At 35.1% G+C, this 210,808-nt stretch overlaps 6 protein-coding genes and 1 long non-coding RNA gene across 13 annotated transcripts; 3 read left to right on the forward strand and 4 right to left on the reverse strand.

The window, feature by feature from the left end:
* Window positions 1–55,868: 55,868 nt before the first annotated feature.
* Window positions 55,869–111,227, reverse strand: LOC125646527 (calmodulin-binding transcription activator 1-like). Of its 7 annotated transcripts, none has more exons than XM_048872883.2 (22): window positions 111,147–111,226; window positions 106,976–107,085; window positions 96,186–96,275; window positions 95,343–95,434; window positions 87,443–87,646; window positions 82,152–82,223; window positions 81,577–81,718; window positions 80,833–80,870; window positions 79,491–80,579; window positions 79,277–79,403; window positions 78,629–78,760; window positions 77,969–78,069; window positions 75,847–76,034; window positions 69,780–69,855; window positions 68,967–69,642; window positions 67,650–67,757; window positions 66,309–66,546; window positions 65,235–65,416; window positions 64,493–64,641; window positions 63,660–63,853; window positions 63,381–63,461; window positions 55,869–60,323 (listed from the first exon to the last, which is right to left on the reverse strand). In XM_048872883.2, the coding sequence occupies exons 3-22, from the start codon at window positions 96,238–96,240 to the stop codon at window positions 60,209–60,211; spliced, it is 4,059 nt and encodes a 1,352-aa protein (XP_048728840.1). In that variant the 5' UTR covers window positions 96,241–96,275; window positions 106,976–107,085; window positions 111,147–111,226; the 3' UTR covers window positions 55,869–60,208. The 7 variants fall into 7 exon arrangements, with proteins under 7 accessions (XP_048728840.1, XP_048728835.1, XP_048728854.1 ...); XM_048872897.2 differs by lacking the exon at window positions 106,976–107,085 and adding an exon at window positions 62,586–62,606 and having other exon boundaries at window positions 60,186–60,323; window positions 111,147–111,214; XM_056157387.1 differs by lacking the exon at window positions 55,869–60,323 and adding an exon at window positions 62,622–63,074 and having other exon boundaries at window positions 106,976–107,046; window positions 111,147–111,227.
* A 181-nt stretch (window positions 111,228–111,408) lies between these two features.
* On the forward strand, window positions 111,409–118,586 carry LOC125646504 (peptidyl-prolyl cis-trans isomerase H-like). The gene is made up of 7 exons (XM_048872840.2): window positions 111,409–111,520; window positions 111,674–111,738; window positions 112,672–112,740; window positions 113,626–113,668; window positions 114,496–114,591; window positions 115,163–115,250; window positions 117,884–118,586. The coding sequence occupies exons 1-7, from the start codon at window positions 111,458–111,460 to the stop codon at window positions 117,991–117,993; spliced, it is 534 nt and encodes a 177-aa protein (XP_048728797.1). The 5' UTR covers window positions 111,409–111,457; the 3' UTR covers window positions 117,994–118,586.
* Window positions 118,587–119,298: 712 nt separating this feature from the next.
* On the reverse strand, window positions 119,299–141,688 carry LOC125646497 (bifunctional polynucleotide phosphatase/kinase-like). Its single transcript, XM_048872828.2, has 16 exons — window positions 141,427–141,688; window positions 136,986–137,078; window positions 135,551–136,218; window positions 135,278–135,357; window positions 134,482–134,560; window positions 132,607–132,693; window positions 132,253–132,321; window positions 130,477–130,528; window positions 130,302–130,369; window positions 129,609–129,701; window positions 129,403–129,496; window positions 128,817–128,878; window positions 125,211–125,320; window positions 124,596–124,683; window positions 121,057–121,118; window positions 119,299–119,505 (listed from the first exon to the last, which is right to left on the reverse strand). Exons 1-16 carry the CDS (start codon window positions 141,563–141,565, stop codon window positions 119,382–119,384), a joined length of 1,968 nt encoding a protein of 655 aa, XP_048728785.2. The 5' UTR covers window positions 141,566–141,688; the 3' UTR covers window positions 119,299–119,381.
* A 9,563-nt stretch (window positions 141,689–151,251) lies between these two features.
* Window positions 151,252–152,630, reverse strand: LOC125664875 (zinc transporter ZIP1-like). The gene has a single exon (XM_048897679.2). The coding sequence runs from the start codon at window positions 152,489–152,491 to the stop codon at window positions 151,538–151,540; it is 954 nt and encodes a 317-aa protein (XP_048753636.2). The 5' UTR covers window positions 152,492–152,630; the 3' UTR covers window positions 151,252–151,537.
* Window positions 152,631–162,726: 10,096 nt separating this feature from the next.
* On the reverse strand, window positions 162,727–185,308 carry LOC125646483 (zinc finger protein ush-like). The gene is made up of 7 exons (XM_048872810.2): window positions 185,236–185,308; window positions 178,147–178,315; window positions 171,462–171,895; window positions 169,306–169,426; window positions 166,220–166,441; window positions 165,942–166,076; window positions 162,727–165,849 (listed from the first exon to the last, which is right to left on the reverse strand). Exons 2-7 carry the CDS (start codon window positions 178,184–178,186, stop codon window positions 163,040–163,042), a joined length of 3,762 nt encoding a protein of 1,253 aa, XP_048728767.1. The 5' UTR covers window positions 178,187–178,315; window positions 185,236–185,308; the 3' UTR covers window positions 162,727–163,039.
* On the forward strand, window positions 166,220–178,149 carry LOC125646490 (uncharacterized). The gene is made up of 2 exons (XR_007359720.1): window positions 166,220–166,354; window positions 177,848–178,149. It is a non-coding gene; the product is annotated as an uncharacterized LOC125646490 (long non-coding RNA).
* On the forward strand, window positions 183,045–185,050 carry LOC130052461 (uncharacterized). The gene is made up of 2 exons (XM_056157533.1): window positions 183,045–183,335; window positions 184,486–185,050. Exon 2 carries the CDS (start codon window positions 184,581–184,583, stop codon window positions 184,989–184,991), a length of 411 nt encoding a protein of 136 aa, XP_056013508.1. The 5' UTR covers window positions 183,045–183,335; window positions 184,486–184,580; the 3' UTR covers window positions 184,992–185,050.
* Window positions 185,309–210,808: the final 25,500 nt, after the last annotated feature.

Below are 210,808 nucleotides of genomic sequence, written 5' to 3' on the forward strand. Positions count from 1 at the left end.
GTGTACAGATTTTGAAATACAAACGAAAAAATATATTTTTAAAATTATTTTTAAACATATTTCATTGAAATAAATCAATAAGGATAGGGAAACAGGGAGAGTCTATATATATATATCCCTCTCCCAAATACAAAGGTCATGTACAAAAACAATACATGTATGTGATCGGACTGGATCGAAAATGAAAAAAAAATGAAATAAAATATATTTGAATTGTGTACACGTTGGCCAACAATACATGCAAAATATACCTCAGGTTGGATCTTTACTGCTATGTGTGATCCCTGATTTTCAGGGTGAATATGCTGTTTCTTCCCTGGCTTATACGTCTCGCCGTCCTGAATTACGGTGGCAGGGCAGTTGACTGTCTTGGACCTTTTTGCGCACCGCCACAAGATATGGTCATTCTTTTCGCTCTAAACATAAAATATTAATTAACGTGACCGAATGATATTGATTGGGGAGATTTGAAAAAAAAATGTTTTTAAATCGTAAATAGATTTAATTAAATATAGGTAATATATTGCCTTTAAATAATCTCTTGTTGTTTTAAACAAAAACTGGACCAATCTTGTTAAAATTATTTTTGAGTCGTTATAAAGTTTTCATGCATCAGCATCCATGTGATTAAAGAGAAAATCTTTTTACAGTAAAATTGTTTTACATGTTCAGCGTTTTAGGGTAATTCTATGACAATAATAATTGATTTCTCAGAAGTAGTATGCAATGTTTACCTTCACCGTGTAGCTAAAACCGGTGCTGTCGACAAGCTTCCGTTTTCTACGCTCGGTGCCAGAGTCCACAGTTGTGTACTCAACAGTTTTGCCTACGGTGTCGTCGATGGGGATTGTTTCGTTGTGGAGGGACTCATCATGCATAGAACGTTCTACAACTGGCTCTGGCACGGCAAAAGAACGATCGATGACAATATCCTAGAAAAACAATATTCATATGAAACACATACTTCAAATTAAGAAATACTCAAGAAATATCACCTCACATTTAGTGTTGGACAATTAAGAGTTACTATTTCCATGACATAACAAAATATAACGATAAAATGTTTACATACTGTTGATGCCAAAGACACATGGAATGTGGCTTCAACTGAATTGTCATAATCGATGCTGTCATCTTGAGCTGTCGGCGGAGAAGCTGGTTGAGCGGCTGGTGGAACTGTCGGCGGTGAGGGTGGTGGAACTGGCGGCGGGAGATGTTGTTGGAACTGGCAGCGGAGAGGCTGGTGGTATTGGCGGCAGGAGGTGCTGGATGACATCCTTGACATGTCCACTCAAATGTTTCCTGGCTTTTTACTAATTTTCTATATTGGGGTCTAGTAATGCCTGGTAATTTAGAATGAATCATCATAATTTGACATTTAACAATTTGATTTATTTATTTGCATTTATTTTATATGTATATTATCATCATTTATTTTTTGTATAAACTCTTATTTAGTAAATGGTTATCATACCAGTGTTACATGTTCGGTGTTGCCACTTGTTACATTTATCACACTGAAGAGCTTCCTGTCGTGGGCGAACGAATTGATTGCACAGTATGCAGTTGTCTGTACGGAAAAAAAATGTTCTTGTGTGATTACCAACAATAACATATTGACTGTTTTTGTATTTGGAATGATGGTGATCTACATACTAGAAGTGTTCCAATAATTATGTATATCAAGAAATATACATGTAATTATGAAAAACCTTCTACTTTTAAAGTTTAACAGAAAATATCACAGAGTTATTCAAATTAAGAGAATGTTTGTAAATATATTGAAGATGAAGCTCACTTTTTGTTGGTATGGCCATTTTATAATATGTATATAAAGAAATACAATTATGAATAACCTTCTACTTTTAAATTTTAACAGAAAATATCACAGAGTTATTCAAATTCTTTTTTAATGTATTTAATTACATTCAATTACTTGTAATTGAAAACAATTACAAATACAATCAATTAATAAAAAATAATTAACCCTGTTCTTTTCTACTCTTGATTTTAATAGGACTGTAATACATAACATACATTGTATATCCTTCATCATTCCATATTTAGTTCATTTTCAATCCAATCAATTTTTCTTCTTTTTTTTTCATCTTTATACCCACTTTATAAAGCGAATTTGCAATTTCTGTCTCTTTACCACTACTTAATTTTGACAGTAAGATATCTTGCGTGTTTTAATTTGAATTTCCAATGAGTATGGACCTAATTCACCATATATCATGAAATATTGCGTTGACTTTGAAATGTAATAAAAGCTTGTACTCATTCTATAATTGCATGATTTCTAATTTAAAACACATTCCTTGATATTCGTATAATTTAAGGCTTTCTTTTCGAAATAATTTTGTGGCCCTTAAAAGGGCCTTTGTTATTCTGTATCTTGTAATTTTTATTTACATCGGAGGGCTTTCTTTATCGTCGATAAATAGTGCTGCAGGCCGCTCTGATTCAGATGTATCTTGTCAGCACCATACTGCCGTGTATACTCGAGCCTGAATTTCACGTAGTCTTCTTTGAAGTAACGTTGTAGGGCTCTGTTTATGACTTTCGCCTTCTTCTGGAATAGAAAACTGGATAGACCAGGACTCTTTGGTGACTCGCCTCTTGGAATTATGCTTCCTACCAACACTCGCTCGACACCAGACGCATACAACTGTTCAACCAAATCAATAATTGGTTTAAGGACGCCTTCTTTTCGGGATGAGGCAGTGATGTTGTTGCCGCCAACATGCAGAAAGACTGTAGCAGGGCAATACTCAATTAAATCATTCCACACGTCTTTGGGAACTCTTGGGGCACGCATCCCACCTTTGTAGAAATAAGCCAATGGTCCTGGCAGACCGTCTCTTGCCGTGTCAAATTCATAGCATCATCTCACATAGGAAGACCCAAGTACTGCATACCTCTGTCTTGTTGTCATGATTGATACATTCTTCTTTAGGCAGATACATATATATAGGACACGAAATTAAAATAATCCCATGTCTCCTAATTATTTTCTCGTAATTATCACCTTGCGATACTCTATTACTACTTCCAAGTTGTTTTAACAAAGTCATTCCTTAATTGCTTAATCTTATATTACCTGTCTCATAAAATTTTATTTCTAATTATCACCCCTAAAGAACAATAGTGGCAAGTACCCAACAAATCTCATAATTCGTCTTTCTTTTATTCATATAAAAACAGCTTTAAAACAAACCAAAACAAGTGCCGAATTCACTATGTGCCGAGTTAACCAAGTTCCGAATTAACCTATTTTTCAAGTGACGTGAGCCCTATGCCTTGATCAGGTAAATGGAGTTATCCGCAGTCAAAATCAGTGTGCCAAGAACGGCCTAACAATCGGTATGAAACACGTCAGACAGCATTTAACCCAATGATAGGTTGTACTGGCAAACTAATCGTTATAACGACCATATAATTTGCGAAATGCTGACAATGATGTAATGACAGCTTCACTTCCGAAAAACGATCGTGAGTTCAAGTCTCGCTCCTAAGACGTTAATATAAGTATGCTCCTTCACCAAACGCTTGGCATTTACAAGTGAGAATCACGGGTCTTTCGGATATGACCTTAAAACGGAGACCCCCGTGTCGCGGTAGGCGTTGGCACGATAAAGAACCCTCACTGCTACGGCCCTGAGCGCTAAGCATAGGTCCAAATTTGTGGTACTTCACCTACTGCTGGTGACGTCTCAATATGAGTGAAAAATTCTCGACGAGACGTAAAACAAAAATCAATCACTTTTGACATTTAATCTAGTTTCTCTTTATGCTGAGTTCTTGCATGACAATTTATTGAAATGGGTTTATTCCTTGTGTTGACTTATCCGTGACTTTTACTTGTACAAATTGTTTTTCTTCTCTCTTGACTTTTATTGAGAAGTCGTTCTAGGAATTTTCACACGCGAAGAGATATTTAGTTGTCGTACGATGTGTTTTGTAACACCAATTGACCTACTCAGACAGGTCGAACGGGAATTATTCGTGAAAGCTGGACGTAAGGTCATCAGACATCCACACAGTGTGTGTTGGGCGGTTAAGTCTTGTAAGCTCAGCAATCTCACATTAACTGTAACAGTTACTGATGAACCATGCGATAATGTCCCAATCCCAACGTTGATGCAACACCATGCAAAGAAATTCGACATTCCAATTTGTCGAAATGTTTCTGACTTGCATGAAATTCACACAGTTGACATAAAGCCTGGAACTATCTCACTGTGTACTTTAAACTGAGATTTACAAGAAATAAATCAGTCCATTATATTCAGGCAAATAGCATCAATCTCGTGGTGCTAACTGAAACAGGGTTAGGATGTGATACAGATAATTCTGTTTTGTCTGAACTTACACCAGATGGATATGATGTCATTCGCAAACCAAGACTAGAATGTATGGGGCAGGGGTCTGGCAATCGTCCACACATAACAGATTAGTGTGAGACCTGTGAACAAAGATGCCAAGTTCACACTTATTGAACATTTAGAGTGTTCTGTTGGTATGGGGGGAAAAAAACAACCTCTGCTCGTCTTTGTGTCATATATCGCCCAACCCCATAAAGATCAAACAATCTCTGGAAATTAGCGTTCTCTCTAGAATGGACCAACTACCTAGACAGCCTCGTAGTAATTCCTGATGAATTAATCACCGGTGATCTCAGTTTCCATCTTGATGATCCTATTGACAAAGAAACCAGAAAATTTATAGAGCTTCTAAAGAAGTATGGTTTATTGTAGCATGTTTCCGATGCAATACATTTTCATGGGTATACTTTAGATGTGCTAACAACCAGAGATGATAGCCCAACCTTGCATGGAACGCCGTTAGTGGCAGATGCAGGTATATATGACATCGCTGGAAATATAACTGGGGATCACCTTGCAATTCGATCGTTCTTTGCTGCATCTCACCAAACCTCCTGGGGAGAGGAAGACCGTGATTTTCCGTAAATTATCTGACATTGACATCAGCAAATTCAAAAACGCTTTGAAAGTTTTATCGACGAAGAAACACCCGCTGAAAAACTAATTATTATGCCCTATAACGCGGTCCTCCAAGCCACCATTGATAGTCATGCGCCTCGACAATCTAAGGAGATCACGTTACAACCAAACACCCCCTGGTTTACGAACAATTTTTATTCAGCCTAAAGAGGTCGGAGGGCTGAACGGATGATGAAACCTACAAAACTGTCTGTCCACAAAGAAAAGGTCAAGGAGAAGTGTGTGTAGGTCACAAACTCTAGCTACTTTGCAAAACACAATGCTATACTCTAACATAATTCAGGAATTAGGCAGCGACTCAAAACAACTATTCAAGTTTACTTTACTAACAATCTCATGGGAAATATGAATGTGTCAGTTTTGCCCGTGCACAACAACAAAATCGATTTTGCATCCAAATTCAGTAAATACTTTATTGGAAAAATTCAGAATATTAGAGATAGTCTATGTAATTCGAGCATGTTCCCTTATGTAGTAGTTACCCCATATGATATTGTTGGTTATGTGCAGATACCCGATGGGTGTGGCCATAATGACACGAGGGAGCGTAGCTCCCGGGTGTCATTATGACCACGCCCATCGGGTATCTGCACATAATCAACAATATTATATGGGGTAAGTGACTTGTACCATAGTTTACTATCATTCGTTATATTTTATTATAGCTTTCGGAAGCGCGGTCGCCTGTTTACAGTATGATGTCGATTGTTATGTATTTAAATTACACTTTGTACACCATATATTTCTATCATAATGACTTTCTATCACCGAAAAATGTATGTTCATTAATTGTTTTTAAAAAGCCGTTTTTAAAGTGCATATAAATGTTTGGACTGTTGGATTTGATATTTTTATTTAACATTTACGCATTCTCCGACTTTTAGTACCGGCATTGGCTTTAAGAATTGAAATTTAAAAATTCAAATAAAATTCTTGGAACCCATATTCATGCATTTTTCTGTTTAAAAATTTTGCAATATATTCAACTGATGATGGTGGTTACTCTTTTGAAAATCCTATTTGATATCCTTCATTCTAATACATATTTTGACCAAATTGGATGGAAAAAACTTTTACATGTATATACAATAGATTAAAAAAAAAATGGTGAAACATAAGAGAGAAAAAATTAAGAATTGTAAGATGCGAAACCATAAAAGAAACACAAGTCTGATTCACTCTGTCCGCTAAACAAGTTTATCTCTCAAACGCATTCTTATCACGTGACTGGGTCTTTTATAAAACTCTTTATAAATGCTACCCGTATTTCTACGTACACGTGTTTCTCGACTTGAGGAGAATGTGGAAATAGAAAGTCTTTGGGACGAGACCATTGACGATATTACCTTGTATCAAGGTTTAAGTGAGATTCAGTGCGAATATCTATAATGTATTTGGAGAACTTAGTCCGAGTCAGTTATCCGTGTTTGATATGTGCAATTTTGATCTGGAGGAACGTCATACAATGGACAGTGATGTTGTGTTTTTTTTCTTTTGAGAATGTGGGCGGGGTTTGAAGAAAAGTGTGGGTTATGTACAGATAACCCACACTTTTAACAAAAGAAAGCACGCAAAACTATGGTACAAAGGGAAGATGTTCTTCGAGCTTACATCAAGTTTTCCTTTGGCAGTGTTTGAGCCAGTTTCGCTTTCTGAGGTACGTGATATTATCGGTGGTGCACCAACAAAGTCCTGTGAATTAAACCCAAACCCATGAAAGTTTTGCATGGGTGACTGTCTCCATATGAGTGGAAAATTCTCGAGCTGAACGTTCAACAATATACAGTCAACCACGCTAAAGGGTTACGAAAATGGTACATTGTATATGATTGTAATTAACTGCCATAACGTATTCAATTGCCTAAAACCTCTATAATACGTACGGTAGTGCCACTAAATATACAATATGTACCTGTAAGATATGCGTAATTCATAATTGTTAGAGTTAAAACCATGAAATGACATTGATACGATACCAGATGTGTATTAAAACTTAGTGAAGAAGCAGTGTGTGAATAGGGGAGGTGGTACACCGCGGTTGGAAATTAACCCCCTTGATTGAAATCTTTTATAGAAAGGTACTTTTTCTGCCTTTATTTTTTATAGAAAGGTACTTTTTCCGCCTTTATTATTTTTGTATCTGCCACTGATTGAATATTGTTTAACGTCCCTCTCGAGAATATTTCACTCATATCGAGACGTAACCACTGCCGGTGAAGGGCTGCAAAAATTTCGGCCTATGCTCGGCACTTATGGTCTTTGAGCTGGGAGGGATCTTTTTCGTGCCACACCTGCCGTGACATGGGACCTCGGTTTTTGCGGTCTCATCAGAAGGACCACCCCAAGTCGCCTTCTACGACAAGCAAGGGGTACTGAGGACCTATTATAATTTCTAACCCGGATCCCCACGGGTTATGTCAAAATGTGTTCTAATAGTGTTATGAGCTGTCAAGTTGCCGATCGAAATGTATCTTTTGAGTAGACCAAGATTACATTTATCTGTTAACAGAGTACCGACAAAGAATTTGAGCAAATATTCCCATTGACTGATTTTTCTTTCTTTCTCCATTTCACCTTTTCAAACCGCCGCGGTGGTCTAGAGGTTAGAGCGTTCACCCCGCATGCGGAGGATTCGAATCCTGGCCGCGACAGACCCAAGTCGTTAAAATAGGGACAGTTCGATCGGCAACAGGTGTGAATGTCACGGGTCCTCGGAGATGACCTTAAAACCGGATGCACGCTAAAAAATAAAAAAAAAGAACTCACTGCTCTATGACCGTAAGCGCCGAGCAAAGGCGAAGCCGTTCACCGGTCTTGGTGACGTCTCCATATGAGTGAAAAATTAGCGAGACAGACTTTAAACAAGATACAATCAATCAATTAATCCACCCGTTCAACAATTTTATTGTACATTTCCAAAACTTAAGTGTTTGTAAAACTGGAATAAATTGATGGATATTTGTGAAATAATTGTAAATTGACCACTACATTAAAACCATATACTCGACCATGTTCTACGAGTTTGATGGTTTGTAACGTAAAAAACAAACGATAGCTAAGAAAGCTTTGCAAATATTTCAGATGATTATAAAATTCATTGATATAAAATAATTATCAAAATCGTTCTGATTGTATTTGTGGATGATAACCGAGAAAACGTAAAATTAATCATAACCCCACCCCCCAATTTACTTTTCGAATACATGAAGTTTACGACTTGTGTGTAATACAGTCAATTATTCTTTTTCTGGCTTTTATTTACGGTCAATGTTACCACAATGACATGTCATAGATAAATTTAAACCCACAGTCCACATTTCAATACAATTTACGCATTCCTGAAACAAAATTAGAAAGCGACAAAGTGTTACAAAATACAACAATTTCTAAATAAAATCATATTTCATTATGTTGCGAGAATACATTCGTTATTTTTTTTATTTGTCTATTTAGGAATAGGCAAATATACAAGAAAATATCACAGAGAGACATACATTTCAAACAAGAGATCTTGTAAAAATACATGGGGGAGGTTGGGTGTTAAAATGAAAAACTTTTGTATTGTTGGAAGAGTTGACCTAGTGTTTTTACCTAAAAGTGCCTTAACCTTTCTCCAGACTGTTGTTGTGTTTGTACATAAGTGTAGTGCTGAAATAAAGTTTTGCGAATTAGTTTGTTGTTCCTGGAAGATAACATGTTTTGTGTGTTTACATGCTCTGCTGTATTCTTCTTTGGAGATGTGTCCCTGCTGGGATTTCTTGAAGGCTTTCCTGCTAGCTTGTCCTGGCTTGAGTGCAGTTATCTGTCCACGCAGGGTTAATTGCTCTTGCGACTGTTTTTCCTGAAGTCCTGAGTATGAAATGTTCAGCTGCTTGATGAATCGGTTTGTTACTATCGTCTAGATATTGATCTATGTTGTTATATGCAATTTAAATTACACTAAGTAATTGAGCCATTTGTGGAGGGTTGAGATGTTTTGGAGAGAGCTTTAAGTAAGTCTCCAAAAATATTTGCGACATTAGATCGCATTTTGTCTGCCGCAGCAACTGCTTTGGCATTTGTAACTCGGAAATACTTACTTCCACAAGTTGTATGACCTTTGTCACTAGTTCACCCAAGGGAACAGTGACATTTGTTTGGTCATGTGTTTGGACCGGTTTTTGTGGCTGGTTAACAATCCAGCTGGTGTTCCAGGATTGTTTTAGGCAGTCTGCATATGACTTGCCTTCCTACGCGGGCAGGGTCATTGCCAACGAGTGAACTTTGAAGTAAGGGCAACCTTTGTAATAAATAGAATGGTTGCCCTTACAGATTGGACAAGATATTTTTGTCACTAGTACATGACTTGGAGTCATGCTCGCCTCCACATTTAGAGCAGGACAAGGCTTTATTACATACGCCCGTGTGATAACCGTGGCATTTGTTGCACATTGTTGGTTGCGGGATGTGTGTTGTAGGTTTTTGTGTTTTAAGGATGGAATGTTTAATGTATGATGGCACTTTGCCATCATACACTAGTTTTACTTTATTTTTATTGCCAGACTTTAAGAGTCTGACAATTGTTAGGATGCTTGCCTCAGGGTAAACTTTGTTGAGTATAAAATCTGAGGATCTTTAGATTTTGGGTTTTAGGAACCAGTGCTCCCACTGGACCAGAATTCCCTTTCGCCACTTTTTCGGGGAGTGGCGCGGCACAAATAATCACATGCTTTACAATAGAACTCTCAGTTCTTGTCCCCAGGATTATGATAAGATTTATTGCACACCTTTACAACATTTCGCACTTGTACACTGGTTTGTATAGTCTTCTTTCCTCCAGCATTTAGTACATCGCGGTGTCCTTTTATTTGAAGGCTGGCCTCTATAAAACACCAAGCACTGTAACATAACCCTGCACACATACAATGGCGAGGAAGAAACTTACCATCCTGAAGAAGTTCCATGGAAGCGAATTTGCTTCCGTTTGATATGTTTGTCGTTTTAACGTTGTAGGATTCCTGATTTTTTCATACATTATCTCACAAAGTGACATTGAAAAGCCCTAGCATGTTTTCCTAGCCCTCAGTTATCAACAGAGGCCAACTCGTTTGGGAGCCGACGTAAATACGCCATGAATTCCTGTCCAGTTGAATACATTTCACATCTTCAATTTTTTTCATCAATTTAGCAGTTATTTTAAAATCAGTTATCATTGTTTTTATCATTTTGAATTTCACTGCTTTTTTGTACACTGGTTTTCGGATCTGTTCTGCCCGAGCCATTGTTCGCCACATGAACACACACTTGGATAGTCACACAGTGATAAGAAAGCCACGGCTAGTGTATATCTATATGCAAGTTATTTACAAAGTTTAAAGAAAGCATATTTCTTAGGCAAAAGTTGAAGGTTGACTGTTACCTTTAAAAGTATCCACTTTTGCATCAACAACAAAATACCATGTCAGAGAAAATAAACGCTTAATATATTTCAATGACCACAAAAACTTAATAAATGACATTAAATGCTTAATAAACAGACCTTTTTGCAAAACAAATATACATAAAAGCAAATTCAACGATCTGGTACGTAACTAACAGACGTACATAATTCCAAAACGAACGGTTATATTTGCAAAACGATTGATTATTGTTTAATGAGAATTTTCCACTCATATGGAGACGTCACCATTGTCGGTGAAGGGCTGCAAAATTCAGGTCTATCCTCGGAGCTTTACGGCCTTTGAGCAGGGAAGGACCTTTATCGTGCCACGCCTGCTGTGACATGGGGCCTCGGTTTTTGTGGTCTTACCCGAAGGACCGCCCCATTTTGTAGCCTCTTATGATAAGCAAGGTGTACTGAGGACCTATTCTAACCCGGATCATCCCGTATGTGATTCCATTAGCATATCTTAGTTAATTAATCTATTTTATAGTTTTGTCTACTCCTAGTTACCATTTTTACCTTAGTTTAGTATTATTCCATGTCCTTCTCGTGCATTGTTTTTTTGGTGTTTTTTTTTAGATTCTTTCACAAGTAAAGTGCTTTAGGGTAATTGTGTTGATTACATAAGGCGCTATATGAATGTACAATAAAAATAAAGTAATATGATAATTGTCACCATGTACTGTTGATGTGTATAATCAATGGCCCACTGCTTCCTGTCTGTGACTGTAATTAACTGCCATAACGTATTCAATTGCCTAAAACTTCAATAATACGTACGGTAGTGCCACCAAACATACAATATGTACCTGCAAGAAGACATGCGTAATTCATAATTGTTCAATGTTTGTCGGAAATTGTTAGAGTTAAAACCATGAAATGACATGGAAACGATACCAGATGTGTATACGATACCAGATGTGTATTAAAACTTGGTGTAGAAGTAGCGTGTGAATAGGGGAGGTGGTACTGCGGTTGCAAATTAACCCCCTTGGTTGAAATCTTTTTATAGAAAGGTACTTTTTCTGCCTTTGATTTTTTTGTATCTGCCACTGTGACTGATTATGTAAAAATGTGTTGAAATAGTGTTATAAGAGGTGAAAATAACGAAGTGACCAATCTCATAACTCCTGTAAGCAATACAAAATAGAGAGTTGGGTAAACACGGACCCCTGGAAATACCATAGGTGTGATCAGGTGCCGTTCAAACCGCCGCGGTTGAGTAGAGGTTAGAGGATTCGCCCCACATGCAGAAGGCCGGGGTTTGAATCCTGGCTGCGACAGACCTACGTCGTTAAAACTTGTAGTGACAGTTCTATCGCCAAACGATCGGCATCAGTTGTGAATGTCAAGGGTCCTCGAAGATTACCTTAAAAACGGATGTCCCGTGTCACAGTAGGTGTGGCATGTTAAAAAACCCTCACTGCTCAATGGCCGTAAGCGCCGAACAAAGACCTAAATTTGAAGCCCTTCACCGGTCTTGGTGACGTCTCCATATGAGTGAAAAATTCTCGAGGGAACGTTAAATAAGATACAATCAAAGAATCGGGAGTTTACGACTTGTGCACTACAGTCAGTCAATTGTTTCTCTCTCACTTTATCTACAGTCAGTGTTTATAAAATGACCATGTTAAATCCACGACATTTCAATGCAATTTATCCCGTGGGGATCCGGATTAAAATAGATCCTCAGCACCCCCTTGCTCGTCGTAAGCGGCGACTAAATGGGGGTGGTCCTTCGGATGAGACCGCAAAAACGGAGGTCCCTTGTTACAGCAGATGTGGCACGATTAAGATCCCTCTCTGCTCAATGGCCATAAGCGCCGATTATAGGCCTAAATTTTGCAGCCCTTCACCGGCAGTGATGACGTCTCCATATGAGTGAAATATTCTCGAGAAGAACGTTAAACAATATTCAATCAATCAGTGAATGCAATTCACGCATTCCTCAAACAATGTTCGAAAGTGAATAAACTTTCTAAAAAAAAAATCATATTTCATTTTGTTGCGAAAATAAAATCATCTTCTTCCTGCTGATTTCTTTCGTTTTAACAATTATTGGGTTCCTCAACATTTTCATTGAAGATACAATTTAACAATTTACGGTATTTGATTTTCTTCCCCAAACATTATGCAGTGCCTGGACTACCAAGAATATCTTGAAATTCTCATCGATACAATTTGTATATAAATGATGAGTTAATTTAGTTATCAGTTAAACATTTAATTACTTCTAATGAAGTAGGTAGTCAACATACGCACGAAGTTTGATTGTGCATGTTCGAGTGTTCATGTTGTTTATTTTTCGTTGTAAACGCTCAAATACGATATATTATGATGCAATTGGTAATTAATATCTTGTTATTATTTATGTAATCTATAATTACTAACTGTGCACAATATGCATCGTAATTTCATGTGGTATGCTTGTACACATTGTTGACAACTTTAACTTGTTTTATACTGGCCGTTCGCCAACTTTCGATCTCCGATGGATGTTTCAACTGTACTTTTGCTATAAGCCATTTCATCAAGGGAATCGGTGAAGAATACATTCTGTGTTATATTTTTGTACTAATTGTTAATAACAGCTCACTGGAATTTTACATGTCATTTGACTTAGAAATTACAAACATTTACTAAGTTTCATTTACACACTCCTCCATAGACTGCACCGCACGGAATACGATTCAGCGTTTTGATTGGCTGAAAAATAACCGAGCGCCTCCTGGTAGTTTAGGACGCGGTTAGTATAAAACCAGGCAACATTGAAATATTTGGCGGAGATTCTATCCCAGCATTTGAGAGAAGAGCAAAAAGAAATCAGAGAGAAGAAATTTATTTAGAGAAGATGGAAAGGAGAAATGTAAGAAAATTTGTTAAGACAAATTTAATGAGAAGATTTTATAAGTTCTAATATTATGTATTAGATATATATTTATTGATTAGACCAGTGTTCCTCCAACTCCAAGATTCCACCAAGTGTTGATTTTTGGTGATAACAGTGACAAAACACTGAAGTTATGAATCAAAGTTAAGTTGAAACTAATCAAATCACAGTTTAAGATGTGAGGTGAGAGAGAGAAATTTATATTTCATGATTTGGGGAATTCAAATTCCACCAAATCCTCCGATTCCCTCCGAAACATCCATCCTGATTCCTTTTATAGAGAACGGCCATATGATGTCTATATTATGGAAGTTTAATGCAATTTAGTTTAGTTTTATGTTTAATGAATTGTTGAAATATCATATTCGCCTCTATTTTACATCGTGATATGGTCTGGAGGTACCGGAAACTAAAGCTAGACGGACCCAGTACTTTTCAAGTACGCAAATTCTCAGTGTCTGTACTGTGACGCAGGGTGCCGGCACAGCAATTAGTTGTCGTAAATTGCTAATATGAGTAATTTCAATTAGAAAATCAACACCTAATAGATGTTTGTAGATACATGGAAAACAAACACCAGGGCGTTCTGTACAATGCATTCATTTGTTTCATATTATCTGTAAATGTATACAACTTTAAGTTCACAGCTGATAAACATATTATTGTTTCTTTCTTATTAAATTGTGCATATTCACGGTACAATAAAACATCAACGAAACAACATCTTTTCTCTACGGATCTGTCCATATCAATGTACCTCCGATCACAACATGGAAGTGACTGTTAAAAGTAACTCACATCGGGAATAACATCATGGAATGGAAGCTTGGCGTTTCTTATAAGGAGTATTCAAGGAAACAACAAGATCAGATTCCTTAGAACGGTTATAGAATTAATCCGTATCTTCCTCACTTGAATGTTCATTTGAATTTTCCTCCTCACCAAATAGTTTCAAGCGGAGGTCTCTGATTTCTTCAGACGTACATACTCATGATAGGGTTGCATGACGCCGTCCACTGTGGTGATTCTCATTCTTAGACTGTATCGGAGGATGTTGTTGCTATCCAGTATGACTTTGCAGTAGCGAGCTTTAAGGTTCCCGAGCTTAGTATATTGGACGTGTTTTCACCAGATAGGTGTGAAAAATAATCTTCACGTATTTGAATACGAGAAAAATACCATGTCAGAAAAAAATATAAACTAAATATGATTTCAATGGCCATAAAAACTAAATCAACAAAATGTGTCTTGTAAAAACGCAATATTGACATTTGTATTCTTTAACTAGTCAAATTTTTTATACGCTTCTGAGAACTGTTCAACCCTCTAACATGGAGGCGTACTTTGACTTTTTCAGCTTTTTTGATGTTGTTAATTTGGCCATCATTTTCCCCATTTGGTTTTGGCCGGGCCACGCACTGATGGCGGTGTTGATCGTTCCCGCATTATTAAGCCCGGATCCGCAGAAGTTGTCATATGTAGACTTAACGAAAATGGATTTGGGATGAGGGTTTTTAAAAGCTTTGTTGAAAGTTTGAATTTTGGATGCTTTGGTATCTAGTATGTCTGTCATGACCTCAATCTTGGTTTCTTCAAAATGTTCAGATATCATAATTTTATTGCCCAGTGTTTTGGCATCCTAAGCTGTGGGTGCTTCATGGATGAGCGAAGCGCGTGCTGTTTCCCCAGATCACACCGCCTTAACATACTGGTAAACATGTTCTACAGATTTGTGTTCATGCCGAAGACCTTGATTGCTGATGGATGAAAGTTAGAAAGGATATTATCCTTTTCATGAAAAGTAATGATGTTTGGATCAGTGTCTGCCTAGAACTCGCAGTTCTTGTCCCCGGGATTATGATTTTTTGCACACCTTACAACATTTCGCATTTGTACACTGGTTTGCATAGTCTTCTTAGCTCCAGCATTTAGCACATCGCGGTGGCCTTTTATTTGAAAGCTGGCCTCTATGAAACACAAAGCACTTTAACGTAATCCTACACACCTACAATGGCGAGGAAGAAGCTTACCATCCTGAAGAGGATCCATGTAAGCGAATCTGTTTCCGTTTGATATGTTTGTCATTGTTAACGTTGTAAGATTCCTGATTTTTTTCATACTTTACCTCGCTCCGCAAAGTGACATTGAAAAGCTCTAGCATGTTTTTCTAGGCCTCAATTATCAACACAGACCTATTCGTTTGGGAGCCGGCGTAAATACGCCATAAATCCCGATCCAGTTGAATACATTTCACATCTTCATTTTTTCATCAATGTATCAATCATTTCAAAATCAGTTATATTGTTTTTATCATTTTGAATTTCACTGCTTTTAAGTACACTGGTTTTTGCATCTGTTCTGCCCGAGCCTTTGTTCGCCACATGAACACACACTTGGATAGTCACACAGTGATCAGAAAGCCACAGCTAGTGTATATCTATATACAAGCTATTTACAAAGTTTAAAGAAAGCGCATTTCTTAGGCAAAAGTTAAAGGTTGATAATTATTTTTAAAAGTATCCACTTTTGCATAAAAATAACATGTCAGAGAAAATAAACGCTTGATATATTTCAATGACCACAAAAACTTAATACATGACATTGAATGCTTAATAAACATACCATTTTGCAAAACAAATATACATTAAAGACAATTTAATGATCTTGTAGGTAACTAACAGGATAGGTATCCGCTATTATATTTATTTTGATATGTGTAGCTTTATGATCAGATAATCTGGTACCTCCCGAATGAGTACCAGGTACATGTTTTATGTTTATTTTTCTACTTTTTTGTTGAATTACTCATCAACATATAATTAATCCTACTAACGGGCGTATTATTTGCATTGCATAATGTGATCCCCGGCTTTTTTCGATTGATTTTCCTCCAAACATGTAGTCTAAAGCTTAATCAATAAATCAATTAAAATTGGAACATTTTTATTGGAACTGATTTGTATTTAAATCCATCTATATCTTGAAAAACACAATTAAAATATCCTCCTAAAATGATATTTTCTTTTCTGATAGCATGTTTTGTAATATATGCTTTAAGGTTTTTGAAAAAAGAAATCCGTTCAAGTTTCGTTATTCTGACAATAAACATTTATTAATATATGTTTTTCCTCTTGAAAGATCATCTTAATCAACAGAATTCTACCATATTGAGTTTTATGGTGGTTTACAATATCAACATCAATTGACACGCCCCTGACATGGGAGGAGTTTGAAAAATTGTGTATGAAAGGTGAATATAACGAACAGTGATCAATCTCATGACTCCTAAGCAATACAGAATAGAGAATTCGGCAAACATCGACCCCTGAATATACCAAAAGTAGGATCAAGTGCCTAGCAGGAGTAAGCATCTCCTGTCGACCAGTTACACCCGCCGCGAGCCCAATATATTGATCTTGTAAACGGAGTTATCGTAGTAAAAAATGAGTGTGCCAAAAACGGTCTGACAGTCGGTATGAAACATGTCAGACGGCATTTAACCCAATGATAGGTTGTATTGGCAAATTAGATCGTTGTAACGACCATAGAATTTCCAAATTCTGAATTTAAAAGAGACTGTTGGAACCCCTAAACCATCAACCTGTTTGTCAATAGCCTGCTTCGGTTTAAAAAACTGACCATAAGCACAACAAGCGCTTGCGTATCGAATCAGTTGAGAGATATAACCACCACTTGCAAGTGATAATGGAATATTGCTAAATAAATATCGAAAGTTGACGATGGAGATGCTTAAAATCATCATATCTGTCATAAATTTGAGTTGTTAGTTTGCCGTTAATATCTACTTTCAATAAAATATCTAAATATGAAGCAGAAGTGGACGACTCTGTGGTGTCTTTTATGTCGAGTTCACTTCGATATATCGAATCGACGTATAAATGAAAATTATCATTGTTAATAGATAATACTTCGTCGATATATCTAAATGTCGATTTGAAGGCCACAACAAGAGATTGTTCTTCTCACGTAGAAGTTTTTAAATAAATTTTGCTTAATAGGAAAATAAAATGAGGTCAGCTTACAAAGGAGCATAATTTGTATTAATGGAGATTCCAACAGACTGTTGGAAGACCTGATCACCAAAGACCACGAAAATATTGTCAATGAGGAACTACAGCATATTTTTTATTTCAACTTCAGATTATAATTCTTCCGAACCACCTAGGAGAATTGATCAGTGTTCGTTATTTTCACCTACTATTGTATTTCATTTCATTTTTTCCCTACGAAATGTGTCTCTTGTAAAAACTCAATATTGACATTTGTCTCCTTTAACCCGTAAAAATTTTGGTACGCTTCTGAGAACTCTTCAACCTTCTAACATTGAGAGCTACAATACATAGTTTATTAATTTAGTGTCTTATCCGTATCGCTGTGACTTTCAACTGTTTAGGAGGGAACGACACTTCGTGTTTGTGGTGGGTTCATAGCACGGTGCTTGGATTTGTGATTAGCATCTGCTGTAAACCAGGTGTGTTTTGCTTTTTTGTAAATTTAACCATCATTTTGTCAAGTTGGTTTTGGCCGGACCACGCACTGATGGCGGTGTTGATCAGTCCCGCATTACTAAGTCCATATCTGCAAAAGTCGTCATATGTAGACTCAACGAAAATGGATTTGGGATGAGCGTTCTTAAGAGCTTCATTGAAACTCTGAATTTGGGATGCTTTGGCATCTAGTATGTCGGTCATGACCTCAATCTTGGTTTGTCCAAAATGTTCAGATATCATAATTCTATTCCCCAGTATTTTGACATGGTAAGCTGTGGGTGCTTCATGGATCAACGAGACGCATGCTGTTTCCCCACATCGCATCGTCTTAACATACCGGAAAACCATGTTCTACAGATTTGTGTTCCATGCCGAAGAATTTGATTGCAGATGGATGAAAGTTAGAAAGGATATTATCCTTTTCATGAAAAACAATGATGTTTGGATCAGTTTCTGTATAGAACTCTCAGTTCTTGTCCCCGGGATTATGATAAGATTTTTGCACACCTTACAACATTTCGCACTTGTACACTGGTTTGTATAGTGTTCTTTGCTCCAGCATTTAGTACATCGCGGTGGCCTTTTATTTGAAGGGTGGCCTCTATGAAACACCAATCACTGTAACGTAACCCTGCACACGTACAATGGCGAGGAAACTTACCATCCTGAAGAGGTTCCATGTATGCGAATCTATTTCCGTTTGATATTTTTGTCATTTTTAACGTTGTAGGATTCCTGATTTTTTGATACATTATCTCACTCCACGAAATGACATTAAAGAGCTCTAGCATGTTTTTCTAGCCCTCAGTTATCAACACAGGCCTACTCGTTTGGGAGCCGACGTAAATACGCCTTGAATCCCTGTCCAGTTGAATACATTTCACATCTTCAATTTTTTCATCAGTTATTTCAAAATCAGTTGTCATATTGTTTTTATCATTTTGAATTTCACTGTTCCTTATGTACACTGGTTTTCGCATCTGTTCAGCCTGAGCCATTGTTCGCCTCACGAACACGCACTTGGATAGTCACACAGTGATCAGAAACTCAAGGCTAGTGTAGATCTATATACAAGCTATTTACAAAGTTTAAAGAAAGCAAATTTCTTAGGTAAAAGTTGAAGGTTGACTGTTACCTTGCTAAGGGTAAGAAATTATATTGCTGCTTCGTAGATTATCAAAAAGCTTTTGATAAAATAGACAGAAAAGTGTTATTTTTCGAATTAGCGAAACATGGTATTGACTGTCAAATGTTAAAAATTATCAAGTATGTGTACTTTAACATTAAATCATGTGTAAGACACAAAAATCAGTTATCAGAACTCTTCAATTGTAATGAGGGCTTGATGCAAGGGGAATCACTCTCATCATTTCTTTTCTCTCTGTATGTGAATGATTTCGAGATGGAATTTATTGAAAACATGTGTATCCCAGTTGAAATCAAAGATACTGTTTTGTATGCTTATGATACGGTGTTTTTTTTTTTCAGAGACAGAACAATGTTTACAAGATGTTGAATTGTTTACAATATTATACCTCAAAGTGGAATATAAAGGTTAATGTGGATAAAACAAAAATAGTTGTTTTTAGAAAAGGTGGGAAATTAAAAAATGATTATTGTTGGAAGTATGATAACACGTTGGTTAGTATTGTTGAAAATCTAATTATTTGGGTATAACATTACATTTTAATGGAAAATTTCACAAAACACAAAATGTTTTAGCAGCGCAATGCAGAAAAAGTTTAAGTAGCCTGTTAACCAAAAGGAAAAATTTAAAGACCCACCTCATGACCGTTCGGTAGGTGAAAATGTAGGCGGAGCCTAATCTAAACAGATGTTAGTTACATGGAGTGGCCAGGGTCTACCAAGGTGTTAATTGCTATATCCAATGGCACTCAAAGAAATACACATAGACAGAACATAGTAGAAATCTACCTGTCCTTGCTCTTTTTTTTTTTTATATAGTTTTGATATACACAGAATCTGTCTCGGGGACCTCTGAAGAGTTTCTGTGGTCATAGTGTTTGAATAATGGTTGTATTCCCAAGGGTAACTGACACGCATTCTACACCCACCCCCTCTTTCTCTCTCTTTCTTACTCTGTCATTGATTCAATGAAAAATTTCTGTTATAAATATAGAGGTATCATAAATTGATGGCATAAATTGTTTCAATAAGTTACAAGTTTTAGAAATTATTGTGCAAATCATTGTTTGATTTCTGATTGTGTAATTCATAATACATGTATTTAGGGGGGGGGGGGGATTACAATTATATTGAAATTGTATTGTTCAGGGGACTTTTTAAAAGCAATTGAATTAGGGGGAAATTAGCAGTTGTAGATAGGTCAATGCTATCAAAACTCAGGTATTCTGTGCTTCCTCAAGATCTAAAAAAATAAATGCCTGTAGGTACCGGCTGTTATTGTTATCAAAACATCTCTGTGGGGTAGCTCCAGACCAGTACACTGTCTGCAGATGTCACTCCATCTAAGATCTATTGTTAAATGTTTGATTGACAGGCAGCTGACAATTTGGGGGTGTTAACTTAAAATTGGGTCTTTAAATATTACCAAGGATTTGTGCTATTTGTAATTATTTTTCTTTTCTTTATATATTTCATAATATTCAATTTTTTTCTTTCTCCATTTCACCATTCAAACCACCGCGGTGGTCTAGACGTTAGAGCGTTCGCCCCATATGCGGAAGGCCGGGGTTTGAATCCCGGCCGCGACAGACCTACGTCATTAAACCAGATAGGAGCAGTTCTATCGCCAAACGATCGGCATCAGGTGTGAATGTCAAGGGTCCTCGAAGATTACCTTAAAAACGGATGCCCCGTATCACAGTAGGTGTGGCATGCAAAGGCCTAAATTTGAAGCCCTTCACCGGTCTTGGTGACGTCTCCATCTGAGTTAAAAATTCTCGAGAGGTACGTTAAACAAGATACAATCAAAGATTCGGGAGTTCACGACTTGTAGTGCACTACAGTCAGTGATGTTTTATCCCTCTCGCTTTATCTACAGTCAATGTTTATAAAATGACCATGTTAAATCCGCAGTTCGACATTTCACTGCAATTTATCCCGTGGGGATCCGGGTTAGAACAGATCATCAGTACCCCCTTCCTCGTCGTAAGAGGCGATTAAATGGGGGCGGTCCTTCGGATGAGACCACAAAAACCGAGGTCCCGTGTCACAGCAGGTGTGGCACGATTAAGATTCCTCCCTGCTCAATGGCCATCAGCGCCGATTATAGACCTAAATTTTGCAGCCCTTCATCGGCAGTGATGACGTCTCCATATGACTGAAATACTCTCGAGAGGGACGTTAAACAATTTAAAATCAATACAATTTACGCATTCCTCAAACAATGTTCCAAACCTCCAAAGTGTTAGAAAGTGAAAATACAGTCATCTTCCTCCTGCTGATTTCTTTCTTTTTAACAATTATTGGGTGATCCCTCCTTTTCATTGAAGATACAATGTAACGGTATTTGAATTTCTTCACAAAATATTAGTTGTCGTAAATTGCTAATATGAGCAATTTCAATTAGAAAATCAACATCTAATAGATGTTTGCACATACATGGAAAACAAACACCAGGGCGTTCTGTACAATGCATTCATTTGTTTCATATTATCTGTAAATGTATATAACTTTAAATTCACAGCTGATAGACATATTTTTGTTTCTTTCTTATAACATTATGCATATTCATGGTACAATAAAACATCCACGAAGCAAAATCTTTTCTCTACGGATCTGTCCATATCAATGTACTTCCGATCACAACATGGAAGTGACTGTTAAAGTAACTCACATCAGGAATAATATCATGGAATGGAAGCTGGGCGTTCCTTATACGGGGTCTTCAAGGAAACAACAAGATCAGATTCCTTGGAACTGTTATAGAATTAATCCGTATCTTCCTCACTTGAATGTTCCTCCTCACCAAATAGTTTCAAGCGGAGGTCTCTGATTTCTTCATTCTTCATACGTACATACTCGTGATAGGTTTGCATGACGCCGTCCACTATGGTGATTCTCATTTTTAGACTGTTTCAAATGATGTTGTTGCCGTCCAGTATGGCTTTGTAGTAGCGAGCCTTAAGGTCTCCGAGCTTCTCTTTAATGACGTAGTATTGTTGACTAGCTTTCTCTGATCGTCTTTCTGCTTCATGTAGAGCAGCGTACATATCGAACTTACACATAGAAGACATGGCGAAACGGTGAAAGGATACTAGAGGAGGTTTCGGTGTTTTTTCTTTATATGCCCGTGTTTTGGACGAGGCTTGAGTTACTCAAATCACCAGATGTCAATCTGCCTTGCTGAGTAGTTTGCTAAGTCAGACTAATTAGACCAATTATCGTTAATTAAGATGGCTACCCTGTCAAACTAGTGAGATCCAGTGTCACGCCTACTCGGTGTCATCAGATAGGTGTGAAAAATAATCTTCACGTATTGGAATACGAGAAAAATACCATGTCAGAAATACAGAACTAAATATGATTTCAATCCCCATAAAAACTAAATAAACGACATCAAATGCTCAATAAACAGACCTTTTTGAAAACAAATATACATAAAGCAAATTTAATGATCTGGTTCGTAACGAACAAACGTACGTAATAATGCAAAAGGAACGGTTATCTTTGCAAAAGGAAAATACATTTAAAAAACAAAACAAGACAAACAATTAGTACACAGTACATGGTTTTATATGCACAACCAACAGTGTTATTTTGCAAATAAATATAAAATCAAAATAAACGGTTTCTCACCATATATACATATACTGTTATCAAGATGCATGTACATATAAACGCATGATGAACAGACATAGAAACCTACGGAACGGACGCGTAAACTGTCGGCTAGCGCCCCATGAATTTCTGTTCCTTTTGTAAAGATAGCCGCTCGTGTCGGGGTCATTTTGTTTTGCTCGGTTTCTTATGTGCCCGAGCATTAGTATCGGGGACATGTTGTTTTTGCTCCGTTTGTTATTATTAAGGTCTTCCATTTCCAACGGAAGACCTTCGTGCTATTGTAAAGTGTGGGTTTTTTCCTTATCATTTTTTTCCTTACGATTTTTGTGAACTTGATTTCTTGGATATGTGTCGGCGGATTTTCGTGAAATTTTCAGAGATGATAATCATTCACTTGAATTCGGCATTTTTCAATTATTTTTTTCCTTGGCTTATCATGTAAGATATTGACGTTTTGCCGAGTTTTGTCCTCGAGTGTTTTCGGAAACTATTCAAGATATCAACATCATATTGCAGAGTTGAGGTGATAGATGTGCCGAATCGCATTCTTTCTTTATTAATGTAAAATATGTCAGAGCCCAGTATACTCGAAAAACCGCCACAATATTTCCCTGCATTTTCGGACATATTTTCGTCAACATCTCTTAAAGACACTAATAATTTGTAAAGACATAGAATAAACTTTGTAAATAATGACTAGACCTACATTGTATTCGACGTTAACAAGTTATAGGGGCCAACTACTTCAACAAGGGACAGAGAGGGATCAAAAGTAGTTTCTAAATAGTCCAAAAACTAATGATAATTTGTCAAACATTATTGAAGCAAAGTTATTTGTTTTAACGTTCTGCAACTGTTGATGACAGGAAAAATGTTCAGAGTGTTATTCTAAATAATGTGCAAACTTCAAAATTATTTGTTCGACACCGTTATAGGAATATCCGGGTCGGTTCTGGTACTTAATGATCTTGACGTTTTTCTTCTTTGAAATATCACATGAAAAGAGGTAATGATTGCTCTTTCGCAATGAGCATATGTCTAAAATAATTCATCTACAGCTCGTGGCGCCTCAGTTTGAGTGAAAAATTCACGACGGGGCGTTAAACAAACATCATGTCAAACGAGGGGATTATTGAACTTGTTCTGGTAGCTAATGTTATGGTAGAAGTATTTTACTAGAGAATGATATGCATTTTCCAAAGATCGAAAGTTTTCTCTATTTCTAGGATGCAAACAATTTCTCGATTCAACGGCAAACTAACAACTCAACTTTATGACAAACGGGATGATTTCAGCTTCTCCATCGTCAACTTTCCATATTTATGTAGCAATATTCCATTATCACCTGCATATATGGTGTTTATATCTCTCAACTGATTCGATACGCAAGAGCTTGTTGTGCTTAGGGTTTGTTTTCAAATCGAGGCAAGCTACTGACAAACAAGTTGATGGTACAGGGGTTTCAACAGTTTCGTTTAGAGTCAGTATTTCGCAAATCTATGGTATTTATAACGATCTAGTTTGCCAATACAACCTATCATTAGGTCAAATGCTGTCTGACGTGTTTGATACCGATTGTTACACCGTTCTTGGCTCGCTGATATTGACTACGGATAACTCCGTTTACCTGATCAAGATAAAGGGCTCACGGTGGGTGTGACCAGTTGACAGGGGATGCTTACTCCCCCCTAGGCACCTAATCCCACCTCTGGTGTTTCCAGGGGTCCGTGTTTGCCCAACTATATATTTTGTAGTTCTGAGATTGACCACTGTTCGTTATCTTCACCTTTTAATAAGTTATATTTTTCCTCTTGAAAGATCATGTTAATCAACAGCATTCTACCATCTTGAGTTTCATGCTGGTGTACAATATCAACATCAATATTATTCAATAAAATTAATACGTCCCTGGTATGGGATGAGTTTGAAAATTTGTGTATCATTCTTACAACCCACCTACTATTGTACTTTATTTCATTTTATTCTACAAAATGTGTCTCTTGTAAAAATGCAATGTTGATATTTGTATCCTTTAACCAGTGAATAAATTTGATACTTTTCTCAGAACTGTTCAACCCTCTAACATAGAGGTGTGTTTTGACTTTTTCAACTTTTTCCCTAATTTCGCAATCTTTTTCCTCAGTTCGTTTTTCATTAAAAGCAATGATGTTTGGCTCAGTTTCTGCATAGAACCCGCAGTTCTTGTTCCCGGGATTTTGATCAGATTTTTTGCACACCTTACAACATTTCGCACTTGTACACTGGTTTGCATAGTCTTCTTTGTTGCAGCATTTAGTAGATCGCGGTGTCCTTTTATTTGAAAGCTGACCTCTATGAAACACCAAGCACTGTAACGTAACCCTGCACACGTACAATGGAGAGGAAGAAACGTACCATCCTGAAGGGGTTCCATGTAAGCGAATCTGTTTCCGTTTAATATGTTTGTCATTTTTAACGTTGTAGGATTCCTGATTTTTTGATACGTTATCTCACTCCACAAAGTGACATTGAAAAGCTATAGCATGTTTTTCTAGCCCTCAAGTTATCAACACAGGCCTACTCGTTTGGGAGCCGACGTCAATACGCCATGAATCCCGATCCAGTTGAATACATTTCAAATCTTCAATTTTTTTCATCAGTTATTTCAAAATCGGTTATCATATTGTTTTTATCATTTTTAATTTCACTGTTATGTACACTGGTTTTCGCATCTGTTCTGCCCGAACCATTGTTCGCCCCACGAACACAGACTTGGATAGTCACACAGTGATCAGAAACATAAGGCTAGTGTGTATCTATATACAAGCTATTTACAAAGTTTAAAGAAAGTGAATTTCTTAGGCAAAAGTTGAAGGTTGACTGTTACCTTGATAAGGGTAAGAAATTATATTGTTGCTTCGTAGATTATCAAAAAGCTTTTGATAAAATAGACAGAAAATTGTTATTTTTCAAATTAGCGAAACATGGTATTGACTGTCAAATGTTAAAAATTATCAAGTCTGTGTACTTTAACATTAAATCATGTGTATGACACAAAAATCAGTTATCGGAACTCTTCAATTGTAATGAGGGCTTGATGCAAGGGGAATCACTCTCATCATTTCTTTTCTCTCTGTATGTGAATGATTTCGAGATGGAATTTATTGAAAACGTGTATCCCAGTTGAAATCAAAGATATTGTTTTGTTTTTAATTATGTATGCTTATGATACGGTGCTTTTTTTCAGAGACAGAACAATGTTTACAAGATGTTGAATTGTTTACAATATTATACCTCAAAGTGGAATATAAAGGTTAATGTGGATAAAACAAAAATAGTTGTTTTTAGAAAAGGTGGGAAATTAAAAAATGATTATTGTTGGAAGTATGATAACACGTTGGTTAGTATTGTTGAAAATTTTAATTATTTGGGTATAACATTAAATTTTAATGGAAAATTTCACGAAACACAAAATGTTTTAGCAGCACAATCTAAAGTAGCCTGTTAACCAAAATGAAAAATTTGCATTTAAATGTAAGTACACAGTTGTCATTGTTTGATATGTGGGTTATATGGGTCAAATGTTGTCTGACTGTTTCATACCGATTGTTAAGCCGTTCTTGACACACTGATTTTGACTGCGGATAACTCCATTTACCTGATCTGAATATAAGGCTCACGGCAGGTGTGACCGGTCAACAGGGGATGCTTACTTCTCCTAGGCACCTGATCCCACCTCTGGTGTGTCCAGGGGTCCGTGTTTGCCCAACTATCTATTTTGTATTGCTTATAGGAGTTATGAGATTGATCACTGTTCGTTATCTTCACCTTGCACGTATATAGGAAGCCTAGCAAATTATGGGTGTGACCTTTGGGGCTCACATCCAGCAAATGATTTGGAAAATGTTCATTCGAATTTTTGTAAAAAAGTTTTATATGTCAAGAAGTCTACTATGTCTATGATGGTCTACAATGAATTCGGACGGGACACCTCTACATGTGCTAAGAAAGTATAGAATATTGAAATATTGGTTAAAACTAAAGAAGACAAATAATTGTATTTTTAAAGAGTATTTATCAGGAAATGTTAGATGTTTGTGACTCAAATTCTTTTACTTGTTGGTTGACATATGTAAGAAATTTATTATATTCTTTAGGATTTGGATATGTATGGGATTGTGCTTATGATATAAATGAAGTAAAACAAAGACTATAAGATGTGTTTATACAAGAAATTTATAGTGTTTTTGAGACGTCACCAAAATGTAACTTATATAAATATGTCAATGAAGGTTTTAAATTACAATTGTATCTTACAAAATCTGTTCCAAGGTATGTATGTTCAAAATATTAGTAAATACCGATTATCCTCACATAGATTAGAAATTGAACAAGGTAGATTTAGCAATATTCCAAGAAACGAAAGAAAATGTAAATTATGTTCAGAGAGTATTGAAGATGAATTAGAAAACAGTATTTAACGAAATATTATTATAAACACCCCTCCACTTTCAAGCTTATCTAACTATTATCAACTGGAAATATTACGGAATTATGTAAACTTGGTAAATACCTATATAAATGTTCATCTATTGGATCTCAGTTATTATAAGACTATCCTCAGTATCTATCCTGTCCATGTACATCAGTATGATATATTATGTTTTGTTATCATTTCATTGTATAAGTTGTTGTATATACTTTATACCTATGAACTGTATAGTTCTTGGTCAATAAACAATACAATACCTTTAAAAGTATCCACTTTTGCATCAACAAAATACCATATTAGATAAAACTAGTTCTAATTGTAACGGGGATCGTTACATATGTTCCCCAAACCTCCCCATATTAAAAAGTGATGTACTTGTGAATCTATAGCAAAAAATCGTTTTATTTTAGCCTTTAGTTACATGTAGTACGTTCAATATGGTCATTTCAGTACCAAGAAATGAAAGAAAGCGTTGCACGTGCATAGACGCGCACGCGTGTATGATTTCGAATTTTTGTTGATGTCGTTCAACAGGCATTTCTATCATATACCCACAGTATGACTTTCATAACGTTTCCACCAAATATAAGAAAGTTATAGGGATTTTAAAACCGTCCAATCAGAATTCAGCATACGTGCATGCACGTGGTGAGCAGTAATTCTAACCACAGCAATTTGTAAGGAGTACCAAGACACATCTAAACCCCTAATATCAATAGAATTTGATGAAAAACAAAAACGTTATCGTCCTTTAAAAATTGAACATTTGAAAAACGTTGCAGGCGCGTGTGCGTTGGCATATTTGTTACACCAATATATAGATACATATATTGTCTACGTATCCTGTGAATATCATCTCATTCGCTTCATAAATTAGATAGTTACGAACCTTTTAGTATTATCCAATCAAAATGAAGTGCACGTGCATGCGCGTGCAAATTGGTCATTTTGACCATACAAATCAGTTAAGGGTCTCAATATCTACCTATGATATGAATATCAAGCCATTTCAATGAAGAACAAAAAAGTTAGACTTATTCCAAAGTTAGTGTACAAATTTTGCGTGCGCGTGCAGACAAAATAACTATTATTTTTCATATCTACAAATGATATACTACCATCCTATATAGGGTTTATATCGATCCCTTCAATATTCTGATTTTCCATTTTTTGTACCAAAATTGCAGTGCACGTGTGCGGGCGTGCATGCATGGGAAGACAAAATGACTATCACTATGCACATCTACAAACGCTATACTATCATCCTGGAAAGTTTCATATCGATCCCTTTTATAGTTTCTGAGAACACTACCGGACAAAAAAGTACCGGAGAAAAAGAATAATAACTAGAAACTTGTTGCCATGGCAACAAGAAGGTCTTCCGTTCTTTCCGTGTCCAGTAGATAACCTTAAATTCTTCATTTGTTATAAAGTGGGAAAAAATATTCGAGTAATCTGGGGATTGAACCCGGGTCGCCCGCATGAAAATCTACTACGCTAACCATTAGGCTAGCGAGGACCATCGCTTCAAAATGAAAATTACGAATATCTAGAGTTTGGTTTGATCAATTTGAAAACAAATATCATATTCAGCATTCTATAAAGAGTCTCTATTTATCTTACCTTTATCAAAGAAAAACATTAAAAAACAAAAAAGTTGAAAAAATCTATTTTTTAAATTCGCTTCCGGTAGCGACCGAAAGTGATGACGACGTACGAAATAGTTAATCTGGTAAAGATAAGTCATGTTTTATCATCTCTAATAAGTCTCCAGTTCATATCTTTAGCCGTTCCTGTAGATCACTCGCGGACAAAGTTCCATTTGAAAATCAGGAAATTGTCCATAACTTGGAACCGAAATGGAATTTTCCCAATTTTTTTTTTGGTGATAAACAAAGTTCATAATATAATGCATTTTCCTGAAAGTTTCACTGAAAACCACTGTATAGTTTTCGAGAAAACTCCTGCACAAAATTTGGTCAAAAAAATAAGAAGAAGAAACAGTAGAATCACTATAAGGTCTTCCGTGAAGAACGAAAGACCTTAATAATAATAAGAAACAGAGTAAAAACAATATGTTCCCAAACTTTGTTTGGGGAACATAATAAACGCTTAATATATTTCAATCACCACGAAAACTAAATAAATGACATTAAATGCTTAATAAACAGACATTTCTGCAAAACACATATACATAAAAGCAAATTCAACAATCTGGTACGTAACTAACAGACGTACAAAATTGCAAAACGAAGTTATATTTGCAAAACGATTGATTGATTGAGTATTGTTTAACGTCCCGCTGGAGAATTTTCCACTCATATGGAGACGTCACCATTGTCGGTGATGGGCTGCAAAATTCAGGCCTATGCCCGGCGCTTTACGGCCTTTGAGCAGGGAAAGATCTTTATCGTGCCACAGCTGCTGTGACACAGGCCTCGGTTTTTGTGGTCTCATCCGAAGGATCGCCTCTTACAATAAACAAGGGGGTACCGAGGACCTATTCTAACCCGGATCCCCTACGGGATTCCATTAGCATATCTTAGTTAATCTATTTTATAGTTTTGTCTACTCCTAGTTACTGTTTTACCTTAGTTTAGTATTATTCCATGTCTTTCTCATGTATTTATTGTTTTTTGTTTCAAATTTTTTTTTTTACAAGTAAAGCGCTTTAGAGTAATTGTGTTGCTGAGATAATTCGCTATATGAATGTACAGTAAAAATAGAGTAATATGATAATTGTCACCATGTACTTTTGATGGCTGTAATCAATGGCCCACTGCTTCCTGTCTGTGACTGTAATTAACTGCCTATGAATAAAACCTCAATAATACGTACGATAGTGCCCCTAAATATACAATATGTACCTGTAAGACATGCGTAATTCATAATCGTTCACTGTTTCTCGGATATTGTTAGAGTTAAAACTTGAAATGACATGGAAACGATACCAGATGTGTATTAAAACTTGGTGTAGATCTAGTGTGTGAATAGGGGAGGTGGTACCGCGGTTGCAAATTGGTTGAAATCTTTTTATAGAAAGGTACTTTTTCTGCCTTTTTTTTGTATCTGCCACTGTAACTGGTTATGTAACAATGCGTTCAAATAGTGTTATGAGAGGTGAAAATAACGAAGTGACCAATCTCATAACTCCTGTAAGCAATACAAAATAGAGAGTTGGGCAAACACAGAACTTTGGAAATACCATAGGTGGGGTCCCTGTCGACCGGTCACATTCCCATGAGCCGTGTGTCTTGATCAGGAGGTTTCAAGTTGCCGATTAAAATGTATATTTTGTGTAGACCACCGACAAAGAATTTGAGGAAAGATTCCCATTGACGGTGAAAGGGTTCGACCCACAAACCACCAAATATGGCCTAGTCTTAAAATGATTAATTAGGGCCCCGTATGAAATGCGGGAAGCCCTATAGTAATCACATTGTCCGTCCGTCCATCCGTCAACACTTTCTTTGTGACACGATAACTCAAACAGTTTTTATCGTACAATTTTCAAATTTTGTACAGAAATAATGTACAATAGGAGGAAGAAGCCTATTGATTTTTTGGTCATTTCACTTTGTCTGTCTGTCTGTACGGCATGATCTTTGTTATTATGAACACTTTCTTTGTGACACAACAACTCAAACAGTTTTCATTGTACAGTTTTCAAATTTTGTACAGAAATACTTTACAATAAGAGGAAGACACCTATAGATTTTGGGGTCATGTCACTTTGTCTGTCTGTATGTGTGTCATTATCTTTGTTATTATGAACACATTCTTTGTGACACGATAACTCAAACAGTTTTCATTGTACAGTTTTCAAATTTTGTGCAGAAATACTTTACAATAAGAGGAAAACACCTATAGATTTTGGAGTCATGTCACTTTGTCTGTCTGTTTGAATTTCATCATATTTCTTATTATGACCGTATTTATTTACCACTGTCTAAGGGAGATAATTCAATTTGAATTATGATATGCATTGTATTGAATGATATATAGAAAATTTACAAGAAATAACTCTACAACATTGTGTATGTGTATATATTTGTTTTTTTTATGTGATATAAAACAAATGTTTGATGTTACATGTATATTGAATTAACACGTCATTCCCAGTCAACAACTTTCGATCGGGATCGGAATACGAAATAAATTTTTTTATATCCGGTTGCAAAGTGAAACTGCTTCATGTAAAAGGACAAACACCACCAAATGTTTTCCCATAGACTTCCATACAAATTCCAATCACTGTCAATTATTTATTAAGCCAATTTTCAAAAAATCAGTCACCATTCAGCAAAGTTCATCATCTCCCCTTCAAAATTCCACCAAAAAATATATGGCTTGCCGTTGCGTTTTTCCTTCAAATTTTGGCCTGTTTACAACTAGTGTAGATCCGCACTGAATGAAATTGTCCAACCAAATATCACCTCTCCACTCAGATCTTCCCTTATAACTTCTGTATCTTTCTACATATTCTGTTATGTCACCTGTCATTTTTATCACTTATATTTCACTATTAAATTCCATCACAAAGATTTTCTGTTAATGACCAATCAGATCTCCTGTCAACTTTTCTTCTCCGCACAACAATGGCGGCGCCCTGTAACTAGGCAATTCTGGTGTTTTTCCAAAACGTATAAGGTACCAATTTTGATGCAATTTTCATGCTTCAAGTTATTAAATTATGAAGTAATTGCACGTTACACAGAACTGTTCCTTTTAATAAAGAAAGTCACAAAATAGATACAAAATGAGTGTACCTTATTCATTACTGTTACCGAGCTTTTGTCGGTCAAAATCTCGAAATGGCGACGTGTTTCACTGCGCTTGTTGACGGTAAGGTCCACATTTTCTACGTGAGTATTTTGATATTTGCTTATGAATTTTTTGTCCATACATGGTGTGTCCCGGCTAGGAATAATGGAAACTTTCTCACCTATGTATGTAAAGACATATTCTATTAATCGCTTTTTTTAAAATTGTAGAATACTTTTATCAAATGACAATGTGTTTGAAAACGCAGAGCCCCGATGTCAGAATTTCCTTTTCCAAGACATCAATATGTCAAATTCATAATCCTTTTCGAATAGTATGTACCATATTTTGTACCAGTTATCCATTTTGAATCCCCTATTACAATGGGATTTAGTTGCACTCTGTTGTGTTTGAGTGGATGAGTGTGTGTCAAACAGAAGTAATTTAAATTGCATAAGTCTCATAAATATGCTTCATGATTCCTTTTTCACAAATTGGCATTCCAATGTATCTTTATACATGTATATTATTAATTCTAACATATATACCAGCCCCAAACATTGCTATATCAAATACAGATGTCACTTTCCTCTAATAACCCTCAGCGGGGCCCTTGCTGACCGTGTCAGTTTTCTAGTTTTGATATGAAATATTACCAAGGATTTGTGCTATTTGTAATTGTTTTTCTTTTCTTTATATATTTCATACTATTCAATTTTTCTTTCTTTCTCCATTTCACCATTCAAACCACCGCAGTGGTCTAGACGTTCGCCCCATATGCGGAAGGCCGGGGTTTGAATCCCCGGCCGAGACAGACCTACGTCGTTAAACCAGGTAGGAGCAGTTCTATTGCCAAACGATCGATATCTCCAGTCAATGTTTATAAAATGACCATGTTAAATCTGCAGTTCGACATTTCAATGCAATTTATCCCGTGGGGATCCGAGTTAGAACAGATCCTCAGCACCCCCTTCCTCGTCGTAAGAGGCGACTAAATGGGGCGGTCCTTTGTATGAGACCACAAAAACCGAGGTCCCGTGTCACAGCAGGTGTGGCACGATTAAGATTTCTCCCTGCTCAATGGCCATCAGCGCCGATTATAGGCCTAAATTTCGCAGCCCTTCAACGCCAGTGATGACGTCTCTATATGAATGAAATACTCTCGAGAGGGACGTTAAGCAATTTAAAATCAACCAATCAATGCAATTTACGCATTCCTCAAACAATGTTAGAAAGTGAAAATACAATCATCTTCCTCCTGCTGATTTCTTTCTTTTTAACAATTATTGGGTGACCCCTCCTTTTCATTGAAGATACAACGTAACGGTATTTGATTTTCTTCCCAAAACATTAGTTGTCGTAAATTGCTAATATGAGCAATTTCAATTAGAAAATCAACATCTAATAGATGTTTGTAATACATGGAAAACAAACACCAGGGCGTTCTGTACAATGCATTCATTTGTTTCATATTATCTGTAAATGTATATAACTTTAAATTCACAGCTGATAGACATATTTTTGTTTCTTTCTTATCAAATTATGCATATTCATGGTACAATAAAACATCCACGAAGCAAAATATTTTCTCTACGGATCTGTCCATATCAATGTACTTCCGATCACAACATGGAAGTGACTGTCAAACGTAACTCACATCGGGACTAACATCATGGAATGGAAGCTGGGCGTTTCTTATAAGGAGTCTTCAAGGAAACAAGATCATATTCCTTAGAACTGTTATAAAATTAATCAGTATCTTCCTCACTTGAAGGTTCATTTGAATTTTCCTCCTCACCAAATAGTTTCAAGCGGAGGTCTCTGATTTCTTCATTCTTCAGACGTACATACTCGTGATATGTTTGCATGACGCCGTCCACTGTGGTGATCCTCATTCTTAGACTGTATCGGATGATGTTGTTGCCGTCCAGTATGGCTTTGTAGTAGCGAGCCTTAAGGTCCCCGAGCTTCTCTTTGATGACGTAGTATTGTTGACTAGCTTTCTCTGATCGTCTTTCTGCTTCATGTAGAGCAGCGTACATATCGAACTTACACATAGAAGACATGGTGAAACGGTGAAAGGATACTGGAGGAGGTTTCGGTGTTTCTTCTTTATATGCCCGTGTTTTGGACGAGGCTTGAGTTACTCAAATCACCAGATGTCAATCTGCCTTGCTGAGTAGTTTGCTATGTCGAACTAATTAGACCAATTATCGTTAATTAAGATGGCTACAGTACCCTGTCAAACTAGTGAGATCCAGTGTCACGCCTATTCGGTGTCATCAGATAGGTGTGAAAAATAATCTTCACGTATTTGAATACGTCAGAAAAAAATATAACAACTAAATATGATTTCAATCCCCATAAAAATTAAATGAACGACATCAAATGCTCAATAAACAGACCTTTTTGAAAACAAATATACATAAAGCAAATTTAATGATCTGGTACGTAAGGAACAGACGTACGTAATAATGCAAAACGAACGGTTATTTTTGCAAAACGAAAAATACATTTAAAAACAAAACAAGACAAACCATTAATACACAGTACATGATTTTATATGCACAACCAACAGTGTTATTTTGCAAAAAAAATGACAATAAAATCAAAATAAACGGTTTCTCACCATATATACATATACTGTTATCAAGATGCATGTACATATAAACGCATGATGAACAGACATAGAAACCTAAGGAACGGACGCGTAAACTGTCGGCTGGCGCCCCATGAATTTCTGTTCCTTTTGTAAAGATAGCCGCTCGTGTCGGGGTCATTTTGTTTTGCTCTGTTTTTTATATACCCGAACATTAGTATCGGGGACATGTTGTTTTTGCTCCGTTTCTTATTATTAAAGTCTTCCATTTCCAACGGAAGACCTTCCTGCTATTGTAAAGTGTGGGGTTTTTTCCTTATCATTTTTTCCTTGCGATTTTTGTGAACTTGATTTCTAGCATATGTGTCGGCGGATGTTCGTGAAATTTTCAGAGATGATAATCATTCACTTGAATTCGGTATTTTTCAATTATTTTATTCCTTGGCTTATCATGTAAGATATTGACGTTTTGCCGAGTTTTGTCCTCGAGTGTTTTCGGAAACTATTCAAGATATCAACATCATAATGTAGAGTAGAGGTCATAGATGTGCCGAATCGCATTCTTTCTTTATTAATGTAAAATATGTCAGAGCCCAGTATACTCGAAAAACCGCCACAATATTTCCCTGCATTTTCGGACATATTTTCGTCAACATCTCTTAAAGACACTAATAATTTGTAAAGACATAGAACAAACTTTGTAAATAATGACTAGACCTACATTGTATTCGACGTTAACAAGTTATAGGGGCCAACTACTTCAACAAGGGACAGAGAGGGATCAAAAGTATTTTCTAAATAGTTCAAAAACTAATGATAATTTGTCAAACATTATTGAAGCAAAGTTATTTGTTTTAACGTTCTGCAACTGTTGATGACAGGAAAAATGTTCAGAGTGTTATTCTAAATAATGTGCAAACTTCAAAATTATTTGTTCGACACCGTTATAGGAATATCCGGGTCGGTTCTGGTACTTAATGATCTTGACGTTTTTCTTCTTTGAAATATCACATGAAAAGAGGTAATGATTGCTCTTTCGCAATGAGCATATGTCTAAAATAATTCATCTACAGCTCGTGGCGCCTCAGTTTGAGTGAAAAATTCACGACGGGGCGTTAAACAAACATCATGTCAAACGAGGGGATTATTGAACTTGTTCTGGTAGCTAATGTTATGGTAGAAGTATTTTACTAGAGAATGATATGCATTTTCCAAAGATCGAAAGTTTTCTCTATTTCTAGGATGCAAACAATTTCTCGATTCAACGGCAAACTAACAACTCAACTTTATGACAAACGGGATGATTTCAGCTTCTCCATCGTCAACTTTCCATATTTATGTAGCAATATTCCATTATCACCTGCATATATGGTGTTTATATCTCTCAACTGATTCGATACGCAAGAGCTTGTTGTGCTTAGGGTTTGTTTTCAAATCGAGGCAAGCTACTGACAAACAAGTTGATGGTACAGGGGTTTCAACAGTTTCGTTTAGAGTCAGTATTTCGCAAATCTATGGTATTTATAACGATCTAGTTTGCCAATACAACCTATCATTAGGTCAAATGCTCTCTGACGTGTTTGATACCGATTGTTAGGCCGTTCTTGGCTCGCTGATATTGACTACGGATAACTCCGTTTACCTGATCAAGATAAAGGGCTCACGGTGGGTGTGACCAGTTGACAGGGGATGCTTACTCCCCCCTAGGCACCTAATCCCACCCCTGGTGTTTCCAGGGGTCCGTGTTTGCCCAACTATATATTTTGTAGTTCTGAGATTGACCACTGTTCGTTATTTTCACCTTTTAATAAGTTATATTTTTCCTCTTGAAAGATCATGTTAATCAACAGCATTCTACCATCTTGAGTTTCATGCTGGTGTACAATATCAACATCAATATTATTCAATAAAATTAATACGTCCCTGGTATGGGATGAGTTTGAAAATTTGTGTATCATTCTTACGAACCACCTACTATTGTACTTTATTTCATTTTATTCTATAAAATGTGTCTCTTGTAAAAACGCAATATTGACATTTGTATCCTTTAACCAGTGAATAAATTTGATACTTCTCTCAGAACTCTTCAACCCTCTAACATAGAGGTGTGTTTTGACTTTTTCAACTTTTCCCCTAATTTAGCAATCTTTTTCCTCAGTTGGTTTTTCATTAAAAGCAGTGATGTTTGGCTTAGTTTCTGCATAGAACCCGCAGTTCTTGTTCCCGGGATTATGATCAGATTTTTTGCACACCTTACAACATTTCGCATTTGTACACTGGTTTGCATAGTGTTCTTTGCTCCGGCATTTAGTACATCGCGGTGTCCTTTTATTTGAAAGCTGGCCTCTATGAAACACCAAGCACTGTAACGTAACCCTGCACACGTACAATGGCGAGGAAGAAACTTAACATCCTGAAGGGGTTCCATGTAAGCGAATCTGTTTCCGTTTAATATGTTTGTCATTTTTAACGTTGTAGGATTCCTGATTTTTTCATACATTATCTCACTCCACGAAATGACATTAAAGAGCTCTAGCATGTTTTTCTAGCCCTCAGTTATCAACACAGGCCTACTCGTTTGGGAGCCGACGTCAATACGCCTTGAATGCCTGTCCAGTTGAATACATTTCACATCTTCAATTTTTTGCATCAGTTATTTCAAAATCAGTTATATTGTTTTTATCATTTTTAATTTCACTGTTATGTGTACTGGTTTTCGCATCTGTTCTGCCCGAGCCATTGTTCGCCCCACGAACACACACTTGGATAGTCACACAGTGATCAGAAACTCAAGGCTAGTGTATATCTATATACAAGCTATTTACAAAGTTTAAAGAAAACAAATTTCTTAGGCAAAAGTTGAAGGTTGACTGTTACCTTGCTAAGGGTAAGAAACTATATTGTTGCTTCGTAGATTATCAAAAAGCTTTTGATAAAATAGACAGAAAAATGTTATTTTTCAAATTGGCGAAACATGGTATTGACTGTCAAATGTTAAAAATTATCAAGTATGTGTACTTTAACATTAAATCATGTGTAAGACACAAAAATCAGTTATCAGAACTCTTCAATTGTAATGAGGGCTTGATGCAAGGGGAATCACTCTCACCGTTTCTTTCCTCTCTGTATGTGAATGATTTCGAGATGGAATTTATTGAAAACATGTGTATCCCAGTTGAAATCAAAGATACTGTTTTGTATGCTTATGATACGGTTTTTTTTTCAGAGACAGAACAAAGTTTACAAGATGTTGAATTGTTTACAATATTATATCTCAAAGTGGAATATAAAGGTTAATGTGGATAAAACAAAAATAGTTGTTTTTAGAAAAGGTGGGAAATTAAAAAATGATTATTGTTGGAAGTATGATAACACGTTGGTTAGTATTGTTGAAAATCTAATTATTTGGGTATAACATTACATTTTAATGGAAAATTTCACAAAACACAAAATGTTTTAGCAGCGCAATAAGTAGCCTGTTAAGCAAAAGGAAAAATTTAAAGACCCACCTCATGACCGTTCGGTAGGTGAAAATGTAGGCGGAGCCTAATCTAAACAGATGTTAATTACCTGGAGTGGCCAGGGTCTACCAAGGTGTTAATTGCTATATCCAATGGCACTCAAAGAAATAGACAGAACATGGTAGAAATCTACCTGTCCTTGCTTTTTTAATATAGTTTTGATATACACAGAATCTGTCTCGGGGACCTCTGCAGAGTTTCTGTGGTCATAGTGTTTGAATAATGGTTGTATTCCCAAGGGTAACTGACACGCATTCTACACCCACCCCCTCTTTCTCTCTCTTTCTTACTCTGTCATTGATTCAATGAAAAAATTCTGTTATAAATATAGAGGTATCATAAATTGATGGCATAAATTGTTTCAATAAGTTACAAGTTTTAGAAATTATTGTGCAAATCATTGTTTGATTTCTGATTGTGTAATTCATAATACATGTATTTAGGGGGGGGGGGGGGATTACAATTATATTGAAATTGTATTGTTCAGGGGACTTTTTAAAAGCAATTGAATTAGGGGGAAATTAGCAGTTGTAGACAGGTCAATGCTATCAAAACTCGGGTATTATGTGCTTCCTCAAGATCTAAAAAAAAAAAAATGCCTGTAGGTACCGGCTGTTATTGTTATCTAAACATCTCTGTGGGGTAGCTCCAGACCACACTGTCTGCAGATGTCACTCCATCTTAAGATCTATTGTTAAATGTTTGATTGACAGGCAGCTGACAATTTGGGGGTGTTAACTTAAAATTGGGTCTTTAAATATTACCAAGGATTTGTGCTATTTGTAACTATTTTTCTTTTCTTTATATATTTCATAATATTCAATTTTTTTCTTTCTCCATTTCACCATTCAAACCACCGCGGTGGTCTAGACGTTAGAGCGTTCGCCCCATATGCGGAAGGCCGGGGTTTGAATCCCGGCCGCGACAGACCTACGTCATTAAACCAGAAGGAGCAGTTCTATCGCCAAACGATCGGCATCAGGTGTGAATGTCAAGGGTCCTCAAAGATTACCTTAAAAACGGATGCCCCGTGTCACAGTAGGTGTGGCATGCAAAGGCCTAAATTTGAAGCCCTTCACCGGTCTTGGTGACGTCTCCATCTGAGTTAAAAATTCTCGAGAGGGACGTTAAACAAGATACAATCAAAGATTCGGGAGTTCAGACTTGTAGTGCACTACGGTCAGTGATGTTTTATCCCTCTCGCTTTATCTACAGTCAATGTTTATAAAATGACCATGTTAAATCCGCAGTTCGACATTTGAATGCAATTTATCCCGTGGGGATCCGGTTTAGAACAGATCCTCAGTACCCCCTTCCTCGTCGTAAGTGGCGACTAAATGGGGGCGGTCCTTCGGATGAGACCACAAAAACCGAGGTCCCGTGTCACAGCAGGTGTGCCACGATTAAGATTCCTCCCTGCTCAATGGCCATCAGCTCCGATTATAGACATAAATTTTGCAGCCCTTCACCGGCAGTGATGACGTCTCCATATGACTGAAATACTCTCGAGAGGGACGTTAAACAATTTAAAATCAATACAATTTACACATTTCTCAAACAATGTTCCAAACCTCCAAAGTGTTAGAAAGTGAAAATACAGTCATCTTCGTCCTGCTGATTTCTTTCTTTTTAACAATTATTGGGTGACCCCTCCTTTTCATTGAAGATACAATGTAACGGTATTTGAATTTCTTCCCAAAATATTAGTTGTCGTAAATTGCTAATATGAGCAATTTCAATTAGAAAATCAACATCTAATAGATGTGTGTACATACAAGGAAAACAAACACCAGGGCGTTCTGTACAATGCATTCATTTGTTTCATATTATCTGTAAATGTATATAACTTTAAATTCACAGCTGATAGACATATTTTTGTTTCTTTCTTATAACATTATGCATATTCATGGTACAATAAAACATCCACGAAGCAAAATCTTTTCTCTACGGACCTGTCCATATCAATGTACTTCCGATCACAACATAGAAGTGACTGTTAAAGTAACTCACATCGGGAATAATATCATGGAATGGAAGCTGGGCGTTTCTTATACGGGGTCTTCAAGGAAACAACAAGATCAGATTCCTTGGAACTGTTATCGAATTAATCCGTATCTTCCTCACTTGAATGTTCCTCCTCACCAAATAGTTTCAAGCGGAGGTCTCTGATTTCTTCATTCTTCATACGTACATACTCGTGATAAGTTTGCATGACGCCGTCCACTATGGTGATTCTCATTTTTAGACTGTTTCGGATGATGTTGTTGCCGTCCAGTATGGCTTTGTAGTAGCGAGCCTTAAGGTCCCCGAGCTTCTCTTTGATGACGTAGTATTGTTGACTAGCTTTCTCTGATCGTCTTTCTGCTTCATGTAGAGCAGCGTACATATCGAACTTACACATAGAAGACATGGTGAAACGGTGAAAGGATACTGGAGGAGGTCTTTATATACCCGTGTTTTGGACGAGGCTTGAGTTACTCAAATCAACAGATGTCAATCTGCCTTGCTGAGTAGTTTGCTAAGTCAGACTAATTAGACCAATTATCGTTAATTAAGATGGCTACCCTGTCAAACTAGTGAGATCCAGTGTCACGCCTACTCGGTGTCATCAGATAGGTGTGAAAAATAATCTTCACGTATTGGATTACGACAAAAATACCATGTCAGAAATACAGAACTAAATATGATTTCAATCCCCATAAAAACTAAATAAACGACATCAAATGCTCAATAAACAGACCTTTTTGAAAGCAAATATACATAAAGCAAATTTAATGATCTGGTTCGTAACGAACATACGTACGTAATAATGCAAAAGGAACGGTTATCTTTGCAAAAGGAAAATACATTTAAAAAACAAAACAAGACAAACCATTAGTACACAGTACATGGTTTTATATGCACAACCAACAGTATTATTTTGCAAATAAATATAAAATCAAAATAAACGGTTTCTCACCATATATACATATATACTGATATCAAGATGCATGTACATATAAACGCGTGATGAACAGACATAGAAACCTAAGGAACGGACGCGTAAACTGTCGGCTAGCGCCCCATGAATTTCTGTTCGTTTTGTAAAGATAGCCGCTCGTGTCGGGGTCATTTTGTTTTGCTCTGTTTCTTATGTGCCCAAACATTAGTATCGGGGACATGTTGTTTTTGCTCCGTTTCTTATTATTAAGGTCTTCCATTTCCAACGGAAGTCCTTCGTGATATTGTAAAGTGTGGGTTTTTTCCTTATCATTTTTTTCCTTACGGTTTTTGTGAACTTGATTTCTCGAATATCTGTCGGCGGATTTTCGTGAAATTTTCAGAGATGATAATCATTCACTTGAATTCGGTATTTTTCAATTATTTTTTTCCTTGGCTTATCATGTAAGATATTGACGTTTTGCCGAGTTTTGTCCTCGAGTGTTTTCGGAAACTATTCAAGATATCAACATCATATTGTAGAGTTGAGGTGATAGATGTGCCGAATCGCATTCTTTCTTTATTAATGTAAAATATGTCAGAGCCCAGTATACTCGAAAAACCGCCACAATATTTTCGTACATATTTTCGTCAACATCTCTTAAAGACACTAATAATTTGTAAAGACATAGAACAAACTTTGTAAATAATGACTAGACTTACATTGTATTCGACGTTAACAAGTTATAGGGGCCAACTACTTCAACAAGGGACAGAGAGGGATCAAAAGTATTTTCTAAATAGTCCAAAATCTAATGATAATTTGTCAAACATTATTGAAGCAAAGTTATTTGTTTTAACGTTCTGCAACTGTTGATGACAGGAAAAATGCACAGTGTTATTCTAAATAATGTGCAAACTTCAAAATTATTTGTTCGACACCGTTACAGGAATATCCGGGTCGGTTCTGGTACTTAATGATCTTGACGTTTTTCTTCTTTGAAATGTCATCACATGAAAAGAGGTAATGATTGCTCCTTCGCAATGAGCATATGTCTAAAATAATTCATCTACAGCTGGTGGCGCCTCAGTATGAGTGAAAAATTCACGACGGGGCGTTAAACAAACATCAAGTCAAACACGGGGATCATTGAACTTGTTCTGGTAGCCAATGTTATGGTATAAGAATGAAATGCATATTGACCCCAAAAGTTATTTGTTTGATACGACAGGGTTTACTTTATTGTTAGACTGGTCTAAGACAATTTATAATAATTACCAGTTATATGCAGGTCTTTGACCAATGTAAAACTTGTACGGTACCAATTTTGATGCACCAGATGTGCATTTCGACAAATAATGTCTCTTCAGTGATGCTCAACCGAAATTTTTGAAATCCGAAATAACAGTAAACTTGTAGGCCCTAAGAGGAACAATATAATATAAAGAAAAGACAAACATCGTATGGGAGATAACCTTTAAAACGGAGGCCCGTGTCGTGAGAGGCGATGGCACGATAAACAGCCCTCGCTGCTACGGCTCTGAGCGCTAAGCATAGGTCTAAATTTGTGGTACTTCACCTACAGTTGGTGACGTCCCAATACGAGTTAATAATTCTTGAAGAAACGTAAATCACAAAATTTAAACATCATACTAAAGATGACCTTAAACAAGAAATCCCGTGTCGCGACATGCAGGCATTGGCACGATAAAGAATCCTCACTGCTCTAAGTTTGTCTAACTTTTTTTATGACAGCGATTTCTCAGGATTTAGTGGTTGATAATACAATACTTCTTTAAAATTCTGTGACATTTTAAGACTTGATTTCAATGAACAAAAGTTATACCCCCGTAATAGAGGCTGGTATTAATTACAAATACATGTATGAATTGTACTTTGTATTCAATAAAACTTTAATAGCGTATTTGCCAAACATTCTGAAATATTGGTATGTAAAATGTAGGCGTGTTAGCTTGTGTATATATAGATGTAGTTCTCCACTTTTAGGTTACTTATAAATGCATAAACGTTAGTCTTCGTTATTTGTACATGTACTAAGCATGGGTATCTGATTTACATAACTGTAATTATATAGAACAAAAATACGCGTTAAAACGTTTATTCGCGAAAGTTTTGCGTTATATTAGAAAGTTTCACGATATAATGCGAAAAATTATCTTTTTTCCAGATACGAAAAGTAGCTCAATGGGTTTTCGTATGAAACCAATAAATATTTTGTTAAACGTTTCAGAACAGAAAATGTAGATTATTACAAGATATATTCGATGAGAGCGAGCTTTAGGGTGTATATATATATATATATATACACACACACACACACACACAGTATAATCTGTCTAAACCGGCTATGTGTGGTTCCAAAGAAATGGGCCGGTTTGCACAGAGTCCGGAGTGCAGAATGTGTACAAGAATGAGTTGCTTCCCTTGTATTCACTATCTATGCATACGTGTGTAATGATTGCTAACGTTTTAATATACATTTATCACAAAAGAATTCAAAATGTAAAAATATAAATGTCAGTGTTTTATTGTCGTGCTCATTTGAAAAAGTTTCAATTTTTATTAAACAGTTTAAAATCTGGGAATTATTCGCGCAATTTTCTGTTGGTAAATTGTCGATTTTGTCTACATCATCGCCGTTATCAAGTGCTACATTATGTACGTTCGTCAAGTTTGTGTTGTGTTCGTTTAAAATTTGTCTTTCCCAGCTTTCATTGTAAATGTATCGCTTTCAACTGTCTCAATTTGTGAAACGGAAACTAATACAATGCCGAGTGATCGACCGGACATGGGAGTTGTGCTAACTGCATATCATCACTGTCTGACTCGCTGTAGAGCTCCGAGAAGTCCACGAGGGGAAACCCTGCTTTTGGAAAACATAACGGGATTGTTGCCGATTTTGTTTCATTCCAAGAATGTATCGAATTCATCGATTAATTGAACTTTGTCTTTTAATGTCAGTTCTCGCATCTGTCGTTAGGGGGAGTGCGCCATTACCTCGTGCGTGGTGCTGTCATAATTGAAAAGTGCACCCCCTAAAAATCAGGTTTTATTTTAAACTGATCGCGACTCATCGCCAGTTGCACTCTTTTACTTACCTGTGGCTTCCCTTAAGACACCCTTTGTGTACACCGCGTGTGATCGACCGAATACCGACAGGTTGGTCATCGTGGGGTGGCTGGTTTAAATGCGATAATTAGAGCTAATTACGAGCAGTTGGGACCTCGTGTACACCGAATACAATTCAAAATTCAATACCATTAACAATAATCTACTTATATATAACATCTTGTTCTTACAAATGCTAAAAGCAGCATAGGTTATTACAAAATTTAAATTCAGCACCTTTTTGTTACTTTCATAGAAATATCCGTAAACAATGTTTCCAATGTATTCTTGTTTTCAATACAAATTCAACAGTATTCCCTATATTTGCTACAGTTACACAGTCAAAGATTAAATGTCTTTGTACTTTCTACATTCAGACATTTATCATTAATTACTGGTTTCCATATATATATATATATATATATATATATATATATACATATGTATATCATTTTGAATTTCACTGTTTTTTAAGTACACTGGTTTTGCATCTGTTGTGCCCGAGCCATTGTTCACCACACGAATTACACACACTTGGATAGTCACACGGTGATGAGAACGTCACGGCTAGTGAATATCTATATACAAGCTATTTACAAAGTTTAAAGAAAGCGCATTTCCTAGGCAAAGTTGAAGGTTGACTGTTACCTTTTAAATGTATCCACTTTTTGCGTTACCAGGAATTTGCAGGAAGTCTGAGAAACTCGGATTTACAGGTCAAAATACGGACAGGTAGAAAATACGTCCATTACCGTTCCGATAGTAGCATTTTATATTTACCAAAATTTCGAACTGAAAATTATAAACGTTCTTTTGAGGTTTCCTCCACAATTTTATGGAATCAGTTGCCCGAATCTGTCAGAAGCTGTGATTGTATTACATTTTTTAAATCAGCATATTTGCAGCATTATTACTCAAATAAGTGATATATAGATATGTATATGTTTATTTTTCCCCAGTGATATCGTGTGTATATTTTTGTCCCCCACCGCAACGTGGAAGGGGACATAGAAATACCGGTGTCCGTGCGTCCGTCCGTCCCACTTCACTTTGTGGACGCAACTCCTCAGAAACCGCTCAACGGATTTTGTTCATATTTTGTAGGATTGTTAGTCACCATGTGCATTTGATGATATTTCGCTGCCATTTTGATTCGACAATTTTTACAGGAGTTATGGGACTTTGTTGAACTTGTACATGCTACACTATAGGAACACTTTGTGGACGCAACTCCTCAGAAACTGCTCAATAGATTTTGTTCATATTTTGTAGGATTGTTAGTCACCATGTGTAGTTGATCATATTTTCTCGCAATTTTGATTCGACAATTCTTACAGGAGTTATGGGACTTTGTTGAATTTGTACATGCTATACTATAGAAACACTTTGTGGACGCAACTCATGAGAAACCGCTCAATGGCTTTAGCTCATATTTTGTGGGATTGTTAGTGTAGTTTATCATATTGTGCCACCATTTTGTTTCGACAAATTTTACAGGAGTTATGGGACTTCGTTGAATTTCGTACATATGTAGTACACTACAGGAACACTTTGTGGACGCAACTCCTCCGAAACCGCTCAACGGATTTCATTCAAATTTTGTAGGATTGTTAGTCATCATATGTAGTTGATCATATTGCGCCATCATTTTGACTCGACAAATTTTACAGGAGTTATGGAACTTTGTTAAAATTGGTACATACTACACTATAGAAACACTTTGTGGACGCAACTCCTCCGAAACCGTTCAACGGATTTTGTTCAAATTTTGTAGGATTGTTAAACACCATAGTTGGTCATATTGTGCCTTCATTTTGACTCGACAAATTTTACAGAAGTTATGGAACTTTGTTGAATTTGTACATGCTACACTATAGAAACACTTTGTGGACGCAACTCCTCAGAAACCGCTCAGCGGATTTTGTTCAAATTTTGTAGGATTGTTAGTCACCATATGTAGTTGATCATATTGTGCCGTCATTTTGACTCGACAAATTTTACAGAAGTTATGGAACTTTGTTGAATTTGTACATGTTACACTATAGAAACACTTTGTGGACGCAACTCCTCCGAAACCGCTCAGCTGATTTTGTTCACATTTTATAGGATTGTTAGTCACCATATGTAGTTGATCATATTGTGCCGTCATTATGATTCGACAAATTTTAGTACAGGAGTTATGGGACTTTTGTGGTTTAACTTTTTTTGCGGCGGTGGGGGACATGGCTATGTGTAGCAATCTTGTTTGTTCATATGTTATATTATGTTATCTATTTTTCTATTCTCTCATTTATCTGTCTGTGAATATGTTTTATACAGGACCACAATGTAAACTAGTCATTTGTACTAATTGTGCTATCCTGTCTAAATAAATAAAGAATTAGTACCACGTGACTTTTTCATTTCTTAGGAAAGTTATTTGTTTTAAAACGTTCAACAACTGCTGATTATCATTGATTGATGCAAGTTGTAAGAATTTGCGAAACGAAAGTTGTAGATAATGAAAAGACCTACTCGACAGTATCAAAGTTTAGGGGCCAGTCTCTTAAACAAGGTACCAAAAGCGATCGCAACTATTATCTGAATATCTCATAAAATTAAAAAAAATTGTTTGATACGTGATAATGAGATATATCTCATTATCACGTATCAAACAATTTTTTTGAGGGCTGTTCGATATGTAATGTGTATTGTACGATATCTCAAAAGCATTCGACTCAAATTAAAGTATTCTCCACGGTTTCAAATACATAATGTCAATCTCTAATGCGTCACGGTACGCTGATTTAGGTAGACCTCTGAGACACTGACTGATGGCTGAGCCAAGGGCTTGTCGGGACTTGTAACGACGACAAGATAAGAACTTTTTAAGTTTTGGAAGAAGGAAAAGTCACATGGGGCTAGATCTGGAGAGTATGGTGGGTGTGGCAAGAGGTAACCTTCTCCGACTTCAAAAATTGCTTCACAAGCTCAGATGTATGTGATGGAGCATTATCATGAAGTAGACGAACATGCCCTAATCCTCACACAGGGCGTCGTTTATGATAATATTTCTCGAGCTTTTTTAGTATAACATCTCGGTAATACCGACCTGTAACTTTGCCCTTCGACACCGGAATTTGTACGGCTATACCATGATCACTTGAGAAGAATATGCAATAAAGAACCTTCTTTATGCTTATGGTTCTTTTGGCAACTACAGGCCTTCTACCGTGTTTAGTTAGCCATATTTTCTTTCCAATTTTCCTTACTGGTTCGAAGTAGTGAACCCATGTTTCGTCACCAGTAACAATGTTTGCAAATTGTCTTTGATTGAATTTGGGAAACATTTTGAGCAATTTCTTAGCGGATTGTACTCATACCTGTTTTTGGTTACCTTGCTACTAACTTTTGAACGGTAAATGATATTTCACATGACAAGAGCTTTCCATGGGTATCAATGTTTTTTACCCTGTGACCTCCATCTTGGAGTTTGACCTACTTTTTAAAAACTTTAACCTTGCCAATAACTTTTGAACAGTAAGAGCTAGAGCTTTGATATTTCATTCGAGTATTTATTGTGACAAGACCTTTTAGTGGGTACCAACATTTTTTTAACCTTGACCTTGGAGTTTGACCTACTTTTTGAAAATTTTAGCCTTGCTTATAACTTTTGAACAGTAAGTGATAGAGCTTTGATATTTCACATGAGTATTCCTTGTGACAAGACCTTTCCGTTTGTACTAAACCTTTTGACATTGCACGACATTTGACCTACTTTTAAAAAGATTGATATTGGTCTTAATTTCTAAATGGTAAATATTAGAGCTTTCATATTGCACTTGAGCATTTTTTGTGGAAGGATCTTTCTACTGGTACCAAGCTATTTGTCTTTGTGACTTTGGCCATCTTCGGAATTGGCCATTATTGGGGTATTTTGTGTTTCACAAACACATCTTGTTTTATACAAGTTTGGAGTGTTTATATGTCCATCTCATTATAACCTTTTCTGTGATACTGAAAATAGCTACGGAAACCCAGCATTGCAATTTATTTAACCCTGATCAGGCACCAGTCTGTATTATTAACTCAAAATCTCACATTGCAACAGTATTATATTCTTTACACAATCATAGTTCACTGTCCTATTTCAATTCTATTACTATCAAGCAGTAATGCTTTTAGAATTGTTAATTGTCCAGATACTGGTATATGCATAATATTCTAAAATGCCTGAATTTGCAGCACTTCATGTCATATTGTTTCACTTGAGAAGACAGTTGTCTGGCTTGTGGACTTGTTTATTTATGTTGGACTATAACATGTAAATATTTTTCATTGCATAGGAAACTTCTAGCCCAAATGAATGTCAAAAAATTTGAAATTACTATGTTACCAATTTTGTTACAATGTTTACAATTTACATGTTTTTGTTTACAGTTTCAGTAGTTTGGAAAATTTCCTTTACTAAAGAAAGAATTGTAGTGTTTACACATCCACTTGATTTTAACATTTCATGTGTTACTGACAGGTTGTATTGAGCAGTTCCAAAGTATGCCATTATCAATGTTATGATTAACATTTGGTTTCATTATGTTGGTCCATAAAAAATAAGCTTTTAAACATATACTGTCATATGTCAACCTAGCATATCTTATCTTTCTGTTCTGTTGACATATTAAACTTTGTTCCATACCTTTATCTATATTTCTTTTCATTTACTTTATTATAGCATTCATGCTTTTTCACAAGAGTTCAGCACCTGGTTTAGCTATGAAGAGCTAAGTGCTCAAGTTAAAATGGTGACCCTCACTATAAGATACAGACCAAGAATATTGAGGTTTAATAAAGAAGGAATGATAACCAAGAATATTGAGTTCTGGATCATATTGATTAAACAAAACTGGCCACAAGACTAGGATTTCACAATACAAGCATTCCTTTAGATATTCATTTTGGCCTCAAAACCATAAAAAAGGAACAGACTTCAAGAATATTTCGATTTTGAACACTTCTTTTCTTGTATCAAAAACACGAATAGGAAGTTGTACGTAAATCTGCAATTCAAGACCTATGTCTGATTAAAGCATTTGTCTGGAGAGTTTTCATATGAATTGTCATATTAGCATAACTGCACCATTTCTGAAAGTTATGCATTGAATAAGTTGACCCCGTCTTTCAGTACTTTCGGGACTTTGATTTTAGTTTACTGTCGGTCAAAGCCTAAAATGGATTAGCCATGCGCTTAGCACCTCAGTTGAATTTATGCTATGGAAAGAGTGGTCAAAAGACACACACGCTAAATCAAACAAAAATTGGTAGATTGACGATTTTTCTTCACAAGTTAGAGATGGTAGTGAAGTATTATGAAATTTTTAATCTTTTGAAAACCATTATATATATATATATATATATATATATATATATATATATACAAACTGTACTGGGATGCGTAATGTAAGATTCCTTGAAGTCCTATTAATAAATGAGTGAATTTTATATTTTGTTACAATGTTTATTTTTTTTTAACTATACATGTAATTTTAAATTACTAACCTTTTTAAGTAAGAATCAAAACTGTATAAAATCTGCAACAGTTATGAAGTTTATAAAGTCATGAAATTTATTTATTTAACCCCGTCTTACAGTACTGTTTCAGTTCTTTGATTTCCCCATTATTAGCCATAGGGAAAGGTGGGTTGAAATCAGATATATCCAAATTTTCACAATGCATATTAACAGCTAGGGGAAAAAACAGCAGGGCTATGTTGATCATATTGATATTGCAGAATCTCAATGTTGTGTGAATTAATTCCACTCTGCTTGAATCATAGCTTTCTTAGGGCTAAATTTTGGTCAACAATATGGGGTCAAAACTTTTATCAGAGACCTCTATATACATATACCATATAAGACCTATACAGCATATAGGTCCCTTCTTTTATGAAATTTTAAAGGAGGTAGGGAGAATTTTCAGAAAAGAAATCTACTGATGAAGAACAGCTAGAGGGCCGATGCCAGATCCTTTTCATCTAAATTCTATCTTAATTTTGATTTTTTGAATTTTTAAAAAAGTAAATATCAGTCATAACCATATAAATATCTACAACAGTTGTGAAGTTTATAAAATCATGAATTTGACCCCAATATTCTCTCAGATCTGTATCAACACATTGATTTTCTTTGTCTTTTGTCCTAACATTTCAATGCCATAATATCTTGAACCCCCTCCCACCATTCAAAAAATTAATTTTCTATCTCACTATGATTAGAAACATTAAAATTTGAACATCCTCCTAAATATAAGTCTTAGGAGTTCAATAATTTCACAGCCATAATATCTTGAACCCCCTCTCACCATTAAAAAAATTAATTTCTATCTCACTAGGATTAGAAACATTAAAATTTGAACATCCTCCTAAATATAAGTCTTAGGAGTTCAATAATTTCACAGCCATATCTTGAACCCCCTCCCACCATTTAAAAAATTAATTTCTATCACTAAAATTAGATACATTAAAATTTGAACACCCTCCTAAATATAAGTCTTAGGAGTTCAATAATTTCACAGCCATAATATCTTGAACCCCCTTCCACCATTCAAAAAATCAATTTCTATCTCACTATGATTAGAAACATTAAAATTTGAACACTCTCCTAAATACAAGTCTTAGGAGTTCAATAATTTCACAGCCATAGTATCTTGAACACCCACCTCAACCTACCAAACACAAAAAAAAAAACTAGGAGGTTCATTTCAACACCATAATATTTTGAACCCCTAGTCTTTTAACTGTAAATGTATTTAAGGGGGTTCAAAATATTATAGTCATAATATGTTGAACCCTGGGTTCAATATTTTACAGGGGATTCCATATATCGCAGCGATATTTTGAACCCGGGTTCAAAATATCGCGGGGATCAATATATCATATGACTCCAGTTTATTCTAACTTGGTGGGGTGGATTGGTGTTTGCAATTTTTTCTCTCTTGGTTAATTCAAATTTTCTGCCATTGCTTCTTTCTGGGTCAGGCACTGTAACTGGTTTTGCAAAATGTGTTCAAATAGTGTTATGAGCTGTCAAATTGCAGTTCAAAATGTACATTCCGTGTAGACCAAGATTTCAATTAGTATCGACAAAGAATTAGGGCAAAGAATCCCATTTCCTCGTCTATCGACCCGTTCAACTTATTATACATCCCTAAAGTTTAGTATTTGTAAAACTCCAATAGAATGATGAATATTTGTGAAAATGATTATAAACTGACCAATACATTAAAAACATACTAAACCATATTCTATGAGAAAGGTGGATAGTAACGTAAAAAACAGGGTATAAGAACAGAAACGTTACACATATTTCATATGAGTATAAAATTTATGAATAAATAAATATCCAAAATTTTCAAATTGTTTTTTAATAAAAAGTACTACTTCTAATGATAAAAACCTGTCCACTCAAAGAATCGAACTTTCCCTCTGAATCCGCCACCGTTGCTGGTTATGTAAAAATGTATTCCGATATATGTAGTGAGTTGTCAGATTGCAGATTAAAATGTATATTCTGTACAGACCATCTGTTAACAAAGTACCGACAATGAATTTCAGCACAGATTCCCATTGATGGTGATTAATTTGTTTCTTCGTCCATTCCACGCCTTCAAGTTTTATTGCATATCTCTTTGCGAAACCGCCGCGGTGGTCCAGAGGTTATCTAGAGCGTTCGCCCCGCATGCGGAAGGCGCAGGTCCGGGATTCGAATCCCGGCCGCGACAGATCTACGGTAAGTTGTTAAAACATGTAGTGACAGTTCCATCACCAGTTGTGCATGTCACGGGTCCTCGGAGATGACCTTAAAAACGGATGTCCTGTGTCGCAGTAGGTGTGACACGCTACAGAACCCTCACTGCTTTTAAAATGGCCGTAAACGCCGAGCGAAGGTCTAAATTTGAAGCCCTCACCATTCTTGGTGACGTCTCCATATGAGTGAAAATAGTTTGATGAATATTTGTGAAAATAATTGTAAACTGACCAATACATTAAAGAACATATACTCAATCATTTCTACGAGAAATGTGGTTTGTGACATAAAAAAAACAAGCTATGACTAAGAAAACGTTACACATATTTTGTATCATTATAAAATGAAATATTCAAACTGTTCAAATTGTTTTGGTATATAATTTTGTAGAAAAAAATACTACTGCTACTACTACTAATAATAATAACCCGTCCACTCAAAGAATCGAGCATGTGGAGTTAACGTGTGAAGTTCACGACTTGTGTGTACTACAGTCAATGATTTTTATGCCCCCGAGATCGAAGATCGGGGGGGGGGGGGGGGGGGGGGGATAGTATTTGTCCTGTCTGTCATTCTGTCTGAAACTGCAACCTTGCTAATAACTTTTGAACAGTAAGTACTAGAGCTTTGATATTTCACCTGAGTATTCCTTGTGACAAGACTTTTCCATGGGTACCATAATTTTTTTTACCCTTGACCTTGGAGTTTGACCTACTTTTTAAAAACTTTATCCTTGCTAATAACTTTTGAACAGTGAGAGTTAGAGCTTTGATATTTCACATGAGTATTCCTTGTGACAAGACCTTTCTGTGGGTACCAAAATATTTTACCCTGTGACCTTGGAGTTTGACCTACTTTTTGATTGATTGAATATTGTTTAACGTCCCTCTCAAGAATATTTCACTCATATGGAGACGTTACCACTGTCGGTGAAGGGCTGCAAAATTTAGGCCTATGCCTGTAGAATAGATGAGATTCAAACCCACATTTCAATGCAATTTACGCATTCCTGGTACAAAATTCGAAAGCGACGAAGTGTTAGAAAATGAAACAACTTCTAAATATAATCATATTTCATTTGGTTGCAAGAATAAAGTATTTTACAATTACTGGGCGACACTTTTGTTTCATTGAATTATTATAATTTACGGTATCTGATATTTTTAAGCATTAATTGTCTTAGCTTGCTAATGGAATTTCAACTGTATTCTGTACAGTGCATTCATTTGCTTCATATCTGTATACACTTTTAAAATTCACAGCTGATAGACATATTTTGTTTGTTTCTTATAGAGTCATGCATAATCACGGTACAGTAAAATATCCACAAAATAGATCCCTCCATACCACTGTACATCCGATCACAATATGACAGTGACTGTTAAAAATAACTCACATCGGCATTCAAGCAACATGGAATGGAAGCTTGGCGTTTCTTATAAGGAGTCTTCAAGGAAACAAGATCAGATTCCTTAGAACTGTTATAGAATTAATCAGTATCTTCCTCACCTGAAGGTTCATTTGAATTTTCCTCCTCACCAAATAGTTTCAAGCGGAGGTCTCTGATTTCTTCATTCTTCAGACGTACATACTCGTGATAGGTTTGCATGACGCCGTCCACTGTGGTGATTCTCATTCTTAGACTGTATCGGAGAATTAATTAGTATCTTTCTCACTTGAATATTCATCTAAATTTTCCTCCTCACCAAATAGCTGCAAGCTGAGGTCTCTGATTGCTTCATTTTGCAGACGTAAATACTCCTCACGCCGTCTACTTTGACGATTCTCGTCCCCAGAATGTATCAGTAAATGTTGTCATCCAGTTAGTGTTGTAGTAGCGAGCTTTAAGGTCCCCGAGCCTCTCTTTCAGAACGCACCTGTAGTATTGTTGGCTGGCTTTCTGTGATCGCCTTTCTGCTTCAGGTAGAGCAGCGTACATATCGAACTAGTACATACAAGACATGGTTACTTTTTAACGGCGTACATATCGAACTAGTACATAGAAGTCATGGTTACTTTTAACGGCGTACATATCGAACTAGTACATACAAGACATGGTTACTTTTTAACGGCGTACATATCGAACTAGTACATAGAAGACATAGGAGGAACTAGTACATAGAAGGCCTGGTTACTTTTTAACGGCGAAATGAAACTGCGGGAGGTTTCAGTATTCCTTCTTTATATACTCGTATCTTCGTCGAGGTTTGGGTTACTCAAATCACCAGATGTCTATCCGTCTCTCAAATCTGTGAAGTTTGCTAAATCAGAATAGTTAGACCAATTATCATTAATTAACATGATTACCTTGTCCAACACGTCAGATCCACAGTGTGACACCTACTTGCAAAAATCCTCATCAGAGGTCTCTGTTTTGTGACCACGAGGCTTTTTCTTTTCCTCGTATTTCCGATCACTCTTCCTTTTACGATCACGAGAAGGACGAGTTAAAAAAAAATTTCGTGGTCATGACGCGTTTTCTGTTTGTCCTTATCACGAGAAGAACGCGTTTAACGTCTTTTTGAAGGCCTTTTACGCTTGTTCCAGCAACATTTCCGATAGAATTGAAAAAGTTTTGTACATTCACTTAACCTGGATTTTCCTGCCTATATTCCTTTTCCCTATTTCGCCTTTTCGACCACGAGAATGACCAATTTTGAGCCTTTCTGATAAAAATGATTGCTTGCTCATCACAGGAACATTTTGCGGTTCAAAAAAGGAGTTTTGTACATTTATTTACATTGTAAGGTAAATAATGAATCCATTTTGCTGTTCGCTTTTCTCTTGAATTCAGTCGTTTCTCATAAAATTCCAGTTCCTTCAAGCCCCTCTCTAAGAGATTCGAAACTTCGACGGCAGTAGATACCATTTATCTTTGTCCGACTCGACCCTCTCCACATTCCTATCCATGCGACTTGTTGAGCGCAATCGATGTCTTTCGTCTCTAGATTGTGAACTCTTTCCCTTAGTTCTTGGTGAAACAGTCTCGGAAACCCTGGGATAAATGTTCTTTGTTGGGAAACACCGTGTGCTTGTGTCATTGTTGATGTGGTACATAGAAGACAGGACTCCCACTGCAGTGTTTGACATGCCCTTGACCTTCCAAAGGTCCCCTCGACAACAAAATGGACCAAGTCGACATCGTGTCGTGTCGTGACAATTTCCTGGGCCTAGCTAATCGGATATGGCGCATGCAGTACTCATCGCTCTAGCGGAGACTAGGTTGATATCTGCCATTGTTCCTATGGAAAACGTCACCATTCCGTTTGAAGTGTACAGTATAAGCATGATGTAAAGAGGGCAAAGCCTTCTCATGGCAGGAACGTACATACATGTTTAAAAGGAAAATATAGAAAACTGATGAAAAAATAAATTATACCTATTTAACTTGAAAATTTTGGTCCAAATGGCATCGATTCGAATACAAGCGCATGAACATGAATTTCTCCATTTTGAATCTCGTCTACTCTAGCTCACGTCGTTCAGAGATGTTACATAAAATCCCTAAAAGCATGTAAATCACCATTGTCGGATAACCATGGCTGATCTGGTCTTCTACTCATCGTGCCTCTGTAACTTGAAGTCATAGATTACCATCAGAAACGCAAGTTACCGAACCTTGCAGAAGATAGGAGTTCGAACTCTTCTAAAAGCTGACCTCCTCTGTATCCAGTATAAAGCAGCACACTGCGATATAATGATGATTATACACAGAAACAGCTGAAGCAGACACAAAGCATTCAAAACCAAGGAAGATGCTGATCGACAAAACAATGTAAGCTATGCAAATTAAATGTATCACTTCGCAAAGTACCTTCAATATCCTTAGTTTAGCACCTTTTTAGATGAACCTATAACTGTTGCTCTGCATCGATGGTAGAAATACCTCGCACATTCTGATAAAATTACAAATACCATCTTATTTGCACTTTAACATCCCAAGGGTCATTCTCTTGCTATGGGATTTGAAGAGATACAATAAAATGTCAGAGGAGGATGCCCTTTTGATCTTGATCACCTTCACAACACCCTTTGATTTCTATTTTCAAAAGAAAAAGAGAACTAAACAGGGGTCAATAATTTTATTAATAGATACCAATAACAACTGCTATTAAAATGTAACTTATAAACCATGAAACAGTTCATTGTTTGGCAACCACTGCCAGCTCTACCTATTAGAAAAAATACAGAGTATAACATACACATAAGCTGGAGAGATTAACAGAGCTGAGGGCATTATCTAATGACTCCAGAAGCTATTCAAAGACAACATGTGAAAAGGGAAGAAAAAGGGACTTCAAAAGTCTAATACAGACAGCATTTTATATATTATCCACCAATTAAATGGCTGATAGAAAAAATAACCCCAAAGCAGTTCATAGGAAAAAGGTTAAAATTAAGCATTAAAAATTCCTTGAATACCAAGATCTAGTCTGCCAAAAAATTAAAAACATTCCATACACAGCCTTCTCTAACATTGTTAATGGAACATTTTAAAAATGACACCCTTTTAAAATTATTTTCTTTTGGGAGGAGAGGTATCACTGATGTATATATGTTAGAATATGCAATGTAGACCCGAGTGAATATTTTTACTAATGGATTCAGCATTCCATACAGATATTGACTGACAAAGACTAAAATCAATTATCTGGGTAAAATTCATAAATCCAGAATTTTATCTATAGCAACATTAATACTTCTTGAAACCTACTCAGTGCATACCAAATAATCACATCTGTTAAATTCCATTCTAAAAAACAATATGGTAGAAAAACATACGGTATTTTCTATCCATCAAAATTTACTTCTTGTTATCTGTTTACATATTTTGAAAGGTGAACAAAAACTCATTACATTGTACCATATTTGTCTTACTAGGTCAAATCAAGTTTACATTACTATTCTGCAAAATTAAACTGTAAACAACCTCCCCTTCAGAGTCCAAGACAAATCAAAATAAATAAATAAATCTTATCATAAAAAAAGACTTGTCCATTAGTAAATACATGCATACGCTCCTATTGAATAAGAACATGTTAAATTTCTGTCCCACTGAGCAATTCTACACACTAGATTCCCATTTTCAATACACCAGTTTTCCTACAGAGGGTAAACATGGTAATGCAGCCTAAGTTTGTCATTTAATCACTGATTAAAATAACTTGTGCGACTTCTGAAAACATCACAAAACACTGGATACATAAACATTTCCAAAATCAAAACTTGATAACAATAACATAATTATGTAGATCACAATTTAATTGCCTTACAAAACATGAACATGTATAATTTTTTGTATTCTTATCTAAACATAATAACAATTTACGTTTAGTAGTTTTATATCTGCAGCTACACTCGCAGACTGGGGTGGGAAACTTGACATTAAGCTACAACAATCACAGCTTACACACACTACAAAACAATATTTTCTATTTATCACAGCAAAGGTAGTGGATCAATGACTTCCAAATTGACGAAAGTTACAACCCTTCCCAGAATAATTCTCATTAGGCATATCTGTCAAGGTTAGTCAATCTAAATTGTCTTTCTTTCCCTTATTTGATCAAATTGAAAACAAAAATCTTACACTCTATTTTTTTTTTCATTTGAAAGTAAGAAACATAGAATTTTTACTTTTGTTTGTGATTCAAACATATGCAGACAGTATAACTGAATGCAATACACGACATTGTGTGTCCCTAAAATAGAATATCTTTCTTACCTACCGACTCCTTGGTCAAAATAGTGTATTCCAAAAGGGAGACAAAATAATACTGGATATATTAACCAAAGCCAAATACAATAGATATTTAAGGCCAATTAAAATTAATTGATAAATTATCATCCCCGCCCACCCCTCAAAAGAATGCCTACCCCAATTTTTTTTTATTCTCACAAAAATTACAATTTCAAACAAACTTGCTTCCAAGTGACATGAGTGAATGATTAAAGTCCCAGAATGTTGGTTATATATCTTCTACCAAGGATTCTTTGAATGTTAACTTGAGTAACACTTTGTGTGATGCCTTTTGTCATTAAATTTTTTTTCTCAGGGAAACAGATATTAAAAAATAAATTCCTCCCACTCGCCCCATATTTTTTTGTGACCTCGTATGATAATCTACTAATTAAGTTGAATTGGCCCAATGTATGTCTTATTTTAAAAAAAACCTAATTTGGTTGTTAAGGGATATAACTCTCGTGTATGTGAAAGTCATCTTATGTTTACTATGCCACTGTATAACAGTGCAAGTAAAGCAATAATATATTATAAAACATAATGCAATTAATCTTGATAACGAAATGCAAATCTAATTCAAATATATAAAAGGATATACAGTGTGAGGAAAAACAGGAGACAGGTAGATATATATTAGGATTTCTCTCTGGAATGGTCATAGTGAGGGTGGTATATAAAGGTCAAGGTTACATTCTTCAATGTCACACTATTTACACTCTGAAACATTATTGAGTACCACTATCAAACTGAAAATGAAGATCTAACACGTCTGATTTTATTTCAGATCTCGGGGTTAGACCTAAAAGCCTTCAACCATCAAACCAACGCCCTATGAAAAAGAACATTAGAATATTAAGAAAAATCAAAGTGCAACAAAACATGTTTAATCTAAATGCTGTGCAAATTGAAATTTTTTGTAAACTGAACAGATACTCTGAATCAAATATACTCTATATTTTGGATAATGCCTAGTCCAAAGACTACAGTACCAAGCATTTCTGGATTTAGACAAGATTCACTAAAATACAATTTAAAATTAATTGCATGCCAGAATATTGAGAAAATAAAATGAATTATCACAATCATTCAATTTTTTTATCAATTTTGCAGCATACTAAATCACCAGTCAAAATTGGAAATATGAGCAGAGTAAACTTTCCATACATATTTTAGCTAATGATTGGGTGTCAAACCCTGGCAAGTCAACAATAGACTGAGTGTCAAATCCTGACAAAGTCACCTTCTCTTTATATATAAAATGTCTCTCAACAACATCACCCAGCTCTGGTATTTTGGATCAACCGAAATATTGGAAGAAGCTGCTCAATTGAACATGGGATATGTAAAAAAAAAAATAATTGAATAAAGAACAAAAATATCAAACTGTATCAAATAAATGTTTAACAACAAAATAAACAAAAGAATGTCAAATTTAAACAAAGTAAAGCCAGATAAATAATTAATAAAAATAGATAACAAATGTATTAAAGTTATGCACTTAATAAAGTGGGATGTATTCAATAAATAATTTTGAATCTATGGGTACATATCAAACAACATAAAATGTTCTATGAATAAAACACTGTATCAATGTCAGATAACAGGAGTCAACAATATGTATATGAATATTCTGTCTAGATCATTGATTATAAAAGTTGTTCAACCAGCTGTTGTATTATCTCATCACAAAGTGAATTCTACACAAATGGAGTATATATTTTTATCATATTATCACCTTTCTTTTTTATCGATATAAAAAGTAATGTTCACCTCTTGTTCAAAGATCACAAATCATAGGTCTATTTCACTTCATCATATTCCTTATGAACACACATCATGTTCCTCGTAAATACATTCCATGTTCCACATGAATATTTTACATGTACATAATCATTCCTACTGATAGATTGATACTTAAAAATATATTTTCAAATTAAAGCAATACTGAAAGTATTCGACGGGAACAGCAGTAAAACTCATAGGCCAAAAATAAAGACTCCATGCAGAAAATTAATACTGACAAAAACTAAACTACTTAATGAATAGTTTAAGTGTCTCAAAAGTGAATATCCCTGAATGCTGTCATCTTGTAATAGGTTCACAGTAAAATTACAATATGGTCATTGTGCAAAATAGAAAGTACCATGCTATCCCATTTCCTAATCTAAAATAAATGAAAATACTAGAGCTTTAAAACTGAAATAATTGAATGATGTTAATACAACTGTACTTATAAACACCAAGATTGACAAAGAACTAAGTATAATTTATTTTAAATACAAATTTGCTCACATGTGCACATGATTATAAGGCTGGATTTTGTGTTACCAGAATAAAAAAAAAATGAAACCTTGTTCATAACATGGCATTGCTACATATCCTGCTTTGATGGATCATTAATCACTGACAAACTCCAGTGATTTCCAAAACCAACAATCTCATAAGCAAGTTCCTTCTTAGATAAATTGAAAAGTAATGCAATAAATAGCATTTAATTACAACATTTCATACCTACTACAATAGAGGAATCAATGAAATACAGAAAAAATTGTATTCATAATTATGAAATATATAAAAAAGTTGAATCCATAAAAATGAAGGTGATAAAAATGGGACTAATCTACGTTGATGCAATGATAGGAGATTCCTTGGTCATCATGAGTTATCTGCCCCTCGTTTGATTGCCTTCCTTTTGCTGCCTGTCCACACCATCAGACGGTGTTTCATCGTCTGGCTGTTTTGTGTCGGATATTGTGTTGCTTTGGTCTGGAGGAGAGCTACAAAATTATAAAATCACCATATACAACACATTTAAAATACAATTTTAACTACAGGAATTCTAATAACACAATTCCTCTTTCCATGGAATCATAATTGGATAGAATTATTGTAAAAGTAAAATAAAAATGAAATATACAGTGGACTCCGTTTATCATGAAATAAGATACAACAAAATGCAATCTGATTTTTAAAAAAAATCCTTCGATCTGCTCACATAGAGTGGATCAAAGGATCTGATTTTAATCCCATATCACAAAATTATTTTTAGGACCTGAATAACTTTCTTTGGTGAAAATGGTGGTTACAAAGAAATAACTTATAATAAAATCCAAAGTATTAAATGTCACCAGATATAATGAATCCAATTCCCTGATAACCATGTGAATAAACAACCAATCTCCACCAATCAAATTTGACAGCTAGAGCTTTATAATTGAACTCCAGTTGTTTTCATTTTTGTTATGCATAAGAAGCTTTGGCTTCAAAAAGAAAAGACCATTTTTCTAGAACACAAATATCAAAACTCTTGATTAAGAGATTAAATAATGTTTAGCTACGCATCATTTCATTGTTTGTTGCCCTGCTTATGAATTGTAAAGGAAATGTTTCTTCCCCAAATCTTAGCTTCACCCAAATGATTGAAAAGAGGAACACAGGCAGTTGGGGGGAGGGGTGGGTGGGTGGTATATGTGTGTGTGTGTGTCTGGAGGCTGCAGAATTTTTTCTTTTAACCCATCCCTGTCAATCTCATCTTGTATATACTTGAAAGATCAGTCAGAAATACTCAAATTGAGTACATTTCAGACAATTTTGGATGTTTTTCTTCTTCTTTTGTGAAGGAACGTCATTTTCTGAACTCTATATAAAGAATACATGCTGACACCATTTTATCTCAACCAAATGGAATGAAATCCGGAATGCAAAAATCTCAAAATTGGAACAATTCTGCGTAAATCTGAATGGTTAACAGGTACATGTATGTAACCTGCTGGAAAATATAGAGATCAATGGTATTCAGATAACAGAAAACATACCCGGTGGTATTGCACTTTTTCTTCATAAAACAAAAAATATTTACTTCAATCGTGCTGACATATCAGAAGGAACATGCAACATTGGCATTAAACTGATTCATTTAACTTTAATAGCAAGCCTGAGGTCAATGAAGGGACAATCTGAATAAAGTCAGCTGAGGTCAATGAAGGGACAATTTGAATAAAGTCAGCTGAGATCAATGAAGGGACAATCTGAATAAAGTCAGCTGAGATCATACAGCAGGAAGTTCAATACATAGATATAGATGTTAAAAAGTAATTGACGATGGTATCATAAACACTAAAATCATGTCAACTGATAACAGACGCTGTAGAATTTTATCATGACAGAAACACAGTCGATTTCTGTCATTGTCACAGTAAATGTCATTCATATACCCTGACAAGAATTTGATTCACCAGACATACAGTATCAAGAAATACAGATAGGGCATCTTCTGTACAGTCCTATTGCAATTAATTGATCATTCCTCGTTATATCTATTTTCTTCAACTCCATACGACACGCTCTCTGAGAAAATATTAAGACTGATCAGAGATATCTGTTCTGTCCCAGTATTTTCTCAAGAGAGCTACAGTTCTGCAGCTAACAATGATATAATTATTGCCTATACCCCCTGCATTACGTTGTAAACAAAGTCCAATGTAGGTACTTTTTAAACATTAAAAAACAAGTTGAGATTTGTGTTAATATCTGCAGTGTTGGGTGAGGTTGTACATGTACATATATTCACTCTGCACTATTAGTTATTGATCCAGATATATAAATATACTTTGAATGAAATGTTATTTTCATTCAAATAAGACCTGAAAAAGAATTTCTATTTTTTTAATGGAAAAAATCTTGCACTTAAAAAAAACCCAGGTATCTACAAGCAACTTGATAAAACTGGTTGGTGATTTTTATTAGCAAGATATTTATTTTTATGCTTATTTTTCTGTAATAGTAGATCTACAGATATTAAAAAAAAATGTTAAAATTGACAATAGTGAAATACAGCTGCATAGTTACAAACTTTCAAATATGTGCAATTGAAAAACCTTTATGAGAGACTCAAACCTGGCATTTAGATAGATATAAATGATATGAGAAAGGTGAAAAGCCACAGACAGTTTTATAAAGCAAAGTAAACAGAATCTGGGCTCTATAGAGTGCACACTATTGGGTGTTAAAGCATAAAAAAAGACACACAAATAATATACCTCATTCAATGCATAACAATTCTGAAACAGAACATCGCAAAACATTAGCTGAACACTATGCAGCACAGAGGGAGTGAATTTTTTTTATACATGCTAGTATGATCCCAAACCAGGTGTGTGACACGAATCAAGGAATACATTCTCAAACCACAGAGGACTCAACATCTACACATACAGACAATTTACTGCTAACAATTTTTGGAGGAGATTCTGAGGATTGCAGATATAAACTTGCAGTGAACATTTATAAAATGCCCCGTCAGCATGATCTTGAATATCAGGTGGCCTATTGTAAAAGTTTCAATTATTAAACCAGATCATGGTTATGATTTTATGCTAAACTTTCTACAAACTGTCAAAAATTAGAAATCTGACTGGAGTTTACAGAAGTTTGTGTGAGAAGCATAAAAAAACAGGGAAACAATATTGATTACACAACAGTTACCATGGTTACCTACCCTGCGCACATGCACAAACTTCCACAGCTCACTAATTTGCATTAAATGTCAAAGTTTGCACAGTTTAAATTAAGTTCTCTACACAAGAACTAAAGCATCCTAAACCCTTTTCTTTATGCAACTATTTATGAGAGACCTGTGTCATATTTAGCCCTGTTTTCTGACTGTCTTCTAACAAGAGTAAAACATTTCTTATACAGACACCTGCAATTAAATTATGATGTTTTTTTATATGAAGATTATACATGCAAGTGTACTTCTGCGTAATAATACAGTTGAAATGGATTTAAAACAGCTTCTTCATAGTACATTTTTCAATACAGATAGTTAGCAGTACCTCTCATTGGAGTCTGGGATCACAGGAATCGCATGATCTTCTGTGCTCTGGCCTTTCACATTCTTCCGCTGGTAGTGACTCCTGTAACAAAACTATCACATGTTAACAACAACAACAACAACACAATAATCACTAAATAGAAATTTTTTTTACTTGCACATATATCAAATCTGACACTACGTATAAATAGAGCACAAGCATCTTGTGGACATCACATAATAGTATTCATTATGTAAATCAGCTATATTTGAAGAAATGCTGGCATCTGAGGTAATTAACCTGTATCGTTGTTGGATTATCACGGACTTGTTGCCACCCTTCTTAAGACGCTCGTGTTCTTTGTATGTTCTGTACTGGTTCTGAATCACCACCGCAGCGTCCCGCGATTTCTTAAACCTCTTTTGTGCATAATAACTCCTAAACTGACTTTGAATCAGGACTGCAGCCTGAGTCATCTTCTTGTAGTAGGCATACTGCAACGAAGAAAAAAAGACACATTGACATTTCCAATCTCAGAACACATGCCTTCACAGAAAATGCATCATAAGAGCAAATCTTAAATGGGTGTATCATATTTTGTCCATATTAAGTTTTAAGTCATGCATATCGCTGTGGAAGTTAATTGTTTTCATAGTGTTTACAATATACATGTACATTCTGTAACATTAAAATTCCACAGAGGTCTAGACCTTAACCCCCACCCCCTTCCCTTGATCCAACCACTCATATGTCAACATCAGGCCTGGGGTTATAAAACATTTCTGAGCACGTTTTTATACTCAAACTCTGTGCTCTAAATCATACTCATACTCAAAAAAGGTTATAAAACTTTTATAGAATCATTCTCATACTCAAATGAAGTACATGCTCAAGATTTTTTGAGTATGCTCGGAGTTTGCTCAGAGTTGTATTCAAAACAAACATGGCTGAGTTTGATTACAGTGAAAGTCTTATAACCTCCAGGCCAGAACAAATAAAACAAAATTAAATTCTGTCCTATTCATTTCATATCAAAAATAAATTTGTTCCATCATTTGTTTCTAATACATAGTACCCTCACTTCATAAACGGGAGGTGGTGGTTTGGAGTTTAAGCTGTGACAGAAAGCTGACCTGTTTATATCTGCGGTAGTACTTCTGTATGAGTACAGCAGCCTCGATCTCCTTCTGCTGTTGTTGCTGTAGCTGCTGTTTGTCTCGGTATTGTCTGTATGTCTTCTGTATCACTTTGGCTGCCTCGTACAACTTCCTCTGCTCCTTGTCTAAAAGAACGGAACAACAAACTGTTTACTATTTATAGTAAGTAGGTATATGGCATTATATTGGTTGGTCAGTGACAAACCTAACAATAAACTGTTTTATTTTGTTAAGGACCAATGAATTTGCTTAAAATTTTTTTGTAATATTTTACACAAAATCACCATTTTGCCAAAAATAGATTTCTTACTGACTGTCTATAGATATATAGATGGCAATCAAAAGACGCATTTTATCTCATGACAGAGTGACATTCTAGTACAAGTCAAATTAAATGTATTTGTCTTCACTTGAGCTTTTGTAACATTAACATAACAAAACAAATCAAACACCTACTACTCACAACATGCATTTTGAAATTACCAACATGTACTTGATAACTAACATCAATCTCTAAATCAATGAATAAACCAATACTTAGTGGTTGTGTGTGTGCGTGCGCACATGCATGTATCTTTCTATCCATCCATTTTTTTCAAAATCAGTCTTGGAAGTGGAACATGGAAGTGGAACAATTTTAGCTTTTGGTATTTACCAGTGACCTCTATACAGGACAACATACCACTTTTCTGTATCAAAGCAAAATTACATTTCATACCTGAGAGAGTAAGCTGTGAGAAATCTTTCTCCATGAAGGTAGTAGGGGCATTGAAGTACTCAGTGAAGTCCTCGGTGGTGGGGGGTGGGGAGTCTAGAGTAAAGCTGTAGGGGCTGTACGGACTGGGCATACAGGTGGAATCTGGGCTGAGGGAGGAGGCAGGTGTCCCTAAATCTGGGTACCTGATAGTCAGAATATACAAACATTTAGTTATCTCAACAACAGAAAGAACATCATGATATATGTATTATACATCTACTTATTTTTCATTATATAAATTGGTATATTTTGCCGATTGCCTAAAAATCATGAATTAACTGGTCCCCGTATACTTGGAACATCAATAAATAGGAACCAGTTTACAGTAGAAAATGACAACAACCATGGTAGTGGTAAGCAGGTTTGTATTAATTCAAAGTTTTATTCTGGGGGTTTTTTTTTGGCATTGAGTTGCAGTATATCATTGAGGGAATTAGAAAGATTCTAGTTCCCCAAGAGCAAGTGTATTTCCTAAGGCAAACTTTATACAGTGATAAACATGTCTAAGTAATTGTCAAAACTGTCATGGCACAGTTAATCACTGAGTAAAAACTTAATCGATATCAAAACATGTTGTAGTTCATGTAACAATAATTCACAATGACATCATAATGCCACCCTACACAATAGCATTGATGTCAAATGCATCCACGGCTGTTCCAACTTCTTGACTTACCACCACAGTTCTAGGAAATGGGATTTTACAACTAATTTTCCAAAAAGTCACATCTACCGTAAATCTAACAGGATTGAACTTGTCGAAGTTAAATTGGTTTATTAAAGCTAAATATCAATATTTATCACTAATCTGTTTTAATGGGATAATTTCTGGCTGCCAAACTATTCTCTTTTCGGGTATTTGTGAGGTCATAAATTACGTCACGACCACTGTGCAAGATTCCCCAGCAATTGGCACATGGCAAGCATTCAATGTTAATTTTTGGACGTCTGATAATATGTAACAGTTTATTCACTCTAAGGTCATTATATGCAATCGAGAGACGGCAAAGATTGGTCCAAGAGTGAAATACATGCCTGTACTCATCAAAAGCAAAGGCGTCCCCCATCGGGGTGGAGATTCCCGAATCTTCCTCATAAGAAGATGTGTGAAGCGATGACTGAGACTGTAGAGAACTGTATGAGCCACATCTCTCCCGCTCGGGCTCCCCATCATCACGACTGGGAGACAGTTTGATCCGCTCAGGCATGGCAGCAATGATCTGTTTGGCCAGAGTAACCATTTGATGTTTGACATCCTCACAGCTATCTGAACCTGGGTAGAAGAGACATTATCAAACTATCAACAACATCTCCTAAAAATACAGACTTTACTACGTATTTTGGTGAGCAATGATTGAGTTCATAAAAAACATCTAGTAGTACCAAGGGATTTCATTGCAACATAGATACCTATATATCAATAAACTTGCATATCACAGACAATGACACTAGGCAAGTCTGATAATGCTTGGATTAACTTGTGGTATATCTTACTTATTGATAACAATGTGTAGAAGTTAGACTTGGTATCAATACGATTTGTCAAACAAAGAAAAATATTAGCAAGATTTAACAGTGTTAAAATAACTGTGACTTGGAGAAAGACTGATTGTAGCATGATCTACTTTTATCAACTGTGCCTTGTGTGAGTTTGTTAGGATAACTTACTGTGACTGAGCGAGTTTGCTAGGATAACTGACTGTGACTGAGCAAGTTTGCTAGGATAACTTATGTGACTGAGCGAGTTTGCTAGGACAACTTACTGTGACTTGTGTGAGTTTGTTAGGATAACTTACTGTGACTGAGCGAGTTGTTAGGATAACTTACTGTGACTTGCGTGAGTTTGTTAGGATAACTTACTGTTGCTTATTGCGACTGAGCGAGTTTGCTAATACTATAACTTTCTTATTGACTGTGACTTTGAGCGAGTTTGCTAGTACTATAACTTACTTACTGACTGTGACTGAGTGAGTTTGCTAGTACTATAACTTACTTACTGACTGTGACTGAGCAAGTTTGTTATTCCTATATCTTATTTATTGACTGTGACTGAGCGAGTTTGCTAGTACTATAACTTACTGACTGTAACTGAACGAGTTCGCTAGTACTATAACTTACTTATTGACTGTGACTTTCAGCGAGTTTGCTAGTACTATAACTTACTTATCGACTGTGACTTTGAGCGAGTTTGCTAGTACTATAACTTACTGACTGTAACTGAGCGAGTTTGCTAGTACTATAACTTACTTATCGACTGTGACTTTGAGCGAGTTTGCTAGTACTATAACTTACTGACTGTAACTGAGCGAGTTTGCTAGTACTATAACTTACTTATCGACTGTGACTTTGAGCGAGTTTGCTAGTACTATAACTTACTTATCGACTGTGACTTTGAGCGAGTTTGCTGGCAGTATGATTCATCATCAGATGATACCCTCTCTACATCTATGATAGGACTCCCACTCTCATTGGAATCAACCTCATCTACAAATACAGTGAAAAAAAAACATCAAACAAAGCTAAAAATCAAACATGATAAAACTTAAATCACCACACTGGGGTGGGGTCTTACTAAACAGAGTCGTAAAAACTCTAGAAAACCCTGGGGATATCTATTTAATACAAGTGTGTCAACTGTTCAACTACACTGATTATAGAAAATAGTACACATATTTAATCAAACTCATGAATTTTCATCCATCTATAACCATTTTATTCATTCCAATTGGATATAAACCTCACTGCTCAGTCATTTCTGTAATCTGGATCGGGATCTAATTAATATAAGTAACTGAAATTTTCATGATAATTCATATTTTCTAGAAATATTTGTAATTTTTTTTTTTATTATTATCATTATTTTGGACATAATTTTTTTAAAAAAATCTTGTCAAATCACAATGTTGGACAGATCCCGATTTTATATAAGAGTACAGAAGATTTAAGAAATAATGATTGCGTTTTCATATATATTCAGGATAACCTCCGAGGTCGAGAACTGTAGTTTTGAAATATAAAAGCCGAGGCTTTTATGTTTCAAATAACATTCCAATCATTATTTCTATTCTACTATGACTCAGATATATACAGCCAATCCTTCTCATATATAGCTATGAATTAGATCACTGTGATTTCAGTACAGTTTCCAAAACGGGCCACATTGTTTTTTGCTGATGAAAAAGGTGAGATGGTAGGGATATACTAAATCTATTTTGAAAAAATATTGCAAGTATTTAGTTTGATGTTAACGAAAAGTATCAATTGCTTTGAATACAGTTCAAGATAAACATGTCTGTGCATGGCCATGTTTACATGTATATCACTCAGAATGCAGGCGATCGATTTATACTGAATGACAAATGTTCTTCAGTTATTTATGAATTTTTTTTACAACATATATTGATTGATTTTTATGTTTATAAAATTGAATTATCAGCCATCAACTTTATTGTTGCATTAGCAAAAATCAGAGAGCATGCAAACAAGATGTGTATCACTTTCCTCATAATCCTTTAATACTTATGAAGGTATATTGTAGAATAATGACCACAGCATTCCTTTAATCTTTGCAATAACTGTGGCAGAATACAGAAAATAATGAGCAGTGAAGGGAACTACAAAACCACAAAAACTTGGTATTCAACAAAAATGATGAAACCATAGTAACAGTTTACTTGCAAATTCACGACTTACCTGTGTCCATTCTTGTGAAGCCTGGAGTTGTCTGTATCATTGACAATGAACTGGGAGCCATATTGTCCAGATTGACCCGCTTTAACTGGTCAATCTCCGAGTTCATCATCAGATCAGGGGACATAATATCCCTCCTGTTATCTGAAAGCATTGGATTATCCCCCCTAGTCATTGGGTGATCAGTCGCCATTGGTAGATAGGGCTCAGAATTTGTCTCTCTGATTGGATATTCATATGAACCTGCCCTAGCTGACCTTCCATCATCATAGTTGGCTGGTAAATCCACTGATGCTCTCTTGCTGAGCTTTTTATGGGCAACTTTTCCTCTCAAATCCTGTTCACTCTGTCGGCGGATCAAAACTCCTTGCTGCTGCTGGGGAGGATTTGGTATTTGTATGTGTAATGAGGTCATTCCATTTGGGTGGGGCTGCTTGAAGAGGTCATGGTTGGACTGGGAGGGGAGGGGGAATGTGGAGTTAACTGGACCAGCAGTTTGGGAGGTACTTAAGTGGGAGGCCTGGTACTTGTGTAACATGCTGTACAGCTGATAATGGCCGAATACTTGAGCAAAGTTCATAGCGGTAAAGCCATCCTTCGTGGACACCTTAAGAGTGTCAGAATTCCATTGATATAAAACAATAGCTGCCTGTTGGTGTCCCTTGGCACAGGCCCACATCTGTAAAGAATACACTGAGCTCAAATGTCAACTGTAGAATTTAGTTCTAAAATTCATACCTAAACCAATAAATGATCATTGACACATGTATGTCTTATTTTTCATAATTTAATCATACCGTGATGACAATGACTCACCAGAGCAGTGCAACAGTGTTCATCTAAGCAATTAGCATCTACTTCATAATCCAAAAACCAGCATGGATTATCTGTCCTGTACACAAATAAGATATTTAAAATGTTTATATAGAAATATACATGTACAGTGCTACCTCGATATATTGCACCCCCCTTATAATACCACCCTTGATTACCGCCATGGAAGAAGAACAGATTTAGCTCCACATTAATATTCCCATTATTAAGTCAATCTTACCAATATCTGAAAACTAGGTGTGCCAGAGCAACACGAATGCTACAGCCTGCCAAAAGTTATTCAATACTTAATCTGTATATTATTATAATATATCTATATCCCAAATTTATGAATTGTTTTAAAAAAATTCTAAACTAAACTGTTAAAATTTTCTATATCCATATATCTATATAACTCTGCCAATTTTACTGACTGGATCCACATAGTTACTTGACCTGTGTATACTCATGATATATCTACATCTCAAAATCTTAATTAAAAATGTCCATGTATATAACCAAATTAATGAGTGGAAACTAAATTGTGATTTTCTTAGTCCAAAGGGCATAACTGTGGAAATAAATGTGTGACCGGATCCAAATATGAACTTGACCTATGCATTTTCATGATGTATCTATATTTCAAAGAACAAAGGACGTTGTTGGCCAAAATTGGCCGCGTTTCAAAAACCGATCATATTTTGCAGGTAGAAAGGTGATAATTTTCTCGTTTTATTCATATATAACATGTACCATTTACTTGTTGCTGATATTGAGAAAATAACGTTACAATATTGCATTGTTAACTCTGACGCTATCTTCCGACGGTCGCTTTTTCGGAACGACGTCATCGACGTTATAGGATTTACAGTCCCCTGATTCTTCTAGAATATTTTTCTAAAAGTTACAATTTTAACTTTTTATATCAAAATACTCATTGATATTAAAGACTATTGAAAACTGGCATGCTATGGAAAATACATTATTCATTTACATGTAACTTAATCGTGGTCATAGACATTTTGCGGAAGAATCTTGTGTGAATTAGAGTGAGGAAAATAATGCGTGTATTTGTTAAACGTTGTTGAGTAGAATGCAATCATATTTTCGAAGGTGCTGTTCGATATCCTCCTATTCAAATGAAATATGGAAAATAAATTGGCTCTTGAATTTTCTTTTTCCTTTTTTAAACGTTGATTGAGTCGGATAAAATTATTTGTTATGCCATGTACACCAAGGACTATATAACAGGTCTGCTTACATGTGTATGCAATATACATGTTACAGTACGTACATGATACGAATAAAATATGTCTGCCTGCTGTGGGTATTTACAAAATATATTGAATAAAGTGTGGTAAATGTACATGTACTAAACGATACAAATTTATGTTCATGAATGGGATATCATTTTCTTGGGTACAGCAAAAGACGTCAAGTAATATATACATTAACTTCAGATGGTATATTTCATATAGCAAATGTATTTAAAAACCTCACAAAAATGTGTCATGTTTATATCTTTACATTCCCCTAAATGGTCAACAAAGAGTAGTTCCAACTTTCTCTCTATCTCTCTCTCCCCATATAGTGTTCATCTTTGATAAATGAAAATTACATCAGTCAGTGGGCATGTCATTGTATGCACCGACATTCAGTCTAAATCTAGAACAGACTCTGGGAAGTTGTTTGAGTACATGTATAGACAATGTAGTATATTTTTAAAACTGCTTTTCCCAGGCACTTATTTTCATATGCGAATAAGGAAATATTGAGTGAACCCCCCCCCCCCCCCCCTCCCCCTATTCTTGATAGTGGTATTGAATGAGATTAAAGTAGGCTTAAAATTATGAATTGAACCCATGTAGCAAAGAATATCCCCCCCCCCCCCCCGGCAATTTAAGAATTCGAAGATCAGGCAGAAAGGTTTGTTTTTTTTCATTTCCTAGTTAACTACCAACTTATCTTTCGACGCCACCCCCAATAAATGATGCTACGTGTCTGTTTTCAAGAGACAGTATATGTAACTACAACAGACCTTTTTTAAAAACGAATTTAATAAACATCATGCATCATTTTTCAATGTGCGGGCCAGGCCTATCCAGAACACCTTGACATGAGAGAGAGAGAGAGAGAGAGAGAGAGAGAGAGAGAGAGAGAGAGAGAAGCGTCTACATATGTACATCACCTTACGGTTATACTCCAGTTTTCCTAATCATGGAGGGGCATACATCAATACTAATATAAACTTTTAATAAAAATCATCACAACACATATATTATATATGTTATAAGATTGATAAAAGTTGAAGTGTCATTAGACTGGTCAAGTTGTTCCCATAGCAAGGAAATGGTCGACATCACACACCCCCCCTCCCCAAAAATGGAGGGGCAACCCCTCTTCGATACTACGGTGTCTGAATATTTATATCTATACATGTATATATACACATGTACATCCTGTCCAATTACCTTTGTTATATAAGTGCACCTGTAAATGTGCATCTATTATATATATATATATATATATGACCCCGTGGGGATCCGGGTTTGAGTAGGTCCTCAGTACTCCTTGCTTGTCGTAAGAGGCGACTAAATGGGGTGGTCTTCGGATGAGACCGCAAAAGACTGAGGTCCCGTGTCACAGCAGGTGTGGCACGATAAAGATCCCTCCCTGCTCAATGGCCATAAGCGCCGAGCATAGGCCTAAATTGTGCAGCCCTTCACCGGCAGTGGTGAGGTTTCCATGAGTGAAATATTCTCAAGAGGGGCATTAAGCAATATTCAATCAATCAATCATATGCGATATAGAAAGAAATCTGCCACAACAATGGTCGAAGTTTCAAATCGATCACAAGTTTTCGACGTTTTAAAGAAACCACATCTCGCTGGAAGATATAAATAATGATTTGCTGTTATTTTATTTTTAATTTAAACCGTTTTAAGAACCTTTGGAATCAATATCTAATTACTAATGTCGTAACATCTAATTTCAACATGCATCATATATATACATGTACGTTAAAATTGATGTAAGAAAACTGCTTTAAAGAAAAACCCGCACAAACACGTCAATATTATTAGCAACAAGTTTTATGCATTATATGTGATATATTTGTATTAAAGATAGTTTAAAAAGCGAAAAAAGTAACAAGACATCCCAACTATCTAGCTCTTGAGATGTAACGTATCAGTACCCATTTTTGCCGAAAATGAACAAATTTTGGTTCGATTTTTGTAAAAAGAAAATAAATTCGACTTATTACAGGTCTATGCGTGTCTTTGATTTTATTTTTTTTAAATTCAATTTATTCTTAAATAATCTTATTTTGAAAAGATATTCCCGTGACCTTTGAAAACGAAAGTAGAATAATTTCCATTCATCATGCGGTGGATTTTTGATCCGCCTCCGTGACTCGAAAGGCAGACATCTGCATTTATTAGGTGCAGATTTTTATGGCAAACTAGGTAAAGCATTAATTGTTTGACTGGACATACATGTATTTATTAAATCGCAGAGTAAGTAAAAGTTTATTAGGTTAAATGATGGAACAGTTTGCTTCAGTGCTATACATGCAAAATATTGACTTTGCGTAACGAAAACGGCCGATTTACGTATTCATTCTTTTTTAAAATTCATATTGTTTGCAGCCAACAACCGACACCATATTGATAATGAAAGAAGAATATCAATGGACAATTAAACAGGCAAAATATAAATCTGGTTGTTGCATGCAAAAGTGTTTTTTTTTTCCTTTAGTTCTATAACATGCAAAATATTGATTTTGCGTATCAAAAACAGCCGATTTCGCATTCATTCTTTTTTTAAAATTCATATTGTTTACAGCCAACAACCGACACCATATTGATAATGAAAGAAGAATATTAATGGATAATTAAACATGCAAAATATAAATGTGGTTGTTGCATGCAAAAGTATTATTATTTTTCAGTTCTATAACATGCAAAATATTGACTTTACGTATCGAAAATAGCCGATTTCGCATTCATTCTTTTTTAAAATTCATATTGTTTGCAGCCAACAACCGACACCATATTAATAATGAAAGAAGAATATTAATAGATAATTAAACATGCAAAATATAAATCTGGTTGTTGCATGTAAAAGTATTTGTTTTTGCTAAAGTTTATTCATAATGTATTTCAAATCAACAGATTCCGCTAAACAGCTCAACTTTAGCGTATATTCATGACGGCATAATAAAATATTACGTCATTTTCATGCAAGTGGGATTAGAAGAACATCCTAGTTGTGTAAATAAAAAGAATAATTAAGCATAGTATGAAAGTTGAAAAAATGAAAAAAATCTCGGCGGTATATAGCCAATAACGTCCCTTGTCCTTTCAATTCAAAATTTTCATGTATGACCAAGTAGAAACTATAAATTGCTTCAAATTTTCCATGTCCAAGGGGCACAACACTGTCAAAAATTATTCAACCAGTACCACATAAAAATTGACCTGGATACTCTCATGATGTATCTATATACCAAATTTCAGTTGAATAACTGAAACTGATTTATGATGGAAGGATGGAATGACAGAAGGTTACACTATATGTCCCTGCCATTCCATGGCAGAGGCACAGTGACTATGTGTGGGTGACTATGTGTGGCTGACTTTGTCACCTCGTAAAAACATTGGAGAGATGATCAGCTAGTACAATTAGAAATGGAAAATGCTTGCAAAAGAAGTTAGTGAATGAATCAAGAAAGTAACTAAGAAAGTTAAAATTTTCAGTTTTCTATGAATTAACACGATATAAATAGCCCAAAATCAATCCAGGGAAATGAAAAATCATTTCATTACACCATAAAACACAGGACTTAATATGTTTAAAGACAGTTTGAAACACATGAAAGCGATGATGGAAAACCCCTTTGCTGTATTTAGATTCCACCAATGAAGCTTCATGGGGTTTGATCAGCGCAAAAATGATTGTGAATTGCAGGATACGCAGAATTTTATTAAATGCCTAAACTTAATGCTGAATCTGAAAACAGGCTAAAAAATAAAAATAAAAAAATTGAAGAATCTTGCATTGTTTCATAGAATACAATTATAACTCGACAAAATTTGACAGAATTCCAACCTAAATGTGAAATTATAATATCTGTGTCACATCACTGAATCAGTGTTTTCATTTCCTGTAATTGTCACCTATCAAGTCCAACTTCTGTACGAAATTTAACAGATCTTGAACATTGTGAATGAATAGCATAACACCATATTGTTGCACCATACTTTCTATTATGGATATAAGCAGCAGTGAAAGAAGAACAAATACATCAAGTGCTCATGGTGACTGTCAAAAATAAATTAGTTTTTATTTTATTTCATTTTCATAGAACTGAACATGTCCTGAAAAATTTTCATATTACAATTTCATATTAATGACCACACTATTAACAAATGTTTATACAAATTTCATAATGGAGTAAGTGATAGACATAACTAGAGTTTTATAAGTAAAAGGAATTTCAATTAAAAAAACCTCTGTTTTCTATCATTTTTAAGAATAATTTCTACAGGATTATAGAGTGCATTAATTATGATGAACTTCATTCCTTTAGCATTAAGGTATAAGCTGATTAATTAGATGGCCCCCAATAATTACTCAGTTTGTGATGGAAAGGATCAGAGTCAACAGTACCTACCTCGCGTATTGCATCTACCTTAGCTTCATTTAGTTTTAGTGCTAAAAATAAAAACTACACATGCTATTTGTTTTATTTCTAAGGGTAAAATGATAGTCCTTGCACTTTCTATTAAATGATTTATGGTGCAAAGAAGAAATAATACATCTAAATACATTTGTAATAATTGAGATAAAGTATCACTAAGTTCTAGGTAAACCGGCACTTCATAAATCCGACCATTTCATTCAGACTGGCAGACGGCTGGTTTGGAGAATTTTCTTTGTATTATTGTACTTCTTAACATGTTCATCATGAATCATACCATTGCATAGAATATTTCATGAAGCAATCCCACTTTGATGAGAGTCTGAACTAGAGTGTGTGTAATCTGAGCACATGTTTGGTCCCTACCTCCACTGTAACAGGGACTGAATCACCCTGGAGTAGCCTAATGCTGCTGTTAGGTGCAGTAAGGTCATGCCGTATTTACTGCTGTGTGGGAAGCTTTCTCTGTCACTCCACGTCCCCGCAGAAAACATTTTGATGTACCAAAGTAGCTTCCCTTCCATGTCATCATTTTCCACCAAACTTTCACAAGCCTGTAGGAGAGTTTAATCATCATCACTGATACATTCAAAGATGTACGTACCTGCTGGAGGCTGATGAGAGGTCTGTCAACGTAGTGGGACTGGGTCATTACTGTTGTAGGGTGGTCACAGGTCTGTCAGTGTAGTGGGACTGGATCGTTACTATTGTAGGGTGGTGACAGGTCTGTCAATGTCGTGGGGTTGGATCATTACTGTTGTAGGGTGGTCACAGTCTGTCAATGTAATCATTGTTCTCTACCAGTCTGTCAATGTAATGAGATTGGATCATTCCTCATGGTAGGATGGTGACAGGTCTGTCAATGTAGTGGGACCGGGTCATTACTGATGTAGGGTGGTGACAGGTCTGTCAGTGTCGTGGGACTGGGTCATTATTATTGTAGGGTGGTGACAGGTCTGTCAGTGTAGTGGGACTGGGTCATTACTGATGTAGGGTGGTGACAGGTCTGTCAGTGTAGTGGGGCTGGGTCATTACTATTGTAGGGTGGTGACAGGTCTGTCAGTGTAGTGGGGCTGGGTCATTACTATTGTAGGGTGGTGACAGGTCTGTCAGTGTAGTGGAACCAGGTTGTTACTGTTGTAGGGTGGTGACAGGTCTGTCAGTGTAGTGGAACCAGGTCATTACTATTGTAGGGTGGTGACATGTCTGTCAGTGTAGTGGGACTGGATCGTTACTATTGTAGGGTGGTGACAGGTCTGTCAGTGTAGTGGAACCAGGTCATTACTATTGTAGGGTGGTGACAGGTCTGTCAGCGTAGTGGGACTGGATCATTACTATTGTAGGGTGGTGACAGGACTGTCAGTGTAGTGGGACCAGGTCATTACTGTTGTAGGTGGTGACAGGTCTGTCAGTGTAGTGGGACTGGATCGTTACTATTGTAGGGTGGTGACATGTCTGTCAGTGTAGTGGGACTGGGTCATTACTATTGTAGGGTGGTGACAGGTCTGTCAGTGTAGTGGGACTGGATCGTTACTGTTGTAGGTGGTGACAGGTCTGTCAGTGTTGTGGGACTGGATCGTTCCTGTTGTAGGTGGTGACAGGTCTGTCAGTGTAATTACTGTAGTAGGGCAGTAACCAGTCTGGACTGGACAAGTTTAGCTTTTAAAAAAGCATAGAGAGTCAGTCAGCCAGTAGATTACTTTATAGTCAAATGAATGTGTAAAAAAAAAAGTCACATTGTTATTAACAAAAAAGATTATCAACCTTAAACCATCTAAATAATTTTAAAATGTTAACAAGACTTAAAAAAATAAATCCAAAAAATAATTCATTGAGACCTAATCTGACTAGTTGCAAAACAATGAGAAAACGCTGTAAATGATGCAGTTTCTTTTATACTTACCTGTTGGAGGTTGGGGACAGTTCATCCTTACCTGTTGGAAGTTGGAGACAGGAGTTCATCCTTACCTGTTGGAGGCTGGGGACAGGAGTTCATCCTTACCTGTTGAAGGTTGGGGACAGTTCATCTCTACCTGTTGTTGATTGGGGACAGGAATTCATTCTTACCTGTTGGAGGTTAGGGACAGGAATTCATCCTTACCTGTTGGAGGTTAGGGACAGTTCATCTCTACCTGTTGTTGGTTGGGGACAGTTCATCTCTACCTGTTGTTGGTTGGGGACAGTTCATCTCTACCTGTTGGAGGCTGGGGACAGGAATTCATTCTTACCTGTTGGAGGTTGGGGACAGTTCATTCTTACCTGTTGAAGGTTGGGGACAGTTCATCCTTACCTGTTGGAGGCTGGGGACAGGAGTTCATTCTTACCTGTTGGAGGTTAGGGACAGTTCATCTCTACCTGTTGTTGATTGGGGACAGGAATTCATTCTTACCTGTTGGAGGTTAGGGACAGGAATTCATCCTTACCTGTTGGAGGTTAGGGACAGTTCATCTCTACCTGTTGTTGGTTGGGGACAGGAATTCATCCTTACCTGTTGGAGGTTGGGGACAGGTCCATCTCTGTAATGAGACTGGGTCAGACGTTTCTCTAACTGTACAAGTCGCTCTACCAGCAAGGATTTCAGATCTTTTTCTGCAAAACAAAATACCAACTTGTTTAAAGCACAATTAGCAAATGCAATTACATTACACAATAGTAGGTATGTGCATTGCATTTTATGTATTTTCTAATTACGAACTTCTTTGAAATACAACTCACAGTGTACCATTGAACTTCATATATTACAGAATCAATTATTTTCATCCTCTTTCCAAGATAAGCTTGTGTGTTAAGTATACTTACATCAGGAGTGATGGGAAATCATTCAAAGCCCAGAAACTGTTTACCTTTATCAGTGTCCAGTTCATCTGACCTTTGACCTTTCACCCCCCAAATCACTATAGATGACCCTTTTCCCATGCACTTACCACTGATGCAAATTAAATCAATTCAGTTTCCGTAAATAATTAAATACGACTTTAAAAAGCTTCATCACTGGACAGACAGTCAGATGGACAAGGTGGATTCCTAAATACACCCTTTCTTAATTAAGAATTAGTGTGAGGAGAGTATAGTATAAAAAAAACAGAGTGGGAGAGGAAAGACTGAAATGTTCATACTCATTGATAAGAAAGATTGTGAGTCTATGTACCTTCTACTGAAAACCAGGAGAAACGAGTGCTAGAATTGTGTTCTGGGTTTTCTTTGTACAGGAATGGAACAGGTCTGGAAAGTGTCTTCCCATCACAGCTAATGTACACCGGCACACAACCCTTGTGATGAGCTGTCAAGAAAATCAACAAATTCATACAAAAAATTATCACAAAGACAGTTTCTTGGTGTCAAATTAACTCTTTTTTTTAAAAGATATATAAATCAAGACAAATAATTTATATGGTTTCTCTTCAGTCAAGATGTGAAATTTTATTATCCCTTAAATTAGAAATCAGAAATAGTATATGATTTCATGTGTATGGGGTATTATTGAACACTTCATACACATGCATATAAATTGTGCATATGAAGCTAACCTGGCTGTGACTTGTCTGTTCAGCTTGAGGAAAACGTGTAAAATACCGGATATGTAACACCTGGTTATAACTGTTGTCTGTTCAGTTTGAGGAAACCGTGTAAAATACCCGATATGTAACACCTGGTTATAACTGTTGTCTGTTCAGTTTGAGGAAACCGAGTAAAATACCCGATATGTAACACCTACAAACACCTGGCTGTGACTATTGTCTGTTCAGTTTCAGGTGATAGTGTAGTTGTCTGTTTAGTTTGGGACTTTGTAACATACCTGGTGTGTAACATCTAAGAACACCTGGCTGTAAGAGTGTGGTCTGGACAGGTTCACCGTCTATAACACAAGTGTATGTAGATGAAACCTTCGTCCACGGTCCAATTACCAATAGCTTACTTCCCCCCTACAATAAAACAATCAAAATATTTAGTTAAAAATGAAGCTATTTACCATGGTGTCAAGCTATCCCAGTTCATCTAGGAAACATTACCTCAGTATAACTGAACTCCGGAGAGTAATCCACGATATCTACCAGACCACGACTGCTAGGTTTTCTAGGATTAGTTTTATGGTCGACTGACAATTGTTTGGATTTTTCTCGGCACTGTTCACAATTTGACATTGATTTGTTTGATGACTCAAACTTTGTCATGTCTCCTAAGTTTGTATTTATTGCATTGCCATTTTTTGACACAGGTATGGAGCCTGCCATATCATGTGATGAATGGTCATCTGGAGTCTCTAGAAAGCTACACAACTTTTCAATGTCATGGAGCTCAAGATCAAGATTGTCAAAGTCTGAGGAACCAAAGCTAGCACTCAAGGGGTCCTGTTCCAGCTCACTCGGACTCCCTTTGGATTTTACTTTGTTCTGATCTGTATGAAACCTGATAACATGCTGAACATCCTCAGCAGTTACTGATTTGAGATATGGGACTAGGTTAACCTCAGGTTTGCTAATGTTATTGTTAATCATTAAAGGAGAACAACTCTCTGATGAAAATTGCATTGGTGTGAAGTCTTGTTTACACGAATTCAACATGGATTGCTCGACTGAGCTGACTAGTTTATCATTGGAATCACATATATCTGTCAGGGAACAAGCACTGTTAAAGTCCTGAACACTTTGATAGTCTAGTTGGGTAGACTCTGACTGAACAGAGGCTCCTGACACATTAGGGCAAGAAACCAGTGTATTGTTCTCAGCCCCCACCACATGTAGACCCCCACCCTCAGGCATCACTAGCCCCTGTCTGGAATGTCCACTCTCACACTCCCCATGTCCATTCACCAGTAGGTAGCCACTCCCAGGCACATGCAATTTCCCACCAACATTTAACAAATATGGAACATGTGCTACATCTGGTTTATGATGCACAACATGAGAACTTCCTCCACTGGGGTTTCCTGCATGTTTTCTGTGGTACTGGTGTGGGTGGAGACCTTTTTTGGCATGACAGGGTGTGTCTCTAGGGGGTTTCTCACTGGTAGTCAGTGCAGTTTTGTCCTTCACAAACTTGTTGGCATTTTCATGGTATTCAATCAAATGCTTTACTAGCGCCTCCACAGTCTCATCAATCTGATAAAATATTAATCAGAATTATTGGTGTTTATATATAGACTCCACATTAATATCAAAATAGCAGATTTATGGATTCCAAGAAATCTGCAAATATCTGATGACCTATTTATAAAAGTTTAATAGTTATTGATTTTATTTTTAAAAATCCAATTCAAGGACAATGGAATATTTCACTGATAGAAGTAAATTTCATCACTTGTGTAAACACCCATTATCTTTGTTTTACAGTCTGGAAGGATAAATCTCTCACCATTTGTTCAGATTCCTCTCCTGGTTGGCCAGTGGAAACTTAAAAGAAAATATTTGCCAGATTAAGTGAGAAAAATAAAAGATTTTCAACTTAAAAAATATGCCTTTTATAATCAATCAAGTTTACTGACATAAAACTAAGAACAGTATCTCTATATCTAATTTACATTAACATCTTAACAATTCATTTATATCCCTGCAATTCAGAGGCCAAAAAATTCTATAACACTGAAGATTCTCAAATATATGTGAGCAATCAATATTCACATTAATAAGCAAGTAGTCTCTATCACTTTTATCTATTCACAAGTAATTTACAGAACAGACTGAACTCTTTGAGTAAGGCAGTAGTAATTTTATGTTCTCACATATTGGCAATAAAGAATTCGGCCGAATTAGTACAAAATACTCATTGTCAAACAAGGAAACAGTACAGATAATGCTTACCACTTACTTCAGGATTTCAATGTCATCCACAATATCTTTATAGGCTTATCAACTTTACTACCTACACAAACTGGTTTCATATACAACACATAGGTCTGAGCTATACCCCTCCATATATACCCCCCCCCCCCCCTCAATTGGCTGTATCTAAGGACTCACACATAGATCTGAGCTATACCCCTCCATATATACCCCCTCCTTCAATTGACTGTATCTAAGGACTCACACATAGGTCTGAGCTATACCCCTCCATATATGCCCCCCCCCCCCCCTTAATTGGCGGTGTCTATGGACTCACACATAGGTCTGAGTTGATCAATGAGTTCCTCTTTGGTCCACTCCTTTTTCTCCAGTGTGTATGGGGGTACAACAGGAATCTTCACCTTTGTGTTGTCTTGGTATGGGATGTTCAGGTAGTGAACAAGGACAATGTCTGGGTTCTATCAAATACAAAATACCATCAGGTAAAAACCACATAATGTTCAGTAATATGGGCTTCACAATTCAAGTTGTGTCAAACAAGTTGCCTAAGTATTTTCAATTTTGTGTTTTGGGTAAATGGCTATGAAAATAAATGAAGAATAGCCACAAGTCATTAATTAACATTGAGACTTTGATTATCGAGCTCATGCATTGCATCATACAGTGTTTATTTTGGAGGGAAATTAAGGCTTAAAAATCAATTCTTTAAATATCATACTCTATATTGCCACTGCAATAAACATATACTGTTGACAAGTTCAAAACAAATTGTGCATACAATGAAGTGCACATCAATTTTTCCAGAGAGATACGGAGAAATCTGCTTGTAACACATGTTCTGTGCACCGGTCATTTGGTGTAGTTGTAATTAGGGAAGATATTATCACACACCTGCAATAGCCAGTAACATCGCCGATGGAATGTTGGTAGAATGTCTGAGTGGACGTATGAACCATAGATACACTGAAAATAAACAAGAGACCCATGGATGTACCATTCACCTGTATAAACCTGGCTATACACAGAGGTACATGGATGTACCATTCACCTGTATAAACCTGGCTATACAGAGGTACATGGATGTACCATTCACCTGAATAAACCTGGCTATACACAGAGGTACATGGATGTACCATTCACCTGTATAAACCTGGCTATACACAGAGGTACATGGACGCACCATTCACCTGTATAAACCTGGCTATACACAGAGGTACATGGATGTACCATTCACCTGTATAAACCTAGCTATACACAGAGGTACATGAATGTACTATTCACCTGTATAAACCTGGCTATACACAGAGGTACATGGATGAACCATTCACCTGTATAAACCTGGCTATACACAGAGGTACATGGATGTACCATTCACCTGTATAAACCTGGCTATACACAGAGGTACATGAATGTACTATTCACCTGTATAAACCTGGCTATTCACAGAGGTACATGGATGTACCATTCACCTGTATAAACCTGGCTATACACAGAGGTACATGGATGTACCATTCACCCATATAAACCTGGCTATACACAGAGGTACATCTGACAAACTTTGGAATCTTTCAATTGTGTTTCCAGGCATAAATTTCTCCAAAAAAAATCTCAAACTTGAGTTTGAGTTTTCTTTTAAGTCTGAGATTTTATTCATACTTTGACTGCTCAAATAAATCCAAGTTTCAACTAAAGTTTCCCCCCCCCCCCCCCCCCCCCCCCAAGAAATCCAGGCCAGGCTTACAATATGCCAAGACAATAAATTCAATTAATTTAATCCAACAAGAGCAATGCTCACGTTGCAAAATACGCCCATCCAATATCTTCAGTAAAGCAGTAGTAATCAAAGAAAGGATCAACACACAAATAAACCATTCCTTGGTAAAAAAATCTTTTGACATTTTCTCTAATATCAGAGAGCATTGGTAAAACATCAGTTTTAAGATGGCTTTGTTGAAGTTCAAATTGAAGATATATTTCCCTCTTATAATGTATAACTTCAGAAGCTAAAATATACTTGGTACCAACACTACAGAAACATATATACCAAGTTTGATGGACGTGGCCTTATCGATACTGTTTAACCTTTATAATTATTACTCATGAAGGTATGACCTTTTGAGATATTAAACATCTTTCTTTTACCAAGGGCAACATGCTTTGTTTTTTATTTAGCACTCCCTATAATCCTTCCCACAAGGAGCTGATGAATGAGTACACAGATTAACAGACCAACATACAGACTGCACTATACTATTATCTATGCCCACTTATAATGGTTGAATATGTTTTTGTCATCAAGTTTGATAATCTTAGCCTATATTAATTAGTACTGTTTCTATCTTTAGTTTGACCTTGACTTTGATCAAAGTACAGAATGTACTGTGAGTAGAACTTTTCAAATATTTAAAGAAAACAAGAGGGAGATGCACAGGCCTTGGTCATATACATGTAAGTATTAGTATCACTAAGTATCACTAGGCCCAAGGGCTATGAAATCTAGAACAAAATTCCTGCTCTGCATATCTAAGCTAAATTTTAATATTAAGCAGCAGTATACTTAAAACTTAAATGCCACCAAAATTGCCTATACTGACAAAAGACTTTACATGATATATGTAACATTAACACGATATGACTAATTTGGATCCGTCCTAGTGTCAAAATTCTGGGGTTGTGAAATTCACAATTTTGTTACATCCTTTTTTTTGCTTTTCCTAATATGCATTCAGTTTTTGTACTGTATCAGCAAAAAAGAAGTCTTTCAAATGATAGACAATAATCACTATAATAATATTGGCCCCACCCTGGAACCAAATGTCAGATATTGTCTTACCCCCGAGATCATGAAATTTACAATTTTTGTAAATCCCCCATCTAAATATTCATTTCGTTTCAATTTAATAACAAGAGCACTAAAGAAGATGCTGACAAATTGCAATAAGTCACCTGAGTAAACTCAGGTGACCTAAAACTTAATCATATATCAAAACTAATTCCATTGTTTTTAAAAAATTTAATAATCAAAAATAACAATTGATTAATATTTTCACTAAATTAATTTGCACATTTAACAATGGTTCAATAAATTTATACATTAATTCATTGCAGGAACTCAGGCATATCAATCAATCAGTGATGAACTTTCATATCCATATAGTGCCTAGCATGCAAGTTAAAATAATGCATGATGATCATTTCATATTGCTCATAAAAATTAAAGCTGTCAGAAGTGTATCTTACCTATAAATACACAATACATTGAACAAAAGGCCCACAGGCCTTATCGGTCACCTGGGTACTTAGTCTAGTAAAAAGTATCACTACTCCCAAGGGCTATAAACACTAGAAAAAAATTCCTTTATGAATATCCAAGCTACATTCTGATGATCAGCAACAGTATAAAACAAGATGTGTTAAATTCTTTAAAAATCTTCAATGCCCTCGAAAGTGCATATACTCTGATAAAAGGCTTTACATAATATAATATGTGTATCAACATTAAAAGATATGACTAATCTGGACCCATCCTAGAGTTAGAACCCTGGGTTGTGAAATTCACCATTTTTTGTACATCCTTTTCTGCTATTCCTAAGTATGCATTTAGATTTTATACAGTATCAGCAAACTTAAGTAAATCCTACATATCATTATGAAAATTTTGATACCACCCTGAAACCAAACCCTTATCCCTAGGATCATGTAATTCACAATTACTAAAGGATTACCTGCTCTTTTGAAATATCCATTTAGTTTGAATTTAGTATCCATAACACTAAAGAAGATGTTAATTGTTTTACATTTAAACTCTATATACTAAGTTTGGCACTGCCCTGGGGTCAAAACACCTACCCCAGGGATCATGAAATTTACAATTTGGTAGAGGCCTTCCTGCTCTACATCACTATGCATTTAGTTTTTCTTACACATGTGCAGTTCTATAAGAGAAAAGGATTTTTGAAAATTGGTCAATTTTGGGCAGTTTTTACCCCGCACCTTGGGCCCGAGGGGTGCAGGAGTCCTGAAATTTACAATTTAAGTCCCCCTTGTCCCAAGGATGCTTCATACCAAATTTGAAAAGAATTGGAATAGTAGTTATCAAGAAAAAGTTAAAAATGTTCAATTGTTAAAACCACACGATGGACACCAACCAATTGCAATAGGTCACCTGAGTCAGGTGACCTAAGAAAAAATCCATATCTGTTTTATATGGTGTTGTTGACATTTAACGTAGTTCCACACTCCTGTAACATCATAGGATTTTGCAAAGTCAATGATTTAATGACAGGAACATAAATTTTGTTGGAGCCTTTTTCAATAGTTATTGTAAAAAAAAATCTTGTTAGCCATAAAATATTTCAAAAGTCTTAGTTATATTTGAATAGCCAATGATATGTTTCAAAATATTGAATCCAAGGACAATAACTCTGTTTTCATTAAATTATTTAAAAAGTCCATTATGAGATAGATTTCCTTTATTTTTGACAAACATTTTACCAAGGTGTTGAGGAATTATTATCTGTGTCTTTTCATGAAATTATATAAAATTTTAATCCTGAGCCAATTTTTAATAGCTCAACTGTATGGTGCCAGAAATTGTTTTTTATGGGGGGTATACATACTCTGGAAGCTATAGATTTGAAATTATTATGGAAAGGTATGGATTTTTTCATCAATAACTATAACAGATGTATACATCTACTAATATAAACAAAAAAAAATGATATATAAAACATTCTATAAGGAAAATGCGTCCACATTTGTTTGTTTTTTAACATTTTGGAGAATAACGCTAATTCAATAATTTTGCACATGTCATTCTAAAACTTGATGAACATATTGAAAATGACATGTGTTTTAGTTATTGACATGTTTCCCGATAAAAAAAATGCAATTCAAAAAATATTTTGTTGTTTTTATTTTAAAATAACAACAAATAACTGTTTCCAATGAATTTCATAAAAATCTACATAGTGGGCGGTACACGACTTCAGTAGTGTCTGTAATGAAAATTAATATGGAAATCCTTAACTGTTTTGCCTTTTTTCATTACTCTGAATGTTAATTTATTTATTCCAAACAAACAAATGCTACCTAAACCCCAAAAATCCAGGACTAAGGACCCACCTTAATGAAACACATCTCTCTGTACTGGAATTGAGTTTTGAATATAAGTGTATGGATGTTTTCTATCGTGTCTGTTACGTATGAAAGTGTGATGTGGCTCACATAATCTCCCTTCAGTTGCAATATATCCATGTATACTGTGCTCAGCAATGGCATTAATAGAAACTTTGACAAGTTCAACTCCAAAAATACAATAGGCTTCTTTTCCTTATCATTGAAAACACGAGTACCAAATTTGACAATCCTAGCATCGTCAAAGTTTGACCTTGATCTATAACCTTGCAAAATAATATGCTTAACAGGTGTACCAAGTTTGATGATCCTTGCCAAAAAGGTATTGTTTTTTATTCTTCCCACAAGGTGATGAATATGAATCCCCTTACTCAGAATGTTTTAAACCAATTTTGCAAGAGACCAGTGATATTATGAAAATTTAAATGACAAAGTTACAAACATAGTTGCTGCATGGACACATTTCAATCAGAAACACTCACTCGAGGCTTTGGCTCAGGTGAGCTAAAATACAACACACTATCTGGTTATTCAACATCAGAAATGAATTCCAATGTGCAATGAAATAAATCATGTGTAATTCTTTTTTTATCTAACATCGACAAACATACAGCAACTACTGCACTATATTACAGAAAACCTAATTAATATGAACATGTACTAAAGTCAATAACGAGAGCAGGTGAATATTTACTCTACAAGCAATAAAATCAAGTGGTAAAATTTGAAAATAAGCAAAGAATCAATTTCTGTTACATTGTGTACGTACAATTATGAAAGAATGAATCAATTAAACTGCAGCAAACTATACAAGATAGGACCTGTCCATCCTCTTAATTTAATCATGAACCCAAGAAACATAAAACTAAATAAACGCAATTTATACAGAATTCCTTCCATCACATTATTCTCTGCATTTCTGGTCGTATTACATATTGAATTGTATATATTTATCACCCACTAGCTGTCTCATTCTTATTCTGTGTAGATCCTGTTAAACAGAGGACTGTTCTCTAAAATACTGATCAATAAATAACAGCACAAACCTCCAAACCCTGGACTTTCAGCTTCATGTGGTCCTCTCGGATATTTTTGCCGTCCTTCCTCTTTTTCCAGCAATAGCCATCTTTGCGGTACCTCACACGGTTCCTGCTGTACAACAACATGGAACCACTTGGTGGGCGAATCTTCATTTCCATCTTCAGCCATTCTTTGTGTTTGGAAAAGGCAATCAAAATGGATGCAATTTCCTGGAAGAAAAAAAAAGCAGCTTTTTGAGCAAGTCACAGATTTGATATTCAGACATATAAATTTTTTTTTTATGGATGGTGAATCTAAGGAGGTATGCTACACCAGAGGAATATGATATGGATGAAAAGTGGAAAATATGTACAACAAAATTTTGAAATTAAAAACTTTCAAATTTACTTTATTTATTCAAAAAATGCAGTTTTAGTAGAGACCTGGATCTGAAAAAATTTAAAACCCCTGCTGGACTCGATCCCGCAATCTACAGTTCAGTAGTTGTGCTAACCTACAGAGCTACTCAGCTAAGCGATGATTTTTTAAATGAATAAACAAATATTGCTGATATTTATATTTTCATCCACGTTCTAAAAGGAAGTCAGCCATTATGACAATGTAGAGTACCTCCTTAAGGTTAATCTTCATGATACCTAAAAGTTAGTTGAGTGCATGTTTTTTTGAAATATAATGCATATATCTACTGACACTTTGTAGGGAAAGACTTTATTCTATTTTTGGATATGGGTGTTGATTCAGAACACCTTTAAATGTTCTACATGACATTATATTACGATATTAACACCAATAAAATCACTGTGTGACGTATAACCCTTCATCTCTTACAAATATTGGAAATGGAATTTTGTGCTTGGAAGTTGATTTTCATCATCATACTTTTAAAAAGACTACACATGATTTAAAGCTATGGTGTTTCTAAGCAAATGATAGTCAAAATGCATGTACAGTGATCCCCCGCTATATTGCCCCCGCTATAATGCCACCCCTGCATATCGCCAAAAAAATTGCTGAGGTACAAATGTTGGCGTTATAACAGGGGATCACTGTAGTATATATCAAAACTGCCCATGTACACAATATGAGCACAATCATGCAAGTATTGATTATGTGACATAGTAGTGTTTAGTTTTAACAGTGACATCACATTATGATGTCATGCATATTGCTTAATAACTACCAATGAAAAAGCAGTATAATCAAAATTTGATACATCATTTGAAACTATTGTAGGAAAAGAAGCAGAATTTTCTCTCCAATATTCTTATTGCTGCACAAATGTCATCATTTCATCACAAAAATAATGATACATAGATTTGACAAAAAGCACAAACCAGTACCATTTACTTAAAATAACAATCAAGCAAGGCCATAGATGGGATTTGCACAGCAATATCATACACACATATCTCTATTTCCAATGTTTTTAACTTTGATATGTCTAACCAATTGAAAGGATAGTCATTTCCTCATGAATGTGAACTATGTGCATATGAATCTTAATAAACATAGTAAATGTAGGACTACTGGGAATATTACAACAGAAATGAAAGTAAAATGTCAATATATATAGAAAATAAATTTCATTTTTTGAAAATACATGAGGACATGATATTTGCAGTTCATGTGACATCATTGTATGACATGATGTAGTGCACTTGATTCATTTAAATATCTGTATTCACCATGTTGGAGTATGGATTATTGATTTTAAAAATGTGGGTTCTGTTGTTTATTTTCTAAATTTTAATTTGCACCTCACAAGGCCTAAGCTTATAAACACTGAAACAATTAATAATCATTTCCTGTGGAATCCAGAGTTTCACTTCATCCAAACAGTGTTACCAAGAAAGAATGGGAGATTTGGAAGAAACCATGAAATCAACAAATTCTCCACAAACATTGGTGGGAATAGAACACATGACCACATTGTTTTAATATGATAAACAAAATGAAAATTAATAACAAATTCTAGACAAAAAGACCTAACACTGCTGGATGATGAACACGTACATCAAACATCAGGTGACATTTCCTATACACAGCATTAAGAAACAGATTAAACAAATTAATTTTCATTCACAGTGTAACACACAGTTCTTGCATAAACTCTTTAATGCCATCTTGCTGATATCTACAATAAATTTTATATCCAATTTTCCAAAATAAATTGGATTTCCAAATACTTCAACAACAGTATTATATGTTTATGTTATGGCATTGATCTCATTGTTTGGAATACCCTGGAATATAACAAAATTAATACAATGGTTCTTTGGTTTCACAGAGGCAGTAGAAGATACAGCAGCTGTATTAATGGGTACAATTGTTCTTTGGTTGGGTGGAGGCAATATATCATATAAAAGCTGAATTGATTCCCACACAGTGAGCTGCTAAGTTCATTCATTGTCTACACAATTATACACCTACAGTACAGGTCTTCATTGCGAATCAATTTGGTTGGAGTCTCGTTCACTTGAATCTACAATGATTAGAGCTCGTGGGCTTCCTACTGAAGGCTTACAGCACTGTTTGTCATTCTGTCTGTCATTGATAGATGATCTTAGTGAATTTCGTCAGTAGATTTCACATCACTTTAAAATTCATACACTTGGTCCATCTCACCTCTAACTATACACAATCATCACTAAACCTCACAGATACCAAATTGGGGCTCGGATATGGTAAAGATTATGGAAGTAGACAATTTGCTGATAATGTACCTTGCATGCCAAATGGTTTCCATATAAAATGTATCATGTATTATATAAGAAAAATACTAACATATATATCTTACATAAAGTTAGCAACGCTGACCTGTGAAAACTTTACATAACGATTACGTATAATATTGAAATGGATATGATACTCATAAACTCATTGATTTCTGAAATATGTTGGATAACCATAGATGTGATGTTTAATACGTCCAGAGACTATGAGCAGAGTGGAGTGACTTATTAATTAATTGCTATGATTTCCTATCACAATAGATTTTATTTTTACTTTTTTAAAATATGATGAGATTTTAAAGATAACTAAATTTGGGCGAAATCTAGTTCATTTTTGTAAAGATCACAATGCCTATGATTTTCTCATAGAAAAAACACTTGTAGTTTCGATTTTGCCTTGTCCCCATCAGTTAGTCTCTCTATTTCTGATAAAAAAAAAAAAAAACTTCACTGTGAGCTAGCTGTTAAACAATTCAAACTCACGATTTTTTTTCTTATACAATTCTACTTTAGCTTTCAATAAGTTTCCTTGAATATACGATATATCAACAGCATATAAGTGTATCTACATTGTTCTTGTCAATAACAAGATTTCTGAATATCTCTTTCAGATGTAATTCCACCCATGTTCTGCAGTCCTGTTGTAAATGTACTTTAGACCCACTTTAGGGCAGTTCTATAAAAACTTAAAATTCAATGGTTTTTGAAGATTTATTTGTATGCATCTTCTTAGAATGTAAAACTTTATTCAAAAAGACCTCTGGGGCCAGGATCTGAAGCAAGCTGATTTAATTTACAATTAAGATGCATTTTCACAAACTGTATCACCTTGTTATCCATGAGATCAAAGTTGTCTGTCCCTAAGGGTCCATAAAAATTGAAGTTGCAGGTATTATTTTCATGCTGGTTTAATCTGTTGATCAACCCTTAATTAATATGGCATCAAGGTATTCTTCAAAAATATCAAGTAAATCATCTTGCACACAAGCAACCAAGTTCAGAGGAGTGCGACATATATTTATAAAAAAGACTTCTCTGATAGTCTTTCATTACAGTTCCGACTTCATTATGCTGCTAGCATCAGAAGACATGACTGCTGTATGATCAAACTAGTCTTCTAATATTTACTTGCACATTTCTCTCAATGATTTCTCTTCATCTGTTGCTTTGTCTACAATTTCTCCTTTTTACACAAGAGTTAAAAAAATGTAAATGCTAGATTTCATGGTATGAATGTTTTCTGAAATAAATTAATTTAAAGATGTAAGACTGCTCTTGCATTGTTGAGGAAGTAATAATGTTGATTCAAAGCTTGTTTCATCTTATATCTATTCTGAAAATGTAGACAAGAGCTCAGGGTTTTTTTTGACAAACATCATAATTATCTGGAAATGGATTGTTTGTATGAGTGTTAAAAACATGTCTTCTCTATCCATTATCAGGACTTAACATTAAGGAAAACTTCCACTTGTCCATCAGAAAAGTTCTTAACAAAAGGTACTTAGTTGTATGAAAAAAATCTGAGCTTTTTCACACACACAAGCAATCTGCTAGTGTGACATAGTAATACATGTTCCCTCCCAGTCCCAAGTCAAGTCATTTGCATATAATATTCTGCATGTCACAGAATAATCTTATGTCAACAGTTTAAGTATAATATAATATAAATAATGAAATATAGGAAAATAGAATTTGACAAATCTAAACATACTGCTTGGCCATGATGTCTGATCTTGAAATTTCATTTGTATCACCTTTTACAATTTCTCTAATTCTAATATTCAAAACATCTTAACAATCTGACATCTGCAAATGAAGATTTTAATCATGGTATCAAACAAAGCTTTATTCATATCCTCAGCCTCGAGTTCTATTAATGTGTTAGGAACAACCTCATCTCCTGTATTCTGCACAATATTGAATAAAGCATATAAACTTCTACCTAGCATCTTCAACAACCACAACTGTCTACCTGCATTTCTGTTGCTATGTGATGTCTAGATCTCTTGTGTGTTTTAATAAAGTCGAAAAATTATAATGGGATATTTTTGGACAAGAAGGTGGTTATTATTTTTCAATACCAAGAATACCCATCTCTTGTTAATATAGACATGGCAAATCAGATGAACTCTATTCCGATGGTGTACCTTATATCATATAGATCTAACACAATAAAAAAATACTGAGAACTTCGACAACAGAGAACAAGAACTGATTCAGTCAACCATGAGACAAGAGTTTGACTAACTTTGTTAAAATAATTCACCTGTAGAAAAATAAAACTTGATGTGTATCTATTCATTTGATAACCACATATCAAATTTTAGATTCCTAACTGATTGTAGAGAAAAGTCTGGAAAACTACATTCTGCAGTAAGTCCTATAAACCTAGTAAAAACCAGTTCACTGTGATGAAACTTAAACTTGATCTGTCAACATATAATCATTTGTAAATCTCATACTGAAATTCTGCTTCTAAAATCAAAGCATGGTGAAAGTCTGGAAAACAAAAAATAAAGTTCATTCAACCATGAAACTAAATTTTACAAAAGCAGAACCTGATCTGTAGGAAACTCACTAGATAACCACACAACACATTTCAGATTCCTAAGTTGCTATATTTGACACAAAGTCCCATGTATCTTGCAAAAATCACACATGTAAACATAAGTAGTAAACTACATACTAAATTTCAGCTTCCTATAAAATCAAAGCATGATGAAATAAGTGTGGAAATCCAAGTGAGACAGACTGACTCACAGATGAATGGATGAAGAGAAAACCTCTGGTCCCATTTGGTTCCACTGGTAGGGAAATAAAATAATCAAAGATTAACTTTTCTGTCTTTTATTCAACAAGAAAAAAATTCTCCAAAGTCTTCTTTGATATAATAAAAAAACCAATGTGTATATTTCAGGGAGACGGTATCACTATTACCGATGCCGCGATGCCTAACATCAATTCTAATTGCTTGAAATCCATCAAGCTTTCAAAGTGTCACCATGCAATCATATGATCCATGCATATCAATCTTATATGTTTCCTACACTATAGGAATGATGAACAGAAATAATGGTATAAGGTCAAAGTAAAAAAAATCTTGGGCATATAGTTTCCATGCTCTTATTAAGACATATCTGTGTATGACATTTGATGAAGGCACTCTCCACAGGTTGTTCAGAGATGAGCTGAATACAAATATGAGGTCAGTATAATATGGAATATTAAGGTTAAATAACTTGCAATGGACGTACTATTCGTTGTCACACTTTCACAACACGTTCCTGTGTTATGAAGTTTGATGAAGGTATCTTCAATGCAAAAATGGGAGGGACAAAACACACAAGTATAATGCCATGCTAATTAGATTGCTATGCATAAAAATGGACTCAGGAAATTTACAGAGATTTTGATCAGACAGTTTTATTTGATTGTTATGACTGCACTTTCTTAAGATATGAAGCACGTTCTCAACCACAGCACCAGCAAAACGTCTACACCAATATTACTGCAGCCAGATTAATAATGGTGATATAAATCATTTAAGACACTAAAACTTCCCTTAAATCTAAATTACAAATTGCTGCTGATTACAAACAACTTGGGTAATGTTGAGTATATAGGTCCTGCCGACAGACATTCACTCTCCAGCTCATATTGGCAACCTCTACACTGGTTTCCGGAACATGCTATGAGCAGCAGATTCATAATGAAGATACATGTATCATCCTAATAAGACAGCCAATACTAGTCTTCTGCAGAAAGCAATAACTCGATACAAACCCTTGCCACTCTGGCTGTTTTATTATAATGATTAGACTTATAGAAATATTTGAAAGTTCATATCATTCACACACTAATAAATCCCTACAATTTAGGTCATGCTGTTTCTCCATTTTCTACAGAAATCCTTACAATATTTCATTTATGAATTTAGCCAACTCCAATAATTTCTCTGCACATCATAATAAATTTTGCATCAACAATCTTAGAACTTTCTCTTCCATTATTATACTTTAGTGTTCCATTATACTTATACATAAAGTAATCTACAGAGAGGGTAAGTTGTGAAAAGTCATCATTTCCAAAAGTTGATTATAAAAGGAAAGAAATTTGCTTGATATATAATCGTGAATTCCACTGCAGACCAAAAAGTAAGCACTGTATTCGAAAACTTTCCTATAAGCTTATAACCTTTGTAAAGAATTACATGGACCTTAATACAGTAGTATAGCAATAAGACTGAATTTTAACCTACTAGTAAACACTAATTATTTTCTGAGGATGAAAGACTATCTATTTGCAATAATTAATTATACAGATGCTACTACTTGAAATTCAGTGAAATGCTCACTCTTTGCCAACAAAACGCCTTTTATCCTGTTATTGAATACCTTATATATATACACACACACACACCATATTTATTAATGCCTGGTTTGAAGATGAGGCCCTGGGGAAACAGGCTACACTATAATGGTAAAGATGCTCAGGGATAGTCGTCAATGTTGCTCATCCAGTCAGACACACATTAAACAGATTCATAAATTACCATATAATGGTTCTTTTTATGTATTTTTTTTAACTATAACTAAAAGACTACCAACAACTCTAGTACTGTGTCCATATTGTTTTTTTCTTTCTAAATTATCACAATAACTGATACATTTGAAAACTACAAAAATATCAATTATTCAATACAATGGTATAATTTTATCCAATATTTTCAAGACTGTAATTTTTACAAAATTGAACCATACATATGCATTTAGATTAAATCTGTAGTTTTAAATATCATATCACCTGCATCTTCAGAAAGTCTAACTGGTGCATGTTAAGTCAGAGTTTCACTGAAATAAGTTTTTGTGCTATTTGGAAGGCCATAGATCAAATCCCCTTATCAAACTGAGTGGCTTCAACATGTTCAAATAGTAAAGGGAAATGCAGAATAAATAACACTAAATACATCATGGAATCCACTAGAAAGTAACTTTTAAACAGATGCATCTAAAAATAAATACATGTAGTTGGTAATATACCTTTTCTAGATTAAGACTTCATTGAAAATACATGAGTATCCAAGTTACCTTCCCTAATCGTTAAAATCTTTCTGGGAAAATGCAACCATCCTACAAAGTTGAAAGCATTATACCCTAGGTGATAGAGACATTACCTCATTAGAGTTCCACCGATGACGGTACTGGGGAAAGTCCCTCGCTGGCCTGATGTCTTCTAGCTGCTTGGGGAGTACCCAATCCTTGTTCCCTAGAATACGTATCAATTGTTTCTATTCATTCGAGCAAGCAAGATCTTAATGAAAAATTAATTCTTAAAACTATATAAATCATCATACAATGTATAGAGAAATTGTAAGAAAATTAAGCAACGCACCCAAATTTTCCATCCAAATATCTTATTTTCATTTACTGTGTTGAAAATATTCATGATAACTACAGAGATGTAATATAATGATTTATCACAGTAAGCAGAGAGCAGAATTGGTTTGTATTTTGGTTAAAATGGATTTACTTTTAAAAGTGTTCATAGCAGGCAGACTCTAACAAACACAGTTTACATTAGCAAAAAAAAAAATGTGTTCAATTTTCAGATTAATCTCTAATGACTAAATAATGTACATTTATATAACTCAATTAATTTGGACATTTAATCTATGTTCATATCCAGTATAATTCACAGTGGAATCATATATCACGGGGGCTCAATATTCCTGAATTTCAAGGGCATTCCTATCCTCCTCAAAATAAATATGATTAAAACGTCAACAAAATACACAATTATAAAATGTATCAAAGTACAGACACCGTATCCTCCTAATTATATATTTACACAAGACTGTAAAATCTTGACAACCCATCAAAACTGTCCCCTCCCCCAAGTTATATGATTCCACAGTAAATAAAAGTGAACAGACATTTCATTTAGAAACTAATATCCTTTTTAGGAGGACAAGTCAGGTAAAGAAAACCTGTTGAGTGTGTCTGTACATGAGATGTACCTGGGGATGCCCTGCTATTGTCCTGGTGAGTGGAGGAGGAGGCTGGCTCTCCCATTTTCACCAGTCGTCCTGGCCAATTCACTCCATCTTCTGTCAAAAACGAAATGCTCATTACATCCATACCTAATCAGATCCAATCTACTACTATTCAGATTCCAATCCTAAGTACTCAGATTTCAATCCAACATGGAATTTGTATGAAGTTCATTAGTGAATGATCACTGCTGCCACACATCCTCGCAATGCAAAGTTTAGTGCAACACTGCTCTCATTTTCATTTACCTGAGGTGAAATATTAAGTGTAAAGTGTGTGACACAATCTGTGGTGTATATAGCACTTAAAAGGAAGACTTCCTTATTTTAAAAGACTTTCCTGAATGTCTGCTGGAAACTGGCAGAAGAAGGAACCTGACATTCTGTTAATAAGCAGGCAATTCACTGACCAACTCTCTCAGATCAATAGCATTCTCTGCTAAAACTTCTGCCTTCACATGCAATCATTCTCTACTTCCATATTCCATTATGGAATTATACCCTTGGAATAGGACCAACTCTGTACTTCTGAAAAAATCTTCTTTTTGTATCAATGGTAGCCATGCAATGTCTGCTACTGACTGGGTTCACTTCACTGAGACCCTGTCAAGACCAGTGCAGGATATCGGTGTAAGAGATGTAATGATTTGTTTTGAATGATTAGACAAACACATACATGTACCATTATTTTCTCAGCAAATTGCTCAACATTTATTTAATGTGGGTGATATTTGTTTAATCTGAAGAGGAACCTTGGCATCCAATGCATCAGATTTTACAGGATTTCCTAACACCTGAACTTATTTCTCCCACTTGCAAAAATGAAGTCCCAGATAAACCACACACAGATATCTACAGCTGACTTCAATAAAAGTCCCTTGGAAAAACAGCATTTATAACATTTCTTCTCATATTCTATTCATTTTCCTATATAGATTGACAAATTAAAGTATTTACCATATTCATGACTGAAAAATTCTGAGCTTTCTGAATGACTAAATTACAATAAACTCATAAAAATAAAATGCTATGTTCATCTCAAGGTGACTATAACATTCGATTTTTCCAACAACAGACCAAAAATAAATTGTGAATTTCCAAACTGTTATGATTGGTTATTCATCAATTTTAAAGATGGCCAATCAGGTATGTATCATTTGTTAAGCTCTGGTAGCCTGTTATGATACTTTAATTCATTCAGTACCTAATCACTTCGGACAGGGTCTTGCACATTAGCTGTAAACAAAGATGACTGATCATGTATGATTTTGTAGGCTCTAGTACTGGGTTTCTGTGTTTTAAATTATTAAACCATATAATAAAACAATCATTGTCTATTTTCTCCGAGTCAAACAAGAATATTCACCTTGACCTTCAGGCTCAGTAATTATAATGTACTTCTCAAAAAGGTCAATAACTGTGTATCATATGTTCCTACATGCAATACCAGACACTGAACAAAAATCTCCACTTTGAACTTTTACCTCTATCCAGGTGTATCAACTCTTTTGAATTAATAGAACAATGTTATAACAAAATGTAAAATTCAATGTGTATCTACTCATTCAATAATCACACATCGAATAAGTTAAGACTCCAGAGAACTAAATTCTGAACCAAGATCCATGTATCTCATAAAAATCAGTTCATATGCAATAATGAATTTTACTTAAACTTGATCTGTATAAACATACATTAGTAAATCAAATACCAAATTTCAGCTTCCAAAATCATAGCATGGATTTAAAAGGCCAGAAAAAGATAAATTGGAAGTTCATTCAACTAGGAAACTAAATTTTACAATATTTATTAGAATTTAATACATCAACCGTAACAAAAGTGAAACTTGATCTGTATCTACTCATTAGGTGGCAGTAACCATATGTCAAATTTCAGATTCCTAAGTTAGAGTATAGTGGAAAAAGTTTAACTATATTTGACACAAAGTCCCATATATATCTTGTAAAAATCACTCAACTGTGACAAAATTTTAATTTGATCTGTAAACACACTGTAGTATTTCAGCTTCCTAAATCAAAACATGATGGGAAAAAATGTGAAAAACTAAGTGGGATTGGCCCACTGACTAATAGACATAGCGACTGACAGACAGAGAGACAGACAAACTGTCACGGACAAACACCATGACAAACAGGAAACCTACAGTCCCTTCGTTTTCAAGGATAGGGGATGGAAAAAGTTTTTGACCTCAATTATTGATGCATGGAGCACACAAATTCAAAGACAGATACAATACATCATGCATCGGTGCATTGCAATATGAAACTAGGCAATATGATATATCAATGTTTTGTATTATTTTTCCATTCAGTATAAAATACATCATGACCAACTTGACATATTTCACTATTTTTCATAAAGTATTGTAATTCATTGTGCATTTGTATTGCATTGTAACCTCCTTATCTACTTAAAGTCCCCTGTGTGCACCTCAATATCTACATGTACCCCATGTTACCTAAAGTCCCCTGTGCACATCTCAATATCTACATGTACCCCATGTTACCTAATGTTCCCTGTGTACACCTCAATATCTACATGTACCCCATGTTACCTAATGTTCCCTGTGTGCACCTCAATATCTACATGTACCTCATATTACCTAATGTTCCCTGTGTACACCTCAATATCTACATGTACCTCATGTTATCTAATGTTCCCTGTGTACACCTCAATATCTACATGTACCCCATGTTAACTGTATACAATTATTGCTTTAAAAAAAAACTACCTACCAATCTTACAGAAAGTCAAATTTTAACATAAAAAGATCCTCTTTAATTTCCCTGCACAGACACAATTAAGTGGCAACAAACATCAACATACAATGAGCAAAGAATTTCATGAATAAAGAGAGGCCCTTGTATCTCATGTTACCTAATGTTCCCTGTGTGTACCTCAATATCTACATGTACCTCATGTTACCTAATGTTCCCTGTGTGTACCTCAATATCTACATGTACCCCATGTTACCTAATGTTCCCTGTGTACACCTCAATATCTACATGTACCCCATGTTACCTAATGTTCCCTGTGTACACCTCAATATCTACATGTACCTCATGTTATCTAATGTTCCCTGTGTACACCTCAATATCTACATGCATGTACCCCATGTTAACTGTATACAATTATTGCTTTAAAAAAAAACTACCTACCAATCTTACAGAAAGTCAAATTTTAACATAAAAAAGATCCTCTTTAATTTCCCTGCACAGACACAATTAAGTGGCAACAAACATCAACATACAATGAGCAAAGAATTTCATGAATAAAGAGAGGCCCTTAGGCACAGAGGCTGACCTAGGCTACACACTGACCTCAGGCACAGAGGCTGACCTAGGCTACACAATGACCTCAGGCACAGAGGCTGACCTAGGCTACACACTGACATCAGGCACAGAGGCTGACCTAGGCAACACACTGACCTCAGGCACGGAGGCTGACCTAGGCTACACACTGACCTCAGACACAGAGGCTGACCTAGGCTACACACTGACCTCAGGCACAGAGGCTGACCTAGGCTACACACTGACCTCAGGCACAGAGGCTGACCTAGGCTACACACTGACCTCAGGCACAGAGGCTGACCTAGGCTACACACTGACCTCAGGCACAGAGGCTGACCTAGGCTACACACTGACCTCAGGCACAGAGGCTGACCTAGGCTACACACTGACTTCAAGTGTATCTTATAAACAAGTCATTCTGGCTCTTGTCCATTATATAAAGTTTCAAGTAATTATCAATACACACATTACATTGGCTAACTAAGGCCTAATAATTTGTATTCAATATATAAAATGCTTACACATACATGTATACATATATTACATATTAACTCTGATCAAGTTTATAGCATTCAGTCATTTAACAGATAGAGATTTTGTAGTCGATTTAAATGGATGGCATAAGTATACAAACATCAGCTGTGGCTAGATGTCACCTCTTGAAATCAATCACAAATCTATATCTTCTCTGAATTTCTGACAAGGGAGTTATAAAGCATTATGCTCTAGACAACATTTCTAATGACGGAAATCCAAAATAAGATAAACTGATTTCCCTAGATAGCAGTTTTCACAAACAAAACTTGATATCAGCTATCTCATGATGGATTTCCTCAAATTAACGTGCAAGGAAAATACAGGAAATGTCGTCAAACACCTGCTGCTGGGCAAAACCTGTGCCATATATACTCTATTTCCTATAGTACAAGATCAAGCTATAATAAGCAAGTACATCTATCCTGCCAAATTAGCTTAATATGTTACTGATTTTTGAAAATTGATTAGAAATCATAATAAATGCTGATACATTTTCATTTCAAGGATACTTATTTTCTATGTTTATAATCTTCATTTAAATATTATGCAATTTTGTACTACTGCACTTTGGAAAAATCAATACATCACAATTAAAAAGATTAAGAGCATATTGACATATCAGAAAGTGTCTGCTGATTAGCAGAATAAATTATATTTTAATCTTATTCAAATTCCTATATTTCCTGCTTTCCTATCAAAGGCTCACTAACACGTCTAGTAATGTTGGGAGTCTTAAAAAGCTGACATGAAATCCTTCAGAACCTTCAATGAAATCAGATTCTGTAGTGAGTTCTGTCATTTTTACAATTATACAGAGCATGCTGCAAAACATGAAGTGGTTGAAAAAACTTCCCTATCTTCCGAGGGCATTATCTTAATAATTAGGCCTCTTCAGAAGCCTGCTAATTTGAAGTGGGTTTTGCTTTTAAGCTTTTACTTTTTGATAATTATGAAATTACTGACGAAAAGATCTTTTCTCTGCAAGATTTTTCTGCTTTCACTAATCATTTGATCTTCACAGAGATTTAGAGCTTTAGAAACACTAGTGGTGCCTCCTAATCTGGACAAAGATTTAATGTGTTGGAAATGTTTTCTGGAAACCTTGAGACAGACCTTGCATACACCAGTAATTTGTACAGGGCTGATTTTAACATATTTTATAGCATCAAAGTACAAATGCATTGTAAACATTTGCTTTCATGGAGTCTCCCAATTTTCCTTACTGATCCTGAATGAAATATCACCAAAAAATCTAACCTACAAGTTCCTGGCCACACAAGATTAATAGAATCCTTCACAGTACATGTGTGGGATTGGGAAATTCCATTGCGGGGACAAGATTCTCAGTGTAGGACGATCTCGGCTTTGCTGAGTCCTAGACAGTGAGTCCCCAGGGTGGAATTTCCCTATCCCACATGAGAAAATAACGAAGGATTATTTTTCTAACATTTCATCTACAGTTTATCAAATTACATGTAATTCTCTAAAGAAATTTACCAAATTTGAAATAAAAATTATAATCATTTGAAGATTTTCGAGAATTTGATTCTCTCTTTCAAATTTTAACTTCAATCTTCTTATTTTATTAATAATTGTCCAAGCCTATTTTCATCAGGAGTTACACTTAAATTGATTATAGATGTGTGTTTAATTGCTTTTAAATTTTGTTTTGTTTCAGTGAAAATAAAAAAATATTTTCAGAAATTAAGCCAAAGTGCCAGATAGAAATTTAAATATATCATTATATATCGATTTAAGTGATGAATGGCAGCTACTTGAAAATACAACCATGCAAGTAGACAAAGTGCTTATTTGTAAATTTCCGTGCAAGTTTCTTGAGACTGCAAATCACACAATAGGTAAATGGTGCTCACTCACAAAGAACAAGTGAGAGCCAATTTTTGACATTTCAAAAGAAGATTATTATGAAGGTACATTTGTATGGCTGATCAATAATTGCCTTTGTCACACATTAACCTATTCGAGTGTTGGTTTTTGAACAATTATGAGAAACTATGTGCTAGTAATAAATGAAGTCCCTGATATATATCATTGTCCTAAATTTGTATCTCAATTTTGCATGGAAATTAAGAAAATGTTACATAACCTTGAATCTTATGTTAAGATGTCTGCAAGTCATAATTATAAACATGATGCCCCTGCATGGCAGCAAAGTAATTATAATACCAAGAGAAATGTCTGGTCACAAGGAATACACATGTGAAATATGAAAGTCCTATCAACAATTTCCATTCTCAAAAGTTACGGTCTTGGTTCAAGTTTTTCAAAATAGGTCACACTCCGAGGTCAAAGGTTATGAGGTCAAACATTTTGGTACCAAAAGAATTAAGGTCTTGTCACATAAGGTATATAGACAATTGATATATAAAAGTCCTAGCTATCACCAACCATTCAAAAGCTATGGCCAAAGTAAAAGTTTCTGCGAAGTTGCAAAGCCCCTCAGCTTTTTAACATAACTGCACAGGATGCTATAGTTCAATATTTACATAATTATACTCTTATTGTTTGTAATTCATGGTGAAGCTAGAACAGACTCCAAATTTTAATGTTTTTTAAACTTCATTACCCCAGTAATTTGGTTGATATGTTTATGAAAACAATATGCTGATACTTAAAAACATCTATATTGATTTGCCCAAAATTTTATATGAAAATTCAGTATTTTGGCCAATAATTCAAAAATTTGATCAATAACCCCACTTCCTTTAGTTCCATCTTAAAGTCAAAGGCAACAGTTTGTGATTTATGTGCAATTCTAAAACTTGACAATACTCCTAATAAGTTCTTTTGAACTCTTACGTTTCATATGGTGGATTTTTCTGTATCTAAAGTGCAAATAGGTTATTATTTCCAATCTCGTAGCATTAAACTTTTTATATCTATATGCATGGTTAGAAGACATGAGTGAGTATTTATTTGATATAATGATTAATTTGTGTTCCTTATGTTGTGTTGACAAATTGAGTTTATGTGAATAAATTGTGTGAAAATCTTTAAGTGCGATAAGGTCATGTTTATCACACTGCAGCTCAACAACAAGCAAATTAAATGATCCTCCAGTTTTTCTTTTTGATTTCATAAATCTCCTTCAATGTAGAAATCAATAATATATACTTCCAAATAAATTGACAATACTACAAAACTCAGGTGCAAACCTCTTTTATTTGAATCTTGATTATTTTTTTTTTATATTTTTTTTTTTGCAATTTATCAGGGTCCCAAAAATAAATTGGCACTCCTTACTCATGATAATAAAATTGACAATGGGTGGATAGATAAAAGAACTTGCATAATATATCTTAAAATATCATTGCACAACTTTGAAGACTACTACAGTAAAGTTTCATCAGAAACCATCAAAAGACCAGGTAATCCCCCAGTCCTTTACAGTACTCGGCACAGCTACACCCCCAGACAGACACCTTGCTTTCCTGACTGAATGTGTGGCTATAAAACATACATCTGATTATTTACCAATACTTATGAAGAGGCAGTGTAACTATACTGTAATTTGCCAGATTTGATGATGGGGAATCAATAGTGGTCTCTGTTAATCAGGGAGCGAGATACTGCTACATAGTCTGTCATGGTGTGCCGCTATTCTCTAAAATCTAGCTAGGATCAATAAAATGTGTGTTTAATGACATCATCCGATATCTTCCGGTAATCATTAAAATTTGTCACCAAGCAACTAATCTCTTTAAGGACAGAAGAATGTTAGTTGCTTCACGGACCTTGTACTCTATAAATCTGATTATGCGGCTTTGGAAATAACTAAATACTATAGTTAAATGTAGAGAGTGCAAGGACTTTCAATACATCAACATCATAATTCCTTTGCATGATCCATATCATCTGAGTTAAATCTGTAATCGAACTCTTTTGATTTGGGATGACTCACTTCTAGACAAATGGTCTTCAATATTAGATATAATCGTATTACATATGTATAGCTGTATGCTCAACATTATCACATACTTATAAGATATCATTTACAGTTATGGGGGACACAATTTCCATGGTTTTTCTGATATGTAATATCAAATATTTGTTTCTGTATACATGACAGTCATAACCTTCCCATAATATTTATCAATTGTAAACTGCGCATTTTGAAGAGATTTTAAATGCGGGACCCACAAGTCACAATGAAATACAGGAGGCCCATTGACCACAATGCTCACCCAAGTCAGTCAGAGTTACCTTGGCCCTTTGGCTGTTCTTCAGTTCTGAAGATCTTAAAAAAGATTTTGCTACCATTCCTCTATTACCATGAAAATTTTGAATCCACATTATGACCCCATCCTCAGTAGCCCCACAAAGCCATGACTTAATTAAACTTGAATCCACATGACATTGAGATGCTTCAATATCAACATGACTAACATGACCTGCTGTTCTGGAGAAGAATTTTTTCTCTAAAAATCCCCCTTATATTCATGCACTATTTAACATTTTATGCCCAATTTTAGCCCCATTCCAACTCCATACTGAGTAGCCAGTGGTTTTTCAGAAGAAGGTCTTTTTAAATATATATTCCCATGTAAACGTTTGACCCCCTATTGTGGCCCCCATCCTACCTCCTGGAACCATTGCTTCAAACAATCGTGAATCTGCACTACATGATGATGCTTGCATACTAATCATGGTGTTGAAAAGATTTTCAAAAAAAATTCCCCATGGATATATTCTCATGCAAACATTGAACATGTATTGGTGGCCCCACCTACCCCTGTGGCATTGATTAAAAAAATTGAATCTGTACTACCTTTAATGATGCTTGTATGACTAATCATGGCCCTAGCTGTCACTCTTGAGAATAAGAGATTTTTCCCTATCTATTCTTTTGTAAAACTTTGATCCCCTATTATGGTCTCATCCTCACATCCCATCCCACATGGGAGCATGACTTGAAAAAACTTGAATCTGCACTACCTGAGGATGTTTGCATTTTAATATGACTAACTATGGCCCTGATGCTATCATGTTATGGAGAAAAAGATTTTTAAAGCTGTTTCACTATTCATTCCCACAAACAAATTTAATTTGTTTTGCTATTGCCCCCCCCCCCCCTCCCCTTTCCCTTTGCAGCCCATGATTTGAACATACTTTGAATACATCTACACAATCTGAGAATGCTTGCATATGACTAATTATGGCCCTGCTGTTCTTGAGAAGAAGATTTTTCCTATTTCCCCATTTAAAACTTCAATCCCCTATTGTGGCCCTATCATACTGCTGGGGGCATGATTTGAACAAACTTGAATCTTCATGATGCCAGGAAACTAATCTTTTCTGGCCCAGCTAGTGGTTCTTGAAAAGATTTTTAAATTAAACTACCTTATTTTTTGCCTTTTCTAAAGAAGAAGATAAAATCATAAGAAATATTAACATTGACAAAAACAATGATGACAACAAACAACAGATTTCGATCAAGAAAGCTTACTTGAGCCTCAGGTGAGCTACTAATGATCCAATGGTACATTAGGTGTACCATTTGCATGCACAGGATTCTGTGTACTATTGAATATCATTCTACACTATATCATGTATATGTACAGCTCTACAGACAGGCAGTATTCTAATTTCAGAATCTTGACAGTTTCATGTGTCACACTATAGAATTGTGAAGCACCACCTATACTTTATGAATACACAGAGACATTATACAGAGATTAAATGCTACTAAACTGCATCAGGTACAATTAACTTATAGCTATAAAAATATTTCAGTCATATCTATATAAACCTATCCTTTAAGCAACATCCAACAAAAAATGGGGTGTTTTTTTATACTCGAAACTAATTATGATATTCAACATAATTGGGGTTTTTTTTGGGGGGGGGGGATTTTTTTTTAAATACATTTTCATCAATTAGATCTTTCACTCTTGCTTAAGCTTTGTGTGAAGACCTCACATCAGTATCACTTAGATGCCTTGAAATATCCCACTACACCTGGGATCCAACTTTCACACCATTCCTCTGGAGAAGAAGAATAACACTGGTTGACCTGCTTTGCATGTGATTAATTTCATGATAGGACTGCTAATTATCCTCATTAAGTGATCACACTACTAATTGTATGAACTATGGCATTGGTACCTGTAGTCACTAAGTGAACGCCATTAGCTAAACTAATGCAGCCATTGGCAGTGTGCAAACTGCAAAATTAACAGCAGACCTATCTCCTCTGTCTACAGAACTACATTGTGTAAGAAATTCTTCTGACCAATTTGCCAATTGTGTTTAAAAAGAAATCATAGGAAAAGTAAATGTTACATGGCGATTGCCGCATAATAGCAGAAGCAAATGTATGGTCTCTTTGCTTTATGATAGTGCTTATGAAGGATGGTAGCATATGTGTCACTTGATTTATACAAGTTGTTTCACATAAAAGTGGTTATAAAGAAATGCACATTAGCACATTAATAACTAGAGTTTGTAATCTTGTAGCAGTGCACATGCATAGCATGTTATTAGGTATCCATTTCAATGACTGTGTCTGATCACTTTTATGAACCTTGTCTGCCTCCAGGTGCTCATAACTGGGAAATAAAATATGTTGTATCTTGTAACAATAAAAGATTAACAACTAAACCCAGACCTGATACTTCACCGCCCAGGAACACCAACTGTTTTCTTTATATTAACAAGATTAATCTATCACAACATTCATTTAAGCACTGTTATTTTAATGAAAAAGATGTTACTAGTATCATAAATACTGTTATGAACTAGCAGTGAATTCTAAGGAGTGAGTCATTATTTCCAGAATGGTCAAAGTACTAATATGGGAGAGTTCATGCAGTAAGCACCGGTGAAGACCATGGTAATTTGATACTGGAATAGATAAAAATATCAAATCCATACATATTAATACAGTACCTTGATCCAAAGAGTCGGATCACCATGAGTTAACCAGTGTGGATCATCAAATCAAACAAATGATTCTGCGCCTGTCAACGAGATGTGATCCAACTCTTTACATCAAGTTACTGTAGAAATGACCAATGTATTATAATTACCCTCTTATTTATTTTCAAATACACATTTAAAAGACAAACATAAAGTGAAATTATTTTTTGTGTACAGTCTTGTCTGTAACGCGGTCAATCACTTTCCACAAAAATGTGTGTTGATGTATTGTGATGTCATCAATTACAGAGAGTGATGATACAGATTCAGAAAACCAGTCTATCACAAATATTTCAGACCATTAGACTTGAACAATGATATTCTGTTTAGTCAGATGAACTCTTCTTTTAGCTTTCACATATAGTGGCCCCCCCAAATACCTGGTTCAAGGGCCATTAAATTGAGACCATCTCACTTTCATTTTCGACTAACTCACTCACTTTTCATGATATGTTCCTTTAGTAATTAATAAAAAAGACCTTATCTCAATCTTATTTGTAAATGCCACATACCCCTTCTCCACCTCTCCATCTCACCCACCCCGTAATCTTCAAATATTGAATAACAAACATTTTTGTCTTCAGCTTCATCAAATGCAAGTAATTTATCTTAAAACTCTGAGCGAATGAAGGGAAGACATGTGTTAATTCATGTACCTCTTATATAGCCATGAACAGGTATCAGGGTTTTATCTAGCTTTAAGAAGTTACTACCCATTTCATATTAAGGGGAATTTTTGAGAATGCACTCATAAGCTTCCATGGGAGGAATGAGACTAGGAACATCCTCAGATTACAGACATATAAATTGATTGATTATGAATCATTCTTATCTGTAGTGTTAAGACTTTGATAATTATTGAAAATGACTTGGAATATACAAAAATGATTTTTGTTGAAATTCTCACACAATTCTGTGTAGTTTACACAACTGAAGGGAAATTTTGACCTGTGGAAGGGTTGTTAAAGGGCAATGGTACCCTTTACCGGTAGTAAAAAGAACCTAGATAAATCCCAGAGTATCATCTCATATTCTGTTTTCATTAAGTTTTTTTTTTCCTCATGTATGTGCTATGTAGAGTGTGCACTGTTATGATATTGCTTTAGACTGCTAGACTTGGTTACATTTTCAACAATAAAACAAATATATGTATAAAAAAAAAATTGCTCAAAAATAATTTTCATTTTGTTTGTATGGTATAAAAAAATAGGTTTTTATAATTATCATTACCTAGTATTTTGACAAATTTTAAAATACTATATATAAATATGTAAGTTTCATAATAAGAGCTCTTCTGAGTGCAGTAAGTAAAGAAGTAAGATGATAGAAAATAAGAATATTGTTTAAATATACATACAAGTAAAAAATATAAAATACTATCAAAAGAAATAACAATATCACATTTGAAAGTAATACCCTATGTAGGTAAATACGAGCAATGAAATATAGCATGAAATGCTAATAATTATTTCATGTGCTTACAAACTCCCTGAATACTTAGAGTTTTAGTATTTAGTACCATCAATACAAACTCTCTGAATACTTAGAGTTTTAGTATTTAGTACCATCAATACAAACTCCCTGAATACTTAGAGTTTTAGTATTTAGTACCATCAATACAAACTCCCTGAATACTTAGAGTTTTAGTATTTAGTACCATCAATACAAACTCCCTGAATACTTAGAGTTTTAGTATTTAGTACCATCAATACAAACTCCCTGAATACTTAGAGTTTTAGTATTTAGTACCATCAATACAAACTCCCTGAATACTTAGAGTTTTAGTATTTAGTACCATCAATACAAACTCTCTGAATACTTAGAGTTTTAGTATTTAGTACCATCAATACAAACTCCCTGAATACTTAGAGTTTTAGTATTTAGTACCATCAATACAAACTCCCTGAATACTTAGAGTTTTAGTATTTAGTATCATCAATACAAACTCCCTGAATACTTAAGAGTTTTAGTATTTAGTACCATTCAATACAAACTCCCTGAATACTTAAAGTTTTAGTATTTAGTACCATCAATACAAACTCCCTGAATACTTAGAGTTTTAGTATTTAGTACCATCAATACAAACTCCCTGAATACTTAGAGTTTTAGTATTTAGTACCATCAATACAAACTCCCTGAATACTTAGAGTTTTAGTATTTAGTACCATTCAATACAAACTCCCTGAATACTTAAAGTTTTAGTATTTAGTACCATCAATACAAACTCCCTGAATACTTAGAGTTTTAGTATTTAGTACCATCAATACAAACTCCCTGAATACTTAGAGTTTTAGTATTTAGTACCATCAATACAAACTCCCTGAATACTTAGAGTTTTAGTATTTAGTACCATCAATACAAACTCCCTGAATACTTAGAGTTTTAGTATTTACATTGTGTCCATTATATCTTTTATGTTTAATCATATCTTTTCTCATTTTTGGTCATTGGGATCAGTTTTAAATATATATATATATAAATTTGATACATAAATAATGGAAAATTATTCAATAAATGATACCAGAGATTTATCTAGGTGGTTTTTACTACCGGTAAAGGCTACCTTTCCCCTTTGACAACTAATGAAAATTTCCCCTTCCACAGGTAAAAATTCCCCTTCAATTATAGAAACTTCACAAAACTGTATGAGAATTTTAAGAAATAGTATTTGTATATACATATTTTTAATCATTTTCTATAATTATCAAAGTCCTACAATATAGATAAGAATAAATAATCAATCAATTTGTATGCCAGTTTTGAGATGTTATTATCTGAGGATGTCCTCCACCCCACTCCCTCCCCTGGAAGCTCACGACTGCATTCTCAAAAATTCCCCTTAAATATGAAATGGGTAGTAACATCTAAAAGCTGGATAAATCCCTGGATACATCTAGGCCATTACATAATATCTACATTACAACATAATTGATTTCATCTGAACATTTGTCATTGCATTGAAGTATAAATGGATTGGAAGCAAGTTCTTTTAACTTATGAGTTTCTCTCTATTATGATTTAGTTATGAAAAACTAAAAAATATGGTGTACATTGTAATATATATAGATATATACCAAATAAACATCATGTTAACACTACAATGCCACACTATAACATTGACATCACCAATTTAATACGCTGAAGAAAGCAGCACTGGCTATTTCATTGCTGTCATGCTGAAGAAAGCAGCACTGATTACTCCATTGCTTTCCGACAAGCACAGAGAGTAATGCAAAACAAAATAATATCTTTGTTTATTGTTACATGACCGACCCAATGTTTTTTCTAACTACCCAAAAATGAACATTACCAAACTTGTTTTACCATCGTGTGACAATTTTTTAACAGAAAAAAAAAGTACTTGATACACTGTAATATTAGACTGCATGAACTGTTGTTAAAAAAAAAAATAATAATCCATCCTATAAACCCTATTTTGTATTGCCATGTAACATTAAACGAACATACTTTCTGTTTGGCCTCATAGGAAATGGGATATTGTTGAGGTTTTTTAAATCAAAAGTAAATTTAAATATATATATATTTTTAAATTTATTTGTGCTGATGATTCACAGGAGTGGGCAGACAAATTTTCATAAAACACATCATTCAATTTGTCTGCATATCATTAATTGCATGTGTAAATTTAATATCAGCATATCGGATGTACATAAAAGAAGGAAAGAAATAAAATTGTTTAATGCTTAATTAAATCACGAAACTTGTATGAAGAGTAAGTAGGTCCAAAACAAAACATGCAAGGATACTGCTTACATTATGAATCCACATCAGATCAAAACAAATTTTTGAGTATCATCAAGTTGAAGTATGTTTTAGGCATATAAATCAAACTTATCACTTTCTTTATCATAATATATTATGGTCAGTTAAATAGCCCGTCTGACCTCGTGTTTATTGTTAAATGTATATACCTGCCAACTCTAAATAAAATTTAGTACTAGATCTAACGTATCGTGAGATTAAACTGATACTACATTCCCATATATATTATACATATTCATGACTGTGACCTGTAAATGTTATGTTTCCCCGATAGCGGAATTTTGAATCCATATTCTTCTTAGAAAATGTTGTTAACAAATAATTAAATAAAGAAACATTGCAAAAACTAAGGACTTACAGTACTGAATTTTCTCCAACTTAGCCTCGATACTCCTGAATGCACCTGTCAACAAATAATGAAAGTTGACTACGCATGTGCAGTAAGGGAAAAATTGATTAATTCATGCATTGACACACTATTTTCTAGAAAAGACAAGAATATATCTGATACATTTGTCTATACTTAATTTATTGAGAACTTATTACCACTCAACCGTTTAGTGAACTGTTATAAAAATAAACTGCATTCAGAAAAAAAGGACCGAATCAAAATATCGAATAATTTGTAGTACGAGTTAGCCCAAATAAGCCTCCAAACGTTGGAATATCATGGAAAAAGTAACAAATCCCAATAATCCCGTTGTTTTCTTTGACGTTTCGATTGGCAACACTGTATGTATCTTCATCTCATTAACTGTTTTTGATATTTTTCAAAGACAGAAACATTAAAACCTCTTTTCTGAAGTAAAGGGGAGAAAAATAAAAGTAGCTCGAATTTCCTTTAAAGTAAGATTTTCAAAAGTGTGTTCTTTCTCATTCTTTCAGGATATCGGAAGGATAAAGTTTGAATTGTTCGCTGATGTGGTTCCCAAAACAGCAGAAAATTTCAGGTAATTACCTTTTGCAAACTTGCCTCATACTAATTGCAGAAAAGTTGAACTGTAGTTACAATTGAGATCAAAACAAGTTATGTTATATATATATATCTGTTGAGATATATACCAGAAAGCTATAGATCCACCCCTTGATTTACAGTGCATTTTTGTACACAAATAACTTTCTTCCCCAGAGAGCTACAGTTCTGCAGCTAGCCTCATTCTCGTTAATTAACAAAAATGATAATAATAAAAGAATATGGTACTCTGTCAAAGAGCTGTACATTAGGAATAATACACTAGTATGAGCATGAATAAATGCAAAAATGTATCAATTAAAATCTCTAAAAGGAATTATAAATCAATCACAAGTGGACAGGCATATCTTACATCCACTTATGTAGACTATGCCTGTCCACTTCTGTAAATAGAATTCATTACCTTTGTAGTGGTCAGCCGGGTTCGATTTGCTGGTGGCTAGGTAGCTCAGTTGGTAGAGCACCTGACTAGAGAAAATTCAGGGGGCCCAGGTTTGAATCCCAGTCTGGTGCATTACATTTTCTCCCTTCCTGTTACATTTGGTGCTGTGACCAGGATTCGAACCTGAGCATGGCACCAAATGTAACAGGAAGAGAGAAAATGTAAGTAACCAGACCGGTATTCGAACCCAACCCTTGAACTTCTAGTCAGGTGTTCTAGCAAATGAGCTATCTGGCCACCGGTGATCAAACCCGGCTGCCCGCTATACCTGTTTGGTTAGCTGCGACATTGGATAAAATTCATTACCTGTCTGGCTAACTTTGTCAAGTTTCTACCAAGATATTACATGTAATTTCTTCCATTCCATATTATCTTAAATTTGTTCATGGCATAACACTGTTATACATGTACCTCCTTAAACAGTGAGAACTACTTTAAATGTTGACGTTTTTTCTTTCAAATTTGCAGACGGTTTTGCACTGGAGAGTACAGAAAGGATGGAGTGCCCATGGGATTCAAAGCTTGCACATTCCATAGGTACTTCAACAGTTTTCTGAATAGCAAGACCAAGTACATTTATATTTCAATTGAAAATTGAGCAAGTTTCTATTCTATTTCTATTCCTCTGAGATAAAAGATTGGGCATTGCTTTTGGTGAGTCTGTATGTGTGTCATCAATTTTAGACTTGGTTATAACTTTATCACTATAAAATTTGAAAACTTCATACTTGATGCTACAAGTTCAAGGTGAAATGTCAGATTTGCCAAATATGAACTTGGCCCTGTCAGGTGTTTCACAAACATGTCTCATTCTGAGCTTTCTACTTTAAGACCATGGAACATTAATTGGCAAGAATTGAAATATACAGCATTTGTGATTTTTGTCTGTTGCAGTCAAAATATTTGACATTACAATGCAATGGGCAGATACTGACTCAGCACAGACTCCTTTGTAAACTTCGAATTACTAGCTGGTAGAAAACCTAAAAATTTCTTGACAAGCATAAAAGTTTAGCTAAATTTTCAAAATTATAATTTGATGAGGGGTGTGTATGTGTGTGAAACATACTACAAGAACTGCCTATTTAAATTTCATTCCTAATTAGTGGGAGTGGGGGGGGGGGGGGGGGCAGTCTTTTACTATCAGTGCTCATACTTCTTAATTTTCAAGCTTACTTTCTTCTCAAATGTAAATTCTAATAAGGCAGCCCTTATAGTATATTTCACACACATACAAACCCCAAATCAAATTATAATTATCATAAAACATCAAAAGGAGGGCAGAATTACATCCTGTGTCAGTACACTAAGGTAGTGTTCTTTTTAGATAGGCAGATAGGTGTGCATGAATACGGTATGTAGGGCTTAGTTGTAGTAAAGATGTTAGAGGTCCTTAATCAGTTTGCATTTAAATATTTTCAGGGTGATAAAAGATTTCATGGTACAAGGTGGAGATTTCATGAAGGTAAGTCATTTCAGTCTTCTAGGTGAGTCTCTGCATCACCTTCAAAGGTTATGTCTGTCATAGAGTACATTGTACAAGTATTAAGATAATTTGCAAGATTTTCCTGGTTCATTTTTACATTACCGTGATACTTTTTAAAAATGTCTTGTGTAGTGCACATGCAAGAATGTTTTATGTGTAGTACACACTATTTAAAAATCTTTTAGTAAAATTATGGGATATCATATGTTCATTTAATCCGAGATTACTCGGACTTTTACCCCTGCTTTTATATTGTGATATGTGCACACGTCACAATATAAAGGGGAGGGGGGTATAAGTCGGGAATTTCGGATTAATGTGCACTATACATGTATTTCACCTGTCAACGTTGGACAACCATAACAATTTTCATAAGCAAATCATCTTGTCTTGTATAATTCATATTGATTGACCACTAATATAATTTACACCCAAATATTTATATTGCCAACTGCTTTTTCCGTGATAACCCTTTGAACCTCCAAAGTGTTAGTTTCCCCATACAACATTAGCATGTAAATTTCTCTTGCATACAAGTCAGCAACTTGTCATGACATCAGTGGGAGGGGACTATGGAAATTAGCATGGCATGCCATGTGGATTTTCATTTCTTTTAGGCAGTATTTTTGATATGTTAATCTCATATTTTCATTTTTATTTTAAATCAAAAATAAGAAATCACTGTCTAGTGTGTTGGTTATGTGAGCCGATTAACAATGATGGAAAACATGATAATTTATGTACGAGTTTTATTTATCCATTAATGAGTTTGTGAAATCCTTATCATCAGACTGTTCTGATTACAGGGTGATGGTACAGGTGTCTGCAGTATTTATGGAGGAGGACCATTTGCTGATGAAAATTTTAAACTTAAACACACAGGCCCTGGAATGCTCTCTATGGTTTGAACCACATTCTTATTTTAACATTGTGTTATCTAGGGGCTTCAGTTACCTTTTATTACAGTGACGAAATCTTACATTAGCTGCAATATTGGTGCTCTACCTGATTTTATCAGACTGCCATTTTCAGAGGAGGGCTAAAATTCAGCAAGATTTAAAGGGTGGTGCGAAACAATTTGATTATTTTCACTAACATTTACATTCGTTGATGTGATGCAAATGTACACATTGTCTTGAAATCAAAAGTAGACAATCAATAAACCAAAATTTATAATCTATTAAAAATTAATTTAAATCTTAAACATCTTTTGACTTCCTATTGATATATTTAATAATTTAGAATGCAATGAAAACACTAAAGGGAGCGAATTGCTCCTGTAGCTGCACCATTAGATACATGTATATATACTGGTAGTCCTCTTCTGAAAATGTAAGTTTGCTAAATGTTGGGGAGGACTGCAATGCAGCTATTTCTACATTATCAACGAAAATGTCAAAAACAATCTGTGATATTAAAATTCAAAATATTCTAATTATTTTATGTTTAATGTAAAACTTGTCTCCCTCCTAGGCAAACAGTGGCAGAGACACAAACGGCTGTCAGTTCTTCATTACTTGTGCACCATGCGACTTTCTGGACAACAAGCATGTTGTGTTTGGTATGATTTGTCCTGTTGTATATAAATTTTAGCTCCCCTGAGCTTAAGGAGGAATAACATATCATCATAAAGGCCGACTTCCTTTTTGAAACTTAAATGAAAATATAAATACATGTATTAGCATTGCTTGTATATTCCTTTTAAATCTAATTGTGTAGCTCATTAGGTTTATGTGTCAGCTGCTGATTCTGTAGTGCATGCATTCAAGTCTAGCAGAGGTTTGAATCTATTTCAGATTATCTTCCACTAAATATGCATTTTTAACTAAATAAGGTAAATTTGAAACTTTTTCAATTTCAAATCTTCCATTTTCCATCCATATCAGATTTCTCTGGTGTGTTATTCCTTCATAAGTGAACTTTCTTGATCAAAGTCTGTCCATCACTTCATAACTTTTCACCTTCTTGGCTTAATTCTCCTGAATCACATGATCAATTTCCACATAATTTGAGACAAAGTAGCCTTGCATGTAAGAGATTCAAGTTTATTCAAATGATGGACCATGCTCCCTTTCAAGAGGAGATACATACAATGTATATATTTTAAATATGGTGGGAAGTTCAAACATTTTCTCAAGAACCACTCTGCCAGAACAACTCTGAAACATTTTGAAATTCTTTTCTAAAATGACAGAAGCACATTCAGTTTTAATATGGAAGTATACAGTATCTGTAAGTGGAAAGGAAACTTATTAATGAATATCTGTCATCACTTCTTAAGCCTTATGTTATAGGTGGATCAAAACCTAACAGGGTTCAAAATTAAGTGCAAATACTTGCTAAATGCGACAAAACATTGGCTTGAGCATCAGTGTAACACTGTTTCAATATATACTATTGAAAACTTTCTCAATAAATATTTGAATTTTTTATGATGCACATTCTGAGCTTTTCCATTTTTAAAAAAAAAAAAATTTAAATCTTAAACAAAATAACATAAAAATGCATTTGAATGCAAAGTTGGCAGACTTTAAATCTGTTATGACATACATGTAGTAAGTGATGTACATGTATGTCTGTAGCACATTTCTTTGCTGAAAATTGAACCAAAGTATTCTGTGTACATCAAGATTATAGCAGCATCCTAAAAATTTAACTTGATTTAGATTGAACAGTGCTTTATAATTAGTTATGTATTGAATATAAAACATTTGGAGACATGTAACAATTAAAGTTTGTCCAAAGGATATGGGAAAAATTTAAATTCTCCAGCTGCTATCATTTTAATGCAGAGGAAAATTCTAAGGATATATACTTATGCTGAATTAGGTTCAGGTGTTGACCAAGCATGGTGTACTTGTCCGTTTTCTGAATCTTTAGGATACAGGAGTTTTAAAATCTCCAAGTTTATATGTATGTCAAAATAATAAAATCCTAAATAGTTTGGGCAATCACAACTTATGTTATAATCAGCCGAAGTGTGCTTAGTGAAGTCAGTAGCAACTTGTCATGTAAACAGTAAAATGATTAGAGATTAAATAATGAGGGGAAGGAACTCTGTCAGCAGCTTGCCATGTAGACAGTAAAATGATAACAGAAATTGAATAATGAGGGGAAGGAACTCTGTCAATTGTCACAAAACACTATTGGCAGAGACAAACATTGATAAAAAGTTGAACACACAGACCTTTAAGAGAATCACTGCTTCAGAAAAACGGAAATGGGGGAAAATACCTATATTAGATGTTCTTGAATTCAAATACTGTACATGTAAAAGACAATGTCATAACTTACTTTTTAAAGTAATTCTTGAAAATTGTAAAAGAATTTTTCAAATTTGCTACTAGATTTTTATGGCTAGCTAAAATTTGATTATAATAAAAACTAATTTTGAACCCTGCCTAAAACTGCTTTGCATTAACTTTGGACTTTTACAAGGCAACACCTAAGCCGAGAATCACATCAGATATTGACCAAGTTTCAATGTCGTGTTCAATGTCGTGTGAGCTCACAGTCGAGTAAATATCATTGGGTTTAATTTAAACAATAAAATGTTTTCTGTGTTGTTTTATCGGGTGATAGAGCAAGCCTTGCAGATAAAATCAATTCCTGCGTTAGCTCTCAGTAAAGGATGGAAACTCTTGGCTAACAATGATCTATTGTCTGCGATGTATATAGGGATTACTCGGTAGTCACACAGTGCAACTTTATAACTGTAAGAAATAGCATGTGTGTTCCTAAAGTGAGGGCCATTATACCATGATTAATGACGACACTTGTTCCTTGAAAAAGTCCAGTTGTATAAAACAAAATAAAAATGTATTTTACAATTTTCACTCAGAGTCGCAAATACTCAATACATGTATTGTGAAATGGCTTGGACCTCAAATCTTGAGAATATGAATTAGCAATTAAGACTGTTGATCAGGACATTTTGACATGAATTTCAGCAATTATATAAAAATAATAAGTGATGTTTCTTGTGAAATTGTGCGATAATGAATCCCTCACTGTCACATATCTAGGAATCTACAGTAAAGAAAAAGTATGGATATTGCATTTCTCAAAACATAAATATACATGCAAAACTTCATATAAATAGGCGCAGAAAATGAAGTCCAAATTCTTGCAACACATTCGTCCATGCAATAGTTATATGCATGCCTTTGATTAATAAATTCTTCTTTCTTTCAGGAAAAGTTATTGATGGACTTTTAGTTTTGAGAAAAATTGAGAACGTTCCAACAGGACCCAACAACAAACCAAAGATTGCAGTTGTCATCACGCAGTGTGGGGAAATGTGATACCGAGGAGCAATGCTGTGAAAATTATCAACAGTTGTCAGTGGCTACTTCGACAGGAATAATGGGAAGAAAAGGCATGAAAGAAATCGAAAACTGTAGACCAGTGTTACTAAAGATGGTGAATAATTTGACATGACTATGATTGGACCTCACCTGTTTCAACGTTTGGTCCTCTTGAAAAGATTACTTGGCATCAAATTGTGTGCTGTATAGAAGACCCATGCATTACACAGAATTAACAAGACTGCTAGATCATGTGTGGTACCACAATGTGTTCAATGATTTTTATCAAGGACAGACTCAGAACCAGTTATTACAAAAATTTACATATAAACTCATTTGAGTAAACAGGGAGTATGAGCTGTCAGTTTATTTTATAAAAGGTCTCAACAAGTTTGTCCATTATTGACATTGCAAAGTAAGGGAGATAATCTTGAAAATCTGCATTTACTTTTGATAGGTGGCAATAAATACACTGTAATTATGGACATAAAACAACACATCTCAATACCGAATTTTTCGAGACATTTCAGGGGAGAATTCATTTGCATCTTATTTTTTTTCTACAAAAAATAAATCTGGATATATTACCAGGTTTGGTTTAGAATTTGCATATTTTGATAGTTCCTGGTTGTGACAAGTGAAAATGTGCAGTCAGCTGTCATGTATTACAAAAGGCATGGACATTGCAAAGTTACTATCGCAAAGAATTAAGGGAGAAAAAAAGGATCATTTGGAGATCAAGCCCGGGACCCTTGCACTACTATTAGATGATCCAACCACTGAACTAACTGTAACAGATTTTTGTATGGGACATACAATAATGTCCGATACAATACAAATGTATATGATGGAAAACACCCGAGGTACTGCCGAATTGATCATACATGGTCACGTGGTAAAACCCTTTAAATACGGCGCAAACTTGCAGCTGTGAGTTAGTCTGTCGAAGATTGTTGCAGCGTTAACATCGGTGAGATCAAAGTTGAAAGTATTAGATAGTTTAGGTATAGGCCTAAGAGTTTGACAGTGTTAGTAAGTCACCATTGCTATGCGATATGCTTTACGTTGTCAATGTATGTTCCTTGATATGATTTAGTGAAGTAACCAAGCCGACATATGAAGTAGGATAATATTACTACACTGAAAAATTGAAACCTATTTCGGAAATCATACAAGAACTCTTCACATAGAGATGAAAATATAATTTTGGGAAAAAAATGTCACACATGACGTTATTTGAAATTTATTTTCAGTAATGTCAACAGTCAAGTTGACCAGCAAATATTGAATGACAAGTCAGTATAAAATAGTAAATAATTGATTTATTTCAAAATTTGAAAACATGCGCTTTTCAGCAAGCTGAACATGAAATGTTTCATGCTTTGTTACTTTTCCAGCAAGTATTGTTTGTACAGTCTTTCGTTCTTGGAGTCCTTGAACTTGGGCACAAAATTGATACGCAAAATTTCCGTGAAGCCTTCAGATAGTTCTGGAACTTTTAATTTAGATCTGAAAGAGATACAATTAAAGAGAGTTGTACATAAAGCATGTACTGTATCTAGCCCCTAATACTGAACTTAGATTGCATTAAATTGAAATGATTTTTTCCCCCTATCGTGACTTTCATTAATGCTTACTAAGTTGAAGTACATGTATTGAGTTTATTTACATTGAAACTGCAATGTTCTAATGTTGACTACTGATATTTGAGTCAGTCCATTGGGTTGCTATATAATATATCTTTTGTAGGCAGAGCTAAATGTAGGTCTACATTATCTATTTGGATTCTTTTTTAACAAGCAAATTCATTGCATTTATGACCTCTTGAAGTTATGCACATCTGAGTTTTCAAAAGGGAAAACATTGTTACAAAGACTCTAGGAATGCATCTTATTTAACATTCCTCCTGAGAATCTTTCACCCATATGGAGATGTAAAACTCTATGGGAAACACCATTATGATTTATGAAGGCTCTTGCAAAAATTAGAGCTCAGTCCCAATACAAGAGATGTCATCCATAGCACCTTGTTTTGTTTTTTTAAAATTACCTTAATTGCCCTGGAGGCCATTGATTTTTTTATCATACCAAAAGTGATAAAGGTTTTGTAATAAACTCTTCATGTGAAATCTGAATCATTTCTGAGAACTTCAATCAACTTCCTAATTTACTCGGACCTTTTGACTACCCCCATAATCGGGGTCATTCTTTAAATTATGGAGCCACTTTAGATGATGTATCATTGCTGAAGCTCAAATAGAATTATGTCTGAGAAAGCATATGGAAATCATTGTTCATCATGTGACATTCTGACCTGAAGAATTATCAATAAAGGGGTCTTTCACAATATATCTTTCCAAGCATTGTATAATTTGTAAAACAATAATGTACTTATTGTTAAATCTAATAACTCCTATCACTTTTAAACTACTGCCTTCATTAATTTACTAATTGTCAATGTAATAAACTGCTAAATCTAACAGTTTAAGAGATATGTAAATTATATGACTAATATCTATCCAAAATAGGGCGAAAGTGGGATATAATTTACAAATCCAAATTTTGCTGATGTATTGCAATAGTGTGGAATTACTACAGTGCCTACAGTTTGCCTGCAGATATCCTTTTTACAAGGCTATAACAGCAAATGAAAATTCTCAACATCAATTGTCACATTTTCTCCAATATGCAAGATCGAAAATGTGCATTCCAACTTGGTTTTAATTTTTTCTTTAACTTCACTATCTTGTGAGACCTGGATATTGAGAGAATTGGGGAACTCTCAGCACCATCATAAAGTTCAAAATCATGCATGGTTTTAGTGAAGGTGCACTTTCAATGATCACTATTGACTGTAACAATGAATCTCGGATGAGAGGGGAAAATACACAAGCACCCTGAAATGAAGTGTCTCAAATAAGTGCAATATTTAAAAGTTATTTTGAATTTCCATGTGTTTTGCTTCATGTTTTGTTGAATTTTTATGACACGCATGTGCGTTCTCTGGAGAAGTGGCTCAAGTGTTAGCATACAGTGGGGTAAGGATTGTTTCAACACTCACTTGAATGTGTTCATGATCATGTCATTGATTGGCTGATGGGACTTGTCAATCATCTCCCTGTACTGTGTGCAAAACAAAAATTTTTTTAATCAACACAATGTTCTTGAAAAGGACAAAATTCTGAAACAAGAGTACAAGAAACGGTACATAATTCGCCCATGACAGCTTATATAGGGTGTTTTTCTTAAGCCATGAGTTGTAGAACTTTACTAAGGTAGTATCAGCCATCATCAACCTGTGACATACTTTCTTTTCCATCATATAAATAAAAAGTCATAGCTTAAAAACTGTGACAGGAGGTAAATAGACAAACCAAGACTTCTGTGTGAAAAATATTTCCCAAAATTGACCAAGTTCAACAATCTGTAAATATTTCAAACATCTAAGAAAATTAAAAAATTGTTGAAAATCTAAAATTCTTGCAATATGCACACCTTCAAGTTGTTTACAAAGGCCCTAGCTTTAAATTGTGAGAGGAGTTAAAGGGACTAATTCACGATTCCCCCCCCCCCCAATTTTTTTTTCACTTTAAATGATAAAAATCTACAGTCTAATATGTTTAGAAGGTTTCACAAAAAAATTAAGGTTATCCCCCATGACAGAAGCTCATTATAGAGTTTATCATTTGTTTTGAAAACAAAGATTGAGATGTGTTATTGTTTACAGGGTTTTCAAAATAATTGTATATTGGACCAAGTTGAAGTTTAGTATATATATCACATCTCAAGTATACTTTAGGTAAAATGTGTCATTTAAAAGTTAAAAGTTGTGATTGTACAAAGTGAAGATGCTTTAAATTACAAAATTAACGTTTCACTGGTTTGTTTCCATAAAAAGACTCGAGTATTTGTTTACATGACACAGAATCAAAGCTAAAATACATGTATTGCTATTATCCTTGCATTCAGACAGTCCAAATTTTGTTATTAAATGAACTATATTTTTAATTTTTAACATCAAAAATGAAAAACATTTCTTTCAAAAAACATGAACCAGTCCCTTTAAAAAGATAAACCATGTACTCACTTTATATTTCCTCCAAACTGACTATAAAGTTCAACAACCTGTAATTAGTGCCCTACCGACCAAGTCGACGGGACTTTCGGTTTGCGCTCCGTCCGTCAGTCCAGTTTTCCGCCCTTTTTTTCTCTGTTCTTGCAGATATTTATTTGATATTTGTTATGTCGCTTTGCCATAACAAGTTACAGTTCAAGTTCGAATTTCGTCTCGGTCCGTTGATTTTTCACTTAGTTATGGCCCTTGGACTTAGAAAAATAGCATGAATAATCAGTTTTCCAGAATTTTTTTGGATGTGTTTGCAGATATTCAATTGATATTTGGTACATTGCTTTGTCATAACAAGTTACAGATCAAGTTTGAATTTGGTCTCGGTCCGTTGATTTTTCATTTAGTTATGGCCCTTGGACTTAGAAAAATAGCATGAATTATCAGTTTTCCAGACTCTTTTTGGTTGTGCTTGCAGATATTCATTTAATATTTGGTACATTGCTTTGCCATAACAAGTTACAGATCAAGTTTGAATTTGGTCTTGGTCCATTGATTTTTCCCTTAGTTATGGCCCTTGGACTTAAAAAAAATAACATGAATTATCAGTTTTCTGGACTTTTTTTTTGGTTGTGCTTGCAGATATTCATTTGATATTTGATACATTGCTTTGCCATAACAAGTTACAGATCAAGATAAAATTTCATATTGGTCCGTTGATTTTCCATTAAGTTAAGGCCCTTGGACATAGAAAAATAGCATGAATTGTTAGTTTACACCCAAGTTTCTTATCTCTGTAGATAAAATTTAAGAATACTACACTCATTAAAACTTCTAGCATAGTAATACAATAATATAGCTAAATTATTCATAATCATCTACATGTCACAGTTTATTGACTTGGTTAAAGATCTAAACCTAATTATAAATTTGTCTTTTTTCTTTTTTCTACTCGAATAGTAGTTGATTTTCAATCATTCCTATCCTGGTTCCCCAATTTTCCCTTTTACCATAACCTACATATTAAATGAACGTTGAATATTGTTGTGGTACAGTAATTTTTGCAACCAGTAGGGGACTGTATTGTCATGCAATACTCTCAGAATGCTTGTTCTCTTAAAAATTAAAGAAAATCAAAATTCTATCAAAAAATATGCACATCTTCAATACCCATACAAGCATTGTAAAATAAGAAGATCCTCACTTGAAAACTGTGGGCGGAGTTAGATGGACAAATTATGTACTCTCTATGTAATGTTTCCTGAAAACTCATTTAGTTTAATGTGCAATTTTCTCAAGAATTGAAGAAAATCACAATCATATCCACATGCACATCTTTAATACCTATACAAACGCTGTAAAATAAGAAGACCCTCACTTGAAAACTGTGGGAGGAGTTAACCGGACAAATTATGTACCCTCCATATGACATTAATAATCAAATAAAGGGGCAAACCTCCTGCAAAAGAGGTAGAAATGGATCAAAACTGCAACATGATCTAGAGTGACCTACGAAGAAGTCACATACATTGTATGTAACAAGTTTCTACTTGATATGTGACGGAGAAATGAAAACAAAAAACCCTGAATGGACAGACAGAAGGATGTACAGACATTGCTGTACCATAATATGTCCAGTCTAAAGATGGGCCTATAAAACTTATATAAAAAAAAAAAATAGAGGCCTATGAGCCACATCACTCACCTGAGTCACCTTGGCTCATATTTAAAGATTTTCCCTATATATTTGCATGTAAAACTTTTATCCCTATTGTGGCCCCAACCTACCGCCAGGGGCCATGATTTTTACAAACTTGAATTTGCACTATGTCGGGAAGCTTTCATGTAAATGTAAACTTCTTTGGCCCAATGGTTCATGAGAAGATTTTTTCTATATTATATATTTGTTTGTAAAACTTTGATCCCCTATTGTGGCCCCATCCTACCCCCCAGGGCCATGATTTTAACAAACTTGAGCTGAATCTGCACTATGTCAGAAAGCTTTCATGTAAATTTGTACTTTCCTAGCCCAGCGGTTCTTGAGAAGAAGATTATTAAAGATTTTCCCTATATATTTGTATGTAAAACATATTGTGGCTCCATTCTACCCCTACCCCCAGGGGTCATGATTTTAATAAACTTGAATCTGCACTATGTCAGGAAGCTTTAATGTAAATTTCAACTCTTTTGGCTCAGTGGTTCTTGAGAAGAAGATTTTTAAATGACCCCACCCTATTTTTGTGATTATCTCCCCTTTAAAAAGGCATGGCCCTTCATTTAAACAAACTTGAAAGCCCCTCATCTAAGGATGCTTTTGGCCAAGTTTGGTTGAAAATGGCCCAGTGGTTCTGGAGAAGAAGTCGAAAATGTGAAAAGTTTACAGACGATGGACAACAGGCGATCAGAAAAGCTCACTTGAGCTTTCAGCTCAGGTGAGCTAAAAACACATGTAAAGCAAGATTTTCAGAATGCCACAGAGACAGAACGAGGTGCATACCCTCTCATTACAAGTGTCTAACCTGTGTTATACATACCCTCTCATTGTGTCTGGCCTGTGTTATTGTTGCAGTGAAGAAAAAACATCTACAAGGCACCTTGGCTGTCTTAGCACAGTTTGTATACCTAATCAACAGGAAAAAAATCTAGATTATTCCTCCATGTCTTAGCACAGTTCGTATACCTAATCAACAGAAAAAAATCAAGATTATTCCTCCCTGTCTTTGAACAGTTTGTATACCTAATCAATAGAAAAAAATCTAGATTATTCCTCCCTGTCTTAGCACAGTCTGTATACCTAATCAACAGGAAAAAAATCTAGATTATTCCTCCATGTCTTAGCACAGTCTGTATACCTAATCAACAGGAAAAAAATCTAGATTATTCCTCCATGTCTTAGCACAGTTTGTATACCTAATCAACAGGAAAAAATCTAGATTACTCCTCCATGTCTTAGCACAGTTTGTATACCTAATCAACAGAAAAAAATCTAGATTATTCCTCCATGTATATGTATTGTACATTTACAATTGTATTCAGACTCAGAGATTGCAAAATCTTCATACTGGTACTTGCTGGCCAGAAGATCTACTCAGAAATGCTGGAAAGCCTGTCTAATGTAATGAATATAATAATGTAATAAGTGTACTTGCCTCTGTCTAGACTCTTTGTCGGGGTTAGTGTTGTCAATAACAACACTCTGACCCTCTCTCAGAGCTTTAGCACACACATCGACACATTTCTTCCAGCTTCCCAGTGTGTCCTGTCGTAAAAAGTCAATTCAATGTTTATCTTTTACAGCGCAATACATTTGATCTTTATTTGTGGTGTTATCAATAATATTCAACAAAAAGTGATAGTTTTCATTTAGTGTAGTTTTAACACCTCTTTTCCCCATGTGCTCTACCCATTTTATAATAATAGGTGTATACATGTCCTTTTACCTTCAAAGCTTGTCAAATTATAAGTAACTTCTTGCATACATGTAATTCAACAACTTTGTCTGCATCATTTTTAATTATTTGAAATCTCAAAAATAAACCTTTTATACGCCTGAATATTATTTTTATAATGCCAGTGTACGAAACTGAAGAACTGATGTGCATGGGACATTTAGTTTTTTCCGACATATTTAATGTAAAGGATTAATAATTCAAGGTAACAAAAGAAAGAACCAGGCTAAACAAATGCAATACATTGTTTTTGACACACTGCAATGCCTTTAGTATGTGAAACAGGTGACGTTCGATGGCTCGAACTTTAATTTCTCAAAGTTCTTGATCCCTGAAAATGAAATCAACATCCTCCATCCTGAGAAGTGAAATTTGGGTCATTCATTGTTTTTCACTCTCAATCTCTCGAAGTGTAGCATATGCACACCATCACTCAAGCATATATTCATTTCCACTTTTAGGTGTTTATTTAGGTGACACATTGCCTGTGCCTCCTCATGGGTTGGATAGTTAATTCTTTAATTGGTGAATTTAACCCTTTACCGGTGCTTTGTTTTGGTTAGATAATTCGTCTATTGATAAAACTTACTACTTATTTGGACTTGACTATGAGACGCTAATTTTGAGAATTTAGAGACATAACAAGGAAACACCGTTATTCATTAGAATGTGTGCTTTGTGTAAAGCGACTGGAAATTGTGACGATTATGCTCTGTGTAATTTGTGACTGCAAAATTCCGTAATGTACGAGAAATTGTGTCTTGTAAATATATACACTGTACATGTATGTCTATCTTAACATGAGAAAAGAACAAATACATACATAAACTTTTTAAAAAATCTTTTAATCTATGCAAGATATAGAGTTCTGTGTTGTTGAAATCAAGTCAATTGCTTAAAAATATGAAGGGCAAGTCAAATCAATGCATGTTGTAAATATGCACTCCAGTTACTATAAAATCTGAACCATAATGGTCAGACATTTGATTTCCAGATTTGACTCAACTTTCAATCTCTTGAAATTTCAACCCCTTGAAGTTATCGAGTCACCTGTATAGGAGGAATATTTTAATATCTCTTACCACTACAATATAGATGATACATGTATTGTTTATGCATTTTAAGTTCATTATTTCCAAATGATACACGTATTTCACATTTTTGTATTGGTAATATCGACTTGTCTTAATCACTTTGGAGCTAATTGCTTACTTACTTATATGTTTTTCTTGCAACAGTAAAATATGTCACTGATGCACGATATTAAAACAGAATTCTTTCTCTAAATAAACACACTTTTCAACATATTATAATAAAGAGTGTTGAAAAGGTGAATTTTTAAAAAATATATAAGTGTGGCGCGAAATGGATACGAATCGTGACAAAAACGAACCTCTGCATTAACTTACTGAGTGACACTAACTTCTAGAACTGAGGGTATAAATATGAACCGGTTTTTTAAAAAAAAAGTTCCCATAATTTTTTGTAGGTTTTTTGTGAATTTCAACCCCAGGGCAGTGGTATCCCTATAATATCCTATGATTGTAAATTGTTCTTTTAATTGCAACCTATCAAAATATATATCATAAGTCATGATTTCATTTAGGGACAGGCCTGCCCTGAAGGACTTCAAGGTCAAAGTTGGTGCTAAAATAGGGAAAACACTCTTTAGATAAACTTTGAAGGTTAATTTCAGCATCACAGATAACCAATTTAACGTTAGAATTGTAAATCTCAAAAATTCAAAAATATACAGCAAAAAACAACAATGAAAGTTGATGTAACAATGACTTTTCCAGAAAATTGTTCTCCACTATAGGTCTTTTCTTTTGTTACCCTGAAATGACCCTTACACAACACATACATTTTCAAGTTCAAACTGATAACGTTCATATTTACTCATGTACAGAATACAGTATTGCCAGCACCTTTCCACACACAATACGTATATAAGAGGGCTGTTCGATATGTAATGTGTATTATACCACAGCGCGATAACACTTTGCAGGATTTCGTGAATGATAATACTCTTGAATAGCTTTATTCAATAACTTTCCAACGGTATAAACACAAGCCTTCAGCTCCACATAGTTTTAAACTTATAGTAATTTCAGTAGAGCCAGTCGTTGACCACTGTTGTAAAAATGGTTGGGAAACGGGTTGAGAATATTGAAGAAATTAGAACTTATATAAAAGTTCACACAAAACTCAGTCATTCGGTAATGCAGATTTTTACTGAATTGGGGGAAGTTTATGGGTCTGATAAGGGATCTTATGAGACAGTTCGTAGATGGAGAAATAAATTTCTGATTGGCACAGAGTCCGTCAAAGATGGAGTAAAATCTGGCCGACCTGTGACTGTAACAGGCAAGGCAAAAGTCAGGGAAATAATTGAAAGTGATGGCAGATACACGATTCGTGATATTGCCAAAGCTGTTGGCATATCATTATCGCGTATGCATTTCATTTTGAAGCGTCTTTTGAAAGTACGAAAGATTTCTGCCAGATGGATACTGCATATATTGACAGATGACCAAAAACAGGTACGAGTACAAACCGCTAAGCAATTGCTCAAAATGTTTCCAAAATTCAATTAGAGACAATTTGCAAACATTGTTACTGGTGACGAAACATGGGTTCACTATTTCAAACCAGTAAGAAAAATTGGAAACAAAATATGGCTAACTGACCATGGTAGAAGGCCTGTAGTTGCCAAAAGAACCAAAAGCACAAAGAAGGTTCTTTATTGTATATTCTTCTCATGTGATGGTATAGGCGTACAAATTCCGGTGCCGAAGGGCAAAAGTGTTACAGGTCAGTATTACCGAGATGTTATACTAAAAAAGCTCAAGAAATATTATCACAAACGACGCCGTGTCAGGATTTAGGCATGTTCGTCTACTTCATGATAATGCTCCATCACATACATATACATCTGAGCTTGTAAAGCAATTTTTTAAGTCGGAGAAGGTTACTGTCTTGCCAAACCCACCATATTCTCCAGATCTAGCCCTAATGCGACTTTTTTTTCCTTCCAAAACTTAAAAAGTTCTTATCTGGTCGTCGTTACAAGTCCCGACAAGCCCTTGGCTCAGCCATCAGTCAGTGCCTAAGAGGTCTACCTAAATCAGCGTACTGTGACGCATTTCAGAAATGGATTCAGAGATTGAAATCATGTATTTCAAACCACGGAGAATACTTTGACGGGATGTAATGTTCTTTTCACTATTTGAGTCAAATGCTTTTAAGATATCGTACAATACACATTACATATCAAACAGCCCTCGTATTGCTATGATTTCTTACCCTATTGACATGTACATATCCTTTGGGAATCATATGCGTTTTGGAGAAGAATGATTTTCCACCTGTAAATGGGGAAACTGAATGAATCCACTTCACACAAACAAATCTGCCATTGTGATAGTGTTCTAGGTCAAGTATTCTATATCATATTTTAATATCACATCTTGCAAATAATTTAAAGGGAAGTAGTGTTGCAGAGGTGTGTGTAAGTGGTCCATGTGCAACAACAGAACACGCTTTATTGCTTTGTGATGTCTTTTTTTTTAAATCATAGTTCTCGTACAAAAACATTCAATAAGACAAAGAATAAGAGAATGGTGACATTAAAACTGACTTGTGTTTTGGACTTACAAACATCCTAAAGTTAATTTGTGTATTAAACTTCAACAACATTTGTCTAAGCTGACTTGTGTACTGGACTTACATGTACAAACATATTCAAGCTGACCTGTGTATTAGACTTATTAACGTATTCAAGCTGACCTGTGTATTAGACTTATTAACATATTCAAGCTGACCTATGTATTAGACTTATTAACATATTTCAAAAAGCTGACCTGTGTATTGGACAATTAAGTTGACTTACATGCTGGAAATCCAACCAAAACCACAACCTCTTGTGACTTGGAGGTCAAGGAGGCGCTGGGAGGGTCCACAATACGAGCAGACACTGTAGCCCTCTAAAATATATACAAGCACTTTGTAACCCAATTGTGATTTTTAGATGAAGCTTTCATTCTGTTAAAATTTCCTAAACCTTTTTTTTAGCTATGAACACCATGTGATACTTACAGGATCAAACTCGGGCAATGAAAATGGTGCAGTCTTCTGGAACATGAAAAACTCTTCTGGGGTGTAAAATTTCACTCCGATGTTCATAGCAAACTGCAATTTAGAACAGAACATCTCATTAAATAATCTGTGAATACACCAAGAAATGTGTATCAGCATTATACCTGTCTTTTTTTTTCTGGCATGTGTGGAATTCTTCAAATGCTTGTCACTCAGTAAGCATAGGAAAACAAAATAGAAAATACCATCTCTATCATTATAAAGGAAAAATCTCATCTTACACATATTACAGCTAACATGGCAGAAATTATACTGTGCATGGCAATCCTGTTATTCAATATTCAGATTATCAAACAGATGTAAAAATAATGTTTCATTAGAAAACTGAATGTTGGGATCCAACAGAAACATGCACCAGCCTAACTTTAATTTTGATCTCTCGTAACATGCTGGTTCACTACTGTAGATTCCTCCCGACATGTGTGTAAATTATATTTGTGTTAGTTCATAAAACACCTCACTTATGGAATCAAAGTTCTTGCTTTCATCTATTTAATCAATTTCTGCAGATTTTCAAAAATCCTTTAGAGTATAGCACTTGTGATTTTATGTTCTCGTGAATTGATGCTACAAAGCGATTTTGCCATATAAGTACTTGCGTGACACAAGGTATCTACAGTTTTAATCTTTTACCAGCCTATCGCTGCAGGAAAAATCTTTCTTCTTTTTGGTTGCCCATTTTTCTGGTCGTCCAGCTGCATCTGTCTCATAAATAGATACAGAACAGTTGTACAGTGTGTTTATAAAGTTTGCAAAGCAAAGCTTTGTTTGCAATTCTACAGTACAGGACAGAAAAATTATATTTTACCTCCAACATACAGACTGTCATCAATATTAACTTTGATTCCATCATTGGCTTTCTGAAAGATGTAAAATGCTCCTATATACAATCAAATGTGGTATAGGGTTATGTTAAACTTCATTTGTAGAAAAACTTGTGCATGAATTTTGCAAAAACTAGTTACTGTGATGGATGCATCACAAAAGGGCCCCACTTCGTGACATTATTTGCCAAGTTCAACGTCCATAACTCTATCAAAACAAGATAGTGAACCACTGACACCCCTGTAAGGCTGCAAAGTAGTGGTACCCAAAGAAAGGTCTGGTTACAAGGAATACACATGTGAAATATGAAAGCCCTATCACTAACCATTCAAAAGTTAAGCATAGTTTAAAGTTTAAAATCTATATGCCTCCAAGGATTATCCGAAAAAGTTCTGACAGGAAACTAACTGTCAATGCATGGACATACAGACACACTGACAGGCTGATCACTATTGGGTCGCCTACAGGTGTGGCCCTAAATTCATATTTTATGTCATAAGAGAGAGTGTTACAATGTGGCTTATTCGACTTGTTCTACTTCGACTTGTTCTATTTCGACTTGTTCTATTCAAAACTTGTTCTATTTTGACTTTTTCTATTTTGACTTGTTCTATTTCGACTTGTTCTATTTAATGTTTAAGGATATTTGATACAAACAAAAAATGGATACATGAACGATAGAATTGATATATATTTTTTGGCTTAGTCTGGTTGTAATAAGTACAAACATAAAATTCCTAAATAAATAAGGGACTGGACTCGTAAATTTTCTATGATGCTCCAAAAGTTGAAATACATTACCCCTCCCTATGAACTTAGTAGAGAAATTTTTTTTAAAAATGGGGAAAAGTTACATTCCACATTTTTTGGTATCAAAATCAAATTATCTTTATTTCTAAAGTCAAACATAACATAACAATAAACATTAGCTAATTACTGACTTGCACGAATGTTAGCGATAGGCTGTCATTTTGTGGGAGGAAACCGGAGTACACAGAGGAAATCCATGTGCCTCTTACATACAACCACTGCCGATCACAGGGGCCGAACTCGAGTCGCACATACAACCACTGCCGATCACAGGGACCAAACTCGAGTCGCACATACAACCACTGCCGATCACAGGGGCCGAACTCGAGTCGCACATACAACCACTGCCGATCACAGGGGCCGAACTCGAGTCGAACATACAACCACTGCAGATCACAGGGACTGAACTCGAGTTGCAGTAAAAAGTGAGCGCGATAACCACTATGCTACCCGAACACCCACAGATACACAGTAAATTGCATTTATTTTACTTGTAAAAACAAATTTAGTTTTCCTTTTCATTATTTTTCAAAAGAGTTTATAGCAAGTGTTGTTAAATTAAATACTTGAATTTAGTTTATGCTTTTAAAGCAATATTGACTGTCCCGACAATACCAGAGTAGCATCACGAAACTGCTAACAAAGCCTTCCCATAAACACAGCAGCTTGCTGAGACAAGAAGTGCCACATTCCCAAAACTGGCTTCAAGTACACCCTATCTCCAATATAAACAGTTACTTCACCTGACAATGGTTTCAGGTACACCCCTACCACACCCCTCCAATAAAAACAGTTGCTTTACCTGACACAGGAAGTACCGCATCCCACGGGGTTGGCTTCAAGAACATTCCATTTACAACGTAAATTGTTGATTACATGAGAAAAGATATCTAAGATCCCATAGGCTGGATTCCTGTATGCCCTGCTCCTATTACACATAGCTGATTACCTGACACAGGAAGTCCCACATCCCCTGGGCTGGCTTTCTATACATCCCACCCCCTGTGGAAATCAGGATCTATTTAAAAAAAACGTATCAACATACATTTTTGGTATACAACATTTCCTTAAGTACTTTGATGGGTGAATGGTGCAAATATCACTTCTACTGTATTACACAACAAAAAATTATAAATCGAGAATTGTTGAGACATGAAAAAATTTACTGACTAAATTCACGCTTAATACAATATAAAAAATATTTTGCAGAAATTCTGCAATAATAAGTAATATAAACAATACAAATTTAATATATCTAAGTATACTTCAAGTCATAAGAATTGATAAATAAATTCACAATGACCTGTGCTGGAACTCCAAGTTTGTCAAGAACACTGCCAAATTTTGTCTTCAAGTCTTCAATGGTTGTTTTTCCTTTAGATACACCGAGCTATAAGAAATTGTACAAATCACAGTAGGCATTTGTGCTACCTTTCATAAATGTAAAATGAAGGCCATTCATACTTTATGAAGCATGTTAGCACTTTATGAAAAGTATGCCAGCATGAAATATACCACTACATACATGTACTCTAATGTATTTTCAACAAGAGGCCCACTGGCCTTAATGGTCACCTGAGTATCATAGCCCATACAGGGAGTCTGATATTTGCATTTAAGCCTCAATATGGAGTCCTTTGCACATGTCTAAGATCTTTCAAACTATGCATACAATTCATATTCATTTACAGAAGAAAGAAAAATGGAAGTTTAAAGCATATAAATCATTTTGACATCACCACCACCACCCTTCCCGAAACACCTTGGCCGTGAATTTCACAATTTAGGAGGACATTGTGGACATCATAAACATGCATTTAGTTTATCTCCCTGTGAAAGTAGAGATGACGAAAAATATATTTTTTATACATTTTATAATGTGGCCTGAACCCCTGACACAGGAGCCATGAATTTCACAATTCTGGTAGAGAACTTCATCATAATCATGCATTTAGTTTTTCTCAAAGAATATATGGGAGTAGAGAAGATTTTCTATGATTTAATATATTTTCACTATATGGCCATATTGGCCCTGCTCAATGGCCTGAAACCTTGATATATGGGAGTAGAGAAGATTTTCTAAGATTTAATACAATTTCATAAAATGGCCATAGTGGCCCTGCTCAGAGGCCTGAACCCTTGACCCAGGAGCCATGACTTTCACAATTTAGGTAGAGAGCTTCATGGACATCATAATCATGCATTTGCATTTAGATTTTCTCAAATGTGTATGGGAGTATACAAGATTTTCTAAGATCTAATCAATTTTTTCTATATAGCCATATTAGCCCCACCCCAGGGCCTGAATCCCTGATGCAGGGGCCATGAATTAGAGGGCTTCCTGGACAATATAACCATGCATTTAGTTTTTCTCAAATATATATAGGAGTAGAGAAGATTTTCTAAGATTTCACACATGTTCACTACATGGTCATATTGGCCTGAACCCAAGGGCCATAAATTTCACAATTTTAGTAGAGGACTTCATGGACATCATATCCATGCATTTAGTTTCTCCCACATGTGTGGAAGTGGAGAAGATTTTAGAAAATTTGGCCTTTTTTAAAGCATATTTGGCCCTGTCCATGAGGCCCCTGGGGTGGGAAGATCATAATTTTCAAAATTTATATCCTTCTTATCCTAGATATGCTTCACACCAAAAATGGTAACCATCTACCTTGTAGTTTTTATGAAGAAGTTAAAAATGTAAAACTGTTAACGGACAACACACAACGATAAACGAAGACCAACAGCAATAGGTCACCTGAGCACTTGACTCAAGTGATTTTTATATTTACATTCTACTTTCATTTCTGTCGGAATTCCCAGCTGTTAAAATAGCGTACGATATTTATCAAGTAGCTGTATTCATATGTGCAATGGTTACAACTGCATTGTGCTCTAAGTAAATGTATATATTTTAATGCAACTATACCATAAAATAAAATTGTACATATGTATTATGATAAAACTGTACCAGTTAAATCTTGGCAATCTGGAAATTTTTTATCTCCCTGAATTTTAAAGTTTCGACAATATCTCTCACTGTGGTAAATTCATATGTACTAAATAACAGTAAACACAGTAGTAATTACACTATTTCAATTCAGTGAACGAAAGAGAAAACTTCCCACCTCCTAATAATTTTTTTAATAGCATTATAACATCTAATTCTGACCTGATTAGTAAAAAAGACAATTTTGTAGCCATCTGCATGTAATTTCTTCAACCTGCCTGGAATCTCTGGATAAAGGATTCTGAAATGTCAATGGCAACCAATTATGTGTTTGTAAAACAATGATGACCCCATATGACAGCAAAGTAATTCTGGTAGACCAGGTACCTTTAGAATGGTCTTGTCACAAGGAATGCACATATGAAATTCATAAATGAAAGCCCTTCATGTATCGCTATTGAACCCTTTAAAAGTCATGACCTAGGTTAAAGTTTTTCAAAAGTTGGCCAAACTCCAAGGTCAAGGTCATAACTTTTAGTACCAAAAGAAGGGTCTTGTCACAAGGAATATGAAAACCCTATCAACAACCATTTAAAAGTTATCGTCAAGGTTAAAACTTTTTCAAAAGTAGGTCAAATCCTCCAGGTCAAGGTTGCAAGTTAAAAAATTTAGGAACTAAAGGAAAGGTCTTGTCACAAGAAATATGCATATTAAGAATGAAAACCCTATCACCATCCATTCAAAAGCTATGGCGAAAGTTAGTTTTTGCAGACAAACAGAATGACAGACAGACCAAAAACTATATGCCCCAAATCTCCGATTACAGGGCATAAAAATATGAGTACTTACTATCCGACAGCAAATGATTAATACAGGTCTATTTAACTGTCTTCAACATTACTCAGTTACAAATTCACGAAAAATGAACGTAAGCAACATTTATTGAGTACAGAAAGTGAATGCTGTATCATGTGTAAAATATAAAAATATGATAGAAATTTCCTTGCTTCTGACCTACCTCCAGTCTCCTGAATGAGTAGGAAATGTTTTCCCAGACTGAGTTGTGATGATAGTACCATCAATGTCGAAACCCGCAATCTACAGGGAAAATAAGAAATTCTTACAGAAATCAATATCAGAAACAGATACTAATACAGATACTAAACATGTTTTTTTTTAATCTAACCTTATCTTACTTTTAGTACTTTGATTTTATCTAACCTTATCTTACTTTTAGTACTTTGATTTAATCTAACCTTATCTTACTTTTAGTACTTTGATTTTATCTAACCTTATCTCTAGCCCTCACTCCTTTCCGTGTACAGACATATAATTTCTCAAATGGCTGCCATTTTGTCTCGGTTGCTGGTGGACCCTCTGATTCCTTTGCGGATCTATTTAATGAATCTGATCCAGCTGAAGAGCTTTTAGTTGCAGGGCTCTTACATGAACCAGCTGATGTTTTCTTCAGGGATGAACCATCTGACAATGTTTTTGACAGACTAGATCCAGAGGTTTCCCCACCACCTCTCTTCCCTTTACCTGACGATGTCATCTTTTTCTGTTCATTGTCAGCTAGTAACCCTTCACTGTCTGAGGAGAAAGCAAACTTTTTCTCTGCAGCATTTTTCTTCAGAATTTTCAGTTTTTCTTCCAGCTGCTTTATATCTTCTTCGTCTTCCTCCACAGCTTTGTCTGCAGAACCGTTCTCAATCTCATGCGATTTTGATCCCTGTACACTAGATATCCGTGGTTTTTTTACCTTCGGATTGGAAGATGTGTGGTCTGATGCAGGCCTTTTCAAAGCTTCTTTCTTTTCCTTGTTCTTTTTTTCAGAATTTTCAGTTTTAGGAGAGCTTGGTGATTTTGGAGATTCCTTGTATGTGAATTCCACTCTTTGAGGATACATACCAACCAGAAGATAGATAGTACCACCCTTTGGAAGTTTGCATTTTCTGTCTGTAAAATAATAATTTTCTAAGTACATGTGTTAGGAAAACGTTTTTTAAAAGGATGACCTTTAAAGTGATTCTGTGGTGGGAATAATAAAATTGATCACTTTCGAGATTTCAAACTAGGGTTGAAATGATTAACCGAAATATCGATACTGTTTAATATGAATGCTCGATTCAATTTTCGATTCGTTGCCTCAATTTTCGGTTCGATACATTTTTTAACATCGCGTTCTAAAAGATATATCAGGCTTGAACCGTCGTTATAAATTTTGCATGCACAAGGGACAAAATGGCGTCCAGTAACAGTCAAACTGTTGTTAGCCTTGAGTTTGACAAAAATAATGAACTTAATCAGTTTAAATTACAGAGCCGACAGGCGTCTTACCGTTCGGCTGTTTGGAAACAATTTGCTTCTAAAATTGAGACTGTGAATCTTCGTAATAGATTTTTTTTTCAAAGTTATTATTGGTTTCTTCTGTAAAATGTATTGTATTGAAATATTGAATTGTGGCATAAGTATTGCAATACGTATCGTGTAGGAAGCGCATCGTTTCAGCCCTATTTCAAACATCTTAAAACCACCCACAAAAAGTTACAAAACCTACAGGATATATAAAACCCAGCACTCTGAGTATCCAATACGTCTTACCTAGTCGATACCAACAAGGTAGAGAGAGACCAACCAACTTCATGCCGATAGAGCAGTGACCTAGACATATCACGCCTCCACAAATTAATGCACCCATAATCCACTTCACCTTTATTTCTTACCTTTCTCCAACTCAATTCCATCAATGGCTGACGAGTTTAATCCCAGTTGCCTAACAGTCACTTCTCCTGATTCCCAGTCAGCAATTACCTCCACTGCAATAAATAATCTACATGTCAGTGATTACCTCCCCTGTAAGAAACATAATCTACATGTCAGTGATTACCTCCCCTGTAAGAAACATAATCTACATGTCAGTGATTACCTCCCCTGTAAGAAACATAATCTACAAGTCAGTGATTATCTCCCCTGTCAGAAACATAATCTACATGTCAGTGATTATCTCCCCTGTCAGAAACATAATCTACAAGTCAGTGATTATCTCCCCTGTAAGAAACATAATCTATAAGTCAGTGATTATCCCCCCTGTAAGAAACATAATCTCAGTGATTAACTCCCCTGTAAGAAACATAATCTACATGTCAGTGATTACCTCCCCTGTAAGAAACATAATCTACAAGTCAGTGATTAACTCCCCTGTAAGAAACATAATCTACAAGTCAGTGACAATCTCCCCTGTAAGAAACATAATCTACATGTCAGTGATTATCCCCCCTGTAAGAAACATAATCTACAAGTCAGTGATTATCTCCCCTGTAAGAAACATAATCTACAAGTCAGTGATTACCTCCCCTGTAAGAAACATAATCTATAATGTGTTCACTGCAATTTTTTTCAGTTCATCATACAGATCCCAAACATATACTGCTGAAACAATAATATTAAGTGCTTTTGTTGTCCCATTCTATATGCTGTAACACGTCTTCTCTCTACAATACATATGAACATGTTTTTCTAGTTTAATTAGTTAAGTACAAATCAATCCTTTGGCTTTTCTTTATCTCATGTTCATAATTTGTCCAACTTTGTCTGGTTTTGGACTCTAGATTAGAAATAAATATATTCTATACAAATGTAGCTCTGTCTTAACTATTATATAGGCATATTTTCAGAAATATTATACAATAATCAGGGCTTGAAGCTAACTTTTTATGTCACCAGTCCAGCCGGACTGATGGTGTATAATTTCAACCAGTCCGCAGAAAAAATTACCAGTCCAACAGAGTTTTCCAGAAATAATCAAACTTAAATGTGGGATTCATATTTACGAATCAGATTCGTTTGATATTATAATAATCTACAGATCGAAGCATGCCAAATGTGTGTATAAAATTTCATAAGTATATTTTCCAAAATGATGCTTTTAAAATTAACCAGTCCCATCGGACTGACTAAAACAGATGTCAGTCAGTCCTCCAGACTTTTAATCAGTCACAGACTGACGGGCATATGTTAATTTCGAGTCCTGATAATCAGTTCAAAGACTTCTTGCACCCTAGGCCAATATATTTTTAAAACCAATTCTTATCAAAACTTAGGAACCTTTTGAAAATCTAAATTCTGTTACAAATATCCAAGAATCTTGCTACCAACACTTTCAAATCTCTGTTACTTTGTAGCATGTCTTTTCAAACCTTTGAACTGCAATGAAACTCCTGAGCTTGACAGGCAGTCAATACACAGTAAATTAATTACAGCATACACTTTAACAATTACCTTTTGAAAATCTAAATTCTGTTACAAATATCCAAGAATCTTGCTACCAACACTTTCAAATCTCTGTTACTTTGTAGCATGTCTTTTCAAACCTTTGAACTGCAATGAAACTCCTGAGCTTGACAGGCAGTCAATACACAGTAAATTAATTACAGCATACACTTTAACAATTACATGTTATTAGTTTTGTTGGTCTTCACCATTTTGTGCTCTTAAATGAAACCCACAAAGTTCTGAAAATAAATAAGTTACTTACATGTACTTGACTTGATTTTAAAAGAAATCTTAAATTCAATTAAAACAATTTGACATTTTTAAGTTGTCATTGACATTGGCTTTTAATAAATATACTGTAAATGCTGGATTCAGAATGTAATATGCGGTAAATAAACCAGTCAGCACATAAATATATGCAAATATATATATCATTGTAAGCGCAGGGTTTTGACACAATCTGACCAAACTGGTATGCAAAGTATATAGAGTACTCCTATTAAAGTATAAATACACACACACTTGCTCAAATTGTGTACAACCCCGCGATTGTATGGGCTATACTACAGGAAACAATTTAGACTTATAATTTGGATTTTTGCTTTCCCACTTAGTTTTAGCTTAAGTTGTTGAATAATTATGGACTAACATCTCATGCCACAAGTAGAATTTTAGTAAAAGACTTAGGTACTTCAAAAACATAGAATGCACAGATTTGATAAAATGTGGAAGAGATGGGAAAATATTTTTGAATAATTTCTTTTTTATTTTTACATGTTTTTTTGTTATGCTTCAATACTGTACAGCAAGTGACCACAGGAGAGAATGAAATGTATGTATGATTGATTGTCCGTTTGTTTATTTGTCTGTGTGATTATATTGTATGTGTCAAAAAAAAAAAAAGAAATTAAAAAAAAAAAAGAAAAAAAAAGACTTAGGTACAGGTGACTCTCGATAACTCGAAGTTCAAGGGACCTTGATAAAACTTTGAGAAATCGAGAGTTCGAGATTCGGAAATTGAAAGTCCGCTGGTATGGTTCAGATTTTACAGTAACCCAGTCTTCGACGTTAACCAGTGGCCCGATGGCCGAGGCCAGTAAAATCGGGATAGGGCTTCTTAAAATATTGAACCCAGGAGCCCGGCAGGCCTATTTATGTTTTCTTATATGTTCTGTATATATTACAAATAAAGCGTGAGATTGACTCAGACTTTGTCATGACTTAGTAGTCAAATTTCGCATAGAAAAACGATTAACCATGCTGCCTTTTCTGAAGTATAGGGAGGGGGCTCGTCCGGGAAATTCAAAACCACCCAAACGTATTTCACAATAATAACCATCAGATCATACAAGGAGAAAAGAACGAAAATTTATGCCCCATTGGACCAAGGGTAGGCCTTGGCTAAGACTTGATTCTGGAGAAAACAAAATGTTTTGTACGTGGTGCATACAAAACAAAGTAGAACATGAGCTGCTGATGTCATCTGCGAGATTAATATGTTGAAAAATAAAATAAGATAATCCTTTTAATGTCAGTTGTTCTCTAACTATGATCATCTTGACCTGTATTTTCCTACAGTAGAACTGTGCATGTATCTATAGAGTAGAATAAACATGCAGCATCTTGCAAATGACAAGTGGTCAAATTAGAAAAAAACATTTTGGGCCTGTAAAATATTGTTCGGGCTTGAACAATTATTATACTGGGAGGCCCGAAGGGCCTGTGCTTCACAAAGTTTTTTGTGAAGACTGGTAACCGGAAATGTATACCAACAAGATCATATGATAGAATAGTGCACTGCTCCTCTTCAATGGGTGCAGAGGGTTGCTATAGCTAGCAATGCCAGTCGAAAATTTTTAAAAAATATATCAGCATGTTCGATGTATAGAATGCCCATGAAATACAGGTGTCTTTCGATGGCTCGAACTTCAATCTCTCGGAGTTTTATCAAGGTCCCTTGAACTTCGAGTCACCTGTATTTCATGGGCATTCTTTTCATCGAACATATTGATATATCATACAAAACTTATTATTACTGTCAATTCGGTACATAGAATCACCGAAATTACCGCTAATCACAGAAATTACCAAATAAAGGACCGAAATGACCAATAAAGGGGCCGAAATTACCCCAGTGTATGTTCATCTATATACCATCTAGTCACACATCAAATTTCATGAAGATTGGTAACGATTTAAAGGATTTATGGTCATTAAACCGATTAATGTGAAGCGTAAATTTATACGAGTTATTTCCCATGTTTTATACATCGTATTCATGGTATTGATTTATACAATATAGTGTGATAAATAGATAAAATGAAATATTTGTCCTGAATTTTATATTGCCATTTTGATCTTACTGGCTATTTATTGTTCGCTTACTGAGTACCTGTCAGTAAAGGGAAGACACTCAGATTCACAAGACACAATAATCGGTTTTATGGAAAGAACTCCTTCAAATCATAACCAATCTTCATGAAATTTGATGTGTGACTAGATGGTATATAGATGAATATATACTGAGGTAATTTTGGTCCCTTTATTGGTAATTTCGGTCATTTCTTTGGTAATTTCGGTGATTAGCGGTAATTTCGTGATTCTATGCACCCCTGTCAATTTTAGCTGAAAACAACATGAATTTATCGGAAATTTGCAGTCCTGATTTTTTTTCTATTCTGACTTTCAAAAAGGCTATAGAAAACACACATAACAAATTTTTTTTTTTAATTTCATTTTAAAAAATTTTGACTGGCATTGCTAGCTATAGCGACCCTCTGCACCCATTGAGGAGGAGCAGTGCACTATTCTATCGTATTTTTAAGCTAAACAATTCATAATAAATCATCGCGCTTTTAACAACAATAGATCAAAATAATATTGCAAGGTTACATTGCTTCCTAGAACACCTGGGGTCGATACATCTGGTCGCCTCACTCCTTCCCACGTACACTGGCTCCCTGTCCGGGATCAGGATTGGGTCGTGTGTGTTGTTTGGACAGATCAGTCGGCAACCCTTGATCACTGTCATGGCAGGATTTTATTTATGTTGCTTCTTTTTAGTTTAGTTTACGTAGAAATACAAACAGCATCGTACACACTTACAATATCACCACACTCAGACTGGCGCTTTATGACTAAAGAGTATTTTACCTCCTAAATTGAAGAGCATCTATGGAACACAAGACGCACAATCGAAAGAGTTTCTTGATAACATTGGTTTGGACGATATTTTTCGGTATTCAATTGGTGAAATACGAAAGCCTAGTGAGTTCAAATTAAGAGTGTGGAAAAACTCATTAAAGTCGTACGTAATATTGAGATATAAAGTCGTGATAACAAGATTTCGCCTACCAGTGACCTTGAATTTTAAAAACGAATGGGAAAGAATGAATTTATAGTGTAACGGGAATCTTGGCCACGGGAACCCAAATTCTGTATAAGGGTCACAACGACCAAAATTCTATAACCAGAACCAGTATATCAGGGGCAATAACTTTGGTGATCGAATGCCCTATTAACACTGACTCTAGTAAAATTCAACCCAGGTATCGTTATTCCTGAACTATATACATGTACACCAGTAAAGAGTTTACAATTTATTAATGATTTAGGATTGATTGATCTTGTAAATGATATCAAATAACAAATTGAATAATGAAGTAACAAAGTGAGTAAGTAAGTAAGTAAGTAATTTATTTCCAATTTTGGGCCCAGAGGGCATACAAAGAATACAAGGTTCATATACATAAATCATAAAAGAGTGATTATCCAAAAGATAGATGAAAAATAAAATGTGTGAAAAGTGTAAAATGTGTAAAAAGTGTGAAATAGAATCAAAGTTGAAATGAATCAACAAAAATGAAATGTTTGTAAGAGAGGTAAGAAAATGTGACGGAATGAAAATATCTGAATATGTCCCTACTGATTTCAATAATCTTAAATATTTCCAAAAAATAGAAAAAGAATGAGCTACATCTTGATCTAAGTACTGCGTAGAATATGAATGTCAGTACTAAACAGGTTGGGAACACTTCCCCTATAGCGAGATATTCTCGCTAAAACGCGATTATCCCTAAATATATCCCGTACAACCGAGAAAAACACCCGTGGAATACATCTCTTCGTGTTTCACGTAAAAAGAAGAAAAAGTGCTAAAATGTGTGATGCTTCTGCAAATATATTAATCAAAACAAAAACACTCACGATGTGTATTGGATTTCAGACTGCTTCTCTCTTACTCAGCAACTTTGATATGAAATTTTTTTGACTATGTTGTCAATTTCATACATGTTGAGTGTTTGTCGCACTTATTCAGCGTTGCACGGGATTTGCCATTATTTTCAATAAAGACGTCAAAACACCTGTTTATGGTAATGTTTGTTTCTCGCTAAAGAGGGATAATCGCGTTTTAGCGAGAATATCTCGCTATAGGGGAAGTGTTCCCAACCTGCTAAAGTATAAAAATCTCCTACTGCTATCCACTACACCTTGAAACAGGACTTGGAAAGGAAAAACCTATAATAAACTTGCATACTACATACTAACTCTGAGTATTATTCTAACAAAATAACACCTAAAGTCTGCAGTAAAACCTTGAGGTTTTTAGCAGTTCCTAACACCTATTCTTACAAAAACCAGAATAAGAGAAACGAAATCTAACCATGAGGTCAGCTCCTAACCAAGTGAACTGATCAAACACAGTCTTAAACATAAACCTTGAATTCTATTCACTACACTACAGTCATGAGATGGGTCTTTAAAGACAAAAAAAAACACACACCGTGCGGTTGCTCCACGGATCACTGAATGTGAGCGGAGCTTATCCATGGTCAATGTTATTTACCTGGAATTTATCTGGCTAAGAGATCGTTTGTTGTGTATATTTTTATGATATACACAAGAAATTTCTCAGGTTATTACAAATTATGCTTAGTGTCTTGATTTGTGCAAAAATAAAAAATAATTAAAATTTCTACCTACATGCATACCGCATTTCTATTTCCCGTAAACCTTCAAACTTGGTCATATTTATGTATTGCAAATGACAGGTTTAGCCCATTTCTAAACCTTTGCTTTTTAAAACTTCGAATTAAATTGTTATATATCGTATATAAATAATTTCCGAAATATAATATTACCCGACGTTTCCAGGCACTTCCTGGTGTCCTGGGAGTTCGCGGTGTCGTGGGTGTAGTAGGTAAAATATCCATGTTTCGAGAGAATGAATAAATCCAAGTAGATCTGTGTACATGTACAACCAAATGAAGAATGGTCAAGATACCCCTCGATATGGGCCGTCTGTAGGGTTTCTGTAGCTGTAGTGTTTGCGTAATGGTGGTATCCCAAACAGAAGCTGACACGAAGTCTCCCCCCCCCCTTCCCCTCTCTCTCTCTCTAGGGTTTCTGTGGACGTAGTGTTTGTGTAACGATGGCATCCCAAACAGAAGCTGACACGAAGTCTACACCCCCTCCTCTCTCTCTCTTTAGGGTTTCTGTGGACGTAGTGTTTGTGTAACGATGGTATCCCAAACAGAAGCTGACACATAGCTAGTCTACCCCCCCCCCTTTCTCTCTCTCTCCCTTACTCTCAATCATTGACTAAATGAGTAATTATTGTCATACGTATGCAACACTATTGCCATGCCATATTATTTCATCTATATTATTGCTACAGTTTTACACATTTCTCTCTCTCTCTCTCTCTTTATAAACATAAAACCGTGATAAATTATAAATAGCTCAATAACTCTCTCTCTCTCTCTCTATTTATCTTTATAAATATAAAACCTGATAAATTATAAATAGAAATATTTCAATAACTCTCTCTCTCTCTATAAATATAAAGCCGTGATAAATTATAAATAGAAATACCTCAGTAACTCTCTCTCTATCTCTCTCTCTCTCTCTCTCTCTCTCTCTCTCTCTCTCTCTCTCTCTCTCTCAATATAAAGCCGTGATAAATTATAAATAGAAATATCTCAATAACTTATTTATGCTTTTTTACTGTTGTTTGATTTCTGATTGTGTAATTTATAATCCATGTGGTATCTCAAACAGAAACATTTTAAAAACTACTGTAACAGTTTTAGGCATGGGCAATATAACCATTATACATGTTGATGTGCTGCGCCAATAAAGAATTGTTCATGTTTTTATAAATATAAAGCCACAATAAATCATTAATAGAAAATATTCCAATAACTTATGTTTGTTTGGTGTTTTTTTTTTTTATATTATTATTGTTTGATTTCTGATTGTTTAATCTATAATACATGTATAAAGATGGAGAGAGAAAATACGATGATAAATTGCATTGTATAGGAGACGTTAGAAATTAAAATATTCTAGGTGCGAGTCAATGCTATCAAAACTCGGGTATACTGGGGCATTCCTCGAGATCTGAAGACTGCCGGTCATCATTAGCCGTGATTGTTATCAAAACATCTTTCTCAGGTAGCTGTAGACCACGGTCTCTGCAAACGTCAATCAACCTCAGCTCTATTGTTAAAAGTTTGATTGACCAGCGACTTATCATTGATCGCGACACAGGTAAAATTTGGGGGCGTTAACTTAAAGTTGGGTCTTTAAAGACCCAATTTTAAGTTGACACCCCCAAATTGTAAGCTGCCTGCCAATCAAACATTTAACAATAGATCTCAGGTGGAGTGATATCTGCAGACACTGTGGTCTGGGGCTACCCCAGAGAGGTGTTTTGATAACACAATAACAGCCAGTATCTACAGGCATTCTTTAGATCTTGAGGAAGCCCAGTATACCTGAGTTTTGATAGCAATGACTGCTATTTTCTTGTAATTCAATTGTTTTTAAAAAGGCCCCTGAACAATGCAATTTCAATATAATTGTAACACCCAACACCCCCACCCCCCTCTATATATACCTGTACATGTATCATAGATTACACAATGAGAAATCAAACAATGATTTGCACAATAATTTCTAAAACTTGTAACCTATTGAAATAATTTATGTCATCAATTTATGATACCTCTATATTCATAACAGAAATTATTCATTGAGTCAATGACCGAGAAAGAGGGGTGGGTGTAGAATGTGTGTCAGCTACCCTTAGGAATACAACCATTATTCAAACACTATGACTACAGAAACTCTGCAGACAGGGCCGTAACTGCCGATGAGGCAGACGAGGCAACTGCCTCGTCTGATTTTTTGGCAAAAAAGAAAATAAAATTATATAAATGTTATATTATAGGATATATGTTTAAAATGAAGACAAGCACCTTTGTCTTTGACACCATATTACGATTCTTTACATAGTACAAATGAAACACAAACATGATAAATTGGGATTTAAAAAGTGTCATTTTCAGTCGTAAAGTCAATCGGCGGCCCCCAATCCCCTGCCTCCCCTGATTTAGAACCCTACTTACGGCCCTGGCAGAGGTCCCTGAGACAGGTCCTGTGTATATCAAAACTATATATATATTTTTAAAAAAAGCATGGACCGGTAGATTTCTACCATGTTCTGCCTCTGTATTTCTTTGAGTGCCATGGGATATAGCAATTAACACCTTGGTAGACCCTGGCCACTCCAGGTAAATAACATCTGTTCAGATTAGGCTCCGCCTACATTTTCACTGACCGTATGGTCATGAGATGGGTCTTTAAGCCAACCGAAACCAAAGAAACTATCCTGACTTATCCAATCAAGCGCCAGGTAGCTTGACAACAGAGATTAATATGAAAAACATGTGGAATGTATCAACTTAATCTAAACTTGAATAGATATCAAAAGTAAATGACTGACAGTAAGTAACTAAACTTCAAATATGATACCAGGCTGATTTAATCATAAAATTTGAAATTAATTGAAAGTTAATGTAAATAGCAATTACATTAGAATATAGGTAATTCTGCAATCGGACCACCGGGGGACCGGATCAAAGGATTGGATTTTGTACACATATTATTTTGGGAATTCTCCTTTCCGTGATCCTTCATCTGTAATTCCTGCAGGTATAATTATAAGATTGGATGAAAACTGTAATTCGCAAATTCTATGGTCGTTGTAACAATTTAGTTTGCCAATACAACATATCATTGCAGTCTTCACGAAAACTCAGTGGTCCGAAGACCGAGGCCAGTGAATTTTACGATCGGGTCAGTAAAAATTAAAGATCAGGAAGTCCGATGGACTTGTAGACTTTTTGTAAGTCACATTAAATATAATGTTGGATTTAGATATTCTAAACGTCTTATTTGCTTAAATTTACTATCAAAATAAAAATAAATTAAAAAATAGCACATAAAGAAAGTGTTTGGACATCGTGGTTTAATGTTTATTTCGTAAAGAACGATAACTATACTTGACATTGTCAAGATAACTTGTATGTTGATCATGTGAATATTAAATGAACAACTTGTTGAAACAACAAAAATGGCCATGCACGTTCTGTATCGCACAGTACACCGGTAATTGCTGCTTTATTACATTGTCCAATTAAAATGAACTTCATCAAGTGCAGTTATCTCTGATTTTATGCAATTTCTATAGTTTATAGAATTAATCATTTACATTTGATGTTAGTAGAGTAGGCTACTTTGATGTTGGTAGAGAAGGCTACTTCCTAAGGTGCACTCGGGCTGTTTTCATGTTTGTGAAAAATATATGAAGTTGTAGTCTTGTTGTTTGCAGGTGAAGAGAGAGAAAATATCATGTACGTTGTTTTTCTGGAATCTACAGAAAGGATGTCTTAGGGTGGATATAAATATGAGTAACTAATAACCATAGTTTCAGTAAACTAATTGTACAATTTTACAATGCATTCCATAATGTATGTGATAAACATATGAAAATTTAGGGGGCCAGTGAATTTCACTGTGGGACAGTAAATTCAGACAGTTCACTGGTCCGACTGGCCAGCAAGTTTTAAATGTTTTCGTGAAGACTGTCATTGAGTCACAAATGCTGTTTGTCCTGTTTCATACCGATTGTTAGACCATTCTTGGCACACTGGTTTTGACTACGAATAACTCCGTTTACCTGATCGAGAGATAGGGCTCACGGCGGCCGGCTGTGACCTGTCGACAGGGGATGCTTACTCCTCCTAGGCACCTGCTCCAACCTCTGGTATATCCAGGGTTCCGTATTTGCCCAACTCGCTATTTTGTATTGCTTATAAATAGGAGTTATGAGATTGATCACTGTTCGTTATCTTTACCTTTCATACTTGTAAGATATTTCCTCTCCAGTGACCTAGCTTGACATTAAGGTGGGTAGCTCCATTCTCATGTGATTTATCAATATTAATGATTAAAGGTGGAAAAACTGTATTAATTTCCACTCAATATAGCTTAATTTAATTAATAACCAAAGAAAATGTGTATGTTGCCACCTTTTTAAAGATGCTAGACATTCAAAACCATAAGTATATGTCAACATCAGAAAAGTACACATTTTCGTTAAACAGAATAATAAAAATAGATAAAAACTTGTTGAAATGACAAATTTTAAATGTCCGCAGTTTAAAAAAAAACTTTAAACTTAAAAAAAAATTGAAAATATGTATAAATTAATTGTGGGTATTAGGGAAATCATTGTATAATATACATGCAGTAGAGGAAATTAATGCATGTTAGCCCTTGACATTTTTTTTTTTATTATAAATGATTGATTATGTAAAACTTATACGGTACCAATTTTGATGCACCAGATGCGCATTTCGACAAATAATGTCTCTTCAGTGATGCTCAACCAAAATTTTTGAAATCCGAAATAACAGTAAACTTGTAGGCCCTAAGAGCTATTTTAGGGAAAATCAGAGTGCCAAATAAGTGGAGCCAAATTCGTCTAAGGATAAGAGCTATGCATATCTGGGGAAAATAGAAACCTTTTCAGTATCAATAGTTTACCTTTTTTATGCAGTGAATAAATTTTCTCTGAAAGATATATTTCTATCATGCGCAAAAACATGACATCACATTAGGATCGATCCACCTTAAGCCGTGTAACCGATGTCATACAACTGATTGAAAGAGTGGCAAGGTAGTGAATTATTATATCTGCCTGTTGCAAGAACCAGATAATAATGTAAATGATATTCACAAGCAAACACGAGCTTCACAAAGCGGGGGTATTCCTCGCAACATGGCACGTCGTAAGACATCATATTCCTGTTTGTTCTATTGAAACCAGACACTAAGGAATGTTAGAATATCTATTCCAATGTCGTTTTATACATCATGCAGCTGAAGAGGTACCAAGCTCTTTGATGAAAGATGGTATCTTCTTTAGTGCCTATGAAATCAAATGCAACATACTAAGAATCGAAATTTCCTTTTCAGTGACCTTGAAACCCGATAGGACTATATATTTGCATTCAATGTGCTGATTCTGGATGTATAACAAAGGTAGCTTTTATCTTGTACATCTTCCCCCTCCACTTGTAACCTTGCAAAGTACATTGTAAAAAGAAACAGGTACTGTATACAAAGTAACATTTTAGGAAGTGTGAAAAAACTTTGATTTAGATTCTAGGATATAGATACGTGTATACTTATCCGTTTGTTCGTATGTGTAACAGCTAGTTTGTTAAACCTTGTGTTCATTCTTCTGAAACGTATCCCTTGGAAATACGGGTTAGAATAGGTCCCCAATACCCCTTGCATGTCGTAAGAGGCAATTAAATGGGGGTGGTCAATCGGATGAGACCACAAAAACTAAGATCCCGTGTCACAGCAGATGTGGCACGTAAGGCTCCCTCCCTGCTTAAAGGCCGTAAGCGTTGACCAAGCATAGGCCTAAATTTTACAGCCCTTCATCGGCAATGGTGACGTCTCCATGTGAGTGAAAAAATTCTCGAGAGGGACGTTAAACATTATTTAATCAATCTTTCCAAAACCTGAACGTTTTTGGTGGATGCTATTGAGATTGTGATGTAGTCGTTGCTCATGCTAGGAAATTGAAATACGGAAATTAACTATTTTCATGATATAACAACTAATTTCCTTCTTCCTTGAGGAAAATGAGTTCTTTGAATTGTTCTAAATTTGATATTGATTAGCAAGTGAAAACCACTCTATGATATCCAACAATATGTTCCTTATTAAGTTTGTGCTGTTAAGGTAGGGTAGGGATGAAGTACATTTCCTAAATAGGTAGGGGTCTGGGTGCCCCTAATGGGCCCTTGGTAAAGCCCTGGTGGGGATCTGGAAGCTGGTGGATTCTTGACATAAAATTCATATTTTGCTCAGATGATTTGCATGCATTTTCATGCCGTTAAAATGTAGTAAAACTGGGCAGCTCGAAGAAAATGCCTGTATTTTTTAAAATTAATTTTCTTTTAAATACACTAACAATAAAGAGATTGAACTAACGCCGTTCTATCCTCGAAAATAATCTGTATCGAATTTATCCACGTCAAAGGAAAATTCAGCTTTGTTTATTATTTTTCTTTAAACTTTAATTGCTATACTGTATTTCAATTTCATTTCATTATTGCAGATGGATGTGGGCACTTGGGAGCACGAGCGTACGCCTAAATACCCCACCCCCGAGTAAAATTTACCACAAGTCTAGATTAGGGCGGGCAAATCTTATCGTATGATTTTACTATTGTGGTAGTGTCGTCCCTATTTCTACAAACTCTTTTTATTATCGCATTATAAAGTAGTGATGATACGATGCTCGATCTCTAATCAACTGGTACAATGCAATCGATAAGGATTCTTTTTAAAACCACCTACGTATTATTTATAACAAGCAAAGGATTTATTGTTTATTTGAACATATTTAATTGTATCAATATAACATTTACAATGGCCAAATGGGATTGGACATGAATTCTCGAAACTTTAAGCGTCCTCTCCCAGTTATTCAACCATTGACAGATAAGTACGAGTATGCAAGATTTATAGTAATTTGCAGGAAGGCAGGGGGATTCAGCGAAAGAGAAATATACAAGATTTCAGCCTTTATCTTTCATTTAAGTCTCATCAGACTTTCAGAAATGATGTTCTGCCATCAGATCTTGGTACCTACCCGGTATTGGTTTTCAAGTTTATATGTAAATTCAAAGCTCATAGTAACGAAAAGAAAAGTTTAAAAAATCTACACAAATGTATATATGAAAGTTACATTTCTTGTTCTTTAATCAACCTTTCAGAAATGCAATTTTGCATAGAGATTGCATGAAGGTTTTCATGAAGGGATGTAAAAGACCATGGTTAATGAAAGGATAATTTCCTTGTTAATTTTTTTCCTCTTTGTATTGCATTTTACATGAAGATCTTTACTCCCTATTGGGTCTTAAAGTTTGAATCTTAATATGAAGAGTCACTTAAATCCTGCAGTAGTTACTTGACATAAAACATAGTTGTAATCTATTTACAGTTTTTATAAAGTAAACACTAACAGATGTAAATTCTAATCGATTGACTACTAAAAATTTCCGGTCGTTTATCACTATCATAGAGTATACCTTAGATATGAAAAATTAGTGAAATAGAGTTTATAATTTAATGTTACAGCATTTGGTAACTAGAGTTTAAAAATCAGTACATGTGTGTATTATAATATGTACATATGAATGTAAATATAAACTAGTAAAATGTCACTGTACACAATATCAACGTGCGCTGCTGACATTTCCGATATTTTCGTTTGCGAACATAACGAAAATAAACCAATACGAATATAGTAAACCAAATAATACGTGTTATATAGCGGAACACAGATTGAGAATAGAGTGATTTATTATAAAAGATTTCTTACGAGCTATAACATTTTCAAGTCATCCCATCAGTAAAGTTTGTGTTTGTGTGTCCGTACATGCGGTAGTGTGTGTGTGCGTGCGTGCAATAAAACTACCATTTAAATTACTTATTAAAAAGCAGAAACAATTTGAAAGTCCAAAACAGATGGCAGTCTATAATTCTGTTAGAGACACGGTACCACGAACAGGATGGTCAACACATTTACTAGTGTGGTCATCCCGGACATACAACTTCACGATGCTCAGAATCAGTCCTTTTCTAGAGTTTTCAGTCCTGCAATAACAGCATATCCTATTAAACAAAGAAACAGCTTCGTTATACTGTGACAATGGGAAAATTCTCTCTGCAAGATCTCGAAGAAGGTCACGTAGAAAAACGTCCCTGTGGCCACACTCTGTAGCAGCCCAATAGTCAGCGACGAACTAGTCCCATTCTCCGTGATTAACATACCAAGGAGGACGCCAACGGACGACAATAATGAGAACACGAGAAGAAAGGCAGCCATTTTACACCTGGTTTCCAAAATTTGTTGCATCTCCAACCCCACACTGAAAGACACGATGCACTTGTGTAGTGAAATAGCCAGCAACAGCGCCCAAACTTGTAATTCCGTATTTTGTAGTCCAACGGCCAAGGCCTCAAATATCATGTGTAAAGACAATGCTAGCACGAAAAGGGACGCACGCAGGGGTGAGCGCGTCTCCTTAATGACCTCTCTGACGTCATCATGCACACCAGAAGCAGAAAGATGATCTTCCACTTCCTTTACATCAGCAACCATGTTTTTGCCGTCTTCCAGGCGCTTGTAACCATGTCCGATTTTCTGAGAGCTATCGTTTTTCTCACCGGGTCCATGCCCAACACCGTGCATAATTCTTAGGAGCACAACCTCCAGAATAAGTATGATAAAGAATCCCCCACTTACGGTCACTTCCGTGATGGGGTAGTGGATAGTGGAATTCCTGGCATCCAAGGCTTCCCTCACGCCCTCCTCAGATTCCGCCAACAGATGCAGCATCGCGGTTCCCAAGAACACGCCACCAGCGAAACAGTTCAGGTGACTGATGACACTATGAATTCTCCCTCTGATTAGCGAGGCCTGCAGACACCTCACAACACAGCAAGGTAATAGACCGAAGAAAAGGGTGACCAAGAATATGATGAAAAATGCAACGATTTTATTTCCCACCAAAGGATCCATTGTTTACTGTTCAGGTGGACGTTTTGCTCAGGTTTACGTTTTGCTTATTCTGTTCTGTACATCACATGACTGGTGTCCTTCTGTACTAAAATAACTCCGTTTTTTGCTCGAGTGCGCCCGAGTTCAGTTTGCTGTCAATTTATATGGAACAAGAAGGAAATGTGCACGTTATATAGGACACTATCACCCTTGCTTATCTTCCTGGTCAAATGTATATTGAATTATTTATTATTCACCAATCAAGGGCCCTCGGGGATCATATACAATTTTAACAATTAATCATTGTACCTACATACACATATTTTAAGGATTTCTATATTGACACTGGTCTGAAATTGGCTCATAACAATACTGAATGAAAATGCACTGTACAACAAGTACGCATTATATGAAGTAAAGTGAAACATAGTATTTAAAATGTCCCGAACACAGAGGGTACTAAGGTACAGTATATTTTAACCCCTACTTTTAATTTGAAATTTAAATCTTATTCAATTAATTTGAATTAGGCTGCATGCACCATAACTCCTGACATTACTAGTAAATACAACCCTTGTCAAATAAATTGGGATCTATTAACATGACCCATTTTGATATTATGATATTTTGGTAGATTTATAAAGTATATAATTTTCAAGACCTAAGACCTATTGAATGTTGTATGAAATATTTATATGAAATTGGTCCCTCTCCTGATCGCTTTTCATCTGTTTGTAAAGTAGCGTTCAATAACCCCAACTCTTTTTTTTTTTCTTATTTATTCTTTTTTCATATTCACATAATCATCAGTAAAAGTACTGAAGATACGTATACATATTAATCATTTTATACATTTCTCACACCATCTCGCACCTTTTCACACTACTATCATACAGTATAATTGGTTGAGTACTTTTTATTTTAGGTTACAGATCAAAAATAGTTTTCCAGTTTTCCAAAAGTCTGTCAAATTTCAAAACTTCACATGATTTATAATTGCTACAAAGTTTTCAACTTTATATTTGAAAAAAAGATAATGTATCAGCCCAGTAATATGAGGAGTTTTGTTTTGTTTTGAACAATTGAAAATATATTGTTTGGTGTATACAGGATTATGAAATTAACAACTTCATTACACCAATCTAATTAAAATCAGATCCTAGGATACGCTCACAATCGCTATATTACGCAGAGTATACGGGGCGGATCTAAGAAGTCTGATTTTAATTAGACTGTTCATTACACAAACTGAGAGACGCTTCACCAGAAATAACATTAGTAAAATTAAAACCAGTTCTTTATGTTTTTCTGAAAATATGCATTCTAAGATTATTCCAAAGTGATAGAGTATCAGAACAAGATATAAACATACGTTGTATTGTTTCTACATTTTCTTTACAAAATGAACAACAGTCATCTGAAATTATACTGATGTTCTTGAGGTAATATTTCGTAGGAAGAAGCTTGTAAAGAATTCGGTACTGCAACCACTGAACTTTTGTATCAATGCTTGTTTTAAAACAAACTTTAACAACTCTTTGACAGAAATATTGCTTTCTAAATGTATAGATAATTCAGTGTTTCATTTTTGAATTGATTTGGGTATGAGATCATTACTGTTTACAATATCATATAACACTTTGGAACATTTGTCCTTCAAATAACCCCAACTCTTAACTAATCGCGTTTTACGAATAAACGCAAACCAATATTCAGTTTACTGAATACAACATTTATAAAACAAAACTTCTCATTTTATCAATATTATATTACAGAGTTATTTCTCTTTGATCCATAGACACACACTTCAGGCTGGATGCAAACATGTCAACAAATTAAGACAAATAGACTTTCAGGTAAAAAGGAGGTAAAACCAGTTGTTTTTTAAATGATTTTTTCTAATCAACTTTTAAAAAGTCCATTTGATATTATTCAAATATTATAAAAAGAAAAAAAACTGGGCTTAACATCAGTAACAAGAAGACCAAGATGATGACACTCAATGCACCAGCAGAACCCGTCATCTTAAATGTAGAGCCTCTAGAGGAAGTAGATGATTTTACCTACCTGAGAAGTACGGCAAGGCTCAGTAAAGCACGCTCAGCATTTAATCAACTCCGTCCCATCTGGAAGTCAAACAACTACAGCCTGAGGACCAAACTCCAACCTTACAACAGTAATGTCAAATCAGTCCTCTTGTCTAGGTCCGAATGCTGGCGTGTTATTGACAGAGATATGAGGAAAGTAGAAGCATTTCACAACAACTGCCTTAGGCAAATAAACTGTATCTTCTGGCCAAATAAGATCAGTAACAAGGATCTGCACCAGAAATGCAAAAGTAAGAGCATTGCTTAGAAATTAAGCAAAGAAGAATGAGATGGCTTGGACATGTATAATGGGAATGCCCCAGATCAGAACACACAAGATGACCCTCTGTTGGACACCACCTGGAAAGAGAAAGAGAGGCAGACCACGCACCACCTGGCGAGGAACTGTAACACCCGAGTTAGAGGAGATGGGATACTCATGGTGATAAGCGCAGTTTGTGACAAAAGACAGAGGTAGATGGCGGCTACTTGTTGAAGCCTTATGTCCCATCCGGGATGAAGAGGATAAGTAAGTAATATTATTCATCCCATTGCCGTAGTCGCAATTCGTTAGGTGAAATAGTATTTATTTCATCCACATATGTGTTTGAGTATATAGTCTTTGATGAATATTAAAACTTTCTTTGTAGCAAATGTATTGTGGTATATTTCTGCTATCACTTTTTGAGATAATCATTTCGACTTGTCAGATAATTATGTTGAGTTTTCAGATGATTATGTTGACTTGTCAGACGATTATGTTGACTTGTCAGATGATTATGTTGAATTGTCAGATGATTATGTTGACTTGTCAGATGACTATGTTGAATTGTCAGATGATTATGTTGCATTGTCAGATGATTATGTTGACTTGTCAGTTAATTATGTCGACTTATCAGAGAAGATCTTCGTTCATATATTTACTCATTAATATACCAAGGGTATTCGCATTTCCTTTCATTTAAACTCCGATATGCTAATGACATTTGCTGACATCTACTCTGACAAGTCTACATCACGGTCTGACAAGTCGACAGTATCATCTGACTAGTCGACAAAATGATAATCTGTAGTAGGATGGGACCACGATAGGCAATCAAAGTTTTACATGTGAATATATAGGGAAAAATCTTTAAAAATCTTCTTCTCAAGAATCACTGGTCCAGACAAGAGTTCAAATCTACATGGCAGCTTCCTGACATAACACAGATTCAGGTTTGTAAAAATCATGGCCCCCGGGGGTAGGTTGGGGCCACAATAGGGGATCAAAGTTTTACATGCAAATGTGAAACATCTTTAAATATGGACCAAGGTGACTCAGGTGAGCAATGTGGCCCATGTGCCTCTTGGTTAACTTGCTGTTATTTGACAAGTGGACAAAATCACCTGACAAGTCGATATGATTTAACTTACAAGTCGACATAATCATCTGACATTTGACGAGTGATGGCAGAAATATGCCGCCATGTAAATGTAACAAACTTCATGGGTGAAGTCAATTCAAATGCCAGAAACTTTTAAACGGTCATACATAGTCATATAAAAAAAGGGGGGTTGTGACTATTTCTTCATATTGTGGTAAATATGTGCATGCCCTTCTCCTCCTGTAATTCTATACACCATCCTTTACCCAGACTTTATTGCAGGACTTCACACCGCTATTTCTATCACCATTTGCGATGATCGTGTCTATGAAGATAATCGTGACGTTACTCACGATATCACCTCAATTTATCGTGTTATGATAGGATAACGATGGACGGTGACGATGATAGTGTCACATTGGCCATTATATTTACAAAGTGCCATTTTAGTATTTTTATTTTTCTAATTTTCTTTATTATCTAATTTTTAAAAAATAATATTTAATTTCCATAAATTTTTTTTTACATCATTTTTATTTTTGATATATTCTGTGTGTGTGTGTGTGTAAGAATTTTTTAAAAAATTTAATATATACTTTGATATACTAATTTAAAAACGACTGATCATAGATACGGCAGTAAAATGTTAGTATTGTGTCATAATATGGACTGCACGATAACAAACACGACAACCCCCCCTTTTAAAAATGTCAATGTTCTTACAGATAAAATACGCGTTCTAAAAATTATATATGAATTATATATTATATATCATTCGTGGGTAAATAATGTACGACGGATATTCATAGCATACATCGTCGTATCAATTTACATCCTGTGCTCTTGCAATGTAACAATCACGGACCCTTTAACATGACATGGAAACCTATATATAACGAATAAACGTCTTGGTTGTTTGTATTACGGAGGATGTAAAACAATGGAATAATCTGTAATATCGGCGACAAAGCGACAATTTTTACACTTAATGTTGTATGTGGGACTATCTGTTCGTCCGAATTGACAAGATATAAATGGGGAGGTATGCTTCGAGCAGCATGTATATAAATTAATATATGATGTCGGCGAGGTTTGGCTTAAATAATTTTTAGAATGCCGTCTTCTAGATAAAACGTTCTGTAACTTATCTTTATAAAAGAGATTCAAAGTGATTACTTTTTACTTTTGAATTTCGTTTCATCAAGTGACTTTTGGGTTTAAAAGAGAAATAAAAGAGAATATTGTTCACTTGGTGCATTGAAGGGTAGAGTGCACATCATCACTCATTAAGTTATCATTTGGAGTATTTTTCCGTATCTATCATGATTTGATATTTTTCTTATGTAAGAGAAATACGTAATTTTTGTCTTGTGCGGTGAAATTCTTCCATGACGAGGTTCTGATAGCTTGCTAATTCATTCCTTAATGAATTCGCTCTTGGACTTTTCTTAAAGATAAAATCAACTGAACCTAGTCAAGATAAGAATCAGCCTCGATTGATATTAAAGTATAAACACCTCCCCTATCTGAGCGACTATCGCGCGGATCGCATGTTCGACCCCAACAGGTGCTCGAAAGATCCGCACTAAGTTGCATTATCTAATCTTTGGAAAGATGAAATGGAAGTATTATCAATTTAATTAAAGATTTTAAATTTGGGATGATTTGGAATTCCTTGGCATGTTTGTAAGTTTCCCATTCTGTCATCCGGGCTACTTTGAAATGTCACGTGAGCAGAGAACACCCAAATGAAAAACCGTTTGCCAACTGATTACGGTGTTAATTAACTTACAAAATATGACAAAAACGATTGTTTCGTGTAGATAACAATACCACTATTTTAATCAAATGCGATAAGTTTTAGAATACAATTAAATGAAACCTACACGCTACTGAATCTGTTTTCACTTGGGCAATCGTTTAAAGCTAAATTAGTCTGTTAAAAGGGAACTGTGCACATGTTTTGAATGATTCAAGCAACTAACAATACTATGAATACTTTTACTTGATTCAAGTCAGGCATATCTTATATAATCTTCGATCATTACTGGGTTTCTTGAATAAAGTTTTCTGATGGCGTTCGTGTACCCTGCTCACTACTGAAAGACAGACAGAGAGAGAGAGAGAGAGTTAGAGAGAGAGAGTTTAGTTTATTCATTTAGGAATAGGCACATATACAATATAAATAAAAGACAATATCACAGAGGAACACATAGTTAAAACAAAAATTGTTGTTACATGTAATTACAAAAGATAAAAGGGTAAACTTTAACAGCTATTTGACTTTAAGAGCACAGTGAATAAATTAATGTACAGAGAGAGAGAGAGAGAGAGAGAGAGAGAGAGAGATCCTCAGCACTGTGTGTCATATGCGGTCGAGGACACGATTACAAAGGTTGTCCTCTGTTATGGACAAGTGATGCTTGGAGACATTCAGGAAAGTACTTAACCAGAGATTGTCAGATAACGTTTTAATAACAACGCCACTATTGTATAACGCACTGAGTTTGTCACTGTTAACAAACAGAATGAACAACATCACAACAGAGATAGCACAGAAAAACGTAATTTTTTTTAGAGAATATCTTAAAACAAAGGTTGACGTACTGATTTATCGAAGTCGAGTGAAAGTGTTAGAAAAACTCTTTATGGATAGATAGTAATAAGAGAGTTTCAAAGCGAGTCAGCGTCATGCAATGGCGTTCTGCTTACATCATAATGGAGAGTATTACTCTGTAGTGAGACACTTCCCCACCGGATTCCTATCATACATATAAGTTTACATTTTTGTGAAATAAATCGACATATTATTAACAAGAATTGAAACTCATCTTGAAACGAAAGGGTTATTGAAAGTGGTGTTATTAGTAATTTACTACAAAAATCACGAATGAAAACAGAACCAGATCCCCGCTTTATATTTTATCGTTATGTCTGACACATTTTTAAAAGATCTTGTAAACCTTAAAATCTTTTCTTCATCAGTTATCTTTCGTTGTAGACAAAATAAGGTTTGTGTTGATATTTTGCCCCTAAATTTACTAAGAGGTCCGTCACTTGCAAAGTACATGTATGCCATTCGCTATGCTGAAAGAATGCGGAAAGAGGAGATGGGATTTGTATGGGAACTCACCTTTGTCATACTTCAGTATATCAGCAAGTATTTTAAAGATTGTTACACTCTCCGATTCTCCATATTCCGATCTGAAAGGATCTGATTCCCCCGAAATTCTGACTTAAAATGGGTAAATCCTATACTGAGTACTCACTGTTTTCTGTCACTAAGTATAAATGGCTATTTTGATATTATAAAATACACATTATATAAGTTTGGACGAATCATTTTAAGTTTTGAACATAAGTCGTTTTTATATCTTAATTTTCAACAATTTGTATTAAATGGGCTTAGGAGATTGTAACTGCTGCAGCTACCGAGTTACGAGCACTTAACCATAACGACGTCCTTTGTCAGAATCATGTAAGTGTTTGTAATTTCGTCAGAATCATGTAAGTGTTTGTAATTTCTGTTGTGATCGCATGAAATTTAGAGATTTATTGATAGCATGTATTCCTGTCGACTTTGAAATCTGATTTAAAGAGAGAAACTCTGAATACATAAACTCTGAATACGTAAACCAGAACTTGTCTGTATGCTTTGACAGGGTTACATGTACTGATAGCGAAAACTATAAAGTTCTTCACATACGGCCTGTAGTCACTCGGTGACACAACGTATATTATCGGTGCAGCAGGACGACTTTTCCCATTATGCATAATACAGTAACGAAGAAAAGGTCTATTGTATATATTATATTAGCAAACTAAACTAAACAGTGACAATAATCAAGTATAGGAGTTTCAGTACATATATGAGAAATCGATTTGTGTTTGAAGAGGAAAGCTAAAACAAACAAATGCTAGGAAATAACATTTTTTTTTTTCAACTCACTAACAAATATCTAATCTTCCAATCAATTGGAAAATATGTTTATTTCTGTTTTTGATATTACAAGATAAAAATGTCCCGGAAAAAAATTACCAACATGAGATAAAAATGTTGAATCTGCTTTCTAAACATATATGATTTGAAGTGAGGTCAAGCTGCATCTTCCGCAATATTTGAAATTAGAGGTACTTCCTTTAATTGTTTTATGAATGTAAGTACTACATAATTGTTTCCATCACAAAAAGGGAGTAATAAGAAGTTATTGTATAGTAATACACAACCATTCATGAACTTGGTTGAGCTGTTGTCTATCAGTTCAAGCAACACAGAGACAAACATTTAAAAGACATGGATACAACTTGTTTATCAACAGCTGGAGTGGAGGCTGTGTCATAAAGTGCGCGTGCAGTTCTCACTACAAATTAGGCCAGAAGCCTGTTTCGCAGAAATTCTCACGACTAAGATCGAAATTCAGATGCTATATGAACTCTTTATAATTCTTCTCTTGCAGAGTTCTTGAATGAGCATCTCATGTACAAGGGTGATGAAACTTGCTTACATCGACCTTGTTAAATTATTCTCATTATTAGATGGATATAGTTGTATTTTTCTTTATCTTAGTCGTAATATTTTTCTTCTGAAATCGACCATTGCAGTAGGTCTGTACATAGACGCAGAAGCAAAGTGGGTATGGGGTGTGGGGGAGGGTTTCACTGCCACACCTGCCATGACAGCTTTACGACCTCTCACACAAAAGACCGATCTCCACTGATGCCGACAAAACGGGATTTAACCCTTCTAAGGCTGAACAAAATACACATAATCTTCTTACAGCGCGACATTCCCCAATTAGCAGTACACCAATGGTCCACTGTTACCGTCGTTGGGCGACTAGAACTGAGGTTGAAGACTTGTGCGATAAGTAGCATGAATGATTATCGTCATGCAGGGTGCATCATATCCCTGCTAATTGTGTAGGTAACGCGCTAGGTTAGGTGACATGTAGGTAGACTTCATATCATGATCGGTGATATATTAATGTGTAATTCTTTGAAATACACGCGTTGTAGTATTATCGTTTCCTAAAATCTGTACCACGGCGTGTGCAGTCTAGATCACACCGACTGCATATGATATACCAACTCTCTGGAGAAAAAAATACAAATCTGAGTTATATTCCACCCAATCCCCAACCCCTGAGAGCAACGTACAGTTATGTAGCTTAGGTCAACTCGCGTTATTTTCACTGAATTTCGAAATCGCGTCATAAACCGTAACATTGGAATTATGAATGAAATTCTCCAATGAAATGATTAAGATATTAATGAGAGCTATGTAAACATACTATAGCGATTGCGCCACGTGGGCGACATGAATTTGCCAGATCGTGTAGATAACGAAGATGGAATGGAAATGGTTATTCTGGGACTTCCAAATGTATGCGCATTGTGCATCAAATCGATGCATCCATTCTTCTGCTTTTCGTTTTCGAGAATGTTCAAAATAATTTGGGATCAAGATTTGCATTCTTCAGCTTTTTCTGCAGGAAGATCGAAATACTTTGGCATCAAATATTGCGTTTATCCGATTGTCCTCTACAGGTTGCTCAACACTGCTATTCATTCTTAAATTGTCCTACTTATAGTTACATTTGTAGATGATGTTGTTTCAAAACATGTTTATTCACATCTTGTAACAACAATTTTTCTTCAACCACTAGGTAGCCCATAAGACAGTTTACCATAAATTTGAGCAGGTGTTTGAAAGTCCAAGTTTTTCTAAACAGAAATCTGCTCGTTCCAAAAAATATCCAGCTCCCATCTGATACAATGTGTTTCAACTTTTTTGACTTTTTCCTTGAGAGAATTATAAAAATCACAAAACCCTATTGTTTGCCTTTCGTTGATGATCTCCCCTTGAAATGGAGCATGACCCTTCATTTAAACAAACTTGAATCCCCTTTACCCAAGGATGCTCTGTACCAAGTTTGGTTGAAACTGACTGGAGTAGATGAAATTGTAAAACGTGTATACTGACAGCGACAGACAACGGATAAAGTTGGATCAGAAAAGGCTCAGGTGAGTTAAAGAAAACCAACAACCAAGAACTTTAATCATCAATCAAGTCACCTTATGCTCTTGTTGTTTTTATATTCCCATACAAACAACACAGATATTCGTCCATAATTAAGATTATCGGTTTGAATATAATGTTAGGATTACCGCTTCGGGATGGGAAATCATCTGTGAATAATTAACACGTCATACAAGAAAAATTAGGATGTACGTCATATACCATTCTTGTATGACTGTGTTGATTGGGAGATAATTCTAGACCTGTATAGAATTAGGGTTCAAATCCTTAGATAGCAATATAAATGATGTGCTTTTCTACCAACAACTGCAGCAAATAAAAGAATACTTTCCGCATTATCTAAACTTTTCAATCAACATTTTTTCCCAAGTGGATCAAGATGTAGGAAGTGATTTATGGATTTCTTTGACGTCCATATAGTTGCAATATCGAAGAGGCAACCATATTCAAGGGAATTAAGGGTGTTACATGCGTGTCAGCCAGGCTTTCTACATGTAAATTCAATAACTCAATGTCATAGATATCTTATTGATATCACAGTCAAATAAGCGTAATATCCGCCCCATTTTGCTCAAATAACATGTTGACTAATATTTTTCTGTAATATTTCCTGAACAAGTTCACGGACTCGTTAGACAATATTATTAATAAATCTAGTCGTCCATTTTCCATGGACGTCACGTTTTGACTGATACATAATCATATATACACGTACATGTATAACCTTCTGGTGTTTCTAATCGCAGCCAATTAGTGACATAGTTATTCAAGACAAACTATGTTTTATTTTTCCACTTAAAAACGGATTAAATATGAACACATGTAATATATATAACAATGAATAATTTATAAACAAACTGAAAGAACGTTTCAACAAAATTAATTTGAATCAACTAATAAAAATAAAGTCAATTTGGTTTAAGCACCAATTCAAATTATGAAAACATCAAAATAAAATATCTCCATCGCGGCTAAAGCTCACCACTCGTTCAAAATATAAAAAAAAGAAGCAATTCAACAGTCCATCACGATTTTGCACCAAATACAGCTCTTTGAATGGAATGTTATATTGTTTTCTCTATGCTTGTGCAGGAGAAGTGATGTCTTCCGAGACGTTTGCACTACAGTAGTACTTTTTATGAGCTAAGTACGAATTCTTGTAAGTAAACGTTATATCACAATGGTGACAGTATTTATCCGTCCGTTTGGGTGAATGGACGACTTGTGACGTCATTGGATTCATCATATTGGGGATCATGTGGAACGAGGGAACCACGTGATAGTATGGCATCATTTGGGGGTCCACACGGGGAATTACCAATGTCGGCTTCTTTTCAGTTGGTTCCGAGCATTCTGATTTAATTTTTGGAGTGGAATCTCGGCTATTTGGAGATTTCTGAGATCGAGGAGAAGAAGAAATACTTTTAGAGAAATCTTTGTTTTCACTGGATGACTCTAATGGTGACCGCGAACTTTCGCTTTCAGCCTCTTCTTTTATCTTCTTGGAAGGGGATAAAGTTCCTTTCGGAATGTTTTCTGTGTTACCGCTTTCCTCGCTGGTATCATCTACAGCTTCTCTTTTAATGGGCATCAAGTCATGTTCCGTGGTTTTACACAACTCTTCGTCAGTATAAGATGGTGGTTCAGACTTTATCACTACATGATGTGGCTGCGGAGGAGAGGGTGATTTCCGTTCCCTCTCTGTAGATTTCGAAGTACTTGGACTCGATCGAGAATTCGATTCGGGACTAGACTGCTCTCGGGGAATTTTCTCGGGGTGTTTGTTGTACACATGTGCCATTAAAGATTCGAAAGTTTCACAAATAGATGTACAGTATTGACATTTGTAATTTTGAACACCTGCCGCTTGCAGCGCTATCATTTCGTGAAGTTTCAAATGCATAGCGAAATTGGATAAGTCCGTGAAAATTTGTCCACAGTACATGCACATACTAGAAATGTTCCTGGGAATAGACGAGGCGTGCTCTGCCTTTTCGTAAGACTTTCGAGAGCGTCTTCTCTTATATGGCTCATTTTTAAGACGAATCAATTCTGCCTCGACATCGATTGGCCCAGCTTCAGAGGACATGTGTTCTCCTAGTTTAACCGGCATCAGTGGCGGTTCCTCTATCTCTATCATGTGATCGTCGGTAAAGTTTTCACCGCTATCCAAGTGAACCTTGCCATGCATTCTCATTCCACGAACTGTATTTCCGCGATACCCACATAAAGTACAGCGGTAAGCTTTGTTTGGCATATGTGCCTTCACATGTTCTGAGAGTCTAGTTTCGGTTTGGGTGACAAAATCGCAGTAGATACATCGGAATATTGGCATTTGACTAGAAACTCCAGTACAGAAGTGCAGTTTTAGGTGTCTCGAAGAAGGGAACACTGTGTCACATCTAGTACATTTTATGTTCTCTTCATCTAATTTTGGAGAAGATTTTCCTTCCATTTTATTCTTTCCCAAAACTGTGTGTTCACTCTCTTTTCCATGTGGACAATAGAATTCCTTGTGCGCCTGCAAAGTACTAGCAGAGCTAAACTTTATTTTGCAAGGAACACAGTAAAATCGATAGATGATACCTTCCACCTCTTGTGATTTGGAGGGGCTCGATTTGTCCATTTCGGGAGAATGTTCGTTTTGACCAGGGGCTGACGATTCCTTTATGTCTGTTTTTACTTGGGGAGATTTCTCTGAACTTTCAGAAGAATTTGTTCGATCGGGCGTTGCAACGACATGTGCATTATGAGCTTGTCGTCTTGCCATTAGATCCGGGCTCCCGTCATCTTCTTCAGACGGAGACTTATTTTGTCGACTAGAACAGTAATGTTTTTTATGTATTAAGTAATTTTCTCGTTTGTAGAAGACGATGTTGCAGTCCACACACTTGCTAACGGAGTGAGGTAAGGAAGGGACTGGTTTTCCCATAAAGGAGAGCTGGGGGACTGTAATGAGGGGTGGAATGGGGGACGCCATCAATCGAGGTAACTCCGAGATGGAATGCTCTTCGCTCTTTTGGCTGTGTGGAGAGCTGGATGAAGATTTCGGTGTCGTGATCTGTCGGGAGGGCGGCGACAAAGATGCAGACGACTTAGGACTAAATCTTTCCTCTTTGATTTTAACAGAGAGATCCAACTCCTCGGTTTGTTCCTCATCGATTTCTTCCTTGGCTTTTGGACCAATCAATGTGGAAGTTTTGGATGTATCTGATTTAGGGGTGCTTAAATCCAGAGGCATATCAGGCAGACTCTTCGCAGGAGAAACACGATATTCCGTAATCTCCTTCAATGATGTTTGGGGTTCTGTCAATGTCGGAAGTACGGGTTGCACAATAACTGTGGGGTAACTGCAGTTTATATCAGAAGATTCCTTGGATGATACAAGGATCGGTGGTGCAAGAATAACTCGAGGTTGTCCTGCACTGGATTTGGGATTTGCACTCAACATAGCCTGCTGCAGAGTTGACGGAGACAAGATAAGTCTGCCGGAGTCACTGCTGGGACTCAATACTCCAGGGGAGGGGGAATTAGCACTCAGTAATCGCTTTGAGCAGTAAACTTCTTTGTGGCATTTAAACGTACTAAAGGAGGAAAACTGGATGTTGCAATCTTTGCAATAAGTGTCTTCCTTTGCTGCAATGTGTTGGGGTTCCATTATCGAATTATCACCTCTATTGTGGATCCGTTTATGGCGGTTTAGACTGGAAAGCTTATCAATAGAATATGAGCACATGTCACACTTGAATATTTCTGACTTTGGCACTTTAGCCGAGATAGTATCAGATCCAGACGAGGCGTCAGATTTAGCAGGGCTGGGCGCGGACAACTTGGACTCTGGACTCTGAGATCGCTCTGACAGAGTCCTCTTCTTTCCTGTTCGAATCCCTGAAGAAAAAAGCAGAAAGTTAGTCTACATTTCAGATTAAAATTGTAACACTTCTAAATTGATTAATTAGAAGTTCAACTTGAAAGCTCACCTGATGTTAGCTTGTCACTTTCTGCGGCATCCGGAAGTTGTGGTTTCTTGGAACAGTAGAAGGTCAAGTGACCTTGGAGAGTCCTCAAGCTGCTGAAGCGAACTCCACAAAACTGGCAACCGTACAACAACGCCGCTGTAAAACGCAATTACACAAAAATCAAAGTCTACATATAAACAGAAAAACAATGCATATGTAGGACGTACTTCACGTCACTTATTCTTGCATGTTTTCGCAAATGATACCATAAAAATAATAATATAATCGTTTTCACTTACCATGCGAAGGAACCGGTTTGTCGGGAGCCGGTGCTGGAGAACTCTTGGGTTGAGGAGCATCCACTCTCTGCATGTGGGTCGTCTCCATTGCCTCATCTGTCGTCTGCGTTTCGGGATCAGTGACGTCACCTTCCGGTACGTTGTTTGAGTTAATTGTAAAAGATGCTAACAATTCTGTTCCTGGATTCAAGTCACTCACAATTTCACACCAGATTTTCCCGTCTGGAAATTAATGAAAAAGATGACAATTAAGTAGAGTTATTCCTCCTAATGCAAGCTAGAAAAATTAAATGAAGTTTTCGACTTATCGCTTTTCGTGATATTTGCAATATTTCAGTCCTACATGCGATGATTGAATACGATAAAGATATATTTATAGGAGGATCATAAAACAGGAAAAATATGTACGGAGATAGTTTGAGAGGGAGCTTGTAAGTTGATAGATAAAGTTACAGTGCTGACGATCGTCATTGTAAGACGGTCGCTTTGTTTAATGACGGAGAAGTGTTAACGGATGCCGTTCTTTCTAAACGATGGGATGACTAAGTCATTGAAAGACGCAACCTACAATCTTCATAATTTTATAAAACATTTAATGCTTTAAAAGACTTGAAATAAAAAGTCGATTTTCTACGGCTTATTTACACCACTCTTCCCAGATCGGTCTAGACTTGTCCACATTTTAGCGACAAATTTATCAAGAATACATCTGAAACTGAATTTAGCCAAATTTAAACAATCTGAGACGATATTAAAACGATAGAAATTGACTGAAAGTTTTTTCCTCCAAAGCTTGAATACATAAAGCAAATGCATCTTAAAACATTTCTAGATTTGGTGATATGTACTAAGTCATTTAATGTGCAGCGACAAAGGGTGGGTGATGTTCATCTCTAGTAAAGGGTTAAAGATTCTGAGATAAATTCCCATGAAAACATGTTTGAAATATTTCCATTTTATCTCCTTTCGCTGATAAAAGCCTTTTAGTTAAGATATAAAAATTCAAAAAAGGATCCTGCAAAATTTGTACGGATGACAGATCAATTAGAAATATTGATTTTATCATAATCCAATTAGATCCCTAAGATCATATCGAACTAATAGAAACGTACTACATACAAATTACCAACTCTACTCGGATTTGACGACACCGGCTAATGTATTTGGCGCCATTAAATGCTGGATAAATAATAAAATGAGTAACTTACAAAATACTTAATTTGGATAAGTCGCATTATATTTTAAGGATGAAGATAATTACAACACCTCTTTCCTTATCATCTGTGAAAAAATGTTGAATTTGACAAATTGCACCCTTTGCTTGATTTACGAGTCATACATGGTTGAAATTAACCAATCAAAGATTCTCTCTCTCTCTCTCTCTCTCTCTCTCTCTCTCTCTCTCTCTCTCTTACCTTCGTGACATTAATTACCAAGTCCAGATCGTACAAATGATAACCAGGCGTTTACAAAATACACTTACGAGCAATTAAGCGATCTAGCAAATTTTAATTTATTTTAAATGGGAGTTTTATCTGTATCAACAATCAGATGTAAGTACTGATAATTCCCTTATTTTGTCATGTTTCAAAGAGATCTTATTATAAAACCAGCTGGGGGCCGAAAACCCAGACAATGTTGAAAAAGAATTCATAGTTATGTGTATTCAATTCATTGTTTTAAGTGAAAGGAACAAACAGAATTCATTTCTAGTGTTATCGGGGAACTTTATCGGGAGGAAATAGACAGAAAAATGTTGTCTATCTCTAAAAGCGATGACACGCTCGAATGGATAAGTGGACACCAATAGAAAAGAGCTAGATCTCCTGCAGTATCGAGTTTCTATACGTGTGATTGATATAGGCTATTGATAATACTGATAACCTTCTCCATAACGCCAAAATTATGCAATGTCAAAAAAATAAAATATTCATGAAGGAGTGAAACAGAATATCGAGAAAAGTTATTTTTTTCTCTGTCTCACAAAATAAAAAGGAAAACTATCTGCAAGTTCAAATACGATAAGCTTCTTTGTCAACCGAATTCTTATCAGCTTAGTCTAACAAACGTTTATTACAACCCGAAAATCCAGAGCGGGTGGAGAAACCCGAGTCCGATGTTTATCGTTCTTAAGAAAGGGAACGGGTCCTCTACTAACAAATATGTCTGGCAAAACTGGAACAATAAAACAACAGTTGTTCATCTGACGAATAATCCATCTGTCCGGGAATAAAGCACCATTAGCATATCAAAATCTGCCTCCTTTATCGCTCTATAAATGCTATCGGATTATTGTGGTATCAAGTCCCTAGTATTACCATATCAAAGACCATGTCTTGCCTTTATCAACTGTTTTGCAGAATTTCGCTTCGCGCCAATACTCTTAAAAAGAATAATGGATTGTTTGATAGGTGCGATATAGAATTAATATTCAGCGATAAATATATTTTTAATTTATCTTTGATTTGGAATATCATTTTATACTGGAAGGCCCTTGCCCATTATAGTTATCTACAAATCAATAGTTACACGTTGGTCGCTGGCACCCAGTTTATGACGAGCGCTTGGACCTGAGATACCCATCTTTCTATAATTCACTCGATATTCGTCAGTTCTACTCATTCATTTTCCTTATCACTGCACATTTAGCATTATAAATCGATAAAGATATTTATTTTCTATTAAGCATTTTGAGAGTGTACAAAATTATTTATTACATGCCTGAAATAAGTTTTATTTTATCTTTCCCCTCAAATTACACTTGTAGCCACCATTATGTCCAATCTTTCTAAAACCAGAAACCTTTGTTGCATTGGTAAACTTTAACTATTCAGAATGTAGCAAGATATTACTAATTCTACAGCATGATATTCAGTGTAAAACTCACAAATACCTTTGACACCTGCGCCTCCATTGCAACGATATCCCCAAATAAAATCAAATGTAAAGAAATATTTTATCTTGACTGTCTATAAATCTAACGAAGACAGCGGATTTCCACCGCGTCACCGCGAACTTCAATTGCACAAAACTAATGATAAGATAAGGAACGAAGATTACTTGTCATAAAATAAAATGCATAATACCTTCAAAATACACTGAAGCGTTTTTGGCGGATTCACTGGGGGCGGGGCGAAGCAGGGACAGCCACGATCCATTTTCACACAAAACCCTAACAAAACCAGCTTCCCCTTCTTTCTCTTGGGCCTGAAATTGACAAATGGTTGGGGGGAAAAATTAAAGGAAATAAAATTCAAAAGAGATTCTTCCAAAAATTATTTCATAATTTCCTGTAAAATAAAAAAAAATCCTACAACCACCAAGTACCTGATCTTTCAGTGGTTCGTACGAAGTGCCAAAAAATACAATTTTCACACGAAAATCAGTTAGAAGATCTCTAATACATGTGTTTTTCATTTTATTTCAACGATTGGATTTAAGAATTATCGAATTTTGAATCTTGATGTCAAGTTCACGGATCCCCGAAAGTCGTATCACAGGGCAAAATCACGGAAAATCATTGGGTTCCATTGAAACTTACTTTGGAAAACAAGAATCCATACGATAAGTTTTCTCTGTTTCCACCATTGTTACTGTCTGTTTGTCCTTTGTTTTGAGGTTTATTAATCCTATTCTTTAATAACAAGTTCATGGCAGAACTTTCTTACAGTTATTTTACAGAATTATGTCACGAAGTCGTTCACATTTCAAATTTGATAAAATAACACCACTAATCTAAGATGATCCGACGCTTACCTCTCATTCATCTTAGAATTTAACTTTTTGTTACCGAATTCAGCAGAATAATGATGATTTAAAGAAAACAGATATGTTTACGATTATGTATACTTATATAGGAAATTAGTGCTTTGAAATTGTATGTTCACTTCAATAAAAAGAAAATCAAATCATTTCATAGACTTTTGATACAATCAAATAATATTTTAAAAATAACCATTCTTGCTTAAAGAAGCGCTTCCCATAGTATTTTTGATTTTAGAATAAATATTGGAGTAATACTGATATTCAATATATATGCGAGTCTGATGAATCACGTGACCCTTGTAGATTCACGGTCTGACCTATCAGCAGTTCGTGGTTATATGGAATGATAGCCGTATCACAGAAGTTGATAAAACACATCAAAAATGAAACGTTATTTACTTATCTGACTTCTAAACTCGTGAGAAAAGATATCTTGAAAAGAGTGCATGAGATAACGACTGGACTTATCTCCCCTTGATAAGTTTTCTTACAAAGAAGATAGTGACTATTTTGTGACGTTAACCTGAATTCTTTTAAAAGAAACTAAGTGTATATTAAAATTCTTTTACGGGCCTTAGAAATATTGAATTCTTTGACCTGAAATGCCTCGCAAAATCAGAAATTATCTCCACATTTTTCTTATCTTTATTTCAATTTAAAGTGCATCACTTAAATTGTTTCAATTTTATTTCTGTATTTTATTCTGCTTCAGATATGCAAGCAAAATTACAGGAAAGTGATACTGTTTTAATCTTTTGAATAAATGAATTTCGTTTATTTTACTGATAAATTCTAACGTCACTTTTACCTTTGTTCCCACACCTGCATCAGGAACTATCACGTGATACCGCTAACATTATTTTGATATACAGGGGAATAGGTAAACATTTTGTTATTTAAATAATTTCGTTTGCTAATTTTCCCCAGCTCAATTTATCGATTTATCTTGGTTGAAATAACTTTTTAACGATAATCACCGACTTGAAAAGGAATTCGAAACTTCAAATAATCTTATAAAAGCTTTTAATTTAGATAGCAAAAATGTATATTCGAATTATACATTTGTTACATGTACATATTTAGTGATGCGGATTTCCATGGGCTATTCTGCGTGACGTTTGAGCCGACTGGCGACAGAGCTAAGGCTAGGAACGGTTATCTAACGTGAAGGAGGGTTTATGACGCATTGTAACTCTTCAAGCTGTGATAAACAGGTCCTCGAAAAGTTTTCATGCTTTCTTTATCTTATCACCAAAATCCTATTGTAGAACAGCGAGAGAAAGTTTGCAGAAACATGGGTGGAACTCGTTTGATAATTCATTTCCCATTCATTATTTCTCATAGTAACAATAAGAACAACAGGAAAACACAATTGACATCTTCCCACACTAAATGCCAATATTAAAATTCGACGTTGTATTTTACGATATATATTCTTTGTTTTCATAAAAGTAAATACAAAGGTCAAATAACTCACCTGCAGGACCAAGTCCCCTTGTTTAATGGAACTAAGGGAGACAATTTCACCTTTGAAAGGTCCGATACAACTTCCGGATGGTAACGGAATAGCACTAAACAGCAGACAGGATCGACCCGCGATGTTAGCATCCTCTTCGTCAAGTCTCTTTACAAATAAGATATTGTTTGGCACGCTGACTCTTTTCAAATCTGTGTTACAACTTTCCAGAATCATTTCGCTCTCTGATGCTTCACTTTTTACAGTGATGTCTGTTAGTTCTTTATGGTTTTGTACTTTCGACTCCTCTAAGCTTGAACCCTCTTCCGGTTCATGTGGGTCTGTATCAACGTCCTCAGAGTCATTTGAGTTGTCAGTTATTTTATTCTCGCCATTTTCGTCAACCGATAATTCTTTTTCCATCGTCGAGTCACTGTCATCATTTTCTGATAACCCTAAAAATTATCAAAAGAAACCACTCTTGTACTATTCAAGGATTATTTAGAGAACAACTAGTCTACATGCTGTTTTACAGCTGTTTTTATGATAAATGTGTTAAAAGAAAATGTTTAAGAATTGATAAACTTGGAAGAGGACGAAATGATGACGGAAGGTATCAGAACGGTGAATGCAGTCTGGGGGATGAGATCGAGGTTTGACAGGAAGCAATGTTTACTTGACGATGACAAACAACGTTACCCTGACCGGCAGCTTCCTGTACTCAACTTTAATTAATGTGTAGCACAAATTTTCTGCAACATCTGATAAGACATATGATTTACGATTATCAAATTCAACAAGGAGATACAAGTCATCTGATTCCCGCCTTATCTGATCCATCGGAACACATCGGGTCTGGTCGACGGGAAGACTTGCGGTCAAAGGGAATCGGGCGGACTGACGAAATATGGAAACCAAATTTTGGAAATTCTCACTCTAAACACTCTGGTTTCCTGTTTATATTTAACTTGTGTTATGTTATATGCTAGTGAATGCTCTGATTTTTTTAAATTTCAATTTCATTTATTTCAGAACTAAAAAACATAAAAACTATTCACCTTAAAAAGAAAATTCCTCGCATGACGACCGTAATTTCAGTATCTCATAAAATTATCATTATGAAAACAGTTTTAAATCATATTCTGAATAGCAATCAATAAAACTCATCTGACGACTTTAGAGGACAAAAATAGGAAAGCAATCAGACTTTTATCTATTATTCGAAAGGTGAACAACTGACCGTGTACGTTGTAAGTCTGATGCCGTATGATAACGCAAATTAACACTAATTTAGGCGGGAAAGAAAGATAACAAAAGCCTTCTGATGAGACGATAAACCACGAGCTTTTGTTTCCAAATTCCTGCTATCGTCGGCATGAGGAGAGATAGTATTCAGTGAAGACATATATCGCCGACTCATTATAAGTTTTTGTCCCTTGAAGATTACGGATACCAAAATATTTTGCAAGAAACAGTAGACAGGCGTTATCTAATCTAAGCGAGTACAAGTTCCCGCGCTATCTGGACAGGATCTCGCGAGAGTTTGGGGTCAGAGTTTCACTTCAAGCTCCAAGACCTGGAGCCCTTTGGGTGGGATGGAAGATCACCAGGCTGATAATATGGACATAAAGACAAAAGAAAACCTGATTCAAAACACATGTCGCGAAATATCAACTTCTTCAACCCCTCTATCGGAGAAAACAGGCAGTAATCGGACATTTGGAAAATACCTGCATGGCGGCGGAGATAGGTTCAGTCAAAATGGAATAAAGACGTATTACATGTCCTTACAAGCCAGAAAAGAATACACCAATCTTGTTTGATAAGCCCGAAAACCAAAAAGATCCCTATCGGGACAGCGCAATGACATGAAACACTTTTTATCTACGTATTTCCCTCACGAGGACTACAGACAATACTTTCAAAACCTACACCCATTTTGAGATAGGTAATTTTTCTCCTGCAGACATTTTGTATGTTTGTTGAAGTACTTTAATTTATATTGTACATTGATACCATCTTAAGGTAAAAGGTGTTCAAAAGCCTTTTCCTTTTGTCACAAATGGTACTGAGAAGAGATTTTGCGAGATACGAGATTTTAAGCGAGATTTGGGAGACAGATAAACAAATTGTCCACTCATACCTCGATTGATCAAAAGTAAAATATTCACATTTCGACAAATCTACGCCAGAGAACGACGTAGGTACTACTGGTTTTGGCAACACAAATTCTGATTTCATCCCCGTGATAAAAATATTTTTCTTCGATTTTTTTTCATTAGAAAAGAGTCAAAAACATTTGATGCGATTAAAATTCTTCTAAAGATCTTTAATCTCATAAAACTCCATTAGGATACTATTTAGAGATACTTTATATGTGTTTTGATTAATCAGTTGATCAATTTATTTCGAAGATGTCGTGCTTCAGTTGCGAGTCTTAATCAAAGGTATAGAAAACTAAGTATTGCTTGAAACAAATTGTGGTCTACAAACCACGTGGAGACGTCGGTACCCACGTATAGCTAATGCTATGTATCTACATCAAATTCAGTTTTAATATAGTTGACTTTTTAGAAAGCTAATATCTCCAAAATAATCAAGAACGTCTCGAGTCCGCGTGTAAAATCGGGTGCAGGAAGAAGAAAATAAAAGAATGGATATCACTTTTACAGTTTAGAAAATACCTGGCGGCTTAATTCATGGTATAACACTTTTCAATTTTTCCTTCGAATGCACTGATCTCCTAACTAATTAGATATGAGATATGGAAAATAAACTGAATTTACAGGCAAGTTATATTTTAGTGCACATTCCACTTGGCACAAGAATATCGCATATACAACACCTCTCGCGAGATTACGATCTTGCGAACTTGAGGTGGTTTTCGAGTTCGTCCCAAGGCGCTGGTAAGATTTCGGATGGTAACCCGATAGTTTGTTAGTGGCAGTGACAATTGATTTTCAGATAAAAAAAATTATTTTTCTCTCAGTGTTAATGATCTACAAGATTGCTTATTTCAAGGTCCTGTTTCTATCGAAAATTATAGCACTCAATGTGTTAAAAAACATTTTTTTTTTTATTTTAATTGCCTTAAATATATGAAACGATAGCAATCGAGAGATAAATAAAAAGAGATTAGAAATTAAATACGGTCTTTTCTTCCGAATTGAAATATGAATAAGTATAAACGCATTACTGATAAATATCCGTCTTCTCGCCTTATTCTTTTTTTAAATAAATGCAAGAGTCACGAAAAATGTCCTCTACTTTTTGTCATGGCTGGGCAATGGTTTAACAAACAGAAAAAGCTAGATTTTGACGATACGAGCCTTATCATACATCTACATTCGACACCTATTTCGCCTCTCTGAAAAGGTAACGACGGGCACCTGGCATTCAATACTCAAACCGTGGGGAGCTTCCTTTTGTTAGAGGAACAAAATACCCATAGCTAAGTTCTCTTTTACCCCAATAGGATTTGTGACAGATTGAGGAATATGTAATCAATAATTTCATCGAGTCTTTACGTTATTGGGTTTAATTTACGAGTTTTTAATGATTATTTAGACACGATTATTCAAATTTTTATTTTTCGTCCAAAAATGACTGAAGCACTTTTCTGGTTCACTACAAATCATCAATTATAGAAATCCCCGCCAGCCCTGGCATTAGCCTTACTTATCAGCGCTGTGTGATGGGCTGTTAATTTGAATAATTTGATAAAATTAAATAAAATTCAAACAGATTTAAGAGATCCCTATCAGATAATACGACTTTCGCGCCATTATTGCGTTACGCTGAGCATATGTTTCTTTGGACTCTGTCTAGCCTGAAATTTTCTGATTTATTACCAAGTGCATCACCTTATCACTAAACCTGGGTAATATTGAAATGTTGTCGTTAACATCCGATGACAAACTCTGTCAAAACCCAGATCATCACCTGGTGTTCGCGTATTTAACAGGTCAAACGTGAAGTAAAATTTGATTGTTTTTCATTTACTAGTGGATGGCAAATAACTTACACATACTAAACACTTTCCAACTTCTCGAGAGAGTTTTACCTTCAAGCAAGAGTCGTCAGTTACTCACTTTGATATATAATGACAAGTGTATGCATCCATTTATTACTACTTCAATAAACAGGAAATAGACGAAAAATAGGGAAATGATGAGAAAGGAATATAATTGTAGACAAGAATTCCAAAAAGTGGAAAGCGACATACAATTCAAAATAGGTACTGAATACATTCTCTTACGAAATACATGATTATGATAAATTAAAAATCTGCAATATTTTAGTAGGAGAAACTGTTGTTATGGTAACAATTGAAAATAGCCAATCTGTAGTAAAATTTATTGTGCAATGAAGATAAATGTATCGTAATTGTTTAACCAGCTAAATTTACATCTTTTGATATGGTAAGAATAATCAGTTAAAATGTTGTTTCCGCGATATGACGAGTCCTTCTAGAATATCGCGCGTCTGGGGAGAGGGCATTTATCCGGCTTCCGTCAGGTTCTAAACTTTATCTTCCAAATACTCCATCCTGGTTTCGAGTTCTCATCAGATATTTTGTTTTCCGACGTAACATTTAATATCAGTAGTATTGATAAATTATATTACTAAATTTGCATTTCAAACGCATTGCATGAAGCAAGATAAGAAAAAAGAAAGCGGTTTTCGGAAAATGGAGATACAGCGATACCTTATCGTCTCTCTTCCAGATCGCTTTATTGCTTCTGAGTTTTATCATTTCATATTTTACTTTACGTTGTCGCAATGTTTGGTACGTTCTATCTGTCGCACGCAGCATTGGTCCAGCCATTTTCCTGAATCGATCTCCGTCGGTCTAGATCACGCGAGATTATCGTTGGCCAGCGATTGTATGGTAGAGGTTCTAATTACAATGGGTTGCGCGAGTCTGATAATGGCAGAGCCTATCTACTAATTTTATCAGAGAACTATCTCTCTCCAGAATCATCTATAATGGATTAATTTCATACAATCGAGTGTAATCTCTTATCTAGGATTCCATAAAGAAATGGAAAAATGCGAAACGATGTTCTATCAAAATAATGCATGATGATATCTTTTCCATATTCTTCTGGGCTAGGTTAAAAGATTGGGTAAAACAAACTTGATGGAAAATGTTGGATATTTAAAATATGCCATATATAACGAGGGGAAAATGTGCATTGTTTCATTGTTAAGGACCCATAAAATGGTAGAGTTAAGTTGATGCCATAAATTTGAATTTAGACAAATCTGGTGCGATAAGGCACGAGATAACTCGAGGGACACCATTCGAGGTTCCTCCCTAATTACTGATAAGAACCAACATTCGCATTCAGCTTATATAACTTATACTTTATCAGGTCCTTTGATAAGAAAAACAAAAATTCTTATTGAGAATTAACAAGAACGTATTTGTTTGATTCACATAAATGAGATCAGAAGGTTTATAAATTTAGAAATGTGAGCAATCTCATCGAAGATGTGCGCTAGTGATACTGAGACTGCCGATATGTCTTACGACTTTTTCGTGTGAAACCCTTGATAAAAACCAACCGAAATAAACCTTTAAATTCTGTTATTTGTCAAAATTATGCACTTGAAATCTAAAATATGCTTTAAAATAATGTTTGATTGACATCTGGTAGAGGGAACGTGTATGTAAAAATCTGAGATGTCTGAAAGCAGATACAATGGAGGTGGGGGAACAATTTCTATCATCAATCTGTCATGTTACCTAGACTCTCCATCTCGATGATTGCAGCATGGAGAAGTGTATGAATACCCCTGCAATAAGCTTTGAAGCAACGATATCCTGGCATAGTCCCCAATAAAAAAAACCATATTCTTACTTACTATTTTGTTAAGTCTCTATTCATATTTTCACGAACTATTTTGTTTTTGCCTCTATTCGAAGAGAAGTTTCATTTCATGAAAAGAAAAATTTAAACAAAAACTGTATTTTATTAAATTACTCTGTTTTATCGAGATTTTTATTTGAGTGTAAATGTTATCCCAAGTAAAATATAAATTGAGAAAAAGCATTCTTTGCTTCGTTTCACCAAGGAAGTGGAATCCTCTTCATCTAATGGGAATTTCTGAAAATCCATTTAAGAGAAAATAATCCTACCGTATATGTAGCATTAGGTGTAAGATCTACTTGAATGATTATCAAATATTACTCAATAATTATCGAAACTGAAACAGTCTATTTTCCAAACATCGAAATATCAAAACGAGAGGAAATTCCATAATAATATAATAATTCAACACAGGTCTTTTGGAATTGAACATATTTTATTTTTTCATAATATATTAAAGGAAGGTTTGGATACTTTATATCATGAGAAAAAATACAATTTTGGAATATCGATATCTATTTCTAATTGTAGAGGTACAAACCGAAGCAGTGAGAAATACAACGAAAGTCTACCGACTCAAAAATATACCTCACAGTTTGATCAACACACCTCCTATACAACGGGCAAAATGTCATCGACCAAAAATAAAAATGAAGAAACGGAGATTTCTTATAAATCATCTATGTTCGGGAACTACATCCATATTCTAATACATGTACTTTGATGATGATTAAAATGTACATTTAGATTTTATGAAATAAGAACGTATTGGGAAAAGTTGACAGCGATAGAAAAGATTGAGAAAATAGTTCTAAATAAAAATTACTCACGTTTTATCGGCTTTGGGTTGGACTGTTTTCGCCGTGACATTTCCAAAAACGTGGTTTACACTAATCAACGTATTGAACTCCCCGGCTAGTACACAAACATTGCACCTTGCATGCGCGGTGACCTGTCTACCCCTGCACTGATCCGTGCGCGGTGAACTTTCACGGGTCACTACAATAAATAAAAGTAACTACATGTTTACACACATGCAATTTGTCTTTCACTGTGAGCAAGTTTGTTTAGACATAACGAATAAAAACACTGTTGTCAAGCTGAGGATTTTTCACTGTTTCCTGGTACACGCTCGAGCATCGACTGTACACATCCACCGATAGAATGTCTGATCGTGAGATAGGGCTCAGTCCATATCCACTGTATCTTAGATCTTATCGAATTATCGGTTTTATCTCATGCCCCGGAGAAGAGTTAAAGGGTAGGACATGTCTGTCCATCTTTCCTTGGTACAATGGAAAATTCTTTTATTGTTCGTCTTCCTTTGCAGATAGGATTATTTCAGTTTTTAAGATGCGACCTGGAGATATGACTGACAACCAATCATCAGCTGATTCATCGCATATATTTACATCAGATATACTTTAATGGTACTTATCACGAATTAATGTAAGGACAGAATATGATACTTGAGGCCACGAGAAAGGGTTGATACAACAATGTCCACCCTGACGCATATCTTATCAAACTGTAGAGATTCTCCTAAATTATCAAAGTGATCTTATTTTTCAAACCCTGACTTTTGGCAAGGACATAAAATTTCCAGCAGAGATTGAAATAATTTGTTGGAATTAATTTTCTTACTCGGGAAGGTATAGCAATAATCCCTAACAGCAGGTGCGCGTTTAGATACATACACGCTCATTGTCCTGATAGCATACAGAGATGGAATCACAAAAACTGCTCACGTAGATGTAAAGTGTCTTTTCTATTGTTTTCGCGCCGCTAACAAGAGTCCCAGAGAGTTCGAATTACCAACGGTTTTTTTTTTTTCCAGAGTAAATTGGTATACCTACACACTAAGCAACATATGCTATCCCCAGAATTTATATTGAGTGTGAGCGGCAATGTATTATCAATTAAATATATAAAAAAAATATATACATTACTTCCATAACCCCAGTTAACAGACGCAATAATGGCTACTTATCACTCATCAATCTTGAAGTACAATCTTCGTAATAAACAAATATCTGTTATCAATTTTTTATGGTTCTTTAGAAAGGATGAGTTTTTATTTCAAGTGCTGAGGTCGTAAGATGGAAAGTAAATAGAGATTTCCTGTGAAAATACGAGTTTGGTTTTAATGTGAGGTCAGGCAATTAAACATATATAATTTCATCGCATTTATAATCTTGTTCCCTTATTCAAGTGTGCAAATAACACCCCCTGAAGGAAAACGACCGTAATGGTGAGTGAGGTGTTTGATGGATTTAACGACAGACCAAATAGAGAATGTCTCCATTCTCTGATAGGAAAGATAAAGATTTTTTCCCCTTCCAAATTAGATAAATATCGCGGGTATAGAAGCGTCAACGTTTCCTGAAATTTTGATACTTTTGTTTGTGTAAATTAACAAACCTTTGAAAATCGATAAATCTGTGACGCATACATAGAGATGAAATGATTTTTTTCTCTCCGTGTCTTTTTCTTTATCTGATGGAGTACATACTTCCTAATCTTTTTTCTATCTTGATTGAATTTCCTCATAATCGTCAAATCAATATCTGTATTTCGATCTACCTAGCTACCAGATGTACATAGATGTATGTCAGAGCTATGAAATATATCTAGTTTAACTCATGGTTAGTAAATTTCCTTTGAATTTATTACCTGTTTCCTAAATACTTAATTCATAATTTATTGCATTCTGAATGAAAATTTAAATAATTCAAATTATAACTTGAAAAAAAAAAAAAACTACTTGCGTTTTTCTTTACATTCTAAAGTCTGTTGGACACCGGTACTGTTTGTTTTTAAGTTTCGCAGATATACATTATTTTGACTTTGAATTGACTTCATTTATGTATACATTGAGATGCCTGATGTTACATTAGATGATCACTCTAAATGCTGATTTATAAACCGTAACAAACAAACAAACAAAAAAAACAAAAAAACCCTGCTAGATTGAATTCTTAAATTCATTTTCCTGATTGAGGTTACAAAATTTTCCATCCTTATCTGTCACCAGCACAGATTACATTACTCTTTATTTTTTATTAATCTCACTCACTATCAAAGATTTTAAATATTGTAGCGTTTATCGAGTGCACATTTAATGATAAACATCTCAAATCTTTCTCAAACAAGGACACGATACGTGGCTATTTCTTAAAGCAAATAGGGATAAGATTGCAAAAAGCCATTGTTGCTTAGATATCTATGATGGCGGATAGAAGAGATAATGGAAGGGAGATAAGATAAAATTATAACACATGCACGACCGCGTGTGACAACTAAATATGGCAGCATACTTATTAGTTGAGAGTAAATTAAAATATTCAAGTCTACATAGAAGGGTTGAAAAATCATTCTGAGCACAGTCAGATAAACCCAGCACTGTTTCCTTCTGCTCGGTGATGGAAATGTGGAAATGGTGTTGAAAATATATTTTGGATGGAAGAGTTTACAAAGAAGACCAGTATATGTACCCAGAATCAAACGAACTTCACCACTGTTACTGACTAGTCAGATTCTAGAGTATACCATCAGTCAACGCGAGTTCTTTGAAGACAATATGAAACTCACGTTAACAGAACTTGCGAAAAGCTTTTGTTACGCGAAGACCATTAATGTATGGCGGATATATTTATCAAAAACAAAGCTAATATCAAAATCCATGTCGAAAATTCAAAGATATGTTGATCAGACAAGATAGCAGTTTTTTTTTATCAAATGGCAAGAATATGTCCATAAAATCTTATGTCTGTAAAGTATAAGTTACGTATTAAAGCCGACATTAATACATGTATATACAGCTGGAATTCAAATTGAATACGACTATCTAAAGTTTCAAACATGAATTACGTCAAAATCTTACCGAAGAAAACAGTAATATAATTAATTTATTTTATTTTGAATATCAATTCCTAAAGAGATACTATTTCTAGTTCATAGTTCGACTGTATCACAGCACGGGAACATGTTCGAGATTTATCAGGTGCCTAGGAGGAGTAAGCATCCCCTGTTGACTGGTCACACTCGCCGTGAGCCCTATAGCTTGATCAGATTAGGCAGGAGGTATTTTTGCATCTATGGACCTTCTTCTTAACTTATTTTCATGGAGTAATCCAGCATACATTTCATCTTTACATGTACGTATTACACAGTTTAAGTTTTACATGAATCAATACTCTGAAATAAACTCAATTTTGTTGGTCGTTCTTTGAGTTTGACATTGAACACGCGCAAACGTCACTAGGAATGGCATTGAGAACAATGGTTCTATGAGTTCTTGAACCGTCAATACCGTGTCTGTGCCCCTATATCTTTAGTAAAGTATTGAATGTTCTGGGTGTAGTCTAATATGGACCTGTCCAAATTGCACCAAGCATAGGCAATATTACTCTACAAGACAAATATTACCCCACAAGACAAATATTGCCCCCAAAACACTGGATTTGGTTGCCACCTGTAGAGCTACGTGCAATTTCTTTTCTTTCCGTATTCGATTGGATTCAAATCGGGTGATTTACCAAGTCAAGGCAGTCACGTGATTCCATTACATTGCAAACAGAGGAAAAACCTATTGAAAGTCCATAGAGGGTTTATACTTTGACACCAGTGTCAATCTAATTAAAATTAGATCCTATGATCCGCTGATCTACTATTGTTACACATAGGTAGATGAGCGGATCATGGGATCTAATTTTAATTAGATTGACACCAGTGTATGTAAACTAAAAAAAAATACATGTATATATATACTGACTTGCAAGGTAAAAATATAGTTTAAAAGCGAGTTACTACATAAACTGTTCTCTATTATCTCTGATAAGTGCACAGGGGAAGAAATGATTCTTGCATACCAATACATCTACGCTGCTCGTGCGTTTTAATTCGTGTGCCGACCTCAACATGATTATATCTTGCTTGTCGACATATTTTAACTGCATATATGTATTGTATCGTCTTAAATATATCTTCCCTATTTGATCACAGCTGATCAATGAAAAATATCTAAATTCATCAATGTCCGGCAACGAAGATGTGGGAAGCACCTCTGTCCGTTTGTGCGTCAAATAAAGCTATTTTGTTACGTGGCATCTCCAGACAAATGCACCGAGAAATATTGAGGTCAAACCGGGGTCCAAGGTCAAGGATAATGTAACGTGATATAAATATACATGTATCGACAGACTTTGAAGTAAGATGGTGAAAGGTCACAGCTGGATAATGATTGATAAACGGACAGGCTTCATATTCCGAATAGTAGTAAATAATGGCGAGAGGACGGCACTAAGGAAAATAACGGCTAGGATCGTTGCATTGTTAATATTGCAATCTTTGTATTTGGCAGTAAGGCCAAGGAAAGAAGAAAGGCGTCTATAATTGGGACGCTGGGTCAAGGTTGTAGAGGACTGTCAGTTTTATCCACGTCCATCTATTTTGTATAAATTTTCTCATGAATAAATCGCAGGAGAATCTTGCATGAATAAAAAGTATATTTTAAAAAGGACGACATAGACATGTCATCTTACTGTTAAATGTAAGCATGACCCACAATGAAAGACAACCCCCGCCATACTATGAGATCGGAGCACCAGACGGAATACATGTTTTAAACCATACCTCTGTGACATTTGTAATTAAGTTGAACTACAGAGTTATTTCACAGGAATAAGTGATAACACCTGACCCGTTGAAAATTACAGTAAAATTGCAATCCCTTTATTTTGATAAAACACGAAATTTGATTTACTTGAGAGCGATAATTTTTAAACTTATTTGGGTGCTATCTTATTCCTGGTCTGTTTCGTCCTCATAAAGCGGCAGTGAAGTGAAACTATCTCTATAGAAGATTGTGTGTTTTGTTTCTTCCTCAGATAACCCATACAAGGTGACAGTCTCATTGGACCGTTATATCAACCGCCGAGAGAGACGGCTTACTAATGGGTGTCTTGTGAGATTAGATGGAACTGATACGGACATGGAAAGAAAATTGACATAGTCCGTTGTAAGTCGCACATATGTTGAAATACGTACATCAATAACATACTTGTAACGTTAGGTCACTTGCTATGCTGATGTGGGCGCATTGATTTATTTATATAGACATGGTAGACAAACAAGATACTTTGAATTTTCCTTCCAATGAATAATTCACTCCTTTGAATGAATGAACAAATAAGACAGACCAGGCGGGTCGCTATGGAAAATATATATATATTTCAAAATGGCATGGAGGAATTAGATGGAAAAATTTTACTCGTTTAGAAACTTTTTCTAAATAATTATAGTAAACTATGATTAGATCAAAAAGAGAAAATTACTGCTGTAGAAAAGGGGAACTTTTAACTGCTGGCTGATAAAAGGTAAAAAGCACCATAATTACCAGCGTCCACTATATCGAATGCCCTTAAAGATTAAAAATTGTTCTGGACCATCTTAAGCCAGATATATAAAGATCAATTTTAGAAGCAATTCTGATGTACAAGGCGTGACATTTGAGAATGATTCAATTCTAAAACACAAAGTAACACATACCTTAATAAGGAGTGGATGCCTTCGTTTGTAAAATATCAGAATATCATTCTTTAATATAAACTGGGATCCCACTATGATAGATTTTATTGCCAATCTAAGTCTATCTTGTATAAACCCGATATAGATAGGCTTTACACGTCACCAAAATATTCATTAAAGTCATTATTGCATTCACACCAGATAAAGACGCTTGATATCTGATTAATTTGGAGGGAGGAATCGAATTGTCTATCAATACCGATGTATGTAACCACTGGGGCACAGACCGACGATACCGATGATTTGAGCGATAACATTGTCGGAATTTCATTCTTCTTCCATCGGATAATCATCGATTGAACGATGGTCAAGCAAGATGCTTCTCCCCAACGCGTTACTATAAGGTGATAAGCTGCGAACACATCTTTTCTTCTCGGTTCTGATATCAAAACAGAATATAAAAATGCACATTGATAGAACGGCCTATCAAGGACAAGCAATGCGTAGACATTAATTACAATGACAAAAGTTAAAAACCCATTATAAACCCTAGATTATGATTGATTTTGTCGGCTATCTAAACAATCTGAATTGACTAGATGTGAGGACAAAATAATTCAGCACTTTATGTAATTTGGCAGATAAATCAGCCTTAAAAAGTACACTGGGTCTGATTTAGACACGGACTCAGGAGCTGGCAATAAGTATAACCCCGACACTTGGAAAGGCCTGTCGGATGATCCAGACACACGGAAAGGACCTTCAGATGGACGCTAAGATCCAGACACACGGAAAGGACCTTCAGATGGACGCTAAGATCCAGACACACGGAAAGGACCTTCAGATGGACGCTAAGATCCAGACACACGGAAAGGACCTTCAGATGGACGCTAAGATCCAGACACACGGAAAGGACCTTCAGATGGACGCTAAGATCCAGACACACGGAAAGGACCTTCAGATGGACGCTAAGATCCAGACACACGGAAAGGACCTTCAGATGGACGCTAAGATCCAGACACACGGAAAGGACCTTCAGATGGACGCTAAGATCCAGACACACGGAAAGGACCTTCAGATGGACGCTAAGATCCAGACACACGGAAAGGACCTTCAAATGGACATTAAGACCCATAAAAGAATGTGACTGGGAGATGAGATAGTTAACTCTTATGATAATGGACCTAAATTAAATCTTTGTTTCCCCTTTTTTGAATGACTCGAATTTTTTGTTTAGAACGAACGAATTAGAATCGACAATTATACCTGGTTTACTCAACCCAGGTTAAAAAACCCACAACCAGTGAATCTGGACCACTGAATCTAAATATTGTTGTACAATGATAGTTCATTGTGAAAAAAAAAGCAAAAACAAACATAAAATACTGTACCTGTTTTTGCTTGGAGCTGTGTCAGAGCATAGAGACTGCACCTTGTCACTGGGTCCGCAGCTCTGTTGCCTTTGATATCATTAGAAAGTCCATCTTATCGCTAGAAGACGGAACATTCAATTTTAAGATAGCCTTATCGCTGTCATATTTACTTATCAGCCGTAGAAGTTTGGGATCACTTGTCCTTTTTAGATAAGTTTTATAACGTATTGATATATTGCCTAGTCCCTGTCGAACCTCGATACAGAGCGGCCAAGCGGTGATAAGGATGAGATAACAAGGGAATAGTTCTGTATCACCGATACCAGTTAGATACTGATCTCGTATATAGTCAGGTCAGTTTTGGCGCCATGTGCCTCATATTGATATCGGTGGTTATCACGAACTGAAGTCCTTATCGGAGGTGTTCTATCGATCGGGACAGTTGTAGGCGTGTCTCTGACCCACCAGAAGAGGTGCTGGGGGTTAGAGTTTTTCAAAAATTTATTAAATTTCATTATTTAGTTACATTGCATGAAGGACACTACCCTACAGACAAATTTCCATTTTCTAACGCTGTCACCTTATCTATTTGGGTTGCAGAGATTAAAGACAGATTTAGGCGTTTTCCAACGAAGGATGTAAAATTTATACAGGTGAAGATAAATTTTTATGGCCTCGGTGTGTACATATCATCTTATAAATACTACCCCGTATCAGATTCACACTAAGGAAATAAGCTTTTATTTCAGTTACAATTTGAGTAATTCTACATCATTGACAACAATAGGGATTATTTTCTTTCACAATCCATGACTTTTTATAAAAGGAAATTTTCAACTATTTGCTTCCGCATAATTGGCAGTATTAGATCTCAAATAACAGCGGTGTAGGTCTAATGATCACTACACAGAAACCATACGATCAAGTTTGTACAATGTATAGCTCTCTACACAGACCGTACAATCAAGTTTGTACAATATATAGCTCTCTACACAGATCATACAATCAAGTTTGTACAATGTATGGATCCCTACACAGATCATGCAATCAAGTTTGTACAATGTATATATCTCTACACAGACCGTACAATCAAGTTTGTACAATATAGAGATCTCTACACAGATCATACAATCAAGTTTGTACAATGTATAGATCTCTACACAGAAACCATACAATCAAGTTTGTACAATGTATAGATCTCTACACATATCATACAATCAAGTTTGTACAATGTATATATCTCTACACAGACCGTACAATCAAGTTTGTACAATGTATAGCTCTCTACACAGATCATACAATCAAGTTTGTACAATATAGAGATCTCTACACAGATCATGCAATCAAGTTTGTACAATGTATAGATCTCTACTCAGAAACCATACAATCAAGTTTGTACAATGTATAGATCTCTATACACATCATACAATCAAGTTTGTACAATGTATAGATCTCTACACAGATCATACAATCAAGTTTGTACAATATATAAATCTCTACACAGATCATACAATCAAGTTTGTACAATGTATAGATCTCTACACAGACCGTACAATCAAAGATTGTACAATGTATAGATCTCTACACAGATCATACAATCAAGTTTGTACAATGTATAGATCGTTACACAGACCGTACAATCAAGTTTGTACAATGTATAGATCTCTACACAGAAACCGTACAATCAAGTTTGTACAATGTATAGGTCTCCACACAGAGCATATAATCAAGTTTGTACAATGTATAGATCTCTACACAGATCGTACAATCAAGTTTGTACAATGTATAGATGTTTACACAGACCGTACAATCAAGTTTGTACAATGTATAGATCTCTACACAGAAACCATACAATCAAGTTTGTACAATGTATAGATTTTTACACAGACCGTACAATCAAGTTTGTACAATGTATAGATCTCTACACAGAAACCATAGAATCAAGTTTGTACAATGTATAGATCTCTACACAGACCGTACAATCAAGTTTGTACAATGTATAGATCTCTACACAGATCGTACAGTCAAGTTTGTACAATGTATAGATCTCTATACACATCATACAATCAAGTTTGTACAATGTATAGATCTCTACACAAATCATACAATCAAGTTTGTACAATGTATAGATCTCTACACAGACCGTACAATCAAGTTTGTACAATGTATAGATCTCTACACAGAAACCATACAATCAAGTTTGAAGAATCTACAAATCTTCAAATGAATGTCTTTGATCATCAATGTGTAATCAATTTATTTTTTGGGGAGGGGGTAATTTTGTTAATGTCGTGGATATGTTTCTCTAAATTGAAACATTACAATGCTGTCGAGATTTTGTAGATAGGTTTTGCAACAAGAGTTGTTAATCTGGCAACCATAGTCAAGAGAGTCATAATTTCTGTACGTCGTCGTAGTTTGAAATTCGTATGACCATCACAAATTCCATGACAACTGCAACCCACAAAATTCAATGAGTCCACGGTTATTGGTAGAACCATATATATAGGGATGTAATACATCTACACGTAATCCCACAGATACAGGGTGTGTAATAGATCTACACGTAATCCCACAGATACAGGGTGTGTAATAGATCTACAAGTAATTACACAGATACAGAGTGTGTAATAGATCTACACGTAGTCACACAGATACAGGGTGTGTAATAGATCTACACGTAATCCCACAGATACAGGGTGTGTAATAGATCTATACGTAATCCCACAGATACAGGGTGTGTAATAGATCTACAAGTAATTACACAGATACAGAGTGTGTAATAGATCTACACGTAGTCACACAGATACAGGGTGTGTAATAGATCTACACGTAATCCCACAGATACAGGGTGTGTAATAGATCTATACGTAATCCCACAGATACAGGGTGTGTAATAATCTACACGTAATCCCACAGATACAGGGTGTGTAATAGATCTACACGTAGTCACACAGATACAGGGTGTGTAATAGATCTACACGTAATCCCACAGATACAGGGTGTGTAATAGATCTACACGTAATCACACAGATACAGGGTGTGTAATAGATCTACACGTAATTACACAGATACAGGGTGTGTAATAGATCTACACGTAATCACACAGATACAGGGTGTGTAATAGATCTACACGTAGTCACACAGATACAGGGTGTGTAATAGATCTACACGTAATCCCACAGATACAGGGTGTGTAATAGATCTACATGTAATCACACAGATACAGGGTGTGTAATAATCTACACGTAATCACACAGATACAGGGTGTGTAATAATCTACACGTAATCACACAGATACAGGGTGTGTAATAATCTACACGTAATCACACAGATACAGGGTGTGTAATAGATCTACACGTAATCACACAGATACAGGGTGTGTAATAGATCTATACGTAATGACACAGATACAGGGTGTGTAATAGATCTATACGTAATCACACAGATATAGGGTGTGTAATAGATCTACACGTAATTACACAGATACAGGGTGTGCAATAGATCTACACGTAATTACACAGATACAGGGTGTGCAATACACGTATTTGTGTCTCTGTGTTATCATAACAGGTGAAAAAGTAAAGATATGAACGGTGACCAATCTCATAAATCCTAGAAAGCAGGGTCCCGTGTCAGTGTACCCATATTTAATATTTTCATATAATTGAAAAATATTTGAAGTGAATATGATATTTGGTTTTCCCAATATTCAGACGAAAATAAATTGGAAATTCTCAAGTTGATACGATTGGTTGTTATTTTTGGCCGTTCAGCGATAAATCGCGTCTCTGTAATTCTGACTAGATCTTGCAAAGATGGTTTCGTAAGCTCTAGAAGCCATTTATTCAATCATAGGATAAAACATTCTCGGTGAATACCGAGTTTTAGCTACATTCCAAGCACAATGCATATTGTATTTCACGGGTACCTATAAAGCATCGTATTGACCTCAAAAATGTCAATTGTCAATAATTTTGACGGTAGTAAATTTTGCGGTGCATCAACATCTACTTTATAGATATCAAAGAACCTGTATATTTAATTATTTTTGGTGATTTGGAACCTTTCGTCAGATTGGCCAAAATCAGCACTACGCCATACGGGTATCGTATTACATGGGCTGTGTACAAGGTTTGTGAAGGCTACGTCACACTTTGACTGCAGCCAATGTCAGTTGCGCGATAAGAAATGAACAGCAAGATGTAAATTCGAGATATTGACTGGTATTCACATGGGTCATTGACAGATATTCAGTGAGGTCCATTGTATTTTATGAAAAATGTTCATAAATTTAGTTGCACACAACAGCTGTTACGATTATTAATGGTATCCTTGTAGCTGATATAGAATTATAAAAAGATGTGCAAAATTATCCTTTATATTTATATCTCTTTAAATCGGAAATGATGGACGAAAACAGAATGCATTTATCATTCATGAATAACAAAGGACATCTGCTTTCGAGGACAAACAAAACAATTGTTTTTTATACGAAACTTTATATGATTTTTTTTTAAAAAAAATTCGATCTACCAAATGTCGCATTTTTATGTCGGGTGTTGTTTATTAATTTGTTTTACGTCCCTTTGAAATGAATATATAAAAACAAAATAAAGAGAAAAATTCCATGTTTTTCTCAAAAGAAATTTGCATTTCTCAAATGGCGCTTATAGCAGCGTGCTAACATTTTAAATATAAATTTCATATATAATCATGCAATCATTGAAATCAGACTGTAAAAATTACGTGTTTCTTATTGGGATCTTCAAAGAAAATTGACGTGCTAATCATCTGATAGCTTTTTAAAGTGATGACTTAACAACGATGCTGATTGGATGAAAAATTCGTGCGATTTCTTTTAACTAAATGCGCACATTGACGAAGTTTTCCGTCCAATTTTCCATATGATATCGCCATCAAGAAAAGAATTATAAGATTCGTTTCTTAATAGAAAACGAATTATCTGTATGACAAAACAAAAATAGGTGTTTTTTTAGTGATGTATCCCGGGTTGGGGATGCTTTAGAAATCGTAAAAATTACCGAGATTCGTTACAGGAGAATGTATGTTGTCATGAAATTTACAGAGATTTGTTACGGGAGAATCTATGTTGTCATGAAATTTACAGATTCGTTACGGGAGAATATCGAAATTTACAGAGATTCGTTACGGGAGAATGTCTGTTGTCGTATGTATCGACCGGTTACGATAGCCTAGTATTTTGTGAGCTCGTTTCGCAAACATGAGGTCCCAGGTACGAATCTCGATCCGGGCGACCGTATAAACCTAAGACGTTTAAAATAATAACGTAGATATTTACTGTTTCTTCTCCAAACGCCCGGCAATAGAAGGGAAAGTTACGGGTCTTTTGGGGAATGACTTAAAAAAACCCGGAGGTCCCATGTGTGCATTGACACTATAAATAACCGCCTGCTATAGTCCTTAAAGTCATGCATAGGTCAAAATTTGTGGTACTTCACCTACAACAGACTCTGTCTCTATTTTAGTGAAAAGCTGTCAGATTAGACGTAAAACAACACAAAAACATGTATTTGAGGTCTTTGATGTTTTTTTAAAAAAAAATATTGATAGCTATATTCTAATTACACGTATTTTAACTACAAAGGACTTGCTATATATATACATGTGCTTTATGGAGGTGATAGTGATCCCATGCACATGTATTTGAGATAGAAATGATTTGGGGTTGTTTTAATTTGTGTTTTTTTGTTGTTGTTGTTTTTTTTTTTTTTTTGGTATTGAACATGGATTTGAGCTACAAAGAATTTGTTATGTGTTTTGGTGTTGGCAGGGATCCTCATGACATGAATTTGAGCTACAAATTATATGTTGTTTGTTTACGGAGTTCATAGAGATCCTATGTAAATGCATTTGAGCTACAAACGATCTGTTACTTTTATTATTATTATTTTGGTGTTGATAGGTATCCCATTTTAGAGATAAACCCTACTGATTTCCAGTTCAAAGGGTAAAATATTATGAGTTTTTGAATGTATATGGCAATTTTTGTCTCGCCAACTTTCACCAAACTTTGTAGGCAAATTGAGTACCACTAGTACAATTATTGTTTTTCAGGTCAAAAATTCACTAATTTTTTTTAATTAGGGAAGGGAGGTTTATTTATCATTTGTTTATGGTGTTAATTTGAGATCTTTACTATTTGAGATTACGAGATATTTTGAAATCACTCAAGTTATATGCGCTTTTAGGCCCTTATATATAATAAGAGCCTAATTTGGCCCCTATAATTTATGAACTTTGAGGTGAAGTGTTTGAATATATCGTTCTCAAACTTCAATTCTTGTGTGACAAATCTATTAATATTTTCTACCAGTTTTGTCATTTGTAATGCGATATCAAAACTGAGGCATTATATACTTTGTTGTCTTTTTTTCCCCGCTGAAAACATGACCGGTTGTACTTAGATTGAGAAGCATCGGATGCATTAAAGAACGTGACCTTTTTTTGAATATACAATTTACTTATCTATGTAATGATAATATCTATACTTGTATATATTTTCTTCCTCTGTGTATTTCTGGCTGTTTTGCATTAGGATACACGTTGGTACTTACATGTAATACATTAAGTATCATCATGTTCAAATGTCTCATGTTATGAACATTGTTTGAGCTCATACTAATAGTGCATATTCTGCTTTTTTATTCTTTTTTTTATTATCCTTTTTATAAACATTGCACATTGAAATGTTAACAACCATGTATGTTGTATGCCCAAGAGGGCCCCAATTTGGAAAATAAATCATACCATATATCTATTTTTCCATCTATCTTTCTTTCTATCTATTTATCGTCCTTCCATTTTTATATATATCTATCTTTCCGAGACCATCTATCTCTCTATCTATCTATCTATCTATCTATGTTTTTTCAATGCGGGAAGGATGTGTACTTTTTAATCAAAAGCCGAAAAACTAAAGTAGACTTTGCTTTATAAGGGTGAAGGTCATTTTAGGGGCAAAAATTATACCCACGCATACATAATCCTTTGACCATAGTTGCCGTTTATTCCCGAACTACTGTGTCGTTTTCAACTAAAATAGTATGCCTGCACAAAGGGTAACTAAAGTTTGTTCAGATAAAGGGTCGTGCTCACTCTCAAGAGTACATGGCTTTGTGGTGTCAAAATCTTATTGGTGTGATTTTTTATATTGTCCCCCTTTATCTTCAATAAGCTTGTTTCCGCAGGGCTCCGGGTTTTTGATACCTTACAGGAAAAATCTGGTCATCAAAGTGACCAGGCAGGTCAGATACTTCGTCATCACTTATAAACTGTCTTGCACGAAGTTCAGACTTGTATTGAGTCTCAGGAAGAGATAAAAGTTTGATGATACAAGGTCTGGTGAACAGGATGAACACGAGAGGGTTTCAAATCTACAACCGGCAGCTGGAAACATACATTGCCAGGAAGCAGCTCGTGGTTTCCCCTCCACTTTCTCTTATTAGCCCCTCCAATTTCCGCAGTTTTGTAGCATTGTACTGTCCATTGATGTTATGGCCTCGCTGTGAGGTGTAAAACGTTTATTATACCCTTGCAAACCCAGGATACTGATACCATGGCCTTGCTTACTGATTCCACCTGCTTAAACATTTTCTGGATCGAAGTGGTTCACCCAAGTGGTAAACCTAAGTTCAAATCTAGGTCACAATCCTTCTGAAAAGTTTCTGAGTTTCGTTGATATCAAAATCAAGTTTGATCACCCTCTAATCTGACGTCAACATCTTGTAGAAAGCTCATTTTAAGGCTATCGGACAACTCTAGCCGAACTGACCCTTACCTGATCATTAGGGTATCATTAACAGTCGGCCATTCCTTACCACCCAATGGATAGCTACAATTTGAGTTTCAGATGTGACATTTTGAGGGCGACTACCGGTCCCCTCCATTTCCATTTCTTTACAGTACAGTATTCTGTGGTTTTTATATCCTCGCAAATTCCATAGGGAGCCGTTCCTATTTTGTGAAGATAGTTCATCACTATTCGATTCTCTGATTTCTCCATTTCGCGGAAATATCATTACCAACTGTTATCGAGAACACATATCTCCTTAACAAAACCAACCTTTTCCAGACAGATAGTAAATCTCGGTTCTGTCACTCTTCTGAAACTGAAATAAGGAAACATGTGGAGGACAGGAATGGCTTGATAATAAAAAAACAAAACCCGGAACTCGCATGAAAGCTTCCTTATATGATGAATATTCCAAATTATATAAGAAATTTCGTGAAACCCATTTTCTGAATACGGACGGGGGCTACAGTTGTCGATTTAATATAAACACATTCTTATATAAGGTATTTTCAAGTTTACGCCATATGACAAAATGGCAGTTCAGTTTGAAAAACTTCAGAGGATGTAAATATCCAAAGTTAGAAGAGGTTGCTGATTTATTTCATGAAGCCAACAGGGGATTGTAAAAGCATGCCCTTTTTGTTTGAACTGGTTTTAGAATTTTTTTTTTATCATTTGGTTTATACCAGCATTGACAGTCTACGAGCCACTTGACTGTGAATCCACATCCGTAACTGCTACAGATTTTATTCCACATTGTTCAAACAGTGATTAGACAAAACTGTGTTGGCCAGAATTGGAAGAAAAAAATATGCCATTTGTGGAAGTTGGTCCTTTTCCTCGTGACATGCTATTGAGAGTACCTTGCTTGTTGAATAAGAGCTGCAACACTCAATTAGACGATAAATCAATTTTTCCTACTAACAATACACACATTTGAGATGTACACCACCAAGGAAGGGTATTTGGTTTACTGTAGTTACAGGGATCATTTGAGTCAAAGATTACAGAAAAATGACTGTTTTGGTAACGGTTGCTATAGAGATCATTGGGTCTGGCTAGGATTTCTCGAAAAAATCTCAAACTTCAACTTACGTTTGAGATTTCTTTTATTTCATCAGTCAAAATTGGAGTAAAATATTGGATTTAAGTCCAAGTTTCAAAGGGTTGTTTTTTTTTCAATAAAACAAGACCTGAAATTACAGAAGGGTGTTTTGGTCTATGGTAGTTTTAGTTATCATTGGGATCTGAAATTACAGAAGGGTGGGTGTTTTTTGGTAATGATAGGGGATTCCATATGTATATGTACAGAGTATATACCATATCCTTATACTCAATGTTAACGAAACTTCTTTCATGATCACCTTAAGGTAACCACGTGATTTATCACGTACTTAGTCGATCGTGTTTCCTCGCGAGATAATTGTATTTCATTTTATTAATGAAAATCATATGATTGACAGACATTGTTGTGATTTGTTGCTTGTTGGTTAACGTCCCAACAAGAACATTCACTTATACGGAGAGTTCGTCATATTTAGGTGAAGTGCCACAAATTTTGTCCTGTGTTATGAACTCCTGTCATTGCAGTTAGGGTTCTTCATCGCATCAACGCCTACATGTACCAAGACATGCGGACTTGGGTTATAGGATTTCATCCAAAAGACCCGCAATTTTTACTTCTAAGAACAACGAACCCACAATCTCCTGAAGGGAAGCTCTACCACGGAATTGTCATGGCGGTCACACTGTTACGATATTACAAATCCAGATGTCCAGAACACGATTCAGATATTTTTTAAATATATCTATTCTCAACAGATTGGGTGTGCTATACATTGGAATATCTTTTTTCGTGGGGTACGGTTTCAGAAGTTGGCAGATTATTCTTTGATCTGTTTCCTTAACCACACTGTCAATTCGTATTTCATGTTACCATTCTTTGAACCAGGCATTCAATTTTTCTGATCGAGACATGATTGAGATTGGCAATTGGAGGATCATCTATAGTCGCGAAAATTAAACCACCACCAATAGTAACAATGACCTCCTATATATATATATATATATATATATATATATATACGGTAACTAGATTTCAAATTTCCAAAGAAGCATGCTCCCAGGGAGAAGAACAAACCGTACCACTCCTGTTTCCTGTACTCCTGTGGAAATGTTAAACGGGGTTGTTAGTGGCGATATCATCATGTCATCTGGTGAATGTAGTCACAGAGAGGAGGAAATAATAAAAAGGAAAGTTGATACAACTGAAGAGCCAGGAAATGGAAATTATTTAGTTATTTCTGAGGGTGCATTAACAGTCATATAGACCGGACCGATCTTGCAATGGTAGTGTTCTTGAGGCATATTGGAATAATCAAGAAACAATCACCAACCAAAATGTCCTGATAATCATTTGTTTTATTTTACATAATTTGTACCCAGATAACATCAAATATTTTGCATAATTGCAACAAAATTCACATTCCCTGCCAGTTTTTATTTCATTTTACGGGCCAGATAACATCACATATATGGCATTATTGGTTTCTAAACTCTCTAGAATCTTAGAAAACTCACCAAAAATGTCAAACGGAGTTTTTACGGCGTCATCACTAAGAATGAATGTTTTCCGTATTTGTCCCTGTAATTAGACTTTTGGAAAAATGGTTTTGATTATTCACCCACTTAAACTCTGAGGATAGTAGGTGTAGGACGACGATCAGATTGCAATAGATCGTATCTGGCAAATAAAAGGCTTCCAATACGAGTATGAAAAGCGCTGTACTCGTGTTATTAATTGAATTCGGTAATATTACAATTCAACAATGGCAAATCGGGAAAAAGTCCCCGGGCACCGATCATATGATCGGATGCAGAATCTGGAATAATTTGTTATCGGAAAAAATCTGTCGGATGCTGTATTTATTTTACATACTCATTCGTTCATATTTCTATCTCGCCATCTAGTTTCCATGACTACCGAACGAAACAATACTCTTTTGGGACAGATAACAAAAGATTTTCTCGATACGCGGCGCCTGATTGATCACGTGATAAGATAGTCCCAATGATAAGCTCTCTCAGTCGGCGAAATCGATGTTGATAAGACGCTTGCACATAAATGAAAAAGATGGTCGAGATAGTATGCCGAAGCGAATTTCCATATAGTCCAATCAATACGAACTTTAGATGGAGGATGCGATATCGAGGCTGATATCCGCTTTGGAAAAAATGGAATATTGGAAAGCACCTACAAACCACCAGAAGATAACGAACTCAGCATAGTGATTTGGACCGTTTGTGGAACATCAAACGTTCACCTCGTTTCTCTGTCAAACTAACGCTTGTAATTAGTGTTCCACATGTAGTTATTTACAGACTGCAAGTACAACTTCTAATTAATCATCCATTGTTAATATTGAACGTAAATATATTTCTTGTAAAAAAAAAAAAATCAAACGAAAAGTTTGTTTTTACCTCTGCGGGCTGGGCGGTGAGTAGGATTGAGTGAGGATTTTCTACATGGAATAGAGAGTCAAAGAGATGTTTAACATAACCCATGGGATGACACTGCAATAGGCAAAGGCATATCAAATGATTCAGTACACACAACATCATTCACTCATCGGACGAGGATGGGAGGACGACATCTATATCAAAGACTTGTCATCAGTCTGTTTCTGTTGTAGTCTAGTCGTGCTAATTATACAGCCACAAATTAGAACAGAAAAGGTTTCTCATTGTCAGGAACCAGCTGCAGCTGACTTTTCAAAGACCGCGTTTCAAACTAAGTTCGGATTGGGTGTGTTAGGTTCATACGTAATAACACAGAGTTGTCGCTTTGAATTTAGAGCTTGTTTCAGGAGGTTCGATCCTATCTTACGATTCGAAGATTATCAGTTACATTTCTAGTATTTTTGTTTCTCTTTGATGTTTGAAAATCGTTAGAAATATGTTTTTGTTATATTTTTGTGAAATTCTTCGCCCTCTGGGGGTCCTTGATAGTAGCGATTATACGTCGAACATTTACCTTGCCAGGGCGAGCTTTGGTGGGGATAATGTAACGCTATCACCAACCTGTACTTGTTTTTCAATTACTAATATCTTCTCCTAGATAAAGGGGATGCTTCGTAGATATTTTTATCATTTTTCATCAATTCTGAGAGATATCGTTTTAATCTCCTTTTTCCTTGAAAAATTTTTGGACTGAATTTATCATTTCATATCTGAATCAAAAAATGATTTTCAAGGTACTGTAACATAAATGTTGAATTCAATTTTAAAGGAAATTTTTGAAAATTATATCAATGCACTTGACGCATTTGTGTTTGGTGACTCACATGTTTTTGTTTTTTGGGTTTTATTTTTATATATAATTATGTGATGTCTTTGTACTAAAAGTGGCTTCATTGGCTGTAGTATTTTCAATTTAAAAGATGAAGCTAATGGTACATGTAAATCGGCAGTAAATAGCACAATTTCAATAACTTCAGAGGACTATGTGTTTCAATTTCAATAACTTCAGAGGACTATGTGTTTCAATTTCAATAACTTCAGAGGACTATGTGTTTCAATTTCAATAACATCAGAGGACTATGTGTTTCAATTTCAATAACTTCAGAGGACTATGTGTTTCAATTTCAATAATTTCAGAGGACTATGTGTTTCGGTTAATGTGCACAAACTACTGAAATGTTTCACCATGAGAGTAAATTTGCAAATATGCTCATTCTTGGGTACACTACGATTCACCCCCCCCCCCCCCCTTCGCTGTGACAGCAACTTTGCTTTTCTGTAATAAAACATTTCCTTCAAAGATAAGTGAATTAATTGAATATTTTTTTATTTTTTATTTTTTTTTTTTTTACATTTTCTGATAACTTTTTATGATATTCAAAGAAATTTTCCATTTTAGCTCACCTCACCTATGGTCAGAGCGGGTTCACAATAGGATATAGAGTTTTGCATAAAAATACATGCATGTATGTATTTTCTTTAAAAAAAAATCTTCTCATCTACCAATAGTATATAATTTGACAAATTTTTATAAACAAGCATTATCGTGTCGCGTAAAGCACGATTTCCTATATATGAAAAAAAGGTAAAGCTAACTGTAAAATATGAACGGAATAGTAATGTGCATAAGAAGAAGTATTTAAACGTCCAGATATTAATCTTACCGGTACTTGAAATTTCATATTGTTAAGGTACAATGTCATTAATGATAAATGTAATTAATTTCTCATTTGTTCGTCGTCAGCTGGCTGTTGTCAGTTTTGTCATTGATTTTTAACATTTTTCGAGTCCACAGGGCCCATTTCAATCACACTAACCTAAAAACTTCCTTGGGTAGAGAAAATTGTATCGTCTTCAGAGGAAGGGACATGTTCCCTTACAAGTGAAGATTAAAATAGGCTGATGTATTCACGAAATATTGTTTCTGAAGATCCATAGGGCCAGAAAAAAGCCCACAAAACATTTCTGTACATGTATGATGAAAATTCAAGTCTGTTTAAACCATGACCCCCGAGAAGGGGGGGGGGGGTAAAAATTATAGGGAAAATTTTCAAGAGACGCAAAGGTGAATTTTGTAGATCGAATGTTCAAGCCGTGACCGCAGGGGACAGAGTGGGGTCCTCACACAATAGGGGTCTTACGAATGCATGTATAGGGAATTTCTTTTCATAATTTTCCCAACAAGTACCACAACGAAAAATGTTTTTAGATAAAAATGCAATAATTCTTAAGTATATATTGAAGTTGTTCAAGCCGCGATCCCCGGGGTCACAATCACAAATTTTATGACGGAGCGTAGAGTGAACTTCTAGTTTATAACTACAGACCAGGTTTTGCACTTTAAATGAGAACAAAATATCTTTGAGAAATATTGTTGAGATCTTTTGATTTGGAACATTTTATGCGAAAATATCTAGGCTTCTAATGCTGTATAGGGGAAAATTTTTACATATGTATCAAGAATGTTGGTTTCTGGGTATGAAAGATTTATAATCATTATATTTCTTCTTTTTTATTGCAGTTGGTTGTCGTCCGTCGTGCGTTAACAATTGAACATTTCTAACTTTTTCTTCATAACTACCCGTCCAATTCTTTTCAAATTTGGTATGAGGCATCATTGGGACAAGGGGGACATAAATTGTAAATTCCAGGACTTCAGCACCCCTTCTTCTCAAGAACCGCACACATGTAAGAAAAACTAAATGCATAGTGATGTAGAGCAGGAAGGCCTTTACCATACTTGTAAATTTCATGATCCCCGGGGTAGGGGTTCTGACCCCAGGGCAGGGCCAAACTTGGTATATAGTGTTAATGTGTAAAACACTTAAATAATATCTTCTTTAGTGCTATTGATACTAAATTGAAAGTAAATAGATATTTAGAAAGAACAGGTGGTCCTTTACCAAAATTGTAAATTTGATGATCCCAGGGGTAGGGGATTTGGTATCAGGGTGGGGCCAAAATGGTCAGTTATTAAATGTGTGAACAATAGACATTTTTAACTTCTTGATACTATCATTCCAATTCTTTTCAAACTTAGTATGAGACATATTTGGAACAAGGGAAACATAAATTGTAAATTTCATGATTCCTGCACCCCTGGGGCCGTAGGGGCGGGGTAAAAACTGCCCAAAATTGACAATTTTTCAAAAATCTTCTTCTCAAGAACCGCACACATGTAAGAAAAACTAAATGCATAGTGATGTAGAGCAGGAAGGCCTCTACCAAAAATATAAATGTCATGATCCCTGGGGTTGTGGTTCTGACCCCAGGGCGGGGCCAAACTTGGTATATTGTGTTAAATGGATAGAGAAGGTAGTCTTTTACCAAAATTGTAAATTTGATTTTCTCCAGAGTAAGGGTTCTGACCCCAGGGTGGGGCCAAACTTAGTATGTATGTGTAAGTTTGCTGATACTGTATAAAATCTAAATGCATACTTCGAAATAGCAGAAAAGGATGTACAAAAAATGGTGAATTTCACAACCCAGGGTTGGACAGTGAAGTTTTAAGGTATTCAATGTATAATGACCATATTTCATATCTAAGAAATGGATGGTGGAATATTTGTAATCTTGGTATCATTTTGAAGGGTTCTTCAAATAAAAATAATCCACCATAGGAATTTTCAAAATTTTGTTTACTGCCTGATTTATTTCACCTAGAATTTAACATTGAAGTATATGGGAAAAGCATGTTTTATTACAATATTTTAAAAACAAATTATATTTTCATAATTATCTCTTGGTAGAAAGTTACAGATACTTTCTTTTTATGAAAATATGAAATAAAATTAATCATTGACCATACACATTTTTAGAAAATTAGATTTTTCGTATTTTTACAAAGGGCAGACAACTCTTCCAAAAAGTCTTAAGTGCAAAAAGGTCAGCTTCTAATCACTTACCAGTCATGTGAATTTCATCTGCTTCACTTTCATCATTATTTAATAATAAACGTTTATGTTGATCTAAATCCTTCAAAATTGTTCGTTATCCTTTCATTATACATGGAATACCTTAAGAACACATCTTGTTTATACTGTTGCTGAACATTAGAATTTAGCTTAGATATTCAGTACAGGAATTTTTTTCTAGATTTCATAGCCTATGGAAGTAGTGATACTTCTTCACTAGTATTCAGGTGACCGATAAGGCCTGTGGGCCTCTTGTTTAAAAAGTATATTAATTTTCATATACCACCATATCTCTACATACCCTCTTCAGTCTCCTCCCCTTTTTTCTGCGGAAAAGATTCAAACCTAAGTTGCACCCCACCCCCGCCCCGAAAATTGTCTGGATCCGCATGTATAGACATTCAATTTGTCTCTCTTTTGTACTTACATATGTGTATTAGTAATTCAAAATTTAGGTATTTCAAACTGATGGTTTGCCATCGTTACTATTAACACAGTTGAATCTCCATGAAAATTAATTTAAAAAGAAAGGGAAATAACTTACATACATGTAATCAAACAATCTATAATATAAATTTTTGCACTTGGAATGTTGTAATAAAGTTCATTAGGTCATCTTAATTAAAATCATCCATAGTATTAATTTTGTGGTATAAATTCAAATAATTTACATCCATATATCATAGAATTTGAACTTATAAAAGAATATAGAAATTATTAAAATAGAGAGCTGTAGAGGGGGGGGGGGGGTGTGTCAGAGATATTGTAGAGTCTGGAATGTATTATTTTACTCGTTGTCTGTGATATAAACAGAAATTACAGATGGAAAACACATAGTGTTGGTAATTTCCAGTCTTATTTTAATAACCCCTCATTGGAAAGTATAAAAATATATTGCAATTGTTTATACAACGATCAATATGCAGAATTTATCCATAATGCATCTTGAAGTAATTTTTGTTAGCCTCTAATTCACAAAATTCAACATGTATTTAAAACAAGGGATACAACAACAGTATTATTTGTTCTTCCCGACTCTATAGACATAACGAGCTTGTTGACGAATCGAAACCTCGCCCTGAACTATCTATGATGAGGAAGGACGGGGAACATTCAGACAAGGGCTGGATTAAATTGACCCTGGGGTTTCCGAGGTGAATGTTTTAAAAAAGAAAGAAAGAAAGTTGACATCAAACGATGAACCAGTGAGTATGGCATGAACTTCCAGTTGGATCCACGGCCCAAGTCGGTTATAAATGCATGTATAAAGACATCGAATTTCAAATGTTTATTATGAAAGTAAATTGAAATGGGTAGTGTCTAGTTGAAATGGGACAAAGGCGGAACAAGGAAGTGCTAATGTTAGGTACAACGGATATAGTGAGAATTCGGTCTCTAAAATGAAACTAAATAAGTGAAGGAATCTGTGTAGAGTTATGTTTCTTATTTTATTCAGAAAATAAACGACAAATTTCATCGACGTCAACGAACTAAGATCTGAGGAATTTGTTATGAAATATGGGGCAACTAACTGGAAAAGGAATGCCACAACGAGGATTTAAATATTAAAAATAAAAACTGTTGCATCATATATTATTAGGTTCTTTACAGCTCCGCTGGGTTATCTTGTACACGACATTAGAACGATCAGTTTCTTTGTCTATCAGGGATGATATATGGAAAACGTAGACATGGGGTGTAATCGTAGGCTACGAGGAGAATATATTAAGTGTGAAGATTCTTATTTTTCTATCAAGGTGCACCAAGCTGAGTCGAGACCAGGGTCGGGTTATATAATACGCGTGCGAGAAATCATGTTCACTTTTGACTGACTTCTCCATGCAATGGGAAGCCACAGCGATCCAGTACATTTCACAGATATCCCGATGACGGACAATAATTGTATATCTATGATAGAAGCTTCTAAAGAGATTAACTTTAATAAAAACCATTAATATAACGAGAATAGAGTTATTGATTCTCGTGAGAAAATTTACGTTTGTGTGCCCACGCGTCTCTTAACAGTTATCATAGATTCAAGTTCACAGTCGAATCACACCACTGTCTGATAACCATCATTAGATAAATTAACTCGCTCTACTCCGCGAATTAAAGAAATAGTGAAAATAAGAGTCCCGCAAAATGAGACGACCCCTCCTAACGTGGCGTTTTGTAAGATAGCATTCTGTATGTGTTATATACTGAAATCGGAGCACAAAGAATTTATTTTATTTTGGAATTTTTCATTCTATTGACCTTGACTTTTTATTCTAACCTTGAAAATCAGTAGGAATCAAGATCTTGGTGTTAAGATAGTATCACTGCAGTGCTTTTGAAATAGGATACAAAATACACAACAAAAACTAGTTTAGCACAAGGAAATTCAAGTGATTTTTATTGAAAACTACCAAGGATCCTAAAAGTTGGATAAAAATTGAAATAAGAAATTTGACTTAGATATTGCACACAAAGAATTCTAAAATTTCCCTTTCAGTAGCCTTGATCTTTTATATCAAACCTTGACAACCAATGAGAAGTTTGCACAATACCATTCCTGCTAATCTGACATGCTCATCTTTTACACAAGACTTTACGGAATCTCCTTTCCTGTAATATCAAACTTTTAAGGACACTTGATCAACCAAAAAATATATTCAAGGGTTGATTTATATTTTTGGCTTAGTTTGGTTGTAACAAGTACAAATATAAAATTCTTTAAAAAAGAATTAAAGCACTTGTAAATTTCATATGATGTTCGAAAGTAGATATATATCAATTACTCCTCGAAAGTAGAAATATAACACTCCTCCTATATAACTGTTTTGGACTTCATTGAGAATTTATATGAATAAATCACGTTCCATATGGTAAATTGCAATTGTATTCATTATACTATAAAAACATTAAAAAAAAATTCATAATTTTTTTGAAAAAAGTTTGTAGCAAGTGCCGTTAACATAATTTTGAAAACCAATAAGAAACAGGGTTTTGTATGAGGTATCATTCCTGCTCGTTTGATAAATATCTTGTATACAAGGCCTAGCAAAGAACGCATGGGAGAGCGTGCGCACAAACGGACGGTCAAATTATAGTGTTGGAGTATATCCCTTTGCAACTTTGTTAATTAATTGCGAAGAGATAACAAGTCATAGTCATCTAAAACTCGTCTACGTGTAGAACCACTGCATGCGCCAGAAAAGCTCAAACTTGTGTGATTCAAACTCCTTTGTAGATCCAAGTGTTTCCAAACCATGGTCTCTAGAACCAGAGCGGGTCTACAATACTCTCGAAAATAACAGACTTATTATTAAGGATTATTTGTCTTAAAATCATTGCGACAGAGGCTAGGATATAGCAAAAATAGACCTAGGAATCAATAATTTGTTAAGTTGATAGAATCTTATTAAATACAGCATCATGTTGTTTAGTGTGTACGGGTAGAAACATTTTCTTAACAATTGATAGGATGTCTTACAAAAGAAATCTAATAAATATCACGCTGACCTGGATTTCTCCAGAGAAAAAAACTGAAGTCAAAACTTGGGACTTAATTAAGTCCGAGACTTTACTCAAATTTTGACTGCCCAAATAAAAGGAAACTCCAACTTAATTTTCTTTTTGGATCACTATCCCGAAGCTAGGATTGAAATGTGAAGAAAAGTAAAAATTCCCTAGTTAGCCCCTCGCAACAGAATTACGGAGATATATGGTACAAGTAACTTGACCCTACTTTTGATCGCACATTCGTTCAAGTGTTGGTTTGTTTGGCATTGTGCACAGGATTCATTAAAACTTGCTGGAATGATACCTTGTATAAATGCATTTGCTCCTATTGGTTTTCAAAGCTTCAGGTGAAAGACCAAGGCTTCCTGAAGAGAAATTCCAAAATTTTCTCCTGGACTACATTCCCAACATGACTGTTATCAAAGTTTACAGAATGGGACTTAGCTTACAGATTTTATTTTCTATTGGTCAACAACAAAATACAAAGGTCAGGGGCACCGAAAGAAAAGTTTCGAAATTCTTTGTGTGCAAGATTTTAGTGACATTTCTGATTCGGTTTTTATCAAATTTTCAGGAATTAAACCTTGTAGGTCCCTGTTGGTTTTCAAGAGGGAATGTAAACAGTCTTGGTAAATTGAAGGATAATTTCCTCGTGCGCTAGTTTTTGAATTTGTTTTGTATTCGATTCCAAAACTTGCCATCTTACATCAGGATCTTGGCACCTACTAGTTCTCAACTTTAAGAATAAAAAGGAAAAGTCACCGATTGGCAAATTCCAAAATTCCTTGTCTGTTGTTTGAAGAGCACTTATAGTAATGGTACCTTTGCGATATAGTCTTTTACAACTGAATGGGTCTTTGCAGAGCCCTTGTTTATATTGAAGTTTGTTCAAACCATGTCACCATCCTCCCACCCCCATCTCCACCCAACATATATATCCAGTTAGTAGAACGATACCTAGAAAACTGACACACATGCACACCTTCAATTTGTCACATGATTTTACAATGAAATTTCAAATGAACAAGAGGAAAAGGGAAGGGGGAAAATCTCTTCTTTGATACACTTCCCTGGATAAGGGTTTAGCTTTTGCATTGCATATTCCTTGTGAATGTAAAAATATTGACAAACATTACTAATTTGAAATAATTTTGAATGAGCAAAATAACTTTAAAATATTGCCATCAAATATCATAGAATATGTAAGATCAAATATCATAGAATATATAAGATCAAATATCATATAGAATATATAAGATCAAATATCATATAGAATATATAAGATCAAATATCATATAGAATATATAAGATCAAATATCGTATAGAATATATAAGATCTCATATAGAATATATAAGATCGCTTTTAGAAATTTCTTTCGGATAACTTTTCATTTACAAAATACCGTTCATCCCGAAGTGAACTTTTCGACAAAAAATGTAGTTCCTCTTATTTAATTGGAAATGAATACATGTATATATATATATATATATATATAAAGCACTAAATAATCACAACTAGGTACTGAAAATTTTCGCCCAAGCCCGTGGTCGAACCAGCGACGTACGGCACCCACCGCCTAGCAAGATTGTCAAACCAGTGCGTTAGTCCACTCGGCCACATATATATATATATATATATATATATATATATATATATATATATATATATATGTGTGGCCGAGTGGACTAACGCACTGGCTAGCGGAGATGGGGGTGGGGGTGTTACGCCGCCTTTGGGAATGACAAAAAGAACATGTTTTCCCATGTATAGATATAGTATGCATATTAGCGTATCTTTTCTCATTTAGATTAGGAATGAAACGATTTGAAAATTCTGGAGCTCGTTAATAACCAATGTTACGTACCTCAACGCATACTATCGCGCCGCACATGCATGGATAAGATTCAATTTATTTTAAATCTTTATCACAAATGCTGTCCTCTTATCGTCTTTATTTTCCCGGAGAAAAGGCAGGGAGAAAAAATCAAATTTTGTATAAGAGTGAAAACAATAAAAATCCCGATCATTCCGCGATTTCGGCGGATGACAAATGATGTCTGGCCTGGCAGGTTTTACGGAAGATAAAAGACAGGGCAAAATTTGGGGGGTGACCCTCTGAAGTGCGAAACACTAAATATATAGAAAAATATTATTGATTCTTCAGATAAAGTGACTACCGTGAGGCAGTTGATAACAACATGCCACGATACTTGGATTGTTGATAAATTAAAGAGCCTCTAACTTAATCCGAAAACAGATAATTTGTGATAAACTTTTAAAAAATTGTGAAAGGCAAAATCGTTTTAAAATATCAAAATTTCCAACGCGAATCAACTGATGTTAGATCTTTGAAATATGTGTTGATAAGAAAATGTTTGGTAAGATTTCGAAAATTGATTTCGTTCAAGCACCTGTATATCTCGGCAAAAATCGAGTAATAAGTTGCAGAGAAAAACAGATAATTTCAAAATTTGAAGATTATTTGATGATTAAGGACGCAAGCACACCCCAAGGGCTTTATGTATTGGACATTAAAGCCTGCGAATTTTATTTACATCTTCAAAAAAGTAATGATAAGCTATGTAGATATATAATGATGTTGCGTTGTTTGAAATCTTTAACTTGATAACGTCTTCTTTTATTAACTACATAATTATATCCACAATTGATATGAATTCAAATTCAACGTATATAATGGTGTGTGTTATAAATTTATGCTGATGATGAAATATCTAAGTGTTGTGTTATAAAATGTCAATAAATTAAAACAGACGCCTAACCTACCGTGTCCGTTAGAATAATAAGAAACAAAGGCTGCACGGAAAACACAGCTGGGTCTGAGGTCCACCGTATATATACCCGATATAATACGATAACATTTCAGGTTTATATTTTTATATATCTTACATATTATAATGTTTTGTCAATAAACCATGCTGTTTCAATGTACATGTATTCTATTGGTCAGTGAAAGCACAGCATGGTGTGCGTGTTATATATATATATATATATAATATATATATATATATATATATATATATATATATATATATATATATAATATATATATATATATATATAAAGCACAGAAATAGCAATGAACTCTTAAATGAACATAACTGCCCTAAGTGAAGAAATATTTAATATAAAGCACAGAAAATTTCACTTTATTTGGATACCCACTTCCGCCTCTACCCGGAACCAAATCTCCTAGCAGCGTGTAACCAACGCGCTGGACCGCTCGACCATCTAGGCAAGCGGTCTAGCGCGTTGGTTACACGCTGCTAGGAGATTTGGTTCCGCAGGTCGTGAGTTCAACCCCGGGTAGGGGCGGAAGTGGGTATCCAAATAAAGTGAAATTTTCTGTGCTTTATATATTTGTTTACATTATGGGCATATTTCAGATATATACCACCATGATACAATTATCTAGACGTTTAGATGTAAAAACACTACCAATCTATATACATATGTATTACAAGACTGAAAACGTGAAAACAAGAATACACAATGGGGGCGTCTAAAATACCAGAGTCCAGCCATATCTATTGAATTTGCATCAGTTTACTTCGAACATTTTTCCAAGATCATCCAGAGGGACAGATTTCACTATTCATTAATCTTCCTTTCACCCGATATGAAGAATTTTGTTCCTTGCGCCTACTGAGCTAGGAGTATTGCACACAATATTTATTCAGATTCCCCATTAAAGATATCTTATATAATTTATGAGATATCTTCAATATAATAAGATATCTGATAAATTTTATAAGATATCTAATTTAATTTACAGTTTATAAGTTATCTCCTAAAATATATACGATATCTTATAAACTATATAAGATATCTCATAGTTTATAAGATATCGTATACATTAAACAAGATATCTTATAAAAAATTATGAGATATCTTATTGAAAATAAAATATCTTGTAAATTTATTCTTATATGATATCTTATAAAACATAAGATATCTAATATGTTTTATAAGATATCTCAAACTTTATAAGATATCATATATTTTATAAGATATCTCATAAATGAATTTTTATATATCTCATAATTTTTATAAGATATCACATAAAAGAAAGTTTATAAGATATCTCATTAATATTATAAGATATCTCATATAATATACAGTTTATAAGATATCTCATAAAATATATGATATCTTATAAATTTAAAAAGATATCTCATAAACTTTATAAGATATACTGTATATTACACAAGATATCGCATAAAGTTTATGTGATATCTTATAAAATATGAGATATCTTATACACTTTCTTTGATGAGATATCGTATAAATGTTATAAGATATATTATCAAAGCCATGATATCTTATCAAAGTTAAAAGATATCTTATAAAAATCCATGTATGAAATATCTTATAAGATATATCTCATAAAATTTACGAGATATCTTATAAACATATAGATGTCTTATAAGATATCTTATAAAAAATATATAAGATACCTCAATTCTTTTATAAGATATCTTATGAAGGATATAAGATATTTCATATACTTTAGAAGATATCTTATAACTTTTATAATATATCTTTAAAAATTATGAGATGTCTTTAAAGAGGAATAAATGTAAAAACGGAGTGGCATATAGGAGAGGGTCATTCCGCATGCTCATTTGATATCACAAGCTTTTTCACTCGGCCAACCTCGGAATCAACCGAGGCTGGCCGAATGAACCTTTTTCAAACAATAGGTGGAGTTTTTAAACAAAAAGAAAAATAATAAACATCGCCTGTCATCCCAAATAATACGGATTTATAATTCGGGTGCAAAATGGCTTGGGAAAAGTAACAAATCTTATTTCAATTGTACCTCATCCAACACAGGTAACCCACTTCTTGGAAAAGGAATGTTTGGAAAACATCCCCGGAAACTTGATCCACAAAGAGCAAGTACACAGGTACGTTAATAGCTGCAATAGTGTAGCCCTCTCTAATTTTTTTTTTTTTTTTTTTTTTTTTTTTTTATAGGAAGAAAAAAAATTGGATAGGGCTACATTATTGCAGCTAGTACGTTAAGGACACAGACACTTGACATTTTAAATATCCTTGATTTAAAGAATATTAACCCATTACGATTAATTTGTTAACACGAAGACAATTTCTATCATATGTTCGACACACTACTCCTAAATTCCCCATGGTCAAGATTTAAATTACACTTCTTACGTAATTTCTATCACACGTCAGAAATTAAACTTCACATAAAGATATAGGTCCCTTGTAGTTTTTCGTAAGAAATGTAAAAGTCAAGGTCAATCTAGATGTCTTCGTCTCTTATAGTATAAAGGTTAAGGCCATTGAAAGGAAATTCTTACAATATTCTATGTTGCGAGGGTATATTCCGATTTGATGAACCCTTGATAATTGATTTTTTCCAAAAATTAAGACAGTGGTAGTTTGGTAAGCAATAAACGCGATAAAACTTCCGGTACATATGTACATTAAATACTTGACCCTTGCTGATCCTGTACAATTGAATTCGAATCAAAAAACAAAAGTTTGTACCATCATCAAATAGATAACCCTATCAAGGTTTATGTGGTACAGATTGTCAGAACTAATTACTCCCAATTACAACGATCTAAAAGGATGGATCCATCATCACATATCCCAAACCTTAGAGATTTATCTCCTATTGGCGGATCCGATTTTGCGGAAGCAGATATGGGTTGGCAACACCTGCAACGTGTAGAGCGTGCAACAACCCGGATACTAGTACCTCCAAAATACGACACCATAATCGTGTATCCTGGTTATAATGTAAAAACGTTTTTATTTATTTATTGCCTATGACCTCCGATGTTGGCAGGACTACCCGATACCGCGCGTGACTTTGGAGTAAGATCTTCATCTTCTGTGCAATGCTTGTACACAGTCAGGCTACCGACATCTCCCTCTCTTATCAACGTAATCCCTGCTTCGTCTGATTTTATCTCAGTTCTCTGCATTTCATCGAGAGAATCTCATTTTCCAGGTAGAGATAATGACGGTTGATGAGTTGGGAAGGTTCATTTTAATAGAACATATGTCACCGACTTTTCTCTTCTTTTTTCAATCGATATCCTATTTTGTTTTATCTAAAGAGATCGCATGAAACGAGTAAAATACATACACAGAAAATGAAAACAAATTTACTAAAATCGATTTCTTTCGTGGAAGTTTCAAGATAAAGTTTTTAAATCACATTGAATTTTCATCTACAATGTAAAATGTTTTAAATAGACTGTCACATTGTAAAAGGTTTAAATGAAATATTAGATGTGTCTTTTTCCCCGGATAAATCACTGGTATATTGACGATTAATAAGTTGTTATCAGTGAAGATTCACCCTGAAGGCTGGCTGAATATGTCGGGATAAGCACACCTGTGATATTAAAGCTAAAGAAACATTGTGTTTCATCAGTCTGCCTCCGATTGTTCTGTATCAGTGGAACCCAGGCATTCTGTAATCTTATTCCCACCTCACACAGATAAAGCAGGGAATCTTCGGAGGGAAAAACATCGTCATTTGTACAATATCGCAACAATACATGAAGACATTCTATACCAACGATTTCCTATCGAATTCATTTAATTAATGTGCATTTATCTATTTTTGTCGAAGGAAAATGGATGATACGAGCTGTTCCAAGATTTGCATTCCTGTTATGCTCCGATACCGAACTTTTTCTCTTCTTCTTATCGGTGGCACTTTCCTTCGATATACATGAAAGCCTGGATTGTGGAAGCCAAGGTGATACGATCGCTTATCTACCTACCCCACTGTCTCTCTGCTGCCGCATTATC

Source organism: Ostrea edulis, chromosome 1, assembly GCF_947568905.1.
Source record: "Ostrea edulis chromosome 1, xbOstEdul1.1, whole genome shotgun sequence".
NCBI lineage: Eukaryota > Metazoa > Mollusca > Bivalvia > Ostreida > Ostreidae > Ostrea > Ostrea edulis.

Excerpts from the sequence above, each read along its gene's own strand:
- LOC125646527 (XM_056157385.1), bottom strand. The coding sequence starts at position 96,240 with ATGGGAGAGCCAGCCTCCTCCTCCACTCACCAGGACAATAGCAGGGCA. Across the intron at positions 87,647-95,342 it reads ATCGGTGGAACTCTAATGAG|GAAATTGCATCCATTTTGAT; the intron begins GTAATGTCTCTA and ends TTTTTCTTCCAG. Across the intron at positions 66,547-67,649 it reads CTCAAAGTCACAGTCGATAA|GTTCAGATAGCTGTGAGGAT; the intron begins GTAAGTTATAGT and ends TCTTCTACCCAG.
- LOC125646504 (XM_048872840.2), top strand. The coding sequence starts at position 111,458 with ATGGAAAAAGTAACAAATCCCAATAATCCCGTTGTTTTCTTTGACGTT. Across the intron at positions 113,669-114,495 it reads AAGGTGGAGATTTCATGAAG|GGTGATGGTACAGGTGTCTG; the intron begins GTAAGTCATTTC and ends TTCTGATTACAG. Across the intron at positions 114,592-115,162 it reads GCCCTGGAATGCTCTCTATG|GCAAACAGTGGCAGAGACAC; the intron begins GTTTGAACCACA and ends TCTCCCTCCTAG.
- LOC125646497 (XM_048872828.2), bottom strand. The coding sequence starts at position 141,565 with ATGACAGTGATCAAGGGTTGCCGACTGATCTGTCCAAACAACACACAC. Across the intron at positions 134,561-135,277 it reads ACTCATTCAGGAGACTGGAG|AATCCTTTATCCAGAGATTC; the intron begins GTAGGTCAGAAG and ends TTGACATTTCAG. Across the intron at positions 125,321-128,816 it reads GATATGTACATGTCAATAGG|GACACACTGGGAAGCTGGAA; the intron begins GTAAGAAATCAT and ends TTTTTACGACAG.
- LOC125664875 (XM_048897679.2), bottom strand. The coding sequence starts at position 152,491 with ATGGATCCTTTGGTGGGAAATAAAATCGTTGCATTTTTCATCATATTC.
- LOC125646483 (XM_048872810.2), bottom strand. The coding sequence starts at position 178,186 with ATGTCACGGCGAAAACAGTCCAACCCAAAGCCGATAAAAC. Across the intron at positions 171,896-178,146 it reads CAACCCAAAGCCGATAAAAC|GGTTATCAGAAAATGATGAC; the intron begins GTGAGTAATTTT and ends GATAATTTTTAG. Across the intron at positions 166,077-166,219 it reads CAAACCGGTTCCTTCGCATG|CGGCGTTGTTGTACGGTTGC; the intron begins GTAAGTGAAAAC and ends TGCGTTTTACAG.
- LOC130052461 (XM_056157533.1), top strand. The coding sequence starts at position 184,581 with ATGATCCAGACACACGGAAAGGACCTTCAGATGGACGCTAAGATCCAG.